At 38.7% G+C, this 229,644-nt stretch overlaps 5 protein-coding genes across 15 annotated transcripts; 2 read left to right on the top strand and 3 right to left on the bottom strand.

The window, feature by feature from the left end:
* Nucleotides 1-26,194: 26,194 nt before the first annotated feature.
* Nucleotides 26,195-48,405, bottom strand: FAM81A (family with sequence similarity 81 member A). 4 transcript variants are annotated; one of them, XR_004253765.1, is made up of 12 exons: nucleotides 43,026-43,238; nucleotides 41,581-41,976; nucleotides 40,151-40,216; nucleotides 38,989-39,045; nucleotides 38,635-38,908; nucleotides 37,773-37,891; nucleotides 30,970-31,099; nucleotides 29,716-29,822; nucleotides 29,301-29,436; nucleotides 28,755-28,950; nucleotides 28,082-28,337; nucleotides 26,195-26,901 (listed from the first exon to the last, which is right to left on the bottom strand). XR_004253765.1 is itself a non-coding variant. In XM_032194778.1 (11 exons), exons 3-11 carry the CDS (start codon nucleotides 40,195-40,197, stop codon nucleotides 28,198-28,200), a joined length of 1,206 nt encoding a protein of 401 aa, XP_032050669.1. In that variant the 5' UTR covers nucleotides 40,198-40,216; nucleotides 41,581-41,976; nucleotides 48,362-48,405; the 3' UTR covers nucleotides 26,195-28,197. The 4 variants fall into 4 exon arrangements, 3 of the variants coding, with proteins under 3 accessions (XP_032050669.1, XP_032050668.1, XP_032050670.1); XM_032194778.1 differs by lacking the exon at nucleotides 43,026-43,238 and adding an exon at nucleotides 48,362-48,405 and having other exon boundaries at nucleotides 26,195-28,337; XM_032194777.1 differs by having other exon boundaries at nucleotides 26,195-28,337.
* MYO1E (myosin IE) lies at nucleotides 45,635-134,493 on the top strand. 3 transcript variants are annotated; one of them, XM_032194774.1, is made up of 28 exons: nucleotides 45,635-45,734; nucleotides 82,109-82,252; nucleotides 84,981-85,070; nucleotides 85,988-86,082; nucleotides 93,282-93,369; nucleotides 94,699-94,788; nucleotides 95,825-95,956; nucleotides 97,079-97,213; nucleotides 98,280-98,412; nucleotides 100,526-100,722; nucleotides 101,742-101,822; nucleotides 102,184-102,270; nucleotides 103,494-103,580; nucleotides 104,241-104,408; nucleotides 105,135-105,220; nucleotides 105,810-105,891; nucleotides 107,053-107,159; nucleotides 110,883-110,981; nucleotides 113,977-114,121; nucleotides 117,911-118,025; nucleotides 118,523-118,692; nucleotides 119,132-119,277; nucleotides 123,836-123,982; nucleotides 125,578-125,735; nucleotides 126,733-126,825; nucleotides 128,491-128,683; nucleotides 132,769-132,938; nucleotides 133,411-134,493. In XM_032194774.1, the coding sequence occupies exons 1-28, from the start codon at nucleotides 45,693-45,695 to the stop codon at nucleotides 133,485-133,487; spliced, it is 3,357 nt and encodes a 1,118-aa protein (XP_032050665.1). In that variant the 5' UTR covers nucleotides 45,635-45,692; the 3' UTR covers nucleotides 133,488-134,493. The 3 variants fall into 3 exon arrangements, with proteins under 3 accessions (XP_032050665.1, XP_032050667.1, XP_032050666.1); XM_032194776.1 differs by lacking the exon at nucleotides 45,635-45,734 and adding an exon at nucleotides 47,897-48,014; XM_032194775.1 differs by lacking the exon at nucleotides 45,635-45,734 and adding an exon at nucleotides 49,259-49,305.
* Nucleotides 134,494-135,098: 605 nt separating this feature from the next.
* On the bottom strand, nucleotides 135,099-142,309 carry CCNB2 (cyclin B2). Its single transcript, XM_032194781.1, has 9 exons — nucleotides 142,224-142,309; nucleotides 141,066-141,194; nucleotides 140,872-140,985; nucleotides 140,297-140,467; nucleotides 140,065-140,223; nucleotides 138,351-138,587; nucleotides 137,009-137,149; nucleotides 136,329-136,439; nucleotides 135,099-136,034 (listed from the first exon to the last, which is right to left on the bottom strand). The coding sequence occupies exons 1-9, from the start codon at nucleotides 142,245-142,247 to the stop codon at nucleotides 135,933-135,935; spliced, it is 1,188 nt and encodes a 395-aa protein (XP_032050672.1). The 5' UTR covers nucleotides 142,248-142,309; the 3' UTR covers nucleotides 135,099-135,932.
* A 2,896-nt stretch (nucleotides 142,310-145,205) lies between these two features.
* RNF111 (ring finger protein 111) lies at nucleotides 145,206-195,181 on the bottom strand. Of its 4 annotated transcripts, none has more exons than XM_032194799.1 (14): nucleotides 195,140-195,181; nucleotides 177,467-178,362; nucleotides 168,030-168,156; nucleotides 165,048-165,211; nucleotides 162,639-162,836; nucleotides 161,423-161,742; nucleotides 160,320-160,575; nucleotides 159,222-159,573; nucleotides 156,592-156,717; nucleotides 155,714-155,840; nucleotides 149,831-149,923; nucleotides 148,814-148,909; nucleotides 147,095-147,222; nucleotides 145,206-146,445 (listed from the first exon to the last, which is right to left on the bottom strand). In XM_032194799.1, exons 2-14 carry the CDS (start codon nucleotides 178,341-178,343, stop codon nucleotides 146,328-146,330), a joined length of 2,982 nt encoding a protein of 993 aa, XP_032050690.1. In that variant the 5' UTR covers nucleotides 178,344-178,362; nucleotides 195,140-195,181; the 3' UTR covers nucleotides 145,206-146,327. The 4 variants fall into 4 exon arrangements, with proteins under 4 accessions (XP_032050690.1, XP_032050693.1, XP_032050691.1 ...); XM_032194802.1 differs by lacking the exon at nucleotides 195,140-195,181 and adding an exon at nucleotides 188,991-189,069; XM_032194800.1 differs by lacking the exon at nucleotides 195,140-195,181 and adding an exon at nucleotides 188,991-189,043 and having other exon boundaries at nucleotides 147,095-147,198.
* Nucleotides 195,182-195,290: 109 nt separating this feature from the next.
* Nucleotides 195,291-220,937, top strand: SLTM (SAFB like transcription modulator). Of its 3 annotated transcripts, none has more exons than XM_032195304.1 (21): nucleotides 195,291-195,500; nucleotides 195,887-195,974; nucleotides 204,515-204,588; nucleotides 204,900-205,085; nucleotides 205,513-205,560; nucleotides 206,482-206,509; nucleotides 207,869-208,337; nucleotides 208,901-208,950; nucleotides 210,999-211,117; nucleotides 212,669-212,818; nucleotides 212,906-213,015; nucleotides 213,103-213,182; nucleotides 213,578-213,669; nucleotides 213,894-214,057; nucleotides 215,124-215,298; nucleotides 215,900-216,024; nucleotides 217,009-217,179; nucleotides 218,064-218,378; nucleotides 218,828-218,981; nucleotides 219,775-219,932; nucleotides 220,270-220,937. In XM_032195304.1, the coding sequence occupies exons 1-21, from the start codon at nucleotides 195,291-195,293 to the stop codon at nucleotides 220,376-220,378; spliced, it is 3,075 nt and encodes a 1,024-aa protein (XP_032051195.1). In that variant the 3' UTR covers nucleotides 220,379-220,937. The 3 variants fall into 3 exon arrangements, with proteins under 3 accessions (XP_032051195.1, XP_032051194.1, XP_032051193.1); XM_032195303.1 differs by having other exon boundaries at nucleotides 213,103-213,263; nucleotides 218,840-218,981; XM_032195302.1 differs by having other exon boundaries at nucleotides 213,103-213,263.
* The last annotated feature ends 8,707 nt before the right edge of the window (nucleotides 220,938-229,644 follow it).

Raw genomic sequence — 229,644 nt, 5'->3', positions numbered from 1 at the left:
GGGCCCTGGCGGGGACTTGGCTTCGGGCAGGTTTTGGGGAGGATGGAGGTGGCAACGTGGTGTGGGTGCACGCGTGGTGGGTCAGGCCCCAGCAGAGGTGCGAGGCCAGTGGCGCTGGTGTGGGATGTTGCGTTCAGATGCAGGAAAAGCAGCTGTGCTTGAGGTGCGTGGGGCCGAGTGCTTGGCAAACACATGCCTGGGTGAAAGGGTGCCAGAGCGCCCACCTGGTGTAGGTATAATGCACCGCAGTTAGAAAGCAGGCCTAGAAGATTCAGTTGATTGTCAGGTTCCCATTTGCAACTTAAAGCATGTTTCTGACGCCGCGTAAGGGTTATGTCTTTCTGTCCAAATCCCTGCCCTTCAGTTGCTGCATTAAATGAATATCCAGGCAGCTGCATGTAAGGGAGGATGGTATTGTAGGATCTCCCCACTTGCAGGAGGTAACTCAATGTACATGCTTGTTCTTCACATCACCCAGCAAACAGCAGTTCGTAACTCCATGTTAATTTTCAGCTTTAAAAATCCAGGTAGCGTGTTTTGTGTAAAGCACTGAAGTAACTTATGTAGCTACTGTTTAAATGGTTTTAGACACTGAGTGCAGCACCAGATGAAACAGGGCAATGTGAGTAGCCTAGAACACCGCTGCATCAGGTGTTTAGCCAGTTAAATACAGCAGGACTGAACCATTCAATTCCTCTTTCAGATGAACCAACTTGCTGGACAGCTCTGCCAGGGGGTAGTGGAAACCAGCAAGGAGCAATGGTAACTCTCCAAAAGCCAGGTTGTAGCTAATGTAGGAGCATACACTGATTACATTCTCAGGTATTTTGAAATAGTCCGTCTAGGTTGAGTTTCATTATTTCCCTTTTTTGTTTTGGGGTGGTTTTGTTCCATGAGATCTTGACACTTCAGGAACACCTGGCAGACAGGAGTAAGTTACTAGGATCTCTGTGTTATTCACAGAGGAACCAAGTGTTATTATCCATCTGTAATTAAATCCTCACATGGCAGTGCTCTGAGTACCCAGATTTTGCCTCTTCACATTTTGGAAGGAAACTCCTTCTCTCTTCCTCCTGCTGTCCACTGCTGCTTTGGCACAGGTCCCTCAGGCATTTCTAGGTGGACAGTCAACAGCAGCAACTGTTCAAACAGCAAATTTGGAGAGCAAATTTACAGTTCAAGGCTGACCTCTGCTGTTGGCTCATTTTGCTCTGCACATTGCTTTGTTGCCAACTGCCTCACCCCAGCTGGTGAAGGCAGCACTGTGGAAGCTTGCCCAGCCCAAGGTCCTCAGCGGCCTGTCGGGACTCAGCCGTTCCCTTTAGGCCACGCCAGCCTGTATCTCCCGACTTGTTTGCACCAGACCCCTCCATCTCCTTCTTGCATCCCCATTCCTTCTAGACCACACAGCCCCAAGCCTTCGCCCCCTTTTCCATCTCTCCGTGTAGCAGGAGCACAAGGCAGGATTGCTGGGCAGGGCTGGAGGAGGAGCTGGTGTTGCTGTCTTGGCAGCAGCCTGCCCAGGAGAGAGGTGCTGTGGTTAGGCAGCAACCCTTCAGGAGCTTGCATACCTTACAGCAGTTGGGAAAGCAGAGTGGGAGTACTCTGAGATGTATTGCTGAGGCTACCTCTTTCCTTCTCCAAGCGATGGCTGGAAAGAGAGGCAGTTCACAATGCCTGAATGGTCTCTGGTTTCAGGAAGGCTGAGAAGCTTCAGAATGAACTGTGTGTCTTTGGTCTTTGTCATATACAACTGGCTCTGGAAACCTGCCTCCCTGGAGGCGATGAAGAGGATGGAAAGTACCCCTCAGCACAGCAGCTCCGGGCTGGATGCCCGTCAGCAGGAGGTGGAGTTGGTGGCAGGGAGGGAGAACACTGGGTGTCCCTCTGCCACGGCTTGCAGCCTCTGTAGCTGGAAGTACTCGTGTGCAAACCTAGAGGGCACTGGGACCTCTCTTGTTCTCCTGGCACCTGATCTTTGCATCTTCCTCAGTGCACTGGCATTTGTATTCAGAATGATGTCTTCGGAATTATTACTCGTTTAATAATAAATCTATTAGACTTTAGTAGGTTTGCTTGTAAAAAACAAAAACAAAACAAAAAGTTTACTCTGTTTTTGAGAACAGATCAATAAAAATATAATTGCTAATTAGAAGAGATGAAAAAGGTAAACTCTTCAGGGGGTGGTGCTGAAGCCCCAAATTCCAGTAATAGAAAGACTGAATGAATAATTCATAACTATTTCTTTGATAAATCTTGACTTATTTTCTGTTTGTGGATGTCTTATTTGTTTTTCATGTTAGCAAATTAAATTTTATAGGCACTTTGGAAATTGCACGCTGTAGATATTCTATAACAGCAATCTGCAGCCAAACTCCTTGATTAAACTGTGTTCCTTAAGTGCCACCGGGCAGCTCAGTCAGATGCATTCCTGCTAAAGGATTTTCCTTTCTAGTCAAAGGTGCTGATGTGAATGCACATGAACAGCAGGAAAGGCTGGAGTTTACTTTTGGTAGATATCCTGGCTGGCAGAAGTCAATTTCACAAATACTTATATGTACTAGCAAAGAAAGATAAGCACATACTGTACTGAGTCCTCTGAAAGCCCATGTGGCACATGTTTTTGTAAAAGTACATTGTACGCAACTGGGAAGAAAGCTGTACAGCCTGTGGCCAGCAGAGGCTCTTTCCTGAGACTCCAATGCCCACCAGAGATAAGACTCATTCTCCTATGGGCTTTAATTCTTCTTTCTGTAGTACATTATCCATTATAATATTACATATCCATTATAATAAAATTATTAGGTGATTTGGAGCCATCACCCCTCCCCAGGTAATGCATTTTTAAACAAAATGATGAGAGCAAATCCATTTCACGATTAGAGGCTGTAAAAGCTGTTGTGGGTCTCCCAGCCCACCTCGCACTTTGGGGCCAGACTATGGACAACCCCTTAGCATCAGTTCATTTGTCATGTACGTTGGACATAATTCAGCAAGGCAGTTGTGCATGTCTTATTTGTGAATAGCCAACATAATCACAGAGACAACAGTATGCACAGATGACATATCTTCACAGGAAGGTCAGGCATAAGAAAATAATTTCAGTAATAGTGTTTATTTAATGTCAGCATGCTTCCTGTTGCTCCTTTATCTGGTAAGCAAAGAAGTAAATACATCCTTGTACAAAAGGCACAAGTCTTCATTCAAGTGCTACTTCAAGAATTTGAGTGAGGCACAGAGTTATCAGAAACAGACTTGGAATTGTGAAATAAAGCATCTATGGAAAAGGCCCTCTTCGTTACTGTAACGTGTTTCCCAGTTTCATTTACAAGGCCAACTAGTACATTGGTCAGTTAAAAGAACCAGGGATTGAAGGACCTTAAGAACGACTCGTGCAGTCATTACAAGATGCTGAAATTGTCCAAAGATTATAATATCCCCAAGCACGAGGAATATCTTTATTTTCTTTCTATACAGACTTGTGGGGGATCAAAAGCACTCACCTGCCTAATGTGACAGAAGACGGTAAGACAGCCCTGAGACTGGGCTGGAAGAAGTGACCGTCTTACATGCAGCTTTAACGTGCCTGCAGCACTTTCTGACTTTGATCTAATTATTGTGCAACTGCAGTGCCCCGGGACTTCCATGTCAAAAAAAAGTCTGCTTTTCCTTCTTTTAGAGAAGAAGGCAGAGTAGGCTAGGATTCAGAGTAGGCTAGGATTTTAAATGGTAACTTACAGTATACGTTAGGTGAGACATGCCTACATTTATCTGAATGTTAAGCAACTTAAATTAATTACCTCTTTAATTGTTACCTTTATTTTTTTATTGTGATGTAGTGTTAGTAATGGTGTCTCATGCTATTATTTATTCTCTATGGTTTATTTTGCACCACTAGCAGCCTCACTGAGGGAGAATGTATCGGTGAAGACCTTGAATTTTTTCTATAAAATACCCTGAAATAATATATTGCTTCTTCTTTGCCAAGACGTAGCAGATAGCTTTGATGGTGATTTTTCTATTGAAGGACAAATTAATGATTTGAAATCTGGTTATTTTTGTAATTAAACTCGATGTTCTATATACAACAATACATTCCCCAAATGGTCAGTGGTTGGAAAGGATAAAGAAGGGCACAAACTATATTGTTGTGTAAAAATAACAAAGCTGCTGCACTTCCACTCTGCAAGAAGCAGAAACAGAGAGCCTGTCTAAACAGTGTTCTAATGTGAAGAATAAGGATTTGTAAAATTTGTCTAATGAATTTGTGTAACTAGTGATTTGTGTAACAGGGCACATGGTCATTTCTATAATGCCAACACCTTTCAAATTTCATTCTCATCCCTTATTGTTGTTAGCATACACACACATTATGTCTGAGTATAGCTATTAAGCGGCAGCAGTAACAACACTATGAAAATGCCAGAAGAAATCTTAGGCTCTTCTGGTAACTGGAGCTCAAGCTACGTAAGTACGGATACTCCTGGATCTGATGGCTCAGTCTCAGTCATTAGGTGTCACATCAGACAACCGCAGAGGTTTTTCAGCATATCCACCGTACTGGTGCTTTTTGTCTGTTGAAAACTGGCAGATTTTTATTTATGCCATGCTTAGCACACTTCCACTTTATTTTCTGTATAAGGAATTACGTGTTCCACTCATTTCAGCCGCTGTCATTTTCACTTCTTTTGAGTCATTTTGTAATCCCAGGGCTTGGCATTCATTTCTCACAGGCAGAGTTCACAGCATTACAGAGTTACTTTGCCATCTTTTTGCATGAGTGTGAACAGCAGAAAGTTGGCAAAACTGCTTTTCTTCACCCTGGTTAATTTTAAATAACTACATAATTTAAGGTTCACAGAAGCTAATTAAAGTTGACAAGAAATCTGCATGTTAGGCCTGCGGCTTTAACAGTTCCTCATCTAAAAGCATCTAAAAATCAACCTTATTTATCTTGTCCTAAAGCAACACACTACAAATTTTTCTTTGCTGAAAAAATTACCATCTGGTAAAATTTAAATGACATGAATTCCAGAAAAAAAGGATGGTTTTATCTGTAAAGACCATACTAATTAGGCCTTTGACCGTAAAGCTAAGCTCTAATCCTTTCAAAGATGGAAATGTTTGAAACATGCCTCTTTTTTTTTTTTTTTTTTTTTTTTTTTTTTTCCCCAAGCAGAAATGCTAAGTAATGTTGTGTCAAAACTGAGTGCAAATTCATGTAAACTTTGAAGATAGAGATGAGGCAGGGAATACGAACAGACCAGTCTTAAAAAGTCAAATTTTTACAGATAAGATTTCTAAAATAAAAAGTAGTCAGGATGTTTTCCTCTGCAAAGAATGCTGGTTTTGTTTGTTTGTTTGTTTGTTTGTTTTTAGAATTCTACTGCTTAAGCATAGATTCATTTTTACTATGGCTGTGAGGAGAAACAATTTTTTACTTTTACAGGTCTCTATTTTGTCATGGAATGCAACGATTGCAAATTTGCAAGTGCAATTCGTATTTTGTAGAAAAGCCAGCATTCCCCAGTGCTTCTCTCAGCTTCTCCCACAAAGTCTCGGTATCACTCCTAAAATAAATCAGTCCAGTCCGTGTAGGTTTGATTTTAATTAATCGCTGCTGAAGGTGAAGTTGGTACTTCTCAAGCATTCAGAACAACAGACATCATGTATCACCTTCTGTTTTAAATGAGATCTTGTCCTTTCCCTCTAACTGCATCGCTTGTGTTATCATCACAAGTCTACAAAGGGGCAAGTGCCACAGTGATTTGCCAGGGACAGCACTGGGGTTCATCCTGCTCAGCTCTTTAGAATAGCTGCCAGCCATGGCTCGGTGAAAAATGCTCTTTGTCTCCAGATGGTGGCAGTTTCTTCAAGGAAAGTCTTGCAAAGGGCAGCAGTCAGAGAATGGAAACGAAAATGAGTCATTTTGTTGTCAGCATAGAGCATGGTTGGAGTCCGTGGATCCTTCAGAGGCAGGGAGATTTTCAGTCTGGGTTCCTCCCTGGGCTAAAAGGAACACTCAAGCTGCTAGCAGGTCGTGTTGCTGATGAGGAGTTACAGAGCTCTGGCTGGGGAAGTGGCCAGCGAAACAGCACAGCTGCTGGGTTTGCTTAAGCAATCAGTGGAGTCTCAGCAATTACAACCTTATAAATAGTAAGTGTTCTGGGTACATTTCAGTGCATTTAGTGATGTCTGTTGGATCATCTCAGCTACACATAAAAATACTTGAATACCTCAGTTGTCAGTCATAAAGTTTAGTTTTATTTGAAAGTGCCCGCTGAAGGAGGCTGGCTCTAAAGACTGGTTTTCCTGTTGTCTGAACAACTGTTAATCTGAAGATCATTGTTGAAAACCTATGTGATGCAGACAGAAGGCTGTGCTTGCATTAGGATAGATTTCTGTAGCACATTTAAATTAGGACTTGTGACTCCGAAGTGAATATCCCTTCAGTATCAAGCGACTGCACTTAGCAGTAACTTTTCTTCAGCGTAAATAAGGTACAACCTTAAGCAAAGCAAATGCTTTGCTGAGCAGTTATGTCTTTGTCAATGTCTGCTGTTGCCTGTTCACTGCCAGACTGAATTCTTTTCCCTGTCTTGGACAGCTGCTTCATGCTGCCTGCCTATTTCTTCAATCCCTTCTCTGTATATTTTTATTATTTTTAATGTACTTAATTAGCATTATAATACATCTTGACAAAATGCCCTGTGCATCCATGTGCAGACTGTACCACAGGGGAGGAGTGAGTAAAGCATTGTTTAGCTGAGCTAGAGGTCAGAGACGCTGAGGGTGTGCGATAGGAAGTGGGTGCTGTTGTGTTCCCGAGGGAGGAGCTGAAACTCCTATAGATACGTGTTTTGATGGAAAATTCACTGCAAATAATTCAAACCACTGGATGTGATCCATTTTATCCGGCTGCCTCAGATACAGAAATGAGGACCTAGGCACAGCACGTCCAAAGTGCTGAAGAAGACGGGATGTGGGTTTTGCTGTATTCAGGAGTGCCAGCGAGGTTTTTCTGTGTGGGAAGCACAGCAGGACCATGCTCCAACTTTCCAAACATGGCCAACAGAAACAATCCGCTGGCTCCTAGGACTTTCGGAAACAGCCAAGTGTGTAGGAGTAGCGGGTCCCTCTTCCAGCTTCATTTCTGATGTTATTGTTTGTGACAAAGTGTGTGGGACTTTCTCCTACTCACTCTTGGTTTCAAAGAAGACCAGCCAGTCTACTCATCACATCACACTGACTGCGAAGCCAGGGACTGTACGTGGGTGTAGTGTCGGTAGCATAAATCATGAAGCAGAAGAGTGCACAAAAGCAGTTCTGACTGTTGCAAGTGGAAAAAAAAAAAGTCTAAAGCACTGGGTTTCTTCTCCCAGTGCTCAGCTCCAGTGGGTTCTAGTTCTTTTCTTGCAGAGGAGGAAGGGCTTGTGACCTTGAGGTCACAACCTTGAGGTTATGACTCACTGACAGCTAGCGTTATTGTTTATTGACAGTAAACAAATATTGTTTATTGATGATACTCCTGAGGGATTATTGGGGTGGGTTGTGATGCACATCATCCTTGGAAAATAACTATACAACACCATATACACTTTGAATAAGCCAGATGCAGATAGCAAGAATACCTGATCTTTTTGAGCTGGCAAGAGAAGCTTGTGTGATAACCTCCAGGTTGTGTGATTACCACCAGGGTGGTAACCTCTCATAACCTCGACTGTTCTGTCTCAAAAGATTTTAGAGTTATGTAAGATTTGATCAGTATGTTTTGCAAAGCATGTGTGTTTATTTTAAGCACCTATTTAAGACCCACTTACCTGCACATTGTTCAAGAATGTTCAAGAAAGGTGCTTGACTAAAATGAGACCTTGCTGAACAGCAAGTGCCACAGAGCTGAGTTCATCACCAGAGTGGGAATGGCGTATTCAGATGAATGGTGTCTTATAATCAAATGTTTAACTAATACATAGAAAATAAAACCCTTGGCCGTATGTGACTCATCTCAGCACTCAAGCACCTATCAGAAGAAGAGATATCTGAAGTAACTACTTTATGAGCAAACTGTTTGGTAGCAATGAAATCAGACACATGCACAAAGGAAAGACCTTCCCAATAATAAACCTGCCTTTGATTTTAAGGTGATAAATAAAATAGAAATAAAAATAAAATAAAACAAAACTTCTCTGTTCTTCAGTAAAACTAAGAGTTTTGTTGTTGTTTTTACATATGAGTGGATGAAAATTTCTTTCAGTGTGCTTGAATTACATGTAAAACAGCACAGTTAGTTCCTACAGCTGTTATGAACAAATTTGCTCTAAAATTTCTTTTAATATGGCAGACAGGATGAAAAATTTTTAAAAGAGGAGAGTAAGGCCATAAAGTAAAGAGAGGAAGAAACTGCTTGTTTGTTTGTTTGTTTTTTTCAGGCATTTTAGTTAAGTTGCAGGTTTTTTTTCAAGTTTGGGTAGGCTTTCAGGTATTTCCTATAGCATTTGGTTTGCAGGAGGAATTTTAAACCACTGGCTGTTTTACCGACTAAGTGTAAAACAAAAGATAATGATCAAAATAGAATGAAAAATGGACCTAAAATTTGTCTAGCAATTAGAACAATGTACTAGGAATGTCTTACATTCCTACCCTGGGAGTGTCTTCTTCTGCATGTCTTACTAGCATAGATACAAGAAGCCAAATCCTTAGTTTTTCAATGGTACTGGTATTGAATTTGACTCGTTTGATACAAGAAAAGAGCAGAAAAAAAAAACACATGGTTTTCTAGGCCAGGCAAATAAAGCAAGAAACTTAAGGGAGCTTACTGAAAGCTTTCTATTGTCATATTTCAAGTTGATTTTTCAACCAGAGATGTTTGAATACCTGGACTTCCCTTAATGAAGCCGAGCTTTCAGGGAGTTGTCTGTTCATACTGTGTACATAGAATATCTAAGTAAAACAGCGTTCCTGTTTTTGCTAATTCACATAAGTAATCTTAATTTTTAATTGAAGCTCTTGCTTCTAATAAATCCTCTGGGATGCCTAAACAAAAATGCTGCACATCTCCTTAATGGCTGTAATTCAAGGCTGTCTTTTTGTCACGGTCAAGACTGTTATTCTGGATTCCTGCTTAATTATGAAGTTAATGCGGTGCGGCAGCTCAGAGGGAATAACGACATTGCTAATGTCAGGCTGCAAGGATAGCTTGTAAGTAGCTGAGATGGCTTGAATATTTTAATTCAATCTATCAGTTTGCTGATGCATTGTCTGTAGTAGTGATATTTATAACCCACAGATTTCAGTGTATGATGATGATCAGTATATCAAGTATGTTAATAATAGTACAATTTTTAAAAGTGCTCCAGTAATTTAAAGCCCATGTCTTACAGAGATTTTTATCACCTGGTATCTTAAGTCTTAGGGGAATCCAATAAGGTTATATGCCTAAGAGTAGGTTTTATAAGCATTTTATTCTTAGGAGTGTGGTTTTTAATAAATCACCCGAGCATTTTGTAAGATTTTAGAGTATGTCCTGTATTAATTTTTATTTTTTAAAGTTAAAATGTTGTGTAATGAACTCATCTAAACTGATGATTCTGAAGGTTTTGAGTGTCAAAACCCAGAAATACCCAGATAAGCATGTTGCAGAAACACCATCTCCCCAAGTGTCTCTTGCAAAATGGGAATCAGCTGAATTTGTCTTATGTAAGCCAAACAGAGGTGTTAACTTACTCGTCATTGCTTTGGGGTATTTTGTGACACAGGACTGATTACTGCCTTGTCAGCATGATCTCGATTTGGATAGTTCACTGAGCAGATGTTTGGCAGTAAGGCGTCTTTCCTTACTGTTGACCTGGCCTGAAGTTGAGTCACTCCAGTAAATCATTCATTTCTCTGATGTGTTCTGAGCTGCTCTGTGTTTTCTGCTGCTTCTTTGTCTGCGCATAACAGCTTCTTTATTTCATGCATTGTGTTGTCAAATTCAGCACCAAATCCCAATATCATTATATAAATTTTCTAGTTTGAGGAAGAAGTGGCAACTTTAAGAACATGTTAGGATTCCTTTGAGGAGGAGGAAGGCTGTTTGTTCTATGAATTTGGAGTTGCCAGGTGATAAAGAGCAGGACACTGATGGAGTCCCACCTGAGGAAGAATGACTGTATTTTAGGGTTAAGAACAGGAATAGGAAAGATAGAGATGCTCTGTTAAGTATGTTGGCTCTATTAGAGTGGTAGCTTTTTTTGTTTGTTTGTTTTGAATTTATTTATTTCAATGAACTGGTATCTGCCTAGCTAAGGTAGCTTACCTTTAGGGAAGAAATAACGGAATTTTGGACAGGGTTTTAATATGGTATTTCTTTTGTTAAGAAAATGAATGCTTGTAGAACTTCTGGCTTTTTAATTTTTTTCTTTTTAATGAAGCTTGTAAGTTTGTAGAGCATCTTGTTGGTGCTAGCATGTATTCAGGCTAATTATTTGAGAAATATACTTCTTAAATTCTAAGTCTAGTAAGGTGTTTTCAAGTATTTTCCATGCATCCGTTTTCTTCAATAGGTACTGCATAGTCTTTGAGGAAAAACAAGAGTGTAACTGTTTGACTGATGAAGCTGAGACACAAAACAAGGTAGATGAAGATGACGGGTAAGTCTTCAATTTTACTTTTTGATCATTTTGTGAATTTGCACTGTGATTCTAGAGTTTTCTTTTGGGGAAAATTCTATTGAATTCTAAGAAAATAAGATCAAAACCTAGTATGGTAAAAAAAATATTCTGCAGTGTTCTGCTTCTGATTCTTTTCTTTCTGAGGTCTGCAAGACTTAATTGCATCTCTCCAATGTTAACTTAATGGAAATTCTAGGGCTTTAATGACCAGGAGCTAACAACAGGAGCCCAGGTTTAGATGAGGCTGCAGCACTGACCAGGCAAGGTTCCCAATCTTGATTTGGGCGTCATTTAAATCAGTATGGAGAACCTGGAGTGGGTTCTGTGAAAAGCAGCATGTTGGGTAGAGAGCTATGTAAGGCAAAGTGGCTGGGAAACACTGGGAATACATGCAGGGCTTAAATGTTGTCCTTCTTCCTACCTCTGTGCTGAAGGCATGTATGCTCTATCTGCCTCGCATAACTTTAGAAAAATAATTCAAAACTCCCTCGGGAAAATCAGAATGGCTGTTTAAAATGGCGCTTGTGTTATCAGTGGAACTGAGGCTTAATTACAAGGCATGTTTATATGTATGATGTAAACAACCACTGATATAAGTAAATGGTGCCATTTTATCTAAGGTAGTAATATCTTACATTCTAAACTGAAGATCTTCCTCAATGGGATAATTTTCCCAGTATTTCTGAGGGACGCCTGTAAGGCCTAGTCAACTGGAACAGGAACATTTTGCTTCCTGAATATTTGTTTATGACAGACCAAAATCTGTTCTTTCTGTAGGTTAAAAATGAAATACTTTGTCGAAAAACAATTTTTTTCCCAGAAGACTTCCTTGACAAATACTTCTCATTTTTTTTAAAACAGTGTTATTTATAAAAACACTTGAAGTGAATCACTAAAATCTGAGCTTTGAAATTCTCTGCAGACAGCAGCAATGAAACCTGCCTAAAGTGTAAACGAGCAGAAATTTAAATACTAACTATGAGTTGATATTGCACAACCCTTCCTCTATACTCATTTATAGAACACTTGAGCAGCACCCTTTGTATAAATAGCAGTTATTTGCTGCTGTGGCATAATTTAAAACTTGATGTTTGAGGAAGATAAGCAGGAACTGTGATGTCTGTTGCTGGCTTGCTGCATGATATTGAGAGAGGACTGAAACTAATAGTGCGCTATTTCCTATAACTCGAATTCTTATAGTACTGCAAGCAATGAAATGGTATCAGTGTGCTTAGACTTAACTAACGTGCAGCAAGAATGTCTATTTGCAAAGGATTCTTTGGCTTTTGGGGGTGAAAACAAGTTATATAATATGTGAATTAAAGATGATAGTTAACCAGGCTTAATTAATATATTTAACTCATTGTCTTGAGCAAAGTCTGCACAGGAAAAAAGACTTTTACTCTACTTACCTGGAAGTAGGAGCACAAATTGGCTGCAGTTTGCAAGAGCTAGGATATTGTGTTACTTTTGATTGCTTACACATTCTCTTTTGCACTAACTTCATTAATGCTTCTCTGTACTTTTTTTTTTTAACCTCACACAAAGACATTGATCTAGTGTATAGTAAACTTTTACAAGAAGTCTTAGCATGCATACAAGCTGTTCTGGTGTTGTCTGGTTTTGGCCAGTACTGTAGTTGTATCAGACATCTTTGTGACTGTGGTTTCACTGAGTCAAGCATTTTAAGTGTGTTTAAACTCTTAGGAAAACCAAGTTCATCATTTGTGAAGCAGCAGGCTTGTTTAGATGCCAAATTTAAGACATGTTTTAGGTGCCGTATGTATGTGTAGAAGTTTGAGTATTAACCACTACCTACCGCTGTGAGCAGAGTAATAACAGTAGAGCTTGTTTGTCACTTGCAGTCAGTGCCCGCATGCCTCTGGGCTGAGAAGACCCTGAAAGCCAGATGCTGTTCTGCTGGGCCTTAATGCGCTTCTCTGAATGCTTATATAGTGAGAGGTGCTCAAGTGAACGTAGTCGTGAACTTTTATTTCTCCTTCGTAACTTTCTGAATGGTGATTAAAATATCTCTATGAAAATCATGCTGTTCAGTTCGTCATACCCTGATATTCTATCATTCTTGCCAGACGTGAAGTTACTACCTTGCAACAACATAGGTGACTCCACTCTTAGCCCCTTTGTTTAGATCTTACCTTGCATCTTTTCTGCCTGTCACTGCCCCTGAAAAAGCTTCACAGTCATCATTAGATGTGTGTTTTGGCCTCTGCTTGGCTTTTTGTATTGGATAACTGTCTACCTATTTATGGAGTTTCTCCTATTTCATTATGCTTTGTTGTGAATGCTGCAGGTGGAGGAGGGCTTCCTCCTCTGGTCTGGTGTTTGCTTTGTGGGGTTCCTGGCTGTGCACAGACACTGAGCAGTCCCAGCCTGCCCTCAGCAGACCACAGAGGGGCTCATACTTAACCAAATCTCTCTATTTCTTGTCTTTGTCTTATATCTCATGGACAGCAGTTGTCATTTTTGCCTTATCAAAATAACTTGAGTGATCTCCCTCAGTGCTCCCTGCCTGCTCAAGTCACTTCCAGAGCCGCCAATTCGTGCAGACATGCAGCCTCACTGCCTGCCTTGACTCGACAAGAGCAGTGGTGACATCAGGTGGCAGCAGAGCCTCAGGGACAGAGTAATGCCAAATTCCTTCCTCACTTTTTTCTCATTATGTTTTGAATTCAGTGTGGTGTTGGAATCACTACAACTAGAGTGAGCAACTTAATGAACATAAATAATTGATTTGCTGCTAGATAATTTACTGGAACAAAGGGCACAAATCTATAAACTGTGGGCCCAAATGGATCTGGGATCTAATGCTCCAGCACTGTGCTCTGTCTCAGTGTCAGTACTATCTGGATCTTTCTAGTCTCCCCTTGCTCTGGGGAAGGGAGGTACATCAATACAAATTAATGGTGATAATATTATCTGTGGTTCTTTTGTCTTGTTAGTAATGGTAACTTGAAACCTAAAATGTTACACAGTGGTGTTTTTTTTTTTTTTTTTTTTTTTTTTTTTGCCAGGAGACCATACCAGAAACCAGTGATTGCTTTTATTTTACAACATAAAACATTCCACATGCAAAGAGATAAGCAAGCAGCTTACTGTATGCTGCAAGCTGCCACATTCGTTTTAGTGAGATTAATCTCAGGAAGGAAAGCATGTGTGGAATTGGGTCATAGTGCTTCATGTATTCAAGTGTATAAAATACAGTGATTGATTCCCTCATAAGATCTTTGTGAGCTGAATAATGTTTATTAATTATTTTTGTAAACAAGTTAGCATTTACCTCTTCCAAACATGGCAATAGCATAAAATATTTAACTTCTATCATTTTCAGTTACCTGCATTTTAAATGTTCTACTTTGCTACACCTTCCTAGAAAGTTATGGTTTATAGAAGATACAAGTCTAATGAGAACTAGTCTTACAAGGAGCAGCTGAGGGAGCTGGGGTTGCTCAGCCTGGAGAAGAGGAGGCTCAGGGGCGACCTTATCGCTCTCTACAGGTACCTTAAAGGAGGCTGTAGCGAGGTGGGGGTTGGCCTGTTCTCCCACGTGCCTGGTGACAGGACGAGGGGGAGTGGGCTAAAGTTGTGCCAGGGGAGGTTTAGGTTGGATATTAGGAAGAACTTCTTTACTGAGAGGGTTGTGAGGCATTGGAATGGGCTGCCCAGGGAAGTAGTGGAGTCACCATCCCTGGAGGTCTTCAAAAAACGTTTCGATGTAGAGCTTAGTGATATGGTTTAGTGGGGACTGCTAGCGTTAGGTCAGAGGTTGGACTAGGTGATCTTGGAGGTCTCTTCCAACCTAGATGATTCTGTGATTAATGAAACATCTGCCTTTATTAAAACTTTAGGGAACAATGTCTTTGGAATGCGTGTTTTGTTTTGTTTGTCAAAATGTGTAATATTGTGTAAATTGCTTGCAGTCCCACGTCAGTGGTATTAGAACATTTATGGATCACAGGTTTAACAGGCATCTTTCGTTCATTGACAAGAGTAATGGTGACACCCTGTGGCCAATTCTATAGCAGACTTGCATTGCATTTCTCAGTGTTCTTTCACTTACCTCTGAACTTCTTGTGCCATAGGGAAGGTCACAGGAGGAACCCCTTCCCTACAAATATGAAAAAAATTATGCCCTCGTGTCTCTCACTAGAACTTTCCATTATTGGAATATATGTCTTTTGAGCACTTTAATTCAGAGACAAGGAGAGCGTTCTCTGCCCGTGATGGCTAATAACCTGAGAAAGTAGAGCAGGAAAATGTAGAAACTGAATCAAGATTGTGTTTCATGTTAAATTGATGTAATATGAGTACACTGCTCTATGTGTTCTTTCACACTTTTTCTCTAATGCGATTACAGTTTTGACATACTGATGTAATTCAGTGGACACAAAATAAACATCCACAATATAAAACTGCACTATGTAAATGATCGGGTTTCAAAGTCAAGATAATCTTTATAACTTCTCATTTGTATCATTAACTTCCCTAATGAGTCTAAGTAACGTTATTATTCTGTAATTGCTGACATAATTCTGTTTTCAGTTAAGTCCTGGAGACTAAACAGGTCTTTAAACCTTAGAGGTGAGAATTTGGTGTACGGGCAGTTAAGTTTTACATACACTTCAGGTTTCCAGCAGGCTAACACAAAGTATTTAGCTTTCACTTGTGCAGTGAAGAACAGTTGGAACCTCCTGTCATATGTAATGGTGATAACAAAGAAATCTGTGTAGTAAATTTACATAGGTTAAGATTGTAAGGAAAAAAGAAATCTGTGTGTAAAGTCTATTCAGTAGTTTGTGAAATTCATTCAAAGTGTCAATTCAGGTCCATCTAATATTATCTTATTATCAAGTAGATAAGATGCTTTTTAGAAAAACTTCAGTCAAACTTGAAACAAACAAACAAAAAACATATAAACTACAGATCAGAAATGTGTTTTGCATTTACTAAAATATTCAGTCTTCCCAGAAAATATTTTCATGTTACCCAACTATTAAAACGTGTGCAAATCTGCACTGTTTTACAAAAGTATTTGCAGCTCAGCAACTTCAGAATTTGCCAAAAAATATTGCTTCTAGATGAATGAAGAAGCAAGTTGCCGACTCTTTTCATAGATTCCTCGTTCAGTGAAAGCTGCTCTTGATGGCTTTTTCTGGGTGGCCAGCCAGGGACCCTTCTCCACAGACTTCCATTTTGTTTCAGTTGGTGTCCCAGAAGTGCTTGGAGGGACAGTTCCTGCCCTAGCAGGATGACAACGTTGCATATGGAGCAAGATCACTGCATGTTTCCTTGCACTTCCCATATTGCATGTTTTGTGTACAGCATCAGTCTTGCTCAGTGACCACCTAGCTCATACACATTACTAGTGTAAAGTTTGCAGAGGATCAGTTGTACTCATCCATGTTAGGCAGGCATTTCAGCCTGAAACAGAACCTATAACCCACAGTTTTATTGGTAGAAGAAGAGGCAGAAAGAAAGAAACACCTTTTCCATATTGCTATAGTTTAAATAAATAAAAACACACATTTTATTTGGTGATTCACATATCGGAAATGTATTGATCTGTGAGTATACATTCTAGTGATAAAGCTAGTACACATCTAGCCAGGATGTTATTCAGTCTGCCATGTGTTTTGTAAAAAAAAAAAAAAAAAAAAAAAAAAAAAAAAAAAAAAAACAACAACAAAAATTTGCAAATTCCTATCTTGATGTAGCTGAAGCTTACTTATTTACCAGCATATGCATATACTGTATGTATATCTTCCAGTCCTGTCCCAGAAGCCTTGTTGTTATCTGTGGCAGAGACTTTTGCATAAGTCCCCGCTACATGGCAATAAATGTGCTCACTTCTTTGCATGTCACTGACACAACTTGTTGCATATGGAGAACCTGTGAAAAACAAAAGGATATAAGAATTTCACAGGGTTAAAACTCCTTATTTTGATATTTAAAGAAAAAGTACTTGTCCCCTTTAGTAAATTAATAAATACAAATCCATTCTGCCCTGCAATCAAATGCTAATTCATACTCTGTCCTAAGTCTTAATTAAGATAAGCGATCTACTGGCTATGGTATACTGACTGGCACTTTGGTACATCTTCCCACCTTATGAAACAGTGGGCTTGCATTCTTCTTTCATTTGGAGAACAGAAGCCTAAGGTGGGGAGATTTTAACTTGACCAAGGTTGCAAATCATGAATAAAGAGACATGATGAGAAAATCCTGCAAGTTCCCATACAACCCAAACCATTCTATGAAATAGAGCTTCTTATAGTATTTGGTGTCTATTGGTCTCCTCAAATATCTACAGCTTACTTAACCTGGTTCACTTAGTATATTTCAATTGCCAAGAAGAATCGATAGCATGATACTGAAAAATACACACAGACAATAGTGTGCCTGTGTACCTGGGTAAGTTTGGAGCAGTGTACGGCTACTGAAGAATAGCTCTCTGTGCAGTAACCCCCATGTGTGTGCTTGTTTCTTATATCAAGATCATCTTTAAATTCACTTTGGAAGCTATGTAAACATGATCCCTTGGAGATGGGGACAGAGTGTGTTGTAAGGAAGCTAATGCTGAAGAGCCTGCATCCTCTAAATGTTGTTGTAACTGCCAACAAGCAACTTCCACCTGAGCCCTTGTGTATACATAAACCTTGATAAATCTACTTTGAAGGTAACCACTTAGAAGGTTGTTCAAAACTTCTTGCTTACATTCATCTTCTGGCATTCCAGCAACATCATAATATCTAAAATGAAAAGGATGGAAAGGTCTGTTTATAGTCATGTCTTTCAAACATAAGCAACTTTAAAATTAATTTTCAGTAGTCCAGGATATAAGCGTTTTCAAGGAAATACCTGTTAAATTCTGTGGATGATTTTTTTCCTGAAACAGATAAAAGAAATTATGAAACTTCAGTAATTAAAATATTCATACAAATGATACTTAGCTTTAATTCAACAAAATAATAGAACATGTTCCTTACCTTTTGATTTGGCTGTCTTGAGATAGGTTAGCCATGTTACGACACAGAGAAAAATAATCCCAGCTATAGCTCCAGAGGCGATATACCACTGTATATCTAAATAAAATAAAATTTATATATTATTTAGAATGTGATGTGATAGTGAATTCTGGGTCAAGATAGATTTTTATTTTTTTTAAATATAATCTATAGTGGTTTACAGGTGATCACTTGATCTTTAGTTACTGTGAAAATAATTTACATATAAATCTTATTTTGGATGACTCCAGGGTACTGTATCCTGGGAAATATCTTGATTTCTCTGGGCAAATTTCCTTCATGTAAAAAACAAACAAAACTATTGATATTTAGTGGCACTGCAGTATTCTCAAAGCACAGCATGAGCAGGAAGGTAGGCAAGGTCTTCCTATTTTCTGCCTCCCCTTAAGAAGACAGGATGCAGCCTACAGTGCTACCTGTCCTGCTCCCATAACTTCTCAGGTCCTTAGGCTCAGTGCTCTGTGGCAGTAAGGTGGCTGAATGATGGTAACGCACATCTATGCAGTGGTTGGCAACAAGTAATACGATAGTGAAAGACTGTTTTCACACTTGGCACTCTTCAAACATGGATCATAAAAGAAATTATGGTGAGTCAATCATCCACTTACATTGTCATTCATTTTCCTATTTTTCTTCATGCCCGTACAACTGTTACAAATATGGAGTTGATTTTTATGTGATGCAATTTAATAATTCATCCACAAAGTATTCTGTGTGAAATAGCAGACAAATAGTCTGTGACATGCTGCTACTTAATGATGCAGAGTTGCTCTATTTTATTTTAAGTTATTTAAAGAACAACCAATTCGTTTGTTAAAAAGAAAAAAAAATCATTTTTTTGATCATATTTTTGGGAGGTAGGATTTTGCATGACTGAATCTAGTGATAGAATGCAGTATCTTTATGACAACCAGGTGCAATTTCTTGGATTAGGATAGCTGTCACCTCTCCAAGTTACAGTCTGTTACGAATACAGTTTCAACTTACATGTAGTTTTGTCTTTCCGAACTTCCACAGACAGGTTATTAGCAACTCTCCACACATGTTTGCCGTTTATCCAGATAGCAACAATGCATAAATATTCTCCACTGTCAGCACTAGTAACATTCAGAATAGTCACGTTGCTTTTTTTGTCAGTTGAACTGAAGTCAGTAGTGTTCAATAATCGTCCATGCACGTCTTCATCAATACAGCAATGCTCATTGTAGGTCAAACGTGGGGTTCCAGGTTCATGTGCTAGAGAAAAAATGCATTCACTTGTTTTCGCAGCTCTGATCCAATACAGAGTAAAACATTGTCCTGAGCAGTTAGCTTCAAATTCACATGACAAAATGATGTTGTCTTCAAATACCAGGCTGCTGTATGGTGTTTTAGGAACGCTGTCTAAGGACTTGCTTTCTGAAACTGAGGAAATGAACAGAAAAACAAACAAAAAATGGTGCAAGTGAGTCTAACCTGGCAATATTTTGAAGTGTGAAAGCTGCATGAAGAACTGTGCAATCTCAGACATAGATTAAACAGCGTTTTACACATAGATTAAACAGTGTTTTGTAATTCAGTTAAAATACTTGTGCTCTGTTACATCTGAATAACAATTATTTTATTCATTAATGATACCAAACTAACTACCTGGCATTGAGATAACTGAGTTCTTGGTAATAATTCTAACGCTTGGCTTCTACATACATTTTTAGGCAGTATTGCCTCAAAAAGGATGATGCTGTGATAATTTAAGAAAGCATACAAAAAGCAAAGTAGTCTGTTGTTAACACAGTAGCATATGCTGTCAGTGGTGTGTCCCTGGTCACACTGTTCTTACCGTTGGGGGTGTTACTTAGCAAATCTGTGCTTTCCTGGGTTAAATTGGAGAGTTATCAACTGAACTCCCTAATGTCACCAGTGTGCCAGTCTGGCACAACACCCTATCCTCAGAAAGCTTTCACAGGTCTAATCCAAATGTTTTTAAAAACCTGAAACCGTAAAACTTTGAGAAGTGTGAAGTGCCAACTAGAATTTCTTATTTCTATTTTTCCTTGATATGTATTTAATGTTTTCAGCAGCTTCTCTTACAGTTCTCAGCCATTGACTTCCTCAGTTTTTCCTAGGTTCCCGTTCTCCTAGTGTTCTGTTTGAGCCACACGTTGGGGTTATGTATCCTGTTACTGAGCATCTTCTCCAAAGAATTCTGTATCTAAGATACAGTAGGAAAAGGGGCCTAGATAGCGCCACAGAGCACCGTTATTGGAATTGTCTCCTTTTTAATGCAGGTTTACCAATACTCTTAGTGGGCATCTGAGCTGAAGACAGGCTTATTATGAGGAGTATGGAAATACACACTGTTTAAAAAGCATCACTCACCTTGTGTGGAGTAAATCCTCTGTGTAAGAAAGAAGTTGTAGTGCCTGCAGTGAGAGACATTGCGAAACAGCGGGCAAGTTGCTGGTGTTCCGTCACTGGGAACTGCTCCACATGCAAACAGCCCTCCGCCAGGGGGTATGTGGGTCACTTGTAAGGTGTCATTGCAGCCTGAAGGTCCCCCTTTTTTTCCACATGAGGAAGGAGGCTCCTTGGAAGAGCAGTTAATGAACTTAAATTGCTGCAGATCGTCGTCTGCTATATACCAAGCTATTTCTGCTTTTCCTTTAGCAGCTTGCTGATTGCACTGAAGTGCAAGATTTCCATGTTCTTGTCGATGAAAGAAAGTTTCGCCTGTGAAGCATATTTAAATGGTTGGTGAAGCAAAGTGATCTGGAAAGACAGTCTGATCATTAAAATTCTTGGTGAGATCATAGAATCTTAGAATCAGTCAGGTTGGAAAAGACCTCAAAGATCTTCTAGTCCAACCTTTAACCTAGTACAAGTCCACCACTGAACCGTGCTACTGAGTTCTATATCTAGGCGTTTCTTGAAGACCTCCAGGGATGGTGACTCAATCACTACCCTCAGCAGCCTATTCCAATGCTGTGCAACACTTTCATTAAAGAAATTTCTCCTAAGATCCACCCAAAGCTTCCTCTGGTGCAATTTCAGGCCATTTCCCCTTGTCTTATCACTTGGATACAATGTTATGGTTTTGTTTCTTTTTTTTTTTTTTTTGACAACAGAACGTATTGCAAATGCAGTGATGGATCCTTTCTTGCAAGGAAGGGTATGCTGCTGTGTTCCCCTTGGGTGTGTTCAGCTTCTTCCCAGCACCAGCATCAAGTGCTGAGCTCTCACTCTTCCTGCACTCCTGGCAGTACTCTCTAGGATAAAGCCTTCTGAACAGCATTGACAGCCTTGGGTTGGAGCAATGTAATGGAAAAAAGCAATACTAACACTGATCAAGGGATGCAGTACAGGCATAGATAAAGGCTTTTCTGAACAGAGCATTTTTGTGAACGCTTCTGGACACATCAGTGCTACTAGATGAAAATAGGGTACAGACAGACATTTCTGTACTTTAAAAAGGCCACATAGTTTAACTAGAGAAGTAACAGCTGCGATCAGCCACTACGTTTTGCATGACGGATTTAGCCTGCTGTTTGTACCTTGCGGGGCACAAATGCAATCCTCTGCTTCTGCAAACGTTTAATGCAGGCAGCGGAAACTACTCATATGTAAAACTAGAATCCACCTTTGATATTTTTATGCAGCAGGTATCAAACATAGCCAACAGTGTATGTCAATATATATTTAAAATTTTTCTTAATACACTGGAGGATTCTAGCGCATTGAAGTCAAGTCCCCCCAGTTAGCTGCAAAGTCTTAAATAGGGCCGGATATGCATAACCAACGCTGGCAGGGTGTGTTGAGGCAAAGTAATTGGCCTTTACAGTCTCATACTTTGTAATACCCTAGAAAAAGCAAAACTGAAAACAAATCAAAAAAGATAGCGTTTGCAAGTTGTCTGTCACTTTGGCTGGGAAAACTCTCAATAAATATTACGTCTACTTATCAACACTTGGAGTAACTGGAGGAAATGATAGACAGCTGCAAGAAGAAATATTATTATTGACATCCTGCCTCAGCTGCTTAAGTTTCCTATGTACTAAAGGGTACTTGCTAAAGCCCTGACCCTGGGGTTAGTGCTCTGACATTTCCAAGTCACTCTGTAGCTTGTTCAAAGCCTTCCCTCATTCCTCTTCCCCCATTCACCTGTCCATCAGCACATCAGTTCTTTCTCACAGAGCTGCTATGAGGCAGGGAAGTACTCTTGAGACAGCTGTTAAACGCAGCCCTTCAGGGGTGGAAGCATGGCCATAGCCACTTGCTTGATCAAGTACATTCAGATACTTCTGCATTCAGATACTTCTACCAAATGTACTTAAAGCAACAAAGAAGGAAAAAAAAAAAAAAAAACAAATATCTGAAGTGAGAAATGAGAAAATTTGAATGATTTATGTGAAGAGAAAGCATACCTGTTATTTCTCCTAGAAAAGACGTGATCGTCAGGAAGGTTATTACTTTCTGTGAAAAAGAGGAGAGAGTCTTCATCCTTTTCAGTTCTCTTGCTTCTTAACTCTAAATAGTGCTCAGGAAGATGGATGGGGAGGAAAGAAGTAGAAAGAAGAGGAAGTGCTGACAGCATGCAAAGCCACAGCCTTTCCTCCCTCAAAATGCCCTTCCCTCACCATATCTTCCGCACAGCCTCGTCTCAGGAAGAAATTGTGTGATGAGAAATGAAAGGCCAACACAGGGCTGAGATCCATGCTACTGTCTGCATAGACATAATTCGCTTTAAAACCTGAGAGCCCCTGTATCAGTGAGGTGCTGCCATAGTTTCCAGTAGCATGTGTGCTGTCCTGGAGTGCTTTCCCAGCCTCTTTGAGGCTGCTGCACGTCACGGTAAGCACCAGGATGTCACAGCAGTCTTGTCACTGGACCTAAAGGTTGTTCGTCCATGTCTGTCCTCACAGGAGCATCAGCAGCAGACGTGTGCTCCCAAGAAGTATGAGGAAATCTTTGGTAGAAAAAAGACAGCCAGAGGGGACCCAGTAAATCCCCGCCCTGCCCGTGGTGGCCAGGATCTCCTCCAGGTCAGTGGCCGGGGCCAGGTGCCAGCAAGCAGCAGCTCTGGCAAGTGAGGGCAGCCCATGCCCGGCCAGAAGCCATGCTCTGGAGCGCTCTTAGGAGAACTGCGGCTCAAATGTGTGGCCAGAACTGTGCCTGAGCCACCAGAGCAGCATCACAGAAACAACGCGCCTTCTACACAGAGGCAGGTTTGAAACTGCGGTTTTATTTCAACAGGTGTTTGAAGCACACAAGGTGTTACACAGTGCCATTAACGTTAAGACCTTCCAGCCATTTTCCTGCCACTGCTGCCCCCTCCAACTTCCCAAGCAGTGATGTTAATGGGGTTAGGCCACAGGCAGCTGTTGGGATCAGCATCAGTAAATAAGAAATTTCTGTGGTCATTTGCTGCTGTTCTTCAGAAGTGTTTATTCTTTAAGGAAGATAAATATAAAATACATAAAAAATGTGTCTGCAATAGGCTTTGCCCGATTTCTTGTCTTTTTTTTTTTTTTTTTTTTTTTTTTCCCAGAAATAACCTCCCTGTACGTTCACGCTTTTTCTAGATAGTTCTTATATCAGTACTGGCATAGTACAGTAACTCAGTGTGGGACGTGAGTAATGAAAATTATATAGAAAATGTGTATCTGTGAAGAATAAGAAGTGTTATCTCTGCATTTATAGCTATTTAAAAGACAAGTTGGGAAACTCTGGCTTGAGGAGGCACTTAGTCCTTGTATCTTGGTTATTAGTTGATAAATAGCAGTATACATGTGTATTGCCTGAATAAAACTCCCCAGAAAAAAATAGGATTTTATAAAAGGCTATGATGAGAACTAAAGAGCAGCTTAAGAAATTTTTCTTAAGAGGAAGTAAAGCTGTACATTTTACAAAAAGTTTCTGATTATGACCTTAGTTCCTGTTAGATTTTTATTAACCACAGTGTGCAGAGTGGGCAGCAGAAGTGAATAAGTTACAAGAAGAAATAGGAAGCTGCTGTTACAAGAAGAAATAGAAGCAGCAGTCAAGGCACTGCTGGTATCACATATTCGCATGTGGTGACATTTTTCCTGTGTGCAAATCTTGTTGTGGCCAGTGTTGGTTAAAGCCAGATCACACTTTTTATCAGGGAGATAAAGAAAGAACCACAGGGTATGCAAATAAGGGACATGTACAAAAAGATTTCATGAAACCTGTTCCTTTTGTCCTTTCAGATTTAAAAGGCTTGATCATAAACTGGATTATGGAAATGAACATGTCTTTTTTTTCTTTTTTCCCCAGCTGTAGGCCTTCTGTTTGTGTTTCCTTGGAAAGCTAGTTTCTAAAAAGAGAAACCTGTTAAATATCTCTGAGTAAGTCATGTGTATGCTAGGTAACATCCTTGCTTGACTTCTCATTCACTGAAAAGCATTCACTGAAAAGTTTTTGAGTCTGGCCAGTTGTTTAGGCAATGGGATCAGCTTAAGAAACCTTGGCAAATTTAGCTTGAGCTTCCCGTGTAAACCTGGTTTCCACGCCCCAACAAGAGTCCTTCCATTCACCTCATGCAACATCGTTTCTTTTTATTGTATTAGAAAGGGTTCTGCTTTGGGTTTGCTTTGTCATCTGGTTTGATTTGATTTTAGTTTAATACCCAGAGTTGGAGCCTAGATATTCAGGTTTGTTAGTGAGTTTAAGGAAGCATTGCTCCCTAAAAAGCACATCAAAAATACTGGCGTCACTTGTCAATTTTCTTCTATCCCACCTGAGAGATTTTATCTATGAGTTTAGAGCTTTGGGGTTTGTTGATTCACTATGTAATCTCCTCGTACTCACTTTCAGCTGCACAGTTATCAACATATAATTCTTTAAAGTCATGGGGAGAGGAGAGACGGTCTTCTGATTTCAGAAACTTTCTTGGAAATGCAACTGAAAACTTTCTTGGAAATGCTTCAATCACGAGGATGTTTCAGCATTTAAAGTAGTGCATTGCAGCAGATCCTATCTGCTCTCTGTATCTCATATTACTAAAGGCCATTACAGTGATGAAATTTGGTTTTAAATTTATAGAACTGGGACACTCTATAAATACACAGCTTGGAGTTGGAGATACCCTGGAAATTCCTGGTTCTGTAAGTGTTTGCGTAAGGAGAACTCAGCCAGTCCAGAGGAATGTAGTCATTATTCTTGCCTCCTGTACTTTGAGTATTCCAGAAAAAAGTTCCCCGTTTGTGCAATATGAATTGCTACCTGAGCTCATCTACTACGTGTCCCACACCTTTTGAGAAAGGAGAGTTTTCCTTCAGGGGCCAGTGCTGGACCTGCTGATTCAAGTTCTTATGCTGGTTTAGAAGTCATTAGCGGTAGGGGATAGTGGATCTTCTTGGCGCTTCCTTCTTTTTTTTTTTTTTTCCCGTTTGTTTTGTGGTTGTGTGTTTGTTTTTGTTTGGTTGTGGGTTTGGTTTTTTTTTTGGTTGGTTGGTTTTTTTTTGGTGGTGTGTTTTGTTTTTTATTCTTTGTTCAGAAGCTCTGTATCCCCTAAGAAAAACGTTGCATACTTTTGTTTCTGTATTGCTTAAGCTTTATAGTAAGCACAAGCTCTGAAGACATTAAAGTCTCACCTCCCATTTCATGGAAGTTGGGATCATAGTCAAGCAAGTGGAACAAACCAATGTCCAGCAAAGGCTGTTTCAGTTTAAAGGAGCAAGAGTTAAGGAGTAGTTTTTCCTTCAGGGTAATAGAGATTCAATATAACCTTGAAAATTACCCAGACTAACACTGCCTCTTCTCACTACGTTTCTTTTCTCCCTTTGTGGAGAGAAAACACAGCCCAGTTTGGTGTTGTACAGGTAGTGACTCCTGGAGGTACTAACGTAAGTACTTATGTTGAGTGGAGAAAATATTACTTCCTCCATCAGAAGCCCTCTGCATTCCTGAAGGAATGAAATTAGCACTCCTAACACACAGGAATTTCAGGGGAGACCAACATGGAAAGGAAAAATAAAGGGGCAGCTCCACTTTCAAGCACAAGTATGTCCTTCTGTTTAGTTTTGCAGGATCTGTGCAAGTCAGTGTTTACAACTGGTTTCTGCTTTTTAAAATCAAGCTTTCCTAGAACACAGTATCCATAATACTGTCCTCCTGACTGTTCCCCTGGGGGCAGGCTGTTTCTGCCTGATGAGAGGCTTTTGCTATGCAATTTTAAGAAGATAGAAAGACGTAGGGACTCTAATTCTACATTGAAGAACTCAGCTGTTATTTACCAGAGACAAACACTCCCTGACAGAAGGTGCAGTCAAGATTTTGTAGGCCTAGTCTGTGCAGAAAACTTCCTCCAATAGCACTTCATCGTAGTTGGAACACATTGCTTGATAGGAACTCACATTTCAGTGTTGTTGTGTGTGTTTTGTTTTGTTCTGGTTTGGTTATTTACCTTAGCTGAAACTTAGTAAAAAAAAAACAGCAGAAGTAAAATTAGCAAGGATGTCAAGGATGTTCTACTTTTTTTTTTATATATATATCTGATGAATCACACAAGATTTTACAAGAGAAACATTTTATTAGTCATACATAAACTGTTTCTCTGTTTCCCTGTAAACTCTTCCATATTGTACAAGACTCTCTCAGGTACAGATTTGCAATTACAGAAGAAAAAGTGAGGTTTTGTTCATCTCTTGTTTCTTCCTTGTGTGTTCAAGGTGTGTGTCTGTTTTTTACAAAACACCAGTGATAGCTTTTCCATTGTACTTGTCTAAATATTTAAGAACAGATGAGAATACAGAAATGAAGAAGGAATGAAGTATTAAGACAATTCCTAAAGCATATCTGCAAGCATTTCATTGTGTCCATTTAGAGAACAGGGCTTACCTTTTAGCTGCCGTTGTAAATATACTCCACAGCATGTGGATGATACCAGACAGGACTAACAGAGGCAGTGTTGTTATCAGAGAGCACTAGAAGCCAGAGTTGCAAAAAGCTCAGATATCTTTGATGCATTAAGATACTTTCAACTATATAGGAAGTAAATATCAACTTAGGCACTAATCCTGTAAAGACATGTATGTTTTCCTGATTTTACACAGTACACTGTCCTACTTAATGCACATGTAGTTTTGGAGCATTTTTTTAATATGGTGACTGTGTGGGCCAAACCTTGGTTCATGGAAGTGATGAGACGTTTGCCACTGGTTGTCCAAACACGAATATGGTTTTGAAATATTGGCTAAAAGAAAGGCCTGTTAAAGACAATGGAAAGACATTGTATCAACTTGTACAAGTTGGCAGTAACACTTGTACGAATTAATGGTATTTTTGCACATGAAGTACTATTTACTGTATAAATTAATAGGATACTGGATGAAGCCTGTTATACTTCAAGACTGCTTAATCCTGCATGATTTGAAAACATAAGCAATAACAAGCTCTGAATGAAGATAAAGAATCAAAATATATTTTTTCCCATCTAGATTATTATTCTGCATGGGTGCTCATTTTCAGCATGTAAACTATTATGGGAATGGAAATAAGCACCATTATTACTTGGAAATACCATGAATTACCAGTTTGAACCTACTAAATTATTAAAATCTACTTAAATTTGAAGAGTTAGTTGTTTTACTTCAATAGAAATAGCTAAGCAGATCATAAACTGCATTTCATTTTACACAAAATTCTCCAGACTTTATCTCCAGATCATCACTTTTTCTTTTGTTTTCAAACCTTTCAAAATCCATAGTAATATAATGAAACAAGTCACAGGAACACATGCCCAGCTTATAAAATACTGTATATAAATTTTTTTTACTTTGTCTCAAGTCTACTTGGTTATTCATTTAAAAAGGTCACAATACATAAGACCACAAGTTGTTTCTTATATTGTCATGAATCATCTTAGTCTACAACTACATTATATAATACTATTTAGTTTCCACACACACACACGCGTATGCACGCACACAGGATATTTGCACAGCTAAACAAAAGTTTTCTGACAGTGTCTAAGTTTTGAAAATTGGTCAGTTTGGTGCCAATTCTGTCTCCTCAGGGAGTCAATAGTAGAGAAGGTCACTGCAAAAATGTCCGGTGACTTCAAACATAGTAATTTGTATCAAGGTGGAGAACCTTGCCGAACTGATAATAAACAAGTGATACCAACTTCTTATTTAAAAAAGAATATATCGAGATGCTTATACATATAAGCATATAACTGCCTGATCAAGCCTACAAAACTGGGGAGCATTGAAATGCCTTTAGCAAGTTAGGTGCCAGCTTCACCAATATATTACTCTAGTTTTACGTTGGTAATCTCCTGAGAGCAACTAGAGTAGTGCAGTGGTAAATCAGCACCTCAGCCCATAAAAGCTTCCTGTCAGTTGATCTGTTAAAAGCTTGCATTTACCACTTAAACATACAAACCTGTGCAACAGCAGCCTGTCCTTCGGTACATGCATTACATTTGGATTACAGACTGGAACAAGATTATAGTCTGCCTATTAGCCAGGTAAATATTCATCTCAGACAAAATCTTGCAGTCACGGTCCAGCCTCTCCCCATGCTGGAATCTCCTGCTTCATTTGGTGGATCTGCTTCTGTAGTTCATCTCTGTCAAGCTTCATTTTTGCTTCTAGAACTTGCCGTAGAGACCCAATGCTCTCATAGATAGCTGCAAACCCTAATTGCACATGAGAATTGAATTAGTCTATAACATAAAGCAAAAGAGTATGATGTAGTTAATATCAGAATATGCCTCCTAGCATAACACTCAATTTTTCACTAGAACGATAGTAAAAATTCTGTAAAAATAGGACTTCAATTATTCTGGTGTGCTGATGGTAATAATGCCCCTGATTGCAGCCAAACCGTGCTTACATATGTTCAGGGGAAGCACTTCTAAGCTATTAAGATGTCACCTGCTGTTTCTGTGAGCTTCACACTTAGTGAAAGCCCTTTTAAATGCAACAGATGCAACAAATATGTTTGGCCCCAGTGTCTTTAAAATACTTTAGTACAAAGACATTTTGAACAGTGTTAAAGGTCAGTCATTGTTACCGCAATTCAGAAGAAAGATCTTGATCGATCATAGTCCTACCAGCATTAACTTCAGCTTTCATTTCTTTTATGTCTTCGTTAATCTCATTTTGAAGTTTGCCAATGCGAATATTTATCTTTTCTTCATTCTGTTGTGCCTCATGTGCTTCCATGGTAATCTTCTGTATTTCTTCTATTTTGTCAATTTTCTCTGACATTTGGTTGAATTTCATCTCTATAGCTCTTTCACTCATTTCCTGGAGCCAGGAAAAATAATTTTAATGGTTTCTTTTGAGTATGAAACTAGAGTGGTGTTTCCCAGATATGCAATAGGTATTGATTAATCATCTTTTCTTATGTGGAATTTAAAGGTGTAAGGAATTAAAATTTACTTTAGAAAACACTTTAAACTCACTTGATAGTAGGCTAAAATACTGATGTTTTTAAAGTGGTCAGATCTATTTCAAGACTCTCAGGCCATGGGAATGCTATGCTTGACATCAATGAAAAGAGTTCTGCAACTATTGGTGAGGTCTGAAAGTCCCAGTTACTAATAATGCTTTTGAATAGTTCCTGAGAAGTGTTAGGAGACTGTAATGAAACTTACCGTGGTTTCCTTAAAAGTCAATGAGAGTTGGTCCAGCTTTTGCACAAGCTCTTTTTCAATCCTTTCATGTTCCTGTTCCAACCAGCTGCGTGCAGACAAAATCTGGCTGCTGAGTTCCTCAATAGCGTTTTTTAATCTAAAAGCATAATACAAATTAGGAGATAAAAAGAGCAGAAATTTCAGTCATTCAGCACCATTCTTTTATGATGATCACAAAAATTTAATGATAATTACTGCATTCTTGACACCGTATCAAGGCAAATCTTCAAACTTTAAGGCTAGTAAATGGGACAAGGCAGGCAACATTGTTTTGGAAAATAATGAAAACAAAATAGAAGTATTTATATGAAATACCACAACGCTTTGGGGCACTAAAAATGGGGTCGTCTCTTCGGGCCGATGGCTGCTCACTCACTTGGTGTCCAGCAGGTGGAGCTGCTGCGTGCTCTCCTTGTAGGCAACCTTCAGCTTTGCTTCTTGCTGCATTATTGACTGCTCCACTCTGCTCAGGAGATGAGAAATCTGAAACAGAATTCAGAATTTACTATTTTTCAACAACGTTTCACCACAGTCTCATTTGGGAAATTTCTGTATCAGTAGAAGGGATAAAGAAGGGTCGTATTGCTGATGTTTCCAAAATTATTGAGTTTGTGCATTTTACTTTATCATGAAAAGTATATTGTCTCACAAGACAAAAGTAGAAACACTGTGAAAGATGTAATTCTACAGCCATCAATAAAGTGAACAGCCTCGTCCTGCTCTGAGGCAGCTGGATTTACACAATCCATACATCACCAGGTGTTACATGTGCAGACCCCTCCACCGCAACTAGGTGAGAGTCTTCAGCACTTCTCATGTAATGCCTACTGCAGTGCTGAATTTAACTGCGGATCAGTTATTGCTAATGTAAAGTATTTCTCACAAAAGCAGTCGTGGCAGTACAAAACATACTGTTCTGTTTACAACATTCATGACAATATATTCCTGGCATGCTGAGTGTTCTGAGAAAAGTGAATTTTAACCATTTACCTCCCACAAAGTGAAAGTGCAAAATATTGTTGTTACCTAAGAAAATCAGAAGGCTTTGAGACAGAGTTATGAAGAACCTTTTTTTGCAGCGTCTCAGGACTCTGCTTATATTTAGTGCTCAATTTCACTCTCGTACCCAATGGGAGAGAAACCCAACAGATAGGTTAAGGGATTCTGAGAACCACAAAACAGATTTGTTTTGCTGACCTTCAAAAATAGTGTTCAAATGTATACAAAATAATTTTGGGAAGGCCAAAACATACAGGGTAACCTCAAGCTTGCATTATTACGGTGGTTTTGTAGAACTTCCCTGTCTCATTAACATTCTGACCTCAAGAAACTGTTCACATCAGCAGTCACTGATGGCTGTTCATTCCTGGAGACTTCGTGGGTACCTTTAAACACTAGGACCTTCTGCACAGCATACAAAAGGCAACAATTTAAGGACTTTTTTCTAGTTAGACCAATGCAGTAATGTAGCTGTGTAGCAATATTCAGTCTAATAAGGACTGTGAGTAGATATAAGTCTCCATCTTTAAATCTCTGAACTCCCAGGAAAATAATTAACGTTAATGGTGTGTGTTTGAATTAGACTATAATTCTTACCTATACGTGGATCACTTGGGTCTAAATACTGTACCTGTATTTCTGCCTCTTTGATTTTAGATTCTAAGATCAGCTTAGAGGTGTGTTGGTCTTTACTTAGGCTCTGAAGTCTTTCATATGTAATTTTATGTTCTGCAGACAGTCTGGCTAACCCGGCATCACACCTGTTTGAATAAACAAATACCAAAGCAACAGCTGAATAGAACATAAGGTCCAGCCTTTTAAAATTATCCATTTTAGACTGGGTATTTCTGTGATAGTGATGGCTGTCTAGCAAAATATCGTCTTATGAGGCTGTTAGAATGCCGATATATCTCACAGTACCTATCAAACTGCTCCTGAATAGGAATAGAAGTCAAATAGTCTACCAAACATTTGATGCACTCCTGTTTTCTTGGCTCTGGCATAAATTGTAGACTGTGTTGTTATCAGAGTTGGGGTAATCGCATTACAATTTCAAAGATACGCAGGATTTCAATGTGTCATACTTCTGTCATATTCCAGCAGACAGCTGTCATGGCCTGTAAGATTTGGCCTATGTAGTTAGAGGCCTAACTAATTGAAGACGACTTCTCCATTATTGTAGCTGTGCTCCTCTGAGTCTTGCATTCCTATTTTTATTTTCTTCTGCAAAATAATAGTACACAATCTATGTAGTAAACAATGTGGGGAAAAGTTATGGTTTAGTTAATACAGTCTGTATTTAGGTAAAGCCGTCATTTAAAGCCATGCCAATTTTGTCTTGCTAAGGACTCCAAAATGCAGTACTGGCACATAATAATTACTTTCCTTTCTTCACGTTGGAACATTTCTCAGTGCTGTAACATTTTAAGGGCAAATGTGCTATAGAATACATGCATTTCCTACAACATTTCAAAAATACTTTAATCAGGTGGATTTCATCTACAATAATACAATAAGGACATTAACTGAGCTGCACAAATATAAGTACTGTAATTTCAGAAGTAAGACCCCTGCAAAGTATGAGTCATGTGTGTATATATATATATATATATATATATATATATATATATTAGATGTATAATAACCAAAGTTACTAAATTTGATCTCTGAAACTGATGAAGAACAGACAGCAGTTACAATTTAAAGGGGAAAAAGGCAGTAAAATGGGACAAACTATGGCAGGTTAAGTCATTATGCAAAGCCATGACACATTTTAACTTCTTTTAACTCAGGTTTCAGTTGGAAAGCTTTCACTTCAAAATGTGCTTTCATCACCTTGGTTACAGTAACAACTGTTACTATAAATATGACAGTACAATTTCAATATGAAAATAATAAGTAATGTAAAATATCACAAATTAGAAAACCTGTAGAAAATAATTTATAGTTGAGCAGTTCAGCATAGCAAGATTGATTAGTAATATCTGTAGAAAAAGCAGAATAGGTTTACACAGCAGTGAATTACAGGTCTTAGAATCAGTGGTTCCTTTAGAAAGGCAAGAGAAGCTAAATCTATTCACCAAAAGCATGTGAACTCAAAAAATAAAAATTAAAAAAATAAAAATAAAGTCTTGTTTCTCTGAGGCATTACAGAAAATATGAAAAGCAACAGCTTTGAAACTACTATACCAAAAGTAAAGAGTAGGCATCTGTAATTGCTTTTAAGGCAAATTAGCATTATGGATTTAATCATAGGGCATCTCTTCTTTGTGGAACTGGGTTACATGATCAAAAGGGTCATGTAGTTGTATGGTAACTGAAACCTTAAAAATTCTGACTGTTAATTTAGTGTCAAGCTGGTATGTATGAATTGTGCTTTTAATATTTCTACAGGTATACTGTAATTGGCACCCTTTTAAAACAAAAGTAGGAATACATTTTAAATATCAATGTAGTTATGGAATGTACTTCATTTTTATCCTGGGTTGTTTTTTAAAACAATATTCTCAGTGTTCAAGTGGTCAAAGCAGTCTCTTTACTATATATGTTGTATGTAATCCAAAATGCCTGATCAGTTTTTACCTGCAAAAGAACACTAGTATGCTACATACAAAGATCCTGATATCAGTTATGTGAGTATATATTTTGAGTTTAAGACTTACAGCAAATAATTTTGGTCGATGCTTCCACTAGCCTTCAAATAGTACAGAAAAAAAGTAAACAGTATGAAGATGAACATACAGAAAACCATGGTCTTTCCAATACTTTTGATTTATATTTCCTCCTGCATGATGGATGGGAAGAAAATTGGTAATCTAAAAAATAAATGGTTCATTATAGTTTGGAATTTTTCTTTGTTTACAGATAAGAGGAACATTACAATACCTGCTCGATTTTCCATATGTCAGAAAGCTCTGACTTCTTTATAGATTCATGTTAAAATCAGAATAAATCCTTCGTAAAAGTACTATTTAAATCCAATGTTCAGAAATATTTAATATAATTAATAGTAAGATCAGACTATAGATGAAGCTAGTGGACTATGGATAGAAAGACAAAAGTTGAAATCAACTTTTGAGGTCTGGTCGTCTTAAAAGCTCAAGGAAAGAAATTAGAAATAGTTTAAGATTTATAGAAAGAATACTAATTTAAAAATGTAAGAGCTGAGGATACGGATATAAAAAAATCAATTTGAAAAAAATAGCTGTGCTTCCAGCTTACGCAACACTTAAGATTTTATAGAAAACCATTTTGTACAAAGAAATGCACAACAATGTCTTCATGCTTCAAATGAAGAGAGTAGGCCACACCAACTATTCACACCAGTTTTTCATGTTGCAGTTGCACACATGCACTGTTGAAATTTGGGCCAAAAATGTACTAGGACAGGTTTGTTGTACTGTTATTTAACTGTGGAGGACATTTTCTAAAAGTTATGATTACCAAACTGTGTACTTAAATTAAATTAGTATAGGAAGACTAAATGAAGAGAAGACTTTGTAGTTCCAAGTACTCTGAGTTTCAGAATCCAGTATAAATAAATTAAAAAAAAAAAAGTAATGTTTAATAAAAACAGTGAAATTATCAAGCAGCTGTCTTCCAAATGTTAGTAAGCAAAAGCAATAGTTCCTTTTCTGGCACACTGAAGAATATTTTCATTGCCTTTCATCTCTAAGAAATCAAACTGTAATGGCTGTTCTATGAAGTATCATCAATGACTAGAAAAAGCTGAGAACTAGGCTAAAATGGCATGCACAGATTGGTAATGTTCTGGTTTGTTTGTTTTTTAATAATAGGAGATGTTTTGTTTAAAAACATCTTTAAACATTAAAAAAACATTAAAAAAATGCTTCAGTGAAAAACAGGTAGCTGAAAGAAAGGTTGTGAAAAAACAAGTTGATGCATCTAGGGGATCCACTGGGCTGGAACAGCAGAGCTAGTAGATACTACATGGCCTGCACCCGGGAGGCCAGATCAGTCTTCCCTGTATGTCTTGTACATCACCAGTAGAGAGAGTGCAGCAGATTTATTTTACTTACAGGGATCATAAATGCAGTGCATCCCAGATGCATCAGACTCATTTTCTACTCAGTGTAGGAAAATCTGCCTACATGTTTTAAGTCCAGGGCATCTGAAATGAGTCAGATCTATGATGTATATAAAAATCAACTATATATGCCTGGTAGGCCCAATGTGAACACGCATCATTGCTATTTCTCTGGAGTTTTCAGGAGAGGGCGACCTCTAGACACAGCAACTGCTCTTGTTCTTATAAGGCTGCTGTATTTAAACGTCCCAGACAAGTGGTCATAGTCCACAGAACATTCTATAAATAAATGATAAGGCAGCACCCATGAATTTTATGGTGTTACGAATTTATCACTAGAAATAAACATAGTAAAGCTGGGTTATATAAAACTACCAACATCAGGGACGGGAGGCTGGGCTAATGGATCTATGAGTATCTATCTAGTTTTCTGTTCAGTGTGTCACTGCTTTTAATAGAGGTAAATTCTGTCTTAATGATAATGCTGATTCTTAGGAATATGGACAGCATCATTCATGCTGAACCCCGTAATGATGCTTTACAAATTCATCAATAATTCTTAATGAAAAATGGCCCAGAGACATGAACTGCTCTGTGGGTTCCGTCCTCTCCTGCTAGGGCTATGAGCTGATGCTGTGATGCAGGTGCGCTCGGCCCTGAGGTCTCTCTGAGTCACACGCCTCCAGAGCTGTGGGGCGTTGGAGCTGTGCCTCTCAAGTGCACGTGCGTGTAGGGATCCCTGTTCTCACCGCTAAAAGCAGCAACCCTCAAGAATTAATGAGACAGTTGTTCAATAATATATTGACATGTTACAGAACAGTTGGTGTTAGGAAATAAATAGTACTCTCTCCAATACTGAAGTTGAATAGGATATTTAGTATGCATGTAATTACTGGCGTTGAAATTTGGCCAGGATCCTGAGATTGACAGGAAAATCCTTACAGGATCCAAAGGCTCAGACACAGGTGATTTGCCATCACTCAGCGTATACAAACTGAGTCACAGCAGTAGTCCATGTGTATTCTTCTAGCCTAGAGCAAATGTGATGTACTTTGAGTTAAATTAGCCGACTGTCACTATAGCCTGAGCCACACACAGCACCCTGGCTGTGGCTGAGAGCAGGGCTTAGCTGATGGACCCAAGCTGGTAACCCACAGTAGCTTCAACATGTTTCTAAGCTTTCACTCTCTAAACTCATGTGAGAGCTAGTAAGACCAGATGCTGAAGTAAAATTATAGTAGGTGAATTTGGCTTATTTTATGTAATGTATTGGCTAGAGTAATCAGGAAATATGCAAGGGAAAGTTTCTGGTAAGTATCTGTATAGCACAACAAACTGCAATTTTGATCATAATCTCCAGGAATACCATAACCATTATTCACGGGAGTTTGAAGTAGAATATGTTTGTAGGTGAAGGAAAATAACCTTCTCTCATGGACCACTGCTTTACCTTGATTTCTGGTGAAAGGCAAGCTTATTTTCATCTGCACAGAGAAAATGCAGGTTATAATACTGAGTAGAAGGTAACAGTTAAAAGACAAACTAATTCTCTTGTGGTAATGAATACAAATTTCCAACATTCATTGTTCGTGCTGACATAAGGGCAGATTGGTATAATCTCTTAAAATAATCAGATTGCAACCCAGGCAGAATAAAAGGGAGTTGCCCTAAGTAAATAAAGGAAGAAATCCTGGCAAAGACTGAGCTAGTCCACCACCGCTCCCCATACCAAGGACTCAGTCAGGCGGCACCCCATGGAGAAGCTCATGTTGGCACATGTTTATTCATGTGAGTTCTCTCCTGAAACCAAAGGCACTTTACTTTGCTGCACAAGCAGTCAGTATCTGTGTTGCTCCAGATAAGGACCAGTCTTACGATGTAGTGGGATCTCAAAGTGGATATTTTATATAAAAAGCAGGAAGATCCAAGCATGTACATGTGTCGCATCCATCCTCATGGCCCACGAAGATGACCAGAGGGCTGGAGCTGGGGTCATTCAGCCTGGAGAAGAGAAGGCTCCAGGGAGACCTTATAGCAGCATTCCATCACCTAAAGGGGGCTGCAGGAAAGCTGGGGAGGGACTCTTTGTTAGGGGGTGTAATGATAGGACAAGGGCTGATGACTTTAAACTAAAAGATGGGAGATTCAGATTAGATATTAGGAAGAAATTCTTTCAGAAGGTGGTGAGGCACTGGCCCAGGCTGCACACAGAAGCTGTGGCTACCCCAACTGTGGCAGTGCTCAGGGCCAGGCTGGATGGGGCTTTGGGCAGCCTGGGCTTGTGGGAGGTGTCCCTGCCCATAGCAGGAGGGTGCAACCGGATGATCTTTAAGGTCCCTTCCAACCCAAGCCATTCTATAATGATCCTATAAAATTTCGCAGAGAACAGTATATATTTCAGTCAAGTTTTCATTTGACAAAATGAGTTTGTCTAGTTTGTTCCTGTTTACTAAAGAATAACTTTTAGGAAAGCATAAGTTTTTTTAAAAGTTACATAATCAGTATTTTTAACCTCTCTAAAGTATTCTTTACAAAGCGGGCTAAGAAGTAACTGTGGAAACTTGAAACAATCAAAGAATTCATGAGAAAAATTTACTTCAAGGAAAATCCCTCCCTGGATATCTTTGTAGGCTGTTATCACTACATCAGTTGAAGTACAAGAAAAAATAAAAGTTACCTGTACTATACAGATAATAGGTCAAATTCAGAAGAAGTGTAATTCCAGTGAAGCCAGGATATTTTAGGACAGATTTGGTCCTTTTTTCTGTAGTTGTACAAAACTGTCTTTTAAGTTTCACTTCACAGACACTGAAACAAATGTTGTTGTACTATGGCTTGTAAATGTGTCAGTGGTGGCACAACCTTGTGTATGTGTTGTTGCACAGCTGTAACTTGGAGTTTGAAGTAGCCTGTAAAAACTCAATTGTTTTATAGCTTTCTGTTTCTTACGTGCCAGGTAGCCTACATAGATTTTAATATGGTTAACCAATAATTTAATTCACATATTTCTACCTCTAACACATATGCAAAAATGTGCATCTATTATGTTCTTTACAAGTGCAGATTATACCATACCTCCTTTATAGTAATTGTGCTAATTAGTCTTAAAGTCTAACCATAATTCTTTTTAAAACTGAACTAAATCCAGATTCCTATGGAATTTGAAGTCATTTGTTAAAAACAAATTTGGGGAATTAAGGGTCACGTTGTTAAGTTTAACACGTAATACTGGAATGCAAAGGATTATTATTCATTTTCTGGAAAACACCGAGCAAAATTACCCTGGGAATTTTGCCAAAGTTCAGCCCATTAACATTGACATTCATATTTCAAGATTAAAGCAACATTAGCTAGTCCCCAAAACATACTTTCGTATTGGCATTTACCTTGCCACTCTTCCCCGAAGATCTCCTAAACCAGAAAGCTGCCGCATTTCCAGACTCTTTAGGGTAGAATTTGTTCCATAGCTGAGATTGTCTCTGACACGTATCTGTTCCTGCAGCATCTACAAAGTATTCATATGCAAATACAAATTCAGTATGTTACATTTAATGTACATTTTAAATGTCACTCATTATTTTTCAGTATTTCAGTAAAAAGAGATATATTTTATCATGACTTTAATCAAAGCTTCATCTCATATATACAAAAACAAGTACCTCTAGGTCATTTATTTTTCTTACTGTCCTTACCATAATCTGTATAAAGTAGAACTTGACAATGGAATAAAGTTTTAAATATTAACGTTTATCCATCAGTTTTTCCCACCACGCCCATGTTGCTCATTGAGCAGAGGTCATGTATCTGCGTATGATTAAGTCAGAAAAATGAGCAGTTGGGTTTGGTTACTTAGTGTCATCAGCGAGTCAGAAATAAAAGAAAGTTTATTACAGACCTAAGGCATTTCCTAGTGTTTATTCGGCACAGCCTTTGGATTGAAGTTGAGCTGGGTATTAGTGTCACGTTAATTCATTTTTTTCAAGGTTTTCCAGTGTTGCTTTTGAAAGCAAGCTTATTAGTACCACAAAGGTTTCTGTGTTTATATGCTAATATCCTGTACTATTTTCATAGCTGCTGAAGGAACTGCCTAATTTGCAAACAGTGTTTCAAGTTATAAAAACAATTTATAAGCTTACAGGATCTTCAGACCTTGTCTGAACTTTCTCATCCTGTGATAAGCTTTGTTATTAAATGAGAAGGACTAAGTAGCTGAAATGGTATTAGTCCTTTTAAAAAACCCTAACGTACCTCAATGTCCCGATTAAGCTGCCTCACTATTGCAGTTATGTTTCGGATATGTTCTTCTAAGAGTTGCCTAGCCAACCGATCGCCCCCCCCTTTATTCTGCATTCTGTGCAGAGTGGAAACAATGTCCTCCTTAATACGAAAAGCGTGTTCCACGAGCGCTGCCGTGGTTTTCTCATGGCTTAGGATTCTGTCTTCCAGCTGATCCACAAGGCTTGCAGATGCCAGCGGGACCGCTGTCAACGCCTGGCTGTGCAGCGGTATGTTTCGAACCCGTCTAGTGAAGAAGAATATTCAGATATTATTAAGGTCTCACACAAAACTGGCGGTAGTGGGGAGAAGCACCAAAAGACTTACAGAGAGGGCCCACTGCGGCAAATAAACAGATGCTGCTTGCTACTGCATCTATCTGTCCTGTAGAAAGGCAAGTTAGGCTTTTTCCTACTCTTTAAGGAAGCTTACAAAGGCATAGGATCTTAAGAAGAGGACATTAGCATTATAAAAAGTAACAATTCAGAACTATAATTGGAATAAGAACACAAACCCAGATCCTGTTACTGAGTTTCAGAAGTAATGCTATTTGTCTCTACAGCTTTCATCTTTCTTTAGGCTTAATCAAAGCAGAAACTGTAGAACGTAGATACTGCAAACTAAATAAGACCAGGCCAAGATTAAAAAGTAGTAGCTTGTGTACTTTCTTTCTTGCAGTCTATACAGCTGTCCTCTAATACTGTACAGAAGCTTGTCCTCCCACAAATGGGATAGGAGCATATGCAGGTTTAGAACGTGAGGAGAGATCAAAATTATGACAAGCTTCTCAGTCTCAGAAGCCAGATTAAAAAACAAAACAACATATTTAGGTCTAGGTTTCTCAAGAGCTCTGCATTATGTAGCTTCCATGAAAAGCAATGGCAGCTCATGGATGCTCAAAGTAAAAGAAAATAAATAACAAATTGACCGCATAGACTGCGGATGCACATAATCATTTCCCAATGCTATGTTCTGTAAAGAGTAAATAAATTTTTCAGAACCATAAGTTCCACTCCCCTTCAAAAGAGGAGTTGTTATTTTTATTTTTTTTTTAACTCTGTTAGTTACTGTGTATTGTCCATGTTGTTTCCTGTTAATGAACCAACCTGACAATTTACTTTCACCCTTATAACACTGATAGAGATGTACGAGGACTCTAAACAAAGGTGAGATCTGTCCTTGAGCTTTCACACTTATTCCATGTTTAGAAGGCTTTGGCCTAAGTATAGCATTCTTGGACTTCTACTAAGTTACAGTTTAAGCTATTTAATTTTGTTCAGAAAGGGTTAAGTAAAAGCTGACTAAGGAATTGTGATATGGGCCGTGATTTGCATGAGTCTAGGGTATTTCATTTTGCTTTGCATATAAAATGCCAAAGTTCTATGTTACAGCATTACTATAAATAGACAATTAAGAGAGAATTAAGAGAGACATAATACTCCACAATATGAAGATTTTTTATTTTATTTTTTTTACATTCCAGCTGTACCTTTCAGAATGGGCAAGAGTTGGGAAGATCGGGCTTCGCTGGGCCATTTTCTGGTCAATAATTTGTCTGTTGAAAAAGTACACATTGAATTATTTAATAGTCTATATCTGGCATGAAATGATTCAATGCTTCTGCTTTAAGTGAACCTTCAAGAGGAGTTTAAGAATATGCTGACAGGTCTGATCTTGGAGTTTAAATATTGCTTATGGAATAGATGCATTTGAAAATTGATATAAAGGAACAAAAGAATGTGAACTATAACCTGATAGGAAGGGTTTTTTTTGTAGTGAAAACGGTATTCTAGAGAAGGGCAGGGTTGACAACTTCACAACTGAGATCTGCTCCGACCCATAGAACAGGTTTGGCAAGACAGAGGCAAACAAACTTCTTGACCCAAATATGTCTGCTGGTCTCAGACGGCATCAATCAGCAAATACAAAAGTGAGATACATGGGATTATAGTAAAGCTTAAGAATGCATTGGCTAGAGAATGAAGTGAAAAGATTCCATGACAGCAATTACTGGGGATAATGTATTTTTCAGGTAATCTAAATAGAATGGTAGAGAGCAGTATGGTTTAGCAAAACTGTATATTTTACCCATTTGTTCTCAAATCTAAAAGAGCACACTTTATGTAGTAAATTCTTATGTAGGAAGACTATATGTTTTGTTCTTAATTTTTACATATAGCGGGCCAGACTGTGACAGACATTGCAGCAGAGTAGCTCTGGTAATAGCTTCAAAAAGACATTTTCAGTATCTTACTGTAAGTGAGATCAGGGCCTGGCACAGTAGCTTTCCTCTGGTGACAGAAATTAAAACAATAAAAAAAAGTAATAGCCTCAATCAAATCCAAGTGTTCCACCCCATATGAAACAAACACACATTTTAATCTGCAACAATGGCACAAGTGAGCATGGCTATCCCATGGAAGGCCTGAGCCTGAATTCCTGGGGAACCTAAAATGCTCACTGAAAACAAGAGGCTTACGTATGAAGAGAATTTTGCAATTGCTGATGAAACCTGGTGCAATATGCTGTACAAACAGAAAGAGGAAAACAGGGTTATTGGAACAAAATCATAAAATTTTGACTGTAAAGAAGTGATAGGACTGTCCTCTGAGGTTTCAAAATGCCAAGCATGTTTGTGCTTTAGAAACTTATGAAAGCACTGCCTAAAAACAGAGCAAACATTGTCACAGTATGTGTGTTCTATTTATAGCACAGTGCTTCAGAAACTACAAATTAGAAAAAAAAAAAAAAATAGTTTCAAGAGAGGCTGGGTTGCTGAGCAGCAGTGACACTAGTCTGCAATTCCGAAGGTCTGATGTTAATTCCTTGCGCAACCTCTGATCCTGATGACTGTGGATGTTATTTCCATGCCTAATGACTCGAATTCTCTATACGGGAAACAGAGATAATGGTACCTACCTCTTCGATTAAGCTCTTACATGCCTGTAAGTAACAAGCCCTGAATAAGAGCTGGGTATCATTATGATGACTGAGGCACTGGGAATTCTGCACAGCCACTGAATGTCCAGTCGTGCAGTCTGCTCCTCGCACACGTGGTTCCCCACGTTTTTTCAAACGGTGCCGCTGTCCGTGGGGAGCCCCTGCTGGCTGTCCGGGGGGGCTGTACAGCTGCCCGGTAGTGCCCGAGGTCTTGGTAGGCCGCAGCTCATTTACTCCCGGTGCTCTGCGCCGTACCACAGTTTAATGATCTTGATGAAGCGAAGCATTTGAACGTGCAATTTAACTATGAACACAGGGATATCCCACTGATTTAAGTAGAGCTATGCATCACAGAGGCAAAGAACTGGATTCTACCTAAAAAAAAAATAAATAAAGCATTAAAGTCTGTACATCTAGCAATATCTCAGTGATACACTCCTTATAAAAACAGCCAAACAAAAAGTCCTTAACTCAAGTGTTTTCTTCTTACAGCCTTCTTACATTTCATATCAACTGAAAAACAATTTTTGGAGTAGAATAAGCATAAGGTTGCTTGAAGATTTTATGTTTTCTCCCAGACTACAGCTAAATGCAAGTGTCTGGACAAATTGTGCACATGAAACAAGAGACACATGGATGGACTTCTCGTTCTTCTAATTTAAGCACATCACTCATCACTGAAATCTCTCCTAATCAATTACAGATGACTTGACCTGATGCGGCACTCAGCAGGGCTGTGGGAAGGTGCTGGTCGGCGGCTGCACAGAGCAATACTGCGCTTGTGAGGTGCGTGCAGCAACCAGGGACACCTGGGTGCCAGGACTGATGCCAGATTCCCTCTCGCTCAGCCTATGTAACGAGCGCCCTTTTATCCTAACCACTGTCAAACCCAAGGAACAAGGAGGTGTTCTCATGGCAAGCACCGGAGGCGTGCAGGCTCACGCAGCTCCGGATTTAGCGGTGCTGTGCTGAGGTGGCACCGACACCAGTCGGATCGCTGCCTTCGCGTGTTTAGGCGCTGTTCTAAGCGGTGCTGCCTGCAGCTTGATATTGCTATGGCAATTCCAACCATGGCAATTCCAACCGTGCTGTACCAGCGCAGTGAATTGGAGCAAATCCTGCATTTACCGAACGGGGCTGCGCTGGGCACGGTGGCAGGACGCGGATTGTCCCGGTGCTAAGCGGCCCGACGGCACCCGAAACAGCCCTGCCCTCGGCCGGGGGGTGTCCCGTGCGGACCGGGGCCGCTTGGTCACCGTCTCCCGAAGTCGCCGGCACCCCTTGTAGGGCGCCCCTGTCCCTGCCTGCCCCCCCCCGTCCCTCCCTGCCCTCCGGCCGGGAGCCTCCCGCACCTCGGGGGGAGCCGCGGGGGCTCCGGGGGGCTCCGCGGGGCGGGGTGGCGGGGAGCGGGGGCCGGGACTCACCGCTGCGGCGGGACGGGGCCGCCCGCCTCTCCTCCCCGGCATCCCCGCGGCCGGCGGAGCCCCGCTCCTCGCTGCGCTGTGTCCGTCTGTCCTGCTGTCCGTCCTGCCGTCTGTCCTGCCGTCCGTCCGTACCTCCCCGCCCGCCGTTGGCGCGGGCCTTGGCGCAGGCCGCGCTGCGGGAGCCGGCGGCGTTGCCAGGACGCCGGCACCATGGGAACGGCGCGGCGGGGGCAGCTCCGCAGCCGGGGCAGCGCCGGGCGGGGACGGGGCGGGGCGGGGCGACACGCACGGGTGGTGACACACACACGGGTGGTGACACACACACGGGTGTCCCGGAGGCTGCACGGTCTCCCTGGGCAGTTGCTGGGGGAGGCATGTTCCTTGCACCCAGTCTGAACCTCCCTCGGCTCACTTTATGTCCTCGCCCCCCCCCGTGCGTTGCTGTGAAGAGCTTGGCTTAGCCGTCTTGACGGCCTCCTCATCGGGGGGCTTCTGGTGGGTCCCCCAAAGCCTGCTGCCACCTGGCAGAGGAACCCTTCTCACCAGCCCCCCGGTCCTTGTGATCCTCTGCTGAGCTTGCTCGGGTTTGTTACCGTGCACAGCTGTGTTCCTTCACCTGCTGGTGCCCCAACTAAGTTCACGCACAGGTGTGGTTTTCACACACCTGGTTTTGGATTCTTGTAAAAGAACTGCTTGGAGTGTTAGTGTTTTCTAGTATAGATATGGCTGCAGGACCTGGGCTTAAAAGCAAATTGTTATTTGAAGCAAATTGATTAAGGTTATTTTATTTTAAAAACAGCTAACATGTATATTTCCTATTTATATAAAATCCTATTTATTTCCTATTTATATAAACATTTATATTTCCTATTATAGCCTTGCAATTAACGTTAAACTGATGCACAGACTCACTCTCAGCCTGTGTTCTCCCTCCAGGCCTTCACGCTGGTAACAGTGTTGGCCCCAGCGGGCTCTGGGAGGTGTGACGGTCATGCTGAAATGCTCGTCTGTTCTTACACTTGTCCCTAGGTGTTCATACAGGCTGAAACAGGACGATAAGGTGAGTGATCTTTGGTTTGACCCACGTAGATATTCTTTTCAACTTGTGTTACCAGAAACCATGGCTTTTGTACTTATATTGTTTCCTTGATGTTTCTAACTAAAGCAGTACTAAACTGTTGTATTTGATGTAATTGTATCTTCAGTGTAATCGGTAATAAACAGATTTATTTTCTTTAAGGTAAATTCAGATCACTTTCCTTATCAAAGCACAGTAGTATCATTTATATGGACTGCTCTACTGTCTCATTCCTGTGGAGCCCCATTCTGAGTAATCATAGAATTACAGAATGTAGTAATTTAAGTTTGAAGGGACCTCAGGAGGTAATCTGGTCCAACCCCCCCCCTCAAAGCAGGGCTAATATTGATGCTAGATCAGGTTGCTCATCCAAACATAAAGTTTTGATCTTAAAAACTTCCATAGGTTTTCAATAAATCTTCCTCTGAGGAAACAAATACAATCCTTGTACTTTTGTTGATGTGATCCCACATAGCTTAACTGAAGCCACAGGAATACAGGAGACAAAACTTCTCGGTTACCAAGTCCTTGTGGAGTTCTTCCAGATCTATAGCAGCCTTGAGAATAACAACATTATTCATACGTTTCGGTTTGCAGTTGGAGAACTCAACACTGTGTATTTGGAGCATCTCAAGTCTGAGGCTTCTCTTAATCAGACCCAGAGTAAAACAGCCACATGAGGGAAAAAAAAAAAAAAAAAAGAACCTCAGAAAAACAGGGGGTGAAGAAGGCTGTTGACTTTGTTACGGTACATTTACTCCAGTGATATTTTAGATGAACATGTTAGTAAGAATTTTTCCTGAACAGGTATGCTTCTCTAATTAAAGGCCAGCAAAAGGCAGGGAAGGAGGAGACTCTTGTTAGATATAGAGACAGGGAGTAAAAAAGAGTTAAACTGATTGTACTGTCATCCAACGTGGAGATCCTGTCCTAATCATTGATTTCACCACATTTAAAGTCATAAAATTCTGGTTTTGTTTTAGATATATAATTTAATTTCTCCCTGCATTTCACATGAAGAAATTGCTGAATCCTTACTTTGTTTTCTGTAAGTAGGATTCTACATTCACCGCTTGTAACTGCGGGCAGAATGTAACCATCTGCATTTTAGCATTTAGAAAATGTTAAGATTACTGAAGTGTATGTTTATTCTTTGGAAAGCAGATACAGCAAAGATATCTGCATTGAATTTTTAAAATGACCTTAATTTAATACCATTTGCTTTTCTGTGATACAAATCCTTCATCTTTCTAAGAAATACCAGATTGTGTGGTTTTCTAACTGAAAGTATGGTATTTTGTTAAGGGTATTAAGCCTTATTTTAGTGGCCTTCAGGCATTAGTTAAGTGATTAATGAAATGATTGTGATCAACAGAACACAAATATGTGGCTTGGAAAACTTATTCTAAATGTATTTCCTGAGTAAGAGAAAAGCAGTAATGCTTTTTTTTTTTTCTTTGCCGCCTGTTTTAGCCAATTAAAAATCAGTCAGGGCAGTGCCTATTTCATTAAAATTTCTAATCTTTTCCAGATTCACTGACTGCTTATAAGAGCTACTTCCTTCTGAAGCCTCAGTACATTTTTTTAGAATGAAGAGCACAGGACGATTGTATTCTGTGGTGTTTCCAGAGGTAAGTGATAGGGTATTTTGGAAGACAATTTAGTCTTTATGCATTTTAGCACCAGCCTGATTCCTGTTCTGTGCTGGCTCAGTCGACCAGGCTGTGGGTAGGTAGAAACATGTGTGGGTTACCAGCTGCACGATGGAGGAGGCAACAGCTTCTCTCTTTGTGGCACTGACTGGTGCAGTGCAGGCTCCAAACTGCATGATGGCAGAGGCTGTGCTGGATCCATCAGCACTGTGCCTGTAGCCCTGAGACAAGTCCCTTATGCTAAGCCAATCAACCTACTCAGGCACTGAAGTGAAACTTGAGCTTAAATGTCTCCCTGAAGCTTAACTATAGTGATCAATATCAGGAAGATCAAACACTGCAACTGCTTGCATCCAAAACATATCCTCAAGATAGTTTTTGATGCTACCACTTCCTTGCATGAAATAGTATTGCTAACCAAACACAACACTGTCAAACAATATATGCATGAATGAGCTTGCTGAAAAAAAATGATGGAAGTTCTTGATGCAGGGAGTTCTTGCATCTTTTCGAATTAGGTCTTTTACAGGTAACCTGTCAATATGAATTTCATGATATAAATGTCACCACTTCTAAATTTTGTGCTTCATTTTAAATGTACACAGATTTCTTTTTTTTTACTCTGCTGGAGCTCCTTAAGATGAAAATGTGAGTTCTGCCTTCCTCAGAGATGACTGTTACTCATGATTAGCTGGAGGAGCTCAGGCATGCACAACATTTAGGCACACCACCACTCACATTGGAAGGGAAATGCCTTCCCCTGCTTCTGAGCATGGATGTTGAATAAGTATCATTCACTTAATATAGTCAGCTTGGGAATTCGATGTTTACCATTAAAATAAGCAGAAGTAAACCACTATGTTTAACAGCATGAAAAGACTATTGTAAATTAGACTGCTTGGTACACACTGTGAAAAGGTTAGCACAGAGGCAGAGCACAGATGCTTTTGGCTCTGAATTTTTTTGTTAAAAGTCATCTTGTTGTCCATCTAGACTAGATGGACCCTAGCAGCACATGTAAAATTCAGGGAAGTTGGGACTAGTTTCTCTATTAGCTATGTGGTGCAAATGCTCTTTTTAAATCTTCTTCCACAACCTGAGTTCTCTGTTTTTTTTTCGAGGAGACATTTCTTCTCAGAGTGGAACGGGTTGCCCAGGGAAGTAGTGGAGTCACTGTCCCTGGGGGTGTTCAAGGAAAGGTTTGACCTGGTGCTTAGGGACACGGTTTAGTGGGTGACATTGGTGGTAGGGTGATGGTTGGACCAGGTGATCTCAAAGGTCTTTTCCAACCTTAATGACCCTGTGTTTCCTGTGTTTTTCATAGCTTGTTATAAAGTTGTTTGTATGTAGACACATACATGCAAACATATGTGTCTTAGGAAAGCAAACCTAGACATTAAGAAAGACCCAAATCCAAAGCGAATAGAAAAACCTATAAAACCTAGGGAGACTCTGTCGTGTCTGTCCTCTGTATGCTGTGTGGATTCTTACAAGTTCTTGCACTGATTTTTATATTAGACTTACAAATTTCTGTAACGTTTCCATTTTCAAATGAAATGTTAGGCAAATTGTTTCTGTCCTCGTACAGTGCAACCGCTGCTGCCTTCTGTTGGGAATCGAAGCGTGGAGCTCTGTTCCTGCTCGCTTCCCCGATGTGCTTTTGTTTTAATGGCAGTCGCAGATCACGTCTACCACACGGCTCCTCTCCCAATCCCCTTCCCCTCACGCCGATACCGGTTGTGTCTGAGCAATCCGACAAGGACGTGCCCGGAGAGGGGCCGGGCGAACGGCGGAGCTGAGGCCTGAAGCGGGAGGAGGGAGAGAGGGAGGCCGCGGGTCGGGCGGCCGGGTCACGGCCCCGGGTCCCCGCTCGTCCCCTCACGGGGCTCGGTCCCGGAGCCGCCGCTGCCCCTTGGGCGGGCCGGGAGCGGGCGCTGGGGCGGGGGCGGGATTCCCTGCGGGCAGGGCGGGCGGCGATTGGCTGCGCCGCGGAGACTTCGCCATTTATGGGCACGGCCCCGCGCGGGGCAGCCGCTGCTCCCCGCCACCAGCGCCCGCCCGGCCCAGCCCAGCCCAGCCCGTCCCGTCCCGTCCCGGCGGCGTGCCCGGAGCTGCGCGCGCGGGAGGGGAGGGGAGGGGAGGGGAGGGCAGAGGGGGAGGGCGGGCTCGCTGCTGCCGCCGCCCGCCCCCTGCCTCCTGCGGCCGGGCCGGCGCTCAGCGGAGCCGCGGGCAGCGCAGCAGCGCGGAGCAGCCGCGATGGTAGGCGCGGGGCCGGGGGGCGGCGGGGCGAGGGGCTGGGGCTGGGGATGGGGCTGGGGTCGGGGTCGCCCCCGCGAGGGGCCGGGGGGAGCGCGGCGGCCGCACCTGAGGCGGGGCCGGCGGCGGCTTCGTCCCGCGGCACCGGGAGCGTGCCCGGGGGTGACGCGGCCGTGCGGGGCCGGAGGGCGCCCCCCGAGCCCTGCCCCGAGCACAGCGCCCGCGGGGCTGCCTCGCCGGGAGGCAGAGCTGAGGGGCGGCGGGGGCCAGGGTTCCGCCAGGTGCCTCAAACCGGCCTCCGGTAACTCAGGGAGCGACCTTTGCTCCTCGGCGCGTTACCTCGCGGATACCTGTGGTGCCTGCGGTGCCTGCGGACTTCCTGGTAGGAGCCGGGTGTCGTGCTCCGGGTTATCGCGTCGCTGATGACCCGTCCAGGCAGGTAGGAGCCGCAGCACGGGTCACGCAGAGACGTCTGCCTGCTGGCACTGCGCTGGGATCAGCCTGTCTGCAGCACAGCTGCGGCAGGGGCCAACAATTCCCCTCCGAGGAAGGGCTTTAATCAAGGCGCAGCTCTCATAAATGCATGCAAATAATTGGTAACACACTCAACAAATGTTACTTTATCAAGCTGAGAGAGTTAGTTTAGATATCTTCTAATTAGAAGATATTCTCTTCTAGGAACTACACAGGCAGTTTTTGCCTGGCTCGTGAACAGTACTTTTATGGTTCTCCCTAAGCAATCATTACAATCAGGCCAGAAAAGATTGATGTTTTTAAAAGCACTGCTTTTTCTAAGACCTATACCCAGACGATTGTTTGATAATCCATTAGCAGGTGGTGTTTTATAATGTAGCTGGCAGAGGGACTGTCTGACAGGATTTCTAATGGCTGCTTACGATCATGACTCACGCTGCTGTCCTGTAACTTTGCACTCTTTTCTGTGCTGTATAAAAAAGTAATAATAATGTTGTTTCCTTTATTTTTGCCTTGACAGTTTTGATTTGTGTGGGGGGGGAAGAAGTCACCACTGACACCAGTGGCAGGTTCACATGCTGATTTTCAGGTAGTTTGATGTAGCAGAGAGCATGAAGGTGGTGACCCCCAGGGCAAACGTTCCTTCTCTTTCAGCCTCTGCCACTGCGCATTGCCCTCCTTGGGGCTGCTGGCAAGACTGCAGCTCTATGCAACTTAGCGATGTGCATGCACTTTTTTGCTGGTTTATTTTTAAGCCAGGTCAATATCTATATCCGGTTAACAGCGTGGTTTCGGGAGGAGTTCTGCAGTCATGGAATGGGTGAGCATTTTTGTGGCCGTACACTGCAGTATGACGTGGGAATGAGAAAGAATGGGGCAAAACTGTGTTAAAGCTGACAGCGTTAAGGATCATTGATGATGGTTGGGATTTTTATCTTGAAACGCGTTCCTTTTGTTTATTTTTTACTTTTTTATAATTTTTTAAATTCAGAAGCATAGAATGGCTTGGGTTGGAAGGGATCTTAAAGATCACCCGATTGTACCCCCCTGCTATGGGCAGGGACACCTCTCACCTGCCCAAAGCCCCATCCAGGCCTTGAGCACTGCCACAGTTGGGGCAGCCACAGCTTCTGCGTGCAGCCTGGGCCAGTGCCTCACCGCCCTCTGAGTGAAGAAGCCAGAGCTTCTGATGGTTTAGCTGCAACTTCAAAAATCTGTATTATGCTAAGCATAAAGTTGTCCCAGTTCGGTCATGGACTAGATCCTTAATATTTGGGAAACCTCCCAACAAAACTCAGCTGAAACTTTCTTGAAATGGCACATAAGATCAGGTGAACTTTCTGCAGCTTTTGCTTTTATGCTATGAATTTGAAATTATTTTCACTTGACTGTCACAGTGCAATTAGATAATTCATGCTGTTGCATTGGAGGGCCTACCAGAAGATATGTTACCTCGAGTTGCATGGAGAATCTGAATTGTGCTACAGAAATATATATTTTCTTTTAAGTCCTGTCATAATGTGTTTTAAGGTCTGATCTTAAACCTTGCACTTAAAAGTAGTTCTGTGGCTTTCAATGATGGATTATTCCCATGAGTACTGCCACCTGGCTCTGGCTTTCTCAAGGGTAAGATGTTGGACACTAATGAGATAACATAATACTGTTGGTAAGGCATAAACTGCTACCATGGTTATGTAAAACATCCCAACGGCAGCTGATCAGTGATCAGCTTGGCTTGCTGTTGTACGATCTGTTATACATTAATTTTACTGAAGTTTAGTACCAATTTGTTACCTGTTACCACTTTGTCACTGAGGAGAATGAAAAGGGAGGTCTTTTCTCCAAGAGAAAGCAGGTTCAACAGCATCTGGAGTATCTTTGAGCAGAAGATAGCAAAATCAAGCCAGGGTTTTCAATTTCACTCATGTCAAGCAAAAAAACATGTGTTCACATGTTGCCTTTAATCAGCTTTTCAATACAAGCATTTTGCTGTTGTGCTGCAGTCAGAATGTGCGTTCTCTGGGCATGTTTGGTGGCTTCCTGTTTCCACCTCTTCAACAAAGGTGGAAGGAGAACTGGTTGATTTTTTTTAAAGTTTTCTCTGTACAGAAGTTCAACATAACTTGATACGAGTAGAGGTCAGGTGTTTATAGCTCAATCCAGCAAGATGCTGGGGAGGTCTTGGTTACATGTAGTGCTCGTGAAAGTCTGCAGAAATGAAAATGACTCAATTACACTGCGTGGACTTGCTAGGCTTTAGGATTTGGTCCTAAAAGAGCTTGTGTGATGTTAACTGGGACCTTATACTGTCTTAAGCCACCTTCCTGTAAGAAATTCACAGGCAAGACACGGATGCTTAGAAGGGTGCTTTTCTGTCTGGTGCTGCAGACAGTAGCATAAGCTCAAACCTTGCTCTCTGCCAAAAGTGGAATAGTAGAGACAGTAACAGCATGTGCTTTGCATTATGACTAGAGGTGCATTCATGGAAAAATCTTCCAGCTATATGGTGTTCCTGTCTGGGAGATACATAAAATATAGTAACACAGTAGCGTGTTCAATAGCAAAACTGGTGATTCATACTTGGTGTGTTACATCGAGTGCATGCTTTTCTCTGCCTCTTTCTAGTCTAGACCTTTGGAGTGGTTTATGGATATACTGTGGATGTTAGAGCACTTTTCAGACAACATTAATGTAGGTGGAACATTGCCCAAATGCGGCTTTTGCAGCTGATTGAAAACTGAACGTGTAACTATATACGTACATACATCCTAAACATTTTCCTCATAAGTCTTTTACTTTCCAGAATTACTTTTTTTTTTTTTTTTTTCCTGTCCGTGCATAACTACCTTATAGTAAAGGAAATGGGGTGAGAACGCCGTTAGTACTTTGTAACTAAGCTCTTTACAGTCACTTTGTTTAACTTGAAGTATGAGGTAACTTGTCCTTGTCTTACTGCTTAGTCTTTAAACCTTGCTGCATAAGAGTGAGGGGAAAGGTGAAACAATCTTTTCAGAGCTGTTGTGACAGTTGGCCGGTGAAAGGTTGTCAAGCTGAACTCATCAGCTCCCAAAAGGTTCTTGGTAAAATCTTAGCAGTTACTTGAAACATTAAGTAGTTGCACATCTCTTCCGAGAATTTTCTCAGCTACTCTTGTGATGACTTTAAATATTTAATTTTCTTTCAGCAATACCAATTTGATTTCTTCCCAGCTTCTAGGAGTTAAAAGATGGTGTAAAAATGACATTGATTTAAAAGATCATGCATTGCCTTATCCAAGCCACAGCTCAGAACGAAGTTTTTTGTGTTTTTCTATTCCCAGTGTCAGCATAAGGAATCAGAAATGCCTGTGTGTTTAGGTTTGGCATTTAATACAGTATGCATGTATTACTAGTGTATATATAATGAACATGTAAATAAACATTTTTGGAGCTACAAAAGAATCCTTTATAGCAGTAAAACCTAATTAGTTTCAGTTGTTGCATCTGATGAGGAAGGGAATAGAAAGGTAAAAGGTAATCTTGCTTGCAAAGTTGCTGGTTCTTGTAGTTGCTTTGCCAAGGAGCTTGGGTAACCCTAGGCATGATGCTACTGTGGTTAATTTCAAGGGTTCTGACATAAACTGCTGTAGTTGTGCTGGTGAGATGAGCCTGTGACCTGGCTTACTGTGTCAGCTTATTAGTTGTCAGATTTTTTGCTTACCCCTTGGTTCTGGTTGCTGCCACAACACGTGGCTTATAAATGACAAATCTGCTTTTATTTTTTTTTGAACCTGGACTGTAGATCTAGATGGTGTGCTGCTACTTGGAAGTGTTAAAAGCTCTGCTAAAGGGGATTTTGTTCCTAATTAAAACGGTTGTTCTGGGAGTTAACAGCTCAGAACTAGAGGGAGAAAATCAAAGCAGCAGTTCTGAGAACTGTGAAGAGTGAGTATGTTTGTTTTACAAAACTAAGTATTTGAAAAATAGGCCAGTCCCTCTGCAAACAAAAATCATGGGCACAGGCTTTGACAAGAAAGCGATGGCTTGTGCTATTGTTAGCTTTCTGAATGAAGCTGCTTTGTACTATCTAATCAAAGTCTTATCTTGAATATATGCAACAGGGCTTTACATCAGCATGGAAGGCTAAAAACCCTGTGGGGAAAATCATGTAAAGTTTCTTAGACTTTTATCTGATGGATGTCAGTCACTTCCCCACTACCCTGATGTCAGAACAGCTTCTTGGCAGACCGATGCTAGTCACAAGCAAATAACCAGCATTGTTATTACCCCTGTGGAAGTGTCTTTTATTGCTTGGGAGTGGAGAAGTATTATAGATATGTGGGCTGCTCAGTCATTTCTGCAACCAAAAGGCTCTGTTAGCTGTTGTAGGTTGTTTGACTTCAATTGTTTTCACTACATGGGCATACAGGTATTTGTAAATATCTGAGAAACATGAGAGTAAACGAGAATTTTCTCCTTATCTTAAGATCTAAACCAAGTCTCTTTCACAGATGAGTTGTTCGGGCCTTGACCTCACCTAATCGTTGGGACCCTTGTGCAAGCTCCCCAGGCTCCTGGGGGCTGGGCTGTGAGGAGCTCTGTGCCTTCAGTCGTGCCTCCCCGCGCTCCTCAGCCCATCCTGCTCCCTTCTGCGTGTGCCCTGGGCTGCCGATGGCTGACCTGCCCAGGAAGTGCGGCTGTTGCTCACCTCCTGACTCACCCTCAGCTTCCAGCTCTCCTGTCCTCCACCTACTGACTTCCTCCCCTTCTCCTGCCCCCGACCTCTTCGAATACGCAAATACCCTTGGGGAGACCAGGTGTGCAGTCATGTCCTGGCAGGGCGGGGAATCCCTCCGCTCTGCTTCTCTAAGCTATTGCTACAGGTGGGAAGAGGTTTCTTACCTAGGGTAACGCATTTCTGCATGCTGAACCTCACCCGTATTATTAGCCCGTGTAACAAAATGCACCTCAGCCAGGTGTGTACCCAGCCAGGGAGTGACTGCTCCATGTACCACAGCAGCTACATCTGAGCTCAGGATTAATGGAAATAGCCTAGCAAGGGGGGTGGTCGAGTATCCATTTCCAAAGACAGAGGCATTTAATTGCCATTAAAACCATCAGTGGGTTGAGTTCGTCAACTGTCCGCTTGTTTAAAAGCTTTTACTTGAAACTGCAGTTGTGCTTTTGAGCAGAGCCAGGGGAGGGCTGACACGGTTGGTGCTGACAGTGGGTGTTGGGGGCTGGAGCAGGACTCAGGGGTTCCCAGCCTCGGCAGCAGTGCTGCTTGCTGGAAGGAGCACTTAAGAGGGACTGTGCTAGTCTGAGGAATTGCCTGCTGACATAATTAAACAAATTCAACAACTAAACGAACGTTAAAGCTAAGTACAGCAGTTAGCAGGTCTTCAGCGTGCTTCGTGCTTCTGGAAGTGTAGAAAGGACTGTGAAAGGGTGGGGACTCGGCTTTCTTGTCAGCTGGGTGATTCTTCAGCTGCCAGAAATGTCTCGGGTGAAAGCTGCTTCTGTCTGTCGGGGAGCAACGCAAAAGGTGACAGCACACCCCCCGGGGTGGGATGATAGCTATATATTTATTTAGCTGACTTCAGAAAAAAAAAAAAAAAAAAAAAAAAAAAGAACATAAATACTTTAAACAAAAACATGTGATTCTAAAAGCTACTTTGATGCTTTGTTCAGCAGTCTGAAGTCTAAATAAAGTTTTTTGGCACTCTTCAGACAGGGCTAGCAGCTTTGTAGTGACTGGCTGCACTTGTTCCTGAGCAGGAAGTGTGGGGATTTTTTTTCTTTGCCAGCTCAGAACCACTCACTGAATCACCTTCGTCAGCTGAGCCAGCTGAGCATGAGTCTGCAACCAGTTCTCTGTCAGCCTTGTCTAATTTAAGTGTTGAAGAAACGTTCAAGTCTGAACAGTGCAGCCTGATATCACTTATAAACTATGGCATCTACGCTCTGGCAAATGTTCTTAACGCTCAGGATTTTAAATCTTTCATGCTCATGTCTTATGAAATAACATGCTGCCAGATGTTTGATCCAGCACCTAGGACGGTCTCCTGTTTTCAATCTGACATTCCACTGCATTTGTGAGGCTTTACATTCTAGGCAGTTTACCATTTCTTGCTGTTATTTTTGTACTGATTTATATCTTCTCCTGTGCTTTGAGTTGTATATTACTAATAACATAAATACGGAAGATGGAAATTGGGGCTCTTTGTCAGTAATACATTTGAATTGCCAAGCAGTAGTCAAGAATTTCTCTTTTTATTTTTTTTTTCCTGTCTTGAAGGATACAAGTCTGTACAATGCTGAAGTGCTTCCAAATCTGCTTTTGCAGTTAACCCTTAACTATTTGTTACTCCTAATTCTAGAGAAACACGCTAATACAAAGTTTATTTTTATTTCTTATAACAAAAAATGCTACCAAGTCCATCAGGTTGCAATCCCTGTGCACTGATAGCTCTTCTGGTATGAAAGTACTCTGCGTGAGGTGGGTTGGTAGAAAGAGTCCAAGGATAAAAGGTTGTCCTATGTATTGTAAATATTTATGTGTATTTACATAATTCTTTTAATCGGTTTTTGAGCTGTTGTAATTCTCCAACATGCACTGAATGCCTTTTGATTGCTCAGTTTTTGGAATACTGATTGCAGATGTTTTGGTGATATGCTGATATACTTAACTTGCTAAGAGAAAGCAGTGTTCTTAAGCTGCATTGAAGGAGTACTCTTTTATTAAACCTAATCTTAATGGCCATTTCATGGTACTCAAAGACAAGTGCATGGTCAGAGTACTTGTGTTTTCTCTCAGTATGAGAAGAATTTTATTTGTCTGTTTGCCTGTTGTGAAAGAATCTGTTTTCCTATACAGCACCCCGATTGTATACCAGATATAGCTAAAGAAAGGGCAAATATGCAAATAAGTGCTTGAGGAGTCACCTTTCCAGTACAGGTATATTTAAATGGGCAGTTTCAAATTTGATGAGATTTGTTCTAGAAAGGATATAAAGCTACAAAGCGATGCGTTCTTGCTTTCTGAGCAGAGGTACTAGTGGTCTACACAGTCTGAATTATGAAATAGTTCTACACTATCTAATAATTGCAAAAATTAATGTTTAATTACCTCTATCTTTTTGGCACTTGTAAATTGCCTTCTAAATATGGATCAGGAGATCTGATGTTTTTTCCAGGAGCTAGTGATAGAACTAGATTGTCTAGGGAACAAACTAATTAATCACAGGACTCTATCAGGATTAGATTATTGTATCATTTTTTGTTCTGTAATCTTTGATTCTTGATACTACAGTTTTTATGGAAGTAAGTTATAGACTAGATGCAGTATTCTTGTCAAGAAACTTCTGATGTTTTCTGCTGTAATTTGAATTAAAATTTTGGATAGTGTGGAAACTGACGTATATGATTTTGTTACATATAGCTCCTATACTACAGACCATATAACATTCTGCTGCAACTGTTATGTAAACTTTTGTTCCTGAATTGCTTTAATTCATGTAAACAGATATTTGATTTTACCAGTTAGAAAGCAAAAGTAGTTCCGCTAAGTACAGAACTACTTCAGCTAGATTTCCACCCCTGCACCCTCTCAAAAACTAGGCCTTATGCACAGTCGTGTTTCTAGGACCTGATGCTGTTTTGTTGGTAGTTCCCAAAGCCTTTTTCAGTGCTTCCCCTCAACTTTAAATATACACTGGGAATTACTATATTGGTCAATAATTACTAGATTCAGCAAACCAAAGATTGCTACAAAACCATTCTGGTCTTTGCAGTGGAAAAGTCAAAATAACTTGTTAGGGTAGGGCAGTTTGGCTCCTGGCTGTTCTGTGTGATACCTGCACGACTCGAACAGGCTGCAGGAAGGTGACTTCTTGTAGCTGACGCCTGGGTGGGGAGGGGGAATCATGAGCCTGCTGCGATGTAGTAGTTCCTTAAACCTGCTGAGATGGTTGTGTCAGAAGTGCCAGAAATACATAAATTGGGTCAAAGTCTATCCTGAATGGCCTCTGTGTTGTTAGCCCTTCACTCGCTCTGCAATGGCCGTTGGCTCTGCGAGACATCTCGTCCCCCTTCCTGAGGTGCCAGAGAGCTCCGAATCACAGATGCTTAGAGCCTGCCTGCTCTAGCTGCAGCGGTAAGGGGTGGCATTAGTGCACAGTGTTTGCGTGAGGAGAAACTAGTGTTTTTTTCCAGCTAAGCAGCAGAACACAGTGGGCCCCTCGGGGTTCATATTTGATGGTCAGCATTAAGTTCTGCTTGCAGTGGTTGAAGGCGAAGTCCCTGTGGAAACGGCCTCAGGACACCGTAAGGATCCACGTCCTGTTCTGTTTGTGATCCTATTCATGGGAATGGAGTATCAGCAAATAGTCTTGACTCTTCAAGTTGTATTTGCAGTAACTTCCATAGACTGTGCTCTTTGTTGTGGGTTGTGTGGGTGTATTGTTTTTTAGGCCTGAATTAGGCTTGACATGGCTATGAAGAAGAGAAATGATCTGAAGTGTTGCTTGTGTCAAGTGGAGGTTCTGGTGTGACATTGCATATTTCTACGCAGGTCTCATTCAGGATTTAGCCTTTAACAATCAGAAACCTGACTTCCATGTAAAGCAGAGTTGTATGTGGAGGGAGGCAAGGTGACTTCATTGTAACAGAGGCCACTGCTTTTGCTTTTGGGCCACTCGTCTTCATTTTGGCATTGGGTTGCAACCACAGAGGTCAAGAAGTGATTGCTTTCAGATGAGAGGATAGGGATGGGTCTTCCTCGGAGCAAGTCCTACCTACCTACCCAAGTGAAAAAAAGACCTGACAGTGCTTGAGTATCCAATATGTGAAACTCAGGGTGTATGTTGAGTCCCTTGAAGTCAGATAACTGCTTCTAGGAATTAAAATGTTAGTCTGGTGTCTTAAACTGCTTGTAGATATGTCTGTAACTGTCACTCCTGTCTGACAGCACTGTGTAAGCACTTACATCTGTATGAAAAGAACTAGATCCAACGTACTGGAGAAAATTTGCCCAGTTTGGTATTTGCTTTAAATAGCAATTAAATCAGCATATATGATGCTTGTTAGATAATGAAACTAAAATGTGATACAATTGCAATAGTTATGGCTTTAAAAAAATGTACATACAATAACAAAGGTTTGTTGGCTCTAGCTTGACGCTGCTGTCAAACAGACAGGAACGTGCACCCAGAGCTCAGCACAGTCCTCGCTGGCATTGGTCTCAGGAAAACATTAGTTGAACAAAGTACTTGAACCTATTGCAAGTGCTTAAACGGTGCACAAGATTTCATGTAGATAGTACTACTGTTAACTAAACAGTTTTAATACTGAAAGAATATTTAGGTTACCAATTTGTAACGTCAGTTACCCAGCTGACTTTTCCAGAAGTCTTAGAGATATTCATGAGTACTACTCTTTAAAGCTTTTATAGTGGTAAATAGGCATTAAAAGCCCTGGAACTAGAAATCCTGAAATACCAGCACACCCAGTCCACAGAGACCCAATCTCAATTTGCAGAAAAAGTTCATGACCAACAGTGGTTTCTTCCTGCAGTTTACTTTGTGTTTTTATTCTTGGCTCATTCTAGGAACACTTGAGAGGAAATGAGCAGTGGGTGCTTATTGCCGTATTTGGTATCACTCTAGACAAAATGAATATCCTTCTTCCATTGAGAAACAGTGTTTCTGAAGAATCCAGCCCTCCAGTGACGTCCATGGGTTGATCGTAACAGGGTCACATCAGGCTTATTTTCATTGTAGCTGCATACGGGGCAGGGAGTTAGGGTGATGCTAAGCAGTCAGGTATCACCAGTAGAGTGAAGTGGATTAAGATGAATGTTTGCATCTTTTGCAACAGTAGAAGCTTGTGTTTACATAGTTACAAGCCCTTGTTCTACAAGGGAGTTTGTCTTAGTATTAGGCATTAATAGAGATATATTTAAAATTATGTTAAACAGAATTGGAATTAGTGGATGTGATAAAATACAGTGAAATAAATGTTCAGCTTTTAACTGCTGATGGTGGAAGAGGAAAGAATAAATAGAAGATAAATGTCAGCTACATCTCCTAACTTATTACTTGTTTTTGTTTTTTTTTTTTCTTGATGTGTACTCAGATGGGTTCATGTTATCTGCTGTGTTCCAAGTACAGATCTGGGGTTGGGGGGAACTCCAGTCCTAAACCTGGTTTCTTAATCAGGCACTAATTAAAAATAAAATAGAATGAAGCAAATACACTGTATTCCAGAAGAACATTTTCATCACTAGACACATACTCCCTGCTTCCTGCTGCTATCATGGGCTGCTTTACCTGCTCCCATGCAACTCATTAATAAAAATACAACTAATTCTGTGACAGCATACTTTGATTTTTAGTTTAGGAGTCCTGAGCTTGACCTGCTCTTGTTAAGTGTTGCAATCGGTACTTAGACTAACTAAAATTCAGCTGCATGCGTCAGACTAACCAAAATTAAACTGTTATGGATACATTCTTCAGAGAACTAAAAATGACCAGTTCTGGATAAGGAAGGAATGTCTGAAACCCACCCAGAAAAGCAGCACACAGTACAGAGCTCTCAAAATGAGCCCTGTCTCAGTGACATAGGATAAGTCTATAAACTTATCCTAACTGTTTGTCAGTCCTCAAAGTTTCTTTTGTGGAAAGGAATTTTAGCGCTGTTTATTCTGAAAACAATCTTAACTATGTGAAAGAACGCAAATGCTGAAGCAAGTATATTTGGGCAGTGTTGACAGTACAACTTGTACCGCTGGGTGTATAGGCAGATACCTCATAAACCTGCTTCAGTCACTAAGGATGTTCTGATGAATCTGGAGGTGGTAGCCTGTATGTGATAGAGAAGCATGTTACCACAATTAATGAATTAATCATAGATAGCTATTTAGTCTGACACACCTTGAGAGTGTTCACCTACTGAAACCTGGTTTTCTTTTGTTCAGATAATTTCTTAATGATACAGGCGGAGGCATTTTTGTACATGAGGTCATTAGGTAGCTTGACTCTTTCAGTCTTTTCTGTCCTTAGACCAGAATGCATTTAAAATTGAACAAGGAGTTAGCAGGCCTACCCTGCTACTATACAGGATGATGTCTGTGTAGCTCGAACACTGAAGTAGTGTGTAGTCTTTACTCACTGCTCTGGCTGAGTAACCCTTGTGCCTGGAGGTTAAATAACAGCAACAACTGCAGGCCGATACTACTGTTTTTTCCAGTTAGATCACACAAATTGTTATTGAAGAAAGAAGCTTATGATATTTTTCTGCATGGATTTAATTACCACTAGTCCTATTCATCAAAACATGTGTGAATGCTTTACTGCTTAGGTAGCTAATAGGCACTTAGTAAGCAACTGAAACTGTTGGCAGCTCTGATGCAGAATTCTTGCCTCTTTTGTTTTGAGGGTTTGTGAGCTTTCAGTAGCTGGAGTTCTCTGCCCACTAACTTCTCAGTTCTGTTATCCTCTTCATAGCCGCCTCCTTGACAGTACTTTGGCAGGCTTTTTCTTCTAGGATGTTTTTTTTACAAGCAAATACAAGGGTTGCCAGTCTCTGCCCGTACAGGGAAACAGGCAAAAACTGAATGGCTCCCCAAAGAAACATGAGGTTCCTCAAGCCCTGCAGAACACCTGTCAATAGCTGCTCTTCCTGGTGTCTATAAATCATTTTTTTTTCTGTGGCTAGAGTCCAGCCTGGGACTGTAAGGGACAAATCAAGTTGAACTGCTTATATCAGCTTCATTGCAACCTGCCTTTTGCAGTTTGTGCTGGATCCCTGATACTCAGGAACAGTTAAATAGCTGGTAATTTAGTGTGGTGGAAAAGACTTCAATTAAAAATACTAATGGTAACTTTCAACTCTTCCAGAATTCACTTACGAATTTGGAGAGCTTGTCTTCCTCACCTCTTCAAAATGTAGCCACAGAGTCAGGAACTGGGGTATTAACTCCCTCTTGTCAGGTAGCTATAAGGTCATGAGTTCTGCATTTGAAGTGGCCAATCATTTGGGAGGGAGGATATCCAGTTTGATTTCAAAATAATTTTCCATGAGGACCACAGTTAGATCTTAAAGTTAGAACTCAACTTATTTGTTCCACACACACCCCTCTCCAGGTCTTTGAAAATGTTTTGTCATTGTGCTCTGTACAGATGCAGGGTAGCAGGCTAACTATAAACCACTAGTCCCGGTGCTGTGCTCTCAAAGTGCAGGTGTACACACAGGAAAAGAAAAAACAAAGGGGAAGCCAATATCATCTGATTACCAAAACAAAAAAGCATCAATTCAGTAGCTAAAATTATGTTCAAGCTGGTAACAGGATATGGTGAACAATGAAGAATGTGTTGTGTTTTTTTTTTTTTTTTTTTTTAAGTTCTGTCACTAAATGTGTCCTTTTAGGGCTTGTTTTGCATTTAGTTTAGGCCAATAGAAATTTGTTGGGGGTGCAGGGCTGGAAATCTAGCTCACTTAAGTGAACCCATTTAACTTTCTTGGCATGATATCTTGATTGGAAGCTTAGTTGTTAATTTTTAATTGGGATTTTTGACAATTTGGGATTATACTCAAGACCTGAAATTGAGTAAAAGGCTTCTTTAGGTCAGTTGAGACACGTCTTAACAGGATATCAGAACTGGTAGGTGGGGGGGAGTACTTTCTATTTTCTATTGCAGCTGTAATAAAATATACAGTTTTTCGTAATTCCTGTTCCTGCCTTCCAGTCTAGTGTGATGATGTACAAGAACCTTACTGTGAAGTACCAGAGTTGCACTCACTGCTTCTCTGGATGTTGTTTTGTTCTGGTGCTGTGCTAATAATTACTAGGGAATATAGCTAGGGGACATATTCCTAATGGCTGCCACAGCCTCTGTGTTGTGGAGCTTTTAGGATCTTAAATAATCTGCAGCGCGTGAGAGGACTGGGGTCCTGTGCTGGCTCTGACAGCCAGTGTATCCAAACCACACTGCTTTCTGTCACGGGAGGTATGACTTGGTCTGCAGTAGTCTGAGTGGCAGACCCTCCCTTCTCAAATAAGAAAGGGAATAATGGGATTAAATGTAAGAGGGAATGGCAAAATGGTCTGGGCTAGAGAGATGGTGGGAGCCTAGTTTGATCCAGGTAAACTGTGTCCAGCCCCACTGTCAAGTTCTCCTCCTTCAGTGCCACCTTAACACTCTTTCCATCTGGTTATGAGCCTTCAGTGTTGCTGATGGAACTGGTTTAGTCTAACACCTGTAAATCTAACCTCATGTAGGAAACTTGTGCTTGTCCCCTCTCCTATTGATCAGCCTGAATGTGTGGTCGTAATGCTAATTCCGTGACTTCTCTGATTTGTCTTCCACAACTTTCCCTTTCACATCTTTTACTTCTAGCAAGCCTTTACACACATCTTCCTGTGTTCTGCTGCAAATCCCACAGGACATGTCCCACTTTATTATAGGCTTTGTGTGATTTTTGGATTTGTCTTAAATGTTATCTGTAATCGTGTATAATGCGATGTGTAAGTTACACCTTTACTAGGAGTTCCAAACAGGTTTAACCTTACTCAGTCAATAGTTCTTAAATGGTGTGTGCAAACACTGGAGCTTTTTTCTGTTTCCTTTTTAAAAGGTTTTTATATAGTGCATACTAAAGGAACACTTACAATAAAACACATGGTATAAAGGCAGTTTTATTTTGTACTTTGCAATAAAGTGGTGGAGATGAAAACGGATGTACAATTATATCCATTCACAAAGCTGGTTATATGAATAGGTCCTATTATTACTTCTGCCTTCATTCTGAAATGTCTTTACAATAGATTAAAATGAAAACTCTTACTTTGTCCTGTGCTAGCACTAAGTTGACAAAACACCACTGGTAAGATCTCTGATACAGGAATCTATGGAGTAGTTGATGTTAGATATTGCCTGTATGCCACAGACCACGCTTTTGTATTAACAGATGATATGGGAAAGCCTTCCATAATGCTAGCACAAAAAGGCTATTCCTGTACAACTTAAAATGCATGATGTCTTTTTGAAGCTGCTGGAAATGCAGTATCTAAAAGCAATACAACTACTTTAGGGCTGGACTCCAGAGCAAATAAATCTGTTCCTGCAAAATGTTCCACTGCACCTTGAATCACTGCAAATAATTTAAACCTCTCTAACAATCTGAAAGATCTTTTCCCCTTCAATGGCCCTTCTGTACCTCCAGTGGGCCATTTCTGACGCATCCATGACTAAATTACTGGTGTAGCTCTCTGTAGAATCCCGGGCTTCACCTGATGCTCTCCCATGCAAATGCTAGGTAAACCCAGCCTTGCTGAACATTACAAGATTTGACAGGAGCAAACTCCAAAGCAAGATAGCTGCAGGCTGCCTCCTGTACTTTTGTACTGTGAATTGGTGGAAATAAAATGATTCTGGCAGTCAGACGTTGCGGAAGGAGTATGCAGAAGCACATCTGTGTATCTAATGGTTTACTTCTTTAATCTCCAGATTTTAAGTAGTGCTTTCATTAATTGGATGAGGCATGCTTAGCTGCACAGCATACTTCATACTTAATATGAACAAACATGACATTTTGTTGGAGAAGGAAAAATGCAGAGGAGGGCTGTGTTGGTTAAAGATCATGTGCCTGATGTACAGCGTATGTTTCCTCTATTGCTTCATAGAGGGCACGGAGAACTGTGCATGTAAAGGAACCTTGCAGAAAGCAAGATTTCCTCAAGTGTTATACTTCAAATAGACCAAATCATGTAAAAGCATCAGCATGTGGGTGAGCATGTGAATCCCAAACCGATGTCACCAAATGATCACACTCAAAGCTTCAAATCCCAGTTTATTTGCTGGAACAGTTGATGTATTCCGTAACTTGTACCTTTACCTTTTCTATTACGTGCTTTAAGTCCTGCGACAGGATAGCGTGCTACCCTCAAGTGACATACGGCCCACTCCATCTGACCACATGCCTGTGTCCAGTAGTGTTAGCAGTAGTGGGAGATGGCAGAGTGGCTGTGAGCTGTGTGCTCTTGCCCAAATTCAATCCTAGTGTACAGGTACAGTAATATGAGGAGATATATGTATGGTGGTTAAAACCCAGCATTTCTTCATTAAATTAAAGTGAAATCAATAGACATCAGAAATGATAATGAGATTTAATAGTGCCATGCATGAAACACTTAATAGGGAGTTGTGAAGTGAGTTGTTCATCTACATAGGTCAGAACTTAACTAAATGAGGCATTCCAGTGCTCACAGGTTTTAGATACACATTACTGCATTTAAATGCAATATGACCTACAGAAGATTCATTTTATCATTTACAATACAACAGTCTAGAAATTATACTGAAGAACACTTTGTGCTAGCTTGTCTCTTTTTGTACTGAAAAATTTGAACAACAACAAAAGCATAGGTTTTCCTTAATTGTGAATATATTAACAATATAGTGAGTCTGAAATACTAAAAGCTATGTTCTTACAATAGTGAAAATAAAAAAAAAAAAATCAGATTTGTTCAGTTGCTGTAGTTACAGCCTTTATACCCTTGCTTATTAAAAAAAAAAAAAAAAAAAGTGTAGACACATAAAAGGTTTACCATGCAGGATATTTGAAGATCCAATTCTATGATCAACAAAATGACTTTCACTTTAGAGCGATAGACTAAATGGGATCTGTAACTTCAGTTTTTAGCTAGTTCTCTGAAATGTGCACACATGGCTGAAACCTTATGATTTGTGGATGAGGTCTTCCCTTTATTTTCCTTTGGAGCACTGCCTATAAGAATGGATAGGGTACTTCAGTATTGTCTTTACTTCCAGTCCTTCAAGGACAAACTTTCATAATTCACCTGAATATTTTTCTTGTAAGCAAGGTGAGGATAGTTTTCTTTAAGTTAAAAAAAAAAAAAAAAAAGACTAAGTAGCAAAATAGGTTGACAAGTTATTACAAATACCTGGATGTTTCATGGTTCTTTGTTCTTTTTTAATTATGTGTACATAATTAGAATAATTGTTTCTTCAATTGCCTCAATGAGCTTCAGTACTTTAGCTGTTGCATAATTTATGTTAAAGTTTGTTTACGTGCTGTTAATGACACCAGAAAGAACCTCAAGCAACTGTTTAAAAAAATAAATAAAATTACCACCTTCCTTTATTCACCTCTGGTTAATAACATTTAAATTCAAAATGTCTTGGCAAAATGTGCTTATGTGAAGACTAGGCACTATGCCTAGCCCTAACACTGTGTTATGAGGGCCCTCCAAATCTTACCCCCCTTTCAAAATTGTTTTTATTCAAAAAAAATACATTTTGTTTACAGTCTTCTTTTTTTTTTTTTTTTTTTTTTTTTTTTTTTAAGGGTTCTTTTCTTTATTTTCAGGGTTGTGTGGATGCTATCACCAAGTACAAGCAGCCTCACTCCAAAATGAGCTATGCTGGAGTGTTCTGTTAGTTTTGTTTATAGAGACTGAAGAGGGGTGTCCGTCTCTGTCCTTAGGAAACTGTCTGAGCACTGACTTCTTCAGACTGTGCTGAAGTGATGGTTAGCATAGTATCAAGGAATTGCTTGCTTTTTTTGTAAAATAGTTACCAAATCCAGTGTCTGACAGTGTTCATGAGGAAATGTTTGTGATTAGACAGAGGAAGAAAACACACTTGAAGTTACAGGGAACCCTTTGTTAGCAATCTCATAACCAGATTTTTTTCAAAGGAAGAAAACCAGATTTTTATGGATGTAGACTTGTAAACGTAGAAGCACATACTCCATCAGTGCCTTGGCATCTTCTCATGTGTTTTCAGACACCATAGGTCAATGCTCCAAAAGTTCATGGCGTTGAATTAAATTCTGGATTTTCGTAAGAATCTTACATAATAATATGATTGTGGAATTTAGGGGAAACACTGAATATGCAGTAGTAGAGAACAGGCAGGAGTTGTGGTCTGTAGTCAACTGCAGCGTCTTTGTTGCTCTATCTTAACTTCCTGAAGTAGCAGAAACACCAGTCTGTTGCTTAACCAGGGCTTGGAGCTGCCTGCTCACCTGAACCCTCCTCAAGAACCAGATGTGCTATGGACACACCTGCTTTGCAAACCAGAGGTCAGCTCAGGCACTCACAGAGAAAAAGGGTCAAAACCAGGCAACTGTGTAGTGGCAGAGTTAGAGGTTGTTCTCTGACAGTCTGAAGATGGAGTAAAGCTCTTCATGCATTCCAGTGACTGAAGCCCTGATAACGGATCTGCAGGTTTGGTATTATTCACAGACTAATAGAGCACGTTGAACCCTTAAAGTCAGCATCAGGGGGGGTCTGTAGAAAAGTGTCTATATTTCTTAAGAAGTTTCTTTTAGGTATGGTTTCTGGGATGCTCTCCAACATCTAGTATTCATTCTCCTTTGTTTCTCGGTTCAATTTGTGTCCTAGTGTTTCTATCTCAGGTGTGAGGAGTACAAAGAAACTAGTGTGGAAAGGAGAAATACAGTGGAAAGGTTTGTTAAAGTTCCTGATAGACCTGTGCAGAGTAAGTGGAAATCACTTATGTTTAATGGATACCTAGTAACCAAATAGCTCTCCCTGTCCATCTGCATGCCTTACTTGCATGATGATGGAGCACATGCACGGCTGAGGTATATGTGGCAGAATGCACTCTTACTACTACAGCTACTGGTGTTGTATTTGGGTCAAATTCTTAGCACACCACTTTAAAAGGTATTTGTTTTCAGCAAGGTAGAGTCAAAGGCAGCATTTATGTCACAGCTGAAAGACCTAAGCCAGTCCTCTGGTCCTTGTGGGGTCAGGAGGAATATATTGTTTAGCAAGCTGGCACACAAACTTAGATCAAATCTACCTTAGTACTTGGTTTTTAAGCAAGAACTTTATTTTAAAAGGCCACAAATCTTGACTTAAATACTTAATGTAGAAAAAACATAAAGCTTTCTTTAAAAGGCTTCAACAGAATGTAATGAATAGAGACATCTAAAAAGCTGAAAGCAAATAAAAAGGATATTGGTAACCTGAGCATTTATCTCATGTCTAGGTTGTGTGAAGGTTGGGGGGAGGGAAGAGTACTCATCTAACAGCTGTCTCTTGTGAATGAATGCTGAACTTAGATGGAAAGTCAATATTACAACTAGACTTTTGCTGCTGAGTACTGTGTAAAATTCAGCTGGTCTTAGTTTACATTTCCAATGACTTTTTCCTTCTTTTTGGTTTGTTTAGTTTATGTGGGTTTTAATTTGGACTTCAGTTTGAATAAGCCTAAAAGTTAAAAGCGCTGTACATCCCAGGCTTTTAAGTTTAATATGAATTCATGTTTAAGTCCAGCAAGCTGAGGTCTTCGGACAGTTAATATCTGAAATTTAAGTGTTTTCTTGATTATTCTCAAATTCGGAAACCTCAGTGAAAGTAACTTGTGATTTAGCTTGAATTTTACCTGTTCTGAGTTTCCATTGTGAAGTATAGCATATGCTTAAGTTAAAGGTAAGATGCCAAATTGTTGGCATTAAGATACCGTTAAGAAACATAAACAAGTAGTTGATAAATTGTGTTTTAAAATCATACAAAAGAGTTCTTTGAAGACAGTAAGATTAATTTTGTTAGGGATACAGATGGTAATGATGAAGAAGGGAACAATGTAGAATGTGAAATCACGCTGAATACAGATTTGCATCAATACAGTGGGGGGGGGGGCAATTTATTTGGATTGGGTTTCAATTTTTGGATGCCTTACATCCTTTTCACTGTTCTTGAGTGTTCAAATAGAACAAACTTTCAGTTAAATGATGTATCCTCAACAAAGAAAATGTTAATAATTTTCTCACAGGAAGCCAGGGTCAGACATGGATATGGAAACAATAAAGGGGACAGGAATATGCAGTATCACTGTGCTCCACTTCAGAGATGTTTTTAAATAAAATTTGAGCAACTTACCTGTATTGGTATGCAACATTTCTTTCTTCAAAGCTGATAAGTAGCTTTCTGTTCAGTTTCCCATTAACAGAATTACTTTGAAACTGATAGATATTTATGATGCTGATAGTGAATTACAAGTCATAACAGATGTTTAATTTTGGTGTTTTTACATGTTTCTGCAAAATTGGTGATAAAGCTACTGACTTTGTGAAACAACAAGCTTTTAGAAGTCATTTAAAAACCCACTGGAATATATTCAGAGCTTGTCTGGCTGGCATCTCTGCTTAAAACATAATTATGCCAGTACAACATCTGCAAGACTGAATCTAATATGTATTCCGATAGTACCAGTTTCCTCTAGCAGATATATGAAGAAAGCTGGTTTACAAATGAAATCAGTTGTCAACACATCTGGTAAAAGCCTATAGCTATGGAGGTAGCTGGATGTCTGAACTAGCTTTCTGTTAGTTTTCTTGCTTCAGTAATTTAAATGCTAAATATCTCCATGAAACATTCCAGCATTTAAAAAGACCCACACTCCCTCCTCCCCAAATAAACAACCAACCAACCAACCAAAAAAGAAAGAAAAAACAGAGAAAAAGCTTGGGGAGCAGAATAGCTCTTTGTGTGAGAAGATCTCTGGTAGACTAATAGGAACTGTCATTTGACCTACCAAGTAAACTCTGCACACAGTTCATAAAACGGAGACACTGCGATTTCTGGGATCATACATACGTGTTGTTGCAACCTACGTAATAACTATGAAGACCCAATCACCCAGCTGTAAAAGGTTTTATTAAAGGAAGTATCTGGCCCCAAAATTTTTAATTCAGCTCCTAACCCTGGTGTTCCACTGGAGTAGAATGAATTCTTTGTATTCTGAATGCATTTCTCTGCTTCCATCTTTCTGGGACATAAGCTTTCCTGGCAGAATGATACGAGGTACGTAGCCAATGGAGATCATGTATATTCATTTTTAGCTTTATTTTTCTCAGTGCCTTATGAATTATTATGCAAATGTGAAAGTCTGTAGAGTGGATATAAAAGCTTAATGAACACTACAGTAAATAATTCAAAGCAGGGGATCTGACAGAAAGAAGATATGACAGCCTGATGAAGTCTTAAGCAGGCTGCATTATTTGGAAAAGTGTTCAAAGAATAGCATGCTTTTCATGTTGACTAGGAAAACACTAATAAAAGCCAGTGAAATAAAAACAAGGTATTAAAACAAGCTAAGTGTTCTATAAAACCAAAATATTACTTGCTGTTTTTTATGTACTTTCTTCCTGAAGCTGCTCTTACCACAGAGTTGACTGAATAAACAAAAATATTTTAGAAAATTAGTGTAATGGCAAATACTAACTTTCCGTATGAATAATGGGTATGTGGAAGATGATCTGCTTATGAGAGCATCTCTAATTTATAGACATTCAGTGGGACCTGCTTGCTTTGGCATAGTGTAGTTATTGGTCCAAGTGAAAACCAGTCCCTGACAAAGGGTGTGCAGGAAATTGTCGCAATGGGTAAGTATTTTCATTATTTGTTCACTAAGTTCCCACTTTTGTATGTTTACCTTGAGTAGCTTAGACTTTTCCTGCTGTGTCACCATGTATTTTGCAGGAGAAAGATCCTTTTGCCTCCTGAATGATTAGGTAAGGTCCTTATCTGCATGTCTGAAAACCTGGAGTGATCTGCAAAGTTTCCTGTATTGGATCTTAATAACCTTGGCATATCTTCAGGCTGGCAGGGGAATGTGCTTTCTGCTGGCATTCCTGTCAACTCCAGAAAGCACGTGCTCCGGAGCTGCAGCGTAGTTGTGTAGCAGTCTTTGAGCCTTAGGCCAGAAGCAAATAGTAAGCTCTTTGCAGATCAGGCCAGGTATGGAGGTACAGCTGAGAAAGTGAAGTGCCTGAGAAAGAGTCTCCTACATGGGGCGTGAACTTTGTCAGGTCTCAGGTATGCTGCTTTTCCCAAGATTTTGCTTCTTGCTGCGTCTTTGGTTAAAAGCTGATGTGAGCATGTAGGACTTGGTCCTTTGAAAAGATACATGTAACTAATTTCTGAAGTGGGATGCTGAAAGGAATCCTTGCTTGTATTTATGTAATAAGTAAACAATTTGTATGTGGAAGAACTGAAATAAAAATTAGTGTTGGATTCTTCTGAAGGGTTGCAATAGAGGCTTAACTAGTGTTATCAAATAGTCTACTACACTCTGAAGTCAAATCTGATTTCTGCACATGGATAGCAAAACTTGAAAGCTATTTTATTGTGAAAGCTATATTAAATTCATAAAAAAGGAATTTGTGGGCTAAGCCACGGGCATCTTACAAGCCTGGTGTCAGCTCCCCAATAGGTGGGGTGAACGCTGCTCCCTGTTGCACTGAGCCAGTAGCGTGGGGGTAAACAGGCAGCTGCTGTAGTCCTGGAACATTTACTGTGTGTTTACTCAGCACCCTGTGAAATTAAAGCAAATATAGAAAACAATTTTTACCTCAGAGCCTCCCTAGCTGTGGAACCTCTTCTGCCCACCCCAAGCAAGCACCTCCAGCCACTGCCCCCAGAGACAGGAGCTGACTGCTCCCATGGGACATGTCGGTGTTGGGGGGGAACCGCTCCTGCCCCTGCCTCAGCAAGGAGTCAGAGATTTCCCTGCATCTCCTGCCTCCCGGTGTCCCAGCTGTCAGTGCTGCTGGGGGCACTGCTTGCTCTTGGTCTGCCCCCCCCCCCCCCCCCCCCCGGTACAGTGACCTGAGCTCTACAGCTGAGCACAGTCTAAGGACAGATAATGCAACTCTTCAATCCAACACGACAGCAGGTATTCTTGCAGCCATCTAATGGGGTAAATCTCAGATAAATTTAACTGCAGCCAGGCCTTTGGCAAGCCTGTTCCTTTTCACGGGGCACCAGCATGGCAGCGGTTATCTCGTGCAGCCCAGCGATGCCACCAGGATCTGCTGTGTACACAGGAGGGCAGGCCCTGGTTATACCAGGCAGGAAGGTCAGAGCAAGTATCTCAAAATAAGTTGGCCTGAAGCCACTCAACATTCTTGTGCCCACGTTAATAAATCAGCAGTAGAATTAATTTGGCATGTTTTATTTTGGGCATCTTGGCAGTGCATTACACTAAGCGTTGAGGTATCAGCACAAGGATGCTTTTTGGTATGGACTGTTCAAACACCAGCATTAGCTACAGTTATCATCTGTTGCGTTGCAACTTCTGCTGCTTTATCATGACTATTACAAAAACTGGTGTTTCTTTTTAGCTTGACCTACCTTGGATACGAGGCTACGTAAGTCTCAAAAAAAAAAAAAAAGTTTATGTTCCCTTTGATTTGTAAATAAAAATTCATATATATACATGTTTTTATTATACCTAAAAGGAAAAGAAGAAACCAAAAGAGCCTCAAGGATGATTTTTCAACATGATTTTAAATCCAAATGTGATTCTAGAATGCATAAAAAGGTTAAAAAATAGCACAGAGGTTATTACATTTCAGTTGTCGTTTGTCCTTCTCTAGGGTTTACACCGAGCAGTTTTAAAAGACAGCATGTCAGACTAAGCACTGCAGGGTTAGAAAGGCTGTCGTGAATAGTTATTTGGGGCTTTGGGAATTGTTATTCATGCAGACCCCCTCCCCTCCCCTGCCGGTCACCGATTTCAGCAAGCTTTCAGCAAGCTGAATTAGCGGAGCTGAGAAGCTGGCAGAGTTTGTGCAACAGGGCCCAGGCAGCGCGGCTCCCGCAGGCTGGGCTCCTGGGATCCCCGGGCCCTCCCTCCCTGGCTGGTTGCTTTCAAGCTGGGGGACATTTACAGTTTTTGCAGGAACTGCTTTGCTGCTAAATAATCAGGTTTTAAAGATCATTTTTTTTCACGGGATTGCACAGAATAGTTGGGGTTGGAAGGAAGCGGTGGGGGTCACCCAGTCCAACCCCCTTGCTCCAGCAGGGCCTCCTAGAGAAGCTTGCCTAGGAACCTTTGTTCATCTTCTACAAGTAGTGGTCTACAGGCTGAATACAAATTTCTGAATTTTCGTTATTCTAATTTTGTTAAGCCTTTTCAATGTCTGAGTATTTTTAATGAAAAAAAAATGCAGATACCTTTTGTATGTACTCATGCAGAATGGCGAAAAAAACACCCGAAAACCTTATCAGTCTGGGAGCATAGTTTTATGCCTCACTTTTAATATATCTAATTAATTAAAATGTCTAGGGAAATATTACGATCTTAATGAAAAATGAAAGCAAAAGTCATATTGATAGGCACATAATTCTTAATACAAATAATATTTTCATGCAGTGCCAATACACTAGTTAAGAGATTTACTATCATTTTATTATGTAAAAGTTTCATTTGGCAATGTTATCTCATTACAAATATTTGCTGAAAACTAAATATTTTATGAATAGACAATAACATTATGGTTAAAGTTTTACACTAAATGTAAGGGAAGATTCAAAAATATAAATGCTTTGCATTTCCTCATTTTGTCATGCTTCATGATTACTGACAGAATTGCTTTTGAACAAGTTTTTCAGGGATAAGTCATGCTTTAATTGCATAATTAAGAATACAAACTGTGACTATTTTCTTTCAGGGTATAATATTTTCCTGTTTATAACTAAAATGTTGGACAAATTGTGTAAATACTTATTGAGAATGAAATGTAGTGAAGTCACAAAGGCTTCAGGTGTGTTACCCCAGATATCAGCTGGTTGTGTTACTGAATGCGTGGCTGTATGCCAGGTGATGAGAGCTGAGAAAAAGCTACATTCATCCTCTCACGATGACCTCTGTAGTCTTTGTATACAACAGAGCAGTGGTAGAGAGAGGCAGCATGTGGAGAGTCTGGGCTGATCAGCCACTGAGCAGTTGCCACCAGGTAGCCCAGCGAGCTGCAGGGTTGATGGGGCCACAGTTGATAGCAGGTCTGCTGATGTGAACAGCCCTCCTTGTAATCTCACTGTGAAAGGGTAGTTGGAGGCTCCAAGGCCACAGGCTGCAGAGAAATCATTTCCCTAATAAAGCCCTCTATCTCAAAGCCATCATCCAGGGGCACCGTTTGGGGACAGGCTTTGGCTTTAAGGTCTCAGGTTAATGTCTCAGCAGTACTAGTCTGGTGAGAAAAACAAATACCTTGATTTTATCATGAAACAAAAGGGTCAATGGGAGGGGGAAACCAAAAGCAACTTCCGATTGCTGTTTGTAGATATACAGATAGGGCAGTGACTGAGCAGGAAGGAATCCACTGGGATGAGCTGTGGCCTGTGAATGTGGTTTGGTGCTAAAGGCCTGAGATCCCAAAAGATGGAAGATGGGGGAAGGGAAACGAGCAGTAATGTCAGCTAGAACAGGACAGGCTTGTGATGGCATTACTGCAATATGCTGCTGGTTTTACTTTCTCCAAAAACTTCAGCTGGTACCTGTATATGGTAATGTACCACCATCAAAATGCTGTCTTCTGGCAGTGCATGTGCAAGACGCTGGTCCATGTGTAGAGCTTCTGAGTCATGCTGTTCCAAGAGTCTTCTCTCTGGAAACCAGATGGTAAGCTCCCACTTGACTTCAGTTCTGTATTTAGTGTCAGGATGATCAAGGAAAATATTTTCAGTGTGATGCTGAAGGAGAGGCTGTGGCGTTTTGTCTAAATTTATTGATTGAGGTTTTCAAACTAAGTGTTTCAATTAAAGACCATAATACATTTTTTGTTAATGTGACACACATAGGAACACTTGGAATAAATTCATTATAGACAAATTATTTTCTGTTGCTTGAAATAAATGAAGAAAAAAAAAAAGTGTTTTGTTCCAGAAGGGGTGAAGCATTTGGGAGCATTCCAGCTATAGAAAATCCTGTGATTTTTGGCCTCTGAGATCCCAGTTGCTATGTAGTATTTTGGGAGAGGTGATACTGAAATACTCCCAGAACATGCCATTTCCAGGGAGATGTCAGGAGAATGAATGAGCTCTTGTCCTTTTTTGTAACGAGTGAAAGTAAGAAAAAGTTCACATATACATAGATACCCTTATATTGTACAGTTGAAAAAAATGAATTTTCATACTCTGTGGAACTTTGATAGCAAGTTTTGATTATGTGATATATAGAGTAATAATTTGTGTCAAGAAGATGGTTGATATTGATAAAGAAGGGGGAGATGTGGGAGTATGGCCATGGGGGTTGACAAGTCCCATGGTTGATGATAACATCAGACTCTTAACGATGAGGCCATCAGGAATGTAAAGAGTTTAGAGGGAACAAAGAAGATATGGGAGCACTTCAACCAGGATTACCATCTCCAGCTATGCTCCCCCAGTTGTGGACATTAATAGTCAATTGATACCTTTGCTGATTGTACATATGTATAGGCGTACTTGTGTTTAATATGTAAAAGCAGTGTTCTGTATATTTAGAAAGTTCGATGTTCGTGTGTGCATGTTGGTAGAGCGTAGACTCCGTGCGCACCTAGCGCTGTTTACTTCCCTTTTATAAATATTACTAAATTCAGATTGAGTTGTAACTTCATTTATAACAGTTAAAGTATACAGTATTTTGTAGTATTGCATTTGAGATGGTTTGTTGCACAAAACCTCTTTAAACTTGTTTTAAATGGAAAAGAGGGACAGAAAATATTATCTGTAAAGGTGAATCCAGCCAAGGTGAAACATGTTTGCTGTAATTGTTCTCTTGCATTTTCTTAACTTGTGTAATAAGTATATACAATGCGAACTGCATGTACAATTTAGAGACTGTGAGTCAGTGTGAATGGGTGCTGCTCAGTGATCAGATGATTGGAATGGCAGATTTGTACAACCTGACTAAATTTTGCTATTGCAAGGCCTGTCTGTAATCCATCACTGTTGCAGGGGATTTAGCTACTTCTGCCATGGTGTACAGGTGAAATACAGAACATCTCAGGGGGTTGCCCAGTAGGTCAAGTAAAGTAGTGAATATTCAGGACTAAATCAACCATATTAAATACTTAACAGCATTGCATTTTCCTGAGATATTTCTTGGAACTTTAGGCTACAGCCATCCAAAAAGCTGTGGGATAGACAAACATGAATCTACAGTTCATTAGAAACTTTTTGGTGACTGCCTACTCTCTCTGTGTAAGTTGTATCAAAAACTAATGTATGCTACCGTATCTGCTCTTAAGTTCATTCATATCCTTATTTGTTCTGCAGAGTACCTATACCTGTTTTTAAATTTTTTTTTTTTTTAATTAAAAAAAAAAAAATATTGATGCAATACCTGTTTCCCACAGTCAAACACTGGAGTAATTTTTATTTTGGTGATGTTCTGTTTTTTATGAGAATGCTGATGACTTTCCCGACTCCGACAAATGAGCATAATGCATATACCCTGTAGACATCTCATATTCCCATAGCTCGTATTGTGTTTCAGGTGTGCATTTGCTGTTGGGTAAGCAGGCTCTAGATTGTCTCTTGCTGTCCTCCTGAGCACAGCTGCCGTGGCTGTGCCGGTGCTGGCTGCCAGGAGGGCAGAGCCATGCCCTGGAACCAGTGCCCAGAGCAGCAGACAGCAGTGGGGTGGTGGGGACGTGTCCCGTGGCCACTTCTGCTGCCTCTGAGCTGCAAAGGGGCAGCTCAGGAGCAGATGAGGAGCAAGTGCTTGAGCAACTGGGACATCCCAGCAGCGTGTCACCAGCTCTGGAATCTGTCCTAGCCATGCTAGGCTGAATCCTGTCCTACAGCAAACTGAGAATTGACTTCTTTTCCCCTCAGAAATATTTTTATTGATACTTCATTTCTATAGGTGTGTCTTTCTGGGATATTAAGCTGGTCGTAGTTCCCATTCTTTAATACTTATTTGGAAATTTTAATTCTTTGTATAAAATGTCTGTCCTGCAACTAGATGCTTAATATTTTTGCTTTGCTATTTTCTCAAATATTTAAGTACTGCCTTTTTTCTCCCCTAATGTTTCCATCATATTTAATTTAAATCATTTGCCTTTTATCTTTGTCCATCTAGCTACTGCTTCTGTCTTCCTTTAATTTAGTCTCTGGAATGTGGTCACATCCCAGCAGCCAATGTCTCTGTTTAACATTAAACATTACATACACAAGAGTTATTTTGACGCACTTGTCTACCATGGCTTCTCAATTTTGATTATACCAATCAAGAACCAAAATTCAAGTTAAGCTTTTATGAAATATTTTCTACTGAGAATGGCAGACTGTTTCACTTCATAGAAATACATAAAAGATTCCTGTCGTTAGATTGTGAAAATTTACTAGTTTGGTGAATGTTACTGCAAAAAGCTGGCAGTGCGTTTTGGTTGGTTTTGTTGTTGTTTTGTCTGTTTGTTTGTAAAATGGAAGAACTAGTATGAATTATGCATGTGTGACAACAGTGGTACGCCTCCACTGGCAGAAGCATTGATGTCAGGTGTAGAGTAAATGGTGTGCAGCTTTTTCAGTATTCTGAGTTAGGATGATAACTGTGTGTCATTTAGTGTGTTGATGATACTAATCTCACGTGGAGTGGAGAGACAAATGCTTCCAAAACTACAATGATTTTATGCAATAGCACTCTGTCTGCAATAGGTAAAGAAAATACCTGAAACGGGAACAAAAAGATCATGCTTGTGATCATTTGACACTCCCTCATGGAGGCTGAGTCCCTTCTGTACCGTGATGAAGGATGAATGTTAGCTACTGAAAAAAGCAGTCAGGAGTGCAGGTTGGCAATTTTTCCCTTAGTGGGAACCAAGAAATGATTTTTTTATCATATGTAAGTTGTACTTTAGGCGGTGCTGATGGAGGGGGGGAGAGAGAAACCAGGCACTTTCTCGGGGCAGATTATACAGTCTTCTGATCCCTTGTTTTTAGTGCTTTATTTTTAGATATATTATTTTTAAACAGCTTGAAATACAAAAATATTTGTTCTTTTTTTTTCCAGTTAAAAGAAAACCCTGTTGTGACACAGCATGACTCAATCTTTTTATAGCTACATCAAATACGTGTTGCTTAGGATAATGTAAAAATATATAAACAACAACAAAGGCAAAAATAAGAAAACACCAGTTGCTATTGTGACACAAGGTGGAGGGCAGCAACACAAGTTCTGTAAATAGATGTCTCATCAATATTATTATTCATTCTGAACAAAAACAATATTGTGCTTTAACCATATCGTACCAAAGTTAGTACAGGTCTAGCACATGGGAAAGTTTTTTATCTCCAGGACTGCTGTAGCGGTAGGTGATGAAATCCCCTGGACACGGATGGTTAGTGCTGCTTACTTGTTTGCTAAGTAAGGTGTTTGTATCACTTTGTGTGATTGTAGCAATTGTCTTAAAGTGTTAACGAGTGGGTGTTAAGAGAAATTTGGAAATTGACAGTAGAATTCATTTTAGGCTCTTTAGATTCTTGATTGTTTTGCTGCTGAAGATGGTAAAATTGTGGAGGTTTGCAGGACAGTGCTTCTCGTTTGCCAGCCAGTTGTGACCTGGATATGAGCTCCTGAAGCGGTACGGCTCCGAAACAGTAGGCTTTTGGCTCACAGGGTCATCTTGTGACTGATAAATGTTATTCTTGTCAGATTGCAAAGCAGATCTGATTTTGAGCCTGAAACAGCAACCGGATGAATAATAACAGCTGACAGCAGTGCAGCACACGCCTTTAATTCCTACTTTGCCAGCCCAGCCTTCGTTCCCTGTGCAACTTGAAGCACGGGGTTTGAAGCCCTCAGAGAAGCTCGCAGGAGCCTTGGCAGCCAGGTTGTTCTGTGCCTGCTTGCGTCTCCACTGCTGGGGCTTTTCACCAGGCAGAGGTGCTGAGGGCTTTTAGCAGGCTACTGAGGTGGTTTTGTTTTTTTGTATTTTTTTTTGATCTCCCAAGCTTGTCTTTTTCCAGCTGCTTACAGCTTGTTAGTGCTGACACAAAGACTTGTATTGACTAATTTATTGTACAGTTTGAGCACATCTTTCACCAAGAAAACCTGAGGCCGAGTCGTGGTTTGCTGACCTTTAAATGTGCCACTCAGCCCTGAGCCTCTGTTAGCCCGGATCTGCCCATGCCAGTGCGGCTCTGCTCAAGTCACTGGGTCCAAACTGGTGCTGAGGTGAACACTTCCAGCTGCCCTTGTTCTCCCAGGTCAGCTGTGGGAGACCTGACCTGGCCTTCTTTGGGAGCAGGTGGAGGCTGAGTGCAGTGTGTGAAGGGCTGCACAGGACAATCAGCAGCTTGCTAAATTAGTTTGGGGCCTCCCTGCAGAGGAGGGTCAAGGTAAGGTGGACACCAGCTAAGTAGCTCAGATTTAAATAGTCTCCAGATTAGAATATTGCATTTTTATGCGGATGATAGAAAGCTGTAACTAAAATAAAGGTTAAATTCTCAAGAAATATCCAATAAGAACAAATCATTTGTGTTTGAAATGTGCCAGCTGAGGGAGGTCAGAAGTCATGTATTGCAATCCCTAACCCTTCCCTGCTTAGGGTAGTTCACTTTGCTTGTATTTTTACAACAGAATACCAAAACCTGCTTAGTTATTTCACAGTAAAAACATAATTTTTGGTACTGAAGACACTGATTAAATCGAACTTCTAAATTTGGGCTACTGAAATAACTACATTACTACAGCCCCTATTTAAAAATGATTCTGCTGTTTTGCTTTGGTCTGCAGAGGCTGTAAAAAAGAAAGACCATATTCTGAAGTGTAATTTGGCTGGGTCTTCTCTCCATAGTTAAAATAATATAGAGGTGCTGGCTCCTGGAAGTGCAGCAGAATCAGAGATGAGAAATTTTACTCTGGACTACGTTTGATCAGTGTTTGTCTTCCTGCCAGACAGAGTTAATTTTTCTGTCCGCCTCTGAAAAGCACTTACAACTTTATGAATCAGTGCTCTGTGAGCATTACTACCTATGTTCTTTCTTAGTTTTAGTACCTGCGTGCTGTTTCACTGTTCCAAAATCATTACTACCCATATTCTTTATTATTATTACAACATGCGTGCTCAGCTCTCTTAGTTTATTTGTAACTCCTTCAAAGAATGCAAGACAAGGCTAACTATATAATGTGATGACATGAGAAGTTTTCCTGCCTGATAATCCACTCCTTAGAATTTTCCATTCCGTGAGCAGATCCTTTTCCATCCACTGCCTGTGCCTCTTCATTTGTAAGGGAACAATAGCGCTCCTTAGGGTTAATTTATGAGGGATCCCCGTCCTTGCCTATGAAGTTCTTTTTCTGGTTACTTACTGTTTTGCTAAGTCTGTAACAGCTTTCTACAAACTTGGTTTACTGTACCACATGAAGCCATCATTCGAAAGTCTACAGTGTGTGTATATTACAGTATTATTTGTATGAATCTGAAAATAATTGTAGTTATGCTTCTTCAGAGATGACATTTTCTTTCAGTTATAACTGAGTTGTTTATTACAAACATATCAAGTATAATTTTGAGATGGAAAGGCTTCCACATATGATAGTGTTTTGGGAGAGACGTTTAAAGTACATTTCTATAATTTGCCTCTTGAACAAGTTTTGAAAATGCAATTAAAAACATCATAATTTTTAAATATATGTGCTTGGCCTCTAGGAAGTGTGCAGTGTTGGAGAGGTGTGAAGAGTTCCTTTACAATTGCTGTGATATGGACTTTGTTTGGTTGATTTATGACAGGAAGATTTTTTTTTGTATTTCAGAACAATAGAAGAGTAGTAATTGTTAGTCAGACGTGGTTATAGTACCAGTTGGAAGGGGCTGAGGTTGGTAAATTCAGGTCAGACTTTAACACCATTCTATGATCCATGCTTGGGGGTAGGTGGTGCCCTGTAGGAACAGCACTCCCTGTCTTAGGCACTACATGTGGCCACCCCACTGGTGCTAGGTTCCTCAGAAAAAAAAAAAAGAGGCTGAAAACAAAGCTTAAACATGCAAATGAAATTAGTTACTGCTAAAGCTTGGACTTATTTCTAGATCCACAGGAAAAATCTGACAAAGGTCTGCCAATGGTTTGCTGTTTCTCCATATAGTTTCTTATAAGGCTGTGCCTTAAGGGAGAAATAGTCCCAAACTACCAATAGAAACTTACTTAAAATGTGATACAATATTATTGTGAACTACTTAGTGCTAACATTGTCAACTGTCTTCAGTGCAATTGGTTTCCTGGATATTTAGGCTGCTGCTTTTTTATTACATCTCTGCTGCCTTTTCCGTTCGTGTGTGATACTGTAGGAGTCAGATTTGATTACAGCTGCACATTAAATCAGCGTAAGCACTGGGGAGAGCAGCTCTCGAGGTAAGCTGAGCCTTCCTGGCATTGCTTTTAGAAAGAAGCTTCTGGCCTGGTAGTGTGACTCACAGTCAACCAGCAGTCACTGACTTCTATAAAGCTTGCTGTTGTGTGAACTGTGTGCACATTTTCCATACATCCAATGAGCTTTGTGAGCTTTGTCTTTTTCTCACTGAATTTCCAATGGGAGCTTGGTTTTCTCCTACCATCTCATTTCTGTTTTCTGTAGCTTATTTGATTTTCTGATGCTAAACCACATTCTGCATAGCTTCATGTCATTCTGTGTGTTTATTTTTATACTACACCTTCTTTGTCCATGCTGCCAGTCCCTTTTTCCAAGTGCAATATCACAAATAGTTGATGAGTACACTGAAGGAAATTATGCATTTCTGCTGGACTTCTGTTTTCTCAAATAACCTGACCTTCAACATATTTTCTGTCATGTGTTTTATAACAATTTCCAAAAATCAGTTGGTTCCTTCATTTTCTCAGTGCTTCCAGATCAGTGCTTCCATTTTGCAAATATAAAACTGACAAGTCTTATACAAACTAAAAGAGCTTGAAGATCATTTTGTTTGTGCTTTTGTAAGGTTGTTATGTTCAGGAGAATGGCTGAGATTGTGTGCTTTCAGACATATTTTCCTCTGCTATCCTGTATTAAAAAGCATTCTTTTCATTAAAGCCTACAAATATTCTTTAGTACTGTTAGCAGTGATAGAGCTGAATCAGTGGTAGCAATGGCTGGGGACTTAATAAAATACACACGTAAAGCCTGGAAGTCCCGTGCTGTCTGCAATAGGCAAATGGGTCCGTTTTTAGTGCACACTAATTTATTTTGAGATAAAAATCCAGTTGGGCCTTGTTTTTTTATGTCAGTTAGTCAAGCTGAGATGAGGCCAACCTGCAGGTTTGACTCCACTTGCTAATGTACATTATGCATTAAATTGTGTCTTTGTTAGTTTTTACTGTTTTTTTTTTTTTTTTTTTTTTTTTTTTTTTTTTTCCACAATTGATGCACTGAATTTTGTGGGAAAACATACTCTGAGACTAGTTTAATGAATACTTGCAGCCAACCCAGCTTAAATAAAAACCTTGTGCTCCCCTGCTTCCATTTGTTGCTCCCACTCCTATGCCTGGTATTAGTACAAGTGCCTGACTATCAACACGAGGAAGCCGTTCTGCACCTTTGTACAATCACATGGGTCTTTTGCTGGTATAGAAGTGTGCACACACAAAAGTTGTCCATCTATCAGTTGCTGATGTACCATTTCAAAATACCTGAGTGCGGCCAAAGTATATGGAGTACCTACATCTTCTTTCTTACCCTGTATGATTATGCATTATTTTATTCTGTGAAACACTTTATAAAAAGTTGCACGTATTCTGATGAATATGACTTCATCCCATAAAATACATGAAAGCAGCGCAGCTAAATCTTATTGCTTGGAATTATAATGTTAGAAAATGGGAAGAGTACACCAAATTGCTCTTTTGTTAGCCACATCTTCCTTGACAGCGTACCTGGTAATTTATCAGTGTAAAACGTATTAATTTTTGTATTTCTAATATCAGTATTGTACAAACAAAAATTTAAGTATAAAAATGCAAGAGGGCTGAACTCCGTGAGAATTCCCTGCCAGGCTGCAAGGAGTAGTTTTGGGATTAAAGAACAGATTTATAGCTGCATTGCGTCTAGACAGGATTTAATTCTGCTTATGGGTGCATCCACAGAACCCAACTACTGTTCAAATCAGCTGGAAAAAAACAGATTTTGATTTCAACTGCTGCAAATTGAAATGTCACGAGTTTTCAGTAGCATCCCGAAATAGTCTCTAAGTGTGGGGAGAGAATATCTATTTAGATGTCAGTTAAGTATGGTGACTAACAGATCGAAAGGGACTGTTAAGACATGCAGCTTGTCAGGCTGCACAGCTTGGTCTGCAGAACAAACATCACTGAATACTTTCTGTATCAGGCTGAGCTTCTATTTGAGTAACATCGCATGTCCGTGTTTGATGTAAAACACTGTTAAAGGAGGGAGAATCCACGGCATCCCTGTTTAATGTAGTTCAGGTGGTTAACTATCCTCATGACCAATAGTTGCACTGTAGGAGACTAATTTTAGCATCCTTAGCTTTCAATGACTGCATCTCAGTTGGAATAATTGTTGGTTGTTTTTTTTTCTTCTAGTTTTAGAAAAGTCTGACATCTGAAATCTCTTCGGTGTGCAGACAGTCACAAAACCCCATGAAATTACCTTCTAATTTTTGAGGGCAGTGATGCTTTAATTAATAGTTCAGAGATGAGTAAGGTGACATCATTTGTGTATGCTTTTCTATAATGCCTGGATTAAGGGATGGAATTCAATGTGAGGGATCTATTTTGGAAGTTGGAATTTGAATGGATTGTTTTCAGTTACCTAATGCTCATGAGAAATATAGTAACTTTTTAATGCTTCTTGTGTTTTCCTGCAGGGCAGCAAAGGGCACTACAGATACCACTGGCAGAGCCACAATGTCAAGCACAGTGGAGTGGATGATATGGTCCTTCTTTCCAAAATCTCAGAGGATTCCATAGTGGAGAACCTTAAGAAGCGATACATGGATGACTATATTTTTGTATCCTTTATACTACTACTTTTATTCAGGTCCTGTGGACTTACTGAGGCAATGCAAAACTAGTAGCATATATGTATTCTGTTTAAGTAGATCAGTCAAAGATCCTGAGCATTTTATATGACAGTGCACCTGTGAGTACAGAAAATGAAATTTTGAAATTTGAAATTAAGATCTGAAGGTTTGAAATTAAGATCTGAAAAACGTTTATTTGATATTCGTTTTGACATATGGTAGTGTTCTTGCCATTGTTGAAGATAGGCCTGTAGTTCCATGTATTTATATATCCATGTGACCTCTGAAGCTAGGTACAATTATGCTACTTCAATGATCAAGAATTAATAGGTTTAAGCATTATATATGTTTTGAGATTATGTTTTTGTTTTTACCTATCAAAATCTAACATTCTTTTGTGACATAGTCCTGTTTACAACTTGTTCTAGAATTCTTAATACTGTGGATCGTGGACTGATGGAAACAGATAACCGTATGAACATCTGCAAATCTAAAATGTTTGCACTTCGATTCTTTTTTTTTTTAAACTGTGATTAATGAAAACATGAAAGATTTAAGTACGTGAACATAAAACCCAGCAAGAAAAACAGATTTTAGCACCAAAAATTTGCTTTTTTTTTTTTTTTTTTGAAATTCCATATGAAAAGACTTCTAGAGACAAAACACTAGACACTGTTTCATTTTTAGCTTTCACAATATAACGTGAGCTGTAGTGAGAAATTTTGTAAACTCTAGTCCGTATGACACTGGTACTTCTTCTGCTTTAGCCAAGTTTTCATACTTCCTAGTAGTACCTTGTGAACAGTTTCCTTGAAGTATTTAACGTTTTATTTCCCTTTCTGCTAAATATATATATATATATATATAACGCCTCCTGGCTAACTATATATTCAGATAGTAAGAGCTAAGTGGCAGCTTGCTTTAGCAAGGACTGATAGAGGATAAGTAATGTTGCAGCTATGCTGACATTTCCATCCCAAACTGTATAAGTTTTTAATAGGTGTGCATTCATGGTTTTGGATCCTCTGTTCAATTAATTACCTCACCATTAATGATTTTGCATTACAGAAATGTGACAAATTTGTCAAACAGATAATATTGGGGCAACCTATAGTTCTCATCCTATTAGTAAAATGAACACTTCTGTCCCTGTGGAACCCTGCATCTTCCATGAATTACATTCACATTTTTCAGTGCTCAGTGCTGAAGAAACCATTTGATGCTTTTTTTCTTACAAAAAAGTGAAGTTAGCATAGTCTTCTTACTGAAGCAGGATTAACTGTGTTTTCCAAGGGAAATGGTGGTCATGCTGAGGTATGAGTCTCCTTTTAAAAGCATTATAATTCTTCTGTGTGGGGAAGAAGAATCCTTTTGCAGTCCTGTGTAGGATTTTTGTTCTAGAAATCATCTCCTGAATCTTTCAATTGTTCTTATGTCTCCCCATGAATGAATATTTCTCAGTGCCACTCTGCACAGAGATAACTATTCTTCCCAGAAAATGCTTGCATTGTTTACCAACAGAAAACTATCACTTCAGATGTTTATACTGATGCAATGAGTGCTTGTTTTGACCCGGATGTTGTTAATCTTCTTTGAATTAAATTTAAAAATATATAAAGAAAACATTGCAAATTAACAATACAGAGGTGATGTTCACTGATTTATAGTTCTTCCCCAACTGACTACTGTCTTGTGCTCTGGCACCAAGACAATAGGTTATTTTGTAGGGTAACACAGCAGGATAAATTTCTAATTTTCCTACATCTGTATGGAAAGCTTAAATAGTAAGTTTGTCCATGAACAATTCCAGATTGTTCAGTGAAACCAGCAGTACAGTATTTTGGACTTGTTATTATTACACTGTCAACTCCTAACTCATGAACCAGTCCTGCCTGTAAAGCAGTATCAGGTGCTTCATTTATGTGTATAACAATTCAAATACTAAAGGTTTCTGAAGTATTTTCTAAATGTAGGTACGTGTACAGCTCAGTGCAGAACTGTGAAACACTAAGATTCAAAAGGTTGCAAAAAATCTTTCTGGGCATAATAATAGCTTGTCGCTGATTGTTGTCTTACAGGGCAGCCTGCAGGATGACTTCTAGGAACTGTCTTCTTATACAGCCTGCAGGATAAGACTTGTATGGACTGTTAACAGTTACGTTCATAAAGTAACACCACGTAACTGAATTACCTAATTCCCTTAGCTCCCTGACTTGTCCATGCAGCTGAGTGATTGTCCAGTTCAGCTCAGTCCAGGCTGTTTCCATCTGTCTGCATGCTCAGCACAATCTCTGTGAGATCAGAATGTGTCAGTACAGCTCATTCTGCTAAGGTCAAAACAATCTTTTCAATACTAGCAACACGATCTCCTCAGTTGCAAAGGAGCAAAGCAGTTCAAATATACCATTTCCTTTCTGTATTTTTACTCAAGGAGTATTGGATTTGGGCCTGTAATACATGTTCCTGTACTTAGCTTGTTGTAAAACACATATTTTGATAATATGAAAGTATCCTCCTGAATGATATTTTTATATTCTTGTAAGCCTTCTAATTTTATTTTTATTAATAATCGTTTTAAGCTGTTTTTTTTTTTTTTTTTTTTGTATTATTTGAATCTGTGTACTACTGTGTAATATATGGAAAGGTTATTTGGCAGTCACTAGAGGTAAGATAATACTTTTTAAGCTGTAGTTACCTTAACTGCTTTTAAATACAGACATACATTGGCTCTGTGTTAATCTCTGTGAATCCTTTCAAACAAATGCCATATTTTGGGGAAAAGGAAATTGAGATGTACCAAGGAGCCGTAAGTAAAGCAGTCTCTAGTGAACTAGAGTATTGGCAGGCATGTAAATATTATTCTACATTGTAAAACTCTTGAAAGCATTTGTTTCGGGGTTTTGGTAGTTCGCTGTGTTAGAGAAATCGGCTGGGAGAAATCGGCTGTTATCCATCACCATATACTGACTCTTCAAATTGAATTCCCCAGAACATAGAATTAGTATCTCAAGAAAATACTTGCATTAACTCTAGTCCATACCAGGCTTTGCCCCTTGACAGGCCTTTCCTCTTGCAAAGGCAGTTTTTAAGCTATTGGGTGCTTAAAGTGTGGCGCATAATACAAGCTGGCCAGAGTGGACTTGGAGAATACGGGAAGAGATCCCTGACTGGAAAAGAACAATAAGAAAATCGAGATGCCAAAATTGGATACCTGTTGTGAAAATACTGCTTGAAGAGCGAGCAGCACAATGACATGAGGGAGTTAAAATGCAGTTTCCTGCTCTGCTCACATGCCCACAGCCAGAAGACTAGGGAAACCGTTCGGTTTGAGTGGGTGCAGTGGATGAAAATGAGGCTGTTACAGCACCAGGCTCTGTGTAGTGGCTTAGGTAGTTTATTGTTAGCATGTGACCACTGGTGGGTTAGGCTTAAATTATATGAGTTTCTCTTGGACAAGTAATGTATTTCAAGCACGGCCTATTTTTAGATCAGACTGTTTACAATACTTCAGGAGAAAATTATAGATGAGAAAAAGATCAGTAACAGAAGCAGAGGCTTTGGTTTGTTTTTATTAAACAAGCAAAAAAAATCCTCAGAATCTTCAGTGTAAAGTGGGATAGAGAATTGTTTTCTTGTTCTTCCAATTTAAATAAAAGTTTATATTGCTTTTGCTGCATTGCCTAATGCTGTGTTGAAAAAACTACGCTCTGTTTCCCTTTCTAGGCACAATATGAAAACCCACCACATATTTATGCTCTTGCAGACAGCATGTACAGAAACATGATTATTGACAGAGAAAATCAGTGCGTCATTATTAGGTAAGAAAAAGATCTGCAAAAAAAAAAGTTGTTCTTTTTTGTTTTAACTTCAAGAAATGGAAAAGTTTATTTTTTATTATACTAATAAAAACCTTCTGTGTCCATGACCACTGAATATTTTGGGGTTTTCTAGGATAGCTAAGTATTTTCTGACCCTCCCTTTTGTTTTCCAGTAGAATCCTGGTAGCTTAACAAAAAATTGCTTTCTCTCTGCTTCATGCCCAATATCAATTCTGCAATAGCTTGAATGACTACATGAGGTACAGATTAACAGCTATAGCATCCGTGGGCAGTGCAAAATCCAACGCTCACATTGACTACATTAACATACTCTGGGTTTAGTTCTATTTCTTTTTTTTTTTCCCCATTAAAAATAAATGCACTTTTGTTCATTTTATAATTTTCCTTGTATTCAGTCAGAGACAAAAGGAGAAGAGAGATACAAGCAAATTAATTTTGTCCTCACTATTATTCCATTTTAATTATTAGGCTGAGGCACTTTGAATTTATTATTGAGTTTGTTTAATAATAGGCATTACTTAAGTCACAGGCACAGTGAATTTTGGGTACAGAGGTATGCTTTGGTCTCATCTGTGAGTTTATACGTGGTTTATAATAAAAGAAAATGTGCAGAGAGCAAGAACTGCAAGATGTTTTATCTCGTACACTATCCCTCTTAAATATTTTCCTTCTTGAATGGAAAAGTTAAGAGGTTCACTGTAGTTCACCTGGACCTGCAGTTTGCCTATGGCAGTGTTGTCCAAATACATTTATATATTTTGCAAATAATTAAATTATATATATTGGGAGTGTGTGTTGAGTAATTTCTTACTGATTGGGTGCATAGTCAAAAAAAAGTTTGGAAATCACTGGCCTGTGGGAATGTATCAGTCAAGAAGCAGGGAAAAGAAAGAGAAGGAAAAAAATTCTCTTAAGTTAAACAGCCATTATTTTATTAATAACAGTCATTCTTAAGCTTCCTATCATGTCTCTTCAGAACACTCAGAGAGACATCACCATGAATTTAACTGCTGCTGAATTTAACAGAAGAGATTTCAAGACTTGAGTGTTTTTCTTTGTCCGGGGGCCCTCTCTGGTCCTGGGGTGGCTGTGTGCCTTGCAGTGTCACAGCCCCAAGGGGCAGGATGTCAGTGATCCGATCTGATGCCATGTAACTTACTGCTGGCTGGAACCTGCCAGGAAATGGTGAAGGGTCACTGATGTTAAGCCTCAATGCCTTTTCACCAGCCACTTGCTAATTTCAGTTTCACAGCAGTAATAAAAAAGACACGGGCTTAGTGAGTGGATCTTGCGTGTGGAGGTGCTCCATGTGCGAGTTTTCCTGTACCTTACTGAATGATTCATTGTGAAAACAGGTATAATATTTACATATCTCACATATGAGCTATATAAAATGTGCATATCTCACCAATGAGCTGCCTAGAGAGCTTGTGAGGAATAATTGCTTGTAAGTTATATTCATTGTGTTATTTGGATCTATGCCTGGGGGTCATCTAGGCAGAGCATTTCTGGGTGACAGGTTGGTTACACTGGAAAAACTGACAGGTGTCCCTCTTAGTATTAGTAAAAAGTGCATGTAGGTATGCAGAAACTGATGGTTTTGCATTTAGGAAGGTCAGCCAGGCATTAAGAGTTTGTGACACTGAGCTGTACTACAAGGGCCTCCCTATTTCTAGGCTGCTGTTACATGGTGCCATGTAACTTAAAAAGCCCAAAGCTCATACTCTTGCTTTTCATATTTCTAAACTGATCCCTGAGCTGTCATCTTTTGGGGAAAATTGATGCCTGTTGCCAGGATGAAGTTAGTAGTACCATTTGGTCAAATTTAGACCTGTTAGGAATGAGTAAAATTGAGATTTATTTTGATTTTTGTACAAAATAACATCCCAGACCCTCAATATTTCATATTAAGCTAAATTTATAGTGCAAATTCTTAAACTGCGGTGGACTGTTAGTAGAAAGCACAATTTTTGATGTGTTGCTAATGCCTCAAAGTGTAACGTATACAGAGGAGTCACATTGCCAGAGAGTGGAGTCGCAGATCTTTTTCAATTTACAGGTTAAATTCTTGAGAGCATTCTTGTGCCTAAATGATGGATAGTGCATTCTTCAGAGTGTGTGCATTGTGTCTGGGCAGAGTGAATTTTTTCTCAATATATGCACAGACTATTCAAAATATGCTGGAGTTAATTAAAATCTACTGAAAAACTGAAACAAGAAAAATCATGTTTTCCGGGGCTATTTCAAAGAGTTCCTCTTACTCAACATTTTTTATTTTTCCTATGATTTTTCTTATTACAGACACTGGAAAGACTGTAGACTAGACTTACCGGTAGTTTTCATGGTAGCATTTGTTTTTTGGGACACGATTAATTTCTGTGAAATTGGTAACTGGGCCTTTCATAAAATTGATTTTGTTTAGTGTGATATTTTAATTCTTTTGACCACGGTTCATTTAAATTGTTTAGCTATATCCCATATTTTGCGATTAGAAAGACATCAAAATTTCTAATGACTAGCTTGGCTTAAAAGGGAAGTTTTGTGAAATTTGGCATTCTGTTGCTTCCATTTACCTTATTTCATGGACCAGAAAGCACTGAAATTGCTGGCAGACTAGAAGTTCCCAACATCCTGCAGCTCCTGAGTTAAGCAGATGCTTTAGCTAGCTACATGTCTACTGTCACAGCATCAGTTTCACCTAATTGCTGCCAAGGATTTTACCATTATCGTCCCCAAACTGCTGATTGTCAGAAAACTGAGATACAGTTCCAGTTGTTTGTCTTCAGCTCCACAGAAGCCTGTGGAATGTAAGCAGCTTCATATGAACCTTTGCATTTCAGTGAACCATAACTTTTTCCATAAAAATTGATCCTGTGGGAAATGAGTGATGATGGCAATGCAATGAGGTGCTGATTTGCTTCTCTTCTTCGTCAACCAGTCTAAAGTTGGATTGGCTTCGCTGAAAATCCCTGATGGAACAAAAGAAACAGAGAAAGCTAGTACAGAAACAAGTCCATTGTTTTTCTATTTTTCCCCCTCCTGAAGATATCAGTCAACATTTTCAAATAAAGGTTTGCAAAGAGGGAAGGGGCAAAATCATGCGTAGAGTGGGCTGGTTCTCAGTCATGTCTGGCCTATGGTGCACGTGGAGACAAAACAATGATGGGGGTGGGGTTGCTGCACAGCTCTGTCTTTCCACAGCATGGGGTTTGGGCACCTGTGGCATCCACCTCCAGACCTGGGAGGGGTCATGCATTCAAACAGTGGGCACCAGAGGTAGGTTTCCAGGCAGGTGAAGGAAGGTCCCAGCAGCATCCCCATGTGGTCGGGACCCTATCTGTATGTGGGGACCACTCAACCTTTTCAGAGGACATTTTGTTCCAGGATTCTAACTAATGCGTTTGGACACTGGTGGGAGAAGTTCCTCCTCTTCAAAAAGCAACTGAATTAACTAGGAAGGCAGATCCAAAAGAACATAGAGTTCTCTGAAAGGCTGCATTGATACTAACCAAAAATATTTTTTTTTTTACATGATAATACTAAAGAAAAAAAGAAAATCCTCACTGACCAACCATTCCAGGGACGGGAAAGACTATTTCATTAGTGAAATAATTGCAGTATATATGTGTATGCTTTAAGAAAATTATATGTACACGTCTAATTATAGCTGAGGAGCCATGGGTTATTTTGAATGGCTGTTAACAGTGTAAACAATGAAGGGCTGGATTCTGGCTGGGCTGAATGCAGGTGCAGAGTGTGTGCTATGGTGGGAGGAGGGAGCAGCACCTGCAAGCTTCTTCCCTAGTTCAGTATGCACCAGGCAGAATTACAAAGGAAGATTGCTCATACAAGTAATGGAGTTATGCTGGAGTTGGGTTTCTTACTGAGTTTATGTTGCACTGACGCGTGATACTTAATTGAAGCCTCTACTGAACCAAACGGATAAATCTGTGTCTGCTACAGCAGACTGTTCATATTTCTTCCTCACTAGAAATGGCAGCCCTTCCAAATGAGCAACAATGAGTTGTCTAATCAAGATTTTAATTAAGAAGGATTGTCTGTTGTGGCTTTTAATTCCTTCTGGACTATCACTGTCCTTTAGTTAAGAGAGTGGAGGTTATGATAAGTATTTTTCTATTGTGTAGCTATAAATATTTCCTCAGATTATTCTGAAGGTTTTACCTATCTGTAAAATTGAGGACTTTATTTTCCATTTCATTCTGTGATTTCTGCCAGGAGATATAGCAAACAACTATCTGTCTGTCTTAAGCCTACCAAGTTAAAAATTTAATACAAGATTTCTAGTCAGTTTTTGTGCCTCAGACTTCCAGAAGACTCAAATGTCCGATAGTTCTAAAACGTCTACACAGAATCTCACTGGAAATAAGGCTGAACTTTTATGAGGAAGTGGTAGAAATGCAAGTCTAATGTAGTAAGAAAAGTTAGGTAACAACTCTCTGTTTCAGAGGGGAAAATAAATCACTGCTGTTATGCTGCTGAGGTCTCTGAACATCACTGGAAAAAGTAAATTTTGTATTTCAGCAAACTAGAAAGCTTATTCAAACATGACAGAATATTTTACATATGTGGTGTTCTTTGCTGGTAGAGCCAAGTGTTCTTTATAAAAATTTATTATTAGAATTTCCACCTTGTCTTGATTATGTAGATAACTAGTATTGTTTTATATCCAGGGCGACAATATGAAATGTCACTCAGCAAATTAATTTTAGAGAGAAGAATAAAGCTCTGTATTGGATCTTGCTTCTATACTAATCACTGGATTATATTTCCTCTGGGAAGGAAGGAAGGAAGGAAGGAAGGAAGGAAGGAAGGAACTGAAAACTTGCCCTGTGTTATTCTGATTTCAGCTAAGTGTTAATTGACTTTGCTGAACGTAATGTAACTTTTCTGAAATTGCAAATAGTGCTAGAAAAACAATACAATGCCTTTCAGTGTGTTCTTTTTTGTTTAGTGATACATGTAGAGGCTATATAATGATTTATTTTTAGGAAGAAAGGTTTCTAAGAAAATCGTACCATAATACGCTTCTTACTTTAAGCCATTCTCGTTACTTTTTCAACCTTTAAAAACCACTGTACTTCCAACATACCAGTAGTACGTAATTGGCAGAGTACCAGTGCTTTGCTGGGGGTAAGGCACCATCTCATCAGATAAAATTACTTCAGTTCATAAAGAATGTATCATGCTGTTCAACTGTATTTAATTGGAGATATTTACTGGTCTCTGATCAATAAACTTATAAAACTGAGGAAAAGTGTAAGCATACATAAATCTACAGCAAACTCTGAAAGGCAGTCTTTTGGCCAAATTCATTTAATATAAAGGATAACTTATACTGGAACAGAGACATAACAATAAAATGGAATTATATTCCTCCATATTGATGTCCAGGACAGACACTATGGAATGGGTAATGTAAACCATACTTTATTTGAACAAAGAGAAGGATAATGTATGCATCAAATAAAAACTTAAGTAAATGTATTACATTTTTACTGCTTGTTAAATAACATCTGATCTTATTTATTCAGTGTTTGACCCCAGATCCTTGTCTGTATTCAGTTGAAAAATGCATATATAAATTCAAGAATATGTTTTGGGGTAGATTGGTTTCTCTGTCCTGTTCTGCAATAAGATAAACAAATTACTGTGAGCAAATTTTGGTTTGACAAAATACTTTTTTCTAAAACATCTTTAAATACTGCTGATACAGACTTCCAAATATGGTTTGCTATCAAACAAACTCAGTCTGTTCCTGTGAATGTCATAGATACCAATAATACAGGCTTTCTTCTCCTTGATATTTAGGAAAAGATGACTTAATAACAGAAGTCATGATCCATACTTGATCAAGAAGTATTTTTTCACCTTTTTAAGTATCCTGTTTGATCTGTAAAACTGCAGTCAGGAGAAGACAAACACATGAATTTATTTCTGACCCAAAACAAAACAAAACAAAACAAAACAAAACCTCCTTTCAGTATTTCTGTACCTTTTGGAAGCTTTGGGAAGCCTTTTTAGAATTAAGCCTTTGTAAATGTCTCCATTAGTCACGCTGATAAGGAGCTAAGAGTTGACATTCTCAGCAAGTCCTCTTCCTGTGCAGGACATGCTGATGTTTCTCTCGCAAACATAGCTAAAATTTGTGCAGGAAAAGATGTGCAGTTGATCCACATCCAGGAACAAGTAGGCGCAGGATAGAAGAGTCAACATTCATAGAAATTACTCAGGAGCCTAAAGATGATACAGGTTTTCATACAAGAAAAAACAACAACAACAAAAACAAACATTTCAGATGTCTTTATGACATTGAACAGATATCCTTATGTTTTTCTTTGTATTCCTATACAAGTCAAGGTCAGGGTAAATTCATTAAGGACAAAGCTAATTTGCAGCAAGATTTATGTAAGGCTGGAGAAATTCTGTTGAAATGAGATTAGCTTTAAGGTATGAAATAAACCGTTGAGGTTGGATTGCATGAAGTATCAATCTCCTTTCCATCTTAAGAAACTCTTAATAATCAGAATAAAACAAATCTGATGTAAACTGTATTCACCATTGAAGTGAAATATTCAAACGGAAGGAAGGAATTATTAAAGCTAGTATGGAATATTAAGATTTCTTGTACCCTGTGTCAAGAGGCATAGGAACCGGAAGGTGGTTCTTCCGTCATTCCGGATGTGATTAATAATGTCTCATTATTTCATTCAGGAACGCCTAAAACAAAAGAAGTAGGCATCTGGCATGCCACTTAGGGCTTGGACTTTCAAATGAGTTTTTGTGTTGAGATCTGAAATCCCATTAAATTTAAATGGGATTAAGCACTTGTGCTCTTTTGAGCATCTTGATTTAAGTATATTTATTTTGCAATTTACGTTATATTCTGACTTTGAAATCTCAGAGATTCTGGAACCCATGCAGGGTGATTTAATCAGAATTATTTATTCATAAAAATATACAAGCAACCATGCTACAACACTGATCACAGCCTGTGTTACCAACTTACCTGATATAGAACACTTATTATTTATTATTATTCATTATTATGGTATTGTTATTCAATATTAAGATACTTGAACAAGATAAACCATAAGTTACTCCGTTCTTAGAGTTATTTAAAAACTAACAGGTACATTTTTGTGTTCCTTTTTTCATAGCGGGGAAAGTGGTGCTGGGAAGACTGTGGCTGCTAAATACATTATGAGCTATGTCTCCAAAATTTCAGGAGGTGGCCCTAAAGTACAGGTGAGTTGATTTAGGGCAATACTGAAGCATAAGCATAGTCTGAAGATTGAGTTCAGAGGCAGAATGGCAAAGGTCTGTCTTGGCAGATGCTGGCAGCCAGTAGGCACTTCACTGCAGAAGCTTGTGAGCAGCTGTAAGTATATACAAGTCCTCAACAGCAGAGAGTCAGCTGAAGAGAATACTGAACCGCTTGCTTGCAGGTCTCTAGGCCACCTGTGTGAGGAGAAAATCCACAAAACCAGAATGATCTCTGTTAAGTGTTTTTTTTTAGCTCTCACACTAAATTATACCTACAAGTATGTGTGTGTGTGTGTGTGTGTGTATATATATATATATATATATATATATATATATGTTTAGTTAAGGTGGTGTAAAACTTTAATTATCATTCTTAACCTTGTTAAGCAATCTTCTATTAGTAGGTGTGATTTTTTTTTTCTCCTGGACTGGTATTGCATTGAAAACTGAACTGGCTTTTCATGTTTGTATTACTTCCGTTCCGTCTCTGATTTGTAGGCATGCATTAGAGAGCCAACAGCAGGAACATCATCTTGTTTTATCAGGTTATCTAATCAAAAGTATAGTATCTGAAAGCTATCTGAAATAACAAATAGTTCCTTTTCTTAATAACTGTATTACCAACGTCTGCTCTATCTACAGAAGAAGCCCATGAAGTAAAGCCAGTTGTCTTGAGCAATTTCACTTGAAATAAAATTCAATTTTATTTATACAGCTCAGCATGCATTAAGTTTCTTCTGAAACTAATAGCTAGACCATAATTCCAACTCCTAGGATCAGATACAGAAACAATAGTAACAGACTGTATGGCTGTCTAAGATAGATAGGTAGCAGCATCACTGGTCCTCAGACAGGTTACTTAAGTACTTGGAGAAGCCTACATTTCACGTTCTGATTTCATATGTTGTGGTTGCAGACCCTCAAAGTGATCTAAGTGATTATGTGGAGGAAGGAAATTGCTTAAAAACAAGAAGATGAAAGAAAAAACACAAGAAAACCATATCAATTTATTGGCTCTGTTGTTTTGCCCAACAGTGAACAGAAGGACTAGTTGTTTGCAGCCTCAGGCATTTTGTTCAGTTTTCTAAGATTTTCTTCAGAAAATAAGAAGCTTCAAAAACATGAAAGCTCTGAAAAAAGATTGCATCCAAGAGGATATTTTCCAGATATGGTCTTCATTACTTTTTTATACATAATTTAGATGTCATGGTTTCCTTGAAAAACTCTTAAGAACTTAAAACAAGCAAACAAAAGACTGTTAAAAAAAATCTATTTCTGAATCTCTGTTTCTTTTGTTTCCTCAAATTTTAGCACGTGAAAGATATAATTCTACAGTCCAACCCTTTACTAGAGGCCTTTGGGAATGCAAAAACTGTACGGAACAATAACTCCAGCAGATTTGTAAGTCCATCTCCCTTAGAGATTTCCTTCATGCTTCCAACTTCTATAGTGTTATTATTCAGGAGTTTAATATAAAATTGTTTATATTGTTTATGATAGAAGATATATCAGGATAAAATGAATAAAATAGAAGATATATCAGGATAAAATAAAATATAAATAAAATGATTTATATTATTAATTACTCAGGAGTGTAATATAAAATAAATACAAATGAAAGAAAACTATATCAAATATAGACTGTGTTTTCAAACAAAGTATATGTTGAGAGGCCTCTTTAATTCTGTATAGACTGTACATTTGTTACGCTTGCAATATGTACTGGTCAAAATTTATAAAATTCTCAGTCTGTAAGCAAATAACAGCAACAAACCATCCAGGTTAGTAAAATATATGCAATAATATATATATATATTTATAGTACATAAAAGCATCCTTAGAGTTATTTGATGAGAATTAAATACCTCTATTAGTATGTACAGAAAGCAGGAATTATTTTTGTTGTGTCATTATAAAATACTCAAGGTACTGTTGTGAAATAACTACTAACATACTGTAGGTTCTGTTTTTAAAAGTTACACATAGGCTTTACAAATTTGCTATTTGTTCGTAAGCCAACATGAGTGTTAGTACGATTAATGTTTCCCTGAAAAGACAAAATAATTGCCTTTACCTTGCTTCCAAGCAGAACACTGCGTTTGCCATTGGCCATGAATCTGTTACTTTCAGTACAGGTGGGCATTACGGTTTCCTTTATGCTAAGCAAGAGTCTCAGCAATGAAAAAGAAGCCCCTCACTTCCTCTCTACCTTTGCGTTACTGCATGACGTATTATCCCTAGTCTAGCACTGCATAAATGAAGAAAGAAGGGAAGATATGTGATAGTTCAAGATTCTTAGCTCTGGTAAATCTTGAGGTAGCTGAGTCACAATATCGATGATAATTAAATACGCTACTAACCTTCCTTGAGATATAGTACAAGTAGTGCATTATTTACTATTTACTAATCATTCAACAACTTTAATTATTTATTGCAGGGGAAATACTTTGAAATCCAGTTTAGCCCAGGTGGAGAGCCAGATGGAGGAAAAATCTCCAATTTCCTACTGGAAAAATCTCGAGTTGTAATGAGGAATCCTGGAGAGAGGAGTTTTCACATTTTTTACCAGGTCAGAAGCCTACAGCTCTTTTATGAGTTATTTTAAATAACTTGTACCTGTTATTCCTTTTGATTGAAAAGTCATTCTCAACCCAATGAGATTATTGAACACGTTTTCAAAAAGATAATCTGGATATCATTGAGAAACTTCATAGCATCTTAAGGCACCATGTGACAGACCTGTCTAGCTGCCTTTCAACTCTAAAAGGAAAGTACTTCAATATTTCAGAGGCCCAACCTGGAAATTCGGTGTGATCTCCCATATGGAAAAATGCAACAGAATATAATAGAAAATGAGAACTTTCAAACAAATTTATTTTTAAACTGGCTTATATAATTTCACCTTCTGCTTTGGAATTCCGTAGCACTGCTGTGAAAGAGAGATTTAATTCTATTTTGTGGGACACTTAGGATTATATCGGTATGGTGAATTCTCCAAAAATCCTCTCAATTTATGTTACAAAAGGCTTTTCTAGCCTTCGCTGGTCCTTTATTTAAGAGTTTCTTATCTGCTTAAGTGCTGCTGACCAAGCTCTACAAAACTAGAGTAAAGACAGTACATTGTAAGTGACTGTCAACAGCATCACATAAAGTTGAAGTGTTGTGAGGATGGAAAGCTGAGTTGGAGCTGGAATTGCTCCAGGAACTGTGTATTTTCCTTGTCTGAGGCATATGAACAGTTTGCGGTGTCCTGCGAATTTTCCTCTGTGTCTAGGAGAAGCTTTTTGATGCAGGCAGTTCGAAGACTGTATAAGGTTTTGACTACTCCGTGCTGAGATCAGTTTGTTCATTCCTTCCTATTGCAGCTGTATGTCTGCACAACTGTGCCTGCCTTTCAGTAAGTATGGAAAATATGTTGCTCCTGAGGATTTAGGTAAAACATTGAAGACTGGAAAAACAGCTTTGCCTAATCTTTGAGATAAAGATAATAGAAGACATTTACTAAACCATTTATGAGAGAGGGAATGAATATCTGGTTGTTCACTTAGCGAAAAATTAGGAAGGTTACAAACTTTGCACAGTATTACCCTTCTTTCCTAATAATTTCAGACTCAGTCCTGTTTCTGACCAGCTTCATCTGTGCTGAAGGTTGTTATATAATGCCTAATAATATTGGGATTTTATTTTGTAGCTGATCGAAGGGGCATCTTCAGAACAAAAAAGCAGTCTTGGCATTACCACCATGGATTACTATTACTACCTGAGTCTATCTGGGTCCTACAAAGTAGATGACATCAATGACAAATCTGATTTCCAAGAAACACTGGTGGGTTTTTGATGCTGATTTGTGTAGTGGTGCATGTATGTTCACTTCACTGTGAAGCTGTTTTGTGAAGGAAGGTGGTTTTTTTTCCATTCGTCTTTTCTCATAAGGGTGAAAATTTTGAAATTTGTGCACAGATAAATTGTACATTTAGAATCTGGAGTATAAAACGTGAGATGCAAACACACTGAGGAATTTCCATTAGAAGAAAATACAAAAGAGCACCCTTTTAGCTGAATTTTTGGTGGTGCCTTATCTTCTGTTCCTATTTAAAACATCACAACTGAAAGGCTGGATAAAGGGACCTAGAAAGCATAGATTAGAAATCTTCACCCAGTATTGTTGTCAGTTCATTGTGTAACATTTATGGAGGTCACATCAACTTCCTGATTTCCTGTTATTGGAAAATCACTACTTAAAATAAGCATATTAACATGTCTTCTTATTTCTATTTGTAGCACACTTAAAAATGCATTCCAAAAAAAAAATTGTTACTTCTACATTCTAGCTAATTGGGTATTTTGGAAAAAGAGTAAGTTGAAAAGACATTTTGTAAGTTGTCATGGACTCTAGACTGACTCTAAAACACAACGTTGTGCTGAGTCACTCTCTAATAAGTAGCTGAAATAGCCTAAACCAGACAGACTGTGCTACTGTAATGTTGAGAGTCATCCAGTACCTCTTCACAATTGTTAGTCTCAGTAGAAAAACTATGCATAGAAGGAACAAAATCATTGTCTCTTAGGTTCGTTGTTCCCCATTTTGCAGTAAACAATTTATTTTCAGTGTGACACTCAAGGGCAGGTGCTTGTTCAGCACTACATTTTTTCCAGAATTTATTTTGCTAACGCATCTTCTAAATGGTGTAGATGTTTCTGTATATAATTATTAAAAATCAAAAATGCTCATGTAGGATATCTAGTGCTTTTGGATAATTCAGGCTGTAATGTAATTTGGATGTGTTAAGTATTTAAGCTCTTCATAAACTGAAATTTTTAAAATAAAAAATTTAAAAGGACTTTTATGGTGAAAGTAATTGAACAGACTTGTTGACTTTTTTTTCTTCCAGCATGCAATGAGTGTGATTGGGATCTTTGCAGAAGAGCAGGCATTGGTACTACAAATAGTGGCTGGAATACTTCATTTGGGAAACATCAGCTTCAAAGAAGTTGGCAACTATGCAGGAGTGGAAAGTGAAGAGTGTAAGTACCTCTGGAAACTGTTACAGAATTAGCAGTGGGCTGAAACCCAGATGGCATGAGCTGAACTGCCATCTTGAGCTTCTTATCCAAACACAGTGCATCATTTCTTTTAGTGTGAGGCTGTTAATTTAGGTTTTTCCAAAAACAATAATGGTACTGAGGCCCCTGTTCTGTCTAGTACAATGCCATTGACTTTAACAGAAATGTAATTTTGAATTTAGGAAATCTTTTTCCAGCCTTTAAGCATGAAATAATTGAAATTGTGAGAACGTCTTTCAAGCAAACTTAAATGTATTCTCCATTCAGTGCATCAACAGTCATTCATAAAATTAAAAAAAAAAAAGTCTCTTAATGGTTTGTCTGACATCATCCTCACATGGAAGCAGCTACCAACTTGTAGAGTATCTCTAGTCTCAGGTACACAGTTAGTGCTTGGGCGTACATGCACACATCCAACAGAGTAGCCTTGAAAATGCATTGAAGATCAGAATTTACATACTACAAGTGTTATCTTCCTTGTCTCAAATTTCTCATTCCATGCTTCATTATCAGATACATCTACCCTGGAAATATTTCCTTATTAGTAATGTACTGACCTGGCATCCTTGCGCTCTTGCTGCTATTTTATATCAGATGGTGGTGAGGCACTGGAACAAGTTCCCCAGAGAACTGTGGATGCCCCATCTCTGCATGTGCTCAAGGCCAGACTGGATGGGGCTTTGAGCAACCTGGTCTAGGGGGACGCGTCCCTTCCTGTGGCAGAGGGTTGGAACCAAATGATCTTTAAGGTCCCTTCCAACCCAAACCAGTCTATGATTCTGCATTAAGAGTGTAGAGTTATATTGTGTTTGGTTCTGCTTCCCTTACGCTAAATCATCAGCACAGTGAAGGAGGAGTTTTTGAGGTGGCTCTTATCATTATACTTTCCTCATAAATTCTTACAGTAATATTGGCTAAATATTTATTCTGGAATCTTTACAGTATATGTGAGCATATTTGGTCTATACTTCCCTACAGTCTCTTGCCTTTTAAAATACATGATGTTTAACCTTTTCATGTTCTCAGTGAGTTATCAGAGATGCTGCTATAGACTCAACTTTGGATAGTTCCTTGGTTACTAGTACCCTTGGGTAAATTTAAACAGTTTCCTGATTGTAATCAGAAAGCTGTCAGTTATTAACAGTTCTAAAAATACTGTTGGATTAACGTAGTAAAGGGTTTAAAGAAGCCAGATCATGCTGTCATATTACAGATGTGTAAAGCTCAAATGGCCGCTGTCCTAGTGATTATTTTACATCTTCCTCACACCAGTAGAGCAGATCTGAAAGTAATGGAACATGAATGAAACATTGTTAGAGGATTATGTGGTTTAGTGGAAGCACAACAGTAACTCCAAGAGACCTACCCTTGGGAGCTATTTCCATATGCTCTTAAGCAATTTCTTTTTTCCCATTCCTTAAGGTGTGTGACACCTGCAGCTAACATCTGCTCTATGTGCTAAAATGCAAATACTGGACTTGTGGCTGCTTATTGCACAGATGTGTATTTTTCTGCTCTGCTTTTATACAATGGGAACCAGAATTTTCCCTGTAGTTTCAGAATAAGGGTTAAAAAACAAATAAATGGAAGGGAATTTAAGATTTTTTGCAATATTCTTAGAAAGGGAAAGGATTTTAGGAAGCAATAGTACTCTTTTCTTATTATACTTTATACGTTTCATGTATTTACACATTTTTTTTCAATTGCTTCAGTTTTATTTAATATGTGAGCTTTGTGTTTTCCTCCCATCTCCTCCAGCCACTCCATCAACCACATAGTTCAAAACTATGGCTTAAGACAGTTCGAAGGACTGAAGGTACAGAAATAGATGACTACTTTACTTTGAGGTGGTTTACCTTAATTAAAATCCACGTACGCAAGGACCTGAACATTTCCTTGAGGAGCTTAGAGGAATTTTTAAGAAATAAATGCCTATTTATTTTTTTAAAGCTGCATGCCCCATGAGGTTTATTACTGCTGTTTGTTACTAGTGATACAACTATTTTTTTTTTCTTTTATTCTGCACTGGTTTAGCGTATAAGTCATAATCTAGCAACCTTGATTTTTCTTACAGTTTTGGCTTTCCCTGCTTTCCTCCTGGGAATTAACCAGGACCGCCTAAAGGAAAAACTGACCAGCAGACAGATGGACAGCAAGTGGGGAGGCAAATCTGAGTCCATTAATGTAACACTAAACGTGGAACAAGCTTGCTACACCAGGGATGCACTGGCCAAGGCCCTTCATGCCCGTGTTTTTGATTACTTGGTGGATGTAAGTTGTATTTGCTTGATTCTATTGAAGTATTGATACAGTGGGAATGTTCCTTGCAGAGCTTTTTTTTTTTTTTTTTTCACCTGGTATGTGTTCCTTTGCCTAAGCTTTAGCAGCAGCACTGAGCAGTGCAGTGGGAACACAACCACATACAGGGCACTGATTATATGAGAAATGCTACACTTCCTTTGAAGCAAATGAGCTGTGCTTTCAGCACTGTATTTGTTCAGTCTCTTGCCACAACTGACCTGTGTGATGTTCTGACATCTCCTTTCTGTCACCATCCATACTTCTCTGAAATCAGTCTTATTTTTCTCCTACAGAATTGAACATTTTCAAATGAGCAGAATAAATAGGTTATGTTACTTGTCCCCTGTTCTCTTACCCTACTCTCCTGCAGAGAATCTCCTTCAGCATCCTGATACTGTGGCATTTGAGCAAATGCTCAAACTGCACTTTCCATGCTGCAGTGCTTTCTATTCAGGATGACGCTGTAGGCTGAATTGGCAGGGGATAAACCTTACCTTTGGCCACAGATGTTAGCTAGATTAAATGAAGTCTGCTCATCTGCTCTGTGTTGGCACTGCTAGTATCTCAGAAGCCTTCCTGTTCATGACAGTTCTGAAATTCCTGCTATATGAAATAGGGGAATACAGAAATTAGTGAAAAAAATCATGTTACTATCTGCAAAACACATCAAATATCAGACTTAAAGCTGGTCTGTTTTTTTGTTCATTCTTTTTTTCTTCAACTGCACTGAGCCAGTTACTCCAAAGGAGAGATTTTTACAAACAGAAAATCCAAAGGCTCACTGACTTGGAAAACAGGGTAGTATACTGTTAATTTCCTAGATATTAATAACACTTTATTAAAAAGTAAAGTACCCTATTAAATACATATGTATTCCATTCCAATATGTTATTTCTGAAGAAACACTGTATTTATATAAAGATTTATGAATATACAATTTAAATATTTTAAGCTTCACTTTGTTTTATGTTTTTTGTTTGTTTTGTTAGTCCATTAATAAGGCTATGGAGAAGGACCATGAAGAGTATAATATTGGTGTCCTCGATATTTATGGCTTTGAAATATTCCAGGTGAGACGATGCAACATTCAGCATTTGAGCTGATTTGACCTGACAGTTTTTTGTTATTAGAAGGGAAAAAATCTAACAGGAAAAAAAAAAGTTTGGGGGCAGAATAGAAGCCAAAAAAAGACAGCTTCTTAGACATTAAGTTCTTGCTGCTAATGTCTCACTTAGTAAACACAAAATATTGAAGAAAATTCAAAGAAACTAGGTCATTGATCCTAAAACAAAGATCTGAGATTACACACAACACCTATAAAATTAGAAACCTATCCATCATTGACAATATTTCTATGAAGCTTCTCCTACTATTACCAACATAAGAACTAAGAATTACTGCATGAGAATAACTTTGTTTCTTTTTCTGTAGAAAAATGGCTTTGAGCAGTTCTGTATCAACTTCGTTAATGAAAAACTGCAGCAGATTTTTATTGAACTGACACTGAAAGCAGAACAGGTAACCAGACATTATTTTTGACTTCACAGAATGAGCTATCATTTTCTCAGTTGGTAGAAAAAGTGAGGTTTCATCATCTGTTAACAATAAAATTTGCCTTGTTAAGCAAGAAACAAAAAAAAACAAAACAAAACAAAATAAAATCTTTGCTGTTGGCTAACCCTAAAAATGTAAACCAAGCGAGTCCGTCATACTGTGTACTAATGCAGTCATATGACTGCCTAGACTTGCTGCGTACTCTGACTCACTGACAGGAATGGAAAACTGCAGTTCTATTCCATCCCTGTGCTTTCATTGGACATGACAGAGTAAAATGGGAATACTTTTCTTAGTTTCCTCCACACCCATTCCCCTCTCCGTTTCTTTTTTTTTTTTTTTTTTTTTTTTTAATGTATACAAAATAGATCCCCGTGGCAAATGCGCAAATATTCTGTGTATTTGCATTTCTCTGCTCACAGTCTCACTGAAAAACCCCTCTTTATGTGAAGGGAGCTTCTGCATGGGAGGGCAGACATAATGCAGCTGAGACAGTAATTGTGTACAGTATGAGCTCAGGCCTGGCACCGACTTCAGGACAGTGTTTTCGAGAATGTGCATACACAATTGCCTTTGTATAAAAGAAACTGATCAATGCAATTGAGCACACAAATAACCTTGTAAGTGTCTAGCTAAATTCATATGTATGCAACTGAGTGAATCAGTTTAATCAAATTTCAGCATGATTTTTATTCCAGTCTCTGTCCTTATGGTCATAGTAATTGTATACAGAAATAAAAAGTAGAGCTGTCTCCATTTTATGTCCATTTCTGAATGTGTTATTTTGAGGGCCTGATTTTTGATATGCCTGTCATAAACTTATTTTGTAAAATACTTTAGAACATGGATGCTTAATTGCATTGTCAAGATAACATAAAGCTCATTTTGTTGCTATTTGCAAAGGACTTTGACAATAAATGCACTGGCAAAATACTCCTGCTGGTCTTAGTGACTACTCAATAGCTATGAGAGACAAAAGAATGTGCAGAGAGCACAGAGAAGGATCCTAATTCTGCTCTTAGGTGTAGAGAGCTGGCTTTAATCATCATATGGGTCATTCCTCTTCTTTACCCAGAAACAGAGTTGACAGGTTTTTCTAAGCATAGAGTATATATGTAGTATATTGTAGATCTGCTGCTAGAGCTGTGGTGCATGGGAATATTTGCATTTTTCCTCTTACTTAACAGGAAGAATATGTGCAAGAAGGAATCAGATGGACTCCAATAGATTATTTTAACAACAAAATAGTGTGTGACCTGATAGAGAACAAAGTGGTAAGTAATTGGCATAAACAGATGGAAAAAAAAAAAAAAAAAGAAAAAAAGAACTGTCTCTAAAATATTTGGGCAACTGCTTTGCTGTCAAGAACATTCATGAGAAAAATGCAAATACTGTTGTTCAGTAACTGAGTCATACTAAGCCTATATATAAATCTTACATAAGGTATCTTATAAGATCTTACAAGAGCTCTAAGATATGTTATTTAAGATATTGGCCAAAAAGAGAACCATAAGATAGTATGTTTGATAAACATGATTGAAAAATTCACTGGTTGGAAATTACTTTATCCACCTAAATTTGTCATCAATTTCATGACATATGCTCCTGTATACATTAGGTAATTTTTGGTAATATACATAGGTATTTTTTGGTGGAATGAGAAAGAAGATTACTTTGCAAAGTTTTCTAAAAAGTTCTTAACAGGCCTAATTTCCGACTCTGTCACTAGCATTACATGGACTTGTATCTCTCGTTAAACTGTTTACATGCTAGTGTACAAATTAACCTTTACTATGAACTGTATAGATTGATGGAGATTTCTTCCTGCTGTGACTTTGCTCTCATGTTTTTGTACTAAAGAATTTTCTTTTGGGGGTAGGCATTGAGCTTTTTTTTTTTTTTCCTCACTTTGTTGTTTTCCTCAAATGCATTAGAATCCCCCTGGAATTATGAGCATTTTAGATGATGTATGCGCCACAATGCATGCAGTGGGAGAAGGAGCTGACCAAACACTGCTGCAAAAACTCCAGATGCAGATTGGGACTCATGAACATTTCAACAGCTGGAACCAAGGATTTATCATTCATCATTATGCTGGAAAGGTAGTATGGAAAATCATCACTGAATTCCGCATAATGCACTTATAAGGAAAAAGAACAGTCATGAAGGGAAGGGGGAAGTATTACCTCTAGAGGGCTATTCTGATTTTAAATAGGCATATTATCCTAGGAGACAGTGCCATCCTTTCTCAACGCATGGAACTTAAAACACACATGCCCTGACATAGGTCCCTTACTTAGGATAGATGTCTGGGCCTTGCTGCTGTCAACTGTTTTAAAAAAATCTAGTATTAAATGTAATAAATACCTCAATCTTCATTGTCAGTTATAATAGTAGTAGGTTTAAAGCATTCAGGCATAAAAATGATCCTTAATGTACTAGTCAAATTAGAAATATATACAGATCCTGTATACAGTTACTTGGGCATATTTCTCAGACTATTCATGATTTCCTGCTGTTGTATTGAATAACAGTAAACCCTTATTGTGCTAAATATTTTTATTCTATAAAGTATTGAAATCACACGCATTATATTCTATTCACCAGTGTCATTTTTCTTCTTTGAGTTCAAGTATATGGATTAAATTCCTTTGTTGTGAAAGAGTTAACTAATATATGCAGGAATTTTTTAATCCCTATACTGCCTTTAAGTAATACTAGACTAACCACAAAGTTCAGATCAGCTACTGATGAGGACAGGATATAAATTTTCTGTAATTATTGGGTTCTCAACTTACCACAAACAATCAATTTCCACCTTGGCCCAGGTATCTTATGATATGGATGGATTCTGCGAGAGAAATCGGGATGTTCTTTTCATGGACTTGATTGAACTCATGCAGAGCAGTGATTTGTACGTAAGCAAAACTTGCTTAAAGCTAGGAATAATGTGCTAGTTCAGATGGATGCAGAGGGCCTGACTACTACTTTGCAACATGTCAACTGATTTGCATAAAAATGGAAATGAACCATCACAGAAAAACAGCATCACTTGCATTGTACTCAGTCTTCATTTTCTGCAAATCTCAGTAATTATGTAAGGTACCAAAGTGTCAGAATTAGGTAGTATATTGATAAATGTTTTTTTGACCTCAAAGCAGGCCATCACTGATTTGGCATTATCTCAGAACAGGAACTATTTTAACGTAAACGTTTTTTTATTTATTTTAACTAACTGAGGCTTTTTAGGAAGTGCTTTTTGCTTTGAGTCTTGAAATCTGTTATCATGTGTCTTTACGAGGCTCACTAAAATACTGAGGGATCTCTGTGAGGAATGAAGCTCTTGGAAAATAGTAATCTTAAAATAGATTTGATACAACTCTGGGTTAACATAAATAGCTCTTTATATTCTACTCAAATATCAACTTTAACAGCATATTCCTTGACATTCCAGCATTTAATTGTCTTTCTATTCCAACGCTATTTTGTTTATTCTTTTCTAGGCCTTTTATAAAGGCTTTGTTTCCTGAAAATCTTCAAGCAGACAAGAAGGGTCGCCCTACCACTGCAGGCAGTAAAATCAAAGTATGACTAATTTTTTGTTATATTATTGTGTGTTTGTGCAAGTTTAAAAAAAAAAAATAGTAGTCTTTGCTTGTTTTTATTATCCAGATATTTTTGAAGATAGACAGTGGAGTGTTCTGACTGCAAAGCAATGCATTGTTTCAGCTGTTAGAATCATGTTTTGCCCAGCATCACTGTTCATTAAACCTTTTGTTCATCTGCATTCTACAGCAGTGAATTTTCCAAATGAGCAATTGATGGTAGTGATAATACTACTTGCATGTGCATAGTGAATGAGCCCCTTTACTCAGCCACTTGATATCCTACAAATAACTACAGATAACTAGTCTCTTTATAGTGCAGAAATGCAGCAGAGCCTGACCCTACACCCACTGAAGTTAACAGAAGTCTATCTATTGACCATAGTGTGGGCTGAATAAAGCAACAAGTGTTAGAAGGCGTCTCTTTTTTTTTTTGAGACTGGTTGTAAAATACATGCTTAGATGATATACTTACTTGAAGACTTTGGAAATCAATATTTTTTCAGTGTCTTTCCTTATATCTTACCCTGACAGTTAAGCTCACCTAACACATTCCCCATGATATGCATTCCCCACTCCCTGTTTTTATATAGTAGTTTAAATATATTACATGGTTGGAGATAATAGTGCCTTCTGTTTACTGAAAATGTTTTCCTGAGGTGAGAGACTTGTGGAAGGTGTTGAGTTTCTAAGTGGATGTGTTTATACATCTTTTACATACATATTCATAGACACCAACATGGGTAAGTTTTAAATAATAAGAATAAAATTATTTGAGTGAGCAAAAGTGATTTGCAAAAACACAGGAACAAAGAGCAGAAAATTTTCCAGTAATATAAAGATAATAGCATCCTTTCCTTAATTTTGGATGTTTGTAGTATTAAGAGGTGGTTTTTGTTTTGGTTTGGTTTTACTTTCTCCCTCTCACCTTACACATACATGCACATACATGACTTTTTCTGTACATTGTTTCCGGGCTAGAAGTGCAGGTCTGCTACTGCTATATATTATCCCAAGACAGTTCTGGAGAAAAGGACCAAACCCAAATGGATCATCAGTAGATGTTTGATGTTTTTACAACTCTCTCAGAGGATTTACTCTCTTTAGGTCAGATCTTATTATTTTTTCCTTGATTTTACAGAAACAAGCAAATGATCTTGTTGGCACCCTGATGAAGTGTACACCCCATTACATTCGCTGCATCAAACCAAATGAAACAAAGAAACCTCGAGACTGGGAGGAGAGCAGGTATGTGCATAAGCAGCCAAAAAAAAAAGCCACCAAAAAAATCATGATCTTTAATCCTATAACCTACAGACAATAAATAGGGCACATGATCTAAATAAGCAGTTAGTAGATGAAGTTCTTAGTTGTTTTTTTCATATCAGTTAGAGATGATCAAAATTCGCAGAATATGTAGCAGTAAAACTATAAGTATATTAAAGACTTTGTTTTCCATGTGGAATTTGCACACCAAATGCATTATACATCAATTCTAACTTTTGCTCTGTGCTTTGAAAACAGCTTCTATTAGATAGCTGAAAGCCAACAAGACATTTGTATTTGCTGTCATGTATCAAACAAGAAAAACAGAAAAAAAGTGTCTATAGCAAAGAAATATAGGTTTCATGTTTTTTTTTATTTTCCAACATTTAGGTTTCATTAGCCAGCTCTTTAAAGAGAAATAACTAGAATATCATTCATACAGACATTGAATAGATGCCTAAATCATTAATTAGGTTTATTGCATCTGTTTTAAGTCACCTTTAACCATGTGGTACTTTTTAACATCTTCATAATATCTAAAAAAAAAAAAAAAGATACATTTCTTTCTTGTACTGAGGTCAAGTACAGTATTTAACATTTTTAATTATATACCAAGTACTTCTGGTATTGGTAGAAGTGCTGATAATAGCAATTAGTTATTTTTGTCACAGTGAAACGATTTGTGAAGTCTGATAAAGAATATTCTTGACCACATCAACAGCATGCCAGAATTCACTTCCTGCTTATTTGGCACACAGACTAGCACAATTACATGCAGATGTAGAGCACTTACAGAAGCCACAATCATGACTGCCCCTTGAAAGTGTCATTTAGGTCTTGGCAGTAAACGATAGACCCTCTTTCTCTAGCTTTTCCCACCTTTTAAAAATCCTACTATGCAGCACTTAATTTCTCACCCACACTGGGACCAAAGGAGGAAAGTTATTCTAGTGAAAGTATGTCTAAAAGTTGTAGCAAAGCAAAAAGTACAAATTGGGGGCACTTTAAAAATCAATCATTTACATATTGGAAAACAGGCCTATTATTGTGGGAAGTGTTGCTAGGAAACCAGTGAAACGAAACAAAACAAAAAACTAATCCTGACAAAAGGCCAGCTTTCAGGAAGCCCATTTTGGAATAAAAGTGGGTAAGATTTCTCCCCCCTCCCAACAGGGATGGTATTTAGCAAATGCAGCAACTGGTGACACTAAGATAAATGAAATACAGATGACTGTATAGTATCAAACTCAACTACAAATAGAATTAGTTCTTAGGATGGTAATCCTTCATCCCTGTTTACAAATACTAACATTCTTTCCCTTTTCAAACCATTTCTCATATATTCTGACATCATATTGTATACATATGCTGTAACATTTAGTGAAATTTGCAGGAAAAATAAATGTAATTATATGCATATATCAACTCAAAACTTCAGCTTGTTTAATTTTGTCATTTCATGATTTTACCATGAGAAAGTTCTGCTGAGGGAAACAAAAATGCAACTGAGTATGTGTTATTTTTCTGAATGTTGCAGTAGTGTTTTTGGTTTTCTTTTGTGATCATTCAGTCTTGTATCACACACATGCTGCCATACTTAAAAATATGATGGGAACAGTATATTTAATCTGCTTATTAGTAGCATATTACTAGACAGCGGAAGTGTTATCAAGTAAGGAGAAACTTCACAAAAGCCCATCCTCATGCTCATACAACCCATGTCACTTCAGCCTTCTACAGCTGTTGAATAATTTCAGATTGTTTTGTACTTTAAGATAGACCTCGTATAATACCTAAACCTTGTATAATACCTTAGTTATTCAAAAAATTGGGGTGTTCCTTGAAATGTGTTTTTGTTCAGATCCTGGCACAGCCACTTGGACGTGTATTCAAAATTGCTGCATTAGCTGAATTCCCAGACCCTGACCTGCTTGAGGTTGATGCCTGGAGGGAGTTCAGTGTGCCTTTTCTCAGAAAGAAAAAGAAAAAAAGAAAAATGTCTCAAATTCTGTGTTGCTGGACACTAATACTGGCAGGACAGTAAGAAAAAGGGAGTAATACTGTTGCTGCAGTGCATTATTCCAGATGTGAACAGGAAGGAAAAGCTATAAACAGGAAAATGTATTTTTGTCTATCAATTTTCTACTGTTACTGTACCAGAATTTTTGGAGTAGGTTCAAAACATACTTTATTCCTTGAACACAGCAAGTTAAGATGTGCAGTTTTTTTATTATAAGATAAAAGAGCAGCGTCTCTCTGTAATAAAATACCTCTAAAAAGAAATAACCACAGGGCTTCTGTTATTTGTAGCATGGGATTTCAATTTTTTTCCCCTTATACTGAGTCATGTGAAAAGAATGTCTCTACCAAAAAAAAAAAACAAAAAACAAGTGATGAAATTTATATTGAAATTTAGCATTTCAAAATACCTAAAGAAATAATACCAAATTAACCTAGAGGGTTTTCAAGATTTGAAATATCTTGATTCATAAAATTGGTGAAACGGTACTTTAAAAAGGATTAAAATTAAATGGTTCCTTACAGACTCACTTTTTTTTTTTTTTTAATAATATGAAGAATTTTTATATACTGTTCATTAAATTTACAGGACTAAAATCTTAACTTACTTCTGACTGAAAGCTAAAGCTTGCATAATTTGCCCTATAAAAAAAAACAACAGAGCCCCTGGAACACCACATTTCAGAATTAAAAGCTGACATTGCTTCTTTCAACCACATGACTTAGATGAGAAAAGTAAAGAAATGCAAAGGAAAACAGCACAAATTGTACATTGTTAGCAAAGTTAACTGAAATTCTTCAAATCAAATCTCCAAGCATTAAAAAGCAGACTAGTAGGATATGTAAGAAAGAACTTAAAATATGTTCCACAGCTCCAGAGACAGGAAAAGGTGCCAAAAGATTTATGGGGAAATACTTGTTCCTTGTTTAGAACCTGAAAGAGTTTTGCATGAGGGAAATGTAATGGTGTTGGGATAACAATGTTTCAGCTTGTGTGTACAGCAGAATCACCCCACAGCCATTAATTAACACTTTCATCTGGACTAGTACCAGCTCAGTTTTTGTTTAGAATTAAAGTATGCCATGAGCAAACTTACCAGGCACGCTTCTGCAAGTCTTATGCCTATCCTCAGATCCTCCCTTTGCAATATGGTAAAGTCAAGAACAGTGCTAGCTTTTCACGAATATATTGCCCAAGGTCTCCTATTTCTGATTCTGTGTGTGCTGGAAGTTCAGAATCTGGGCCTCTCCCCTCTCCTCAGATGCAGTTCTTCTCCAGAACAGCCAAAAATGAGCTGTGTGCAACTGTCAATGTTTGAGCTATATAAACATAGGTGAAAACTACAATAAAAGAATGCAATTTCCCACTGCCTGGAATATCAGCTATGTAATTGTGTAGGTAGTTATTTGGCTTTTTATGGGTAACGTTAGTGAAGAAATCTATACATGAATTAGGAGGTAGGTAGGTAGGCTACAATAGGGAATGCTACAGTAAATTTCCTGCATATATTTCAGTAATGTAGTCTACCTGCGCTGAGTATTTGTTCTGCCATGCAGTGTGCCTGGTAATATGCAAGAATAAATAGATTCATATATGAATTTTATTATTTCATATGTGCATGAATTTTACAAGTAGTCTTCTTTACTTCTAAAAATAACAGATTTTAAATCTTGTTTTGTCCACAGGGTAAAACATCAAGTGGAATATTTAGGTCTTAAAGAAAATATTCGAGTACGAAGAGCTGGCTATGCCTACAGGCGGGTTTTCAAGAAGTTTTTGCAGAGGTAGGATAATACTAATTTTGAAATATTACAGTACAATTGTTTACATGATGAGGAAAAAAAGAAGTTGCAATTTTTAAGCGCTTCTCATGTCCCACTTTTCCTTTCTCCTATTTACCTTTATCTAGGCTATGCAGAGATTTAAATGTATCTTAAAGACTGTCTATTGTTGTCTTTGAAAGTCTTTTCACTTTCCTGTAAACTTGCTGAAGAATTCAGTTTTTTTGTAGTCTTTTGAAAGGGTTGCTGAAAGTTAGAACTGAAGTCAAGAGAACTTAGAGTTAGGAGCTGTGTGTTCTGGAATCTGAGGGTAGCTCTCCAACTGCTCTCTGCCAGTGACAGGATAGGCAAAGAAATATGTGCCTGCCATTCCGCTATTTCAGTGCAAATTCATACCGTAACGTGTGGACTCCATTTTCATTATGAAATAATTTTTAATCCTATTTTTTTCTTTATCTTCAAGCCCAGACATAATAAACATGAATGTGCTTCAGAGTATAAAACCTTATGTGAAGGCTACTGCTGAGACAGAATAACAGATAATAATGAGTATGAAATCTAGCCTAACAGTTGTCAAACACTGATTATGAGGGCTGTGTCTAGAAATCTGCCTGAGGTCTGCACAGAGGAAAGCCACATGGTGTTTCTGGAAGGTGAATAGATTTCTATACTTCATTTCATGTGCAGAGATCCACAAGCAGCTGAAACCATTCTCTGTGGAATTCATCCATTTGTTTCAAATCTGTTTTGTAAAATTTAACAATTTAAGAGTAAACCTTGTCCTGCAACCTTTCCATTCACAGTTCCTAATATGCAGAACAACCTGTTCTGACACGATGAGTCAGTGTGAGTAAAAGTGGGCTGAGGCATGGGATGGTCAGGAAATGCATGCTTGTACATTTGTTTTCATTGGGAGCTACTTGGCATCTTGATGTAAGAAGAGATTTTGGGGCTGAATAGACTTTTATGTACGAAATTTACATTTGCATGCAAAAAGCTGATGTCACTGAAAAGGCCTGTGTGTTTCAAAGCATAACCAATCTGAAAGCTGAACTCCATACTCAGAGATAGGACCTAACTCCATACTGTGAATCTGTAATAGATAATATTTTTGATCTTTTTTTTTTTTCTTGGAATTGTTACACAGCATTTTAAGAACACAGTCGTGCTGAAGTCCCTCATAAGCCCAAATTACATTTAAAGTCACAGAACCTATATATACAGATACCAACACAACCAGTTTAATGAGAAGTATGCAGAAGTACATTGGAGGAAAGTGCTATTCATTCCTAAACAGCAGTGGACAATGATAGAATTGATGCACATAACATACTAAATTCCAGAATTGTGATATGCTCAGTTGGTACATGTTACAGTATAATATAGTTTGTTTTTTTCTTTTTTTTTTTCTGCCCATTAGACTTGTAACAACTGTAAATTATGTGAAGCTAGTCTAAGTTTATGAAAAAGCAGTTCTAATCTTTTCTTATTCTGTACCTGAGAACTTTACTTACATTAAAAGATCTTCAGTCATATTTTTCCCAATGTCCTCCTTTATATAGCTTAGATGTAGGAAAGAATTTGTAACATGCTGAAATGTAGTGTCAAATTAAGTTTTGTGAGGGGTTGCACAACTTTGATTGCCTTTATTAACTTCAGCACCTTTATATTCAGACTCCATTATCCAACTAGATTGTTGGAGTTACACGATGAACCTGCAAAAGAGGCTGTTAAATAAGCTGGAAGTTAGTTTAACTTACAACTCCTCCTTACTACTACACATCTATCTATCCCATAATACTGATAAGTAAATTATACTGTCTCTATACAGACTATATGTAATGGACATCTGTAACATAACAAAAGTAGCTCTTATGACATAACATCATGCTAGTGTCTGAGTATTTGTTAACTAACTTCAACAGGAGAGCAGTATGGACCCTTTGAATCTCACTGAATTTTGTTTGCCTTTTCTTTTCATGTACATGCTATTTAGAAGTATTGTGTTTTTTGTGATATGCTCCTTTTTAACTGTTTGTTATTTTTATGTGGTATTAAGTTGCATGACACTGTTTCTGCTTCTGGCTAGATAACAATTTAGATATGACACAATAGAGAAATGAACATTTCCTGAATAAAGTTTCTAACGACTTGTGTGATTTTGAGAAATTTTATTAGAAGCTGCCTAAATCTTCCTAAGAAACGTGAACTTGGGAATTACAACAAACTAAATTCCATACTCTATCAGTTTTTTCATTAATTTAATAGTTTCACTAATATAAGCATGGGAGTATTATGAGACAGAAAACTACTCACTGCTACCTATCAAAGACATGGTATTACAGCACTTCCCTGCCTCCTTTCCTAGCTGTTTGTATGGTCAGTTGACCTCAATGTTCCCTCCAGATAGCACCAACATCACAGTATCTTCCCTCCTGTAGCAGGTGCCAAGCCAAAGGCTTTCTGGGATAAGGCCAAGACTGGCTCCTTGCTAAATGCGGACCAGCTGTTGTTAACAGGTGCGTTAGGAGCACGAGCTGTCCGCTTGCTCATAAACACAATAGACCTTTGTAAGAATACGGAAGACAAAGGCTTGAGTGGGAAATTGATCCCATACTTGGGAAAAAAATCTAGCATATTAAGGATATGGAGGTACTTAAACTTGCACCGTAAGTCCTTGCTAGTAAATAATCTTGCTCTGGCTTTATGGAGAGCAGAGCAGAACTTTCTGTAATTAACCACTGCAGTTACCAAATAGTTAACTTAGGATCTGGAAATGGGAGACTCGTGGACAGTTGCCATTCTTGATGCAGCTGTTTTGTCTCGCTAAGCAAAAAACACCTTAATATTCTGCATCTTCCCATGCTCTGAGCTTCTGTAATTCCTACCAAGGTAGTCAGTATGCCCCCTGGGTAATAATACTAAGAATCAGTGGTATTCTGCTGCTGCTCTTTGCTGTTTTAACTTCTTTTCCTTCTTCTTTTCCTTGGTGGTTAAGATACGCCATTCTGACCAAAGCAACCTGGCCTTCCTGGAAAGGAGAGGAGAAGCAAGGAGTTCTCCATCTGCTTCAGTCTGTCAACATGGATCCTGACCAATACCAACTAGGGAAATCCAAAGTCTTCATCAAAGCTCCGGAGTCTGTAAGTGTGGTAGGACATGAGTCTATAAATATGAAGCTTTAGCTGAAATCAGAGGCCTGCCCACTCAGAAGTTTCACATGATAGGGTGGGAGAAATATCAGAATATAAGTCAGGCTGGGCAGGCCTGTCACAGATGCCTCAAGTCTGTGGGTGCAGTAGAGATTCTAGTCGCTTCATTGATGGGTACAGTATAAGGACGCTGCAGAAGTTTGACACACAAGGAGCATTAAATACATGAAGAGATGAGATACGCAAGGATGCTTTGCACGCTTTGTCAGGTTACATATGATGTTCCATCAGTGAATCTGTCATTTGAAGGAACGCGATGGTTTGAGAAGATATCTGTAGCCATTAGTCCAAGAAAACAGGTGCTTTTCTCAGTATAAGAACTACTGATGGAAATAAGAGAATAGCAACAAATATAGTAATGATATGTTATATATTATGGAGTAAATCAATGTCACAGGATGACTGTAACTTGAAATCCCATCCTGAAAGAACATTAGGTAGTCAGATTAAGACTTTTTTTCCCATGGCTTTTAAATTGCACAGTGTTGGAAAAAAAGTTCTTATATCACTCATACATCATTCAGGAAACTTGTCAAGGAAGAAAAGTACTCAATCCACCATCCTGTGTTCCTTATTTATTAGTAGCAGGTGACTTCTCGGTGCTTTGCCTTAAGTTACACATCAAAATAAGAGCAGAATATTTCTGTTGCTGTAATTTTCAGAAAATTTTTGGTTTTGTTCTGTATGGTAGGCAGTAGATTCAGGCAGTAGACTCTGCTATGCCCATTCACATGGTAAAAGCTCAGAGGGAAAATACTTGTCCAAGTCTTAAAATTGTTTCTACCATGAATAGGGTAAGTCTCATCTGTTTATATAATAAAGCATTATAGTGTTCAAGGTGTATAGGGTATCTGAATACTTGGATGCATGTTGACAGAACAGGAACTTCTAGTAGAGGATTATTTTCACTTCAATATTGCAGTCAATGAGACTTAACCAGCTAATTATAAAGAAGCATGAGCTTTGTTTGCCTTCCACTGTAGCACAGGTCATGATTTATTTGTTAAGATTTTGGTGAGTCTTACAGAGTTGGTGTGATAGTCTTGGTCATCAGTGAATGTCATTCATATCTTTTCTTGTGACAACAGTTAGGACTTTCAATCCTTTGCTGATGACTTCAAGTTTATGATATGGCAGTGGCAAATACCCATTCTGGTCAAGTAGCAGTTTAGAGTAATACAGATTACTTAGTTGCTTGTAATTACAAGGGACCAGAATTAGTAATTTAAGCAGCATCTTCTAGTTTGTCTTATGCTGTAGAAAATTGTTTTTTCCTGTTTTCACTGTGAAATTATTTTGCATCCATTGTAGTAAGTTTCAAACCCAATGCAATCTCAGTTTGGGAGATAAAGAAACCAAAATAATTTGCATAAAGGCCACTTTCTTGATGCTATGCTATTTTCAGGAAAAAATAGTTTAAAGTTTTAATCTATTTTTCTGTTTTATATAATAAACTGTAAGGAAATAAGCTTCTCTGAATGCTGAAAGACCCTAAGCTTTGGTATCCTTGCCCCTTACAAGAGGGCAGATTTCCAGCAGCCATATCTTCAAAGAAAGGAATGAAAATGTTTGCTGGTACCAATCTTCTATTTAATAGCTAAATGGTTCAACTAGTCACTTAGGATCGATGCATCCAGTGCAGCCTACTCTGAAGTAGCTAAAACCTTAATCTTCTGTACCCCAACATCACATGCTACTATTCTGTTTCCCAGGGGGAAAAAAAAAAAAAAAAATGCTTCCAGTTTTGCAGCATCTTCCCATTTGTTTCAGTGACATTTAATGACATATCTGTGAGTTTTACTGAAGGGCACTTCTGCAGTATAAGACAATACGAGGGTGACTGAAAATAGTAAAACTTTTAGGGTTGCATTGTGATTTTAATTTAAATTAGTGCTTTTGATTACTATATATTTTTCTTTTAAAAATGTATTTTTTTTCAAAAGCCATGAGGTTAATTTTAAAAATACTAAAATAGTTGGTTTAAAAATACTAAAATAGTTGGGGCCTTTTCCATTTTAAGTTGAAAGAATTTGAGGTGAATATTCTAAAGCTGTTTTTTTAAGCATTGAAAAAACATCCTGAAATTACTAAATTTAAGGCTAGTGTCATTACTTCTGACATAGTAAATGAAAAGTTTTCTTGCACCACTAAAGAAAGTGACTGTTATAGTTAATTGGATGAAAAAGTACCTGATTTGTTCAGGAGTGTGAGGGGTAGCTTTACAATACATATTTTTAAAAAAAGTTATGCAATATTTTTAGTTTATAATGTGTTTCAGTAAAATATTAGTTAACTTGATGTTTTCAGTGAACTTCCTTAATTGGGACTCTGACCTTCAGCTGCAGGTGACAGACTATTTTACACTGATATTTTGCAGTTAGCATTATTAGAGAAATAAATGACATGTTCACGAGAGATCAATGATTACTGTAAATTGAATTAGACACGGGCTTGATCATGCCCCTGCTGAAGCTTAGGAAGTTTTTGCATCAGGAGCATGCGTTTCATGCCCGTGCACTGAAACCCGATCTAGCACTTGTGTGTTTGTGAAAAGATTTTTTTTAATAAGTTTCTGTAAATGGAGATTTGCCAACTGCAAAATAAGGTTTTATGGGTAGCAGAAACGAGGCTTCATTACTTACATTTCCATCAAACACCTGAATAAATAACTCTGTACACAAACAAGTAAGGTCTTGCAGAAATGGTTTGCATTAGATCAAGTTTCCTTTTAGGTCAATATGAACAACGCTTTTCCTAGATTTGCATCATTTAGCAGCAAATTTAACAAAGGGTCCCATAGCCCAAGCTCACTTCTTGATACACCTTTTTGTTTGTTTTGTATTTTTGTGTTTGTTTTTTAAAAGCTTTCTCGCTTTTGAGAGCTAGGAGAGAAGCCCTTACGTGTATTTAAGTCACAGTATAGGAAAGTAATTAGCAAGAGCCAAGCTAGTGAACTGCTTTAATATTATAATCGTTAGCCAAATGTTGAGGTTCTGATAAGACAAGAAAAAATAAATTACATAAAAAGACTGTAGTGAAATATGCCATCCTCATTAAATAATTATGAGACTATTATAATGCATTAAATTTACATATATTGCAGTGAAACCTGGAAAGAAGATGCACCTGCTATTTCAGTTTTCATAAATCAGCACGTCCTCTTGATTTCTGACAACACTGTAGAAACAAGTCTTATCGTAGCATACTGAAATATAAGATTGTATTCTAATTACAAGTCCTGCAGCCAACTTCACTGCTGAGGAAGAGTGGAGCCAGCAGACACAGCAGGGTAAAGTTTAGATGAGGAAGAAAGATATATATGAATATGGTGCATTATGGTGTTACACATTGCACAGATGCCCATTGACATTCTAACATTGACAGGAGAAATGTGAATTTTAAAGAATATGGCAGGTTGGAGAGGCAGACTGGATGGATGCCCAGTGGAGAACTTCAAGTTGCACCAGTAGTATTTCAGGAGAGTTCACATTACTTTTTCTTCCTAATTGGGTTTCAGGGTTAATAGGTAAGCTGGTAAAACACAGAACCACTAAAGCTTCTCAGGTCTTCCTACCTTAGCATTCTGATCCAAGAATCCTTGGTCATAGTAGAAGCAGCAGCTTGGATCTGGAGTGAAATACATTGGAAAGTTGAAAGTAAAGTGTTTTTTCAAATCTTCTCTTGTAAAATGTTTGACCTACCTATTGTCCTTTTGTGCAGCTCTTTTTATTAGAAGAGATGAGAGAGAGGAAGTACGATGGGTATGCCAGGGCCATCCAGAAGGCATGGAGGAAGTATGCAGCCAGGAAAAAATATGTACAGATGAGAGAAGAAGGTAGGTCCTAACTTCTGGTGACTTATTTCACATTTCCTTTATCTCTTGCACCATATTTTTTGTTATTGGAATCATCTCCCTCTCTTTAAAGGAAATGATTGCTTTGCAGACTAGGAATGACTGGAAATTGTTGGACCCCTGAGGTACCACTGATGAGGTTAACTGTTCTGTATGTGTGGTTTTGTTGGACTACCCAGTGCTTTGGTCTCAAAACAAAGCCAGACTGAGTAGGAGAGAATTTCCGTAGTTTCAGAAGCACTCCTGATTTGTCAGAGCTGCCAAGCTTGCCATCAGTGTATTTCAATAGGAATGGATTTAATAACCATGTGGATCTTTATATAAGGATTAGTAGCAGTGCCTCACTATTCTTTTCCTATTAGAAGCAATTTGGTTATCACTTCTCCAAAAGTTCTGCTTTAAACCACTAATGCTCCTTCACACTGAATTTAGAAAATTTAGTAAACAGTATTAATCAATGTCTATTTTTTGTATTTAAGCATCAGATCTATTGCTGAACAAGAAAGAGAGGAGACGGAACAGCATTAACAGGAATTTTGTGGGAGATTACATAGGCATGGAGGACCATCCAGAGCTACGCCAGTTTGTGGGCAAGCGGGAGAAGATTGATTTTGCAGACACCGTAACTAAATACGATAGGCGGTTTAAGGTAGGCTTAAGAACAAGATCCACTGATGATCAGTTCTGCTAGGGAGTCATACTGATGTCTCTACAATCATTTAACAAACTCCATGTGTCAAAAAAATCTAAGATAGTAGCTTGAAAATAGTCTTTGACCCCTCTTAACTCTCAACATTGAGATTTTCAAGCTGTTTGTTCCAGGGCAAAAGGGAATTGCTTTATGGGACTTGCTGGGCAGAAAGCTAAATTAAGAAAGGGAAGAAAACCTACTTTAGTCCAGTGCAATCTGAGGCTGTGATTTATCACATCAGATTCCCCCGCACGCATTCAAATCAAAGACTGATAGCCTTGCCCCAAATCATTATATATTGTATGCCCCCAATACATTATGTATTTTTGGAACAGCATCATGACATTAATGCATTGATCTCTGTATAACTGTATATTTTCAAACAATTCTGTTTCAGAGCGTGAAGCGAGATCTTGTCCTCACTCCAAAGTGCATATACCTCATTGGGCGTGAAAAGATAAAGCAGGGTCCAGAAAAGGGTCAAGTTAAGGAAGTCTTGAAGCGAAAGATGGAAGTGGAGAGAATTCTTTCTGTTTCTCTAAGGTCAGTATCTTGAACACATCTTTCCACTGACAGAAATTTGTGTAAAACAATGAAATAAGTTGATTGATGAAGGGTGAATTCCATAAGCTCTATTAATTGAATGTTGTAAACAAAGCTGGAATCACTTTCACTCACAGCCCTAGTATGTTATAGCAGGTGTTTGTTAATAAACATTTTCTGACTAATTGTTAAAATGGTTCACTTGGTTTAAGTCTCACCCAAAATGTGTTCTGTGAAGCATATATGCACTATAACGTGCTCAAGAAGGTTTAGTGAGTTTTGGCTTAAGCTTGTATCTGAGAGGTAGTTCTTGGATATATATTTAAATACACCTTGTGTGTATCCAGTGCTTCCTGAAGAGTGGTTCTCTGTGGTGAGCTGTTAAAACCTTCATTCCTAGTTGGATTTCACATCACTTCTGATGACTGAATATCAAACCAGTCCCAACTTGCAGGAAATATCTGTGGTGTGGTGCCCACAAAGAGATAAGAAACCTGGTTAGGTGAGTAAATAAAAACAGGAAGAAACTTCCCATGAGACCCATAGATTTTTGCCTGTATCACTTCATCCCCTTGAAGATGAACAAAAAAAGTCTCTGAATACCTTTGCATTTGTTATTGCAGTTTATCAGAGCTGGCAGCTGAGTATTAAATTTAATATAAAAGAATACAGATCCAGCCTAATGGACCAGCAATAATTCTATAAATATTAAAATTTTGTAGTTTAAGAGAATACTCTGTAGTTGAGTACTATCTATTGACAGCTACGGCAAAGTGGTTTTTTAATAATATGCTTATAGAACATTGTTCCTATTAAGATACTCAGAAAAGATATTCAGAAGTCTTCCCACAGACATAATCCAGTACTAAAACAAAGATTTTCACATTTCTGCATTTGTAGACTAAATTAAATCTTTCCAAGATTAGGGAAATGTCTGCTTTTACAATACTGTTTTCAAATCTTGTGGTTTATTTTAGCACACATCTTTCTAACAAAAGCTGCAACAGCAATAGATCCAGGTTAAAAGAGTGGAACCTGCCTAGTTAGTGTTCCAAGTTTCAACTGTGTGCTGTACAAATATTAAACAGATTTCAGCCAGACACTTGAACTGGGCCCATAGCATTCCACAGGCAGAGTTGCATTGAGTCAGCTAAAAGCACAGCTGCCTGCCAAGGTAGTGAAAGCTGTTACACTCTTCTCAAAAGTAAATAACAGTTCCACAGAAGGTTTTGAAGGAAAACAAAATGTGCATAGTTTGGAGGAAATGTGTATATTACATTGTGTCTAATACTGTTTTAAACTTAGCTTATTGAATTTATTTTGTTGGAAAAGCCATTCTTCGTATATTCTAAAAGTAGCGTCAGAATTACAAACTGTCAAGCTATCCAGGTATTCCCCCCAGAACAAAGCTGCCCAGAATACACAGGATCAGGAGAGCTTTTCCTGTTTTCGTGTTACTATGGGCTGAGTTCATAATGGATCTTACTTAAGGAATATTTTAACTCTGTATTGATACAGTTTATTAGTAATACAATACCCTGGCTGCAGAGGCTACACAAATTACTGCTTCACTAGAATCTGAGATGATCTTTTGTCAGTGATCAGAGTTGCAGCTTGTAGTATTTAACAGTCTTCAATTAATAAATCCAGAATGAAACTTTTACACAGTACAAGTATTGCCTCTTTGTATTTTTGAAAAAAAGTTTTTCAGAGGTCATGCTCAAAACAAAAATTGCGTTAGCTCTCTAGCTTGCGTTGTCTCATGTGTTTTCAAAACTCTAGTTTGTAGTTTATTTTTAAATAAAATTCTAATTCTCAACTAAAAAGGAAGGGAAACTCCCTGTACTTTAAATTTTGACACCTGTAAGGTAATTGACTTCTGACCAGTTTTGAAGTCTCAGTCCTCTGCCTTGGAAGAAAATAATTGAAATGACACTTTTTAGGAGCTAATCTAGACTGGCTTTTAGCTCTGTTCTGTATTACAGACAAGAAGGGCAGAATATTCAAGCAGTACTGCCACATACTCACATCAAGTAACACTACGTAACAATTACTAAAGGAATTATCCTTTAAAATACAATTACCCAATTTGTAATTTGTTCTGTGAATTGAGTATGACAACTACTCATAGAAGTCTGCTAGTGTTTTTAATAGCAGTAAATAACTGAGTTTTACAATTTATCTGATAACCAGTGACACAGGATATCCTAACACTGTTGCAAAGGCAGGCTCTTTGCCAAGCAAGCTAAAATAGGACCACTGGCTGGGTAGTATTTCCTGTAGTGCTGGGGTTTTTCTTACATGTCTCTTTCAGAACCCTGCTGATACTCTGTTTGCTTGATGGTAGGAAGGGAGGTCATGGTTTTACTTTATTTTCTTTCATTTCTTACTGCTATTTTAAATACTAAGTAGGTAATTAGGTAAGTTTGTGGCTTCATACACACTTCCATAAGCTATAGGAAAGATTTCAGAGTTTGATCTTTTCAATATGGAATATGTAAGTGGTGGGTAAACTTTTGGAAAAATGAGTAGCAGTATGACTTATTCTTCATCTCAGGTTAGAAACATTTTTATATCTAACAGTCAAGAGTATCCATAGCAATAGTACAAAATTTTTTAATTCTGCATGAAATAAATTGGTACTCACTGTCTCTAGAGGGAGTCATAGTCTTCAGTAACTAGATGAAAAATGATGATGAGAAAGCTACCTCTGCTTACCACCTTCGTATTTAAAGAGTCAGCAATCAGGGAAACCAGCTGTGAGAGGAAAAGGAAAGAGCATGCTTAAAGTGGAAAGCTGTTAATTGCTAGGTAATTAGGATCAGAAAAGAGTGATGAGGGAAAATAGATTTAATTTTCTCTCTGATGGAAGAGAAGGGACTTCTTTTCTGAGCTGGAAGTTATTTCAAGTTCCTTATTTGCAAGACTTAATTTACTCTTTGACTTACTGTGAAACTTTGAAGTATTGCATAATACGTAGATGGGATATCAATGCCTTCTCTGCGTGATTTATTGCTATGCAAACCATTTAAAGATGTTTTTCCTTAGTGCTCGTTATGTAACTTTGGCTTGCCCTTCACTTGGCTGCCAAAGCCACCTGCCTGGTTTTCCACAATCTTAATCACTGATGATATTGACACTGACAAGTTTTATGCCATTAGCAAGTAAGTTTTTAGTATATTGGTTTTAGAAGAAACTGTGAAAACTACTAATAAATGCTAATTCTAAATCCAAACCTTTCATATCCAGGATTTGAAAGGTTTATTTCTCCAGAAATGCAAGCAGATAGTGCCTTTTTCACTTATGAAACAACATCTAATGTATTGAAATAAATTGCTATGCTACAATTATATTTTCTAATATTACTAAAAGCAGATGATGATAAGATGGGAGCAAATAAATAACAAAAAGTCACAACTAATATGGTTAATTTTAATTCTGTGTGAGATTTTAGCATGTTGTGATGGGGAGGTCAGCTGCTTGCTTGCAGTAAATGACCTTGCTGTAGATAGCTTTTCAGTGTAACAGTTGTAGGGTGTTTTGTTTTAAATGCAGCAGCTGTGGATGGAGTTGCTAGACATTGTATTGACAATATCTTTATCATCAGTTGTGACTATGATAGCTTGCTGACCATATTTATGACCTGCTTTCTTTTCCTTGCTTTCAGCTTTCTTCTCTTAAAAAAATAAAATCCTGTAATCATCCTTGTTGGAGCAAGGAGAGGGTGTCATGGCTAGACAAAGTGAAATCTTATTTCACAGAGACATCATGTTATATTAGGTTTAAAAAACCAACCAACCAGACACTTATGTCCTTGTTCTTGTTTTATTTGTAAAGCTTTATGTATATTGCTTTTTAGAGAGGTTGCAGAAACAGATAGCCACCGATATAGTTATAGCGAGGAAGTATGCCAACATGTTGTTAAAAGGAAAAACAATACATTTATAAACAAGTTAGCATGCTGAAACAACACTAATCTAGCTAGAACTCAGAGGAACTGTGGGGACTCGGCAGAAATCAACCAAGTAAATTGCTGATGTGGATATAATTTTCTGTGGAGTATTTTTGCAGCATCTGTAAGTAGGAATCGATCCATTGATGGCAATAGATCCCAACACGTGTGTTCTTTGTACTGTATAATCATTAAGCTAAAAACGATGGAGAGTTAAGAGCTTTCATTCAGAATTTGCTTGCTTTGACTTTCAGTCTTACTTTATGACTAGCAACTTTCAAGTTTCCAATTCATCTCTAATCACAGATTTTGTCATTGTTAAGGAGATGGACTTTAATTTTAACTTCAATAGCACATGTTTTTATGAAACATTGATTACTGTAAAATGAGCAAACAGCTTGCCTATGTTTCAAACAGGGTTGTTTCAGGTATTTCGTTATCGACTGCTCAAAATAAGTGTTCTCATAAAGCAAGACTCTATGGTACACACTCTTTGGACTTCGTGTTTTTAAAAATTAACCATGTGTACAAATTTCATTATAATGCTGGCTCTATTTGCTATTGAAATTTTAATCTGAATGGTAAATCTCTCTGATTTCTTTTCAGCACGATGCAGGATGACATGTTCATTCTACACGAACAGGAATATGATAGCTTGCTTGAATCAGTCTTCAAAACTGAGTTTTTAAGCCTTTTATCAAAACGATACGAAGAGAAAACACAAAGAAAACTACCTCTGAAATTTAGCAATACGTGAGTTATGTTTTTTCAGTGCGCTTTTAAAGAATAAATAATCATTGCTCTTGCTGACAAGGCGGATGAGTGAGAGCTGCTTGCTGAGCTCCTGCCTAGTGCTTTGCTTTAGAATAATAAGAGACAATACACTATAAAAACGCAAGGAAACCAGACGTTTTTTAGCTCATTGGAGTAATAGATTGGGGTTGTATCTGGGCCATCTGCCACTTTCCACTGTCTGTGGGCGTAGGGGAGTTGCTTGCATTCTACTGAACGTGCAGCAGGATCAAGGGTCTGCAACTTCGGCCTGTCACAGCTCAACTTTGTGCTGTCAGTGCTGTGGCTGTGCACTGTGTGGCTGTGGCAGTGTGTGTCACTGCACAATTAATGTGCACCCATAGAGCAAGCTTTCCCATCTCTCTGCTGCCTGCTGTTTCCTCTCATGAGAAGGGAACATCCTCTTCAAACTCCTTAACCTTGACCCAGCAGTGGAAACATTGTGATATTTGGAACACAATTCCAGAGACATAATATAATAATCTGAAATAAGGTCTCTTCTGCCAGGTGAGACGATAATTCCTGGAGGAGCTTGTAAATTATTTTGGGAACATTCCTTATAAACAAGCCTGAAAAGCTACTGAATGTTTGATGTGTGTTTTAGCTGTAAGGGCGTGCTGGAAACTATCCCAACAACTGTTTTTGTTAATACTCCTACCCTTGAAGTACATTAGCAGCAGCAGGCCTTGAATTTTTTGTATGTTCATTTCTTTAAAAGAAGTGCAAGAAATATAAAAGTTAAGAGGAGAGTCTTATTTTAGTTTGAAAGGGTATAGGAGGACAACTGAAGTTTGGAACACTCCTGTAGCATATGCTCCTATACTCAAAGCCAGGAATAAATATTTTTAATAATCCAGTACCAGGAATAAAAATTTTTGTTCATGCCAGTTGTAGTGTGTTATATTTCTTGGGTCTTGCCCCAAACCGTGATTTTCTTAGCTTATATCTGATTGCATTAGAGAGCAGAAGCAGACAGATAGTATGGAAATACTTGGAAAGAGTGTGTGTGTATATATATATATAGTCATTTATATAGTTCATATATATGTGAAAATAATTAGAAAGATTGAAGAGTGTGTGCAAAAAATGTTCACTCCCCAAATATGCACAAGGCCCACTCATTAAGCACATATTGGGCACCTAATGGCATATACAGAAGAACATTTAGGAATAGAGCACTTGCTAGCTTGCACTGGTAGAGTCTTCTAGTGAAATCTGTCTTATGGTAGACATGTCTGTTGCTTAGACCCTTGTATGTTTTTCCTCAAACCTCATGTATCTTCTTATCCTCTCCAGAGTGTCTTAAACTTCCTTCCTGTATTATGAAAGCCAAAAGATCAGTTAAGTAGAACATGTAAAAAAAAAATAAAAATTAATTAGGTGCTTTATATCATTATTCACGCATTGAATAGAGATTCTCAATCTAAGCTTTTTATTTTTATATCTCTAAGTTATCTGCTGCCAAGTGATATTGTCCTGGTTTGACATGTAAATTCTTTGGTGTTTGGTTTTTTTTTTTTTTTTTTTTTCTTCTTGTTTTCATGTGCTTATATTAGGCTTGAAGTAAAGCTGAAAAAAGAGAGCTGGGGGCCCTGGAGCAGTAGTGGTTCTCGACAAGTGCAATTTATGCAAGGCCAAGGAGATATAGCCATTCTCAAGCCAAGCAATAAAGTGCTGCAGATCAGCATTGGACCAGGGCTACCAAAGAATTCCCGTATGTATGATTTTCCTTTAGAAATGAATGACTCCCGCTTTCCCTCCTTGCCTCTCTCGCATCAGCATTTTCATTGTTTCTCTGTTACACTGAAAAGAAGATCCAAGTTCTGGGTCCCACTGATGCAGCAAATTTCCCTACTGTTTTATAGTCTTTCTGAAATTTAATAAATTTTTCTAAGTTTTTATTTCCCTATATACCAAATGCTTCTGAAGTGTCTGAGGTTCTCCTTGTGGCAAAATAAATAAGGGTGTTAACTTACATGCCATAGTACAAGCAGCAAGCACAATTAGCCAAGCATTTTGAAGCCGAGTGTTTCAGTCTACTCAGAGCTCGTGCAGTTCTTACAGTCATGCTGATGCAGAAAGGACATGACCTTTGTACGTCACCGAAGACTGAGCTCTAAATAGTATTGTCTGTAAAAAATAGTCTCTAAAGGTGTTTACCTTTTTGCCATATTAAATCCTTTCTGTGAAGCTTCTACCTCTTAGAGGATTCTATGGGGAGAATAGGGAAAGTTTTTTTTTTGGCACAGCTATCTTATAGGATAAAAGAAGGAAGAAAATAAATCTCTTTTCAAAGTAAAACACCTATGTTTTAACTAGACCTGGAAGCATACTGCTAAATTGTTTTCCTGTTGTTTTCCTATCAAACAGGACAGTGCAATAAAATGGGGGGGGGGGATTTCTTGGTATCTAAAACTTGATTTCTAAAACTAGTCCCTAAAGCTAATAGTCCTTAAGGCTCAATTCACTGCAGTAAATTGTCTTGAGACATCTCTACCTTGAATCCTACGGCTGAACTGGATCACAAAAGGGAGAATATGCCAAAGGCATCCTTGTTGCACCTAAAGCTTTAGCAGAACATGGCCAACACCGCACATTAAATTGATTACTCCTAAGATCAGCCTCTCTGAACACAGAGGGGCCTGGTGGCCATAACCTTACCTAATTAATGTAATCAAAAAAGGGTAACAAAATGTTGCTGATTCTTTCAGGTCCTACTAGACGTAATGTTACGCAAACTAGAGGGTATTCTAACAGGTCTCAAACTCAGACTTATCCTATGAGAGCTGCGCCTCCTCCTCCCGGTAAGTTTTCTTAGCCTCAAGTTTAAAACAAAACTCAAAATTTAGGCTTTCACTTTTTTCTTTTCATCTGTGTTTTTTTTTTTTTTTTTCCATAAAAAACAAATATTAAGAGGATATTAAAATTTTGCTGTCTTAAATTAAACATACACTGCAGACATTTTTGAAGTGTGTCATTGGGAGATTAGTGGGAATCATCATCAAACTGGTATTCCACCAGAGACAGCTTGGTTGTTAGGGATGCTGGCATGCTCAGTCGCTGAGGAGAAGATACTGAATCTTAAAACTAACCCCATAGCCTCTCTATCGTCCTTTTTAGGGAAAAATACACACATTAATCAGGATATAGCCAACACTTTGTAATGAAACTGCTTTCAGGGCCATAAAAAACAGAATGCAATTTATGTCTCATTGTCCTACCCCGTTAGATAACTTTCATGTGTACTGAATGCTGAGCCCTATGAGCTCTGCCAGCAAGTTGCATGGCTTTTTTTTCTGTATGGGATTGATGTAATTAGGGTGTTTCACATCTGCCCTTGAGCGATATGATTAATTTAGCCTGTGAACTCAGAGGAAAGAACAATATCCCATTGACCTACAACTTCCCAAGTAGTTCTTTTTTCTACATTCCCAGAGTGTTTTTTTCAATTATTTATTTAAACAAAAGGTTCTCTTGCAGTCAGCTGCTGTTTTTTTGAGAAGCACAATGATAAGACTGTAAGTCGAGTGTGCAACCAGTCTTGGTTACCAAATGCCAACTCCCAATCCTATTGAAAAAAACAACTCATAGCCATATGACTCAGACAAAGGCCTGCATGATCAACAAGAACTGCATATATTCTAGCAAAGTGGCAAATTATTGTAGTTAAAGAAATTAACCAGTTTGTGGACACAGACAGTAAATACTTGTACAGAATGAATTAAAAAAAAGCAAGGGAGGGCTGCTTTCATTTGTATTTTCAAAATTTCAGCACTTTCACAGCTACAGGAAAAAAAGAGACCAAAAAAATAAATTAAAGGAGTCTTATGACTGTAGACCTAGCTCAAACTTGCCTTACAATAAGGCAAGTTTGGATGTAGATTTTCTTTGCATTCAAGTCAAAAGCATAGACAAAACATAATTGCAATTCAGCCTTTTGTCATAATATAGCCCCAGCGCTCATGACAGCTGCTGAGCAGACATGTCACAGAGTCCTAACTAAAAGAATCTGATTCTGTGTTCAGCAAGACACTGGGCTGACTTTACTGTGGTACTGAAGTAGATAATCACAGAGCAGTAAAATTACGCTGCAGTGTTCAGGCAGGATAAATGTAACTACTGAAGTTAAGTAGTTGCTGTGTTGACCCATAGGCATTGAAACAGCACGTTTAAAAGGTGAGCAGACTTTTTTCATTCATTCACTCATCCATTCAGTCACATCGTTTTTTAAGGTACATGTACACTTACAGGAAGCTAGACCAGTGTACATGCACACATGTATGTCTGTACGTGTGCACGTTCACATTCATGTGTCTGTATGCACAGGCATACTTATGTGCATTTTATGTATTTGTGCATTTGCACATATGTACATCTGTGTATCCATGTGTTTGTGTCTGCTTTTCATGTGTGTCTGCATACATATCCATAGTTTGGACTGGATGTTTTCATTCTTTATTTACTTCCAGGACATCAGCAAAATGGAGTAATAAATCCTTCACAGTTTGTACCACATCCCCAAGTCCCAGCCAATCAGAGAAATCTGTATACAAATATGACACGACCAACTTTACCACGGCAACTGTCAGGAGGATCGGGCAAGATTTCACAGCAACCAGAAAGCCTGGATTTTCTGAAAGTACCTGACCAAGGAGCAGCCGGGTAAGTTTCTACATTAATTTCTGTAAATACTTCTGTAAATACACAAACTGTTCATGGCTGATTAAGTTATCGTGGATGACCAGCTTAGGCCATTAAGCAGCTCTCAGAGAACTCGCCTTCCATAGGATTTTAAAACACATGCTCCTTAACAGGTTATAGGCCTTTAGGAATGAAGGTAAACCAGTTCCAATTAAATATCTTAAGCTTGCATGGTGCCTTCTGCTTAAGGATATTAAAATACAGTAGGCCTTCTTTCCCTTCTAGTTTAGGGATAATAAAAAGTAGATGTGCTGTTTCTTGGGAACTATCAGCCACATGCTAATCACAAAAGTTGCAAGCATATTCTGAGCATTTGTAGGCACTACTAATTTTGACAATTTCAAAACCCTCAGCATATGCTAACACCTTTAAGCATGCTTCCATCTTCAATGCCTTAAAATAGTGAAGTTCATTAAATTGACATACAACAAGCAAAGGTGTTTTGCTAATGTTAGATTCTTATTTTGTCTTGAGAGTAGTTCACATAACAGCAACAAAAACTAAGCCATATGCAGGGTAAACCACTATGATTTCTACCAGACAATTGCGAGTAAAATTTATTATTGTGAAATGTAGCACCTACCAAGTACCTAATGAGGTAATGTTAGTCACGCTATCGCATAGGATTAAAAACATCAGTTGCATCATACTATATAGTTCCTAATGCTCTGGGTATACACCAACACACCCATCTCTTTCAGTCATCAGTTTATAAGGATCATTAGTATATATATCACAGTTTCTACTTTTTGTAATTGCCATTTAAAATAGTTCACCAAGAATAAAAAAGTACCTCAGACATCTTCACTGTCTGCCCTAGCTTGCACTAATATCAGTGTATGCTTGAGACAGGTAGGAAAAAAAACACAACAGCAATTAAACCCACCAACAGCTACAGCAGTAATTGCAACTAGAACAAGTATGGATCTGCCATCCACCTCTTTGATTTTATGAATGTCAGTTTTCTATAAGAAGCCACCAATGAGAGACTGCTCAATTCTGAAGAAAACAAGGAAGGAAGAGGATGTTGGAGAGAGTGAGGATTGATTTTTATTGTTCTTATTCTAAAAACAAACAAACAGCAACAAAACAAACAAACAAACAAAAAAACAGCTAAGTCACATTTAGGCTTTAACATTCCAATACACAGGTTGCTGGCTATGTAGTAAACCCCACAACTTCACCAAATAGTTTGTTCCACATTTTGAAATACAGTAAAATGCAGCTTGGGGAAGAAGTATTTTGGTCAAAAATGTTAGGAGGTGCTGCACACTGAGGAGAATACAGCCAAATAATAATTTCAGGTGGGCATTGCATTACAGCTTTGGAAAGTGTTGGGGTATTGTTGGAGTGAATATACAGTGGTAAAACCTACAGGAAGAAAGATTTATTCGGATACTTTGTATTCAATGTGTTAATGCTAATAATACCCAACTCTGAGCACAATTTGTAACTGCCATAATAGTAATAATACAGCCTTGTTCTCCCTACCAGTACTAATCATTACTGAGCCATATTTCAGTAGGCGTTTCCAGAGCCATTTTATAATCTAGTTTCCAAGCAGAAAAAGCACGGTGCAACACTGTCAAATGGTCCGTTATAAGAATACAGTAGTGTCCTGAGGGAAAACAGCAAGTCTATTAAAAATAAGTCAAAAAGCTGCAGTTCTGGGAACAACTCCAGCAGAGGCCAGCCCCCTTGTTGCCCAGTAGTGGTGCTGGTCCGCAGGCCGGCTGTGCCCCGTTGTGCTTGAGGCGTGTGCACGCACCCTGCTGGCAGCCGGGGGAGGCTGAAGCCAGCCGCAGTCAGCAGGAGCAGGCCTGACTCTGGAGGTGAGAGCATTTTTGCTGGGACTTGCTATGACCACACAGCGCGCTGCACAGCAGAGTTCTGCTCTGCCTGGCTTTTTGTTCCTGCTGCAAGGGGCAGTATATTCAATTTTTTTAGAGAGCCTGGACAAATACAAGTGTGTCTTACCACTCCAGCAGAAAGGCTAAGGTACACGTCAGGTGTAGCTCATCTTCCAGCAGAAGACATATTAAAGAAATAGTTTACCTGGCAGCTCTCTTCCTAGTTTTTCTAATCCTGTATATAGTCCTGGGGACTGGCAGCAACCTCAAAGCCTTGCCATTGCATGGGAACTACGCTGATTAGTGCACATGGGTTGCTGCACTGAAACCTGTGCAGTGAAGTATGACAAGGCACCAACACAGTTCAGGCTTTAATTTCCCTGATACCAATACCTCAAGATCCAGTACAGACAGCAATGCAAGTTCTGATCCTTTTCATCACCTCACTTCTTACTGCCTGCACTCTTGGCCAGCACAATTAGGGACACAACTGGTCCAAACTATCTCACCAAGCTAGCGTATCATTTCTCACCAATAACCACTCCCCCAGTCAGTCCAAAAATAGTCTAAAAACAAGAAAAAAAAGAGAGACAGGCTCACAAAGGAATGGAGGCAGCAGATATGCCAGAGTTCAGAAAGGGCACCTGAGGGGTTCTTCCTGGTCTTCCTTTCAGCTGAACCTGTTCAGTGGCACAGCCAGACATTTCGACGGGACTATCTGTAAGTTTCTGTGATACATTCAGCTACTATGAAAAACCAATATCCCAAAAAGCAAAAGAACAAAAGAAATACACAAGTGACATTTGCAAGGCTTTTCCTCCTAAGTGTTGAGGTCCTTAATTTACTAAAATGAAGTGGTATTGCCATAATTCAGCAGTGGCTTCCAGATTTTTTTTCAGTTTTTCCTCTAGTGTAGCTGTACACAAGACATTATGAGGAGTTATGAATTTACTATTTTAAGACCACAGCTGTTATTGATGTCATTTTAAGGGTAGTATTTTTACCAAGTTAAGTTTTATCTTTAACAAGGTTTCTGTATTAACACATCTTTAATTTCTAGTGATTACTAACAATCTAATACAAGTCCAAATCAAAAAGGCAAACAAAAACCCACCGTGCTCTCACCATCAAGACATTTCATTTAAGATGTTCTTGTTCTGCTGTAGGCCCAGAAAAGCTGTTACTTCTGTGAGACTTATGCTTAACATATTTCCACATCTATCTAGTTGGTCTAGGCTACACACTGTATTGTATCCCAAGCAAATCAGCAGCCTAACAACAGGAGAACAATCCTCCCTCCACTTGAAAAATTTAGTCCCAAAATGCTAAGCCACGCTTTAAGACAACCCCAGCTTATTCTGTGATGTAGCTCACTGACAAAAATGAAGTGTAGGACTTATTATAAGTAACTACAAACATCTTCTGCAAGAGCTATGTTGCATTGTCCTGGTATCACATATCATTATCACAGTTCAGCTCCCCCACCCCCACTCCTCCATCACAGCTTTTAAAATAGGAAGTGCAATGAACAACTAAAATGACATATTGCATCTAATACCTGTTCTTTCTTCCAGCCTTTATTAGCTGATGAGCTGGCAAAACACATTTCTTCCCTTTCCTTTTCCTAATCTTTGGAGTGGTCATAGCTGTGACAGACTTTGTGCAGCATCTCCCCAGCTGCTTCAGAGTTGACTATAACAGAACAAGTCCGTAGACGGTCCTGGAATCTGAGACAACTTAGGACAGTCTCTCTTAAAGCTTAGTCACAAGAATGGTAAAGTAGCAAACCCGTGAGCTAGAACTTTGGTTTTATTACTGGAAATTAAATTCCTGCTGAAATGGGAGCACAGAAGGAGCTAGACTAAGCCACGTAGTTGCAAAGATATGCATGAGCTGCATGTGCCCATTTATTTACGTTCTAGTCTGAGCACTATCTTCACCTATGTATTTAAACTACTGTTTGGAAGTACTCGTTCATCCATTTTCAGTAGGAAGTAAACAGCAACTCTTAACCCTTTCATGTGGAAGAGTCTTATATGCCTATATTTAATTGGTGTGAAATTTAAGAGCTATTTTCCCCTTTTCTTTTTTTGATATTCTTTACAATCTGTTCATCGGGATGGGTTGATAAAGCTTAGGTTCAAGTCATAACAAACTTTGAAACACATTAACATTGCCCTTCCATCCTCTCTTAAGTGTTCGCAGGCAGACCACAAACCGGCCCCCACCAGCTGGAGGAAGGCCTAAACCACAGCCAAAACCTAAGCCTCAGGTACCACAGTGCAGGGCACTGTATGCATACGATGCTCAGGACACAGATGAACTTAGCTTTAATGCCAACGACGTGATCGATATAATCAAAGAAGGTACGTAGAAACATAGAAAAAAGCTTTTGTTACTAATAGTTAAGAACTGTTTTTGGAGTTACCCCCAAGTTATCTTCCCTGATACAGCTTGCAAATTTCTGTGATAGTTCAGAGAGCAGAGACATCCACAACAGTCACACCTATGCACTTTAAAATATCAGAGTTGACAGTTGAAAGCTATTCACTTTATTTGCTACTGTAGATCTGTCAATTTAGAGTGTAACTATCCAGGTTCTGACTGAAAGTTAGCCTAATCCACAAGAACCAAGTAAATCCAGCTCCAACTCTTTGATTTCATCCAAAGCAACCTAACCTGAAGTTGCTGTGATTAGCAAATTCAGTTCTCCAAATCATTTATCATTATCCTTCGTGAGAAGGCTGTCAGAAGTAGAACAGCTTGGTGGGCTTGCCTCAGAAAGTATACAATAAGGTATACAAAACCTCTATCCTTACTTTACTTTCTTTGTCACAGATCCTTCTGGTTGGTGGACAGGAAGACTACGAGGGAAACAAGGTCTGTTTCCTAACAATTATGTCACTAAGATATAAAAGACTGTTAGGCAAGAAAATGCTATGAAGCTAATGATGTTTGAAGATGTTTTCCCTTACCTTCAGGACACTGTTCTCCTGAGATCTGCTATTCTCAGCATTTTTCACCAGTAAAGTTGTATACAAGGAACAAGAAACTTATCCACAGCAGAGACTTTGATATTTGTCTCAGAAACGTATGGCAATGGACATACTAATTATTTATTATATTTAAAACCTGGTTAACACCTAGCAAGTGAAAATACTCAAACCTGTCATTGTTTTGAAACAGAAAGGTGCTTTGCAGTCTGGGACCAGGGACTTTAAGGTGTATTTAATAAGTGCCTTTAGTTGAATATCAGTAATCTTTTTAATTATCTGATGAAGATTATGTTAAATGCACATTTCCTCTAATGCAGATCATTCTGGGGAACATGTTAAGTATGCTGCTACGTGTTTAAAAGTTAGGGTCATTTGGGATATTACCATCTAAAAATCTACTGCGATGGTATATTTAAATAATTCTGTACAGAGATGTAATAGAATTGGTTTGCATTTACTGATCTATTTAGGGACTCCCAACAGGCACTACAAAAAAGTTTAAACAAAACTATGTAGTACTGTATGCTAAACAATGTTGCCTTCAAGATTTATATTGGAATATGGCTGGCCCATGTTGGAATTCTGTTTAATGCTCTACCTGTTATAAGAAATGTCTTTATGCACAGCTGTACATTTATAGAAACAAATCCTATACTGTATATAAAAATTGAATATGGTAGAAACATGTATGAATGTATAACATAGTATTCCACTGTTCTTACCATAAAGTAGTTCTACTAGAATTTTTATGCCAGGTACTTACAGATATGCACTACTCCTTTTAAATGGTAAAGCAAGTGTTACTGCTTAAGTCTAATGGCCTCCCACACCATTGAGAGTGACTGTTGCTTGCCATACAGTTATCAGCATTCATTGCTTTGCCTTGTGAACCTCCATAAAATAAAACAAGCAGCAGTTAGCTCAACAGGTCTCTGTGCAGTTTGTTTTCAGATATATATATATATATAGCAACGTTTCTTAACCACTTGTTTCAAAAAAAAAATCCTCTACCGTGCTCTAACTCAGCTTGTTTTCACTCTACCCAGATAAAGAGCTATGCACTACACTTTTTCCTCTGAGCTTTTTCTGTTTTAAGGTGTTGAATCCTGTCCCTCCTAAGCTTCATTTAGGAACACAAACTCCATCTCCATTAAGAGATTTGGCTCCTTCAAAAATACCTATTTGCATTAAGTGCTAGACTTTACTTATTCCATGGGAGAGAAATCTCTTGCCATAAAGATAAAAGTCTGCAGCTTCAACCTCCCACAGGCATGGATGGCATTGAGGCCTAGGCACAGTTCTGTAGTACTGGGGACTTGCCTTCTACATCAGAGCCCACACACTCATGGAGTTCAGCCTAATTTACAGACCAGCAGTTTGAAGGTCACCATTAAACACATAGTACTAAGTTAATAAGCATAAATGAAGTGAGGCAGAAGAGCTGCAGTACTTACATGCTTATATTCCTCTGAGCATACAAGTAAATACCTGTGCTTATTAGAATAAAAGAATAACAAAGGAAATCAGATATTGTAAGTGTATTGTATTCTCTCAGGTATTGAGGTTTACTGAAAAAAAATAAAAAGGGGAAAAAGAACAGGCAATGAGAAGCTATTTTTTTTGTTTTTAAGACGTAGAGTAGGTTTTAAGAGGCAAACTGATACAAAGGTCTGATCCCTGTAGTTCTACATCTACAACCAGTGCACAGAGTAGTCTGGCATCACAGAGGAGTTTCCTGCCTCAGCTCTCTGTTTAGGCGTACAAAGACAGACAACACATTGTCTTATCTTCACTCCGTTGCCTGAACACAAAGCCTTACAAGGCTGCATCTGTTAAAGCTGGGAAAAGTAGGAGGCTGTAAGTCAACAAACTACAAAAAAACAAGTTCTTGAAGACTTCTTTGGGACATGGCACTGAAATAAACACCGTATTCACTACCCCATAATGTATACCAAGGAAAGTCCTGCTCTTTAAAAGTGTGAACAAATTGCTAAATGCAAAGCCAAAAGATACTGAACAACCGCAGAAAATACACGTATCTAACTGCACATTGTATCAGTCACCTACTTTGTCCAATGTCCTAATTCAGCAAATTGCAGGTATTTCTAGATATTGCCCTTAAAAGATTCACAGTTGCAGAGAGGCGTTATTGTTCTTTTTTTTTTTATGGTTTTGTTTTTTTTTAAAGAGAAGAGCTTTATTTCTGAGCATACAGTTGTATTACAAAGCAAGTTTAAAATTTCACCTTCGGAGGGTCTGAAACGTCTGTGGTAAGGCTAGAATGCTATTTACAAAGACCAGTAGCTTTATCTCAATAGACAACTAAGGACAAAGTGCATATCATCAGATACATGTCTAGGGTTATCATAAGAGTGATGATGCTAGGTCCTTGATTGTCTTGCCGTTCAGTTGAGAGATTGTGCTGATCCTCAGGAGTTTGCTACTTGCATACTTGTTCTTTATAGCCTGCAGAGGCAGAGGAATAATGTTACAGAAGATCTACACACACAACCCTTACTTTGTTCAATTATTCTGCTTTGAAAATAAAAGTAAGGTTAGAAGTGAACCAACACAAAATAGCAAGAGCACAGTTTTACTTTAAATGTTTTGTAATTGTTAGTACTGATGGAATATTTTTTCACAGGCTTGTCTAAATAGCTTACGCTTTAAGGTAACATACACAGAACATTTATCTAAGGAGTCACAATATGCAGCAAAGGTATTACTAAAACATAAGGAAGTTTAAGTATTTATACTTACAGTGTATTTTGTTAAGTTCCCATTTACTTTAACCACATTCTTGGCCATATGCTTCATAGTCATCACAAGACTGTCTTCTGCATACCCAGTGTAGTACTGCTGCTTTGTACCCTACCGTGTAACAGTAAGAAATTTAAGATTTACAAAGTGGGGATTCTGCTTACGGCACAATCACTTCAGGTAGCCAGCACCCCAGGCTTCAACTACTAACTTTGAGTACTAGAAGTTGTAGTACTGTCAGTTTAGAAGACAAATTCAGAATCATATCTAGTGTGCAGTGAAATCTGGACACATAAATACCAAGAATCATGCTTTCATAATGCATGGAAGACAAAAGAAACAACCCTTGCAAGAGTAACCAGTAGCTGATTTACAATTTACTATTCTCAGTCCATAGCTTCATTATCCTACCTGAGCTACTTAGAGTGTAGTCTTCTGTAACTCAACACTTTCATAGGAAACCATTGTATAGTGGTGTTCATATAGAAAAAAAGTCAGTTTTGGTTTTAATGGTATGTTCCATATTCTACCTTCAGCTTTGCATCAGCCTGTCCTAATGTCATTTGATCCCCCACATTATTACTGATGTAAACACAATTTCCTTCAGTAGTGGTTTTAACAGTTTAATTCCATTGACTGGAGGAAAAAAAACTCACAATGTGTTTGATTAAAATACTTACCCATTTGTTCTGTCCCAGAATCTTTTGAGACAAGCATAGCGCAGCTGCTGCAATCTCTGAAGGATGATGGTGTACCATGTCATAGTCTATCAATGTCAATTCCATCAGGTATTTTGCTAGTGTATGTTGCTCAGCATCAGCCTATCAGATTGAGAGTTCGTTAAGACACAAAGTTTCACTTCGCCTCATCAAGATACTTCAGGGTTGTTTATTCTTTTAATTAATTAATAAGTTGACTAATCTTGTTTTGCCAAGAAGATCTTTATAAGGCCTAAGGACCATATTAATTAGCAGTTACTTCAGAATTCCAAACCAGTGCAGTCTAGCAGCCATTTGGCATTTAGACATAGACAAGTGAGAGATTTTAACAGAAAAACGGCAGCATCGGGCACTGCTGTACCCAGCTAAGGGCTACAAGTGCTCCCTCTGTAATACACTACTAGGTGGGGAAAAATATACATTAAGTAGATCTTCATTAAGGCATCAGCTAACTTCAAGAACTACTTAGTGGTCTGTTAAAGTAAATGAAGCCCACTTCAAGTGTGGGCAGATTACTTAAGTGTAAGAGCCTCCTAATAGTGAAGGCTCAGCTCAAACAGAAAGCTTACCTTTTGATTCTTAAGATAATACAGCATTTGCATCCAAGAATCACGAAGAACTGATATTGCTTGCCTTTTATCAGGAACACCCTGATTACCAGACAAGAGGCTACTCTGAAAGCTGGGGCTCTGCTCTAGGTGCGTTCAGTTTACTGTAACAGTAAACTCACTGCAATTAAGACTGAACACAGGCCCCAGTAAATACAAACATGAAACCACTGCTGGCTGCCACAGTGTGAGGTCTTATTCCTCTGCCTGCAGTTTCATAACTGAACATTCCTTGACACAGCACAAAGCAAGCAAGATAACAACACCCAAAGCGTTACCATCTTTACACCATCTTGACTGTCAGGGGTGTTCATATCATCATATATCAATACCTGAAGGGAGGGTGCAATGAGGATGGGGACAGGGTCAGCAGTGCCAAATGCCAGAGGAGAGGCAATGGGCACAAACTGGAACACAACAGGTTACGTCTGAACAGCAGGAAGCACTTCTTTACAGTGCATGTGACGGAACTGGAACACATTGCCCAGGTTATGGACTCTCCCTTCCCGAGGATCTTCAGAAGCTGCCTGGATGTAGTCCTGGGTAAGCAGCTCTAAATGTCCCTGCTTGAGCATGGGGGTTGGACCAAATGACTTCCAAAGCTCCCTTCCAATCTCAACCATTCTATGATATATACACAGGAAGGTTCTAGGCAATAAGGCAAGCTTCTAGGTTCAGTAAGGACAAGTACCCACCTCTCCAGCTTTTGATGCTCTTCTTAAGAAATGAAGTGGAAGAGGCCGCCCCAAATCAAAGTTCAACTCTTTAAGTATTGTCATCTCCATTTCTCTAACTTCAGCACCAGTGTAAGCGTTGTCAGTAATGTAAACAAAGTCTGCTACATCAGGAGAGAACATCTCTTCATATTTTGAAGCTAGAAGCAGCGCTGTTACACCTACCAACTGAAGTCTCTTACGAGATACTGAATAAGTCTGCAATATAAGAATTTGAAAAGTAAGACCCAAAATATCAAACTCTAGACACACAGATTCAAATTCATCGGTTTAAATGCCAGTATGTGTTTATTCTTAAAGACATAAAAGAAATTTTCTACTTTTGAGTCAGAAGTAATTACAAGCTCAGAGAATCACAACTTTGGAGTTAAGATGTTGTGTTACAGAACTCTAACATGAAGAGCAGCAGACTTTTTAGGATTAATCGAACTCCTTTAAAAGGATAGTTATTGTCTTGTACTTTTTCTGCAACGTTGCTAATTCAGCTAGAGACCATTGGATGGTTCATACTGTGGTATGAACATCATTATCACTATCATTTACAACTCCAGTTCTGATTAATGGTCATGTAAGTACTGGTTCTGGGGTAAGATTGTAAGATCCCACCAATTGTTAGTATCATTACCATACCAATGTCCATCCCACGTCTCAGGATTTGCACAGTGTATCAATTTGCAGATTTGTTTAGCAGAGACCAAGCATAGCATGATTTAGTAAGAGATCAAATACTTCCTCTAGTTGTTTTTCCTCGCCTTTCAGCTGAGACCAATAGCATTTTAAGTTCCCTAATTTCTGTCCCTAGTTTCTCTTCTATTCCTGCTTTGGATGGTGCGCACTTAGATTTTTGCAGCAGTTTACCCATGGCAATCCTGCTGACTACTCCAATTTTAGTGTCGCATTAAAGTGAACAGAGTCAATGTTTGCCCGTTTCACAGCCCTGCCAAGGGCTTTCACTGAGAGAGTTCCACAAAGTTAAATGTATTTAATAAGGTGACAGATATAACAGATTTAGAAATGCCGTTGAATAAATACACTTACTGCAATAGCACTAACATATAATAGTGCTAGCAAAAATCTATCCCTCACCAAAAGGTGAAGGCACAGAGCTTACCAAGGTGTCCCTGTCCTGGCAGAGGAGAAGGAGCCCAGTCCATCAACTGCCTCCTCTACCTTTCCAATTTCTTTTTTCTTCCCTAAGCTTTCCTTTCTTTGTCACTATAACTTTTTTTCCCCCTAACACAAACTTTTTCTTTAACTGTTCCATCTCAGGTGTGATGTTTAGCACGATTTGGGTGAAGAGTTTAGTACTACAGTAATAATATGTTTAGCATGTACCTCATTATGCTCATTATCATATCCAGGGGTGTTAACTTTAATGTTCATTTTACACATAATGGAGTAAAAGTTTTCTCTCCAGCACCATAACCCTCAAGATTCTGTTATGTCACAAGAACAGGGCCGTCACACCAACAGAGGACTCACTCCATCAGCAAGCTCTCTTACCAAGCTTGCAGGCCTCCATCCATAATGTTTGCATACTGGATAGAAGAACAAGCTGTTCATCTCCCCGTTGCCTGAGGCTGGTGCTTATCGGTGACACTAACAAGTCTGACTAATCCCCAGTCAGTGAGCAAATCGTGTAATCCAAACATGTTGACAAACATTGCAGACTTACTTGTAAGAAACGGTCCATAATCGCAACACACATGTACAGTGTTTCCTGCAGAAGCTGGAATCTTGAGTGGACCTGGACAAGCCAGTCAACTAAAATTGCACGCATACGCCCATTGATCGTCTTCCCGTCAAGGTAATGTGGGCGCACCGACTGCTGCAGCTGTTGGAGAAAGAGCTGCGTGAGCAACAAGATAAACACTACGCTGCAGCAGCACAGATTCAGTATGTCATACCTCAAGCTGTCTCAGATACAGATAGATATCCTTTACGTAGTCACTACAGAGCTGGGGATTCCCACAGTCCTCAGCATCGATGTCTTCTACATTGTTGAGCAACACATCCGAGAAAGCTTGGCACAAATCCTCTTCTTGCATAGATACATCCATAGGGACAGGAGACAGAACCTAAGGAACAGGTCAGTGCTTACATAACCACAAAGCGGCAATGTTCCTTTATCCCCACGTTTTTCAAGTTACTAATGTAACAATTTCTTAAGATAAAAGTTGAAGAAGAAGCTGCACTTTAGTGTGGCAAACTTTCACCCACATGCCAGCCAGCCAGAATCAGTAGACCTTTTAGTAATCACCCACTGAAAGAGAAATCTGTAGGCATCACCCTGCAGTACTTCAACAACTAATTCTGTTGCTTTAATATTAGCCTTTAAGCACATGTATTGAACCAAAACCTCAGTACAAAGGGTTTGCTTTTCCATTATGGAAACAGGATACATCTACAAATAAAATTTGATGTTAGCACTCTCACTTACAGAGCTGAGATTAAGGAGCACGTTAGCATCATAACTTCCTACCTTTGGAACAGTAGTTTCTTTGAACACTTGTTTCACAGCAGCAGGACGTTTAGGCTGTACGATTGTATTCGTCATCTTACTGGGCTTTGCGGATGGTTTGAAGCAGTCTGTTTTCTACAGTGAAATCAATAATTATTAGTATAGAGCTAGCTATGCATCTTTTCCTTATCAGTAGATTTCAAATGTTACTTTACCTTAGCTGCACGCGTTCCTCTTGTTGTAACTTTGTTTCCTATTTCTTCCAAAGCAGCCCTTTTAGCAGTCACTTGGGTTTTGGCTTTACCATTAAGTTCAGTCACAGCATTCTCCACCCCCATGGTGATCTAAAAAAGTAAAAATTCAGTTTAAAAGTCAGAGACTAACTTCACTTAGTTTTCAGATACCCGACGACGTTTACAGCACTTGCCACCACTGTACTGGTATACCTCTACATATGCCATCTACTACCAAAGGTCGTAGTTTTTATTTCCTACACATTCACGTGGGCTCCAGGAAGAAGTCTCAAGCACACGGATTGAAGAGAGTACCATGAAAAGCACAGCCCATCTCATTCTCCCTTACAGCCTTTTAATTCCATTTCACAAGGTAGAGCTCTTACCCGCCCCCTAGCTATCTACCGTGTTTCCCCACCCAGTAACCAGAGCAGCATTTCCATGCAGATGAGCAAGGCGCTTTTTGTCCACAGAATTCTAAAGATTGGAAAAGACCTCCAAGATCGTCTGGTCCAACCGTTCCCCAAATTCCAAGCCACGTAACGAAAATCCTTATATACATGGAGATAAACGGCCGGTGTTTGCCGTGGGGAAAGGAAAAAGAACAAAAAAGAAACACAACACCAAACAAACGCTACTTTTCAAGAGCTGCTACTGAAGTTTTTAACCCTTGCACAATTATCCCAGAAAAAAAAAAAAAAAAAAGTTGCGTTTTTTTGTTTCCTTCCCTCACCTCGTGGTTGAGCAGCCGGGATCTCCCCCCCCCAACCCCCAACCCCCCCACACACACCCCCCAACCCCCCCCCCCCCCCCACCCCCCGCCAGCAGCGTGAGGCCGGGCCCACTTGCTGCGGGCCGAGGAGCCGCCAGGGCAGGCGCCCGGCCCCGTGCCCCCGGGAGCAGCACCCAGCGCCTCAGGGGCTCCCCCCCGGCCCCCGCTCCCCTCAGGGCCCCCCCCAGCCCCCCGCGTGCACGCGGCGCTGGGCGCCCCCGGCCCTGCCCGACCTCAGGGCGAGGCCCTGCCCGGCCGCCCACCCACCGCCCGCGGGCCCCGCGCTCGGGCAGGTGCCGGGAGCTCTCCCAACGCCTCGCCCAGCTGCCCAGCGGGGCCCGGCCGCCCCCCGTCCCCGCGGCACTCACGGCTGCGCGGCGCGTTACGGCCATGGCTCGGCGATGGGGGAGGCTGCTGCTGCTGCTGCTGCCGCCGCCGCGCCGCTGCCACAGACGGAGACCCCCAACTGCTGCCTCGCGCCGCCGCCGCTCCCCTTTAAACTCTCTCCCGCGCTCCTATTGGGCAGCTTCGTACGATGCACGCGCTCCATTGGCCCGCCCCTAGGGGCCCCGCCCGAGGAGGAAACGGTTTCAATCGCGTCCGGCAATTCCGGGGGGGCGGGGCTCGCGCCCCGCCGGCGCTGAGGGGTGGGGCTCAGGCGCCGCGCGCTGCCCCCGCCATACCGTGCGCGGACGGCGCATGCGCAGTGGCGGGCAGGAGCCCTGAGGGGAGGCAGGGCCCGCCTCAGCCTCAGCCCCCCCCTCCCCGTCAGAGCTCAAACAAAAAAAGCAAAAGTAACGAGTGGAAATAGGACAGCAAGGGAGGGCGCTGCAGGGAAAGCGATCCAGGGAGGGCTTCCCTACCCCCACCCCCTCTCTCTAAAGAAAGAGCCAAAAAATCATGCAAAGGTTTTTATTACAGCTTACTAAAGCAAGCACTGGGGCGTGGCTCGTGCATTTTCCACTGCAAGTAAACTAAAAACAAAAAACCCTCCACACCAAACAAGAGTGCTCAAGTGCTGTTGCCACCAAATCCTTACTTCACCTTCCCATTTTAAACGATGTTCTATTCCATTGAGGGTTTTGTTTATTTATTTATTTTAAATAAATGTAAATCTTACCTTGCTTGTGGTATTTTAAAACATAACAGTACTGAAGATTCAGTAAAAGCCTCCAAAACCGTAAATTTGGAGCCTGTACACACTGAAGATGTAACTAGCACAAATCACCTGAATTGCAAAGAGCACTAATAGATGTATGTATTTAGGATGCAATTTCAGTTTTCTTAAATATATTTTGTATCATGCTCCTGAGATTCAAGAATTTTGATACTAGAGTAGTTGCCTAAAACAAGACAGAAAAATCTACTTACAACTGCCTAACAATCTCCCCAAACTGACTGGCTTTGTTTATTCACAAGCGCACATTAACAATTTGATAGCCTTTGTAAGATCAGTCTCCTTGAATTCCTAAACTTCAGATAAATGACACTATGTATTATCACACTGAACTGCCGCTAAGTGTTGGTTGATCCTTCACTGAGACTATTTTTCCTTGTCAGTACCTGTGAGAATACACATACACAAAAGAATTTTTACAGATCAAGACTTACAAAAGCAAAGTAAGGACGGCAGAAGGAAAAAAACTTGCATAAGAAACAGGTCTTGAATGATACCAGTCTAACATTTTATTTATTGCATACAAAAGGATTTCTTTTGACAATGGAACTTTATATGAAAAGTAATTTAATGCATACTGTTGAGAATCTTATCTTCAAAGTCAAAGATGCTGCAGAAAACTTAAGGCAATGCATCTAAGCATGTAAAGCACAGTAAGTGGTGGAAATTTTCAAAATCAAAAAGCCTATTCATTTTCTTTCCTTTAAATTATGGTTAAGTCACAACTTTCTGGAATAGAAATAGGCTGCAGCTTTAGTAGCCCCTGCAATAGCATATCAGATCAGAACACTGATTCCTGGCAAATACCTAAGTGTTCAACATCACATTACAATGTTATGCATACATTTAAGAGCAAGACAATATCAGTAGCAGTTATAAAACAAGTCAACGCATGGGCCACTAAAATACCTCTAGTACCAGGCACCCAGACTAGGTGCGTAAGAGAATCCCTAAAAATAATCCCACAAACCTGTGCTTCTTTGTCTTCTAAGAAATCCAAAAGAGATTACATCACATACCCAGGGTCTCACTTATTTCACAGGCCCTGGTTGTTGTGTTGTTGTTTTTTTTGCCCCAAGTCTCTCAAGTACCTTCTTGGAAACTTTTTAAAAGTGATTATTGTCAAACTTCAAGCATCAGTGGTCAACTAACTTCCCTCCTTTTCAACAGTCACTGAAGAATAGGAAGTGTTTACTGTTCAGTCCTTCCCAGTAACTTTTTTTTTTAATTAAAAAAAAAAAAATGCAGCTTCAATTTCACACTCACTTTCAGTTTCCCATAGCCATAATATTCAAGAAGGTTTAGCATAAAACCATGCCAGGTTTTGAAGCAATCAAATCATGTTACCTCTCTCCCATATTCCCCATTGTACAAACACAAAGTGGTTTTAAGTTCAGTTTTAGCAATGCAATTAAGCTTGAGAACATTGATTTAACACACATGCTGGAAAAAAATTCTCCCCACTTAATGCCTCAGTGCCAGAGGTGTTAAGTCTGTTGCCAGCAATAGACACTGCGTTGGGAAATGCTACTCCTAACAGATTAGAGGACAAAAAAAAAAAAGGGGGAAGCAGCTTTAACCAGACAAAAAACAGGCATTAAATTAGATAAGGTAATATTTATAAATGGATCACTTTTTTAGTGTAAACATAACATTGTTTTCTAGGTTTACTGTAAACTGTTTTACACTTAATCTGATTATGAAAGACAAAGACAAGAGAAACTGAAGGTATTTATTATTCAATCCACTTACAAAGCAGGTAGCTTAATGCAAGCTTATTGACATGTTCATATATGATCCCCTAGGAACATCTTTTCCAATGTGACAGTAATACTGTCTCAATGTTTTCGCAATTTTCAGCAACTGTTTGAGCACATTTAAATAAACTATAATCTATTATATGTGAGACAATGTTTATGAGCAACTTGAGACCTGATGTGGATTAAAACTTCCTCCAAAGGCGAAATGTTAGTACATTATAACTTAATTCTATACACTATATTATGCAGCAAATCTCAACTATAGAAAATATTTCAATCAGTGATGGACTGTTGGTAATTTATAGAGGGAATCTATGATCAAGGCAAAACTAGGCAACCACAATTTGTGTCTCAGTTTCTACAGAAATTTACAGGCTTTCAATTTACTAATGAAAAATAAAACAAGAGACAGCTGAATTTTGCTAATTTTATTAACTTTAAAACTAATAAAAATCCCAAGACAAGCCTGGAACCTTTAGAAGTTCTACGAATGCATGTGTATGTGTCAAAAAACACCAAAAAAAAAAACCAAAAAAACCCTGCAGCTCTAAATCCTGATTGAATGGTTTTTATATTAGAAAACAAACAACCTTGATGTGCACAGATACTTCAACTTAAGTTAGCAGAAGACCAAACAAAGATTCTAAGCTATTTTTCCATTTCCCTAATAATTCTTTCAATTTGCAAGTATCTACAATCCAGCTAACTGAAATCAACATTTAGTGTTCACTAGAGAGCTGTTTCACAGCAGCAAATATTAAGTTAGGGATTCAAATTTCTAGACATAGGAAGAAAATGATAAATACAATCTGAACAGCAGTCTAAATGTTTAATATTGACATTCAAATACATCTGCATTGTGCTGAAATCTTCAAACAAACACAAAAATCTGATCAGACAAACTGGTGATGAGTATGCTATATGTATCAGTCAAACTGAATATAGTTCGTATTCTGTTCCCACTATTTAAGGATGTTATTTGACTCAAAACTGATATTGTAAATATACAGCAGCCATTTTTTCCTAATTAAGGAATGTCTCAATACATAATATTATCCTCTTCTAGATGATCTTTATACATTAAACTAAAATATATGATTGATTAAATTAAGGAATCCGAGGTTAGTAATGAGTGAAAATCATACTTTCAAAGCTCGATACTATGTAAAACAAACCAAAAAAAGAGACCACACAGTTCTACTTACTAAAGCAGCTAATCTTGCCTGCAAGTTTGGGGTCACAAAGCCCATAATATGTGCAAACAAATGCAATACAAGGAACCATGCAAAAATACAGTAATGAATCAAAAGAAAGATGTAAAACCTAAAAAAAAAAAGTTTTATAAATACACTGAAACTCAACTGTCTTCTACATAAACTGTAGGTCTAGCATTAGTTGTACCATATAGCAGAGCCAGCACTCTAGGTTCAATGCTTCCAAATCTGCGCAGGTAAGTCATGCCATCTTTGGTTGACTGCAGTACCAGGAAGGATGAGAGGGAGCGAGAAGGAGGACCATAGTTCTGGAAAATGGTGTCAACTTTCACTAGGCAGTTGAGCCTCAATGTCCACTCTGCAAATGGGGCACTTCTTGTTAGTAATCAGCCACTGATCTACACATACTTGGTGGAAAAGGTGCATACATGGAAGTCGCCTGTCATCAAAACAGAAAAAGTGCATTAGCATTAACATAGCATTTTCACATCAACATTGCCGTTTTTTCAATGGCTATGCAGACCTCACTGTATTTTTTGTATGTGTATGTTTTTCCACAAGTTTTACTAGCCTTTCCAGTTGACCTGCATTTTGTCTAGTTCCAAGAACAGGAAATGAAGTTAAGTACCAGGTTGCTCCTAATGTGTTACAACAATTTAAACCTGTTACACAGCTTAAATAGCATTATTACTCCAGATAAGTTGAAATTAATCTGGAATTCACTTGGTTAATTCCTTACGCAAGATACTGTGCAGAGAGCACAGTATGATTTGAATGAAGCACTATCATCCATACCCTAACTTTTTTTTTTAATATAATGTTATCATCTTCATCTTTTGTTAAAAGATAGACAGTCAACTTAAGGAAGACCATAAGAAGAGAACCTACATCCTACCCAAAGACAACACAGAATGAACAATAAGTGCTTTCCATTAAAGCTTGTTTTATACAATGGTTATAAGGACAGATAATGATTAGTCGTAAAAGTTAAACATGGTAGTGTTGCAAAGAGTAGCATAACATATCCAAGTATGGTCTCAAATCCAGAATATTAGCACAGTATTATGATATTCAGTGGTACTATTTACCTGACATCTTCACCTTCCTCTAATATAGATAAGCAGATGGTACACTTTTCCTCTGTGTCTTCTTCCGTTCCTTCCTCCCCATCTTGCTTGCAGTGCAGTTTCCTCTGTGAGAACCAATCAGTTGTTACCTTATTAGTAGAGACGACATTATTGACAAACTGAGTAAAATCTGTTTTTAATACAAGTTCAACACACATTTCTTTTAAAACATTCCATATTCTTAAGTATTACTTATTCAAATGTGCTTGAACCAAATGAAGAATTATCACTTGTAGCAAAAAAAAAATCACAAGATAGTTCAACTTTAATTAATTCTTGTGACTGGACTGTTAATATATGTATTTAGTATTGTTGCAACCAGTCCCTTCATTTGTGGCTTATATGCAAGTATCTTCATTTCATTCACAACGAGGCAAGAAATATACACACAGTATCTTAAAGTCACTCTTTATCAAATGATAAAGAACACTACATAAGTGTGGATGGGATTCTATATAATGGTATAATAAACCAATTGAGAGAGAACAGAAGTCATGGAAATTCTGTACCAGACTCAAAACTTGACTGTCTTCCTAGTGTGAGCAGGGTGAAGGTTAACATTTTAAGTATCAAGCTGGTAAATGTTGTGAACAAATTATTACAACTCAACTCCAAATGAAGTCTTACTGTACCTGATGAGTCATCCCTGAAGCCTGTTGACTATTTAGTTATTACCAATAGCTATTTCATTGCTCACATGGCTATTCATAATTGCTGGACAAGTTATTTAATAATGTGGCTGAAGATGGCATCTGAGTGCCACTGCTGGGATGCAGGAAGAAACAAAATTTTAACCTACCATTTCCTTTCTTACCCAAACAGAGGCATTTAGGAGAGAAGGCATATTTCCACTATTAAGTACTTAACTATTCTGAATACTGAAGAAGCCACCTTGAAAATTTCAGCTGTCCCATTCTTCTCCCCATCTACATTTACAACACTTACTTCCCTGTCCCGCTCATTGCTTAAAGTATTCTATAAAATACAGTTTTCAATGCAAAATGCACAGTTCAAAACCACAGTAAAGTTATCAGCTAACAACCGAAAGAACATTATTCTGACTGATCTGGAAAAGAAACACAGAATGAAACGGAAATCTAGGTGGAGAAGCAGATTAATACCTCATAGTGGGTCTATGGTGCCAATGAGAAGTGTGGGACTAATCAGACCTACCAAGCATCCCAAGCAGAACTGTCCATATGAATTTGGCTCTGAATCTTGTCAAAACTACACAGTTAAACATTTTGGCCCATTAAACTTGAAAGGTATTTGTTTTCCCTTTTCCCTTGGTCTGTGAAAGAACATTTTCCTGTTTCTAGTTTTTAGTCTGCGAAGACCAGGGATACTCTTCATCACCCTTATCTTAAGGTGATATCTGTATGTGCAAGCATTCACTACAAAATAAATAAGGCTAAGCTTTGACCTGTTTGTGTGTCAGAAACATATGAATACCAAAACTTTGCTTATCACATTACAACAGATCTCTATTTAGAAACCACATTTTTTTGTATTGCCCTCATGAAGGAAGCGGTATTGTATGCTTTGCTTACAATCCCTGAAATTGCAAGACAGGGTAAACACGCACTCTTTGAGATCAACACTTCTGCAGATTTAAGCTAAATACAAACGTTACTACATTTTAGGGAAAATATAACAGCCCACAGTTTAAAAAATCCTCACCTTTTTGTACTTATGGGGATATGTGCATCTTTCTATAGTTCCCTGTGTTGCTCCACGATTCACATTGCCCAATCGTTCCTCCAAGTGAATCAGCTCCTAAAAGAAATATCAAGAAATAAACAGCGTAAGAACTGATAGTTCAACTACCTTGAAAAAATATATTTTTTATTCTAACCCATTTGCAGATTGACAGACAAATTTTAATTCCCTAGTTATTCAAGTGCAAGAAAAGCAAAAAAAGGTATATTGTATAGAAGTTACGGGTTTATGAAAAAAGCAAACTAAAACCCCTAAACACAACACTACCTGGTATTTTAAGTTACAGGGAAACAGTCATGTAATAGCGAGAGAATCAAAAACTGCTTGCCAGCTAGGAATGTTTATCAGTGTATTTACACATACTTGTGTTTCTACTGAGGAAAAAGCAATTAAAATGTACCAGGAAAGTATTTGCTTTCTAACAGTCATTAAGGCTTGGAGGCAGGGGGAGACATTTCTTAAGATGAAATACAATGACTGATTTCTTTTTCTCCAGCAATAAGTTTACTAGAAACATAAGATGTCACTGAAGATGTTTTCAGTGGACTAGGTCATTAACTCTCTGCATCTGATATTTTATTATTACATTTAAAAAACAAAAACAGCTTCAACTCCCGCACTACATAATAAACAGGACAGCACTGTCAAAACTGCCAAGTTTCACCCTCACTAGGAGGATTCTGGCACAGATATTCAGAGACACGTGAATACTACATCCTACTTAGGGGAAGAAGACCAAAATGTACTGTCAGTTAATAACCACCTAAACCTGTGTTATCCACGGCACCTTTTCTTGACTGACTCAAGATACTTTCAGCATCTATTCCCAGTCCACACCAGTGAGGACATTCTATGAATTAACAATATTTTCTTTATGATTCTTTTACATCTACATATAAAACTAGCTCTACCATACACCCTCCCCGTATTCCCTCATGACATATTTTGGCATTGATCTAGTTTTAATCTATTACAAACCTCAAAATTGCCCCTGAAAGGGCCTCTGAATGATGTTCCATCCAATCCCGATGAAATGTAACGGATGTGAGGATAGCCCGCCATGTCTGGTACCTATTCAAACAGCAGATGTTAAGTTAAACCTATTCAGAACAGTGCCAGAATTTTACTGTTCACTTTGTAAAATTTAAGATCCTTTTGCTTTTATTGAATCACTTATTTATACTCCTCAGCTTGAATACACTATTATAACCGACAGCTTATCACCACTCTGAGCTCTCTGAATATAACTGGGAACGAAACAGAAGTGAGACTAGATCCTCTATTATCAACTCTCCAGATATGCATTACCTATTTCTTGGCATCACTTGCCAGCTCTCAAAGTCTCAACCTGCTTTGTATAACCACACCCTAGATATCTACCTGTATTTGTAAACAAACACACTAAGACTATGCATGAAGTTACCATAAAAACTCGTTGTAGATTCTCAAATATAAGTTTTTAGTACCACGGAAGAAACAAGGCTAACATTCAGCCCAGAAAAACAACCAATTTCCTTACCTTACTCAAGAAAACTGAACATCTTTAGACACCCTTCACATTTAGAGGCAGATAAAAGTAACACTTGAATAAATCTGATCATCTAACGTCATAGACATCTCTACATACGCTGTATGTTCAAGCATCCACTGACTTCCTTGCATATTAAGAGATACAAGCAGTGAACAAATTACCAGTGTTCAGAGATTTACTACCCTGCAGGCACTTCAAACACCAGTGCTTTCATACAGGAGAGCAGAAAGGTAGTTAAAATACGACGGATCACCTTCATAGCAGAGCTTCTTAGTTGCATTTTGGCTACCACAAGACAAGTAAATAATGGTGCTGCCTTTTGGTCAGAAACTTAACAGTAGCAATTTGTTTTTTTAATAAAAAGGTGAGAAAAACAAGATGATCAGTGGATTCAATTTACTTTCAACATGGAGAGTGTACTGATGTAAGGACTGTAAGAAGCAATTCATTTGGAAATACTGTAATGTATTTTAGAAGTGCTATCTTCCTTTCTGTGCTGTCAGCTAGTAATGCCCCTGCTGCTGTATGTCACAGCTCAAAATTAATTTTGTGAGTCTGTCACCAAGTTAGACATCTCAGATATTATCCTTTAAGTTGGATACTTGTATGATTTCCATGATTTTCAGCAAATTCTTAACATATAAAGGGTGTAAAACTGAGTTAATGCACCGTAAGGAGCCACAGGTCTAGACAAAGTTACTCACATATCATTAACAGACCAATACAGTACCTTTCTATGTTTTTCAAATCCCGTCTAGTAGCTAAAAGCTGACATGAATAGCAAAAGTTTCTAAACAACTTTATTTCGCTAGCAGATGCAGAAATTACACTTGACATTGCCTCAAAGGTCAGAGGTTACCAACTGGAGCGACATGTAGCCAGTCAGTCCCCCAGCTAGAGTGAGTTCTGCTACTAAAAGCTATTTGAGAAACCTACTAACACCACCACAAAAGCAAGAGTTTCTCAGAGCACATATTGCAACAAACAACTGAATTTACACAACAAACGCTGGGTGGGACATGATATATTTTCACAGTACTAAACGTGCCTTCACATTAGCCTGATGGGAAACATAGCACCTCTGTACAACTATCTGAACATGGCACATACAGGCTCTTTTATGCAATATTCTTGAAGAGCAGGTTACATTTCTGGCCAAGTAAAAACACTATCTTGAAACAGCCATCTTTGTAAGAACAAAATAGCTTTTATGCCTGCAGAATAAGCAGTGTGCTAACACAGCAAAATTTTAACTGATTACATTTGTGCCTACAAGCAACAATGGGCAAAGGAACAATAATGCCCAAGAGACAATAGCCTAACTACTACCCATTTAACTGTCACCAACTGCAAACAGAAGATTTCTGCTCTCTTGAAACAGCTTCAAGAAAGTTAAGCACAGATGAAAGTGCACTTTCAGTAAGTTTTGAAACTGCAGAAGAAAGAAAAGACAGATAATGCCAGCCTATGTTAAGTAACTTACTTTTTTTTTTGATATAGTCAAATAATAATATACAATTTAAAGCAATATACTCTGAATCTGCAAAGTTCAGTCCATGCTTGCCAAGAACTGTGTGTTTCCTGTAAAACAAAGGATCACTTGTTTCTGGTTTTGCACTTCCTTACGATGTTTCCTACTACCAACAAAAATGTACAGTGACTCAGAAGTTCAAGCTGAAGTCTGAACTAGTTACAACACAATCATTCTGAAACAGTTTGAAATAGCCTACAAGAAAGATATAGCTTTCCTTGCTATCCTGTTTTCAACACCTTCCGTATTTCCAGGATTTTTCTGCCTTTCCGCTGCCACCAGTGATTTTTCCATTGCATTGTACTATTTATCTTCCCCATCCCAGCCTTCCATTCAACGGTTCTCATTAAGGATCTTAACAGTACACTTATCCAGTTAACTGCTTTAATCCATGTCAATACTTGAAAAAATAAAGCTGATCAATTTTCTTAAATAAGTCAAATTCAAACAAGGAAAAGTTGCAATTTTCAGAGAGACGCTGTGGGAAAGAACAATTAATATATGTTGCATAGCTAAAGACCTAGGTCTATCTGTGCCAAAGGGGAACATAAAATAAATGCTCTTCAGTGGTCCATAATCTCTTAAAAAGCAAGCAAACATGAATTCATGTTTATATGGGAGAAAAAAAGGATCAGTTGTATTACACAGTTCCATTTTTCCTATTTGAAAAACAGTTAAATCTGTTGCAGTTAATGAAAATCTATTTCAAACCTAACATCCACCTTCAACTACACTACAGCGGCACATATACAGCCTATATCTCCTGTCTCTCTCATATGGTGCTGCATTATTTATGTGACACATAGATCTTTAGTTGATTCCTCTGAAAAACGTTCAAGTTTGCTGTGCAGAATGAATCCATCACAAAAAATCGCTTTGACAGGAGCTTTTTTCCCTCACCATATGCAAGGCACTGAAATAATAATGATGGGAACACACACTACTCTCAGGCAGAGTCACAATGATCAAAGTAATTGCATTAACTCAAGGAGGGAAGTAGACTAATCCTTGTCTAGGTAGGCATGAAAGAAGTGTTCTTTAAACTGCTTTTAATCTAGGATTCCTCCTGAAGCAACACTTAAACAAGTGAAAATTGCCTCCACCAAGCTAATAAGAGGGTGAGGGAAACAAAATCTTTTCTATTTGGACTGGCAGAGCTGCTGAATGCTACTCCTATCCCCTAATGCATCCTGATCTTGTCTTGCTGAGGACTGAAATTGCAAGTCTGTTTGAGTAGACCAGATTAAAATTAGATTACCTGCATCCGATTAAGATCTGAAATTGATACATCAGAGTACTGATGTCATTTTAGCCCTAACAATCCATTATGCCCTTTACATCAGACATTAGCTTCCAAGAGTTTTTTGTAACTCCCCAAAAAAAAGCACACTGCCTACCAGGCAATTCACCATTTTTGGAAAGTATATTAAACACAACCGATTTTCAGCTGAGCTACTGCATAAGTTACTTCAAAAGACTTTTTAAAAACAAACAAAAACCAGAACATCAACAGTTTATGACACCTGCATCAAGAACACAGCTAATGAACTTGCAAACTGCTGCTCAGTACACCCTGTTTTCTGAAAAAGAAAGCGCTCCTCATAACATTAACTAACCTTAGCAGAGGGCCTTCAACTATAGTTCAGCCTCTCCTTCCCTGCCCCAGTTCCTAAAGTTACAATGAAAAGACCCTGATGACAGAAGCAGTCGCATCTGTTGTTCTTTAATAAAAAATGGCACTTTTGGTTAAGATTCAAATTTATTTTATTTTTTTTTACATAAACTTCACAGATTTGCTCCATGTTCAGTAGTCATTTTTGCTGACCAATCTCCTATATTCTCACGTACGTATAAATAAAGAAAACTTTGGCTTTCATTACCACCAGAGAAGGGGCAGAACCATCAAAGCGCTTTGAGCCCCTTCTGTATACAACTGCTAGCAGTGCTTTAACCTGCCTTTATTTTCTTCTAGTGCATGTAATCTGCATATGTTTCATATGACTCAAAACACCACTGCTTCAAAGCCTAACACTCAACCTGATTTCAGCAGGGTTCAAAACAGATCCCAAACTTTCAAGGAATTACTCCTTCCAGATGTCTGTACACTGCAAAATGCCTTGTCAGGACAATGAGTACAAAAACCTGACACACACAACTTGAATTCCACTTCATCCAGAGATTCATGACTGACTTATAAGGACCAGATAGCCCTACACAAACACATGCGCAAGTTTTTGTAGAGTTAAAGAATCCTACTTCATCTGACATATCTGTTACTAACAGCAGCTATTTGGCAAGACTCCCCAAAGTATCTTATCAGACATTCATCAAATACTTCTAAATATTCTCTAAGTTTTTTTTTTTTCCATTCTACTGCTAACAAGACAGTAAAAGGGGGGTCCCAACTACTTCTCGTGTATCATTTTTGATGTATGCACACACCTGCAAAAGTTAAAATACAGGTAAGTTTCTCAACACATTAACACAAGGATGAGCTCACCTCTCAAGTTTCTAGAAGCTCCACAGCAACAGTGGAAATAAGTCTCATAATTGAATTAACTAGCCCTGATAGTGAGATAAAATAGACATGTTTAACTTGCTGCCTCCTAACACAACTGCAGGTCACTGACATATTTAAAGGGCCGTTTTTCATGGAGAAGGCTATATAATTTTATTGTCTATGCTAAAATACTGAATTAGAGTGCACTGAATGGTCTATGGTAACTATGAAAGCTGTGCAACAAAGAATTACCAACCCTACAGAGATCAGAGATACCTGAGGATTATTACATTAGATAAGTAGCAAGGATCAAGCAGTTTAAGAACAGACGACAAAGAGACCACTATTACAGTATTAGTTATAAATTTATAATCCAATCTCTAGATGTCAGTTCTGGCCTCTAATACAGAAATCTTGTATGGGCAAGACTTGCAGGTTGATTTTTTTAATTACAGTTTTAGCATCTGTCTCTAGATGAGGCCACCATTTGATTAGATTGTCTAGCTTTTAGAGGGCTAAATGAAACAGATTAGCCATACAGAATACCCACACAGAAATGGTGCACTTACTCAGTTCAACTACATTTCTGTCTTGAATTGTCTTGAAAGAAAGTTAAGAATATTTTTACATAACCATACAGAAATTCTTTCAAAAACTAGTATTCTGTATAAGTCACAAGATACAGAGATTCTTGTTTTTCTACTGTAGATTTAAAAAATTGTGTTTAGTAAGGGACTAACCCTCACACTTAATTCTGCTTGTAACACTTCATGCTACAAAATCATATTATTTTATCATGTGGAATAAGGTTGATGAACACCAAATACTACTGAAAAACCAACCAAATCTCTATACAGAATTCCAGCTGTACATATGGAACTTAAAGTTAAGTGAAGCACCAGCGCCAATCCTTATGCGCTGGGTGGAAAGCTGGTACCTTTAACGAACTAAAGCTCATTAAAGAGCACAAGTTTTAGAAATCAGATGCAGAGGGTCAATGCATTGCAATGCACATGACAATTTAATTAAAATATGATTCATTTTACAAGAGCTGAAGTTAGAAATGTTAGCGTCCTAAACTATTTTTTCTCATTAGATATGAGCCTGTCTGTTCTTGTAGCTTTCTATCTGGGAACAACACAAAAGCACTGGATTATTTTTTTCTTTAGTTAAACCAATACCTTTCACAACAAGGTATACATGCCTAATCAAATACGTTAATCCCCCAAATAATTTTCTTAACAAACAAAATAATTACAATGACCAATTATTGTGATTTTTCACAAGCCATCTCCTTACCATTAGGGGAAGAGCCCCTATTTGCAAGTGATGAAGTCGAGGAGGTGCGTGGTAGTGGGCCAAGTGAGGATGCAAGGGCCCTGGAGGGTAAGTAGCTGCAGTCACACCAGCTTCAATTCCCAGTTCCCTGTCACATGAATGAAAGTAGCATTACAGTAACGGTACATCTTGCCTCCTAGATACAATTTCACTGCTTTGGACAGCATAAACCACAGCAACACTATCTTAATACTTTTTTAAATATATGTAAACTTTGCTGAAAATCTTCTTAATCCTACCATAACTAAAAGCAGCTTTTAAGTAAGCTATGAAGATCCAGTACATTAAATCAGTAGAGACAACTACATATTGATCGTGTTGACTAGTTCATGCACTATGGGAACAGAAGCCATAACCCAGGAGCCTCTTCTCTGATGGCTCAGAAGTAATTTTTTCCAGATATTAAATACATAGTAGAACTTAAACCTAATCTTCCCAAGTGGTCTGATGCAATTTCAAGTAAGCTAATACATACATACGAGATAATGATAAGGTAGATAAAGTCTGGATTTGATTTACAAGCTTATTTTATAAACAAAAAATACAAGAATAGGCTTCAGCAATATTTTACTTGCCTATTTTAAAAAATCAGTTCTTGAAATAACAACCTACTGTCAGTGATCCTCAACTTTCAAGAAGCAATGGATAAAAAACTAGAAATATGCTTCATATATGGAGTGCTAAAAGCAACGTTTCAAAGCCAAATCAAGATATACCAATTTTAAATTACAGGTGCACACAGCATTTTTTATTTTTGTTTTTTAAAAACAGCCTGCATTATCAGCTATGGTCCTTTGCATTGAGTCTCAAAGAACTAAAATAGTTATCTGATTACTAACCAGGCAGACCTCTCTGGAGCTTGTCGAGGATGGGAAGACATTGTCTGAGGCACATGAATGTGATGCCCATGACCGTAATTTGGGTGCATTCTGTGAGGATGCGGAGGAGGCCTCTCATGAGCACGTCTAAAAACAAAACAGCAACAGTTAATTCCACACATTTATTAGGGTAGAGAAAGTAAAATTCATCAATGTTACAGCCTGAATTACTGGAACAAGTTAAAATGGAAAAAAAAAAAACACTCCCCACGCTGTTTTAATTTCAATTTATGTCTAAAGCTAGAATTTCAGACTCAAACACAAAACTGACCAAATAGTTATCTTTATAGCAATATACTGAGATACACTGCAAGCACTGTCAGCTACCGCGATCTGGTCTTTACCTGACAGATACAATCAAGGGACTGACACTGTTTAATCCTAATCTCAAACTGCAGAAGAGGAGAGCAATGAAAGTGCACATAATAGTCATGTCACGATTAAGGATGTAGTCTGTAGCACTGCCGTGAATGATTTTTAGTTTATTTCCAGTGAAATTATACCACCAGAAATTATTAGGGGTAAACAAGCACACTAATCAGAGGTAATTTGCCTTGAAACACGTTTGCATCATAGCTCAAGTAATAAGAGAACAGTTCCTTCCATTCCAGCTGGTACAGAACAACTACAGTTTTGGACAAAATCTTTGCAAAAAACCTGCTGGCTGATTTCTGCTACTTTACCATCTTCCACTTACCACAAAAAAATTGATTAGTGTTTTTATTTCCGTTGCATTCAAAGCAGAATTATTTTATTATTATTATTCAGCCTAGAGACTTGGATTTTACTAAGAGCAGGAAACTCCCTTCACATTCAGTCCCACCTTAAACTTCCAGACAGAGCAGATTACATTTTGTAATCTACATACATCTAAAAAAATAAGAGGTTACTTAAAGCATACTATTCTAACCAATGCAAATTGATGCTTCTTCAGAGAAATCTGTTGAGCTTGTATAAATTATGTTACATGGTACGTACCACTGCAGGAAACTAACACAACACGGATACAATTATCACAGCAGAACCTATTCCTAGTCTCACCTCTGTTCAGTTCATTAACTATGGGAAAAATCTGGAACAACATATTTTTAAAAAGATTTTAAACATAAATACTATATGGTATATGAACGCAATGCACCATCAAATGCTGCCTTCTGCACATTTTGTTGCCAATCCCAAGATCCAAAGAAAGTTTTAGTTGTACCCAGTGTTTGAGACATGACAGTAAGGATACTAACCACTCTCTACTTACAATTTTGAAAGAGTTCTGTGTCACTAGAAGGTATACAAGCTGGAAGACTATCCCATATACTATTTCTAGAAATGAAGGATGAAACAACATCCTGAGAACTCTTGAGAGGTTGAAACAAGGAACTGAAGGAATCAGAATTCTGCTATCACGAAGTTTCTAGAACAAGTAAGATGGCTATCACTTTTGTTTTTGCTTGAAATTCAGTCTCCCACTTGACCTGGCTTGAGCGTTCCAAAATTGATTTTTGTATACTACTCCATAATCACAGGCATACACAACCAGTACCCTTGCATGCTGAAGTCAGGGTGTTGAGGTCATACCATTTGCATAACAGATAAAGAACAGGTCCAGGTTCAAAACTGTCATGACTGAGAAAGAAGAGAAACATATGACTTCCCTACAGAAAAACACAGATCTGTCATGTATGTCATGTATCACTGTCAGCAGAGTTAGTACCTATAGGGTTCTTTTGTGGTTTTGTTTAAGTATCTGAAAACTGTTTACGAAGTTGTGGTTAAAGCAAATTTTTGTTTCAGCATTAACATCTAAATCTGTTTTATATTAGGTACTGGTAGAATTAATATAAAAATGTTAGGAGAAACAACTAGGGAGTTCTTGCTTGAAATGCTCTTGAATATCTAAAAGCATTATCTCCAAAACAAAATAGCTTCAGTTATGCTTTGATTGAATTCCAAGCCAGTACTGACCTGATTTCTGTTGATACTAGCGTCTAGTTTAGCAACAGCAGTATCTCTTAAACAGTATCAAGAAAGCTACACCTCAATATCCGTCACCTTCTGATAGGCATTATTCAGTGTTTCTTCTCTTCTCAAGACCAAGGTGTAGTAAAGCTAGGCATTTATCTAAGATTAAATCTTCATTAAACCTGGTAAGCCATCTCTTATGAGAAGTCCATCTTATCTTAAAGCATTAGTTACATAAGAAGGATCTTAATAGTATCAGCAATGCAAAAGACAAGACATTTTTAAGAAACATGGAAGGAGCTTATGATGTACTTTTTAGGCTGTCCAGCTTGAAAAGGAATTCCTGCCTATTATCTGAAGGATAATTAATGGGCAAGAGAAACAAAGCTTCACTTCTCTTCCATAACCAATTCACTGTACTTCTTGCCTCACCTGGACGCAACAATGAATGTAGTGACAAGAACAGGTTCAGTCTAAATGCTCACTCAACTGCGATGGTATGTAAAGACACTTGGTTTAATGCTAACAGTTCCTAACCATGCAATTACAATTTGAGATCCACATGCAACATTTTACAAACCTGAGGGAAACGAATTATATGTTTAGATAACGTTCTGAGTACATTTGTGACATACGTTGGGTGTTGCATCATTCTTCTTCTCTGGACCTCCATCCTCTGGATCACTTCATGAGGATGTAGCCTCTGTGCTGGAGGTGCTGTTGCAGGGATGTGATGGGAGATAGGCTGATGTGCTGCCGGAAGATGCTGTGGAATCGGAGCAGCTGCATTGGCTAAAGGATGAGTTGGTGGCGGAGGTGGAACAGGATGAGAAGATGCGTGGGAGGAGATTGAAGGATGGAAGGGATGCACTGGATGAGGAATAACATAATCTACTTGAGGTGGAGGTTGTGGCTGCGGAGGAGGATTTCCATGAGAGTGGGGACATGCAGAAGCTTGATGGTGAAGAGGTCTGGTCAAAGAAGCATCTGCAATGAAAACAGAGACTTTTGATCTTGTCCATAGTAGTTTCTGGATGAAATTTATAAAAAACATCAGTATATTCACACAGGTGCTTTGATGTTGTTATACCAATATAAAACAGTGGCAACATGGGAATTTGTGTATATTCAGCTTCTCAGATGACTCCAGTGATGCATCCTACAAGCCCACACTTCCTGCAGCCACTACTCTTTTTTCTTAGGTTGGTAAAAAGTAGGCATCTGTGATGCATGTTGAAAAGGATATACATAGTAAGAAATTTTACTTCATTTGTTGTTTTTAAATACTCTTTTTCCCCTTCAAGTCCGCTATTTTGTAGACATAACACATCAAACGAGTTAGTTAACTCTGAGCCTGCTAAAGCAGAACTCATTGGAGATATATGGAAGGGGAAGATATAAGGAAAAAAACGAAAAGGTGTTACTAAAAAACAAAGGATAAAAATATTTTTGTAGTAAATACTTTTTTTTGAAGTTTGAATGTTAAGAGCTGCCACTCAAAAATGACTTCTTCCAAAAGAAAATATTTTAATTTCCCCTTGGTTACGTGTAATTCCTCTACATAAACTTAACCATTTAAATACATTTCTTAGCATGCATTTTTCTAGGCCATTTTTACAATCAAAGTAAGCAGACAGTAAAAGTTTTCATATGTTGTCAGGGAAGCTGTTTTCTTGTTTGTTTTGTCATCCGTTCCAACGCACAGATATCCAGAACTTATCATCAGTACTTACAGGGAGAATGCATATAATGCCGGCAGGAAGAAAGCGATGCCTGAGGAGGAGGTTGGGGCTGGGGCTGTGCAACCATACTTGATCCATACCCATCTATCGTTATTGATTGGCTTGGGCCAGCACCAGCCTGATGCCCATAAATCGCAGTTCGAGATGAAGAACCAGGACAGCAGGGGTCAAAAGCAGACGTTCCATGAAAAGCACCACTTCCATGACTTCTTATGCCATTGCTGCTTAAGTCTACTGGCAACGCCTGCTGCATAAACAAACCACCTCTTTTTCAAGCAATTCTTCAGACATTGAAAACAAAGTCACCCTCAAACATAATATGCTAAAAAACGAATAAATACTATCTGGGATCCAGGTTTTTAAGTTTTAAGACTTGGTTCTGGAACATTCCTTAGATACGATTAACATTTCTTATTCCTAAATTCTTGAATCTGACAAAAGAGACTGAATTAGTTATACCAGTACCATATAAACACACAAGGCTACGATGGATAAATCAAGTCTGTGGGAGCTGCACACTTTGAATTATTTGCAGGCAAACAACAAACTTTAGTGTTTTCAGTTGTGTCTACTGTATTACACTTAAAACATACACCAGATTGTGCCAATTTAATTTACAACATGTAGAACTATCAGTAACGTTCTTAGATTTTTAACAGTATTGTTTTAGATCTGTTTTTTAGTTACTTTGGAAGTCTTAAAAGCAATGACTTTAGAAAAGCAACTTTTCTTTTTATAAACTGAACCTTAGACTGATTTTTCTTCCCTTAAAGCAGCTCACTTATGCACAAAACTATGATCTGCAAAGTGTATTCCAAGGTATTTATGTTTGTTTTGACTAAATAGCAAAATAAAATAAGCCTTATAGTCATCAAGATAACGTCAGCTGTCAATGATTATTTGTCAGGTTATGACTTCTCTTACAATATGTGGACACACAAATGCAAACTAACTCAAATTTTCTGTTTAGTTCCTTTTTATCATGTCTGCTACAGAACATGAAAATAATCCACAATTCAGCATCCTATTCTATTCTTCCATACCTATAACACAACTTGAAATCACAAAGGAATAGTTACAAAAATTAAACGTGCCTGCTCATGGTAACTGGTGCCAGAACTGCTGCTTGCTCCACAAGGGGCAGGCACTGGAGGAGGCCTTTCAACAGGGCAGCTGGAGTCACTGAACGAAGGAGACAGCGGAACAGCTGGGTGAGGGTTGTGGTGGTGGTGGTGGTGGTGTTGAAAGTGGTGGCCATGCTGCTGAAAGCAGCTTGTATGCGGATGCCCCAGTGCATGATGATTCTGTGAAGATCCTCCACATGGAGAATGCTGAGGGCAGCAAGATGGTAACCGTGGCATGGCCGGAGGGCCAGTTTCCAGTGTCGTATTAGATGCAGTTCTTCTCGTATCATCTTTAAATTAAAAGAAGTTAATATTAAAGTATAAGAAATTAGTAAAGCCAAACACCATAAAGCAGAGTCTGAAATTTAAAAAACAGTACTTCATGATTAAATAATTAACTGATCAGAAAACAGATATAGCCTACAACAAAACAAACTGGATAAAAAAAAATGAGGATTTAGCCATGCCTGCCAAATGAAGCAAACATGAACAGTTTCAGTGAATGTACACATGAAAACCACTAGAGGAAACGAACTGAAACTTGCTTTATTATTCCAGTAGTTTAACACACATTATCAGGGAAGTAGAAAAGACTGTCCCTGTGGCTAATATGTACAGACCTATTTTGATCCAGTATCCTCAAATTCCTTTGTCAGTGTGGTCAGCTCAGGTTGTTTTTGTACATCACCTGACTTGCAGAAAGTGAAAGAGCACCCATATCTCAGACACGTTGCAAGTGCTACCCATACTTACAGCTGTTATAGGTCTGTATAGACATGCTTCCAGTGAAGCAATCTACAGGTTGACATCTTTCACTTCCTTATACCACATACATAAAAAACCCTACAACACTGCCATGGAGGTCTCCACTCCCAGTGAACTATATTCTGCCTCCTCGGAAATTAAGTGCATGGTTATTGATCAGATATAATCGAACCTTCCCAATAAGTGAGCATAGAATGCTCCTGCACCACCTCATTCATCTTTGGGACAAAAGTGATCACTGTTTTCAGATTCCTTTCCTCTCAACTTTACACAGTCAATCTAACCAATCTCAACTTATTATTGCTATCTTCAGTCCTAAAAGATCATAAGCTACTTAAGCTAGAGGAGGTTAATCAGCTTTCTCTATCTCCTTTGTACTGGCAGGCAATACAACAGTTTAGAAAGCTCTCATATTCTGTACCTCCAGCTGAAGAACCAGCAGTGCTGCTATTCGGAAGACTGGAAGTCGTCTCTGGTGCTGCAGAGGGCTGGCTGGTGGAGACGTTTGGAGCTGCATCAGAGGCCTGCTCTGAGGTAGACGTACTAGAACTGTTACTGGAACCAGAACTCACAACCTGGGGCTCCACCCTAGCTGATGTGGTTGGCACAACTGTCGGCTCTAGCAGGGGAAGAAAAAAGTTTCCACGTTCTGAAAACAGTTACTAACGTATTTGCGGAAGTTTTCTATAAATTCAAAGGCTAAGTATTCTAAGATTAAGTATTACCCTTACCATCTTTTAAGGCCTACGAAGCACAAGAAAGTTTTTAGATAACTAACCAAGAACATCATAATAACATCTAAACTAGATGAGCTACTTTACTTCACAAGCTTCAGCTATTCTATATGTACATTTTTAAAGACCACTGTGAGATAAACTTGGTTTCTAGTCTCAGTAGACGTTGAGACTAGAATCAGATTCATTAATCAGTATTTGAGACTTCAAGTTCATTTTGCAGATTATGAAGAATATACATACATACATATATATTTCGTTGGACCCACAGAAAATTTACCACACTTCATAGATTTTGTTCTCTACTACACAACTGTGAACAAGTAAAGTTTTAAAAGGATAAATAAATGGTGGCATAGTTCAAATTCAGTTTTAAAAAGTCTGCCTTTGACTACGTTTAAAATTTCTAACTACTGACAAGGCAATGACATGCCTAGGAATAAGAGATACCATAAAAGGTAAGATCAGAAACAGAACAGCTTTTTTTTTTTTTTTAGTAAAAAATGCCTGCATGGGTATAATAAAAAAGCATTAAGATAGTTCAAATGCTTCTCTTACACAAAGTCTTGAAGTAAAATGACTCGTTTTCAAGATTTCTCTCCTAATCTAATAGGTATATCAGCAACTCAACACGGAAGGGAATAAGCGCATCTCCCTTTCTGCAGTCTTCCAGATGATCACATTAAAAACGTCACTTGATATCTATGCTTAAATCCCTTTAAATTTAAATGTGGCGTTCTGATTTTAATTAAAGCAAGTATTTTCGGGAAGTACGTTTAAATTCAGGCAAAAAACCATCCGTGAAACAGGACACACAGAGCCTAAGACTGGTGTGTGAATACATAGTACATGAGACTGGATGCTAATGCATTCTAAAAGCAATCCTGCAGCCATGCAACTTATTCTATTAGCCTCAAGCATCCTACTAGCCTATTACCGTTTTGATTTGTTACCAATAATGCAAGCAGTTCTGTTCCCTCTCTACCTCTCTCCACCCCCCAAAAAACATAAAACAAATAAAAGCCAGTAGGCTTGGTCAATCTCAAAATGCTAGCTAAGAAAAAAATATTTTTAAACACACTTCCCAGGTGTTAATTCACAAAGGTAAGTGGGAAGATAACCCTTTTACACTCATGTAAGTAGCCAAGTTTTAATACTGGTACCTTTGAAGACATCCATAAAGTTAGGAATAAGTACATCCTTGCCTTGTAACAGTTTCAATTCAGAATGTGTCTATTTTCACAATGGTTTGTATGTGACACATGTACATGTAAGTTACATCAATAAATGCTATTTCCTCTCCAATGATAGAGCTGTTGGGATATTTCATAGTAAAACTATAAAGCACAAAAAAGCTGTAAATCAACCTATCTTCTTCCTTTAAAACCATCAACAAACCAAAAAATTCCAAACCATCCAAATCACCCCCAAAAATCAAAGCATCTTAAAGAATAATACAACTTTCATACAGAGATGGAACTGTAACAGTGCAAAACTTCTGTTAAACATTCACAGCAGGGCATACCCAAAAAATTCTTCAGAGTGACTACCAGCAACACCAACAAAAACACGTATGAGTTTAAGACTTTCCTCTGGCAACATCTAACAATAATAATTGAAAATCTTTCTTATGATTTTCAGCAGGAATACATTTAAGTGCCAGTACGTTTTAACACGAAGAGGCAATGAGAGGTCACAGTTTCAGAAATCGAGCATGCTTTACTATACATATATATATATATTTTTTTTTAATTCATTTGTACTCCAAAGAAGAGTCATAACTCCGAAGCACTACCATGAGATTTTCCTTTCCTAACGCCGTACTGAAATAAAAACATAGATTTAGAGCCGTGGTTCCAACCTAGTCTGTAATTCCTGCCTGGTGACTCACCTTTCAGACTCACACTCAAGTCAGCTTTTTAAAGAAAGTTAGACATGGAGGATCCACTGAAATATCTGAACTTTTAATTTGAAAAATAAAGTTGCAAGAAGATTTTCTGACATTCTACCAGACTTTTCCACAAAACAGTATGCAACTAATACAATTAATTCAGCTCACCTTAAAGGAAGGAACTTCTCAGAGCAGTATGACTTACCATCCTCATCCACCGTGAGGTCCACGACTTCTGCTGCGTTCTGTCTGAGGGGCTGTATGACTGTGGAAATCCTGCTGCGGTTCCGCTGCTCTTGAGGCCGCGCAGCGTGAGAACTAGAGCTTTGTCCCCAGTGTGATCTTGAGTGTCCGAGTGTTGAACGAGACCTTAAAAAAGGTATTAGCTTAACTACTGACCTAAATCTTGCCTTTTTGTTTTTCCTTCCACCTCACTGTTTGGGAGGCTGCTGTTTTATTTTTCAATAATAGAATAGAGTTTTGTTATGCTGAAATACACATCTAGTGAATATGGCGCAGCAAGGCATTTAAGTGTTACTGCAGCCTGTAACAGACAACATAACAGCACCTATCTAACAGGTAGAAATTAGACATCTTTAATATTTGTTTCTGTGAAATAAACACCAGTAATTTATTTTAAAAAAAATCACTGTGAAACTGTATCAGTCAAGCAGCGATCACATCAATATTATGTTTTTATTTTCTTGTAGAACACGAGTCTCTGAATCCTATGCTATTCCTATGCAGTCTGAAACAGATCTATCAATGATGAAAGAAGCGTTAAGATTGTAAAAATTAGTAAATATTAAGTTTTGAGTGTTAATTTGAGATGACGTGTTTTCAGAGGATGATTTCTAATCTTTAATGTTGAAGTTCAGAGATTGCTTTGGACATTCTCTTAAACATTTCCCTCACTCCCATTTAGAAATAAACACAGCTTTGTATTATGCGTTATGAAGCTTAAGTGAAATGTAGCTGAAGAAAGGAAATCATAAGCCCGTACCATACCTAAGGAAACGGACAGGTTTGTTTCTGTAATATAACAGCATCCATTCTATTTAATGCTACAGAGCATCAGAAATAGTATTTTAATTTTTGCTACTCCGATTTTTTTTTATTTTTTTTTTTACTTCCACCAAAAATACATTTTTACCATTTAAAGCAGGTAAAAGTCTATCCACAAGTTACATGACAATAAAGGAAACCATTTATCTTGCTCTGAACAGTATTCTGAGATTGGTAGATAGTTTTCATAATGTTCAGTTTGCTTACAGCATTTACATTTTTATCCTGAACTACCATTAAGACTTCCAATAGCTGCCTTTGTTCCTTAAATTGTTCTTTGACAAAGCTAACATTCCTGAACCACAGGAAAATCTGCATAGTAATTAACATTCAAAGTACTGAAGACTAGTGTGGAAGGGACACTTCCTGACGTTTTGGTATCAAGATTGGAATTGGAATTTAAGACTCTTCCTTGCCATAGCAATCTTCCTGGAATTGTTTTTGTACTGTATTTGTTAATCACACAGAATCATGACATTTTCCAATAAAAAACCAAAAATTTCATGAGAAGATAATAAATTTTGAGTACATCTCTTCTTAACAGTTGAGGGAAAGTACATAAAGGGCTCGACAGCAAAAAAAAAAAAATTCTATTTGCCCACCCCATTATGAATTTAATAAAAATTAATTTAAGAAGTCTGCATGTTAGAAAGTCTAACAAATTGAATGGATCAAAATTTAAATACACCAGAAAAAACTCTTGGTTCAGTCCCTTCCTCAATGAAGAGGAAAACACCACTGACATCAATATAAATAAGAGGGGTGTTGCTGCTGTTATCTTGGCAGTACCACTGCAGAAGGTAAGGTAGAAAAGTAGTAATTTTTTTGTATGTATTTTTTTTTATGGCTACTACAGCAAACACTTCCTATTGATGGTGAGAAGAGGAAAGCTGAGTTTTAAACAGCATTTTATGCATCTTTAATCAGGTTTCAACTGACATTCTGTAAGCACTATCATCATATTGCCTCCTTTTTAACCCCCCTAAAGCTTCACATGAAGTTTTAAGTGGCTAAAACAAACTTGATCCAGCTCTAGCTGAAGTCTTTGCAAGAATATTTCTCATAAGTTTTACAATTGTTCTTCTCAACAACACATTCGTATGGATAAATTAACTATTTCTGGAAACATATTTCTAACCATCTCAAGAGAAAGCATCTATTGATTCTGCAGCTTTTGCTTTCTTACAAAGAATATTCTACATCTTTAAATATAAAGAATTATAAAGAAACATGTTGTTGAATAAATCCATTTTTAAAATGTTGATTTCTTTCATCTCTCCCTGTTTTCTCTGCTACAAAATATGCAACCCAGATTTATAAGTATGACATCTTGTGTGTGTGTCAGTTTTAAAAAAAAATATCAAGGAGCTTGTTTGAAGCACTCATGAAATCCCCCTCATTATGCACACACCTGACTAAACCATGAAATGAGTTTTGCTAGGATATGCCATTTATTCCAATGAAGTGATGTCTGTAGGAAAATCCATCTGTTTTTTAACTTTAAAATTACATTAATGAAAGCAAAATCTGCTGAGAAACACACAGGATGTTTGTATATTTTACTGTCTATTTTTCCTTTGTCATTTTATAAAAAATTGATGGCCATTCTTCATATTCCACAGTTTTGTCCTCATGTTCACAAACAAGTGTATTTAATTGGTAGGCATCTCCAACAGTCCCATGCACATGACAGTTTCAAGTCTTCCACTTCAAGGAAGTCCTCTCTATTAGATTTTAGAGAACCTGACAAATATGGAGCAAAATTTCCATAGGGGCACAGAAGAACAGGAAAACATTATGAGGCAGTGGCTTCACAGAAAGATGCTTTCAGAGCAAGGTTGTTCTCTCTAGGATCACACTACACAGCTTTGCTTCCCTGAAGTTCTCCCTCTCAGACACACTATCCACAGCCACCTCACCAAATCCATCAGTTGTATTTTCAAGCTTTAGCAAAGCTGTGGGGTTTGACTTTTTCTCTTTTGGAATCATAAATGCATACTAGGCCTGGTAGTATATAATTTCTGTAACGTTACGTTATGGGCTTTTAATGATACAGACCCTTGTGACAAACACTGAGTCAAGCAAAATTTTACTAATACAAAGAGACACCAGTCTTACTCACCTGTAGCTCTCACCAACTGTGACAATCTCCACTTCACTATCCGTTGAGGTAACGTTTATTTCTTCATTAGCAGTGACCTGGGGAGTGGAGGATGCTTCAATCACCACAACATCTTCATCAATACTTCCTAATGAGGAAAGAGGAAGAAGAAAGTTTGCATACTTAATTTTAAAAGCTGTCATTTGAGACTTTTTTCCCCCTTGACTTAAAATGTAGGTGCATTTCATAGTTTATGTCAAAACTTTAGGTGCAACTGTCAAATACGTGACCTAATTATGAGAGGTAGCAATTCTGCTTTAAGTATTTATGAGTAAAAGGAAGATGACAAAGAGGGGGGGAAGCTACAGATGTGCAAATTTACATTCTACTGTGTATTGGAAGTGATTCTGGCTAATTTTATCAGCTGTAACACCGATGAGATTCAGTCATTTAATATAAAACCAAAAGCTTTGAAACTAGCAAAGCAGGAGTGGTTTATTATTATTTAATAGCTTTATTTTTTTCGTATGTTCATACGTATTCAAATCTAACCTTAAGGCTAGACAATAGCAACAGGAAAAGCGATGTACCAACTAAGAAACGTTACTCATTTCCAAAACAAATTGAAGACCACAAATGCATTGATGCTTATAACATCTTTAAGTCTACACTTTCATTGGCATTCACAATCATATAATAGACTGGCAAAGTTAAAAATGGAACTATCAGCAGTAGAAATAACCAAATACCTCACAAAATCAACTCAGAGACAAGATTTGCCAGGAAATAATTCCTGCTTTAGGAAGAGTGGTTAAAGTTCCAGTCTAGTACCCATACATATGGGAACCCTTCTCTGTAGCTACGATACTGGCAATGACAAGTTTGAATACCTAGAATACTTAAATTGAGCTATAAATTTACTCACTGTTCCAATGCCACTGAACACAAAGGAATTTATTAAATAAATGAGCTTTCTACCTTAGAAAGAACAAAGTCTACCATTTTGAGATCTGAGAATTTCTCTAAGAAAAGTGCTTAAAGAATTTGGCCTCACTCCAGTCAGTAATTCTGTCCTGTATGGACTGTTCTGCCCCACGACAAGGTGCATGCTCCTTTCTTCATTCATTCACAGCAGGCAACAGCTCCCTGGTCTAGCAGAAGGGCTCCACAAGAGCTCTGCAACTTCTTAGCTGTGCCATTATAAGTGAAGCAGCAAAGACTAATAGATTTCGGAGGTTGGGGGGTGGGCCACCCTCCCTCTTATTCCCCTCAAGCACCAACTTTTTTATGCGTTGACAAACCAACAGCTTTCCTTTGTTTCTGGTCACACTACTCCCAGAGAGACTGGTGCCTGACGATGGGAACAGCCATACTTCCAAATGCTGTTATTCACCAAAATGTCACAAGCACAAGTAGTGTGTGACAAAATTAAGTCACGGAACTCATTTGAAAATATTGGCAGAAACCGAGCGCATTATTACAGCGTCTCAAAAGCAAAGTCAGACACTGAAACCAAAAAATACAGGGGGGGCATTTACTCAAAGTGAAAAAACTGCAGCTGAAGTCTTCACCATGTTGAGCAGAAAGTAAATGTCATGCTGCTGACATCTTACAGGTCACAGGCGAATGCGCAACAGCTTCCTTACGCAAAACAATCTTAGGAACTTCTCAGGTAAAACCAACCAGCTACGCAGCTGGTGAAAGGTCAGTTAGAAAACACGTGACTGTTTTTTACCCCATCTCTTGGCTTCCAAACACGCACTGCTTTAAGCATAGTAAATTTGAAAGCACTCCTGGGAGTCCAAACCGCCTCAGTAGTTATTTAAGTTTAAGACAGGTCAAAAAGCAAGAAGATTTAGGCTGAAGAGAGATCTCAGTATTTCTGAACACAAAGAGCACCTCCCTGAGGCCGAAACCATATGCTGTGTAATTCCAGCGTGCATCTCTCTGCTTGAGCTCTGAGGCAAGCTTCTCATGAAAACCAAAGGCAACTCTCAATTGAATATCCATGCAATTCAGATGCCCACCTTTCCACCTTTTAAAGTTGATTTTTTTAAAGCAAATCTTTAGCTAAGACGTGATTTTACAGACTATACATTAGTCAGACTGTAGAAAGCATCAGGCCTGTTACTAGCTGAACAGGTTTTATAACCTCCAAAATAATAAAGGAAGTCTTCAGGAAAATAGCCAAAGGTACTATAAATAGGATCCAGCGTGGCTATATTCCAACCTTCCGCCTTCCTACCTGCTTATGCTTTCCAGTGGGTCTCCTGAAGTCAAAAGCACAAACCGATTGGGTTTTCATGCCAGAGCACTTTCAGAACTACACAATGAATCAGTAATACACTGCAAAATGAAGACTAGCAACAAAAGTCTCTAAGCTACAATAAATGCCTTACAAGCATTTGTAAGATTATATTCCTAGGGAGAAGAGAGAGGAATGTTAAATTATGATCATACACAACAAACTTTGTAACCCCTTTTATTTAAAAGGGTCTTCTGCGTAAAGTTTATTAGAAGCACACCAAAAGGAAAAATTGCATGTATGTGAACCTTGTGTATTTTAGGAACACTGTAGTTGTTTGGAGAATGGCATATAAAAGTTGACCAATCTACCAATATAAACCAATTTCATTACATACTTTTATCTGAACAATAACTTTAAAAAGATCAGCTGAACAGCAACATTTCAGAAACAAAGACCACTGAGGTAATGTTGGTAATCCTTATGAAGTTCCTCTTCTGTAGTCAGACAATTATTTTCAATAAAACCCAGTTTTAATGTGCTTTGTAATTTATAGAACACACCAAGAGACAAGGGGAAAAACAAAACCAGAAAATATCCAAACCCAAGAATGCACAAAGTGTGAAAATACTTGCATTTTGTCCTCAGTATTATTTCTGACCCCACAGTCCACCACACAGGATGTTTTTATATAGTTTGCCATCACAAGGTACACAATTATTTGTTTTAATAGATGTACCAGTCACTAACCAGTCACCTTCTCCTGGAATGAACTCTAACAAACTTGATCATAAATTATAAATATTAATACATCACTCGTCAATGTATCATCTCAATGATCTATCCTGCAAGAGAACAGCTGAATTTGTATGAGTGTTACTATAACAATCCTGTACTACTGGAAATTATTCATTCTTCACGAAGAAGAGTCATTGGACTGATGGCAGCAAAATAGTTATCCAGACTTACGTTTTTTTTCCTTGTTGTCTCCCCTGCCCCCCTGCTCTCAGCATAACACCTATTGTTATATAGCAAGCAGAAAACAACCCTCCTGTAGGTATACACCACTCTGCTGTCTCCTGAGTAACAAACTGGAGAATAGTTCACTTGCTATGTTTTGTGATGAAATTAGCCTTTGGGCTACCACTGAAGGATTCATTCAACATTTTTAAACGAGCTTGTTAAAACCAAAACTTCTGAAAGTTACAAACTTTGTTGTTGTTGTTTTATTATTATTATTATTTGCCCTACCTACATCCACAACTTATATTTTACAGCACATACAAGACACCAAATTTCAGTTTTTAAGTTCCTCATAACCTCACAAACTCAGAGATATTAGCAGTAGTTAGCAATTAGGTTTTGTTAGTAGTTAGCAATTGAAGCTTTTTAAACCCTTCTTTATATTAAAAACCTAGTGCTCAGCCAGCCTAGGGGAAAGGATGAAGTAGACCGGCATGAACCCAAATTCAAGCAGGCTCAAATGATACTCACCCCTTAACAAGCAAAACAACCCCCACCACAGGCCCTATGCCACCAAGACAGCAAATCTGTCAGATTAATTTACTGAGCCAAGTACAACTCTTGAGTAACACTCTGCCATCCCGTATTCAGACCTTTAAATGAGCGTAACTTCTCCCCAGAAAACTGCAACGTCAGAAGTATATCTGCTAGGTGCTGCTGACAGACCACGAGCAGTTCTGGGAAGCAAGTTTTAATCTTAAATGCTTCAATAACCCAGAGGTTGTAAACAAGCTGGGCTTTACACACAGTAATATCACTTCACCTTGACAGACCATAGCATGGCTTAGAGATTTAGCAGTCACCAGTTAGCACCCATTTCCTACAAAGGACACAAATATTGCTGCTGTAACATCCAAGGTTATGCTTGGCCAACTACTGTCCTTCCTGGAGGGTACGTTGCTAGATTTTAACCAGATGAAATACTACATGTAAAATAGTCAACAACTTTTACCACATACGATTTCAAATGAGACAGCCTGACCAAGCCATAAGTGAAAACAGAAGATACTTCAAGTAAGAAGTCAATTTCCAGTGACAAAGATGACTTATTTTGAGTTCCAAGCTTTCACTAGGTCAGACCAAGGGCCTGTTCCGACCCATATTCTCTATCAGCTGCAACACACACACAAAAAAAAAAAAATGCTCTGAAAGTAGAAAATCCAGGCTACAACCTTTATTTGAAATTTGTCCTACCACTGAGCAGTCACTACTCCGTTACAAACACCAGGAAGCGTATCCTTGCCTGCTCGCTGTTGATGGGCAGCTGTCAGTAAGCATCTAACGCCCTTCTGAACTCGCTGGCACTACCTGCCTCTGCAGCACCTTGTGATGGTGAGTTCAAGTTCACTACCTGGTTAGTAATTCAGCTTGAAATTGATAATATCCTAATAGCGTTAATGAGTTTTACGTGTGACTTGTGTGGAACATACTTTTCAACAGCTGTGCAAGATGGGAGAAATCTGCAAAAACATGCAATTGCCTAGGACTCTGCACCCTAGCGGAAAAGGGAGTCAGGCACCAGAATTTAGGGGATCTCACCCAACTGTGAGGTATGCTCATGTGGGTTAATAAGCCCAGACTCTACTTATGTTGTAACCAAGCACACAGGCCTCAGCCCTATCAGCAATGCCACAGCAAGCCAGCTCTGTAACGTATTTCCAGCACAAAACGCTGCAGCAGTCAGTGAAGTGCTGAAGTGAATCCCCAAGCTAACTGATTACTGCAGTTATTTAAAGCTTCAATTCACATCGGATAGGTACAGTGAGAATAGCTAACGGGGGCTGCTCACACAGCCAGGTGCTGCCTTCCGCACTACTCGGAGCTCTTCCCTAGCCCCCGTCCAGTAACACAGTAGAAAGGACACAGATTGGTTTCCTTGTTCGCTACTGAGATAAAAGCTCTTAATTATGACCTGCATCAGTTACTGTGGGAAGAAAAAGAGCACAGTGTAATTTTAGCAGAAATTAAGTAACTGAAAAATCATTAACAAAAGACAGCTCATTTCCATTTCATATGTGCTCATCTTGAGCTGCTAACAGAAACCCGTTAATGCAAACAAGTAGCACTTCATGTTCGGATTAGCATTTTCACCAGCCTCTGGCTTCTAAAATATCAGATGTCTACATTCAACATTCTTGGAAGACACACAACAAATACGGGAGTGGATTCGGGCTCATCATTCTTTTTTAACAGAAGCTTGTTCCAATCAGCCTTGAACAAAAGCTGGAGCAGCTTCTCATCAGCATCACATTCTAAGCAAAGTGACAAGACCTGTCTAGCACCAGCAATCAGAAAAAATACAAAGTCTGGCTTGCAAGGAATTCGAAGGCCTATTAGGCCAACAATTTATAACAGTACAAAATTATACTTTTTTTTTTTTTAAATAACACTTCCCATTATTCATGGTTTAGATTTACTGCCAACTGAGAGTATGTGAAGCTAAAACCTGCTCCACTTCTAGCTTTTTCTGAAGTGCTGGCTGTCTCCAAATGGCAACCCCAGCCATTTTAGGTCCAAGCTGAAAATGCTGTCAGTACCAGAGTATCAGAGAAGTTTCATTACAATGCTACAGAGATCCAAAGCCAGTAACAAGCTGCAAAGCCACAGGATTTTCTCTATAGGTGTTTACACAGGTCCTCCCTCTAAGGGAGAGAGAAAAGTTTCTGGGCTACCTAACAAAACACAATCAAATACCCATTTTACAGTAAAATGACTGCAAACGGCAACATCTTTAACTGTGAGCCCCCTATTTCAATTAATATTAACTGAGCATCATATAGATTAGAATAGATAGCCCTAGTAGCACTGCAATTTCAAGTGTAACCACATCATTGAACTGCAGTGAGTTGTTTTGTCCATGTCCCCAAACTTTCCTCCCTCCCCTGAACAAGCCTCATCTGGTCATCTCCAAATTAATGAGGACAGCTGCCCTTTATGACCAACAGGTGGTAAAACAACCTAATCCAGTCCCAGGTGTCCTGACTTGGTACTTGCTCAATCCCCTTCTATTCCCAAAGCACCTAAATTCCACCAGAAGAATAGCTGAAGCCCTGTAACAGAAGAGAAAAAGGTAGACAAACTCTGTAAAGCATTGGTTTCTTTGGGTGTGTTTTTTCTGTTGTGTTTTTTTTTTTTGGGGGGGGGGGGTGAAGGTGTAGTAAATATTTTATAAAAGGCATCATTAAAAGAATAACAAAGAAAACGCAGACCTCCATTCACATCATTTTCCAAAAATAACCAAGTTAATTTCATTACCTACAGGAACTCATGTATTACTTCGTTGACTCAAAAGATGTGTTATTTTGATTTCTTGCAATAGTCAAATATTTTTTACTAACAGTGTATGTTAATCAAAATTGCCCAGTCTTTAAATGCATTGTGTCTTTAGAAAAAAAATGAATGTTTGAAACAAAGAAGTATTTTTGACATATCCTTCACACAAACTGCTAGCAAGTAGGCCACAACAATAGTCACATCACTGTGCTGACTGCTTAGTAGGCATTTAGTTACTACCTTATCTTTTAAAATAGTATTTTTCCTTTTCTGATTCTTCTTCTCCTTTCCTAAGACCCCCCTCTAGTACTTCTAAATATATGCTGCAGGCCTCCCAATCGTAGTGGAAGATCTTTGCCTTTCAATATATTGTGTCCTTGCAGCAGATGCATACACAACCCTCAAGTGCCAATCTAGAGGGGGGTGAGGGGAATCTTCCCAAACAGTAACAGGTTAGGGTAGCATTGCTAGCAATACAATCCTCTCCATATAGATATCTAACATTATCATGCTTGTTCACTATAGAGAGGAATTAAATACTATTTTCTCAGTCAGCCCCATTTTTGTCCCAATTTGCTCAGTAACTAGAAATACCTTATATAACCAAAAAGCTACGTGAAGTGTTAATCAGGCTCTTCTCTTACTAAAAATAGGGCACTAGCACAAAGGAAGTCTGCTCAACTTCCCATTCTATCATTCATGTAAATAAAACGCTCAAAGCCTTTCCATCAATGTGTCCACTGCAAAAAGAAATACAGTATTTGTATCTCCTAGCCCAGAATTACTTCTCAGCTCACTGAAAGTGTTAATTCTGAAGTACAGCCACCATAATACATATTCTTTAAGTGTAACTTATTTCAGTTACAACTTACACCAGTAGTTTCATCTCAATTGGTGCCGAGTTAATCAATGTGAGAATGAATACTACCTCAAATTAATTAAATGTGCTTTTCAACGCATGTTTCAAGTAGCAAGTATAAAAATAAAGCTATCAGACAATATATTTACTTTTTCACATGACTACATGAAACAAATTGCAAATTCCAGTCTCCCGACCATCAGAATAACATCACACAATTATTATTAGAATTCACCTGACCAGCTTGAATATTCAGTGATTATTACATCCATTTTTAAAGAGCTCTCTAACAGACTCTTTTCAAATACCTAAGGAGAGCCCTGCTGTAGAAATCCTTGTGTTCTACCCTTCAACAGAAAGAGAAGTTCAGACATGGCGTTAATTGAATTTTAATTTTAGAAGTGCAATAGGTTTTAGCAGTTCAAGTAGATTAAAACACAACTGCAAGTTCTCTCCATAAATACATTTATCGTGGTTAGAAATAGATGGTTGCCTGAGAAGCCATAACCTACGTTTCCTCATCCATTTACTAGTTTCACTGTTGCCTGGCACACTGTGTGTGCTTGCATGTGGAAAGAGCATTGTTAATGGTCCTACATCATTCTACAGTTACAAGAAAGTTCATCCTCTCTGAAAATGAGAAGAAATGATTAACCAGGAAATAGGAAGTGTTGACACAGTAATTTCCCAAACTTGTTTTTAGTATGAATGTACGCATGTCCTCTTACGTTAATTATTTACAACTTGTACCTTCTCTACGCTTGGACATGCATTTCAGACGCGTAACTTTTCAAAGCTTAAAAAAAAAATTGCATTTCTGTCCTCACAAATGTGCATGGAGATAATTAAGCCTGCGCAATAGTCCTCCCATTTTAGAGTTATTTATGCAGTCCTAACACTGCTTGAGTAAGATTTTTGCATTACAAATTTTACTTCTTGTATTAAAACAGTATATTAAAGAATAGCATTTAAATTATTTCCTACAACAATGAATAATAATCTATTTAGTACTGTGGTTCTGTTCAAGCATACGTTGTGCTCTAACATAAACATACAGATTTTTTACCTTGTACTTGCAATTTCAGTCAGTTTTTCTTTGAATAAAGATCAGCACAGTCCAAGATACTGTTTCATTTTGTAAAACACATTTGTCATTGAACAATAGATAAATGAAACATGGCAGCACAGACTAACACTATGTAACGTCCTGTGTATCTACCTCTCCATGCTCAACAAAAAGCTAAAATGATTCACAGAAGGCACAACTGCAACATCATGAATATAACTGGCCCCAGTCTTGCAACTGCCTTTCTCTTGGCAACTTTATGAAGAACGGAATTCTAAGACAAGTGGTAGAGGAGGAGAAAAATAACATTTGAGCATATCCTTAAATACCTATCAAGACATACTAGAGAAGCATCTCTGTAAACAACTGCAAGATCATTCACTAACTAAGTATTTGGTATATATACAATACTCTGCTTTCCACAACTTCAGGCCTTAGAATTTGCTTTTATTATTGCAATAATAAAGCTACCTTCCACTAATCCTATTTCACATAATTACCACAGTGACCTTGTCTTTTTAAAGTTGTCAAGCATTGTTAATTATATTAGCAGACATGTTATAGATACCTCTTCCTACGTCCTGAGACCATTTCCACAATCGGTTAACAAAACAGTATTACAAAGTTTAGCAATTCCAGTGTAAAAGTTAACATCTTTAATGCTATTTAAAATAACTTTAAAATGTAACAATTCCACAGCATGTGACTAATTAGATTCAACAATGTTCCAGCACCTTGTTTAGACCATTAACTTCACCTTTTACAGTGGAGGATTCTCAATTTGTAATTTTACTGGAAGTTATCAGTGTGCTTTTCCCAAGCATTTATGGTCTAATGTTCAAATTATTATTATAGTTAAGTCTACTTGCAGTATAACCTCTTTAAAAAACACAAAACCAAGCACTCCAAAGCACCTATAAATTGAAGAAAAAAAAGCATACTGCACATAGCGAAAGCTCCATAACAAAAGTAGCTCAGGAATTCAGTTTTACCTGAAGGAACAGCTGTATTGTTCTGGTGGTTTTCACCGGTTGACACAAATAAGTCTTCCTCCCCTTCAGTAGATGAACTGGAAGAAGATTCACTACTGAGATCATTCTCACTTGAACTGCTAGAGCTGGGTAGTAAAGCGTACTTTCTCCGAGCTAACACTTCCCGTTTTTTCCTCTGCATTAAAATTCGTTCTTTTTGGTTCTGTGTCCGCTGTGAGGAACTGGTTTTCACAAATCTCTTTCTATAAGGAAGTCTTCTCAAAGAACTGCTGTGAAAACAGGGCCTTTTCATTAATAACCCAGGTACAGAGTCTGCCTCAGTCCGAGGCCACTTTTGTGACCTTGCACTATGAGTTCTACTTGTAGTATTCAACACTGCCTGAGGGTGTCTTACAGGAGCATCTTTTTCTTCTTCAGACGTTACTGTGTCAGAGTCTCCAAAATGTAGGCTGGATGAAGGTGAAGAGATACAGTCACTAAAAGAAGAGTCATTGTCTTCACTCTGTGTTTCTAGATGCTGTCTTAATCCTAAGATTCCTTGGTTTTCTTTATCAGGACAATTCTGAGTATATGAAGGACCAGCCTGCTGGCTCTTGCGTTTTTTTCGCACCACAATACTTTTGTCTGGGTCTGTACGATTGCCATTCATTTCCTTCTGCTTTTGAGAATCACCACATAAGTGAGAGAACTCATTCCCTACTTTACTAGCAATCATCTCAACTTCTGCAGGGAAGCTTTTGGCTGCCCCAATAGGCTCAGGGTTCAAGAGGATCCCCTTCAGACTCTCCTGTCTCTTTGGTGCATCAGAAGGAACTTCACTCTTCATATCCGCTTTTAGAGTATAAACTATATTACATTCAGGAGTCCATTTAGACATGGAAAGTTTTAAGAAAGGCCTAGAAATAAAAACAGATATGCATTAGAAAAAAAGAAAGCAATGGATTTTTTCAAGACCAAAATAAGAAAAAAGTCATTTGTCATTTATTGATAAGACTCCCCATCCCTCAGGAAAAGTGAAACAGGAATAAATGAAACAAGTATTTCATAACAATATTATAAATACTGCTTGACATGTAATTTTTAGTTAAGATGCAACTATACTACTTGCATTGAATAGACGTTCCTGTAGGCAGCAAAAATACTACCGCTTCCACGGAGGAAATATCAACATATGTCTGTGAAACACATGAATGTCTGTTTTACCAGTGGTTAAGCATGAGTTTTACAGGCTACTGTTCACAGAAATTGCATGACCTTGAGCTAAAGAGCTCCAATATTTAACCATCAACTAAACTGTATTCTTATACAGACATTGAATGCCTTGCATACAATGCATGATACAGTACGGCAACAACTGAGCTATAAAAATGAGTTACTTCGAATTCATGATTACTTTCTGACAAGGGAACGAATAAAACAGGAGACATTTTGAACCTTACTATTTTGGGGTAAAGTAATAGAAAACCATCAGTTTATTTAAAGAGAATAAATAACCACACATTAATAGTATAGTGTACATACAAAGCTGTTTTCAGCCCATGTTCTACTCCGCAATAGAAATTGAGCATCTATCACATGTACCCTTAATAGTCAGCACCAGACGGGCTCCCCTCCGGGTCAAATACCAGGCTGATAACATGCAAAGTTAGCCTCAAAGACCATTTCTAATAAAAACTTGTGTACCAGGTGACTACAGAGAGGAAAACAAAACAATAACCTCAGTAATACTTGACCTTCTACCTGCTTCACCTGGCACCTCTGCTTTCTGCTTAAATTCCCAAAAGGAAGTGACAAAAGAATTTGGTTCCCGCTGTGATAACCACCGAAGCACTCTTTACTGCAAGTAATACAACTTTTTTTTTTTGCACCTCATATAAATAAGGCTACTGTAGACATCTGCCACTTGTACTACTTAAGCAGCTAAGTGCTCCCTCTTTACTGCCACCCCCTCAGCTCGCTTGAAGAACACCTCCTGTGCTCTTCTGCCAGAAGTGTTAATACACTGAAACAGACTACAGAGCTGACCAAACTGAGAAAGATTTCCCAGTCAGATCAGACACCCGCCTGATTCATTGCATACACACGTAACCAGTGGTACCTGGCTTAACCAGGAGGCTGCGTCAAAAAAAAAAAAACTGCGTAATTGTAGCTCATGTGGAAATGAGGCTCCTCAAGCAGCACATCTGGTACATCCGCGAGGCCACAAGAAAGACTAAGTCAGCAACGGTAAGATCTCTGGTAGGTAGCACTGCCTACTCCAGTCAGCATCTTCTGCCTGAACCACCAAATTCAGTTTTCAGAAGGCTGACATGTTCTTACTTGTTGCCAACATTTAAAGCTCCCGGTCACTGTCATAGAATTAATCAATACAAGACTGAAACTACAACAGTCAAATTAACATTTCTGAGATTGTTCCACAAATTGGTACTTCCAGGAGCAGCTGTGAGCCAGTTGCTGTTCATGTTCTTACAAAAGACTTGTCTGAATTGGCAACAGGTCTAAATGTACATGTTACCCCTGTCAGCCTGTGCTCTCCTCATAGCCATAAGCAACTCATCTAATTCTTCAAGTGATGCAATCTGAAAAAAAATCTGCACAAGGTATAAATGTTGCAGTGCTAAGCCCTAAAGAAACCAAGATGTTCACTGGATCTTCCTGGAAATCAAGAGTCTTGTGGACACCAGAACCCCAGCTGAAAAGATCATTCGAGTCTTCTCACCAGGAATCCTACAAACAGCTCTGACAGTTACTGTTAAACGCAAGACCTACACCCTGCGTCAGCTACAAAAGCACTGCTGTTTTCTACCGGAATTACTGATGGAAAATATAACCATATGCTGTAGGTTGAAAGCTCACTGCACGCAAGTCGGACTAAGCATTTAAGGGCTTTTAAACCTCTAACTCTTCCTGTCAGTACATGCAGCAGGTCGGCCTCTTACTTTCACTTCAACGAAACACAACCGGCAGTAGGAGGTATTTCTCATGTCCAAGTGCTAGCGGAGCTGCTGCACATGTTCGTAATTTACTGCAGTACAATTTAGTGGCATGTGCTGTAAGGCTACCTCCCTGTCTAGGACTAAATAACAAAGATGCAAAATTTGAAACAAACTGGGGACAAATATTAAGAGAGTGTAAGTTTTCACAGTAAACAAAAATGAGAAAAGGCCTCTACAAAAGCACTGGAATTGCTCTCTGCTCCTGACAGCTCCTGAAGGAAAATACCAGTTCTCACTTGCTTACCCCCCCCTCCCCAATACCATCTCTCTCTGGAACCAAGACTTCCATTTTACAATATTTAATTCTAATAAGAACATGAAATTGGAATTCAAAGCTGTTATAAGCACACAGAGATGAAGGAATACAAAGTCTCTCTCATCCTTACAAGGTCACCTTTAAGCAGCTCCTTTGGCCTGTTATTTCAGCACTACTATTTCATAGAAACACAACACAAAACTTTTCCACAATCCAAATACAAGCCAGCCCCTCCCACAATAACCCTATATTTCACCACAACTCTTTCAGAAAATCCACAAAACACTTAGGTTTGGTAAACAAAGGAAAACATTAATTTATTCAGAGGTTGCTCCCTTTGAACATGAGCAGGACTTACGTTACACTACACTCCTGGCCTATTCACAAGTTTGCTGTTCTTGTATTATGATAAACTAAAGGAATAATTCAATTTAATTCTGAATTTCTCAATAAAGAAACACGAACAAAACCGACAAATTTTCTCATTATGCAACCACAAAGCATACACCTTTATGTAAGCTGCTTACTGCAGCACAGAGGCCACTGCACTAGAACACAGAGGTACTGAAGTTACAGCAAAAATACAAAGTGAGAAACTTTACACTCTGAGAAACTTCAAACTACTCCAAGATGACAAAAACACCTCAACCACCACACAGAGAAAACCAGCACATGTGAAACAGTTACTAGCTTAGCTTTCCTCCAGTAAGCAGCCTAGATATTACAGTCAGGTAACTCGGAGCCAAATACCTTGTGTGTTTGCACTACTAAAAACATGGGAAAGTCAGCAGTAACTCATTTAAGTAAATAATCAAGAACCTTTCATTTTTGCTAGTCAATACACATCCTGATGGACTGCTTGCTCATCTGAGAGCTGCTGGCTGCCATTTAAAAATTACACAAACAGCTTAAACATTTTTGAAGTGAATGGAGGCTATCAACAATTACTAATAACCTATTCATTCAAAAGTGCTATTAGAAATCTTTGAACAAAAAATCAGCAGAAAAGACAGAAGCAAGATGAACAGCTTACTATTCAAGTGGAGTCCAATTTCCTAAGATTTTTAGTGTTCAGGTGAAAGAAATACATGCTACGTACAAGTCCAGTGTTTTACACAGAATTTTAGACAAACTTTAAGAGGGACTACAAAAATACTACGCAATGAATTAAAAGTCATTAGAATATTATCTGCTGTTAAACTATTAGAATGTCCTACAAAATCGCCCACTAAAATAGTCCTCAGAAGCTTTTTCAGAAAGCAACAAGATGCAGTAAGTGCTCCTCTTCCTTTTTAACGTAGGGAATCAAGACTCTGAGAGGAAAGAAAAAGGAGGTAACATCTTTTATGCCATTTTAAATGAAGACTTGAACAGCTGGAAACAGAGCTATCTGAAAACCATACATGTAAGTTCCTCTCTAAAGTGTATGACTTGATTCAGAATCGAGAAGTGCCCCATCCACAACTTATCCACTGACTGCACGAACTGAAGAATATTGGCATCAGTCCCCGCAGGCCATGCAGCACTGCAAGAACGCTCATGCGAATTGGGGAAGTCCTTCGAAACTGCTCAATCAGTCAAAACAGAAGTTTTGAGATCTTTACATCAGACAAAAGTTTCTGATCACATAAAAGCAAAGCACATGAGTTATCAGAGAGCAAGGTGGCATTAAGAATTAGTTTCACTACTGACAGTCAAGCAGCACGATAAAAAAGTGCAACAGTTCAAGACACATGAACTCAAATTTTCATGTAAACTTGATGAATATAAGTAATCTATCATTATTTTGAAGATGTATTTTCAGGTAGATTGTAAAATATACTCAGCTCCCTTTGTTACCAAGAAACAACCTTTTTAGGCATCAAAAAGCACCTTGATCAACTCCCTCCAAGGTGTCTACAGTAAGCACACTGTGCTCTGACACATGGCCAGCCAGCCACTGCACACCTCCCGCTCACCTTCAGAGCAGGCTTCTTACATAACCCCAAATCACCGGTCTCTGTCTTGTTGGTGTAATACACACCTGCACCCAGAGAGCCATATAAAAGGTATTTCCTGGCTGAACTATTTTGGTAGAGTTCTAGGAAGCCTGCCTTCCTAGGCTTGATGGAAAGCAGCAAGGAAAAAAGCTTCATCTCAAGTCAGCTATTTCCCCACCTTACATCACAGAATGCTTTGGGGTGGAAGGGACCTTAAATATCACCTGATTCCAATCCCACTGGACACCCCCAACCAGCCCAGGCTGCCCAAAGCCCCATCCAACCTGGCCTCGAGCACTGCCAGGGATGGGGCAGCCACAGCTTCTCTGGGCAGCCTGGGCCAGTGCCTCACCACTCTAATATTAAATAATTTCTTCCCTATATCTAATCTAAACCTGCCCTATTTTAGTTTAAAGCTGTTACTCCTTGTCCTATCACTACATCCCCTGACAAAGAGTCCCTCCCCAGCTTTCCTCTACCCCCTTTAGGTACCAGATCTTCTTCAGTTTCCCTCTCCTCTCTCATTACGGTGATTTCCCCTTGCCTCCACGCACTCCCCACCGCACAGACCCTAAATGCACTTACAAGTCAGTCAGGTAACCAGGGTTAAACCTAGAGGACAATAGAGGGAAAAAATTCTTCCAAATATGATGGCTCTGGGGAGTACCAAGAGCTTGCAGAACATATTGCTATCATCACCCTGAAAGAATGCAGCAATTTCCATAACAACTCCGTGGTCTCTTGGACCACTTATGAACCCACCTCAGCTGCCCATGCACACAGGGACACCAGGCAAGCGAAGCTATTTAAGATTCTTTCAGACAGAAAGTTTCTATCACTTTCCATATGTAAATCCTTTACTAAGTCCTACCTTGTATTTTCTTTGCATATGCTATCTGAACTCACCATTACAATTTTAAAAATTACTCCCTTCCTTAGTACTATCAAATGGTTTCTATAAAGGCCATTTTTACATTATTTTCTCTTTTAACATTATTTTCACTCCTGTAAGCTAACATGGGTACGGCTGTCTTCATGAGAAAACTTCTGTTAGCCTCTGGCACACGCCCACAGACCTTGTTTTGTATACTGTTCCTAGCACAGTATTTTTTCGAACTGGCAGACAGGGCTATCAAGAGCTCGAAGCATGGACCAGTGAATGAAAGTAGAGTACAAACTGCGTCTTGGAACCCCAACAGTCATCCTTGTCCTGTTAGTAGAAGATGCATTTTTATTCTTTCAGCAAGGCTTTTCCACCAGATGGACCAAGACACCAGAGAAGGGGTAAACTTAGAAACTTACACTTTTAAAATTTGTACAAGTCCTTGGGCAAATGCAAGATAACCTAAGTACTACTACTCCCCTTCCTCAAGGGCAGAGAGCCAAACAAGACTGATTAATGCATGACCCCGACCCAACTGAGGTTGCCAGGGGATTGGGAGCCATTTGAGAAGCTATTACAATGCCACAAAGAACGAATTGCAGTGCTACCATGCCCTGCTTCAACAAAACCAAAGGGCTCACTGAAGCAGCTCAGGACAAAACACCTGTAAGCCTTGAAGGCGCAGTCACGCCCTATGCATTTCAACCCTATCAAGCAGGGGAAATCGTACGATGTCGAGCAGCAAGAACACAAACATTCAAAATTCAGTCCCAGTGTCAGCAAAACAAGTGCAATCACTTCAGAACCACCCAGCTTTGCTTTTGACTGTTGTTCTTTTTCACTGTGTAATGAGAAACTGCGCTCTTTTAGAGTTTAACACCAAATTTTTAGTATACTGTATTTTGGTCTTTTAATCTTTGCTGGAAAATAAAACAATTGATGGTTTAAAATCTACACACCTTTACAAAACAGCAACAACCAAAAGCTGATCTGAATTTCTGTTACGTTTGCTTTGCTGTTAGGTGGCATCACTCCCAATTTCCCAACCACTCTCCATTTCCCTTTTTGTGCCCTAACGCAGCTGGAGCAGTAACGGATGCCGTGATTTTTGAGCGACAGAACTGCCTGAGAATTCCCCGGGCAGAAAACTTACCGTTCGCCCTACACAAAGGTACAGCACATCAGAACAACGTATAGTATTAGTTATCAGCTGCATGACAGTGTTTGGAAACAGGTTCTTGCTGGCAGCCTCCTAAAGACACCCCATTACAGCCAGCCCTGCGGGAAGGCTTTGCCAGTGCTTTGGAGAGGGGCGCTAGTTTTACCTGAGCCACAGCACGGCAGGGCAGGCAGGATTACTGACCCCATGCAGCCACTTCTAGGAACCATGAACGATGTGGGAAGGCTACTCTCCAAGTGAAACAATGCTACTGTAAGTACAGTACTACTCTTATTAACCTTGCAAAGGCATCTCAAAGGTAAGTCAAACCACAGTACACGTAACCAACAGAAACCAGCCTCTGGACCAGCAGACTCCTTAATTTTATGTCTGAAAAAAACCTCCTTCCAGGTCTGTTTCCTCATGCACTAGTCAATTCACAGCAGTAACGCAATCATCTGACAACCAGAACATCAGGCCACCTTTAAAGTAGGTGCAGAAAGCCTCTGTTACGCCATGTTCGCATTCACCTCTGAGACTTACTACCATTGGATTTCTGTTTATTCTTTTTATTCAAGAGGCCACTGAAAGCACTGCACTGTCTCTTACATCTTTGAGGAGAACCCAGCACAGGACAGCTATGACAGAAGAGCTCTTCCCGAGGACTGGATGGATCCGTGGCCTGATTCCAGCTGGAATGGAGGGAGCCCACAGGAGCATGCGCAGCTGGATGCACCTCAGCTAGATGAGCTGGCAGGCTAGGAACAGCTCTGCACAGAGCCCTCTGAACAACAAGCAAGTTCCCCTGCGATACGCTATGAATCAGCCCAGGATGGTTAAAGCACCCAGGGAAATCCAAGCACCAAAGCATTAACGTGCGCTTACCCGCTTGGGCAAGGAATCCATTTGCCTTCGCACAACAGATGCAAGCAGGTGGATTTGACAAACACGGTGCTCATGAGCACATTCTTCAGTCTAGACATTTCTCTGCTCTGTCATAGGCTTAAACTCTGTTAACTACACTAACACCATGTAAATCACTGTTTTAAGACAGAAGCATTATGATTTGGCAATCAGGAATGCTTTGGCTTCGGTGAACTCCAAGACAAACATAACTGCAGTGAATTTGGGAGTAAGGAGTTGTAGCTTTACAAAAGAATGACAAAAATACACTTGCTCTTTTACTAGACTTAAGATCTTAACTGGGGATTCTGCTTCAGCCAACTTTAAGAGAATTGCTTCCAGAGATGCTTAGGGAAACTGAATTATATAGCCATCAAAAATAATTTAACAATTTATTTATTAGTCCCTCCGGCAGTTTTGACCTTTCAGGTACACTTAACTGTTCCTAATGCAGTATCATTTTGCAAACGCTTCTTGATAAAGCCCTAAGGAGCTAAGTATGACATGATCTTTGCTATGACTGCTAACAAAAATCCTGCAGGTGAGAACTAAGAAATTAAGCATTAATGCAGGGTTATGCTGTTCTTTAGGAAGCCGGTGAGAAGTAGGAGAATCTGCAGACACTAAACAAAGTAGACGTGCCAGGTTAAGATGGAAGGAGAATGAACCTTCTCCAGTCCTTTCACCTACTAGAGCAAAGCAGCTGTAGGTAAAAATCAAACATTTCACTTGACAGCAGCCAGGTATTATCAGGATGGCACTTGATTGCCACCACCCTCCCTCCCCTACCCAAATAGAGAAGGAAGTCTCTTGCTGGTAGTCTCGGACAAGCCTTTTCCAAAGAAGTTTCATTTGGTAGATAGTAAGGAAAACATCATTTCAAGTCACAGCCGTTACTTTTCCAAATTGCATCAACCATAAAATTCTGGGCTAGTGAAGGAAACATATTCTCTTCTCTCTTCCCCTTTTTTGTATTAGGGGTCTCTGTTTGGCCTGACATTAAACCACCACACAAAAAAAAAAAAAAAAAACACTAAACCTAGGCCTTGTTTTCTGAACGAAGTTTACTAGCGTAAAAACTAAGGATGCATTTCGCATTTCTTTTAAGAGCACTGCAGACTTCAGCAGCAGCTGATCACTACCACTCACACTGCAAAATCTTTAGGGACTATGACTGGGAATAACTATTCTATTCTTATGTTGTGCAGATTTCCTATCCTATTTCCTATCATATTTCTAAATCTCTTTAAATGACATGCAAAGAATTGAAGCACTACAGACCCGGTGATAAAATTGACCTTAAAGAAGTTATGGGTTAGTAAAGCTGTTGGGAAACCTTTATATAACATCTGCCTGTGGCAAATCCATCTCTCCCCGTGCTAACCCCATTGTTTACCTCTGAATTAAGTTGTCCTGATGCCCCGCACCCCTGTACTTTTTCCCCATTTATTAAACTGCCTGACACCTTGACCTCTGGACTTCATCAGCTGGGGATGGGGCACTAGTACCTTTATCTTCTCAAATTCAAGTCTTCACTACTGGAGGAAATGGAAACAACTGAGATGAAAGGTTCTTGACTTTAAGAAAAAAAAAAAAAATACCATAACTGATGTCAGCTAACTGTTATTGCAGCACAGCCTCCTCTGCTGAAAAACTAGGCTATTGTAACTGCTTACAAAGGTGTACAAAACTAGTAATTTGAAGATAAAGTGTTGATAACGTCATGGATCTACCAAGATACACTACTCTTGGTACACGTTACAAAAGTCCCTGCTTCAAGAAAGACACTTCTGAAAGGTCAGAATGCTCTCATGCAGATTTTGAAAGGCCATCTGAAATATGCATAAATGCTTAGGGCTGCTGTTCACCCCCGGGCTCCCAACACTAGACATAACTGCAGCGCTAGCTGTAGAGGCTTCAACTGTGAATAAAGAAGTTTCAATATGCATAACTTCGAGAGTTTTAAAATAGGAAGCTTGGTGTCTTATACCCTTTTAGTTAAATCAAATGAAACACAAGATGTGCACAGACTTTCCTGTTCTATGAATTCAAAAAGAGGTCATTTTCTACTGTGGATAAGAGCATGACAGGTGACCAGACATTCACAAGCACGGAGATCACATCAATCACATCTTTCCCTATCAAGCCCTGCACACGAACAAGAGCACAACCTGAACAACCTGAGCCACTGATAATCCCGGCTAATAGCTCTTTTTTTTTTTGGGGGGGGGGGGGGGGGGGGAGAGGGAGTTGGTCAGTAAAGTTCCTCTATCCCAAAAAAGGAGGAATAAGAACATTTACATTGGTGTAAAGCTACTTAGGCAGCAAGAGCTACGTGTATGCCAACTATTAGAAGCTTTAATTTTTAAGAGTGACAAAACATTCCAATTCTTTTCATATGATTTCCCTCAAAAAATATTTCACCAAGCGAACAGAATTAATCTGTTTCTGGAATTTCTCACTAGCTACAACAAAGGCAAGGTAAGCCTTATTTTCCCACCTGATAACCCGGCTCTCCTTTATTAGCTTATAACGCTGCTATTCCACCGCGATGTTACCTAGAGGTGCCCCTGCCCAGCAGTTGATTCTTTTGTTTTCACTAAATATTAATTTCTGAAGTAATCCCACCAAGAACCAGATAAGGTTTTACAATTCCAGCGAGCCCCTAACTTCCATGTGGTATCTTCTTTCGGCGCAGTGCCGGAGGGGGAGGCACGAAGGCTGCCACCGATCAGCCGAGGCAGCCAGGCCTCGCTGGGGGTCTCACAAAGCCATGTGAGGCCGTGGAGGAGCGAACTCAAACCCAACAAGACCCCCACCAATGTACGCCCGGCTGAAACACCACCTGAAGGACAGCGTGCCTCACACCTCCCCGCTGCCCTGCACCCGCGAGGGGCCGGCCCGCCCCCCGCAGGGTCACAGCCTCCTTGCTTACCAGGCGGGGTGCCTCAGACGGCTGAGGGCAGGAGCCGGGGGCCGTTGGGGCGGTTACGGGCGCAACCAGGACTCGTTCCCGGGAGGGGAAATTCTGTGACCGATTCCCAAGGAGACCGCCGAGCGCGGCCCGGAGCGGGGCCCCCCCAGCCCGCAGCGGGGCCGCCCCCACTCCCCCCCCGCCGGGCCCCGCTCTGAGGGGGCGGCCCCGAGGGGACGAACGGCCCCGAGCGGCCCGGCCCGGCCCGGCCCCGCCGCGGGCAGCCCCCGCCACCGGCCGGGGAGCGGGGCGGAGGGGCAGGGAGATGAGGAACGGAGAGGGGAGAGGAGGGGAGAGGAGGGGAGAGGAGAGCAGGGGCAGCCCGCAGCCCCCCCCCCGGCCCCTCCACCCGCCGCCGCCGCCCCGCCCGGTACCTGAGAGCGAGGCCGAGGCGGGGAAGGAGCGGCCCCGGAGGGTCCCCGCGGCCCCGGCCCGGTGCCCGGCGCCCCCCGCGGAGCCGCCCGGGCTGGCGGCGGGCGCGGTTTTGTTGTTGCGCAGCCCCCGGCGCTGCCCAGGCGCGGCTGGGCTCGGCTCGGCGCGGCGCGGCTCGGCGCGACACCCGGCGCTGCTTTACAGCCCGCAAAGCGCAGCCGCCAAGGGGCGGCGCCGCGCTGGAGCCCGCCCCGGCCCGGGTGAGGGGGGGGGGGGCACTAACCTCGAAGGGCAAGGTGAAAAAAGGAACCAAATCCAGTAAAATCACGCAATAAAACACAGGCGCTGCGCCCTGCGGTGCCAGTTGCTTGGGGCACGTCAGGCACAAAGCCCAGCAGGGCAGGGCGAGGCGCGGCAGCCGCTGTCCGCAGAGCATCTTAGGGGAAGCGCTGTTCATGGGGAAGTTTTAATGCTATTGTAAACGGTATTGCAGGTATGGGCTCACAAATACCTCACACGGCCTGCTTAGTTAATAATGTGCATTGAGAGAAGATGGAGTCTAAGCTTCAGAGGATGCTCAAGGGAACAGCACGTGTGAGAGGAAGCAGAAGAAATCGGGCTGCTTCCCCTCAACGAGACGGGGGAGCTCTCCATGGGCTGGTCAGAGCCGCACGCCGGCAAAGAAACACACCAGCGGGTTGTGTGTTCACATATTTACCTTTTTACTTAATAATCGTTTTGAGCACTCGTGGCAAAAATGACAGGAACTTCCTGGCAGAGGAAAGGACAGTCACCCTGCGCTCACCAGCTGAAAGGCATTCCCCGAGGAATAAAGAGAATAATAAGGAAAAGATTCCCCTTCTCAGAGTTCTTAGCTACAGGAACCCAAAAGGTTAAATCTAGACTTTCTAAATGTCTAATTCAAAGTGCAGAATAGCTTGCAGGCCACAGTGTCATCGATTTGTACTGAATTCTTCAACTGCTTCTCACTGGGGCCAAACGAAACCATCCCAGGGACACCTCAGGGCCCAGCAGCACCAAAGACGGAGAAGAAACCACCTCATCTAAGGTGAAAATAATGCCAACCAGCAGGAGATAGCACTTCACATTTGGGGGCGAATAAATTAAAAAATAATCAACCACTATCCTGAGACGCTTTCAGCAGCTCGGCTTTGTAGCTGGACGTTGCTGTGCAGCCCAGGAGCACTGTCTGAGTGTCCACAAAGGAAAGCGAGGCACAGCTTCTTCCAGACGCAAACACCGGCGTTTGGAACCCAGTCCCACCGGGCACACAGCCAAGATGCAAGGTGTGCGCTGTCAGAAAGAGGTGTCCTTGCTCGGGGCTGCCTGAACTGCAAGCCTGGTCATGCCCAGGGCGGTGCGAATACTACTCACTGCACAGGTACACAAAGATCACCATCTGGAGCTCAAAATGACTTGCTGCCAGGGTATTAACCCAGATGAAGCAGCCCCTTTCCTTGACACTTACATCCTATGTGGCTGTGTAGACTTAAAATGGACCATCCTTAACTGTTGAGGTGTTTCTAAGTGTTTGGTCAATTCTTAACTGCTAGTAACATTAACAAATAGAGAGTTTCTTGTGATAACATTATGTGGCTGAGACAGAAAAAGCAGCACAAAATCTGTGCAATTGATATTCAGATGATACGAACTGCCACAGCTCCCACCAGTTTGGATGAAGATCTTACCAAATAATGAAAACTGGATAGATAGGGACAATGGTAAACTCAACCCTTAAAAATCCATATAGTGAAAAATGCCTGCTAGGAAACAAGACTGACACACTTGTATGTTCAAAAAATAAATCTCCGAAGCTCTGTGCTATATATTTCATAGGGATAACTATAGGAATTAATGAGATTTATCTGAGAGCCTTGGAAGGCTCTGGAAAGTAACACACACCACCTGGGTAACTGTATTTTTTAAGATATGTGGAAAAGCAAAATAGCCTCCATTACAGTAAAACAGAAATGACCCGCTAGTCACTCATTTCATTTCATATTATATGATGTGACAAGGCTTTGAAACGTCAGGCAACGTTGTTGCAACACGTTACTTCATAGAGCACGCAAATCCCTAATAAGGTCTCAAGCAGTTAGATCACAGATAGTCTAAGCAAGATATTTTAAGTATTTACGTTGTCACTTAATTAAAAGGTGTGTATAAATAATTTCTTAAATACTGCCAACAAGGTCGCTGTTTCTTTTTAAATAGGGAAAAAAAAGTTTCATTTTTTTACCAAAACACATATATGCCACCAACCCATTAACAGAAACATGATATGAGAAACACCTTTAAATTCTTACAGAGCTTTTAACAGAATGGGGCCAAATGTATGGATTTTAATTATGAACCACCAACTGTTTTAGGGCAATCAGGTTTAAAACAAATAAAAACTCCTTGAATTCAAGGATCTGATTTTACACTGGGAAATTCCATAGCCACTTCCTAGCAAGTACGTATACTTTCAGCAGTCACACAAAGGAGAATATTTGTCCTTGATTTACAAGTGCATTGTGTTCTCCGCCTTGCTGTTCTGCAGAGGAATGGTAATGCGGGCGACTTACAGATCAAAAACTCATTTGTACAGCCTCCTGACTGCTCATCATACGGTATATCAATAATACATCAAAAAGAAGACTCTACATCCGAAGTGGAAAAAGCTGTTTTTCTAGCAATGATGTATATTAAATTAGCAGTGATTCTTCATTTCAAAATGCATCTATTGTCAGATATTCCCTGAAAACATCTCAAATGTTACTATTCTTCCTTGCCCCCCCCCCCTCCCCCAGAGGAGAGAAATGGTGCAGCAAGCACACCAGCTGATAATTTCCAATTGAAAGCTTGGTCGGAGGTTTGAATACAATCAGCTTGACATCAGAATTACTAAAAGCAGTATTTGAAGTTGTAGTAACTAAGCAATATAACATAATAACTGGGAGTCAATGACTTTCAAAGTAAAATGGACTCTTCCTGTTGATTTCAGTTAATCACTCATAAAAAAAAAATATCTAAGAAGGAACTGAGTCATTGCATCATTTACTGTTGTAATAACTAGCTCTGATGCAGTCAGCACCCATAGTATCCAAAATACAACACTGTATTAGAAACTTAGGTTTCTGAAGCAAAAAAAAAAAAAAAAAAAGCCTAAAGCTGAAGTGAAACCTTGTGCTCCAAAATGAGGTTTTAAATGAACAGCACGTCAAGCTGCATCTCCCCCTCCACATGTTCCTAAACCAACATCTCTTCTCTCTAGAAGGGCACACGGACAAACACGTGCCTGTGTGAAGAGGAGAAATGCGGGACACAGTTCTACTGGAGATGAATGCTCTAGCCATAAGGCTGTCTTAAAGAGCAAATCAAACTATCAAAAAGAGCAGGAACTTCCTCTCCGTGTTTTGAAGTCAGTGAATAATACTGTTTTAGAGTCGAGTCATTAGAATTGCACCAACTACATGAAGCTGTAAAAGAAGATAAAATAGCTAATGTTTGATCCTCTGTTAGGCTTCCATGTGAGGTAGGAAATAGACCGGCCAGCACTGTCAAGACCGAGATTACCTATGCTGAATTACAGAGGCCATGGAAAAAAAAATAAAATCTAAGGCCATTCACAGCTTCCACGTGTCTCACATAAGGTAGACAAAAATTAGTTTATAGGAGCACAGTTTGGGGTTTCTGTCTTTGCTGTTATTTAAGCACCAATATCTTGGCCAACCATTTCTCCTCTTTGAAAGGCTCTTACTGTTTCCTAATCAAACTTTACCGCAAATTTCAGAACCTAACCGTATAGAAGTCTTCTCTTTGAAGACTAGTAGATGTTTTGACAGACCACACAAGGTCAAAGAGTACTTTTCTTAAAAACAAACAAACAAAATACCCCAGGAAGTTAGAAACTAGCCAACATACTTAAAATTCCTGAACAAATTCAAAATATACCTGGTAATAACAGGTATACCTGGAAAATAACAAACAAAATGATAAATACCAACCACCATGACTTGCTCACAGCAACCTATTGGAACAACTTCATTTTTCAGCTATGTTACCAGAGACATGAATAAAATGAAGATTTTAGTTTTACTGTGACTTTTGACATTCTGTTCCATTCACGCTTACTGTCAGTGAGGACAGAAGGGCAGTAAACACGATGAAGAAATTTCATTTGGATACAAAGCACAAAAGTGGTGCCAAACTGCTTGTTACCAGAGGATCACTGTTAGTATTTTAATATCAAAACAGAAGTTTTTATCATATAAATTCCCTCATACACTTCAATATTTTAATATATTTGGGTAATGGCTTAGAGATTATAATTATAAACCTGCAGCTAATGCAACGTTGACAGGTACCACAGAGCAGAAATCTGCATCGGTCTGAAATCACCTGAAAGAACACAGAAATTCTATAAACACAAGTGCAAAGTGCTGCACTTGGCAGGAAACAATCGCCTGCAGAGAAACGGGTACTCTAGTAATCTTGCAGAAAAGAATCCAATAAGAAGAGTGGATCACAAACCCTATATATCAACAACTTTGTGAGGCTGAAAAAGGCATACAGCACACTGAGATGAGTAATCAGAAGCGCTGTCACCACGACAACTTGAGGAAGTTGTAAAAAGACCGGACAAGAGCTAGGGAGGTGCAACAGGGAAAAGTCATGTGTTCCAGAACTCTGTTTTAAAAAGGAAATAATCTGAGCTTTTATTCAGAAACTGAAAGACTGAACAAAAATATGCTAATAGTTCATTTGTGTAAAAGGATGCTGCAGAGACAAAGGGAATGCTGTCCTTTAGATTCACTTTGAATAAGAATGCTAAACTGCAGCAAAACGATTTAGTTCAGACATTTGAAAAAGGATAGTTAAGGGCTACACTAGACAGCCAGAGGAATGAGTGGCATCTGTATTTAAGGCTTCAAGAACAGGTTAGACAAACATTGGTCAAGTCTGTTCTCATAATAGGGTATCGTGCCTCAAGGCAGGATGACTGAGGTTACATCGTGAGGTCACTTTTAGCTCTTTAAATCTACAGCTTTGACATCTACAGGACATCAACAAATTTTGAAGTTTAGGTAAGTCAAGCAACCCCTATAAAACACTTGTGTCTTTCCTGAGACAGAGATTAGAACCTAACCAGTGGGTTTTATCTGTATTTGTACAGGAGCTTACCACTGAGAAGCTCACAGTCCTGACTGAGATTTTGATACATTCCTGAATTCAAAACAGTATGTAAATAAACAAATGTACGACTTTCCTATGTATTGTTTAAATGTTATACAAACACCCACAAAATCTGTTGCTATAGCCTACAGTAAAGTTAAGGAGTTACTTGGTTAACCTCACAGACAATCCTGATGTATTTCATGTCAAGGCAAATACTATCATAGAGGACAGCATAAGCAAGAACACATGCAGATTTCTTACTTGAGATTGTTGTTTTTATAAATCTTTACCACATCGAGCAGCACCACTGCACATTTAAAACACTCATGCAATCATCAGGCCAAGTTGTTTCCATTGAGACTTAACTACGTGCTTGACTTTTACATATCCGGATATCAGTCTTTTTTAAATGGTAACTACGTAAGTGTCTCCTACATACTTCACCTGCATTTTGAGAACAGAAAAAGAGGATGGCGTTACAGGCCTTTGCTGGATTTGGGACTTACTTTGCACCAAAAAAAATAGGTTTAGTTAAGGTTTATTAAATAAAATGAACACTTTTTTGATTTTATCAGGAGGCTGTTTTGAGTGAAGGGACAGAACAAGCAGACCGTTGTGACAAACCGGTGCCAGATACATTCGAGCTCACAGATTCTTCCTTAGTTGCAGATTTAATCGCATTCATAAGATCGAATATTGACACGATTACCGGGAGCGCTTCTGACGGGAGGTGAACGCCATGACGACGGGAGGGCCGTACCCCGCTGTGTGGCACAAACACCCCCCCCCTCCCCGCAGGGGGCCGCCGCCTGCCCCCAGCCCGGCCGCCCCGCGCCTCCCGCCGCCCCGGGGCACCTCCCGGCCGCGCCGAGAGCCCAGCCCCGAGCCCCAGGCCCCGAGCCCCGGCCCGGCCTTCCTGGGCGGGCCCGAAGCGGCGCCCCCTCCCCTCCCCTCCCCGCCCGCCGCCCACCTCTGGCGGGGAGGTCCCGGGGCCAGGTGAGCCGCACCGCGCCTGCGCCGCGCCGCCAGGTCGGCCGCGGCCTCCATCCGGGTACTCGCGGCCGGCCGGGCGGGGGGGGGGGCTCATTGTGCGTGCCGCCGCCGCGCTCCCTCGCCCTAAGATGGCCGCCGCCGCCTCCTCTCCCGCCGCCGCTGCGGGGGCTCCCGCGGCTCCCAGCGCCCCGGCGGCCGCGGCGCCGCCGCCTCCGCCTCCCCCCACCGAGAGCAAGAAGCTGGCGGAGCTGCGCGTCATCGACCTCAAGTCGGAGCTGAAGCGGCGCAACCTGGACGTCACCGGCGTCAAGACGGTGCTCATCTCCCGCCTCAAGCAGGTGAGAGGCCCCGCTGAGGGGCCCGGCCCGTGCTGCCCGCGGCGGGGCCGCTGTGGCGGGGCGCCCTGCCGGCGGCTCGGAGCTTCTGCTGCTGCTGTGCCACGGCCCCGTGTGTGGCGTGGAGGCCTCCTCGCGTTATGAGGCGTGCTGCTTGTCGCCAGGCTGCCCCTCCGAGGGGTCGCTGCCGCGGCTGGAGCTGTGGCCGTCAGCCCCGGCCTCTCCTCGGCCTCCCCCAGCTTTCAGTGCGAGGTTTAACCTAGGGTGGTTCGTAAAATACCTAATAGTTTCAGAGAATACGTGTTTTGGCTCAGTGATGCTTGCTGAAGTCAAATTGTCTAGCTTCCAATCGAACTCAGTTAAAAACTGTCCTTTTTTGTCTCATTCAGGCTATTGAAGAGGAAGGAGGTGATCCAGATAATATTGAAATAACTGTTTCAGCTGACACACCCACCAAGAAACCAACTAAAGGCAAAGGTTAAAATCTGTTAATATAGATTATGTATTTAAAAGAGCTTTTTGTTGCATATATCGCCTTTAAGGAGTGTATGGTTGTAGCCTGTAGCGTGGCTGCAGTTCTGCTCATTACTTCTGTCACGTAACACACCTCATTCTCCTCACCCACTGTCGGGCACTGCTTCTCCTTCCCCCATCTCCGTTCCCCCCATCGCCACCTGTTTCACCTGCTCACTTCCTTCTCCTGCACGCTGCTGTGTCTGTCTCTGTGTCACACATCTACTTATCCTTGCGGGTGTGGGATGTGTGGAGAAATGTGTTGAGGCTTAAGGGGCCCTTGCAGAGCATAGGGATACCGGGTATATATGGAAAATGGATTGGGTAGGTGATGTTTTATGAGGTAGTGGCTGTACAGCCTTCTGACAGGATCTGATCTTGGAGACTTCTACTGTGTGTGCTCAGACTGTACAGATGGTCTGTGAGATTTATTTTTTTGGAATATGCTGTGTGCAGGGGGTCCTGAGTGTGGACTTTGCCTCCTGAACGTAGGCAAAATGGGTATAGGAACCATGCAGCTCTGATGCTAGACATGGACATCAGTGTAGAGACTGAGTCTCTGCGCAATGGCAGAGGGAAAACTAAGAGGTTGTTTAGCCATGGGAAGGGACCCCAAGTAGTGATGTTTGTGGTAGGGGTCACGGCCTGAAGAGTATTGTGTTGTGCAGATTTATAAACATACTTTTTGCTGAAGTAAGACAAGATTTATAAGTAAGAGTTTCCTGATTATGATTTGAAGGCTTTCTGGGAAATGAAACATCCAGTTAGGAGACTTGAGTTCTTAAGTTGTAAAAACTAACTATTTAGATCTTAAGTTGGTATATTTGGCAATGGTTGCATTGGCTGTGTTTCCTTATGCATAACTATTTTAAGATTTTTTTGGGGGTGGAGTGAGAGGGGGGACAATGATGATACTGTTTCCTGTTTTTCTGGGGACATCCATAACCTGCAAAATAATACTGGGGAAGGAAACTCCTGTTTTATGCATAGTATTCTTCATTGAACATATATGCTAGGTATGTTCACACATGTGCTATAGATACCTGTTGTGGAAATGATCAACCTTATAACAGTGTCATTTGTCTTAGGCTGAGTGTTGTGATGGAAATGATTATTAACGTTTTTGCCTGGTGCTGTGAATGGGGAATTTATTAATAAAACATACCTGTATAGGAAGTTTGAGTAGTAACTCTTCTGTGCTTTTGGCACACTAGAAAAGTGTGAGGAAAATAAGCCAGCAATGCAGTTTCATTTTCTGTGGCATTGCTTTATTCCTTATTTTGGGAAAGGTAACTGATGCTTAAGAAAACTACATGGAAGCTAAACAAGGGAATGCTTCCACAATTTTTAATGTAGAGACCTAAATGGCTGTTTGTTCTGCTGTAATAAAAGTTTCCCTTATCTCCTGCTTTTCATCCTCCTATTTTCCAAACTAGATTGATGACATGCACGATGTGTTTGAACTGGCCTCTTCTATACTCGTGCTATTTTGCTTCTGCAAAGATTGCTTCCCTACTAGTGATGCTGCTGCCTGAGCTGAGGCTTCATTCAGTAGCTGCGTGCTGCCACCTCTTTTATGGAACTAAATTGTAAGGCTCATGTACGAGATGTACAGCCTTGCTACAACTCAGAGCTAAATATGACCTCCATGAAGTTGGTACTGGCTCACTCTGAACTGGAGAATTTCTCAGTACTTTTCAGATTACAAAAGTCTTATGAGCAAACTTTGTGCCAAAACTTTGAGAGGTTTATGCAGCATTAATCTTCCAAGTAAGGAACAAGAACTCATTAATTTGTCTAGGGAAAATCTTTCTGGATCTTACTGGATCACTACTAACTGTTCTTTCTGTTAAGTACCTTTGAGCTGGAAGGAAAGGTGTTCCACAGAAGTTCTTTGCTTTCTTTTCAGCTGTCCCTTGTGGTCTTAACTGCTGATTTTGATGTTATCTTTCCCTCTTCTTATCCTTGTTGTTGAAATATCTTACTGGTTACCAAGAATTTCCCTCCTTACTGGTTTACCTCTAAACTTGGAAATGTAGCACTTAGAAAAAATCTGTTCCCAGCCGTGTCACTAGGGAACTTTCGAAGGCATGTAGAAGATGCATGCCTATCAACTGGATTTTCTCTTGAAATTAACTATCTTGATCCTTCTTGTACTTGTACATGGTCTTTGCTATGCGTAGTGTTGTGCCCTTTACTGATTTTGCTCACAGATTGTTCCTAGCCTTTTGCTAGTGCTTTGCCTCTCCCAAGAGCTTCAGACTAACTCTAGTGAGTTTTTATTTTAATTATTTTACTGCTGCCTATCAGTAAAATAAATGACACTGAGTTCTACAGTAGTTTTTCATGCTATCACTGCTGTACAAAGGAGGGTAGGAATACTAGATATTTGTTGGAGTTACAAAGAAAACACAGCCTCGGAAAAGGCCAAGGAGTGGGAGATTTCTTGCAGGGGGTAGAATCAATCGTGTCAGGTGGCCATCAGTTTTAGTTCTGAATGTAGCCAGTTCTACTGCATCTCTTTAAGATCTTTGGAAACAGTGAGGTGGCTAATTCCATAGCAGTGTCAGAAAACCTTAATCCAGAATATTGATGCAGGCTGAGTTGGGAGGAAGGGGAGGGTACTCTGTTTGTTCTCCCTCTCACTCAGCTGAGTGTGTACTGTAGACTTCTACTAGACTATGACAAGCTTTTGACAGTGGTGGTACTGAACCAGCTTTTTACGAGACAGGGAAGAAACAGCTATAAAAACTACCATGAACAGAAGAATAAGGTCTTAATTAAACTGACTTGAATATAGACTTTCTTCTACAAACAGTACCTCACCAGTTCTGCAGCATGTGATACTGTATGGATGGGGGGGGGAGGGGGGAATGAGTTTTATTTAAAACAGAGCATTTACAGACCTGCCAACATGTAGATAAAACACAGGGAGCCGTGTGGATCCACTCATGAGGGAAGTGTGCTGTTAGAAGCTTTTACATCAAGACTCCTACTTGCAGAAGGAATCTGTAATGCAAGCAAAATCCTTGATCAATTCTAGACTTAAAGTTAGTCAAAATGTAACACTTCTTACCTGAAGCTAATTTAACTATCTGGAGTAAAGAAGAGCTACAGAACAACTAATTAAAAGAGCTATATAGGTGAGATTGGCTGGCTTTGACAATTCAAGTCTGAAAGCCTGAACTTGAATAAATCCCGGGTGTTCCATCAAGCCAACTTTAATTGCCTCAGTTGTGCCTCCACTCCCTGGAACTTAGCAGCTGTAAGAAAAATTCATTTTTGTAAAAAACGTGGCAGTTTTTTTAAAGTGTTCTTTTCAAGCTTCAATGTTCTGTTATTCTAGAATTTAGAGCAGGTTACTGCTAGTATTAAATCTTCTTAATGCTTGTGATATGAACGTTCCTTTGAAGTATCTGTAATCAAAAATATGGTAGCATTGCATTGATACATCGTAATGCAGTGATTGAAAACTACTTTTCTGCCACGTTTTGCATTGTGTAGATGAAGAACAGATTTTGGACTAAGCAATTTTAACTTCAGAGTATTAATGTGGGCAAAGATGTTTTCTGATGCTTTTCAGGTTTCTAAGGCCACTTAGTCACCTATTATTTTGCAGCTTTAGTCTCCTCCTGGTTTACATCTATTTCCAATTTGTTTCATCTGAGAGTCAGTATTGTCACTGACACCTGACAGTGTCTAGCTTAGACTATTGCCTGCAAAATTTTTCATTTCTTTGTTAAACCTGTTAAGTGACTAAAACAACCAAGTAAAGCTGTTGGCCTTTAAAAGGAAACTGGAGTAAGGAAAATGATCTGTTGCGATGTCATCTGTCCCTCAGAAATATTAAAATTGTTTTATCAAACTGTCCAGTATTCCTTCTCCTGTTAAAGGTGTTAACATCTGTCACTGTACTTTTGTGGTTTGACTTCTGAAATACTGCAGCGTGTGGTGAAGTGTGCCCAGCACTAGATCAGAATTCTCTGGCCCAGTGAACCAGCATTGGAGAGGACAGGGACTGCAAACTGCATTTTAAGTGTGTGTTACATATGTGATGTAATCTGCTGGGTGCTAGTACCAATGGCTTAATTCTAATCTTGAATAACGTGATTTTTTCCTAAATAAATATTTTTAGAATACTTTTTCCAAAGTAGTTGTCCTCCTGAGCTTTGCTGCCCTGCTTTTATTATTGTTTTTTTTGTTGTTGTTGTTGTTTTTTTTTTTTTTTTTTTTTTTTATTTATTTATTGAGGCAAGCAAGTAGCTTGTTTGACCTTGCTGGCCGGTTCTGTTGATCTGTTTCACAGTTGCTGAATAAAGTAGCACAGACTGAAAAGTGACCTCTCCAAATGCTCTTGTGGGGGGCTTGCCCTTGCACACAGCACTGCTGCAGTGTCAGCTAATTAAGCCTGTTAGTGTTGCAAGTCATGTCTGTCTTAACAAACCTACTTTGTGAGTCAATTAATTTATTTTTTTTTCTAGGCATCTGAGCGGTGATGCATTCAATCACTCTAAGTATTTCTGCAAACTTTGAAGTATTTCTGTCAATATTAAACCAACTGTTGAGACCCTCCTTTCTCCTAAATATTTTACTCAACATACAGTACATCATAAGGAAATAATAAATGCAGTTCTGTTCTCCTCTTTCGAGGAAAGACGTACTTAAATTATTTGTAAAGAGAACTTCCTTTTGCAGGTAGAATTCTTGCCTATTATTCAGTAGGTGATATATAAAAAAATCTTTCTTTGGGGAATTAAATTCTTAAGCTAAAATACCTGAACTCAGTTTTGATCTGATGATTAGAAATTGAAGATATTGTAATCAACACCTGAAAAACAGCACACAGCCTTACTCTTAGCAACGCTTTGCATAGGTGGCTCCAATGTTAGAAAGCTGTTTCCATCACTTGAGTTGGGATACATCAGCCTTACTGAAGTGAGATATAAATAGTATACAAGTCTTACTTACAGCTTTTTATCTGCTCTCAGAAAACTTGTTAGGAAAAACTAATCTTGCTAAATACTTCCTAAGTAACTTCATTAAGGTGCAAGTGAGTGATATCTCTAATGAGCTGCACTAGGAAGCATTATGAATGCTTAATCATATGATAAGAAATTATGGCAAATGTTATGAGCAACTTGGTGATTATCTAGAGAATATCTGGTTTTGCAAAGTGCATCCTTTCTTAAAAAATAAATGAGTAACAGCGGTGTTGTGCAGAAGCTATAAAAAACTTAACTGTTCTTGGTACCCTATGATACCATTTAAGAATACAGTAATGCAACAGGGTGACTTCTGGTAATGTTATGACAAGTGGTCCTATTCAAGTTGCAGCAGCTGTGGGCCTCTAACGTTATAAAGAGTTTACTCCATTGTAAGGGTTGTCTTTCCCCATCTTCCTCTTTACTTCCTGTCCCATGTTTTTAATGATTCTTTAGCATCAGGTATGAGAGAACCTTGTTGCGGGTTCACCAGGAATACCAGAGGAGATGCAATCACTAATTCTTCCAAAACTTGGTGACGAGTGTCACTCTACTTCTGCATGAGATGCAGGTTTCTAGTTTGAGTTGTGTGGAATAAGCTGTTAGATAATTCTGGATACTGTTGGGGAGTCTCAATTCCCTGGGTAGAGGACAGTGAATGGATATGATGAACTTAAGCTACTGCAAGACTTTTCAATGAGAAAGTAAAGTGTTGGTTTGATATTACGCAGGTTTAAAGATGCTTCAGATCTTCTACTTACCTCTAAGGAGGTTACCCATTCTCTGTGTAAATGCTCTTGCAATTTCATGGTGGGTAGCAATTGCCATAGCCGGAGAAATGACTGAGCGCAGCTTATGAGAGTACCAACACATCAAGGTAAATTAGTGGTTGTGGTGTTAGCTCAGGCACCCAGGTTTGTGGGGAGTACTGTTCACAACACTGACACTTCCAATAGCCACTGCATGGATAACCTGTACACGTGAGAAATCTTGTTGTGTTAGCAGCTTGTGTGCCTTGAGACCCACTGCACCTGTTGCCTGCAGAAGACCCAGCTATTCTGACTGTAGTTGTTTACATACCTTGTAATCCAAGTTACCTTCCTTGAAGTGTGTTTGTTGTAATCTCACAGTAGTTATGTGAAAATGAGAGTCCATTGTGAATGAGTATCGGTGTAGAGAAGTTCTGAATTTTCATTGAGGCAGGGGTGGTTTGGTGGTTTGTTTTTTTTTTTTTTGGTTTAGCAAGTTACTGTCGCTAACAAACCTGTACTAGCATCTGAAAACTATTTGTATCAGACCTTTCAAGTACTGTGGTGCTAACCAGGTCAAAGTAACCTAAAACACAGAACTAGCAGGGAAAGTAAGCTTCCTACCACTTTCTGGCTAGAGGCTGCAAAGCAAAGGTCGTTATTCAGGTTTCCTTATGTGTTTTAATGCCTCTGATACTCAGAGCAAACTGGGCTTTTATTGCAAAGGCAGACCAATTAAGATACATATGTCTGTCTCGTTTACTCTAGCAGAAGGTAAAAGGTACAGAGGGCTTCTTTATGCAGAGGTATAACTTCCCTTTGATGGGGACATGGCAGTAAAATGCAGTTCTCTAGCTGTCATTGCAGAGTGATGGACTTACTTGAGGCAGCTGTGTCAATTGTTTTTTCTATTCCCTCTGAAGTTCACCTGCCAGATTTCCTCTGACAAAACAAGTGAATTAAAGTAGTTTTCAAAATAGCACATGCTAGCTAGTTGCTAAATGTCCAGCATCTGCTGTATGTATTTGCCTGTCTGTGTATGCCTGTCTGGATATGAGATGCGGAAAGAACTTGGACTTTGAAGTTTAATAAACTGAGGAACTGAAATGAGAGGGTTGAAACAGAAAATCCATGCTGTTTCACTGCTTTCTTACATTGAAGATACTTGTGGTTATGGATTCTGTTGCAGAATGCTGAAATATTAATACAAAGTTGGGTTAGTCTGTCTTTCACACATCAGATGTGAAGCATATCAAAAACTGTCCTTTCTGGTATAAGTCCACAACTCTTTTTGAGGGAAGCCGAGCTTCCCTAAGTATACATCTGCTGTTGGGTTTTTACTCCAAAATCTCACAAACCTATTGCATTCCACATATAAAATGGGAATGTGTTGTTGATTCTCCTGTGCATTTAGATCTGAACTTTTTCATGTTTTGCAATCAAAGACTTCTGCAGTGTATCTTTTCCTGGAGACTAGTGCATTTCTGACCTTGTAATGCAAAATGGTGTATACAGGAGTGCTGTCAGTGTTGCCTTTCAGTGGAAAAAAAGGGAAAACAATTGGAGTCTAAATAGAAAGAAAACATATTTTTTCATCCTGTAGTATTGCAGTTTCTAACTTTGAAATGTAATTTGAGCTGTGTGTGAAAGACTAAGAAAAATTGTTGACAAAAAAAAGACTATTCCAAGTCACAGAAATGTGCATACTACATCAGACTTCAGCTTGGGTTTTCCTTTTCTATTCCTTCAGAGTATAAAACTGATAATTTAGCATTTGTTTGAAGATGAAGTGATGAGCAGAGAGATGAGGTCAAAAACTAACGCGTTAAGTGCTGATCCTGATTGCCATCTCATTTATGTCTTGAATTGATACTGAGTTTCAACAGAAGATAGTAAAGCTCCTTCCCAACTGAACTGCTTTTTCACCTTGAGCTACTGAAAATTGTCACGTAGGCTGATCTTTGATAAAATGAAACAGAATGCTCTAAAAAGGGCTTGTTTGTCTGGACATACTATATCTAGGCCTCTGGCCTCCTTTTTGCAGAGGGTTAAGGAAATGCAATGGGTTCCAAAGGGAACTCTGTCTAGTTGTCATCTCCACTGAGCCATATTAATTAGGAAAAAAGCATGTGTGTACTGGAAGAACAGAATTCTTTGATGGAACATGCCCTCTGTACACTAAAGAATATGTAGAAAAGCCAGTGCTTGACCTGACTCAATTCTGCTGCTAGTTCCCTCTAGTGATGAAAAGCACTGAAAATGGAGGCTTGTAGAAGCTGTGGACTTCACATGCTTGTAGATACTCAAAAACATAGCTAGATAAAACCCTGAGCAATCTGATCATAATTTGAAAGTTTGCATTCTTTGGAGCCAGAGGTTCGGCAGACCTTCTGAGGTCCCTTCTAACCTAAATTGTTTTGTGCTGCTAATTATCCTATAAAGAGTGGCCTTTCCAGAATGTTAAAGTATAGTTTAGCTCCAGTAATTCTAGAAATACACACTAACGTTCTCTTCAATTTCATCATCTCTGGAAGTAGAAGAGTTGATATCAAAATCACTAACTTGGATGTAACTGCTTGTTTATGAAACAGCATTGATTGTTCATATTAGCTCGTGTGACTTTTTTTCTCCCCGCCTCAAAAACACTAGACTTTGGGAGGGTTATATAATAGTGAACAGAGAATAATAAACTGTAGCACAGCACATAATCAGTATTGGAAGAAAGCCTGCTCTGCTTAGCAGCTTTCATCATTAGCATATCCTGTCATTTCAGGTAAAAAGCAGGAAGCTGATGAATCAACTGGTGATGCTTCAGTTGAAGAGGATTCCTTTGTCAAGGTAATAAAAGTATGTATTTAAAAAAAAAAAAAAAAGAATATTCCAGTTGCTATTTAAGTTCAGTGTTTTGCTTTATTTCAAAAACAAACAAAAAACTCCGTTTTCTCTGGGCTAATTTACATGGAAATCTGGATCATTGTTTTTTACTGTGTTAAGAGCTGTCATGCTGCAGTGTGTGAAGGTGTGGGATTTTTTTGAAGTATACTTAATTCTTATTATGGCTGCGATACAGTATTTTGCAAAAACAGCAATTTTGGCAGTGACTTTTTTTCAGAATATAGCTGATAATCATGCCAAACATTTGTTGTTCACATCAAAAGGAAAGTGAATTGGAGACTCAAGATGCAAGTGATCAAGATGGAAATGATGAATTAAAGGACTTTAAAGAATCTGTTGAAGATGAGAACTTGAATTCTAAAGAACTCCCATCAGCAGAAAAGAAAAGATACCACAACTTGGAGCCAGCAGAGACAACAGAAGATATAGAAAAGGATTCTGAAAGTCAGGTACTCTTGTATTTTAATGTGCTTCTTTATCAGCAAAATGCATATTTTCTTATCTGTGCTAATGGGACGTTAAGAACTAGTTTTTCTGCTTTGTCTTGCTTGCTTATCTCCAAAAGATGAGTTACTTTTTTTTTTCTTCTGTTTTTCTTGGCCTGTATCTGAATAGTCCTGGAACAAATGTGGTATTAGTTGATAAAACTGTACCACAGTCCACGACTGGGTTCCCAAGAGGTTCTTTTCCCTTTTTACTAGTAATGACGTACATAATCTGAACACTGAACTCTAAGATGCAAATTAGGAAAAGCACTCATTGATGTTCATTTTGAGTGTAAAATGTTTTCTGAATTAATTGAATTTATTGACTCTGAATGTATTTAAAGTATGTTACAAATAGCTTGCTTAGCAAGTCCTTTTTATGTTTTCATAGGAAAATGAAGGTCAAGACATAGAAGATTACACTTTCACAAGTGTCCATGTAAGTTCCAAATCATTTGTATAAACTGATTTTCATATCAGTTAATTTGGAAAAGATCATTTTACACTTGCTTTCTGTTCCAGTTTGCATCTTAGAGGGTCAGAGACTGTTTACCTTTATTGTATTACGTTATAGAACACTTTTTTTAATTAAATAAGAAAAAAGTGTATAAATGCAAACTCCTGTCTAATTTGGGAATGTTCGGTGCATAGACTTAGTAAGGTATTTTTTTTTAAACTCTTAAAATTACTTCAAAGGGCCATGACAAATGTTAACAAAGTATATAACAAAGTGTATACAGCCTTCTAGATATACATGTACATCTACTACTTCTGTTTTAACTTTCTAACTTTGCCTTTGGAGAATATTTTTGTTAAACTAACATCTGTAACATCTTTAAGATCAGAAAAAAAATTCTGAGTTGCATAGAACTGACATCTGAAAAGGGACAGATTAGAGGTGTTAATGATAAATAAATGTGTGTTAAAATTGCTGTTTCATTTAGAAACAGTTAATGAGGGAAGTCCTATCTAGTTTTAGACTTTTCTGAAACCAGGTAGTTTCTTCTTTCAAAGCTGATGATGGATTGCTTGCATTTTGTTGTAAGTAGTACTCAGTGTAACATCTGTTCAGGAGGTTTTAGCAGGATAAGGGACAGTTTAGAAACATCTTCTTAAGGGAAGGTGGTGTCTAGAGGGAGAAAACAGCTACATATTGCAAGTATTGGAGATAAATACCAGTGAAGTTTATACTAAACTTTCAGTGATTTGAAAAGGTTGGTTTCATTATCTTTTCTTTGGAAATGGTTTTTATGATTCATTAATTTACCTTAGTATGATAGAAGTTCTATGGAAAATATGAACTGTTCTACTTTAAGTTCTAAAATAGAAGACATTTAGTCTTGACTTCCTTTTCTTGCAGGATGGTGAAGATGAAGAAAATGAGAAAGGTATGTTTGAAGTTTAATAGAGTTTAAGAGGTCTTTAGCCTGATAGACCAAGCAATTTTCTCTTGTAACTTTCAGTCTCTTTGCTAATAGTAGTCTTCTCTGAAGTACTAAGTATCAGTTGTCTCCTTATTAAGTTCAGCACCTGGAATTATTGCAGTCATTGGGTTTATTTTGCTCTTAAGAGTTACTTTACTTTTAAGAGCTGATTACAGTACTTATCAGTTACTGTGGTGGATGTATAAAATAGTTGTAATACTATGAATCTTAACTGAATCAAAAAACCATAGTATTCAAGGACTCTGATTTTAATATACGGTAAGTCTTGATGCAAATGCTTCCAACTTGCACTGCAGTAACTGATGTTTACTTGAGTGGAAATGATACGCTCTTACGCTGAACTTGAGCGCCCAACATATGTATGGACCGTTATATGCTTGAGTTAACTGTCACTTGGAAATACCGGTTGTATGTAGAATGGTAAAACAAGTATTTGGAAATCTGTGGAGTGGCTACTTTTTTTTAAGCTGTGCTCATTAGTGAAACTATAGAAGGAATATGATGCACTTGGGCAAACAGACTTTCTGGACAGAAGTCTTAAGGATTCTACATATTGTGGACTAGAAAGGACATGGAACACCATCACTTTACGCAAGATGGAATAAACACTGAAGTTACAGAATAAAACTACAGACTCCTTGTTTACGAGGGACCTACAACTGAAGTATCTCTTCAGTGCAAACCCAAGAATTGTTGGAGATGCCAGTGTGGGACTGAGATGGAAAATCCGTCCAGTGGATGAAGACTGAGAACCATTCGTCTACGAACTCTGGATTAAAGGACGATCCTCCGTTTTCTGCAGCAACCTTGTACAGCTAACTTGACTGCCAAACCGCTCTTGGAAAGGAAAAGCCTAAGAAAACCAGTATGGAAGACTGACTGAAATTCTCCAAGACTGTAACTCTTTTGGATTTGGGAAGTCTGGAAGTCGTACAACCAGGAAGATTCAAAGATGGATTAATCCAAACTGTGAGCATCCAAAGCAACTATTTTCTTACGACATGCTAAATCTTAAACTGGAAAATGGATACTTCTTATGAAGAACGGGTATCTCCAGGATGGAACCATATTCTGACTCCTAATGTTTTGGTATTTGTCTCTAGAAAATGTGTTTTGCCATGAAGAATAAGTGATCCTGGGTAAAGGATTTATATTTGTGTTAATACACCTTGTGTTTTTTTCCTAACCTTCCATCAGTGCTAATAACTGGCTTTGTATTTTCTAGGTCCTATTCTAGCTTATGAATATGAAATTGTTTAAACTTCTTGTTTTGCCATATTTATTCCTGTTAAATCCTCTTAGATAAAGCAGGTTCTGGTGATGGTACACAAGAAGTATCTAAACCTCTTCCTTCAGAAGAAAGCCTAGCTGAGGCTGATCACACGGCTCACGAAGAGATGGAAGCTAACACCTCTGTGAAAGAAGCTGAGGATGATAACATATCGGTTACAATCCAGGCTGAAGATGCCATCACTCTGGATTTTGATGGTGATGACCTCCTAGAAACAGGTAAAAATGTGAAAATTACAGATTCTGAAGCAAGTAAGCCAAAGGACGGGCAGGATACCATTTCACAGAGCCTGGAGAAGGAAAGCAAGGACTATGAGACGACTGAGAACCATAAAGATGGTAAGAAGGAAGACTGCGTGAAGGGTGATCCTGTCAAGAAGGAAGCCAGAGAAAGTTCAAAGAAAGCAGAATCTGGAGACAAAGAAAAGGATACTTTGAAGAAAGGTCCCTCGTCTACTGGGGCCTCTGGTCAAGCAAAGAGGTTTGTTTTTCTATGTCAGTTCTTTACGATACTGAGTACCAGCATTCAATAAGATCACTCTACATTAAGGGGGTAGCAGCAAGAATCTTATAATTAGTATCCTATGCTCCTGCCTATAGATTTTTTTGACCGCCATAAGTTACTTTTTAAAATTCAAGATCTTCGTATAGACACTATGTCCTACTGTGATTGCATTGTCGAATTGTCAGCATTTATTTATTTTTTTCAAATTGACGAGTTTTTTAAATGTCCTTGTGATGATGGTAATGAACAGCTATCAGTTCTAAGAACACAAAATGAAGTCAAGTCCCCGTCCTGAAATCTGGAGAAGATTGCCATATATCCACTGAATAGAGTTGTCAGAAAATCTAGATCTTCAGGCATCCTGGGGAAAATCAGTGCAAGAATCCATAAGGGAATCCTTTGTTCAAATATACAGCCTAGCCCTTTTTATTTTTATTTTTTGAAATGTTAACTTGTCTATTAGTATTAGTAGAATTTGTAAGTATTGCATTTTATACTGTGTTTTCAATTTTCTTGTGATTTTTGATTTGCTTCTCTAGCTCCACTAAGGAATCTAAAGAAAGCAAGACAACATCAAAGGATGATAAAGGTAACTATTGCAAGCTAGGGTAGTATTGCCTTGGAGTAAATGCCTTCCTCTTTGAGAACTTTCTTGCCATGCACTAAAATGGCTTATTTAATTGAACTCATTTGTCTGTAGTAAATTATGCTGGAGGTGCAGTAGTTATTAGCTCTGTGTGTGTTTGTGTGTATTTCCCCTTACGTTGGACTCCTTATAAAATATTTATTCTAAGGACTCTATGGAAAATATATTCTTCTATTTCAAAACATTACCGTAAGCAAATTCTACTTAACATCTCCCAGGTGTTTGTTTTGTGAGAATTTGGTATAATTTTCAAATATGCCTGCTCAACACAAATGGTTGTATATATATACACAGAAAAAATGCAAAAAACACTTAAACATAACACCAACAAAATTACTTACATAGACTAATTCTAGCTCACTTCTAAATAAAATGAACTGTCAACTACAATATAACAGCTAGCATGCTAGCTAACAAAATAGCACTTGTGGCTATTTAGTATGTTGAAGTTGGAAGCTATTTGTATGCATTGGAGTTTCCTTCTGTTACCATAAAACTTGGTATTACGATCTAAAAATATAGAGTGGAGCTCCAGTGTGTGTTAATGTCAACAGGTATACTGATGCCTCAGAGCTGAACAAAAGCGTTCTTTGTGTCTCCTTATTCTGCCTATTAGCTCTCTGCCGAAAATCTTCGTCACAATCTCTAGCATTTCACAATGGATGAATAGAACTCTACCTGATAAATGAATTTTTGGGGGGAAATTTGTGTGACAGACATAACTGTCTTCTGTAGATGCCTGTCTGTTCATTGATATGTATATACTTGAAGTTAAATAAAGATACAGCAAATCTGTTTTCATGTTATCGATGGCAAATACAATAACTATAGTAGTAACTATCATAAGGCTCTCTTAAAATACATATGCAAAGCCAGTATAGTGGCTATTTAAGGATATTCTAAGCATATTGCAGTGTATCAAGATAATTAGGATTATCAAAATAACTATTGGGATAATCCTAGATGAAGATAATGGTGGGTTTGTTGCCTTTTGCTTTAATTAACCGATGCATTGAAGGAGAACCACCTGCTAACAAGATGGTAGTTCTTAAAAAGTAACTTAATTATTTTCAAAAATAACATACTACCAGATTTTTCCAACTGCTTAACTGGAGCTCCAGTTCTGGTCTCTCCTGTATAACTAGCTATAATTTAACTTAATCAGAAGCAGTTCAAACATTTAACAGCAAACAACAAGGAACTGAGCAAAATAATACAATAGATGTTGAGAACACCTATACGTGACTTTCTTGAGTTCTTAGTTCTGTGTTGCTACAGAAATGGCTAATATGTGGAAGTGGTGGTGTTTTTTGTGTCGTTTGGTGTTTTGTACTGTTAGCTTGTATGGTTGTTTTTTAAATGTTAATGTAAAATTTTAATGTTTTTCCAGCTTCTCATTAGTGTTTTCCTAGTATACGTGAAATCACATTTGGTGGGCTACATCCAGCAGTACTTCTAAAAAGCTGCTCTGGATGGAGGGCAGATGCTTCCCGAAGTTGTGGAAATCGGGCACATTCTGGGGCTAGGAAAAATAAGCTATAATGAGGATTAACTGTCTCCTCTGTTTACCTTTCAGTTGTCTCTTTAACGTTACTAGTGTAAAGACACACTGATGAAGAATTAATGTTGGGTGCTAAAAAAATCTTTTCCTTTTTAGATAGAAGTTACTTAATAAGAATCAAAAAATTGAAGCTAAATTTACGTATCTAAATGAGGGGTAAAGCATGTTTTAAGCAGAGGATTGTATGATTTTCTAGCTTTGTCTTCTGGGTATGAGTTAGCCAAGCTGTTGGTCTCAATACGTGGGTGAATGAATTAAATCTTATGGCATATATTTTTTTTGTATAGAAGTCTTTTCAAGAAAGGTAACCGGATAAACAGTTACTTAAAGGTAACAGGCTAAGTTTCTCTTTTCAGCAACAGTTTAGTTCAATATTGATAATACCTTTTGTTTCCTTAATTTTTTGGCTGTTTTGCAAAACTTGTTTCAGGAAGTGCAAGCAGTGTTAGTGGTAGCAGTGGAAGTTCAACTAGAAACCTGTGGGTTAGCGGACTCTCTTCCAACACAAAAGCTGCTGACTTGAAAAATCTCTTTGGCAAATATGGAAAGGTATTCCATGTGGTGTGATATTGTGTGTTGTGTGTGTCTCCTCCCCCACCCCCTCCTCTATTCAGATACAGAAACTAAATATTTATTCATTTAAACACAAGTGAGTTGAAATGTCTAACCAGTGTAATCAAAAAAAAAAAACAAACAAACAAACAAAAAAACCACAATACCTTCAGCACCTAAAATAAGAGTTTGTGCTTACAGGAAGAACCATAAGTTAACTTTGAAAATTGTCTTCATTTTGAGGTAAGACAGAAAATAAATGTCACTAATATGACTGGTCAGGACTTAGTGTAAGATAATGTGCCAGTAGCTAAATTGCAAAACAAGCAGTCTTTATAGCATCTGCTGCAAAACAAGCAGTCTTTATAGCATCTGCTGCACTGGGAAACCTTTTTTTTTTTTTTTTTAAAAAGCATTCTGAGGGCTTCTGAATGATGGAAAAAAGAAGTTAAAAATATAGTAGCTTTTAATGTCTGTTCTTTCAAAGAGTCTTAATATTTTTATGAGCTTTGTTACATGTTGCTTAAACCAACTTACTTTTCCTGGATTTTGGTTTGGTTTAACATGGGAATTGTATAGAACACTTTAAAAAATAAATAAATAAATAAAAAAATCCATATAAGCTCAGCATTCTTCTGAAAACAGTTGTTTTCTCCTTGCTCAAAGGAGTTAATGTCAACTGTGTGAATTCATAGCATCTGTGTGAACTTGTGCAGTTATGTTGTTTTATCTTTGGGGCTAGTTAGAAACTTCACACTGTGGCTAATAAGTATGTGTACTGATTACTGGAAATCTGATTTTCCTAATAAATTAAGGAGGTGTTTTTATTTAGCACCTTCACAGGTATTGAAACCTGAGAGTATATTTTGTTAAAACTTCTAATTCTTTGTCTGCTTTTGCTGTAGAGATGCTTGGCAGCACCTGTATTTACTTACATTTCTTATTTAAATAAATTGGTAAATATTTAACGTCTGAACGACTATACCATTGAGGCTGCTAGAAAGATTAAATTGTTGCATTAGAGCAAGACTAGATCAAAAAGATTAGCTCCAGAAGGTAAAGAAATTCTAACAGGGAGCAGCAACACAAAGCTTAATGCTTTGTCAAGATGCAGGTGTCAAAGAGCTGGTTGCTGAAACTGCTTAATTGACACATCTGCTAGTTGCCTCTGAAGAATTTTCTGCCTTATTAAATTACCGCATAATAATGCTTATACCTTCCTGTGATTAATTGGCAGCTGCTGACTTTTTTGAGTCACACATCAGTGGTGTTTTTGTGAATAACTTTTGATGGTAATTTATCAAAAGAAGAGTTTGGGTAATGTGCGTGAGGCTCTTATTGGTCAAAACATGATGTAAGCGTTAATTTGCCATGATTTGAAAATTTTCAAAAAGGTGAACTATGCTTTTAAAAATTTGTAGAATCACTCCTAGCAGAGTGTAGGTTTTTATTTTACATATAAGCTAGGATAAAAAATATTATTGGACTATCATCTCTTTCTTATTATAAATGTATGTCTAAAATCCTAAATTTCACCTGTTTATGCAGGTACTTGGCGCAAAGGTGGTCACAAATGCACGAAGCCCAGGGGCAAAATGTTATGGCATAGTAACCATGTCTTCAAGTACAGAAGTGGCTAGATGTATTGCACACCTCCATCGAACAGAGCTGCATGGACAACAAATTTCTGTTGAGAAAGTAGGTTTACTAAGATGCAAACTTCCTAGAATAGACCATCTTATGCAAGAATCCGTACTAACTTTTTTGCTTTTGGACAAAATATAGGTGAAAGGTGATCCCTCCAAAAAGGAGCTGAAGAAGGAAAGTGATGAGAAATCTGGTTCAGGTAGAAGCACGGGAGATAAGAAAACGGCATCAAGTGATAAAGCCAGCAAGTAAGAACTTCATATGTGTCTTTTGAAGTTGTAAAAATCCTTTAAGTTGAATCTTCCTCATCGTGTTTCTGCATCTCTCCTAACAAGAACTCCATCAACCAAAAAAGAAGAAAAGAAATCTGAGAAATCTGAAAAAAAAGAAAGTAAAGAAGCCAAGAAAACAGAAGGTAAAGATGAGAAGAATGATAATGGAGCAAGTGGCCCTAATCAAGAATCCACTAAAAAAACTGAAGAAAAGAAAAGAATAAGTATGCAATATAGCCATGTTTCTTCCTTTTGAATCTGTGTGTCTGACTTATTTTGGGGGCATGTTCCTGCTCTTAATGTGGAAGCAAAGCAATTAAACGCCTGTTTTTTTTTTTAGACTCTAGTAACATCTACTATATCTGATGTGAAAGCTTCCATATTTTATATTACTACTTAACTACAGACATGCTGGTATGCTTCTACCAGTAACAGCTTGGTTTAGAGATTTATAAATTTTGCCCAAGAAAATCTGTAGTAGGCAAATGGAGATGTTTGTTTTAAACCCCTTCTCCTTTTTTTCTTCCCCCTTCACTAGGTGGTAAAAGCCCAGGTCAAGTTGTAGTTCTAGACCAAACAAAAGGAGACCAAGGCCACACTAGGACAGTTAGAAGGGGAAGATTTGAAAAAGTAAGTATCTGTAGATTTGATAGAATCCTTATTTGAATTGATGCTACTATACTGTTGATGTCTTTACTGTGATGGGTCAATAAATTATCGCAAACTGCTAAGCAGAGATAGAAGCTCTCTATGCTTTGGGATAGATAAGTAGTTAATGATATTTGAACATAGCATCCAGAAATCTCCCTAAGGAATGAGACTTCTGAAATAACCATTGTAATCTCTATCTATAGCCACAGATATTGAGGAACAAAGAGCGTATTATTCAAGATAAAGTGAAATTCAGGGAATACAGGGGTAGAAAGGATATCTTGCCTTTTGAAAAGATGAAGGAACAGAGATTGCGAGAACACATGGTTCGATTGGAAAGAATACGACGAGCTGTTGAACTCCGAAGGTAGTAATTCAACTTTTTGCTAAAGGCTTTTTTACACATTAATTGATCAGATACTATTTTTAGAAATTTAATTAGAATGTGTTCTGTCAAGCCTTTTACTCAGATGTTAAAGTCTGGGACTCTACCTAACAATATCTTCATACAAATTAACTGACTCCAAAATTTGCTTAATCTTTTAATAGTCACATGTGTGTACACGCATAGCTTAGTGTTTGTTAGAGGGGGTGTTACTGCATGCTAGTTTGCTTTTTGAAAATATGAGAAGTTGAATAGGAGATGTGGCCAAAAATAATGATTTTTAGAGAACTATTGTATGCCTAAATGACAAATCAAGCACAATACCATCTTGTTTCTACGTAAAAGGACTAAACAGTTGGTCTCTTCTATTTGTCTCACTTTATTTGGCCAAAATCTTGTAAAGGATAAAGTGACTTGTTGTTGACTGGATTTCCCTAAACAAAGGAATTCCCAGCAGGCATAAATTTTATAGGAGAAAATGCCTTTCCTGCTTCTTGTAAGCTGTTTTATAGGAAGTGGGAAGAAGAAAGCCAAATCAAGTTGTTCACATGTATACCTAACCTGTGCAAGTCAGAATTATGAATGAATATTGACAATGTTATTTTGTCTTTATTTTTGGACAGAAAGCAGTAAGTAAACTTTTGTTAGCTTGAAGCAGGCAAGAGCTAAAACAAAGTATTTTAAAGATCCAGATCATATTCTTTACTACGCTGTTGTTATCTGGTGGATAATAAACATAGTATAATAATAATAACAACAGATAATAAACATAGCAGTATGAATCCAGCACAAAAAAATAAAATCAGAATGATGATTCTTGACATAAACTTTTCTAGTATCAGTTGTCTGCTTAAATGGCTCTGCAGAATATGCTAAGGACAGTTTGGCTACTTGGGGCTAGAAGGAGTATAGACTTCTTAATACCAGGGCTTCTCTTAATAGTCTCCTCTCAAATAGTTTGTCTATGTCTGCCTGAGGTGATGTTAGTTTTGGATGAGAATTATTTTCAGATGAGTTTCTGCTACCTCCTTTGCTTTTTCTTTTTCAGGAGAAGAGAAATTGCGGAGAGGGAGCGTCGTGAGAGAGAACGTATACGAATAATGCATGAACGAGAAGAATGCTTGCAGAGGGAAAGAGAACGATTAGAAATTGAAAGGCAAAAACTAGAGAGGGAAAGGATGGAACGTGAGCGTTTGGAAAGAGAGCGTGTTCGTATTGAACAGGTATTGCATTCTAGTCAAAGAATACAAATATGCCTGTCATAATGGACTAACCCAATTTGCACTTCCTATGAATTTCTCTCTTCACCCTTCCACCCAGGCCTTAAAAGAACCAATGTAAAAACAAATAATTCACCATGTAAAACAACAAAAGTAGTCTTTTATCTTGTTTAGCTTGTAAATTGATGGCAAGTTCTTGCTACTGATTATACAGTAGCTGTATATGTCTTGTCACAAACACTGATACTGAAATTCACGAGATCATTGCTAGTTTTAAGTAACTTTACTGTTTTTTTCTAGAGAACAGTGGCAGAGCGAACCTAATGAAATCCATTTCTGGGCAGTGAGCACATTAGCAACATAAGGAAGCACCTGGAGATATTTATACTTAATAGCCAATAGCTTCTCCAGATATAAAGAGGAAGAACACTTCCTCTTAAAGTAGTCCTTATGCTCTTTAATGTGGAATGCTCTCCAAGGATGATATATATATCAGACAGTCTCTAGCAGAAAACTGTCAAGTATTAGGTCTGTATGCTTGCTATCTGTTTTACAGGTTTCCCTAGTAAGAGGTTGTTTGTGTTTTTTCACCCTTTTATGGTAGGAACGTCGGAAAGAAGCAGAGCGTATTGCTCGTGAAAGGGAAGAACTTCGTCGACAACAGCAACAACTTCGTTATGAACAGGAAAAGAGGAATTCTTTGAAACGTCCACGTGATGTAGATCACAGGTACTCTAATTCTCAAACCACTGTTTTAGAGCCCTTAGTAAAAACAAACAGCTACAGCCTTCATGGCAGACCTGAAAAGGTGTTTGTGCCTGAAATGAATCTTCCTAAAAGAACTGAATTTCTAGTATGATTTTTACATTAGGCTATGCCAAGTATGAAACAGAAGGTTTTGAAATACAAGAAGCAGCCTGTGAATAAATTCTTGTACCAAAAGAGCATAAAGTAATTGTGTGCACTTGCTGAGAAAAGCTGTTCATTTCTCTTTAAATGGTTGAAATGTCTAGCTTCCACTTCATAAAGAATTCACATATCTGGTAAATTAATGGTTCAGAGAGTCAATGTGATGGCTTTTAATTTTTACTGAAGCTGATGACATCTATCACTTGATGTTTGAGTCACATGGCTGAGACCTTAGCCATAACATTTACGTAACAGAGATACAGTGGAATGTAAGTTCTCATTGTAGAGACAGTAGCAGAACACTAATATTTTTTCATTAGGGGAATAAAGACAGCTTCATTTGTATACATTTCAGTATCTTGCATTCTTGTCATAAAGACTGTACCTGAGTATTTCTAATTAACAAGGCTGTGACACTCCCCATACTGTTCTTTCTTGAGAATACTGTTCTGAACTTTTTGCTTCTCTAGAAGGCTGCTTTGAAGGCAAAATCTTGCATGGATTCAGTTTGCATGGATGGGGCATAAAATGTTTTGTTTCCTTAAACTGCTCAAGACAGTACACTGTGGCATAGATCTTTATTACTGTTTATTGATACCAGCTCTTTAATTTGCAGACCAGAGTGGGGGGAGGTGGTTCTTAAATGATTTTGTTCACTATTTAAAGTGACTGACTGATAGAGGCTTTTCACGGGTTAAATACTTGTCTTTAAAGCAGACAAGTAACTGGTAACTTGAATGGTTTTCTGTTAGGCCATGATTTGGATATATGTAACTGATAAGGATTCATTTGCTTCTCTTAAAGGAGAGATGATCCTTACTGGAATGAAAATAAGAAGATGGCTCTTGATACAGATGCACGTTTTAGTCATGGTTCAGACTACAGTCGCCAGCAGAACAGGTTTAATGATTTTGATCACAGAGAACGGGGACGATATCCAGAAGGTTCTTCTGTTCCATCATCTTCTTTTGATAGGTAAGTTTAAGTAATAGGGCAGGTATTTACCTCCAACATCTCTATCTCTCTGGAGTTCACCTCTAACTACTTCAAAATTTAAAGTCATGCTAAAAGCTTTATGCAACAAATACATAGAATTGCAATAGAATTGCAGTAGTGTCCTGAAAAGATCTTGGGACTTGCCCTTCATAGCATAAAATATCTGCTTTTCTCTGGCGACATCAAATTAGCTGACTGGTGGACTTTTTTCATGACACTTCAAAAGAAATTCCGCAATTACTCCTCCTTCAGCATCTAGTTGTAAGTGGGTTCCAATGGATTAGATCTGTTGTGCTTGGTAAATTCATCATAATAATTCATCATAATAAATAAGGCTAAAAGCAACTGACCTAATGAGAAGAAGACTTGCATGAGTCACACTGGTTAGAGTCTGTGCAACTCTGCAGTAGATGCTGACTTCAAAACCAACTTAATGTTTCCATTAAATATTTCCAATAACCAATTAATATAAGACCACATAACTGTGACTTCTGTACTTCAACTGTTATGCTGCAGTGAACGTGAAACATATTTTCTAGCTGACTTAAGAAACAGAAATCTAGCATTTCCTATGCTTCACACTAGGAAGGTAAAGGGGAGGTCCTGCATCTGTTGAAATATTACTCTTGCCGAAACTATGAGCAGATAAATCCATTTAAAAATGTCATTTTGAGCTTGAGCCTAACAACTGTAAAAATAAATATAATTTGGTGTGGGAAGGGCCTTGAGATATATACCACAGATTCACATTCAAAAATACTGTTAATACTTATGAATATTTTCTAACCTTTGTACTTAGATGTATGGAGAAATGCGAGTAATGGGAAACAATCAAATTACTTTTTCCTACTTTAACAACTTAGGCGAGAACGTTTTGTAAATCAAGGTGAAGCAAAAAAGACTCGCCCAACAGCCCGAAGAGAAGAGCCAGGGTTTGAGAGATATCCTAAGAACTTCAGTGACTCTAGAAGAAATGAACCACCACAACCAAGAAGTGAACTTCGAGATACAGACAGACGGGAAGTGCGAGGAGACAGAGATGAAAGAAGAACGGTGATAATTCATGACAGACCTGAAATACCACATGGTCGACATCCAAGAGAGACTGGTTCAAATCCACCTAGGCAAACAAATTGGAAGAGTGAGGGAAGCATAAGCACAGATAAACGGGATGGCAGGTAAGCTTGCTGGCTAACCAAGAAATTAGTGATAGTACTGATTCTTGTAGAATCTATCCATAGTAATAATTCCTCAGGAACTGGTGCGTAAAGAGAACAGATCCCACCCTAAAGAGTGGCAAAGTCACCTTCCAGAAAGATTAGGAAAAACCTGTGTGTCAGCTGTCAAGTATGCTAAACCTCATGTATAAACTTGCTGACTCCCAGCAATTTATACCTAATTATGCATGACAACATATAGTAAGGAGGCTGTCTATGTAAGACTGCTGATGTGAACTAATAGATGCAAGCTTTAATTATTTAAAGAGCTATATCGATTTAAAAGAATGTTTCTAAGAAGCTAACTGCATATTGCTAGGAAACTAAAAACCACAAGTCCATATGTAATTCTATATGTAATATGATTTGGTACCAATTCTACTATACTGAAACCAGAATTTTGATGAAAGCAACTTTTACAGAGGTGAGAGGCCAGACCGATCAGGAAGAGAAGTGTCTGGACATGTGAGAGGTGCACCTCCTGGTAGCCGTAGCAGTGCTTCTGGGTATGGAGGCAGGGAAGGAGAACGAGGCGTGATGGGAGAAAGAGGAGGTGGAGGACAAGTAAGTCACGTTTTTCTGTTTGTGGTTGGAGAATACAAAATAATACTGGAAAAATAAGCTGACCATATTCTATGATTCTACATAGCATCACATAAATCATAACAAGCGTTCTGACTAATTTCAAGTTACTTTTATTTTGAAGGGTGCATGTGTTTTGCTTTCTTTAATAAGCTAATAAATCTGCAGAAAATACAGTACTTATGTCAAGCATCTTTGAGGCAGCGCATGTTACTTCTAGTGCAGTTGGTCACTGTAAGCTATAGCATGCTACTCACTGAAAAAAGATTCTGCATCACTTGTTTTTAAAGCCCACAGACTAAATGTTCCATGCTACTAGATCCTGAAGCATTTAATTCTTTCCTCTGTGTGTTTATATATATAAAATATTTTATATATATATATATATATATATATATATATATATATATATATAAAAAATATGGAACGTGCTCGTCAGTGATTAAGAGATAAGCACAGAACTGGCAGTAAAGTATGAGCTCATAGAACTTCGCTCCCCGGATACCCATACACTCATTAATGCAAAATAGTTCCATTTTATCTAGAGTTATTTTAACAAGACTTTTCTAAGATTGCATAGCTGCTTATGGACCAAAGTCTTTAAAAACTACTTGATTTTTGAATAGTGTTAATGGAGACCTTTATAGAAAAGCTCACTTTGTGTTTGATAATGAAAAATGCCTTATTATTCATTTATTCGTTATATAATAATAATTATATATGAATATATAATTATATATTATATACATCATATAATCATTCATTTTCTTGCTAGCACTATAATGAGGACAGACATGTTGTTGAACGCCATAGTCGTGAAACTGGACCAAGGAAAGAATGGCATGGACCTAGTTCTCAAGGAAGTGGGTATCATGACACAAGGAGAATGGGAGATGGCCGTGGAGGAGGTGGCATGATGTCTCCACACACAAGGTACAGAAAATATTCCTTCCTCCCACTCCCCTCCAGTCCCTCAAAGCTCTTCTTATGTTTAGGAAGTGTAATAGTCTCAGTACAATCAGCATTACTTTCAGTGGATAGCTTGCTGCTGTACATCACACCATATAATCAGTCTTTCCATGCCAGCCTCTGGTTCCACAGTTCCTGTATTACTAGTGGTAGTGCTGTTAAAGCCTTTCCTTGGGTGGCTTCAAGTCTCTTTTGAGACTTGAGTTTAACAGTTAGGTAATATGATAAATGTTCTTACCTGTATGCACAGAGTATAGATACTTTTGATAACTCTTTTTTTTTTTAAAACCTTTGTTTCCAGTAACTCTTCACCAATTAATAGAGTTGTACAGATCACAGGGAATTCCATGCAGAGGGGAAGTGGCTCAGGATTTAAGCCGTTTAAAGGTGGACCTCCACGAAGATTCTAAGATCTACAGCTGCTTGGTTTCAAGATAACTTATTGAAATCTCTTGTAAACTTTCTTTGATTAAAAACAGGAAATCTTGTCTGGAAGTCCTGGTTAAATTTTTTTAATTTAACATGATTACTTTCCTCTCAATTTTGGAGGCATTTTAATAGTTACGTTGTAATTTTGGATAGTTTTTGTGTATCTTTGATAAGCATTTTCCTTGAGGCACTAGAGCTGTATAAAAACAAATTGGAACCAAAATATTTGTTAATCCTGTACAAAAACAATAGTTTGCAGCTGTGTGCTAGTAGTTTTGATTTACCAACATTAGCTCCGTGGTGTCATGCTTTAAAGTTAGCTACTTATCACACCATCATACACAATTATAACCTCCATTTTGAAGGTTATCCAGGCTATTCTCTCTGCTTTCTAATTTGTAGAGAAATAAGATCGTTCTTTCATTACCGGGTATTATGTAACCTATTTTTGCAGAAGGTACTGTTACATTGAGTGCATTTATGTGTATTCTTGCAAATGTATTCTTTTGAAATAAACCTTCATATTCTGTATAGCTTCTAGTAAGTCTCTGAAACAGTCTTTTGGGAAGGAAGAGAATATTAAACTGACATGTTAGTATAGCAAATCAAAAAAAGTATTGACAGACCCTTCTGAATAGCATGAGTGCTTAAAGTTCCCAAACCATTCTGTTGTAACAAAGACACTGTCAAGCTGCAGCTGTACTATATCACAACAATTTGGTTTCTAATTGGCGCAAAAATCTTTTGCAAAAGATGTTTTACTTATCCTTAAAGCATGCCTATTTTTAAATAGAGATCGACCCCACCATACTTATATAGGAATGTATATTTAATAAAGGAGTAACTAATCATACAGTAGGACCTCCTCTACTACTTGGTACTACTTCTTCTAGAGACCATAGCTAAAGAGCATAGCAGATGACAATTACAGGTCTACCAACTAAAATGTTTGCTTCAAAGTACAACTGAAATGTTCAGCTGCTCAAATTTCTTCTAACAATAAGTAGGCTGTAGTCTACCTCAAAAAAGTACCTGCTTATTTCAGCAACACTTTTAAACCCAAACCATAGTTTGAAAATACTCTTAAATATACTTCTCCTACAATAGAGGAACTTTCATGAAGAACTTTAGTTTTCATAAGTGCATTCAGTAGCACATGATTTAACAAAATTAACAGCTAAGAGAAAATAGGATCTTTGTATTTCATACAAATGCATGGTATCATCTTACCATTACTGTGACTTTAGTAGAGTGAGTCCTAGAGGTATTGACTATTGATTACCTTATTCTGGTCGATTATAAAGGGCTTTAAGAATAGTATGATTTCCAACATCTACGTAGACAAAATACAGTTTTCACATGAACATCGTGTAACTGACTGTAAAAAGCTTCTACCTTCATTGCCTCCTTAACTACTATTAAATTGAAAACAGAAGTGCCTTCAATAGCACCAGAAAGATAAGTACCAAAAAAATGCTGAACTCTCAGGGGAGGCCTAAAGAAGTATTTATAGACTTTTGCTTTTTCTGTATAGCAAAGCTGTGGTAGAACGTTACCCTTAATAGGGCCTGGATACAGTTTACTTTAATATGGATTACTATAACTGAATTATAGTGGCTGAAGAGTCCTAAATGCACCATGTTGTTTGGGTATACCAATAATTGCTCTTTTGTGTGGTGTCAAGCAGGATGATTTTTTCTTTTATTTAATGTTGAATGGTTTTGGGCTTGGTAAAGAAAGGTTTAACCTATCAGCAATATTAGGTACAAGACACCTCTGTTACCTGAGCAGCATGAGCATATGATTACAACCTAGGTGTTTAAGAAGTTAAAAGCCAATTAATCCACTACACTGAATTGTATATTTGCAAAACTGGACGCTGGACAGAAATACATAGTTTGCAAATAAAACTTGAGAAGGGTTTATAAAGTATTTGAATAAAGGCTGAAAGCTTTTATTGGTCCAGACTGTCTTTTAGAGAAGCATCAAGTTCAGTTACAGATCATGCTCAGTTACAGTCTGCTGTATGGAGAAACTTAAGTATCTGGAATGTTCCAGAGGAATGAAATAAAGTGAGTTAAATTGTGTTGTGTTTTTTTTTTTTTCCTGGTAAGTAACCTTTCAGGAAAGATGGGAGCAGAGAGAAACCTGGTACAACAGTATTTTCTATACGTAATGCTATGTGAATATTCAAACGTGGCAAATACTTACATTTAAACAAAAGAAATATGCCATATTAGCAAGTGTGCCAAGACACCCTTCTCTAATAAATAACTTATCTTGATGATTTAATACATCTTCTCTCATTTATCTCTTACTAATTTGTACTTCTTGATTTTTTTCCCCTATGATTTTTTGCAGCAGGTTCTAATAAGAGAAAGTACAAATTAACAGGTTAGAGTACATTTAAAAACAAGCAGTCTGACAGTAATCCATGCTTTAAGTGACAACATACAAAATATTTGCTGTAGGATGGTTGATAGATCACATGGGAAATATGAAAGTTAATAGCCTTAGAAGACAAAGCTACAGGTGGGCACAGAAATAAAAGCAGAGATGTATCTTACCTGAAGTAAATAGATCCAGATGTGCATTTCAACTGTTAAAGGAATTAACAATATTTCTTGGCATTTTTTTTTGCTTTATTAAAAGAAAACATGCATATGTAGATATTTCACTTGAGTAAAAATAAATGAAAGTACTGAAACAGGAGTAATGGGGATAAACCTAATTGAAAAGAAATTACCAGAAACTTTGAGTTTATAGAGTATTTAGGTCAACTGAAATCTACCCTTTTCTTCTCCAGTATGTTTTATTTCATCCAACCAGTGTTATTATGAAAGTTAGTATGAAAGAGTTAAGATGCCTAAATTAAATGTTTATTTCACTTTGCTCAAATTTATTAACAGATAATGACTTTCAGAGGACTGTTAACCAAAATCAATTTCAGCAGGGTGAACACCTTAAACTATAGAGGTTGATAATCACAGACTTCTTGTTAAAGATACTAGAATTTAGCAACTTTCCTTGAAAAAAAAAAAAAAAAACCAACAAAAAAACACCAAAAAGGGGTATTAAAATACAGAATTAAACTTCTCTGAAAATGATTCAAGTGTTCAAAAGTATTTTAACAGTTTACGAGGAAAGTGTCAATTCCTTATAGTATTTAAAAATATTAATATAATATAAACAATTAAGGCCTTTAAAACACGAACCATTCAGTAGCTGTTCTTGTACATGCCATTACAACTAGCATCATAATGAAAAGGATTTCCATCATATGCTTTGGTACAAATGATACTGCATGACTAGATTTAATCATGTCATGCTTCTAAAATACAAGTTTTAGAACTTTAATTTTTCTGTTTCCTAGTAAATCTCTAGTAGCTTCTATTACCTTTTTAATATATATTTCCTGTTAAAACTAGATTTGGAGATACAAGATAAGCTTTAGGTGATTAACAGGCTTACAACTCAACTTCTAATTTATCACAGCTGAGCACTTGCATGATTCAGGTGGGTCTAAGCATAGCATCTTGAACACATTAGTATCTGCTTCAAAAAGCAAGTCTTTCTGAACTTTTCTAAAATAACTTCTAGTTTTTAATTTCCTGGTAATGCTATTGAGACAGTTAATATGGTAACACGTATGTCAGTGCTGGAGAGTGAGGGGCAGTTTCTGTATGACTCATCTGAATTTCATCAGTTTGTTTCAGATGTAGTTAACTTCAAGCTTACATATGTTAAAGGTGATTATCAAAGGTTGTACATATAATAGCTATGCATCTGTTCACTTGCTAAGAGATTGATAAGAACTTCTTTCATGGAAAGTTGTAAAAAAAGATGAACCAAAACCATGTCACCTAACAGGAAAGATGTATCTCTTAATGGGGGGGCTGGGGAGAAACACTGATAGTATTTTTTACTGCCTTATGAAGTAGCTGTATTCATTCTTATAATGTATTAATATTGTGACTTTTTTAATGTAAGATCTAGTACTGAGCAGGTAGCAACAGATTTAGAAGTTATTGTTATAGAAAATGACAAGATACTTTTTGCATTAAGTACCACTAACAAATTTCTTGAGTATTAACCTGTAAACAGTGACTCTACACTGCAGACATATCAGTATAGGAAAAAAAAAAAAAGTTACAAGAAGGGAATAGTTGTCAAATATGATCTGATAGCAATCTGGGAACAACTATTAAGTGCTTTCATTTTGCAAGTACAAACTGTACCAAAAGCACAGTTCTGCTTATTTAATGGATGTCTATACTGTAATTACTTGACTAGTCACAGTTTAGCATAATGTAACAGCACTGGCTATTTCAAGAGTTAGCCACAGGTGGAGAAACACTTGCTACCTAAGGTCCCTTTTTTTAATGGATTCTTAAAGGTCAAGCTCGAAGAGAAAGCATGTAAGAAATCCAGAAATGCAAGCATACTGACATCAACTTATTATATGAAATATGAACATGTAATTATGACTATTTGAGATAAAAATGCAAATTGCTGAAAAAGTAATTTAAAACGCCACAGGTAGGTTCATTGGGTCACCGTATCTATCTACAATAGTCTAATACAATCAGCTATTAATTTTTATTTATTTATTTATTTTTTAAAAGTGAAAGAAGAATTTTGTTTCCAAAGCAGTAATTTTCTTCCTACCGTAAATACAACTCAATTGTAAAGTCTAACAAGGCTGCAATGGACCAAAAAAAAGCATAGTGTTAATTATTCACCTCACATACAACCTGTTTTAAAGCTTTCAATCTAAAGAACTTCACCAAAACCCAACTGTAAACAAAAACAGGAATTATACAGCACTTTCTGGTTCTGGTAAACCTGCAATAATAAAACCCTTAAAATTACAAGACCAGTTGTTGCCCTGGCACCAAAATACTGAAGAGAAATTAAAGTTGCCTTAGAAATAGGCATAAAATGCTGAATGTGCATGCTTTGCAGAAGACATGGTTACATTCAAAACTGAGCTTGTTTTTGCTGAAAAAATGCCAAGGATAATCTAACAGTAGCTTTCCTTGGGGAAAAAAAAAAAAAAAAAAAGATTCCTTATTTTGTCTAAGATTTTTCAAAAATGTAATAAGTTATATGACTGGCTTGCATAAGCCTATACTGAAATGCCATGTTTTAATTTCCTCCGCATGCTTGTGTATCGTAGTATGAGGTTGGAGTGGACAGACATTTAATTTAAAAAAATTAGGACAAGTGATAGTAGTATTGCAATACTGCTCAGGAAGTTTAGAAGGATCCTAACACATAATTTAGCCACCACTAGTTACTGTAAGATAGCCCTAACTATTAGCTGTAGGAATGCACAGTAGAAACCATAGTTAAAAAGAGAATTTAGCATTACATTATTTAGAAATAAATCTGTTCCTAACATTTATTAAATTCTTCCAGTGAAATTTCTAGAGCATACATAGGCTTGTTACTCATGTAGCAGTTTGTTAGTTCTAGGTGATTGCAGCATATATAGGTAGTTACAGCATTATTATACAAAATTAAATACATATTTTTAAATACTATGTTCCCCATAAACATACTACAAAAGAAGAAAAACATGCATTAAATCATTAAATTTCTTAATCAGAAACTTCTATGCATTGTTTAATATTCCAAGAGTGAAAAATCCAGTATCACAAAGAACATTTCAAGGCAGTTTCAAAGCCTATTAGAAAAGCGGTCATCTAATTCTCTGTAATTCTTTCACAGGGGGGAATTGCAACTATAGCATGGACTGAAATAATCATACTAGCTCTATTATAGCCGGTACAGGTAATAAATTATAAATATGGACTTATGACAGTTATATACTTGGAATTGACATATTACATGGTGAAGCCCCTATTGTCATGTTCCCCATATTGATTCAATACTGTTAGTACTGAGCTCTGGATTCTGCTAAGGAGAATCTGAGTGTGTGTGAGCTAAAGGCACTGTCTCATGAGACACCAGTAAATCACTTCCCAAAATTTATGAGTTTCACAGTATGTATCATAAACTGGGTGGTACCTAAACTGAAATCGTATTAACACTAAAGGACCTTCTCAAAAGATCAATTAAAGAAATAAAAAACTTAACAAAAGATCTAATGTCCCAACCTGCTACCAAGATTTATATGCATTTGGCTTAGTGTTTGACTATAGCAGACAATGATATTTCACTCACTTTTTGGCCCCAGGAAGACTGTAGCAAGACCCCTACCTGGTTCCTTAAATGTGTGACTCAACTACTGATGAAAGCACTTGGTGCCTTATTTCATGTTTCATCAACACATTTAGAGAAACAGATTCCTTTATTTTCATATTAGTACAGCAAATTGTTTTTAAACTATACTGTTTAAACTAGGTTTGTACTTTTGAGTACGGAAGCTCATCTGAAATATTCCTATGGATTTCCCAACCATGACATTTCATTGAAAATTCTGTGTGTCAAGCAGGCAAACATGGTATTTTGACTTCTACAGACAATTAACTAAATGTTTAAATTTCTTAGCCTCAAAGCACACTGAATTGTCCACTTCAACATATGAATTTTCTCTATGAGCATAAATAATCCTACAAACCAGAAGAGTAATTTTAAAGGCAGTAAAGAACTTTAATGTTTCAGCAAGTTCTCCAGAGGTAACTCTCCAAGTAAAGAAAGAGCTCATAGTGACAAAGCTGACATAATGACCAAAATTAAACAGCAGACAACTGACATTTAATAAAAACGTTTGGAGTTTTTAAGAGGGTCCAAACAGCTAGTCTTAACCTAGAAGCATTATGAGAGTGAAGAAGGTGTACAGAGACAGACACTGCCAACCCATTATAAAACATGTATTCTGGTCATTTCTCAGAATCATAGAATGGCCTTGGTTGAAAAGGGCCTCAAAGATCATCTATTTTCAATGCCCCCACTCGGGGTGGGGTTGCCAACCACTACAGCAGGCTGCCTAGAGCTGCATCAAGCCTGGCCTTACTTAGGTGAGGTTTGGCCAGTACATGCTATGGCGACAGCTATTTATTATGCTACACCATAATAAATGCTGTATAAAGCATATTTACTATGCTACCACGTAATAAATGAGGGCAGTGAGGCACTGGCACGGGTTGCCCAGAGAAGCTGTGGGTGCCCCATCCCTGGAAGTGTTCAAGGTCAGGCTGGATGGGGCTTTGGGCAGCCCGGGCTGGTGGAAGATGTCGCTTCCTGTGGCAGAGGGTTGGAATTGGATGATCTTTAAGGTCCCTTCCAACCCAAACCATTCTGATTGTATGAAAATTGAGGATAAATCCCTAGACAATCTCAAGAAAAGCAGGCAGCATAGAGGTCTTTTATATTCCAGCCTCTTCTCTACATTTCTCTGCCACACTTCTTCCCCTTCAGAGGAAGGGACAGTTGAGCTTAAATACAATGCTTTTCTACTGGACAACTGTAAGAACAAGCTGTTAACCAGAAGGAGTATGTGGAAACACTATGGAAATTAACATCAAATAGATTTCTGTTTAGATAATTTGGATGAGCGTCATTCATCTCACCAAAACTTCGCATTCAAAATAACACTGCTACCAGTCTAGTGCTGGTTATGCTTAAAAGACTGTTAAGTAACTGCACCAAATCACAAAATAAAATGCCTATGTTTAAGTTGCTGCATTGACATTTATTGTCATTGGATTATATGAACACTTTTCAATGTCAGATTTTTTTTTCCTGGTACCAAGGTCTTACTCTCACAGCACAGATGGAGAAATAAGAGCATTATAGTGCAACCAAACTAAGGCTTTTTATTTTTGCTTTTTCCTTACATGCTTTCTAACAAGAACACCAATTAACTTGCATTTGCTGACTTATCTGCTCTTTAAGATTGCATAAACGTAGACTTCTTAAGGTTGTAAAATGAATACAGTTCTTAATTCATTATGTTGTATTTGAAGATCTACTTTGTGTAAACTTTAGTAATCAATTGTGATAAGCATCCTAATAGTAAAAAAAAAAAAAAAAAGCTGATCTAAGCATAAGCAATAAGTTAGCTTTGGGTTACAGGTTATAGATCTATTGTAGCAGGAAAGAAGAACAGTTAAAAGTCTATCAGCTTCACATTTTACTTTAGTATTTCCTGCTGAATACACCAGGAGATCCAATTTCATGACATCGAATTGCCTTTTATTACATACTGGAAAAAAATTTCACGAACTTGTGTGTACAAGTTTGAAGAAACATTTGACAATAACGTGAAGTATCAAGCAAGTGCATAGACTGACTGGCAATTCAATGCAAGTGTATATGGAAGAGTGTATGGTTCACTTTCCACTCGTGTGTCTGTGATCCACAAGAAGAGCTCTGTAAAGACAATCTGAACATATACTTTATTCTATTAGGTAGGTGGCTTGCTACAGATTTTTTTTGCATTGTGTTTTAAGTGAATTTTCAGGAATGCTAATTTCTTCTCATGTTACAGCCTTATTTGGATCTGCTTTGTTGGGCTTCAGATTACACATAAATGGAACTTCAGTGGTAGATTTGAGCATTTACAAAGTGCCTTTTAGAAAGACATTTTAACACTATGGCAGTGCTTGTAGCTTTATTTCACGACTGTAATGCAACAACAAAAAATTCTATGATTCTGTCTTTTGTGCTAGCTTTTATCTAGTGGAAAACAAAGTTCTACTCTACTTTTCTGACACTTTCATATACGCTATGTAGGTATTTGTAGTATGTGCATGCTAAATTGTATAAACAGATTTAAAATATAAATCTGTACCTTTTGCCAGAAAAAGATTTGAAAAAAGACTGTAAATGAAGTAAATAGAGCCAGAAGTACCCATCATCTTACTAGTGCTCCCTGATTACTTTGACATTGTTTTCCAAGCTCACTATTACAGATAAAAGCAGTTCTATTCAGTTTTTTGATATCGTATATTTTGATATTTTTGATATTTTACATATTGTTATTTTTTCAGTTTCAGATATTTTATATACCGACTGTGACAGTTACTTTTGAAATGGTTAGTCACAGTGGGGCGTTAATTAATCTTCCAGACATACTTCATATTGGATATTAAAAAGCTCACCTGCTTATAACTTTTGCCACTATCAAGCTCAACCCATGCAGAACAATGCCCTAAATTTTAGGAATTCTTTATCTTTTTTTTTTCCCCAAAGCTCCGAGACCTGTAAAGAAAAAAAGGATATAAACAGAAAACTGTTTGAATAGCATGCCTGCCATCTCAAATAACCTGAAAACCTT

Source organism: Aythya fuligula, chromosome 11 (assembly GCF_009819795.1).
Source record: "Aythya fuligula isolate bAytFul2 chromosome 11, bAytFul2.pri, whole genome shotgun sequence".
Taxonomy (NCBI): domain Eukaryota; kingdom Metazoa; phylum Chordata; class Aves; order Anseriformes; family Anatidae; genus Aythya; species Aythya fuligula.
The sequence above is the reverse complement of the archived record's forward strand: the minus strand, read 5'-3'. Positions and strand labels throughout refer to the sequence as shown.

What these genes read in the sequence shown, in the direction of transcription:
- FAM81A (XM_032194778.1), bottom strand. Translation starts at nt 40,197, where the DNA reads ATGGCCCAGCGAAGCCCGATCTTCCCAACTCTTGCCCATTCTGAAAG. An exon ending in ACTCTTGCCCATTCTGAAAG is followed by an intron (nt 39,046 to 40,150) that starts GTACAGCTGGAA and finishes GCCTTTCTACAG; the next exon opens with GACAGATAGATGCAGTAGCA. An exon ending in GAAAGCTGAAGTTAATGCTG is followed by an intron (nt 28,338 to 28,754) that starts GTAGGACTATGA and finishes ATGTGCAATTAG; the next exon opens with GGTTTGCAGCTATCTATGAG.
- CCNB2 (XM_032194781.1), bottom strand. Translation starts at nt 142,247, where the DNA reads ATGGCCGTAACGCGCCGCGCAGCC. An exon ending in TGTATCTGAGACAGCTTGAG is followed by an intron (nt 140,224 to 140,296) that starts GTATGACATACT and finishes TTTCTCCAACAG; the next exon opens with CTGCAGCAGTCGGTGCGCCC. An exon ending in GAGCATCAAAAGCTGGAGAG is followed by an intron (nt 137,150 to 138,350) that starts GTGGGTACTTGT and finishes TCAATCTGATAG; the next exon opens with GCTGATGCTGAGCAACATAC.
- SLTM (XM_032195302.1), top strand. Translation starts at nt 195,291, where the DNA reads ATGGCCGCCGCCGCCTCCTCTCCCGCCGCCGCTGCGGGGGCTCCCGCG. An exon ending in AACAAATTTCTGTTGAGAAA is followed by an intron (nt 212,819 to 212,905) that starts GTAGGTTTACTA and finishes GACAAAATATAG; the next exon opens with GTGAAAGGTGATCCCTCCAA. An exon ending in ATGATGTCTCCACACACAAG is followed by an intron (nt 219,933 to 220,269) that starts GTACAGAAAATA and finishes CTTTGTTTCCAG; the next exon opens with TAACTCTTCACCAATTAATA.
- RNF111 (XM_032194799.1), bottom strand. Translation starts at nt 178,343, where the DNA reads ATGTCTAAATGGACTCCTGAATGTAATATAGTTTATACTCTAAAAGCG. An exon ending in GCTCCAGAGAGGTCTGCCTG is followed by an intron (nt 155,841 to 156,591) that starts GTTAGTAATCAG and finishes TTCATGTGACAG; the next exon opens with GGAACTGGGAATTGAAGCTG. An exon ending in CTTTCAGGGGCAATTTTGAG is followed by an intron (nt 148,910 to 149,830) that starts GTTTGTAATAGA and finishes TATTTCTTTTAG; the next exon opens with GAGCTGATTCACTTGGAGGA.
- MYO1E (XM_032194774.1), top strand. Translation starts at nt 45,693, where the DNA reads ATGAAGAGCACAGGACGATTGTATTCTGTGGTGTTTCCAGAG. An exon ending in TTGAGATGTACCAAGGAGCC is followed by an intron (nt 85,071 to 85,987) that starts GTAAGTAAAGCA and finishes TTCCCTTTCTAG; the next exon opens with GCACAATATGAAAACCCACC. An exon ending in CTGCAGGCAGTAAAATCAAA is followed by an intron (nt 105,892 to 107,052) that starts GTATGACTAATT and finishes TTGATTTTACAG; the next exon opens with AAACAAGCAAATGATCTTGT.